The following is a 269,112-nucleotide window of genomic DNA, read 5'->3' as shown; positions in this document are numbered from 1 at the left end:
TTGATTTTGATAGAGATCTGTTGAATCTATAGATCACTGTGGAGTGTTTTGCTGTCTTAATAATGTTGTCTTTCGTCTTAAGAACGTGGATGTTCTCCCATTCATTTAGGTCTTTAATCTCTTTCAACTGTGTTTTGTAGTTTTCAGTATACAAGTCCTGCACATTTTGTTAAATTCATTCCTAAATATTTTATTCTTTTTTGATATTATTATAAGTGGAATTCTTTCTTAAATTTATTTCCAGATTTTTTCATTGCTAATAAGTCTTTTAAACATTTTCCTTTTCTTCTTTTTGAACAAATATTCAAAACTTAATGGGCGTTAAAGGCACACAGTGAGAAGTCTTGCACTCTCCCCCAGCTGTCCACGTCCTGTCCCCGGAGGCAGCTGGCCACCTGTGATGCGCGTTTGTCTTACAGCATGTGTAAGCAAATGAACATGCATGTTCTTTTTACCCCATTTGGTTGATAGTTCTAAATGTGCAATAAAAATTATGCGTTTAAAAATTTTAGTGCATGCATTTAAAAAATCCTTTCTGAAAAAATGGGGTATAAACAGATGTGACTTTTGTTCTGCCCTCTAGGCTGACAGTTCTCAGGGGGCCTTTTTTTTTTTTTTTTTTTTTAAAGATGATCAGTAAGGGGATCTTAACCCTTGACCTGGTGTTGTCAGCACCACGCTCTCCCGAGGGAGCCATGGGCTGGCCCCTTTTTTGAGTTCTGAGATGAAGCTGAAAAAAAGGCTGTGATGTGACTCCCCTGGAGCACATAGCTGGCATTTTCAGCTCGCTCAGTGATTTGAACACTGCCTCATCAGAAGAGGCTGTTGCTGTCTGTAAAGCCTGGGAGAGGTATCATGAGGGCAGACACTGCCTGGTCTTGTTCCCCTTGCTGTTGCAATCTGATGTGTGTGTTCGGGTGCTGTTCTGAGTCCATTCTGGGTTTTATGTAATTTATTCCTCTGAGAGATCTGTGTGGTGGGTGCTCTTGGTACTGTTTAGTAGATGGGGAAACTGAGGCTGGAGAGAGCGATGACTCACCCAGGTCATGCGGCTGGTAGCAGAGCCAGGGTTCAAATGCAGGCGTCTCAACTCCAGAACATTACCCATCGTTGTCAGCACCACGCTCTGCCAAGTAAGCTGACTGGCCAGCCTCTAGAGCGTTCCTTCTTAAGCACAGTCACTTTCCTCTCTGTCCTGTCTCCTCCCTGACCTCAGGGCATAAACACATTGTTTATTGAGACCTAGTTTGTCCAGAAACTATCCTAGGTGCTGGGATGTTCCAGTGAAGAAGACAGGTCAAGTCCTTGCTGTCCCAGAGCTCGCATTCCCTCGGGGCAGGCACGAGCAGATAAGTAGACAGGTGACATCTGCAGTCAGTGCTGCAGAGACGAGATGGAGGAGGCGGGGGTCTGGAGGGCCTCATTCACAACAACCGTGATGAATTTGAGCAGAGGTGGGGCAGGTGAAGGAGGCAAACTACCCGTGGGGGAAAAGAAGTCCAGGTGGAGGTAGCAGGTGGAGGTAGCAGCCCGCAGAAAGGCAGAGGGTTGGAGTGGGCCTGGGGTCTGCAGGAGGGTGAGCAGTAGGGCCTGTGGGCAGCCTGGGGACTGGGAGATGGGGACACCTGGGGGCGAGGGCAAGGGTGGCTCCAATGACGGGCAACAGCAGAGGTGAGGGGATGCTGGAACCTGGAAGCAGTTTTTGTTTTTATTTTTTTCTTTGTTTGTTTTAATCTTCTTTATCAAGTTTTCTGGACAGATTAGCCAGTAAGATTTTCTGGTGGAGTTGCAGGTAGACTAACTTGGCAAAAGCTCAGGCGTTCAGCCTGGGCACACTGCATTTGAGTGCATCTGAGGCCTCCGAGGTGGCTGGTGTTCAGGAGGGGGAGCTGGTGGGGGTGTCATTTGGAGAATCACAGGTGTAGAGGTGGAGTACAAGCCAAGAGCTTGGGGGAGACCTCCAGGGGGATGTATGTAGGTAGAGAAGCAGGCCCAGGACTGGTGTGGGGCCTCCTGCAGTGACAGACCCAGGAGCAGGAAAGGAGGCAGTGGTGGTGATGGAGGCCAGGGCTGGAGGCTCACTGGGGAGGACGGAGGGTCAGTGCACGGTAAGGCTGGGGAGCAGGATGGGCCCTTGTGAGGTACTAAATAGCAAGCTGACAAAGTCCTTGCTATTCTAGGGAAGCCAGCAAGGCTGGCACCCCTTTTGCCTACTTCCCCCTTCTCCCTCCCCTTGAGATCTGACCTTTGATTGAACCCAGAACCCTAGAAGCTTTGTAAATGAGAAACTTGTGTTCTTATTTTGTTGTAAGTAATTAACTATGAATCTTCAAGCTCTGTGGCAGCTGAAAATGTTCTATAATATAGCTTGCTACCAGACATAACTGATTTAATCAGTACAATTTGTTATTTTCACTGGCTTATAAAAAGAAACCTAGGGCCGAGCCCGTGGCGCACTTGGTAGAGTGCTGCGCTGGGAGTGCAGCGCCGCTCCCGCTGCGGGTTCGGATCCTATGTAGGACTGACCGGTGCACTCACTGGCTGAGTGCCGGTCACGAAAAAACGACAAAAAAATAAAATAAATAAAAATAAAAAAATAAAATAAAATAAAAAGAAACCTAAAATAAACCAAGATGCCCAACAGGTCAGCAGCCTGAAAGGTCCTCCTGATCCCATAAAGTGTGTCTCTTCATTTACCACCGTCTCCCCTTGGGGTGCTGGTTGGCATCAGGCCCTGCCATCGAGCTCTCTGTCAAGGTCGTTGGTGATTAGAAGAGCAGGTTTGGAGGTGAAGGGGTGAAGAGTAAAAGTATGGTTGGAGTGGGCCTAAGAGAGATGAGGCAGGAGGGATCAGAGGAGGCCGACACAGATGTCTTTTTGAAGGGCGTTTGCTGCAAAGGACAGCAAAGGTTGCACTCACATTTTAAGAAGCAGGAAGTGACAGGCAGTTGCGTGCTGATGGGACTAAGCCCATGGCGAGGGAGAAATGGTGACGTGGAAGAGTGAGACTTGCGGGAGCCACATCTGGGAGTGCTGCACACACGTGTGGGGTGGCAGCTAGGGTGTGTGCAGGTTTGTGGCGGGTGTGGGAAGCTCTCTTTGCTCAAAGGAGAAGGAAGCAGGTTTTCAGTGGAGAATGGACATGGGGAAAGAGAAGGTGGAAATGGACTGGGAAGGGTATTGAGACGGCCAGGGGACCCCATGCTACGCGGGCGTGGGGATTGGAAGGGGAGACGTCACAGTGTATTTTTCTTTGGGTGTGTTTAGCTGCAGGCATGGAATATGGGAGCACTGGATTAAGCAGGGATGTTGGTTTGCTAAGTAAGCATGGGCTGAGAAATTCCAGAGTGTCGTGGGAGGGAGACTGTGGTCCTTTGTTAGAAATGAAGAACCTGAGGCCAAGAGGCTGGTGAGCTTAGCCCACGTTTGTGCTGGCCTGGCTGGAGTGTTGTGCGTGGGGAAGAGCAGGGGAGAGGGTGGGATTTCACTGTTGGCTGTGGGAGCCTTGCAGGGGTGGGTGGTGGAGCACCCCCGTCTGATCAGCACTGGGAAGATGGGGCGAGAGCACGTGTGCCAAGGGGTTTGTGGTGGTCCAGCAGTGAGTGACAACAGTGGGACCCCCAAGTTTGGGCTGGGCGGTTCTGAAGGTGGTGCTGGGAGGCCTCCCTGCAGCTGGCCGGACTGGGATGTTGCCATACATGTGGGTGGGATGGTGTCACCCCAGGGGCCTCTCTGAGGTCTTTGTGCTGCGACAAGAGTGTCCCTCAGAGGAGTGGAGAGTCCCGTCCCTGAGGTGGTGGTGGCAGGAAGAGCTGCAGGACTGTCCTGGGCTGCTGCTCGTGTGTGTGTCACTGGGAACAAGAGGACTGGGCAAGTGTAGGACCTGGAAGAGATTGCTGCTCCACTCTGGAGCCAAGTGTGACCTCCATGTTTCACAGAAGGAACTGAGCCATGATGCGTCTACATGATGGGATGCTGCTCTGAAGAGTGTGGTGGCTGTGTCCGTGTCCATGTGTGTAGATGTGCCTGCACACACGGATGCATGTGTAGATAGGGTCATGCAAAGATCACCACAGCATGAAGTGGCAGAAGAAAAACCCAGAGAAAAAAGAAAAATGGACAAGTTCACAGTGCTGTATATTTAGTAGGACCTATTTTCTTGTAAATTGAAGAGAAGCATATGTAGTTTTACATATGCTGATACACATAGACTGTTTTCTGGAAGGAACCGTAATTGCCAGGGTATCTTTGTTGGAGTCCTCAGCCATGTCAAAGCTTTTATGTTTTGAAACAATGTCCTAGAAGACTTGCCTGTCTGTGGGACCGTGGACTGTTCCCGCTTCCTTCTTTTCCTTCGGAGTGAGTAAACCCTAAGAGATGTGTGAATTACTGAGAGAGGGACTGGGATGGGTACAGACGGAATCGCTGAGTCAGCGCCTGCTGGAGGCCTGGGAGGAGCTGTGACCGGTGGCCCCAGGGACTGGCTGGAGCTATGTGGGAAGGTGGAGGGGGGGATGCTGTGTGTGCCTGGAGGCACTCGGGCCTCTCATGCAGCTGAGCATTTGCCAAGGACTGGGCAGGGCGTAGACAGTCCACATAAGCAGCTGGTCAGTCCTGGAGCTGCAAGGTCAGAGCCCAGCTGTTGGGCTTGGATGAGGGGACCGTCCCTGCTGAGATCACAGCAGTCTGCTGAGGACCGTGCTCTGGGGTCCACATCTCCCTGCGTTCAACCTGCTGTACAACATAGATAGAGCCGTGGAGCCGAAGCTCTGTCCAGCTGCTGGTTCTCACATCGGCCAGTGTGATCGTCGGTCCCCTGCTTAAAATCCTTTAGTGGCCTTTATACTTAGGACAAAATTTGGAATATTGAGGTTTTCTCTGAGCCTTTCTAGCTCTGCAGGCACCCTGGGGCCTTCCCCCACTCCCTGGAGCTGTGATCCTTTCCTCCCTCAGCGCCTGGAAGCACCTCCCTGTTCAGGTGGCTGCTTCTCCTCTCTGCTGTCTCTGCTTAGAGGTGAGGTCTTTTCTCACCTAATCTAATGTAGGTCCTTCCTGCTGTTCTTCCAACGACATATTTTGTTTTACTTGTCTGCTGCCCACTTCTTCAAAGCGTAAGGGCAGGGACCATATCAGTGCGGTGAACCACTCCCTACCCTGGTGCAGTGCCAACACGTGAACACAAGATATTTTCTGAATTAATTAAATGCATAAATAGAAAAAATAAATAGTGGAAGAATTAATGAGATCCATCAGGAATGCAGGAGATATCACCAGCTACTCTTACACGTCATTAAAATTTTTTTGAAAGATGAAAACAAATATTTAATAGCAATTTAGAGGTGAGAGACCCATTAGGGTGCAATTTGGAGGTGAGAGACCCGTTAGGGTGGGTGGCTGGCCCTGAGTACTGTGTCTTAGAGAGTGGGTGGTTCGGGTTAGAAAGAGGAGAGGAGAGAGCACACTGGAAGGAACCAGCCTCAGGCAGTGGTGGGGTCTGGCACGTGTGTGGAACGACCAGGGACAATCAATGAGGTACTTTCATTGGAACAGAGTGGAGTGGGAGGAGAGCCTGGGCCAGCTGTGAGATGGATGTTTTCCGGAGCCGTGCTGCCCCAGGTGCGGCTGCTGAGCACCAGAGCATGGCTAGCAAGGCTGAATGTTCCGTGCGACTTAGTTCTAATTAATTTAAGTAACCGCAGTGACAAGCGGCTATTGTATTGAACAGTGCGGTTCCAGAAGATGCTGGTGTAAGAAAGGTCCCTTTATTTGGGGGGCACCTCTGATTGTTTATCCTGATGAAAGTGATGACCTTGGCTGGCCTTTTGGGAGATTCTTGAGTCTGACACTGGGGGTGACATGGGGTTCGGGAAGAGAAGGCCCAAAGCATGGAGAATCTTCCATCATTTGCATGTGCGAGAGGCCGTGGAGGCTGTGGGAATGGGCAGCTGCAGAGCTGCGGCCACGGTGCCCTGGATGGGATGGACAGTGCTGGGGACCTGGAGCCAGGCAGGAGGAGGCATGGGAGCATTCCACACCCCTGAGCCTGGGGCAGGGCACTGTGCGCTGGGAACAGACCCAGACTCACGATGCAGCTGCACGTGGTGGCTGGGAGGAAAGTAGCACTGAGTTTCAGGTGAGGGATCACCACCCGAGGAGTTTGTACCTGGCATTTGTGAAGTGAGGTGGTGCACGCCTGGAGAGGGCACAGGAGCTGTGTGTGCCCTTCCCCCGCTCCTCACCCCGTGCATCTCTTCATCTGTGTCCTCCGTCACATCCTTTATACTAAACCAGTAAATGTGTTTTCCTGACTTCTGTGAGCCGCACTAGCAAATTAATTGAACCCAAGGAGGGGGTTGTGGGAACCCCAATTTATAGTCGGTCGGTAGCACAGATAAGACCACCGGGCCTTGCTGTTGGCCTGGGAAGTGGGGCGGTCTTGTGGGATCTGACTGTGCAGCTGGAGTCCGCTGCAGAAGCGGTTGCTTGCTTGCTGGTGGAGACGTCCCCGGGCACCTGCTGTCAGAGTGTGTCCTGAGAGCACACTGGGAGGAGCCAAGTGTTTTTCTACTTGTTCCTCAGAGCATTCGTCAAGCTTCTTGTATCTGCAGTTTTCAACTGCTGTTACCGTCCTCTTCCTTTATTTGGGGAGGGGGATTTGAGCTGCATACATGCTGGTCGCTTGGTATCTTCCTCAGGTCGCTGAGCTCTACCCACTCCTCCAGCCTTGCCTCCTCTAGGCGTCAGCTTGCCTGGTTTCTTTGCTGTCTGTGGGCTCACTGTCCTTTTTTTGCACCGCTCTTCAGTCATGTCAGTGGCTGGCTCTGCTCAGCGCAGTGGGGTGCCTGCTTGGGACACCCGTCCTTGCACCATGGTCTGGAAGGTGACTTTGGGCAGAAGCCTGGAGTTGGGACTCACCCTGTGTGCTTTCTTTTCCTAGGGACACAGTCCTGTGCTGCCGGTGGTTCTGTCTGACACCAGCCTTTTCACATATTTGTACGATTTCTGGCTCTTACAGCAGGAGGGCAAGTCCACTCCCAGCCGTGACCTGTGCCCTGGCTCTGCAGCCAGCATCATGGTGGTCTGTAGGTTTTTTTAGATTCGCTTTCTGCACAGGGGTCTTAACCGCAGATTTGATGGGAGGACGTTGAACATCGTTTTTTTTCCACCAGAGTCTCTGGTGGCCAATATTTGTGGGGGTTTTCGGTGCAGATGAGTGCCTGGCATTGGGGTGAGGTGGCAGAGCTTGCCAATGTTCAAGGGGCCTCCGTTTCTGGCAGGCATGTTGTGGTGTGTGTTTATCACTTGGTGGACTGTTCCTTTTACCATGTGACTTCCTGCTGATGCTTTTTGCCTTAATTTCTGTTTTGTCTGTGAGCAGTTTTTAACTTCGCCTGCACTTTAAAATCATCTTGAGAACTTGATAAGCTGGACCCTACCCTCAGCTGCTTTTTAAAAACCAGGTGACTTAGTGGCAGCTGGGACCGAGGACGGCTCTTCTGCCTTCAGAGTGCACGTGTGCTTCCCCTGTGTCACACCCAGGCACTCACTGTTCCCCCTTGCCAGTCCTTTACTGTTGTTGCTGAGCCACACTTTTTCCATCTTTGGTATAAAAAAGCTTTTTAGACAGTCGGTAATTAAGTTTACCAATATCTTGTATTTTCCCTGATCAGCTATTTTCTTACTGAAATGAATCCTTCAGTAGTTTTTATAGTGATGGTCTGTGAGTGCTGGAATCTAATACAACTTTAACTGTTATTTCTTTGTGGGGTTGGTCCAGTTACTTTTGCTGCATAACCAGGTACCCCAAAACGTGGCCTAAAACATTTTGTATTTTCATCTCTCATGATCTCAGTGATGGGAAATTTGGGAGCAGCTTGGGAGTTCTGCCCTCACGGAACAGGTCAGGGCACGTGCTTGTCCCCAGGAGGGATGCCTGCAGGGCAGGGAGCCTTGGCAGGGGTGGCCTGAGTGGCAGACACAGACCCAGTTGAAGGCAGTGCACAGCGCAGAGTCCTGGGGGTGGGTTACTGCCCAGGTGTCTGAACTCACAGCCGACCTTTCCCTGACACCAGGATGCCTTCAGCTTCTGTAGCGTCTTGCAGCTTCCAGAGTGATCATTACAGCGTATACACTTTGTCCTGATTCTCTGCGTGGTCAGCGCCGGAGTTTGCAGCTCTGGGTATGAGATTCCTGTGCTGTGAAGCTACAGAGCTAGGCCCAGGCCCCTCTTCCTCATTGCAAAGTTGCTGTGGACAAGCTGGGTGTTTTCTTTGCTTCTTTCTTGGCATAACGGGGATTTTAGTTGACATCTGGTCAGTGGCGTGGCCTGCCCAGTGCCTGTTTCTTGTCCCTGTCTTCCCATTACCTGCTGCCCTGGGATTGAGGAGAGGAGGAGCTAGTGATGACGACACCTGCTCAGAGGCAGAAGCACAGGGCCGGGTGTGGCAGGATGTGGCAGAGGGACCTGTCAGGGACAGAGTCGGATGAAATGAAGTTGAGTTTGGAGTAGGTAGCACGGCCTCCTGAGAAAGGGAGTGCGGGTGGAGGGCAAAGGCACCGGATTTGGGTTCAGTGCCCACAACATCTCAGAGTGGAGGTGCCCGTTGAGAGCTGAGTGCGTACCTGCACGTAGGGAAAGGCCAGGTGTGACGTCACAGGCTGGGGTGTGCTTGGGGTGGGTTGACGATGGAGTCCTGAAGATGATGCCTCTCCTTGAGGGACTGTAAAGATGCCTTGAGTCCAACTCTGAGGGGTTTGGAGCCTGGAGATGTGGGGAGGAAGCAGGGAGGGGTGCCGCCCAGAGTCGACATTCATTCTGTCATGTTTTTAACAGTTTTATTGAGGTATAACTTACGTACAAAAATTCACCTGACTTGTATACATGCTTCAGTAGTTTTCAGTAAACTTGCAGTTATGCAGCCATCACCCTCGTCCAATTTTAGAGCATTTTCATCTCCCCAGAAAGCTTCTGTGTGCTCATTTCCAGCTGCTCCTTCATCCCCACCCTGGCCCCAGGCCGCCATCAAGCCAGTTTCTGTCTCCATAGATTTGCCTTTTCTGGCTGTTTCATATAAATGGGGCCATGATATTCCTGTCTGACTTCTTAGACTCTAGGCCTTGCAGTCGAGTACTCGAGTAGCTTTACTGTCTCGTGTGTCTGTGTCTGGTTGGTGGACACGTGGGTTGTTTCATGTCTTGCCTCCTATAAATGTGCTGCTCTGAGCGTCCGGGTGTACGTCTGTGGCACACGTGTGTTCATTTCTCCTGGTAGATTCCTAGGAGTGGAATTGCTGGGTTGTATGGTAAATTTATGTTTAATTTTAATTTTTTTATTTTTTATATGTTTAATTTTTAAAGAAACTACCAAACTTTTCCAACGTTGCTTTATTATTTTTCTTCTCACTGGCAGTGTATGAGAGTCCCGTCTCCCCACACCCTTGTCGGCACTTGTTACTGTCCAACTTTTTGTGTCCAGCTGTCTGAGTGGCGCGAGGGGGCATCCGATGTGGGTCTGAGCTGCACTTCTCTCATGACCTGTCATGCCGGTGTCTTTTCATTTGCTTTTTGTCCATTTACGTGTCTTCTTTGGAAAAATGTTAATTCAGGTCCTTTGCCTGGTTTGGGGTTGTTTTTCTTCATGTTACTAAGTTGTAAGAGTTCTTCATATGTTGGAGATATAAGTTCTTTATCATGTACATGATTTGCAAAAATTTTCTTCCTGTCTGTAGCTTGTCTCTTCACTTTTTTTTTTTTTTGGGTCTGGCTGGTATGGGGATCCAAACGTTGACCGTGGTGTTATCAGCCCTGCACTCTACCAAGTGAGCTACCGGCCAGCCCTTTTCACTTTATTAATGGTACATTTTGGAGCACAACAGTTCTGGGTTCTGATAAAGTCCGTTTTACCAGTTTTTTTTATCTCATGTACGTATTTGGGGTATTGCATCTAAGAAGTCTTGGCCTTCAGTAATTAGCACTAGTTTCTGTACTCAGTTAAGTGACGTGGATATTATTAGTTACTTTAGCAGAGCAGAGGACACAGTCCAGAGTACCAGGGTTGAGGCATCAGCAGAAGGTGAGCAGGTAGAGACCACGTCGTAGCAACCGAGGGGACACATGGGGTAAGAATGAAGGTGGTGGTTGGAGGGGCAGAGCACTGAGGGCGCAGCCTGCGTTATTTTTAATATAGGGGAGACTGGGATGTATTTGAATACTGTCAGGAAGGATCCAGTGTGGAGGGCGAGGTTTAATATACAGGAGATGAGAAATAATCAGTAGCAGTTTTTCCAGAAGGAGGGAGACATTTGTGTTAGCCTTCTCTGCTGCCATAACAGATCACCACAAATTTAGCAGCTTGAAACAGCACAGATCTGTCACTCATGGTTCTATAGCCTGGAGTGGTCCTGAGGGAGTTTAGTTCCTCTGGATTTGGGTTTGCAGGTGAATGTACTATGGGGCAGAGGCCTCTGATGGAGTGTGTCCAGCACTGGGCTGTGCCCTCAGGTCTCTCTGCCTTTCTGCTCACAGGCACCCTGGGGACAGATAGCCAGCAGACACAGCCACAGCTTGGGGATAAATGCACCAGCCTCCCCACCTTGGGTGACACTCCTGGGTGCCTGTGTGCCTCTTGGTCCCTGCAGGGCCAGCCCCACCTGTGGCAGGAGCTTTTCCTCTTCTCAGGCTCACCTCCTAAACAGAGCCCCTGAATCCACATTCATGTCTTGGGCTCTGCATTTGGAGGAGCCCAGCAAAGGCCAAGTCTAAGCTGGAAAGCCAGGGACATGGGGGACCAGGTGCCAATGGGTTGCCACAGTGAGGCAGTCTGCTGTGGAGGGCAGGTCCTGGGGTGGGTGTTGGCAAAGACAAGTGGAGGAGACGGGGCCGAGGCAGGTATGAGTGCTAAGGAGGGGAGCTGGCAGGTTTGGGTGTCACTGTGTTTTCCGTCTACAGTGACTTGAATGTGCTGCTGGGCACAGGGCGGGATCCAATGGATGTGCCGACTTGTCACAGGGTGGGATACGGTGGACGTGCTGATGGGCACAGGTTGGGATCATGTGGTTTGTCTGTTGTCAGCGCATGTCCCTACATCTCCATGTTGTCTTGTTCTTGCTTGACAGATTGTGGCAGCCAGTTATACGGCATTTCTATAAAGAGTTAATTTCATAGTTTTTTCCAGCCCATCCCTCACCTCTTGTGTCTGCTGCCTCGAGGGCCAGGAACCAGTGCTTACCAGTGCTTACCTGTTAGGTGCCGTGATGCCACAGACTAGGACCCGAGTGCTGGAAGCAGGCGTGGTCTTCCACCTGTGATCTCGTGGCAGGGAGGAAAGCTTTCAGATACCACCCAGAACACCTGTGCAGGAGCTGGTGCCGAAATGTGTCCCAGGCAGATAGAGTGTCCCACCTAGAGGTCGCTGAGGCACCCAGGGACATGCGGGACTGGCTTCCCTGTTGATAAGGAAGGACATCTCCAAAGCCTGCATATCTGTCTTCCTGTTAAAATTAAATACATTATTTAATTTTGTTATTAAAATTAAATTATTTATTATTAAAAGGATTGTGTTTTGAATATTTATACCTAATAGGATGAATATAAAGATTACTGAGATAAAAATATCTAGCTGAGTATGAATTTTACTCTTATAAGAAAGAAAAAATAGAGTAAGGCTAGGACAGAGGAAGAATGAGATCGTCACCGGGTCTACTCCTGTGTGCTGAGGTCTGGTGAAGTGGACACAGCCAGAGCCAGAGCATTGGGAGATGTCAAAATTAACAGCGGAACGAAGCGAAGGAGTTGGGCCCAGCTTCCAACAGCGTCTTGCAGGAGGCTCGCTGTCCCGTGGGGTATTTATCAGGAAACCCTGTTCTTTGCTGCAGCACTCTAATACTTCTTGTGAGTGTGCGATGCAAGCTGCCCTCTTTGGGTTGCCCTCTGTGTGGAACTGAGCAGGGCAGGCAGAAACACGGCCACATGTAGCTTGCTTAAGCTCTCTGTGGTGAGCAGAGCCCTGGTGTCAGGGAGTGTCTAGTAGGGCACAGATTACTCCATCTGCCTTTGGGCAGAACTGGTTTTCAGCATTTTCTGCATAACACTTGGACTACGTTCTGCAAAGAGCAAGTGTTCAGGCATTTCTTGCTTAATGTCAGTAATCCATTCCTGAAAATCAGACATCCTACGTGAAAATGTTGAGAGTGTTTTTCGTATTAAATGGGGAAAATAATTCATTATGTGTCAATCCAACCAGTTTTCTAAAGCATAACCAAAACACCAGTAAAACATATATAAAGAATAAGCCATCATGTTAGGATGTCAGTGCCTCAAACACGGCTTCCTGTTGGCCAGACAGCGGAGGTGAAGTGTTCGTCGCTGCCTCCCTGAGGCAGGCGGGGCTGGGAGGCGTCTTGGGTCAGCAGCGGCCACCAGCACACCCTCTGTCTGCCCTGGCACCTGTGTGATTGGGACTTCTTCCAAGTGTGTTTGGAATGTAATGACTTTTTTTCGTTACGTGTAGTTTTGTTAAAATATTAATTTGGACTTTTGATATAAACAAGAATTTACCCCTATTGATGGAAACACATATTGGAAGAATCATATGACTGATGAACTTTTAAACTGTCAAAAACCAAAAGAGGTTCTACCAAGAAATGTTAACCAAGAGATGTCTATGGGGTATCCTTTATTTGTACTATGATTAATGTTAATAGATGATGGTTTAAGAAGGTATTTCTTTTGTATTTTGAAGTAATTGGGTGGTAGAAATGAAATTTAAATTAATTCAGAAATATTTCTGGAGTTCAGCTCCAGTTTCCTCTCCCGTGCTGAAGGCTGTGTTTAAAGAAAGCACGTGGCTTCCAGAGAGGGTGGCAGGTGAGCACCGTGTGCGGTTTCTCTCCTTCCCAGACTCCTGAATGGACAGGGAAGTGATGCTTTAAAAAGTCAGACTCACAGGGATGGGTGAAGTGGGAGAAGAGCCGACAGCTGTGAGGTTCTGGAAGCTGGGAAGAGCATTTATTCAGATCTGAGGAAGGCAGATGCGATGTTGGCCATGAGGAAGGCTGACAGCTAATCCTGTTTGTACTACAGAACCATCAGAAGTCTCAAAAATTGAGGCACCAGGGACTTTAGAGCAATAAAAGAGAGAACCACAAAGATGAGCAGAAAACAAGAGATTAGCAGGAATGGTCGGGAGGATCTGAAAGAGACCAAGTAGAACCTCTAGAAACAAATAATAGTTGAAATTAGAAAATGTATATATTTTTTCAACCAACAGGTTAGACATCAGGTATACACAGCTGAGGGAGGCTTTGCGAACTGACTACAAGAAGTTCATCTGGAACGCAGCAGGGGAGCTCTGGCAAGGGGGGACGCGACAGAGGGGCTGACTAGGTGCAGAGGGCAGAATGCGAACGCTGGAGACACTTTGATTTCAGCCCAGCGGGGAAAACAGAATGGAGAGAGGCAACGTTGCAACTGTTGGCTGAAAAATATTGTGGAACCGATAAGAGATTTGAATCCATTGACTATGGACATAACAGTTTATTTCAAACAGGATAAATAAAAGAAACCTGTACTGAGACACATTGTAATGAGGCTCCAAAATACCAGAGACCAAGAGAAGATTTTAAAGCAACCAGAAATGAGAGAGGTCGTCCAGAGTAATGACAACAGCTCTGACAGTCACCTTCTCACCAGCAGCAGTGAAAGCCTGAAGACAGCCTGACACCCTAGCCTCGGGCATCCAGCAAAACTGTCTTTTAAGAACTAGGCTGCAATGAAGACATTTTCCCACAAAGACAGTGTAAGTGAGTGGAAAGCAAAACACGCTGTCCTTCCTCTGCAAGCACAGCAGACTACTGTTGCGGCCATGTGTGTGGGGCTCTCCCCACCAGCCAGCGAGCCAGCGAGTTCTCCAGCATGTGGCATTCAGTCCTGACACCATCTACCTGGAGACAGCATCAGACCCCACAGGCTGAGGGCTCAGTCCCCGAGACCGCCTTTGCTTCAGATGCCAGACTGGCTGTAAATCAGGGTTCCCACAACCCCTTCTTTGAGTTTGATTAGTTTGCTTGAGCGGCTCACAGAACTCAGGGCAACATGTACTTATGTTTGCTGGTTTATTGCAAAGGACATCACGATGGACACAGATGTAGGGATGCACAGGGCGAGGGATGGGAGAAGGGGCTGGGAGCCTCCACGTGTTCACTATCTGGAAGCTCCCCAAACCCTGCTCTTGGGTTTCTGTGGAAGCTTTGTTCCACAGGCATGGTTGATTAAATCCTTGACCACTGGTGATCAGCTTAGACTTCAGTCCCTCTCCTGTCCCTGGAGGTTGGGGGGTGGGACTGAAAGTCCCACTTTGGTCTTTTATGTGACCAGCCCCCATCCTGAAGCTACCTAGGGGCTGCCAGCCATCATTAGCATCCAGAAAGACTCATCACTTTGGAGATTCTAAGGATTTGAGGAGTTAGGAGATGGGGATGAGGACCAAGTATATATTTTCAGTGTCACAGAGCGTTTACTACCAACAGACCATTAAAGATGCTTCTAAAAGCTAAACTTAAGAAGAAAAAATATGTTTTTAAAAGAAAAGAATAAGATGCAAAAAGGAATGGTTAACAAATAAAATAATAAACATGTCTAGGTCTATAAACATTGCACCAAGTATTTATTCTTTGTAGGGTTCAAAAAAAGAGGCTAAATAGTAGCATGGGCTGCAAGAGGAAGTTGAGAATCGCTCAGAAAGTAGAACAAAAATTCAGAGCTGGAAAATAGAAGAATATTGAAGGACCAGTCTAGGAAGTCCAATACCTGGATAATAGAAGTTTTACAAATGGGGCACACAAGAATTTCAGTGGGAGAAAGTCACCAACGGAGTCATTGAAGAAAGTGTCCCACAGCCCACCAACACCCAGCACAGAATGTGAGAACAGACTCACCTAGAGACACATCGTTTTGAAATTCTAGAACACTGAGGACAAGTAGGAGATCCTGAAAGCTTTCAGAAAGACACAGGTCACAATCAAGGATCATCAATCAGAATAACTTTGGACTTCTTAATAGCAGTTCTGAATTTAGAAGTTAGAGAGGCCCTAAGTTCACAATTCTGATGGGAAGTGATTTCTGTTGTAGTATTCTTTACCCACTGAAACTATTAAAGGCCTCAGAATTCACCTGCTGTTCTTCCCTTTCCGGGAAATGACAGATTTTCACCAAAACAAGGTCATAAGTGGAGAGAGCTAAGCCATGGGTCAGGAAGAGCTGTCCACACATGGGGGTGGAGGGAGCCCGAAGATAGGCGACAGGGCCAGAAAGCACCTGGGTTCTTTAAATCACGTACATGACTTAAAGATAAAAGTGCAAAAAGTTAGCAAGCACTATGCATCATTTATCTTACTGCAGCAGTAAAAATGGGATTTGTCTGTATTTATAGTCTGTTCAGCAAGTTCTCTGACGTGGCTGGGTGTCCTTGCTGCATCGGGGACCTCCACATTGTCTGCCGTATTAGTCCATTTATGTTGCTTATAATAAAATACCCGAAACTGGGTGATTTATAAAGAAAAACGACATTTATTGCTTACACTTTCTGAAGCTGGGAAGTCCAAAGTCCATCTGGTGGTGGTGACAGTGACCCAGGGGTCTCACGTTGCAGGATGGTGGAAGCAGAGAGCAGAGTGAAAGAATCTTCTCCGCTTTTAAAGCCCTCAGAACCACGCCCCTGACCACCATTTTTAATCCCTTCGCTATGGCGTGTTTCTACAATCCAATCACCTCTTCAAGGCTCCACCTTTCAATTACCATAATAGGATATCCCACCCTCTTAACAGACACAGTGGGGGCTGAGTTTCTTTTTTTTTTTTTTTAATTTAATTTTATTTTATTTTATTTTGTCCATATACAATGTGGTTGATTGCTGTGGCCCATCACTGAAACCTCCCTCCCTCCTCGCTCTCCTCCCTCCCTCCCAACAATGTCCTTTCTGTTCGCTTGTCATATCGACTTCAAGGAATTGCAATTGTTATGTCTTCTCCCCCCCCCCCAGTTTTTTGTTGTTTTTTTTTTTTGTGTGTGTGTGTGTGTGAGAATTTATATATTAATTCTTAGCTCCCACCAATAAGTGAGAACATGTGGTATTTCTCTTTCTGTGCCTGACTTGTTTCACTTAATATAATTCTCTCAAGGTCCATCCATGTTGTTGCAAATGGCAGTATTTCATTCGTTTTTATAGCTGAGTAGTATTCCATTGTGTAGATGTACCACATTTTCCGTATCCACTCATCTGATGATGGACATTTGGGCTGGTTCCAACTCTTGGCGATTGTAAAGAGTGCTGCGATGAACATTGGGGAACAGGTATACCTTCGACTTGATGATTTCCATTCCTCTGGGTATATTCCCAGCAGTGGGATAGCTGGGTCGTATGGCAGATCTATCTGCAATTGTTTGAGGAACCTCCATACCATTTTCCATAGAGGCTGCACCATTTTGCAGTCCCACCAACAATGGATGAGAGTTCCTTTTCCTCCGCAGGGGCCAAGTTTCTAATACATAAAACTTGGGGGACACAATTCAAGCTTCAGTGAGTTTTGGGAGGACATAATTCAATCCACTATACCTGCATCATGTGGGGAAAATAGGGTCTGTCAGGAGCTTGGCCTGGTGTGTGGAGTTTCTGTGGGCTCTGTATTTTCTTCCCTTTGTCATCTTTTTTATTCTGAACTCCTCCTCCCAGAGCCCTCAGTGTAAACAAAACATGAACCTGGACAGTGGGGTGTGTGTCTACATCTCCCCACTGCTTTCTCCCCCTCATTGCTCATTCTCTAACCTTAGCTGGGGGTGATAGGCTAGGGTGAGGAGAGAGAAATAACCTTAGAGTTTTGGTGGGAAGCCAGATGTTAGAAGTGGAAGAAAGAATCGGGCCAGTGCTGTGGGTGGAGGAGTGTCGGTGCGCTGGGGAGGGCGGGCTGGGTCTCTGGGAGAAGCGGGAGCACTTGGCCTCTCCTGCAGTAACGGGCCACCTTTGTGAGAGGAGGTTGGAGAGCTTGGCTAAGAGACAGCAGCAGGTGGAGCAGTCTTCACGGAAACCCGTCGGCCTCTTCTCACATCTGCTCTTTCAGGAGAGCGGCTTGATCGCAGCAGCAGTCTGGCCAACTCGCTGGATATGTGATGTGGGAGCTTTGTCGTTTTTCTCTGACTTTGTAGATTTTCCCTGCGTTTGCTCTTCATCATTTACTGTGATGTTCCCAGGTGTGGCTTTCTGTATTGATTCTCTTTGGGGTTCATAGCACTTCCTGAATCTCACTGGCGGCTCTTGGTTTGGGAGAATTCTTGTCCCCATCTTTTCAGATGTTGCATCTGCCCCGTCCATCTCCCTTTTTCGGGCTGCGCGACATGCGTGTATGTCAGACCTTCGCTCCAGATCCCACACGTCTCTCTATTTCTCTTTGGTATTTCCACCTGTCCTCCCTTTCTGTGCTTCCACTTAGACCCAGTCTATTGATATTGCTTTGAGCTGACTAACGGTGCCACTGCGACCTCCATCTGTTGTGTAACCCATTGGCTGAGGTCTTAATTTCAGTGTCCATATTTTTCAGTTATCTAGTTTGCAGTTGAGTCCTTTCTTTGGATTCCAGCTCTTCAGTGAAATTCTTAATCTTATCATCTATTTTCTTAAATAAATCAGTCACAGTTACTTTAAAGTCAACATTTTGGGCCCTTGCGTCCTCGCTGTATTGGTGGCTATGAGCTCCATTTCTATCGTCCCAGCCCAAGAGGCTGCCAGGGTGTGCTGAGCAATGCTGGTGCTCAGCTCCTGCTGGGCTCTGCAGCTTTGCCCAGGGCTCGGCTGATGACTTGATGATGCCTCAAGGAGAATGTAGCCAGAATGCCGGGCCCACCTGATCAGTGGGCTTCTTCTCCTAGGATCTTGGCCTCTCAGGTCCTGGCTGCTTTGTAGTTTTTCACTGCCTTCAAATTGTGGAGGAGTGTGCGAACATTAAGATTGAGAAAGACCAGGGAATTTACATAGAGCAAAAGCACTTGGTGTAGATAAGAGATTTGAGGCAGAACAGGGATTGTTCAAAGGGCAAAAGCCCTTAGCACAGCAAAGCCTTCAAGGATGTTCTGCTAGATTCAATTCTTATCGAATAAGGCCATTTAGGTCTTTAAGGTCTTATCATTAAGGTCATTTCTTTTTTTTTTTTTTTTAAAGATGACCGGTAAGGGGAAATGCAAATCAAAACCACATTGAGATACCATCTAACCCCAGTTAGGATGGCTAAAATCCAAAAGACTATGAACGATAAATGCTGGCGAGGCTGTGGAGAAAAAGGAACTCTCATACATTGTTGGTGGGACTGCAAAATGGTGCAGCCTCTATGGAAAATGGTATGGAGGTTCCTCAAACAATTGCAGATAGATCTACCATACGACCCAGCTATCCCACTGCTGGGAATATACCCAGAGGAATGGAAATCATCAAGTCGAAGGTATACCTGTTCCCCAATGTTTATCGCAGCACTCTTTACAATAGCCAAGAGTTGGAACCAGCCCAAATGCCCATCATCGGATGAGTGGATACGGAAAATGTGGTACATCTACACAATGGAATACTACTCAGCTATAAAAACGAATGAAATACTGCCATTTGCAACAACATGGATGGACCTCGAGAGAATTATATTAAGTGAAACAAGTCAGGCACAGAAAGAGAAATACCACATGTTCTCACTTATTGGTGGGAGCTAAAAATTAATATATAAATTCACACACACACACACAAACCGGGGGGGGGGGGGAGAAGATATAACAGCTACAATTATTTGAAGTTGATACGACAAGCAAACAGAAAGGACATTGTTGGGGGGGAGGGAGGAGTGAGGGAGGTTTTGGTGATGGGGAGCAATAATCAGCCACAATGTATATCGACAAAATAAAATTTAAAAAAAAAAAAAAAAAAAAAAAAAAAGATGACCGGTAAGGGGATCTTAATCCTTGACTTGGTGTTGTCACCACCACACTCACCTAGTGAACTAACCGGCCATCCCTATATAGGGATCCAAACTTGTGGCCTTGGTGTTATCAGCACCACACTCTCCTGAGTGAGCCACGGGCCAGCCCCATTAAGGTCATTTCTTATCCAGCTTCACTCCCTTTCCTTTGTTTCTCAAGATGTTTTCCAGATATTGCCACATAACCAATTTCTTTTCATTCCTTTGATAAATGATTGATTAAAATTTCTAAAAATTTTTTTAATTTAGTTTTTTATTTGTCCTTGTAAGAGGTTTGACTGCTGGATGCTCTTGCATCACTGGATAGAGAGTGTCAGGCATCTTACACCAGGGTCCACATGACCACTGGTTCATTTCACGTGGTGACTCCCCTTGAAGTTGCAACTGTCCAGGTCCCTCATGGTGCATTTGCCTGATTGCAGACTTCATGGTCCTCACCCCTCGATCCCCAGACGGCCCCAGACAGACGAGAGCACGGGCTGGGCAGGCTGTTCCTTGCTTGGCGACTTGCATCTTTCAAGCTTCTGGGCTGTGCCAAGGATGCAGGGGATCAGCAAGGGCCTGGCGATGGTTGCAGCTCTACGGCCTCGTGGGGGTTTTGCCAGTGCCCAGTTATCCACCCTCTTCCTCTCTAACAAGGTCTGTGTGTCTTTGCCTCTCCCCACTGGTCGCGTTGTGGCATGTGATATGATTTGTGATGATGCAGTGGGAGGAAGGAGCAGCGTGCCAGCCCAGAACAGGAGCCCGCAGAGCACACAGAAAGCCTCTGTGAGTAGATAGGAACACCCAGCAGAGAAGTAGACAAAGGGCGTGGGCCGGCACCCCCTGGAAGGGGAAGCTGTAGACGGCAGCAAACATGTGGCAGGTGCTGGGCTATGAAGGGGTCAGGGAGGCTCACGCCAGCATGACAACAGCAGCATGGCTTAATAGGAGCTGCCCACAGGGACGTGGGAGTCCAGGTGAGTGCACACACTCAGAGGAGAATTTGGCAGCAGGATGTAACTCCTTGACCTACGGGGCATCTAGAAGGGGTCGGTGCTCATGAGTCTGGCAGGCCAGGCTCGCTCACTGGCTGTTCAGGGCTTCTGGGTTGCTGAGCACATGCATCTGTCTGCCCATTCCCTCAGTTATTGAGAGAGAGGGCTTCAAAGCCCTCACTGTGATTATAAATTTGTCTGTTTCCCCTTTCCGTTCTGCCAGCTTCTGCTTCATCCGCCTTGAGGCTGTGTTGTTCCAAGCTCCATGCTTAGGTTGGTTGTTTCCATCTCAATGTCCCCTTCATCAGTCTGGAGTGTCCCTCTGTCGTTACTGCTGCTGCTTGTCTGGCATCAGGATTGCTAACCCTCTGTCTCTGAGCATTTGCCTGGTCACTTTTCCTGACATTTAGTTTCAGCCCGTTAGTACTCCGGTGTCTTATATGTGTCTCTTGCATTAAGGGTTGGGCTCATTTCACTTGGTAAACATTTACTGATGATCACCATGCCACTCCACACCATGATTGGGGGGCTGGAGAGGCAACAGGTGGTATGCTCTGCCTGGCAGGTGGCACACTGACCCGTTCTGCACTGTGACCTCCATGCCGTCCCTCTCCAAGGATACCATCTCTTTGTGGGGACAGTTTTACAAACCACTTTGCAGTTTGTGAAGAGATAACCTGAGTGAGAGCCTGTGTGTTGACTCCTGAGCACGGGAAATGACAGCCACTATGCCTACGTCAGCCGCGGCTCTCCAGCAGGCCCAGGACCAGCAGCGTCTGCCGCTGCAGGAAGCTCAGGCCACCCAGACCCACTGAATCAGACCACCTTTGGCTGGGCCTGGGGCCTGAGTTTGCCTGTCCTTCCAGTGGCCCTGGAGCAGGAGTGAGGCTGCTTTGCTGGCAGTTCTGAGAGCCGGTGTCTGACTGCATGATGTCGGGGTTCAGGCGGTCCTGCCGGAGGGTAAGGTACTGACAGTCACGAGGGTGAGAGGTCCAAGCCAGGTCTAGGCCTTGGTGAGCCAGCCACCAATTGGCTCCTGAGGCAGCACCAGCAGCATCTCTTTCAGGAAATGCTGCAGACCCCTCCTTGCTTTCTTGTGCTATAACCTGGAAGGTCACTCTGCCGAAAATGAAGGCCTTGGAGAAAGGGGCCGCACTGGAGACTCCCTCCTGCTGTCCCCTCCCTTCCCCGGACAGCAGCAGAGACCAGCTGCAGCCCAGCCTTAACCCTTCTCCTCCGCTCAGCTCTTTCACGAGGGGGTGGCTTCGAGAATGACTGGAACCAGGTGTCGAGTGGTGTTTCTTTTTTTTGTTTTTCATTGCTGCTTCCTTGTGATTTGAGGGGCGGGATCCTCCATCCGGTGGGGATGAACAAGGCCTGACAGCTACAGGCCCCAAGGCTTATCCCAGCAGGAGGGCTCGTCTTCCCTGCAGCTCCAGGGGATGTCTTGGGGAGGGGCCTGTTGGCCCACCTTGGTGCTGTGCCCATCCTGCGGCAGTGCGTTTGGGAGGCCCCCCTCAAACGCTGGGAGGGGGCATCTGGGTAGGAGGGGTTTCCAGTAGAGGGGTGGAGCGAGAGGAGCTTGCTGGGAGCAGGAGCCCAGCAGGAGCCCGTGAGCTCCCGGCTGCAGGGCCTTGGGGGTCAGCCTTGTAAGTGGTGTGGTGAGGGCTGGCGTGGCTGCTGCTGCTTCAGAGGATGGTGTCTGTAAAGCTCCTGGCGAGGGCTCTGCAGCGTACAGCAGGTGCCCAGCAATGAGGCAGCCGGGCCGGGGTGGCTGTGCCTGTGTCAGGTGAAATGCTCCAGGCAGAGACAGTCTGGGGCACAGGTGAGCGTTCACTGGTATTTTGAAGGAGTTGAGGGACATGACAAATGGGGGAGAAGTGACATGTTCCATTTCAGTCTGAGGCCAGTGAGTTGTGGGTCCTGTACCTCCTTGTCTCTCCCCTCTATTCACGTAAAGTTAATTATCGGGGTGATCACTATTTTATATAGAGAAGATTGCTTATGTCATGATTTGTTCTTTTGTCCAAACCCAAAAGTACGTTGTATACTTGCAGTGCAGGGTAATCTTGTGACGGTTGCTGTCACTGAGTCACTCGAGGGTGGTGAGCAGGTGCACACTGCTTCGGTGTCTGTGGCGACTCTGTGCTCCCTGGTTTGTTAGGAATGCGTGGAAGGCCGCTTCCCTTTGCTTCCCTTTGGAGCTCTGTGTGGCCGGATGGGGGGCAGGGCCTGTTGAAAGGTCTTGGCCCATCTGTGGCACAAGGTTGTTCCGTCTGCTCTTTGGGTCTCCCGGTACCTGTCAGTGTGGTGTTATCTCCTAGCTGGGATGCCCACAGCAACCTCACGTCCCCTGTGGCTGCTGCCACTGGCTTTCTGAGCACTGTCGTCTCCTTTCTTCCTTGTGTGTTTGGCTCACTGTTTCATGGCGGCCAATGGCTGACTCGGGCACAGGTCCTGCCGCTCGCTGTCAGTCCCTTTACTGGGGCACTTGTCCGTTCTGTCTGCTCACTTGCCCTGTTACCCTTTTGCCCCAGACTCTGAGCGGCGCACTTGGGCAGAGTGGCTGGGCGGTGCCAGTCCTTTGACATTTGCTGAGAACTTTCTTTATGCCCTGGTATGTGGTCACTTTCAGAAATTTTCCATGGATGGTTGAAAGAAGCAGTGTTTTCTGCTTCCTGGGTGCAGCGTTCTGCACGCCCACGATAGAGCCTGGTTGGTCCTTTTGTCCCCTCTGCCATCACAGAAGCTGGCATCCCATTCTCCTACCTCTGTTCATTTGCCTCTGCACTCTGAGGCTCTGCGCCAGGCCTGGGGTCAGCTCACGGTCTGTGTCGTGGATACCTGTCTCTACAGTGCCCTCTGCCAGCCCTGATGGGGCTGTACCAGCTTTACCCTTTCTGTTCTTGACTTTCAGAATTTCACATCCTTATGTTTTAGATGTGTCTGTTATAAAAGCATCCGGATCTTTAAAGATCTTGTCTGAGAGTCTTTGTCTTAACTAAGCCATTGGCCCGTTTACATGTATTGTAATTATTATATTTAGATTCATTTCTGCTGACTGACTTGTACTCTGTCCCATCATTTGCGGACAGGTCACTTTTCTTCCTTTCTTGTCTTCTTTTGAACTGATTATTTTTTTGTTTCTTTATTCTCCTCTACTACATTGGAATTTATACTCTTGGCTTCCATAGTGGTTGCCCTGATATTTTAACATGCAAAATTCATTTATCAAAATCTAAAAATAATCACTATTTGTGCTCTTCTCCAAACAATTCAAAGATCTTTGAATATGGTTTGGGAGATTGGGGTTTTCTGTTCTAGAATGCACAGAAAGATTAGGAAACCTCCAGGCAGATGTGGCCCTGTTGCTGGATTGCTGGCTGCCCCTTTGGACAGCTTCAGAGAGGGTGCCCTGACCAGCTCTGCACGGCCCAATCCAAAGGCAGGGAGGGCTGCATGGGGTTTGTTATGTTGGTGCCAGTGATGCAGGTGGCTGCAGGCAGGTGGCCGGGAGCCACACTGTGATGGGAGCCAGGACTGCATCAGAGGATGGGCCGGCCAGACGAGGTTCTGGGAATGAGCCAGCCCCTCCTGTGACAAGAGCCTGTCCAAAGCAGGCCGTGATGGCACCAGGGCCAGTTGGATCCTCCTTGGAGCTCCTGTCTCTGGCATTTTCAGGGTGCTGCTCAGTTTCCCATTTTATCCCCTGGAGAGCAAGGAAGGCCTGGGCCTTTTCCTTCCCAGTCCACCCCTGCCCCTGTGGCCACCTTAGTGGATGTGACTGCAGGAATTCCCAGTGGTCCTTATCTCGGCCCCCTTTCCTGTCCTTACAGTTACCATTAAATCCAGTATCTTCTGTTCCCAGACGTGGAAATCAGTTCTGGAGAGGTTGTGACCTATGCAGGTGGTGCCAGAGCAGCCCAGGGTGTCAGTGGTTGGAGAGGGCAGCCTGCACCGGAAGCAGGTCTAAGGCCGTCACTCCTGTGAGAGATGCACAACTTGTCAGGTAGTGGGGCTCCTCCATGCAGGTCCCGTGTATTTGTGTGCACACTCATGTGTTCACACATGCTCATGCGCTTACATATGCACATGCTCACACATGCACACACCAGCATACACACATGCACATGCTCACACACTCACACATGCCCAGTGCTCACATGCACACGTACTCACATATACTCACACATGCACACATGCTCATATATGTAAATATACCCACATATGCTCATGCACCCTCATGCACATTCACACGTGGTCCATCAGCCCTGGGAGAAGGGCTGGGAAATGCCCGAGTTTGGTGAGCTAGGCTGCTCAGTGGAAGGCCTGGACACCTGGTATGGTGAGGGTGTTGCCGGCACTGGAGCCGATTGTTGTTTCCCGGGGCTTGTTCTCCAAACAGACCCTGTCTGGAGCTGGCACAAAGCATCCTCTGTTCCAGAATACTGCGTAGGAAGTTGGAATTAAGAATCTTCTCGCCCACTCATGACTGGAACTTTCTGCACTGTGGGATGATGGGAGCAGGAGTGGCCGCCTGGGGGATGGGGGCGGTGGGGAGCCCTCGGGCATCAAGTGGTGGCCCTGGTCTCCGAGTCCTCACCTTTGCGTGGTTGTGGAGGACATGGGCTGGGCTCTTTGCTCATCTGTAGGTTGGGGACTAAACAGGACCTGCCTCTTGGGGCTGTGGGAAGGACCGGGAGAGGGGACCCATGCGTGGTAACTGTCCACGAGAAAGGCCATGGTTGCCCTGACGTGGTGTGTAGGACATGGTGGGTGCTCGGCATGGGGCAGCTGCTGTCTCGTTGAGTGGATTACAGGTACCTGTTTATTGCCCCTTCCTGTGTGCCAGGTGCTCTTTCAGAAGCTGGGCAGCAGGGAGGGATGAGACATAGTCGCTCTTTCCCGGGTGGGTGTGGTGGGAGCCCGGTGCCGGGGGGTGAGACCTCCAGGCGTAGCATGTGGCGGGCCTGGGCACCTCGAGGAGACACCGAGCTCCTGTTTCCTCCACACGGGAAGCAAGACACCAGGTTCTGGGGCCGCTGCCTCCCGGTGAGCGGGAGTGTCGCCTGGGGCCCTGACCTCTTCAGAGCATCTCCTCATCCCAGCTGAGCAGGGGGCAGCCGTCAGCAGAGGTGAGGGGAGGTGGCAGGGGCTGGTCCTTGGTCTGTGTCGATGGGGGACGGGCTGTGCAGCTGTGCTCAAGGCCAGGCCCGGGAGGCTCAGCTTATGCTGAAGACAAGTCCTGCATGGCTGCCGTGTCTTCCTGCATATGCCGAGGCTACCCTTGGTGACTGTCACAGGTACCGAGTCCCTTCAAGGAAGCCATCAAGACACAGTCCACAGGCACTTCCAGGAGGTCAGCGGTACAGCTCCAGCCAGCGGCTTCCTTTCCCACCACCCGTTCATTACCCACAGAAACAGGCAAAAAGCTGAAAGTCCACGTCAATAAACCGTGAAGTAGATTCTCTCTAAAGGCCCACGTGAAATTACTGAGCAGAAGAGAGGGGGCAGGGGAATGGCAGCAGCAGAGCCCCACACTGAGCCGTTTGTGACACGGATGCCCCACAGAGAGAAGTCGGGTGGGGGCTGTGCCCTGAGCTCCACACTGCCCGGGGCTTCGTCCCCCACACAGGCAGCTGAGAAGTTTCTTAGGAACAACTGAGAGTGGGATAAACACACGGTTTGAGGATATTTTGAGGAATGTTGCAATGACTGCCAGTAAAATTAAAACATTCCATTGTACTCAAAGTAGAATTCAGAAGTCAGTGCAGAGGACAGAAGCAGAGCATGAGACTGCACGGGAAGGGACACTGGAGGCGGGCGGAGGCGGGCCCGTGTGTGCGGGAGAAGGTGCCGGCAGTAGGTGCCGGCAGTGGGGCGTCGCCAGCTTTGACCTGCTCCTGCCTATTTGATTTTCTGTTTCTCACCACGCTTTCAGGAGCTTTTACTTTCCTCCGTTTTCTCCTGAGTGGGGGGGTCTCAACTTAAAGGTTGTGGTTGGAGTGGCCCGGCCGGGAGGTGGAGTGTCCTGGGTCTCTGCCTGCTCTGCTGATGTTCATGGGCTGTGCCCTGCCACGCTCTCGTGGATGCAGAGAAGAGACCCTTTAACACACTAGGCGTCAGACTCTTAAACCATTACCTTCATCCAAGAAGATTTCCATTAGGACGTCAGCCAGTTATTTCATTTTAAAATAGTGTTTGTTGATTCACTGAGCAAATGTCTGGGCACTGGGGAAACAGCAATGAACAGAGGACATTATTCTTACTTAGTAGATTTTTAAACAATCATCTTACAAACAAATTTAAGCAATAAGGAAAATACCCTGGTGCTCTTGTTGCTTTGTAGGACCTTCCTCACTAAGCCCCATGCCCTCGCACTGGACTGTCCTGCTGCCCAAGGACTGCCTGGGGCAAGCAGTTTATCGAGGCACAGTCCCCTCTTCCAGAGTCAGACTGGGAGAAGAGGGCCCAGTGTCTTCCCCACCCCCCAGGCCAGTGTGGGAGGCTCAGCCTGGGGGGCTGTCCCAGGACACGTGCATTGTGGGTGAGGCAGCACTGAGGAGGATCAGGTCCAGGCAGTGCCAAGCTGCTGTTTCCTGCATTTGCAGAGCCTTCCTCAACTCTTCTCTCATTTCCCTCTCAAAGCCAGGGTGCTGCTGCCACGCTTGTTCAGGGTCCATGAACAGCCAGCACCTTTTGCTGGGGCCTGCTGCAGCTTGCAGGCCAGGCCTCAGCGTTCCCACCAAAGGCACCTGTGAGCCAGGAAGGGGCCACACAGCCATGCGGGCCCATGTGTCCTGCCTGCGTCTTGGGACCTTGTTGCACACACAGGCCATGTGTAGGACACCAGAGCTGCATCCAGAGAGCAACTTTGAAGTGTTTGAGCAGCAGCACTCCAGCAAGAAATTCTTGCTACATTGTAGCAAAGGGGCTCCAAACAGCACTCCCCATCCACATGACGTCGCCCGACTTGGAAGAGCTGATCCCGACCTGTGGGGTTGTCCATGACTTGCTGACGGGTTGGAGCACAGATGTAAACACGGCAGGGAGGCCTTGGAGGGGGAGGAGCCGGCGACAGCAACAGAAGCTGTGGAGGAGAAGCCAGCGCCGGAAACGCTCGCCTGGCGCTGGGCTGGGAGAATGGGGCATTGTGTCTGCTGCTCAGTTGCGCTTTCAGCGTGAGACTGAGCTCATTGTCCAGAACTTGGAAAACACTGAAAAACAGCGTTGAGGATGGGACTTGGGCTTCTGGAAGCGACGGCTGAGTAAAGACTCATTTATGCTCCTTCCCTCCCTGGATGTCACTGAAGTGAACAGAAGGGATGAGAAACCGGGAGCAAGACTCAGTCTGCAGTGAATCTGAGCAGCGGCCACAGCCAGAGCAGGATGCCAGCCCGGTGGGGAGAGCAGTGGGAGCCATCTCAGCGCTGAGCAGGGCTGGTCTTTTGCTCAACGAGAGTGGCTTTTTAGGGACACCACTGACTGGCTCGGGTGCAGCTGGGTGTCCGATGTGTGTCTGTGGGGGCGGGAGCAGAAGGCGGAAGGCAGAGGTGCTGCACCCTTACTTTCTACAACATCCAGACTCTGAAGGGGCAGAATGGGAAGGAAGAGAAGGGAGTCACAAGCCGCAGTGGAGCTGGCCTCGGGCAGAACCTTAGCTCTGGCACCTGTGGGCTGGGCCACGTGGAGGTCTCTCCTCCTGGCACTCGGCTTCCTGTGAGCCACCCCAGGAAGGAAGTGACCACCAGCTGTAAAGATTGGGCCCTTTCTGGCACAGTCTTAAATCTCTGGAATGTCCAGCTGAGGATTGGCTGACCCTGAGAGGAGACTTCTGCCACCCGTCCCCTTTCCCTGGTAAAATGGAGCCTCACAGTCCATGTGGACCCCCTCTCCAAGCCTCCACACATACCTTAACAGCACCAGGCTAGGGACAGAGCCCACAGTGGTTGCTCAGAAGCCTTCATGAGGCTTTCTTGCTGGAACCACTAGTGGAGAAAAGTCATGGTGGTGGCTGGGGTGCTATTGTGTGGTGGATCTTGAGTCTTAAGCTGCCGATGGCACTCAAGAGAACCTGCCGGAAAGTGCAGGCTGTGCAGAGCCGAGCCGTGAGATGAGAGCTTCTGCGGGCTTCCTGGGCCAATCCCTGCACTTGTGTGCAGCTGAATCCAGACAGCCCTGCTGGGGGAGGCTCCACATCCCTGTCTAGTTTGAGTTGGATTTTTGTCATTTGCAACCAAACGTGCTAATATCAGAAACTTCCAGAGCTGAGCCTATAAGAAAATTTCGCGATGGAGCATTGGGAATGACACCTGACCTGAGGCTGCCCTCACCCAGTCCTGTCCTTTGCTTACTTACAGAGGAGCTGCTATCAGGAGGCCATGTGGAGCCCTTATGTAGGCACTAAAGGAAGGGGAGATAAAGGGAGAGAGTGCCACTACACAGCTGACCGAGAAGATGCCTGGAAGAAGAACTGACCCGGAAGAGAGGAGATGCTAGGTGGAACCTTCTGTGCATTCTAAAAATACAAAATTCAAAATACTACACAAAGAGGGAGAGAAGAGCTCAAAGATAAGATAGCAGGAGATAAAGTGAGCTGGCAGAGCTGAGTAAAGGAGACAAGCCCACTTCAGACAAGAGACCCCCATTAGCAGCGACAGGAAAGGGGATGGGTACTGTAGAGAAAGAAGTGGTCGCCTGGAGGGCAGGCTGCTTGAAAGGTGTGTGCTGTGTAGAGAAAGATAAAACTTGCTAGGGAGAAGGTGCCAGAGTGTGAGGACCTACAAGGAGATCACGTCTACGGCCAGTTCCCGTTGAGTCGCAGAGAAGAAACAGCACTCAGATGGAAGGGGACAAGGCAGCAGCCGCACCCTGGGGGTGGAGGCCGGTGGGTGCTTGCACACCCAGAGTGGTGTCATGCTTCTGGAAGGCTGGGGTGCAATGTGCAGCACGCAGCTGGTCCCTTGTGCAAACCCAGCTCGTCTCACTCCAGCCACTGACAGTCGGTCCCAGAGGTAGCAGAGCAGAGCCGCAAAGTTCTGAGGGGGTGAGAAGAGGGTTGTCCAAGAGCTTGTGCTAAGCCGCGGCACTGCCAGCACAGCTCTCGAGCCTGGGCAGAACGTCACCTGGGGCCCAGCGTGCTGCCACACGCTCTGGCTCTGGGGCTGAAGGGCTGCATGGCTGTGATGTGGCAGAGAGTGTGGTCCTCTGAGACTGTCACAATGTGAGATGGAAGCAGAGCTGCTGCCCTCGTCCCCCAAACATGCACATTTGTAGATGAGTGTCTCAAGTGAGCTGTGTGAAGGGAAGGGAAGGCCAGGCTAAAGAGAAATAACAGGTATAAATGTTGGGAAATTTTCCAGGTATACGACAGTATGGTTGCCATAAAAATAATGTGTAGCCAGATGACAAACATATAAAAGTCAATAACTTTCATGTTGGGAAAAAACAAAATGCAACTAAAAAATCCCATTTGTAATTGTAGAAACAAAAAGTAATGAGGAACAACATTTAAAACATGTAGGTGTGTGTGGAGTAGCAGTCAGATTAGGGTTTGAATGTCCCTCATGTGGGGTTTATCTGATGTCTTCCTCCTTAGGCTAGAGTTACAGGCTTTGTGGAAGAAAGCCACAGGCGAAGGGCTGTCTCCATCACATCGTGTCAAAGGTCCATATCATCTACATGAGGCCAACCACGAGCACTTGCTGGGGGGGTCCTTGGGCGGCAAGTCTCTGTGCACAGCCACACGGAAGGGTGTGCTGTCTTTTTGCAGGGGAGATCTGTCTCTTCTCCACTTTATTTACCTATTTATTCAGTCACTTGTTTATGTCAGTATGGATTGACAGGTATTTGTTCTGTGTCTTAGGTTATAATCCAGTGTGACTTATTTTGTTGCTCAAACTGCTCTGGCTTTGGACATCGGGAGCTTTTCCGGTTGGCTGCTCTGTCCCTTTAACATAACCCCATCATTGTGGGATTTTTGTTTTTGTTTAGCTCTTCCTTTCTGCCTCTGGGAGATGCTCCAGGTTCATCTTGTATATTTCCTGCCCTTGTCGGTTCAGCCATTTCCAAGGACTGCCGGTTTCTTTTGTTGTAGGATGGTTCGAACCAAGATCTGGGCCCTGGGTGAGTTTGCTCCTATGGACTGCTGTTGCTTCCAGACCATCTCAGCTGACCGAGCAAAGAAATCAGTGTGTGTGTACTAACCTATGTGTGGGTGCATGTCTAGGAGTATTTCTGCCTGTAGCCATCCGTACTGATGATGTGCTACGCACGAGTCCATTCTGATGTCTCCCTTCTGATGTCATGACCATTTGGACCACTCCCTCTGCTCACCTTCCCCTCCAGCTGTAAGAAACCTACCTCCCACCACCTGCCATTCATGTGTTTACCTGCTCAGTTCCAGGATGCACACACAGTGGCCTCAGAAGAGCACACCCACTCGCCTGTGGTGAACAGCTTCATTAGCCAGAGGACAGTGCTCATGCGCGGTTTCTTTTGCCATAGTTGTTTGAACTCCACTCATTTGCAAAGCTCCTCAGGCCAACACTTTTTTCTCCCACCCCTTAAGTGAGGTGGTTTGGTACATTTTCAGCACAGATAGATTGTTTCGTTACGTTCTTCATTCCATCCTGAAATGCCTTGACCTCCTAAACGATTTCCTTTTAGATTTGTGTACATGAAGGTTCATTCTTTGTGTTGTAAAGTTCCACACTTTTTGAGAAACGCAGTGTTGAGAATCCACAATTACAGTATCGTATGGAACGGTTTGACCAGCCTAAGTAGCTCCTTGTTCCACCTTTTCAGACCTCCCCAGTCACTGGCAACCATGATCTTTCCACTGTCAGTATAGTTTTGTCTTTTCGGGAATGTCATGTACTTGGAATAATTTGGTAAGTAGTCTAGAACAATTATTTTAAGTCCTTAGTTATCCATCATACCAAAATAGATTCCAGCTGGGTTAAGGAGTGTAGTGGATTGAATTATGTTCCCCCAAAACTCATTGAAGCTTGAATTGTGTCCCCCAGGTTTTATGTATTAGAAACTTAGCCCCCACTGTGACTGTTAAGAGGGTGAGAAACCCTATTACGGTAATTGAAAGGCGGAGCCATGAAGAGGTGATTGGATCGTAGGACCGTGCAGGAGTGAATGGGTTAATAATGGTGGTCAGGGGCGTGGTTCTGAGGGTTTTAAAAGGAGAAGAGAGTCTGCCTCTCTCTCTGCTCTCTCTGCTTCCACCATCTTGCAATGTAAGACCCCTGGGTCACTGTCACCACCACCAGATGGACTTTGGACTTCCTAGCCTCAGAAACTGTAAGCAATAAATTTCGTTTTTCTTTATAAATCACCCAGTTTCAAGTATTTTGTTATAAGCAACATAAACAGATTTATACAGAAAATTGGTACCAGAGAAGTGGGGTGTTGCTTATAACAGACAACTTGGAAATGTGGAAGTGGCTTTGGAACTGGGTGTTGAGGAGAGGCTGGAGGAATTTGGAGGAACAGGCTAGAAAAAGCCCAGATGCTGGTGAAAGTACAGAAGACAAGAAAACCAGGGAAGATCTGAAACGTTTTAGAGACTGGTTAAATGGTGGTGAGCAGAATGCTGATAGAAATATGGACCATAAAGATCATTCCAAGGAGGTCTCAGACAGAAATAAGAAGGAGTTTATTGGAAACCAGGGCACAGATCACCCTTGCTGTGAACTGGCAAAGAATTTTGCTGCATTCAGTCCATGCCCTAGGACTTTGTGGAAGTTGGAACTTAGGAGTTGTGAACCAGAGTATCTGGCGGAAGAAATTTCTAAGCAGCAAAGCATTAAGGAAACTGCATGGCTACATGTAACAGCCTACTCTGAGTTATGGTGGCAAAGGCACAATGTAAAGCCAGAATTTAAAAGGGAAGCAGAGCATAAAGATTTGGAAAATTTGCAGCCTGGCCATGTGGTAGAGAAGCAGAGAGCATGCAGTGGTGCTGAGATTAGTACAAAAGAAAGGGATTATCAAGAGAAGGGGGAAAGGGCCCTGAAGGCATTGCAGAAGCCTCTTGGGCCAACCCTGCCATTTCAGGCCCAAAAGCCTAGGGAGACAGAATGGTCTTGGGGAACAGGCCCGAGGCACCCTCCACAGGCTCACAGCTCAAGGTCACCTTGGAAAGCTGCTCCTAGCGCCAGCACCCCAGCTTCTTTGGCTGCTCCAGTTGTGGCTAGATTGGCCCCAGGTGTAGCTGGACCCACAGCTTTGGGAAATACAAGCCAGAAACCGTGGCAGTGTCCACGTTGTATTAGGTCTGCAGGCTCCCAGAATGCCAGAGCTTTGAAGGCTTGGGAGCCTCCACCTAGATTTCAAAGGACGTATGGTAAAGTCTGGGGACCAAGGAAGAGATCTGTCGCAGGGGCAGAGTCACTGCGGACAGTCTTCACTCGAGCAATGCCCAGTGGAAACATGGGGTTCAGAGTTGCAGCAGAGAAACCCCATCAGCATCATGCCTAGTAGAGCCGTGAAAGCAGAACTGCCATGGAGACCCCAGACCTGTGGAGCTACCAGAATGGAACCCCAGCCTGGGAGAGCTGAAGTGTGGCCTGCAACCAGGAAAGCCATAGGAGCAGAGCTGCCCGAGGACTTGGGGACCCAAGCTCCACACCAGCATGCAGAGGAGGTCGAACATGGAGTCAAGGTACCTGATTCACCAGCTTTGAGATTTAAAGCCTGCTCTGCTGGGTTTTGGACTTGTTTGGGACCTGTTACCCCCTTATTTTGGCCTATTTCTCCCTTTTGGAATGGGAGTGTGTACCCTATGTTTGTCCCACCATTGCATCTTGGAAGTAGACAACTTGTTTTGAATTTCACAGATGGGACTTTGAACTTTGGACTTTTGAGTTGAAACAAGTTAAGACTTTGGAGATGGAATGGGTATATATGCATGTGACAAGGACATGAGTTTGGGGGGGCCAGGGGTGGAATGTAGTGAATTGAATTGTGTCCCCCAAGTTTTATGTATTAGAAATTTAGCCCCCACTGTGACTGTTAAGAGGGTGGGAGATCCTATTATGGTAAATGAAAGGTGGAGCCTTACACAGGTGATTGGATTGTAGGACCGTGCAGGAGTGAATAGATTAATAATGGTGGTCAGGGGTGTGGTCCTGAGGGCTTTAAAAGAAGAGGAGAGTCTGTCTTTCTCTCTCTCTGCTCTCTCTGCTCCCACCATCTTGTAATGTGAGACCCCTGGGTCACTGTTGCCACCACCAGATGGACTTTGGACTTCCCAGCCTCAGAAAATGTAAGCAATAGATTTCATTTTCTTTATACATTACCCAGTTCACTGTACTTTGTGATAAGCAACAAAAACTGACTAATACAAGGAGTTTATTTGTTCTTGGATTTGATTTGCTAAAAATTTTAAGAAGTTTTGCATCTGTGTCCATGTGGGAGATTGGTCTGTGCTTTTCTCCTTTTGTGATGTCTTTGGTTTTGGTGTCAGGGTAACAATGGCATAATAAAGCAAGTTGAGAAGTATTTCCTCCTCTCAGTTTTCTGGAAGAGTTTATGTAGAATTGTTGTTATTTCTTCCTTAAATGTTTGGTAGAATTCACCAGTGATGCCGTCTGCCCATGTAGTTTTAATTACAAATTGAATTTACTTAATAGATACAGAGCTAAGCGGGTTTTTAAAACTTCTTCTTAAGTGAGCTGTAATGGTTTTTGCCTTCCAAGGACTTTGTCCATTTCATAGCAGCTGTCAGGTTCACCTGCATGAAGCACGTGGTGCTGTGGGCCTGCTCGCTGCAGTGCACGCTGAGGGCCTGTGTTCTGTGGGTGAGCATCTGGCGGTTCCCACTGTTGGCTGTTACGAACAAAGCTACGAGGTGTGTGGGAGGCAGGTCTCGGTGAGCCTGTGTGGCTGCTGCTGGCGGGTCATGGTGGGGCGTGTGTGTTCAGCCAAGCCGAGGTCTGGAGTGGGATAAGCCCTGAGACCCACAAGCAGCACATGGGCATTCCTGTCATGCCTCCGCCTGGCCAGCGCTGGATAGATTCTGTCTTCTGTATTGTGTCCGTTCTATCGGGTGTGCTAGTATCACGTTACGCTTTTAATTAGCATTTCCCTTTTGACGATGATGTTAAGTGCATTTCTGTGTGTTTAATAGCATTTAGATATGCTCTTTTGTAAAGTGTGTGTTCAAATCTTTTGTCCATTTTTCTACTGGATTATCTGCCTTTTCTTATTTATTTGTACAATTATTTTTATGACCTAGATATGGTCTTTATTCAGATTATATACCACACACACACACACTATATATATATATATATATATATATATATATATATATAGTGCATATTCTATATAGCAAGCTGTATTTCCCACTCTGAACTTGGCTTCTTACTCTCAATAGTTTCTTGATAATCAGCTGTTCTTAATTTTATTGTAGTCCAATTTACTAACTTTTCTTTTGTGTACTGTTTTTTGTGTCCGATTAAGATATTTACTTACTGTAAGGCCACAAAGATTTTCTCCTACACTTTTTCTAAAAGCATGTGCTTTACTTTTAACATTTAGATCTACTACTTATTTAAAATTAAATTTTACATATCGGATGAGGTAGGTCAGGGTTCTTTTTTTTCCCATACATGTATCTGGTCAATGCAACACTGTTCTTTTTTTTTTTTTTTTTTAATTTTATTTTGTCGATATACATTGTAGCTGATTATTGCTCCCCATCACCAAAACCTCCCTCCCTTCTCCCTCCCCCCCTCCCCCCCAACAATGTCCTTTCTGTTTGCTTGTTGTATCAACTTCAAATAATTGTGGTTGTTATATCTTCTTCCCCCCCCCCCCGGTTTGTGTGTGTGTGTGTGTGTGTGTGTGTGAATTTATATATTAATTTTTAGCTCCCACCAATAAGTGAGAACATGTGGTATTTCTCTTTCTGTGCCTGACTTGTTTCACTTAATATAACTCTCTCAAGGTCCATCCATGTTGTTGCAAATGGCAGTATTTCATTCGTTTTTATAGCTGAGTAGTATTCCATTGTGTAGATGTACCACATTTTCCGTATCCACTCGTCTGATGATGGGCATTTGGGCTGGTTCCAACTCTTGGCTATTGTAAAGAGTGCTGCGATGAACATTGGGGAACAGGTATACCTTCGACTTGATGATTTCCATTCGTCTGGGTATATTCCCAGCAGTGGGATGGCTGGGTCGTATGGTAGATCTATTTGCAATTGTTTAAGTAACGCAACACTGTTCTTGAAAAGCCTGTGCTTTCCTCATCATAGGTCGGGGGACCTGTGTGCACAAGGATTATTCTTGAACACTGCCCTGATCAGGGGCCATGCCATGTACTTTGCACATATCATCCTGTGACCGCTGGATGCGTGTGTTCCATGTTTACAACTGAGGACATGAGTCTAGGGTGTCAGGCCACGAGTGAGAGTGGAGCAGGTCCCTTGTCTTCCCAGCACCCTTGTGGTCCTCAAGTCCTGTGGTCCCTCCAGGCTCTGCATGCGCCTGCCCTAGCCCCAAGTGGAGGGGGAGCATTGAAGGCTGTATCGTGTCTGGTGTGGGCTGGATCCAGGTGGCGAGCAGGTTCTCCCCGCTGCACAGGGTGCCTGGCCGGGCTCTGCAGTGATGCAGGATCTGGGCACAAAGTGCTCTGGGGCGGCTTGGCTGCCCAGGGGGCTTTCGAGGATGGGGAGTCTGCTCCTCGTCCTGCAGCCAGGTGTGGGGAAGGGTCTGGGCGGGATGGTTATTGTGATAATCCGTTTCCAGATTGATGCTCAGATGCTTCTTCTCCTCACAGTGTGGCACCTTCCCATCTGATGCTGGAGGGGGTGTCCCGATGGTCCTGACGTATGTTCGCCTCGGCTCTGAGGAAGCAGACGGCAATGTCCCAGACACAGGATTACGAATGCAGGAGTCATAATGTTGACGTGCAGGAGTCCAGGATCTCAGGATCAAGCACTAGGTGAGGAGGTGCCGTCCATGCCCACTGTGCGTCTAGGGCCCGGCGGGAGGGAGGGGTGAGTCTTCCTTTCCCAGAAGGCAGAGTGGGTGCAGGGCCTTGGTGGACCGCGGCTGGCTCACAAGTCCCATGTGTGTACTGCCCCACCGCGCTTCTCACAGGGCTTTGGGCAGTGACTGATGCTCGTCTGTGAATTTGGAAATCCCGCCCTCTCCCTCAGATGTCCAGTCCTCAGCCCAGCCCCCACCTCTGTCCCTCAGCACAGCGGCACCGGCCACACTCACTGCAAAAGCTGGCCTTCCCCTCAGGTGGGTCTTGCTGCCTGGGTGGACGTGCTGCACCCTGCGGCTGGGTCCGGCTCCTGAGGCCTCTCTGGGCACTGATCCACACAGGTGCAGGTAGCCATCACTCGTTATTTTTATTTTTCTAATTTCTAACTTTTTATTTGGAAATAATTCCAAACTTACAGAAAAGTGGTAAGAGCAGTGCCTGCTGATGCCCTCATGTGCACTTGCTGTTTCTGAATCTTTTCAGGGCGGGACCTGTGTGTCATGGCCCCTGAGCCCTGACACCTGTGTGTGTGTTCCCTCGGGGTGGTCTGTGACGTGGCCCAGGATGCCTGTCACCACAAGTAAATCTGATGTCAACTTGTGGCTTTGATCTACTCTGCCGCCTGGCCCAGCACACCCGCTCAGTCCCCACCGTCCTCGCAGCCCGTCCCCGTTTGGGACAGTACTCCTTTGGGCCAGGTTTGCCTTTTTTAATCTGGAAGATTTCCAGTCTTTCTCTGTTGAGACGCTGACGCTTTTCAAGGTAACAGTCACCCTTTTTTAAACGGAATGTTGCTCAGTTTGGGTTTGTCTCACGATTTCTCAGTGGATGCCTTGCAGGTGATGTTGGGACCTTCTCCGGGCACGTGTCCACCTGCCCCTCTTGTGTTGAGGGCAGTGCTGCTCTCCGTGGTGTGATTAAGACCTGCTGGCCCCTGTAAGTGCCGTGGGCCTGTGTTCCTCGGCTGTGCTGTCTTCATCCTCCCTTGCAGTGTCCAGTCTTGCCCAGCATCCAGCACCAGCACTCCTCCCGCGCTGCCTGAGGAGGACTCCTGTGCCCCTCCTTGACGTGCACAGCGGGTGTCCTTCCTGCACTTAGTTACCTTGGAGATTCCTTCATGCAGCTCCCATGTCCTGATGTCCCCCTGTTCTTCTGAGCGCTTTCATGTTTCTGGCATGACAAGGTACTGCAGACTCACCCGCTGTGCCCTGCCCAGCCCTGTGTCAGCTGCATTCCAAGGAGCCGCAGCTCCTTTTGGGAAGGCAGGTCGTAGGGAACAAGGCCTGGGTTCTCAGTGTACTCATTGCTACTGGGGTGTGTCTGCGTCTCAACCCTTCAAGTAGACAGAACTAGGAAATGTAAATGTGCGCGTGCCCATGTACACACGTGTACCCAAACGCATAGGCATGCCTGCGTACAGGCACGTACGCACCTGAACGTGTGCACACATTTCAGAAATGCTGCATTCACTCTGATACCCGCGTTGCAGTCCAGCCCTGTAGGGTGTTTCTTGCTATCCCCCAGTCCACGGCGTCTCTTCTCTGTTGTTGAGAACCTGGCTCCCAGGAATGCCATGCATTTACCGCTTTGCTCATCTAGTGGTGCATCTGGGACTGTTTCAGAATCGCCTCACCCATTTCACTACAAAAATGCACAGAGTCGAGTCGGATTCATTTGTATTCCCATACACACTGCCCCTGAGTCAGGAGCACAGACTAGTGCCATGTGCACAAGTCACTTGGACCAGATCTTTCTTTTTTCTGCTTCATTGTGGTTGTCCATCCGTTGAATACAGTTGGGTTCGTTTGTTTCGGTGTGAGCTTTTTTCTCTCCCTTCCCATTCATGCCGATTTTTTTTTTTTTTTTTAATATACAAAACATGAATATGCTTCCAAAAGTCAAAACTGTACTGAAGGTGTATTCATCAAGGGCCAAGCCCTCCCACACCCTTTCCTGGCACAGGTGGGAAAACTTCTTGCTTTCCAGTTTTCCTCCCGTGCTCCTGTTTGTACGGATAAGTAGATGTCAGTGTGCACTACTGTTGTCCTCCACCGTCACGCGAAACCTATCATACTTTACATGCTCTTTCTGCAGTTTCCTTTTTCCACTCAGCAATCGCCGCTGGAAGTCGGTGCCTCTTGGACCTCTGATACAGTGCTCCCCCGATACAGTGCTCCTTGTTTGCAGCTTCCTGGGCCTCCACTGTGCGTACAGTGGTTCATTCAGCCAGTCCTGTATCGGGCATGCAGGTAGTTTCTAATATTCTGCACTTACAGGTAATGCTGCAGTGAATAGCAGAGCTGTGTAATTGTGTTTCGGGAAGTGCATCTTCAGGCACATTCCAGATGAGGGATTACTGGGTTGGAGGGTGGGTGTTCTCACTGCTGCTGCCACATGCCCTCCACAGCTCCTGAGTGCTACACGCACCCTGCACCAACTGCCATGTTCCCCCAGGGAGGGTGATAGGGCCTGGGCGTGCCCTCGGACAGCAGGTGTCTCACCACAGCTGGGTGGGGGTCTCTGATGGTGGTGGTGTGGGGCATCTTCTCTACATAACAGTTCACTTGGGGAATTGTATGTTCTTACATTTTGCCTGTTTTTCTATAGTACTCTTTGTCTTTTCATGCTCAAATTTGTGTATTAGGGATATGAGCCTTTATTTGTATTTATATTGCAAATGTTTCCACTGAATGGGTCCAAAAAGACAAAATCTTTTACTTGTGGTGTTTTTTGCTATGTAAAAATTTTAAAAATTTGTGTAGTTAAATTTATCATCTTTTCTTTTAGTGTGTCTGGATTTTTATCATCTTCACTGGGCAGTAGGAGAGTGTACCACATTTTTTTATGGTGCTGGCATAGTTTTGTCTTTTGCCTGTAGATCTCAGATCCACTTGGAGTTTATTCTTGTGTGTGAGGTGTGGATCTGACTTTTTTGTTTTCCAAATGCCCTGCAGTTGTCCCAGCACCATTGTAGGTTGAGCATCCCTAATCCGAAAATCTGAAATGCTCCAAAATCTGAAAGTTTCTGAGCACCAACATAACACTCAAAGGAAATGCTCACTGGAGCATTTTGGATTTCAGATTTTGGATTAGGGATGCTCCACTGATATATATTCAGCAAATATTCCAAGATCTGAAAAAATATGAAATATCACGCGCATCATGTCCCAAGCATTTCAGGTAAGGGACACCCAACCTGTATTAAAGACCATCTTGCTCTGATCTGAGACAAAACGTCCTCAGTTTCTGTAAGGAACTCGGTCTGCTGCTGCCCAGCCTTTTGATTCCATGGGCCCTCTGTCACCTGCCCTGTCCAACCCTGCCATATTGAGCCTTCCCCAGAGCACTCCCACGTGGTTCACGCAACATCACGTGGCAGTCAGTGTCAGGCAGAAGACACAGCAGGTGCTCGTCCTCCCCCGATGGCCACATAGCTGGCTTCCATGTTTCCCTCTTACACATGGTGCTGCAGAGAAGGCCCCACAGGTAGACTGTGCTACAGAGAAGGCCCCATGGGTAGACGGTGGTGCAGAGAGCCACCACAGGTAGATCGTGCTGCAGAGAAGGCCTTACAGGTAGACCGTACTGCAGAGAAGGCCTTACAGGTAGACCGTGCTGCAGAGGAGGCCTTACAGGTAGACCGTGCTGCAGAGGAAGCCTTACAGGTAGACCGTGCTGCAGAGGAGGCCTTACAGGTAGACCGTGCTGCAGAGGAGGCTTTACAGGTAGACCGTGCTGCAGAGGAAGCCTTACAGGTAGACCGTGCTGCAGAGGAGGCCTTACAGGTAGACCGTGCTGCAGAGGAGGCCTTACAGGTAGACCGTGCTGCAGAGGAGGCCTTACAGGTAGACCGTGCTGCAGAGGAGGCCTTACAGGTAGACCGTGCTGCAGAGGAGGCCTTACAGGTAGACCGTGCTGCAGAGGAGGCCTTACAGGTAGACCGTGCTGCAGAGGAGGCCTTACAGGTAGACCGTGCTGCAGAGGAGGCTTTACAGGTAGACCGTGCTGCAGAGAGCCCCCACAGGTCTGTCTCTCCTGCCTTTTCTCTGTGGTTTTGTGTCCTAATCAAGAAGCCCTTTCCTGATGAAGGTCATGAAGCTCTTCAGGTATTTTTTTCTAAAAGTTTTAAGGTTTTGCTTTTCCCATTTAATTAGCTTGTGTTCTAGATGGATGGCAACTATCTGCCCCATTGGGTGGGTTCTTGCTCCCTAGTTGATGGTGTCCCTGTCCCCTTAAGACCGCAGATTTGCGGGGGGTGGCAAGGGGGTCCCTCTGTCCTCTCATCCATGCGACCAGTCCCAGCATGGACGCATGGCTTCCTTGGCTTCCTGGCGGGTCTTGTTATCTGGCTTCCCAAGTCCCCCACCTCCCTCCCCGCCGTGTCCTTTTTGGAAAGGTCTTGGCTCTTCCTTCACATGCTCTGCTGTGTAAGTGATAGGGTTAGTCTGCCCCGCTACCCAAAATAGACGTCCTGTCGGCATGCTGACCAGAGGCATGCTAGATAGAGCAAGGCTCAGTAGGGGAGACTTCTGGTCATGGTGATGGTGAGTTTTCTGCCCGACTGAGGCCTTCACTCTGCCAGGACTATGTATCTCTTGTTGGACACATGCTGGGGCACTTGCTCAGTTTGCTCCTGTGACAGTTGTCTGTCTGTGCCCCTTCTACAGTCTCCAGTGTCCCCTGCCCTCAGTGCTCAGAGTGTTGGTCTGGCCAGGTCGCTCCTCTGTCTCCTGCGGGGCTTTGATGAATCGGTGATGGTGAAGGCCACAGGGAGTTTCATTGGCTCCCTGTAGCCACCTGCCTCTGCCATCAAGAGCCAGGTCACGGTGTCACGCACCTTGCCCTCCTGCTGGCTTCACGACAGCACACAAGGAAGTGTGGTGGGCATTGAGCTGGGTCAGGAAGACAGACCCACGTCTCAGGGTTTGGTGGGGATCCCTTGGGCTGGGGCCTCAGGGAGGAAGAGACAGAGCCAGGATGGGTGGGGCTGGCTGTCAAGAGCATACTCGCTCGTCTCCATAGGACACAGGCACCCGGCAGGTCCGGAGGATGGTTTGGACCCAGTGGTTGGTCCAGTGCTGAGTGTGGGGCCGCGGCAGCCCTGGTCATTCTGTCTTTCCAGGTGGGGTGTGGGGGAGGCCCAAGACTTCCCAGGGGTGCTCACGGCTCCAGAGGGCCCGGTGCAGCCCTCACGGCCTCTGTGTAAGTGGTGACCAGCCTGGGTGTCGTGTTTCTGTTTTCTCATTCACTCGTGTATTCATCCACCCACTTGGTGCCAGGCCTTGATTCAGAGGTGGGTACAGCGCCCCTATCAGGAGGGAGCGAAGCAGTTTCCCTTGAGTAGGGTCATCAGGGACAAGACTCACAGCCAGAGGAGGGGAGGACAGTGGTCAGCAGGCGTGAGTGGGAGGCTGCAGGGAGCCATGGGCACTGGGCCGCCATCCCCTGCCGCTCCTAGTTACGTTGCTGTGCTCTCGGCCACCATCTCCATGTAGTGCTCCAGGCAGTTGTGCAGCTGCTCCTCGAGTGAGCTGTGGGTTTGGCATTGGCCGCTCAGTCTCGGGGTTCTCTGTGGGGTGTCCACAGGCAGTCGGTCTGGGGCTGGGGGCCTCATGGTCAAGAACAGAAGGAGCAGCAGCTGCACAAAGAGGGCGTTGTCCTGGGGGCACAGTGGCGGCTCAGAGAACAGATGACAGGGAGACAGACAGTCGATGTGGAAATGAAGTGAGGTGGGGAGTGCTACAGGCTGTGGGGCCGGAAAGAGGGTCTGCGGGGAGCTGGCTGCTCCGGCTGTGGCAGCCCTTGGGTGGTGCCCATGTGGGTTATGCCAACTCCAACAGTGCCACCCTGCCTTCCTGGATGCCCCACCTGTCTTCCAGGACATCGTGGACAATGGTGATGGCCCAGCAGGGCTTGCGACCTCCCAGAGTGCCTCTCTGGCTTCCCTGACAAGAGCCGCACCCGGCTGCCCTGCATGTGCTGGAACCTTTTTTTATTATGGAGATATAATTCACATACCATAAAATTCACCCTTAAAATTGCACAGCTCAGTGGGTTTTAATACATTCACAGCTGCACGCCATCACTGCTATGTACGTCCAGAACACGCCCACACCCCATCGAGAAGCCCCCACCCTGCACGGCCCCTGCCCTGCCCCAGCCCCTGGCACCACCAACCTACTTTGTATCTCGATGAATTTGTCTACTCTGGACAGTTTAAATAAGTGGAATCACACAATAGGTGTTCTTGTGCGTGGCTCTTTCACACAACATAATGCCCTCAAGGTTCATCCGTGTTTAGCATGTGTCAGAGCTCCGTTCCTTTTTATTGTTGAGTGCTATTCCCTTGGATAGACGGACCACAGTTTATCCATGCACCAGTTAGAGGACATTTGGGTTGTTTCCACCTTTTCGCTATTATGGATATTGCTGCTGTGAACATTCATATACAAGTTTCTGGGTAAACACGTGTTTTCAGTTCTCTCAGGCATATACTTCGTTGTAGAATTGCTGAGTCGTGTGGTGACTCCATGCTTAACTTTTTGGAGGAACACTAAACTGTTTTCCACAGCGGCTACGCAGTTTTACGTTCCCACCAGCAATGTATAAAGATTCAAATTTCCCCGCATTCTCACCAACACTTGCTACTATGGCTTTTTTTTTTTTTTTTTTGTCTTTTTCGTGACCAGCACTTAGCCAGTGAGTGCACCAGCCATTCCCATATAGGATCCGAACCCGCGGCGGGAGCGTTGCCGCGCTCCCAGCGCTGCACTCTCCCAAGTGCGCCACGGGCTCGGCCCGCTAGTATGGCTTTTTAAAATTATTATGATTATAGCCACTTTAGCGGGTTTGCCAGGGCATCTCGCTGTGGTTTTGGTTTGCATTTCCCTGCTGGCTGGCAACGCTGAGCACTAGTCATGTGCCGGCCATTCGTGGGTCTTTGGAGAAGTGTCTACTCGGATCTTTGCCCGTTTTTTTTATTGTGTTATCTTCTTGTTACTGAATTATAAGAGTTCTTCATGTATCTAGATTGGCGTCCCTTGTTAGATGGGTGGTTTGCACGTGCACCCTCCATTCTGTGGTTGCATTTTCACTTTCTTGGTGGTATTGTTTGCAGCACAAAAGTTTCAACTTTTTTTGGCTGCTTTGGAGATCTGAACCCTTGAACTTGGCGTTATCAGCAGCGTGCTCTAACCAGGTGAGCTAATTTTGATGAGACCCAGTTTTCTGTTATTTCTCTGTTGCTCGTGTTTCTGGGGTCACCTCTAAGACTCGCCCAGTCCCAGGTCACGAAGATCTACCTCATCTTTTCTTCTAGGAGTTTTTAATTTTAGCCCTTTCATTTAGGTCTTTGATCTGTTTTGAATTAACTTTTGTGTGTGGCGTGAGGTAGGGCCCAGCTTCATTCTTTTACAGGTGGACATCCAGTTGTCCCAGCACCACTGGCTGAAGAGACTGTCCTTTCCCATCAAGTGGTCTCGACACCCTCAGTGTAAGAACCTGGAGGGTGGGGGTGTGCCCTCACCTGGCAAAGTGCCCGGCATGCACTTGCACTCATTACGTTGTCTTGGGGAATGTTTATTGGAAGAGATCATTGTCTGCAAGAAAACTGGAGCCGCAGGAAAGTGCCTCTGTGCTGTCAGCACACACCACGCCCCAGTGTGTCCCTCAGTTCAGCCCAGGGATCACTGCAGTCTTTCATCCTTCCTCCTTTGTCACCAAATGGCTTATTTTTCCCTTCCCAGTTTATTTTAAATACTGTTGCCAAATGAATCTTCCTCAAACACAGCTCTGATCGTGTCAGTGAGATGCTGCTAAACCCCAATACCTGCTGTTGCCTGTGGAATCGAGTCCCAGCTCCCGGCAGCGAAGCCCCTGGGGGCCGTCCCCAAACTGCTGGCCTTGCTTTGCACACCACCCTCCTTCAGCACAGTTTGTCTGTCACACCTGGTGACTAAGCATCCTCACCCTGTGCAGCCCCACTGACCGGGTGCTCAGCTGGACCAGGCGCCACCCAGTGCACCCAACACATCTCCAGTCCTCACCATGTCCGCCCTGGGTGCCTGCATGGCACCAGCTCTGCCCCCTCCCTGTCCTTGAGGTCCAGCTCTGGCCAGAGTCCAGGGGACCCCACCCCTTGGACTTGGTGTGCCCTCTGTGTTCTGAAGCCCCTCACAGTAGCGGCCGTGTCCAGCCTGTGCCTCACTCTGGGCAGCGGCTCCCTGAGGATCAGTGTCCTCTGCACCATCCTCTGCCCCTCTGGTTTCCTGGGGCCTCCATTCAGCACCGCCCCCAGGAGGTGCCCAGAATGGTCCTAAAAAGCTGGTGTCCTGCCCACGCACACACAGGAGCGCGCTAAAAAGAGAACAAAGCGCTATTCTCTGTTGAGAGAGAATTATCCTGTTACATTCATTTGAAAGAGCATTTTAAACAAAAATAACAATTGGTATCGCCTCTTTTAGTGCTTAGAATATTCGATTCTGTGCTTTCTGAGCTTCTCTGTGCTCCGAGAAATTATTTTGACAGTGTTTTGACTTTGTTCTAGTAAAATCTAATGTAAGCTCAGAGAGGGCATGAGAGCAGCGGGGCTCCCGTGGGAGGAGAGATGGCCCTGCCATCGTGGGGAGGCTGCACCGGGGCTCGAGCACGGGGGCTGCTGCTCCTCACGCAAGGGGGGCTGTGCCGATGGCACGGGCGCCTCGCTCCTCCCTGAGTTCTGACACCAGACGCCACATGGTCCTACGTCTTCCTGCTGCTCAGCCCGAACACTCCCCTTCCTCTCACCTGTGTCAGCTTCTCTTCGGCAACATGCTCCATCCACCAGCACCACTGGCCTTCCGGAAGCCTCCATCCCCCTCCCTACAGATCAGCCAGGAGGATCTGTCCACCTGAGTCAGGGCAGGTGGCGGCCTTGCTGCCCTGGGTCCTCCAGACCCCGAGACACGTTTCCCTGAGGTCTCTGCCTGCAGGCATCTGTCCTCACATGACGCTGTGTCCCTGCCGTCACTCTGTCAGTAGTCCCGTCCTCATTGAAGCCCCAGCAGATCCTTCTCATGTGTGGTGGCAGAACTGTGGCTGCCCTGTGGGGCTGTGTGCTTTTGGGAGCACGGGGCTCCAGTCTCTGTGGAGGAGGGGATGTCTGTGCAGAGCAGACGTCTAGCAGGTGACCTGAGCCTCAGGCCTCACTCCCAGCCCTCCTGGTGGCTGTCAAGAGCTCTTCTCAGAGTTGGCTCTGTTCCAGGGCCATCAAGAACCAGAGGGTTTTCAGAATAAAATGACCCAGTTCTTGGTTTTGGAGATTTTCTCCATCTTCAGTGTGGAGAGTGTCCTGGACAGTGTCACAGCCGTGGCAGGAAGGGTCATACAGGCCAGCAGGGGCAAGGGGCCAGGAAGGGGCCGGGTGACCCCACCCTCTGGATGGGCCCCAAGGGCTGCCAACGCACATCGCAATCAGCAGGAGCAGAGGGTTCCTGCTCGGTGCTGGGGCGGCAGGTCGGTGGTGACTGAAGCTGGGCAGGAGAAGGAGTTCCCTGGAGGTGATGAGGACCCCACAGCACACACTGAGCTCCACGTAAGGACCACTGCTGCCCCCAGCCTTCTGCAGAAATGCCCTGTGGTCACCAGTGGGCAGAAAGTGTGAGTGGCCTAGAGGGCCACTAAATGAAGTAACAGGAGAGGCCATGCTTTGGTGCTGCTGATAGCATCTGCCACCACACCCTGTTCTTGCAAAACTGGAAAACTCTCTCCCAGCTCCTCTGTCCTCATGCCCTCTGGTGTCTCTCAAACGACTGTCCAGTTCTGCAGGATGACCAGGCAGAGAGGCCCTCGCTGGCCTTAAATTATGGTTGGCAGCGCGGAGGGTACAGCACTTGGCGCTCAGGGTCAGGGCTTGTGACAGTGGCTGCCATGCAAGATGGACGCTGAGTGGGTGTGGGCAGCACCAGGCAGAGAGAAGAGAAGACGGCACAGTCAGCGGCAGGGCTCAGGCCTGAAGCAGGAGTGTCCATCCATCCCTTGTGTTTCGGGGCTCCTGTGTGTGCCAGCCCTGGGGGCTCTTCACAGCCTTGTCCCAGCACTGGTCTCTTTGCCTGTCCTGAGGCTTCTTTCTGTAGGATTTGGGGCCTGGACTGAGCCCCTGCCTTGTAGGAGCTGGACCGAACACACATGCAGTTGTTGGTACACACCGAGAGGAGTGTTGACACGTCTTGGGGTTTGCGCTGGACATCTGTGCCATAGGCCACAGAGAGGGACACAGCTTTAGGTCAGTGAGGTAGACAGCGCAGGCTCTGCGTGTGTGAGCAAGTGTGCGTGTGGGCGCCACCCCCCTACCCTGCACTCCAGGCCTTCCCAGGACCCGGCCGTCCCCTACATCTGCGGTCGGGATGTCTGGCACAATCGTGCACCTGGCATGGGCAGTGCTAGGCTCTGTGAGCCCTGGGGCGGCCTCAGGCTCTGTGGCTACCTTCCCCTGTCAGTGCCAGCGGAACAGCCTGCTGGGAGCCTGCTCCCAACCCTGCCGGGACAGACCGCATCAGAGCAGCGGCTGCTGTGAAACGGGGCGGATTGTCCTTATTCTGTAGTTTCTAGGGTGCAAAGTTAACATGAAATATGGAGGCTCCTTGCCTTTTTTGAGTACACCTGTTATCTTAGAGCAGTCTGAGATTCCCAGGGAGCTTACAAAGACTGTGTGGAGCTCCGTCATCCTCTGCCCCTGCTGCCCGGCTGCCGACGGTTTTGTTCGTGGGCCGCCGTCTTACAGTTAGTGGACTGACATGGTGTGTTTCTAACTGAAGTCCACACTTTATTCAGATTTCTTAGTTTTTGCCTAATGTCCTCATTCTGTCCCAGGGTTCTGTGTGACATTTGCTCATCGTGGCTTCTCAAGCTCCTCTGGATGGTGGCAATATTTCAGACTCTCCTGGTTTTCGATGACCTTGGCAGTGTTGAGGATTTAACACTGGTCAGGGGTGTTGTAGAATGTCCCTCAGTTTGCCTTTGTCTGGTGTGTTCTCGTAATTAGTTGGGGTTGGCATGTTTTTGGGAGGAAGGCCACAGAGGTGACATGCTTTTGTCATCCCCCACATCAAGAGCAGCACCGTCAGTGACTCGTCCCTGTCAATGTGATACTGATCCCAGCCAAGGTCGAGTGGTCAGACGTCTCCCTTTCTCCACGGCACTCTTTGGAAGGAAGTCAGTCTGTGCAGCCCACGCTAAGGGACGGGGAGCACGCGGCCCTCCTCAAAGGCGTGGGAGCTTCTGCAGGATGCTCTTCTGCTCCGTTTTTGGCTCAGTCACTGTGGACTCATGGGTGTTTCTTCTGTTGCTGGCAGTGTCCCCAGTTCCAGCCCCAGGCACTGGGGGTTCCTGTGTCCCTGGACACGCCTTCCTCTGGGTTCTGGGCCCCCCAATTTCCGGCACCACAGGGAGCTTCCAGCTCCAGGGGTGTGTTTCCCACCCTAGCCCCAGAACCAACCACTTCTCTGAGGAGCCCGGGTTCCTCCCCGGGAGAAATTGTGGCCTAGACACAGGTGTACCGTGCCCTATGTGTTGCCGTAAGGCCCCTTCACCTAGAATAGTGTCCATTTTACAGAAATGAGCATTTTAGAGCCCATTCTGGTGTGAGGTTTATAGAGTTGAATATATGTAAAGTATTTGTGAATGTGTTACAGAAACAGCCTCGTTCAAGGTCACGGGTGAGCTGGGCATTCATGCTCCTGGAGGTAGCACCTGTGCCCAGCCTGTGCCTGCCCTGGCAGGAGCAGTGGCTGCGTCTTCATCCCATTCTGGGTTGCTCTTTGCTGCAAGTCCCTGGAGGATAGAGACAGGCCAAGGGCACCGGGTGGCCAGTGCCAGCACCCACTCTGCTGCCTGTGCCCATCCCTCCACCCGGATGGGTGCGGTTTCCCCCGACGGCTGGGTGGGAACTCTCTCCTGCCTCCCCACGCCTGGCCTGCAGCTGCACCGGGTCCTGGCAGTCTTCCAGGCCTGCTCCACTGCTGCGTCTGGGGGCTGTTGAGGGAGGCCCAGGGCTCCCTCCACTGGAGGGTGAGTCCCACTCCTCTGTCTCTCTGGCCACGTACGTTTCAGTGTGTGATGTAGCCGCCCAGTCAGCCACTCCAGCGTCCCCATGGGTCCCATCTGCTCAGGAGGTTCATGTCCCCTGCTCTCATGGCACTGATGTGCACATTGGGCAGCTTCTGCTGTGTTCCACATGCCCGTGTCTGTGGGTCCCCACTGGCTTCTCAGCCGCACGCTTCCAGCAGCTTGTGACACGCTGCCCCAGCCAGCACCCAGCAATGACAGCCCTTTGAGCTGAGCTGTCCTTGTGGGGTTTGGAGCATCTTTCTGGTTTCAGTTTGCATTTCCTGAGCTCTAAATTTCTCAGATGGTGATGAGCACCTTTTACTTCGAGAGACTGTGAAGACTGACTGGTCCTGTTGACAGTTTGTGGCACTTCTTGAATCTTCTGGAACATTCTCAGCCACTATTTTTGAAAGTATGACTTCTGCCCCCTTCCCTCTCTCTCTCGTGGATGTGTAGCTCACACAGCCTCTGTGTCTCCAGGGCCGCCTCTGCGTTCCCAGCCGGGCTGTGCCGATCAGTCCCTCCTCTGTGTTAGTTTTTTCTTAAACCCATATAACAAGTTAATTTCAGTGACTTATTTTTAAGTTTTAGATTTTCTACTTAATTCTTTATATGTTCCTTTCTTTGTAGAAATTACCCATCTCGTCTGTAATTTCTGAGACGCTCTAACCACAGTCAGTGTGAAGTAGGCACATGCTAACCCTCGGTCTGATGCCCATGCATCTGTTTCTGTAACTCCTTTCCTTCCCTCTTGGTTCTGTCAGTTCTTACCTTTTGCGTGCCTGGTTATTTTTTCTTTGATGCCTATCTTTGTGTATAAAATGAACGCAGAGGTAAACGAGGTGCTGCCAGCTGCCATCTTCCTGCAGAGCAGACATGCCGGGGCAGACCGTCTGTGCCCGCTCATTCTTGCTCCTGGGTTGTTGCCCAAGCCCTTTTCCATGGCAGGCTCTGAACTGCAGTTCTGTCACTCAGCAGCACGGACATGTCCTGAGAATGCATAGTTAGGCGGTTTTGTCGACATGCAGACATCACAGTTACACAAACCTGTGTGGCACAACCTGTGCTCCCAGGCTAGGAGCCCACACACTGTGTCATGTGCCAGAGGCTGCAGGCACCCATAACCCATGGCAAGCGCTGTGTGTCTGAACGTAGAGAAGGCGCAGCCACGATACAGTGCAGAAGATAGAAAATGGTTCACCAGTGCAGGGCACTTGCCACGCGTGGAGCCTGCAGGACTGAAGCTGCTCTGGGCGGGTCAGTGAGAGGGCGGGAGTGACCGTGAGGGCCTTGGATGCAACTGTGCACTGTTGTGGACTCCACAGACACCATGCACTCGGGCTGCACTAAGTTTGTAAAAACATTTTTTTCAATAATAAATTAACCTCAGCTTACTGTAACTTTTTTACTGTATAACATTTTAAATTTTTATTATATTTTTACCCTTTTGTAATGACAGCTAATCAAACACATTGTACAGCTGTACAAAAACGTTTTTTTAATCCTTATTCTATAATCTTATTTCTATTTACATTTTTTTTTTACTTTTTAAACTTTTCTGTTAAAAACTGAGACATGAATGCACACATTAGCCCTGGCCTGCCCAGGGTCAGGATCCTCAACATTACTGTCTTCCATGTCTACATCCTGTCCCACCAGAAGGTCTGCAGGGGTGGGACAGCCTGGAGCTGTCTTCTCCTGTGGTGACAAGCCCTTCTTCTGGAACACCTGATGGACCTGCCCGAGGCCTTTCTCGAGGAGGCCTCGCTCATTTTAGAAATATGTCCATGGGGGGCCGGCCTGTGGCTCATTCGGGAGAGTGTGGTGCTGATACCACCAAGGCCACAGGTTCGAATCCCTATACAGGGATGACCAGTTAGCTCACTCGGGAGAGCGTGGTGCTGACAACACCAAGTCAAGGGTTAAGATCCCCTTACCGGTCAGTTTTAAAAAAAAGAAATTTGTCCATGGGGGTTTGCTTGGTTGGTTTTTTTTTAATCATAGAATTGCGTATAAGCAGATAATGCATCATAAACCTTCCTCTCTATTAACAAAAACCTTTGGTGTTGGAGTCCATCTTCACAGACTTTTTAAGGAGCTTGTGGAGGTCTGCAAAAACTTCCACTAAGACCTTTGCTGGGAATTCTCTTGGGCATTCTTCTTTCTCTTCTCCCGCAGTTTCCTTTTCTCTTGCCCCTTCTCTGGCTGTGTGTTCCTGTTCCAGTCCCAACGACTCCTCTGTAGTCGATTCCTCGGAACCACCTCCAGGAGCTCCTCAATGTCACCCTCATCCACACCTGGCTTAAAGCTGTTCTCATCTCAGCCACAGCCTTGTTGACTTTTGCAACCTCTGCAAACTTGGCAAGTCCTTGGAAGTCGTGTGTGGACCTCCAGAGTGTCTTCTTGCAGAGGCCGTTCATACACCCTTGTGACATCACCCCAGGCCTGGGCACAGCTCTTGGTGCAGCCATCGATGTTCCAGAATTGCATCCGGGTCCTCCTCAGAGAGGTGGTGATTGACGACAGAGACACCATTTTGATATTGGGATGAAGATCACCAGTTAAAGGAGGGTGTGCAGGGTCATTATCAACAATAAGCAAATTCGCTGGCAGGACCGTGCAGCAGGGCATCCTGGAAGAGGAGCCGGGCCACCCTGACTCCCCACTGCTCCTGCAGTGCACCCACTGTGCGTGCTCCTGACGTGTGTGACGGCCCTGGGGCTCTCCCTGTGCCAGGTCACAGAGGGTTTCAGTGTACAGCCTGCAACATTGCCCCCAGGCAAGACTGCTATCCTGTCCTTAAAAGCCTTGAAAATTGGCATTGATTTGGCCTCCATATGGATGAAAGTCCTTTCAGGCATCTGTTTCCAAAATGGGCAGGTTTCAACTATATTGAAGACTTGCTCTGAGTGATTTTCCTCCATAATCAGTGTATCTAGAATTTCTGAAGGTTCTTCAGCTGCCTCCCCTCGGCACTCACAGACTCAGTGCTCACGTTTACGTTGTGTGATGAGTAACGATTCTTGAATCCTTTCAACCACCCAGAGCCAGCAGGAAATTCAGCGCTGCAGTCGGGTCCAGTCTTTTCCGTCAACATCACAGACTTTTTGCTGTAGGGATCATCACGGTGCTGATGATGGTCATCATGGGCTTCTGTGTGTGTCTTCAGCCGGTCATTACAGGTTCTCTCCGTGTCTGATACAGGATCTTGTCTCATCTCTCTGCCTTCAGTGAAGCAGGTCCTCGAACAGCCTCCATCACTCTGCTCTTGCAGCCATGAAGAACGAAACACAGGAATAAATCAGGCATGCGAGAAAATGACGCCCCCAGGACATGCGGTAGACAGGAGGTGAGTGGGCTGCTGCGGGCGTGTGGCGTAGTTTGCAGGAGAAGCAGCCACCCTCAGATAAGGATGAACGGGTAGGAAGCTCATGGACCAGAAGCACAGCCGCATGCTCTCACTGTCAAGTGTCACGTGCTGTGCACCACTGCACGCACAGGAGGTGCGTTCATACAGCAGCACCACAGACACATGAGTCACTGGGCAAGGGACTTTCTGGTCATTACACTCTTGTGGGAACACTATTGCCCATGGGGTCCGTTGTCACACAGTGTGTGACTGTGTACTCCTCCCGGCTCGTGTGTTAGGACCAGCGTTGGAGGAGCTCCATGCAAGTCTATCACTTGGGGTGTCTGCATCCGCATGAGCAAATTTTCCAAACACTGGTGCCGTCGAAGCCCAGTGTCTGGGAAGGAGTGACGCGCCAGGGCCTCAGAAGGCCCCTGCCCTCTGTCCTGGTGTGAGGGGCCCCCACAGCCTCGAGTCTGCAAGGAAAGCTCCAAGGTTGCCCTCTGCTCTGTCGCCAACGGGCAAGGGGAGCTGGGAACTCTGCATGGAGTCTGGGCTCCCTGGGAGAGAACTGTCGCCCCACGCTGTGGCCCTGGGAGGGTGAGGCTGGAAAAAACGCAGGCAAGGGGCCTTTGGGTCAGAGGAAGGCAGCGCCCATCCCCTGGGGCATCAGCTGGAGCAGAATGATGCTGGGCAGCGGGGGTGGGGCCCATTTGAGTTCTCAGCGTGTTGGTGCATCGTGGCCACTTTTGGGTGAGAAGTCAGCCCTCTGGGCTGTGGTGTGCAGGGACGTTCCCCCAGCTCCTTCCAGGCACCAGACACAGCTGCCGTCGTCTTTTGTGTGATACTTGGGTTCTCTTTTCCATTTAAACTATGGGCCCAGCATGGTCCCATGAGAGTGAGATTTAAGGAGCAGGGTGCATCCTCAGGAGGAGGCCTGGCTGCAGCATTGCAGCACGGGCCGCGCTGAGTCTCAGCCCCTCCTTCCCTGAGGCACTGAGCTTTCGGGGGAGCAAGGAACTGCGCCATGTGGGTGTCCTCATATTTCTAACACGGGCTCTGGGGAGAGCAGGCGCAGAGCCCAGGCCGAGAGCAGCGCAGGTGCAGGGAGTGGATCCACTCAGCCTGTTGTCCTGAGCACCTGCTTTGCCCCTTGTGGAGCTGAGATTCAGGAAGCAGACAAGTGAGCTTTGCTAAGAGGGCCCGGGAGCCTGAGGCAGGGCACCTACCCCATCTCTTGGGGTCTGAGAGGTTCCTTTTTTTTTTTTTTTTTTGTCTTTTTCGTGACCGGCACTCAGCCAGTGAGTGCACCGGCCAGATCCGAACCCGCAGCAGGAGCGTCACCGCACTCCCAGCACCGCACTCTCCCGAGTGCGCCATGGGCTCAGCCCCTGAGAGGTTCCTTTAATTGGAGCGTTCCATTCCTTTAATTGGGGGAGGGGCTGAGCCACACGCGTTGGCACTCAAAGCACCTGAGGTCACAAGGGAAGCCTCGTACAGGGAGCCCCTGGCTGCCCCCGCAGGCTCTCTGTGAAGTAGTCAACTGGGGTGTTCCCCGAGGGTGGGAGGGAGTCAGAGGAAGCATGTGGGAGAATGGTGAGAGTCTGCAGCGTGCGTGGAGAGTGGGTTCTGCAGAGCACCCAGCGCGGGACTCCCCCGAGTGCCCAGAAGTCCTGCTGAGGGGGCAGTGAGGGACATCGAGCTAGGTCAGGGATAGCCACAGTGCGTGAGACCAGCAGAAACAGACCAGGAAGAGGCCGGCATTGCAACCGCCAGACACAGAACAGCTGCATTTAAAGAAACATGGGAAGCTTGCAGATGTGACCAGGGAATGGGGACCTTAGAGAACGACGACAGAGATCTGAAGAAGAGCTAGGAGATTAGACAAGGCAAAGAGAGACGTACTGAGAGCACGGAAGGTGTTCATGCCCTTGAGAAAGCCTGAGTGGATAAAGACAGAAGTTCCACAAAATATCTCTGTTCTCCTTGCATCCCAACAAAGATGCCAACTGGGTTGTTTAAGGGAGTTGATAAGCAGATTGTAACATTTATAGTGAAAAACAAAGGGTCAAGAAAGCTGAGACACTCCTGAAGAGGAGGAGGAAGTAGGGGACATTGGAAATGATTTTGCAAAGCTCTCATAATTAAGACATCACGTCTGGCCAGAGGTAGATGGGCCAGAAAAGCCAGCAGGGGCTCAGACACAGGAGCACCCACTTACAGAGTGCGGTGTAAGACATCACCGCCCTTGTCCTTCGTGGAGGAGACAGTGGTGTTCAGCAGACCATCCCGAGACCCCTGGCTATCCACGAGATAAAAACGAAATTCTGCACAGTAAACAAAGACCAGTCCAGGCAGAGTGATGACTTCAGTATGAAAGGCAAAGCTGTAAAACTTGAGAAGTCAATTTGAAAGAGAATATTCTTGACCTAGAGGAAGGCAAGATTTCATAAAAATGGTAGAAAGTGGAGAAATCATGACAGAAAGATGTATAAATTCACCTATAGGTATATTAAAATTAAAAACATCTTTCATCAAAAGACAAAAGGCACCATAAAGAGTGAAAAGACCAGCCACAAAACAGGAGGGATCTTCGTAACACATGGAACCAAGAGGGTATTACTGTCTAGGTCATGTATTTCTTAAAAGTACAACTCCTGCAGATCAGTAAGAAAGAAGAGATTTCAATTGGCAAAGGTCATGTGTACCTAGTAAATGAGGAATGTGAATGACTCATGAATGCAAGAAAAAAGCTTCGCTTCATTAGTAATCAGGAAAAATTAAAGACCATCTACATAAGAAATCACGGCACAAATCTGTATATTTTCGTGTATGTTTGAAAATCTGCATTTTAAATTTTTTAAAAATTAGATAAAGAAAAAGGTAAAACTGCACCAAATTTCACTACTCCTAGATACCCCTTTTAATATTTGGCTTTATACTTCCAGTGATTTCCTACACAAACGTATACATAAAAACCCACACGTGGCAGGGGAGTCGCTCCGCAGAGAGCATGGACGTCGCTTCTTATTCCTACAGTGCATGTCAGCGTGTCCCACCCGCCTGCCTCCAGAGACCGCAGGGACCCTGGGCAGGATGCCGGGACACCCAGAAGCTGGGAAATGGCCTGAGTGGCCTCTGAGGATGCGGCTGTCACCTTCACGCTGGAGGAGTGGGCTATGCTGGATCATTCTCAGAAAAATCTCTACAGAGACATGAGGAAATCTTGACAACCTTGGCTTCTATAGTAATCACATTGCAGACAAAGTCAGTGAAAGTAAAGAAAGTCGTCACTGTGGAGAAACTGCAGTCAGGTAGCAAATCTTAATCTGAACAAGAGAAGTCCCCTTGCAGCAAAACCATGTGAGTGCAGTTTGTGCGAACAGTCTGCACGGGCCACTCCTCCCTTACCAGACACATCCCACTGCACACTGGACCCAAACCACACGAGAATCAGGGATGTGGAGAGAAGCCACGTGAACACGAGGAAGGTGGGAAAGCCTTCCGATTCCTCCTCCTCTCAGAGTCATGAAAGAACTCACACCAGAGAGAAGCCCTGTGAGCGTGAGCAGTGTGGGAAAGTCCGCGTTTCTCTCAGAACTGTCCGAAGACACGTGGTCACAGACACATGAGAGGACGCACACTGGGGAGAGGCCCCGCGAGCGTGAGCAGTGTGGGGCTGTCAAAAACATGTACAGATGCACCCTGGATTGAAACCTCGTTGGTTTTCAGAGTACAGGAAATTTAACAAACACTTTAAAAAGTCAGGTGAAAACTCACACTGCAATGAAATCCTATAAATGTCTATAATATGGAAAGCCTGATGACAGTTCATGTATGGTGCTCTACAAAATTTATATTATGAAGAAAATGTAGTAAAAGTGATAAATATATTAGTTTATCAGACCCTTATTTCCTAAAGTATATCTGTGGATTATTGATTTCTACTTTTTTTTGCAAAGAAACATTGAGGTGAGATAGTTCTCTAAGAACTCTTTAAGAAATGGTGCATGAGCTTAATAGCTAGTTTTATTTTTAGGTGAGTTAAACTTTTCTCTTTCCAATTTGAAGAAAAAGACATGGCTTTTAAAACAAAGCTATGTAACTTTAATTATAAATTGTGGAGGTAAGAGAGGCATTGGTAAACAGCCACAAAAAACAATTGTATTGTGTAATGTTGAATATGCTATGATATGAGCATCACGTATTGCACACGGGTGTTGATATTCAACTCTGTACCCCACAGATAAGTACAATCAACTATGTTACAATAGAAAATAAATAAAAATAAATTGTGACTGTCCTTCCTGTCACTAAGGTTGCATTTGCCTTAAACGCACCCCCCCACACACACCGGGAGATACCATTTATTTATTTATTTATCTCTCACATGGGGGATGTGCTGCACAGGCCAATAGAATTGTGCAGATATTTCATGGAAACATTGCCCACTAGATCTTTAGAGCTTCAAGGGTTGACATTTTGAAAGTTTTATTGCATGCTGTAGTTAAATATGCACTGTTTTATAGAAAATAATGTCTTTTAGTTTTTGGTTTTTTGGTTTTTGGCAGCTGGCTAGTACAGGGATGAAACCCTGGATTTTGGTTTTGTCAGCACCACACTCTAACCAACTGAACTAACCTGCCAGATGGCTTTTATTTTTTTTCGAATGACAAAAGTAATCTTGCGAACATTTTGGAAAACTTGTAATATACAGAAAAGTAGAAATGATTCATCCTAACACCAGCACTACCCAAACAGCCACTGCTAACATGACAAATTCTTTAATATACAACACCTAGAATAGAATTCCAACTAGTAAGTGTAGAAGAAGTGACGAAAGTATATAATTAGCATTTGGCAACCACACAGTAATTAGTGTTTCAGGCAAGAAATCATCAATGGATGTTAAAGGTAGTGGGTGAAAATATGAGAAACAGGATATTTACGTGGTTGTAAATATCTCCCCACAAGACAGTTATTAATCACAAAGAGAAAGAATGGTAGTGTTGTAGTGGGATTCCTGCTGGTTGCCCCCTTGACCAAGTGACCATCCTGGGTGGTGGGGCAGACGCGACGCGCCAAACACTGTCCTGTCCTCTGTGCTGCTCCTGCCCGAATGTGGGCACAGCCTCACAACACTGTCATGAAGTAGTGACATGGGGAGATCTGGATGAAGGCGATTTTTTTTTTTTAACTTTTTGCAAATCTGAAATTATTTCAAAACAAAAAGTTATAAAGTTTGGTGTTTTTTTTTTTTTTTTTTTTTTTTTGTCTTTTTCGTGGCCGGCGCTCAGCCAGTGAGCGCACCGGCCATCCCTATATAGGATCCGAACCCGCGGCGGGAGCGTCGCTGCGCTCCCAGCGCCGCACTCTCCTGAGTGCGCCACGGGCTCGGCCCTATAAAGTTTTTAAAATATATGAAAGAGGGTGTGGTGAGCAGCATCGAAAGTGGTGCCGGTCCCCTAGGACAGGAGGCTGCTTGGGCTTGGCGGTCAGGTGTGCGTGAGGCGCCATCGCCAGCCTGTGCACACGTGGGCGGGGAGGTGGGGAGGTGCTGGACTGAAGGAGGAGGACCGCTGGACAAGAGCCAGGTGGCCCCTGTGTCCTGTGCTTTGCTGCATGGCGGAGGGCATATGTAGGCTGAGGCCGTGTCACATAGAGAAAGGCACATTGAGAGGCAGAGGGAGGGGACGGACCTGAGCCTGAGTCAGCCGTGGCATGTGTGTGAGGGAGGCTCTGGCAAAGAAACCCCCATCAGGCACCTACCACAGGATGATAACGAAAGGCCCCCCAGGCAAGCCTTGCCTGGCCGTGCCCAGCACTGGGACCCTCCAGGGTGGGCGCGGGGCTCCCGGCTGCCCTGCACGGGCGCTTCCCTCCGCGGTCCGAGGGCTTCCTGTGTGGGCGGCCACCTGCCCTTCTCTCCTAAGCCGCTGGGTCAGTGCCCTTTCCCTGGAAACAAGACCCCTGATCAGCGCAGTGGGCGTGAGGACCGGGCACATGGCAGGATTACAAGCAGCAGACTGATGGATGGACAGTGTGTCTCCTGGAAGAGCGTCCACACCCAGGAGCCCTCTGCACCTTTAAAGGGTTGCTGTTTCGGTGTGGAAACTTACAAGTGGTCTAAAAAATGCCAGGTGCAACCTGGAGCACACCCTGATATCAGACATATCTGCATTAAAATGGCCTTGCTATTTAGATAGCTTTAATCTGCGTTGTTTTCAAATTGTCCTTTTGATTTAAACAACTTGACAAGTTTGGAGCTGTGGCACCCCAGGGAGAAAGCCGCAGCCCAGTGTGCTTCCCACCCCAGGTGGGTCCCAGTCCCCTAAGGTGCCTGCAAGGCTCACCTTCAGCACTGGCCTCCCTGGGGATTGCCCGAGTCTGAGCGCTCATGAGCATTGAACAGGCAGGAATGGGGCTTCCGCTGTGTTTGCTTGATTTGGTAAGCGACAGGGTTTCTTGCTTTTGAAGCTGGTGGATGCGAGAGGACCTGCCGACGGCCGAGCCCTGAGTGGGCCGCCGGCGGGTGGGGCGGAAGGTTGGGGAACAGGGGGCGGGCAGAGGGGCAGGGGCCGGGGGTGGCGGGGCGCAGAGGGGCCGGGGTGGGGTGGGGCAGGGCGCAGAGGGACTGGGGTGGGGACGGGGGTGGCGGGGTGCAGAGGGACTGGGGTGGGGACGGGGGTGGCGGGGCGCAGAGGGGCCGAGGTGGGGTGGGGCAGGGCGCAGAGGGACTGGGGTGGGGACGGGGGTGGCGGGGTGCAGAGGGACTGGGGTGGGGACGGGGGTGGCGGGGCGCAGAGGGGCCGAGGTGGGGGCAGGGGGCAGAAGGGCCGGGGGGGGGGGCGCAGAGGGGCGGGGGGGGCGGGGCGCAGAGGGACTGGGGTGGGGACGGGGGTGGCGGGGTGCAGAGGGACTGGGGTGGTGCAGGGGGCAGAGGGGCTGGGGTGGGGTGGGGGGTCGCAGGGCGGGCAGAGGGGCCGGGGCCGCGGGGGGGCGGGGCGCAGAGGGCCGGGGTGAGGCAGGGGGCAGAGGGGCTGGGGTGGGGTGGGGCAGGGCGGGGCGCAGAGGGACTGGGGTGGGGCCGGGGGGGGGGGCCGAGCACAAAGGGACCGGGGTGGGGCAGGGGGCAGAGGGGCTGGGGTGGGGCCGGGGGTCGCGGGGCGGGCAGAGGGGCCGGGGTGGGGACGGGGGTGGCGGGGCGCAGAGGGGCCGAGGTGGGGTGGGGCAGGGCGCAGAGGGACTGGGGTGGGGACGGGGGTGGCGGGGTGCAGAGGGACTGGGGTGGGGACGGGGGTGGCGGGGCGCAGAGGGGCCGAGGTGGGGTGGGGCAGGGCGCAGAGGGGCTGGGGTGGGGACGGGGGTGGCGGGGCGGGCAGAGGGGCCGGGGCCGCGGGGTGGCGGGGCGCAGAGGGGCCGGGCCGGGGCAGCCTCCCGGCTGGCCGGCCGGCGCTGACCCGCTCCTCGGTCCCCGCAGGCTGGAGTGGGTGGAGATCATCGAGCCGCGCACCCGCGAGCGCATGTACGCCAACCTGGTCACCGGCGAGTGCGTGTGGGACCCGCCCGCCGGCGTGCGCATCAAGCGCACCAGCGACGACCAGTGGTGGGAGCTCTTCGACCCCAACACGTCCCGCTTCTACTACTACAACGCCACCACGCAGCGCACCGTGTGGCACCGGCCGCAGCACTGCGACATCATCCCCCTGGCCAAGCTGCAGACCCTGAAGCAGAACACCGAGTCCCCGCGCGCCTCCGCCGACAGCAGCCCCGGGCGCGCCAGCAGCGTCAGCCGCGAGGGCAGCACCAGCTCCTCGCTGGAGCCCGAGCCGGACCCCGGTGACAGGGCCAGCCGGCAGGCCACCTTCGCAGCTGTGAAGGAAGAGGGCGGCAGGTGAGGAGGGGCGGGCGGGGGAGGAGGGGCGGGCAGGTGCAGCCGGCGGAGCCCAGGGCGCTTGCTCTCCGCTCTCGCTCGCCCACCGCGCTGGGGCCTGTGGGTCCTTGCGAGCCTCTGGCCGTGTCTGCCGCCACCACTGCTTCCAGGAGCGCCTTCTTGGCCCTTGGTGGCAGGAGGCTCGGCCTCTGTGCACCACTCTTTCTGGCCACAATCTGCTCCAGTGAGACGGGGACAGGACCTTAGGCACCTGGTCCTCTGGGGCTTGGGAGCATCAGGTGGGCAGAGCTGCAAGGCGGAGCCGTCAGGAGGCATCGTGGGTGCAGTTGTGTCTTTGGGCCTAGTGGGGTCCAGTCCGCTGGTGGCCTCAGGCCCTCCCGGTGGCAGCACCACAGCAGAGCACCTTCCCGGGCACGATGGCTGCCTGTGCCGGAGCCAGCCGGGCCGATGCTGCTGCTGCACCGGGGGTGGCGCTGCTGCTGCTCCATTTCCACAAGTGACGGAGCCGAGGCTCAGGCTGAGGCTGTCCACGACGGTCGGGCAGGGGAGGCGGCGGCTGTGCCGGCATCTGCTGTGTCCGTGCAGAGGGTGGTGGAGACAGCAAGTTCCGTGAAAAGAAGCACAGAGAGATCTAAGGACCTGGCACAGGGAGCCTCCCTGCTGTGTCTGAGGGGTCAGGCGGGAGCAGGTTGGATTTTACTTAGGGACAGCAGAAAACATGAGAGTGATTGAATTGAAACCTGGTCTACGCCTTGCAGCCCCTCCTGCTCCTGCTGAGAAGGACCAGCAGGGGAAGTGGCTGTCCTGTGCAGTGCAGCGGGTGGAGGGAGGCAAACTCAGGGTCCATTTGGGGGGGTAGGCAGCTGGCTGTGGTGCACCTGCACACGGATCAGTGTGGATACTGGACATAGTGTGAGAAGTCCATGTGGGCTTGGAGCTGACCTTTGGGAATTGTCAGCAGAGAGCAGAGCTTGTGTTGGTGGGAGCAGAGGATACCCCTGCCCTCAGACATAGGAAGAGGTCAGGGTGCAGCAGAGGAGCCCGACACAGGTGGGCCATGGGGAGTGAGTCTAGGAGGGGAGAGCAGAGAAGAGCTAGCACAGGTGGTGGTGGCAGCACTGAGCGAGGTGACAGTGTCCTCGGGTGCAGCGGCAGTCGTGGTGGCTCAGACAGGAGGCTCGCAGAGGTGCCCTGGGGCCTTGCTGGATGGCTAGACGGTGAGGGTGACACATGCTATTCAAAGGGGCCAGCTGAGCGGCAGGGCCTTCCCACACAGTGGCCACCCATGTAGACAGGAGTCTGGCCCTGGTGGGGGGGGGGGGGCCCTCTGACTCAAGAGGGTGGAGGGCAGGGCAGGGGACTGGTGCTCCCGCTGGTGCGATGCTTGGCTTAGGTTGTGAGTGGAGTGTAAGTGAGATGTATACGCAGGAGGTGGAGCTGCCAGGGGTGCTGCAGGCGGCTGGCTCGTCCGAGGCTTCAGAAAAGGGATTCACAGCAAAGCAGGGAACTTGCCTGCCACTCTCTGCCTGGTTGTGGGCAGAAGGGGTGCTAGCCAGGCCAGGGTGAAGGGGAGAGGCTGGTGAGAGATGGAGCCTGCTGTGCGGCAGGGCAGGGAGATGGGCGTGGTGTGGCCTGGAGGTGTCCCTGGAGCAGGCTGGGCAAACAGGCATGATCCAGTGCAGGGTGAGGCAAGACAGGCCCAGCATGGCTCGGGTGAGTGCAGAGCACGTGCGAGTGAAGACGACCAGACTGCCGCCCGTGCCCTCCAGCAAATGTATGGGTTCCAAATTCTCGTCCTCACCGACACTTACGTTCCTTTAGCTATTCTAGTGGTTGTGATGTGGTATCTCAGTGTGGTTTACCTTTCCTTAGTGACTAATGACTTTGGGCATCTTTATGTGCTTATTGGCCATTCACATATCTTCTTCTTTTTATTGCTGAGTTATGTGTTCTCTATATATTCCACAGACAAGTCCCTTAACAATACATGACTTGCAAGTGTGTTATCCCCTTCTGTGGTCGTCTTTTCACTTTCTTGATGGGGGTCATTTTAATTTTGATGAAGTTTAATTTGTTTACTTTTTCTTTTGTCCCTCATGCTTTTGGTGTTATATCTAAGAATCTGTTACCCAGATCCAAGATCATGAAGATTTATCCCTATGTTTTCTTCCGAGAATGCACAAGTTTTAGGTGGTTCAGGTGTTTGGGCCATTTTGAGTTAATTTTTGTGTATGGTGTTAGGTAAGGGTCCACTCTCGTTCTTCTGCATGTAGATGTCCAGTTGACCGAGCACTGTCTGTTGAAGAGACTGTTCATTCCCCAATGACTGCACTTGGCACCCTTGTCAAAAATCAGTTGGCCACAAATGTTTAGGTTTATTTCTGGGCTCACAATTCTACTCTGTTGATCTGTATTAATCCTTGTGCCAGTCCCACATTTTTTTGATTACAGTAGCTTTGTAATAAGTTTTCAAACTAGGAAGTGCGAGTCCTTTAACTTTCTTCTTTTTTAAGGTTGTTATAGCTATTTGGGTCTCCTTATAACTCCATATAGATTAAAGGGTTGTCTTTTCTATTTCTGGGAAATAAAGAAAAAAACAGCTTTGGGAATTTTGAAAGGGATTGTGTTGAATTTGTGGATTGCTTTGGATAGTATCGTCATCTTAATATTAAGTTTTCTAGTCCATGAACACGGGATATCTTTTCATTTATTTATGTTGTCTTTGATTTTTTCCAGCAGTATTGTGTATTTTTCAGTGTACAAATCTTTCACCTCCATGGTTAACTTTATTCCTAGATACTTTACTCTTTTAGATGCTAAGATAAATGGATTTTTTTTTAAATTTTATTTTGTCGATATACAATGTGGTTGATTATTGTGGCCCATTACCAAAACCTCCCTCCCTTTCCTCCCTCCCATCCAACAATGTCCTTTCTGTTTGCTTGTCATATCAACTTCAAGGAATTGTAGTTATGTCTTCTCCCACCTCCCACCCCACCCCCTTTTTGTGTGTGTGTGTGTGTGTGTGTGTGTGTGTGTGTGTGAATTTATTTATTTATTTTCAGCTCCCACCAATAAGTGAGAACATGTGGTATTTCTCTTTCTGTGCCTGACTTGTTTCACTTAATATAATTCTCTCAAGGTCCATCCATGTTGTTGCAAATGGCAGTATTTCATTCTTTTTTATAGCTGAGTAGTATTCCATTGTGTAGATGTACCAAATTTTCCGTATCCACTCATCCAATGATGGACATTTGGGCTGGTTCCAACTCTTGGCGATTGTAAAGAGTGCTGCGATGAACATTGGGGAACAGGTATACCTTCGACTTGATGATTTCCATTCCTCTGGGTATATTCCCAACAGTGGGATAGCTGGGTCATATGGCAGATCTATCTGCAATTGTTTGAGGAACCTCCATACCATTTTCCATAGAGGCTGCACCATTTTGCAGTCCCACCAACAATGGATGAGAGTTCCTTTTTCTCCGCAACCTCACCAGTGTTTATTGTTCAGAGTCTTTTGGATTTTAGCCATCCTAACTGGGGTGAGATGGTATCTCAGTGTGGTTTTGATTTGCATTTCCCGGATGCTGAGTGATGTTGAGCCTTTTTTCATATGTGTGTTGGCCATTTGTATATCTTCCTTAGAGAAATGCCTACTTAGCTGTTTTGCCCATTTTTTAATTGGGTTGCTTGTTTTTTCTTGTAAAGTTGTTTGAGTTCCTTGTATATTCTGGATATTAATCCTTTGTCGGATGTATATTTTGCAAATATTTTCTCCCACTCTGTTGGTTGTCTTTTAACTCTGTTAATTGTTTCTTTTGCTGTGCAGAAGCTCTTTAGTTTGATATAATCCCATTTGTTTATTTTTCCTTTGGTTGCCCATGCTTTTGGGGTTGTATTCATGAAGTCTGTGTCCAGTCCTATTTCCTGAAGTGTTTCTCCTATGTTTTCTTTAAGAAGTTTTATTGTTTCAGGGTGTATATTTAATTCTTAAATCCATTTTGAGTTGACTTTAGCGTATGGTGAAAGGTATGGATCTAGTTTCATTCTCCTGCATCTTGATATCCAGTTCTCCCAGCACCATTTGCTGAAGAGGCAGTCTCTTCCCCAGTGTATAGGCTTGGTGCCTTTGTCAAAGATCAGATGGCTGTAGGTGTGTGGGTTGATTTCTGGATTCTCCATTCTATTCCATTGATCAGTGTGTCTGTTTTTACACCAGTACCATACTGTTTCGGTTATTATAGCTTTGTAGTATAGTTTAAATTCAGGTAGTGTTATGCCTCCAGCTTTATTTTTTTTGCTCAGCATTGCTTTGGCTATGTGTGGTCTTTTGTTATTCCATATAAATGTCTGGATATTTCTTTACATTTCTGAGAAAAATGTCTTTGGAATTTTGACGGGGATTGCATTGAATTTGTATATCACTTTGGGTAGTGTGGACATTTTCACTATGTTGATTCTTCCAATCCAAGAGCATGGGATATCTTTCCATCTTCTTGTATCCTCTCTAATTTCTCTCAGCAGTGGTTTGTAGTTCTCATTATAGAGATTTTTCACATCCTTGGTTAACTCAATTCCTAAGTATTTTATTTTTTTGGTGGCTATTGTAAATGGGCAAGCTTTCTTGATTTCTCGTTCTGCATGTTCACTATTGGAGAATAGAAATGCTACTAATTTTTGTGTGTTGATTTTTTATCTTGCTACTGTGCTGAAATCATTTATCAACTCCAAGAGTTTTTTTGTAAAGGGTTTAGGCTGTTCGATATATAGGATCATGTCATCTGCAAACAGGGACAGTTTGACTTCATCTTTTCCAATCTGGATGCCCTTTATTTCCTTCTCTTCTCTGATTGCTCTGGCTAGTATTTCCAACACTATGTTGAATAGGAGTGGTAAGAGTGGGCATCCTTGTCTAGTTCCTGTTCTTAAAGGAAAAGCTTTCAGCTTTTCCCCATTCAGGATGATATTGGCAGTGGGTTTATCATATATGGCTTTAATTATGTTGAGATACTTTCCATCTATACCTAACTTATAGAGGATCTTTGTCATGAATGAGTGTTGAATTTTATCAAATGCTTTTTCAGTATCTATAGAGATGATAATATGGTCCTTGTGTTTGAGTTTATTAATATGGTGTATCACATTTATTGATTTGCGTATGTTGAACCAACCTTGCATCCCTGGGATGAATCCCACTTGATTGTGGTGAATAATTTTACGTATGTGTTGCTGTATTCTGTTTGCTAGTATTTTAGTGAGGATTTTTGCATCTATATTCATCAAGGATATCGGCCTGTAGTTTTCTTTTTTGGTTATATCTTTACCTGGTTTTGGTATCAGGATGATGTTTGCTTCATAGAATGATTTTGGGAGATTTGCGTCTGTTTCAATCTTTTGCAATAGTTTGTAAAGAATCGGTGTCAATTCCTCTTTGAATGTTTGGTAAAAGTCTGCTGTGAATCCATCTGGTCCTGGGCTTTTCTTTGTTGGGAGCCTCCTGATAACAGCTTCAATCTCCTTTATTATTATTTGTCTGTTCAGATTTTCTGTGTCTTCATGGCTCAGTTTTTGGGGCTTGTGTGTGTCCAGAAATTTGTTCATTTCCTCCAGATTTTCAAATTTGTTGGCATATAGTTGTTTATAGTAGTCTCAAATGATTCCTTGTATTTCAGATGAATCAGTTGTAATATCACCTTTTTCATTTCTAATTTTTGTAATTTGCATCTTCTCTCTTTTTTTTTTTTTGTTAGCCATGCTAATGGTTTGTCAATTTTATTTATATTTTCAAAAAACAAACATTTTGATTCATTGATCTTTTGTATTGTTTTTTGGGTTTCAATTTCATTAAGTTCTGCTCTGATCTTAATAATTTCTTTCCGTCTGCTAACTTTAGGTTTGGATTGTTCTTGTCTTTCTAGTTCTTTAAGGTGAAGTGTTGGGTTGTTCACTTGCCATCTATCCATTCTTCTGAGGTGAGCATTTAATTCAATAAATTTCCCCCTTAGTACTGCTTTTGCAGTATCCCACAGGTTTTGGTATGATGTATCATTATTTTCATTAGTTTCAGTAAATTTTTTGATTTCCTGCTCGATTTCTTCTTGGACCCATATGTCATTAAGTAGAATGCTGTTTAATTTCCATGTGTTTGTATAGTTTCCAGAATTTCCTTTGTTATTGATTTCTAATTTTAATCCATTGTGGTCTGAGAAAATACATGAGATAATTCCAATTTTTTTGAATCTGTTGAGACTTGATTTGTGACCTAATATGTGATCTATCCTGGAGAATGATCCATGTGCTGATGAGAAGAATGAATATTCTGAGGTTGTTGGACAGAATGTTCTGTAGATATCTGCCAAGTCCAATTGGTCTAGAGTATTGTTTAGATCTTGTGTTTCTCTGCTGATTCTTTGCCTAGATGATCTGTCCAATATTGACAGTGGGGTGTTCAGGTCCCCTGCTATTATGGTATTAGTGTCTATTTCCTTCTTTAGGTCTAATAGAGTTTGTTTTATAAATCTGGCTACTCCAACATTGGGTGCCTATATATTTATGATTGTTATGTCTTCTTGATGGATCAGTCCTTTTATCATTACGTAGTGTCCCTCATTGTCTCTTCTTATGGTTTTTAGTTTAAAGTCTATTTTCTCAGATATAAGAATAGCTACTCCAGCTCGTTTTTCTTTTTCTGTTTGCATGGTAAATCTTTTTCTATCCTTTCACTCTTAGTCTGTGTGAATCTTTATGGGTGAGGTGGGTTTCTTGTAGGCAGCATATAGTTGGGTCCTCCTTTTTAATCCAGTCAGCCAGTCTGTGTCTTTTGATTGGGGACTTTAAGCCTTTTACATTAGGAGTTGTTATTGAATAGTGTTGATTTATTCCTAGCATTTTATTGATTATTGTTTGGTTGTCTTAAGTGTCTTTTGTTCCTTGCTTTCTAATTTACTGTTTATTTTCTGTGTTTGTTGGTTCCTTAGGTTGTAGATAGCCTTTTTGTTTGTTTGCTTTCTCTCCATGAATGCCATTTTTATTATACAAGTGGGTTTTGATTTTTCTTGGGTTTTTATGGCAGTGGTAGTTATTTTTCAGGAACCTAACCCAGTACTCCCTTGAGAATTTCTTGTAAGGGTGGTCGTGTGGTAGTGAACTCCCGCAGTTTTTGTTTGTCTGAGAAATATACTATTTGCCCTTCATTTCGGAAGGATAGCCTTGCAGGGTAGAGTATTCTTGGCTGGCAATCTCTTGTCTTTTAGTATTTTGAATATATCATCCCATTCTTTTCTGGCTTTTAGGGTTTGTGATAAAAAGTCTGATGTTAGTCTGATTGGGGCTCCCTTATAGGTGATTTGACGCTTCTCTCTTGCAGCTTTTAAGATTCTCTCTTTGTCTTTGAGTTTTGCCAGTTTGACTATAACATATCTTGGAGAAGACCTTTTTGGGTTGAATACGTTTGGAGATCTTTGAGCTTCCTGGATCTGAAGATCTGTGATTTTTCCTATACCTGGGAAGTTTTCTGCCACTATTTTGTTGAACATGTTTTCAATGCAATCTCCTTTTTCCTCCCCTTCTGGAATACCCATGACTCGGATATTTGAGTGCTTAAGGTTGTCTGATATCTCTCTCTCTCTGTGATATCTCTCTCTCATTTTTTTCAATGCCTTTGATTCTTTTTTCTTTTTTTTTTTTTTTTTCTCTGCTTGTGTTATTTCAAACAGCCCATCTTCAAGTTCAGAGGTTCTCTCTTCAACTTCTGCAAGCCTGCTGGTTAAACTCTCCGTTGTGTTTTTTATTTCACTGAATAACTTCTTCAGTTCGGCAAGTTCTGCTACATTTTTTTTCAGGGCATTGATTTCCTTGTACATTTATTCTTTCAGGTCCTGTATACTTTTCCTCGTTTCATCATGATGTCTAGCTGAGTTTTCTTGTATCTCATTCAGTTTCCTTAGAATTATCACTCGAAATTCTTTGTCAGTCATTTCAAGGGCTTCTTCTTCTATCGGATCTAGAGCTTGAGAGTTATTACCCTTTGGTGGTGTACTTTCTTGATTTTTCGTATTTCTGGTATCTTTTCTTTGATGTTTATTCATTGTGGCAGGGGGTTTCACAGTCCACAGGTTTGACACTATTGACTGACTAAGATGTTGCTGTGGTTGCCAATTTGGTATGGCTACCTCAGTGACTGCTCAGTTGGCCACTAGTCCCTTGTGTGTGTGGTTGCCTCGGGTCTTGGGCCTCTCTGGGGAGCCACCTGTCTGGTCAGCTTGGACTCTGCCGGGCTGCTGGGTCATGGGGCAGTACCGCAGGGTGTGTGGTCTCTGCTGAGCTTCCACCTCCCGTGCTGGACTTCTCCCTGTTCCTTGCACTCCGGCCCAGGTTGCTAGGATGCGCCAAGGCACCACAGGGCGTGTGGTCTCTGCAGAGCTTCCCCTTCCCCTGCTGGATATCTTCCTGCTCTGTGTGCTCTAGGCCGGACTTGGGATGGAGCCGGGTGGTGCCAGTGAAGCCTACCTGCTGCTGGATCGCATGGCGGCAGCCCCCCACAGGGTTTGTGGACTCTACGGAGCTTCTGTTTCCCCTACTGGACGTCTCTGTGCTCCGTATGCATTGGGCCTGGCTGCTGGATCACGCGGCAGCAGTGTGGTCCCCATGGAGTTCCCGCCTCCCCTGCCGGACGTCTGCCTGCTCCGAGCGCACTAGGGCAGGCTGCTGGATCACGCAGTGGCAGCCCCACAGGGTGTGTGGTTTCTGCGGAGCCTCCACCTCCCCTGCCAGACGTCTCCCCACTCTGTGCACACTGAGCTGGGCTGGGAATGGAGCTGGGTGGCGGCAGTGAAGCCTATCTGCTGGATGGTGCAACGGCGGCCCCGCAGGGCATGTGGTCTCCGCGGACCTTCTGCCTTTTCTGCTGGACATCTCCCCGTTCCATATGCACTTGATGTTATGTTTTTATAGTTTAAATCGGTTGATTTGTGGGAGAGAGTGATGCTAGGGACTATCTATTCCACCGTCTTGACCGGAAGTCCCAAACTGCTTCTCCGACAGGTCAGAACCGAGGGGTCTTCTCCAAGCCGTTTGAAACCACTTTGGTCGCCCGATAAGTGGATTTTTAAAAAATTTCCTTTTGGGCTGTTCATTGCTGGTGTACAGAAAGAAATCTAACTTTTTTGTGTTTTGATCTTGTACCTGGCTGCAGCTTTTCTGAGTTTGTTTTTTAGCTCTAGTAGTTTTCTTGTATGTTTTCTGGGATTTTCTATATATAGGGCCGTGTCATCTATGAATATAGTCTTACATCTTCTTTTCCAACCTGGATGCCTTTTATTTCTTCTTCTTAACTGATTTCTGTGGATAGAGCCTACAGCACAGGGTTGCATAGCAGGGGTGAAAGTGGGCATCCTTGTCCTGTTCCTGATCTTAGGGTGAAGCTGTGAGTCTCTTTCTATTGAATATGACGTGAGTTGTGGGTTTTTTATAAGTATCCTTTATCACATTGAGGAACTTCCCTTTTATTCCTCATTTTCTGAGTGTTTTTATCATGAAAGGGATTTCGTCAAATACCTTTCTGCCTCAATGCAGTGATCATGCAGTTTTTCTCCAGTCAGTTTGTTGTCATGGTGTATCATGTTGACTGATCTTCCTCATGTTGAGCCGTACTTGTGTGTGTGTTTAATCATCCCAGCAGCACATCTGTGTGCTTTTGAGTAGTGCAAGAGCCTCCACGTCAGCCAGGTGTGTGGATGCATGAAACCCATGTGCACAGTCTCACACCCCACTTACATACTCACCCAGGGCAGGCCAGGAGTCTGAGGCCCTCCCAAGAAACTTCCGAGGAAGGAGATACTGAAAAGACACAGGATTTACACTTCTGTAGAGGTTAAGGACTGAGCGGAGTTTATGATGTGATAAGTGGAGCTTTATGGTAAAGTTGCCGCAGCATCTTGTTTATGATTTGAATGAAATGATTGAAAACAAACCTATCATTTTGCTACAAATACTGACAGACGTGAAGTCCGACGGCCCCTCGGGAGAGCAGTTCGTCCCAGCTGGAGATGGGGAGCGGCTTATCGTGTGCAAGTCAAAGGCAGGTTGTGAGAATCAAGATCTTAAAAAACGAATGGACAAGCACGCTTGGAGTTAACATTTTAAAAAATAACTCTCCTGTGTAGAGTCCGCATTGAAGTGCATAGAATCTGCTTCCTCTCACTGAGCAGATCTGTCAAATTTTGGGCTGCATCTTGAATAGGACGAGTCAACACCAGTTGACGATCCACCGGAGAGAGCCCGTTTATTAGGCAGCACACACACATATATATAGGGCTTTAAGGGAAAGCTGATTGGTTTAAAATACAATCCCCATTTAGCATACTGCATGGGGCTTGGGGGTGAGCTGATTGGTGTGCGATTCGCGCCGGCGGGAAGGAGAATACGGAAGAGAAGGGCAACCAGCGCCACGATGGGGTGAGGCCAAGAAGGGCTTATGTGATCAGGGTGTGATCCCTTGGGGCATTTGGGTTCTTACATTCCTCGGTGTGATCCCTTGGGGCATATGGGTCTCTACATTCCTCCCTTTTTCTTGTTTTAGGAAAGGGGACGTTGAAGTCATCGAGCTACTTCCTGCTGAACTGGGGCGTTGTGGGGGGGGCAAAGGGAGGAAGGTACATAAATACCCATTATGAAACCCCAAAGGAGGGTGGAGAAACAAGTAATTTCAAAAGGGGAGAAGTCCATAAACGTTCCTTGAAGCCACAAGTCGAATATGCACCGGTTCCATTGTTCGTAGTTGGAGACTGGAGGGGGCAGCCAGGCGTCGGTGGCGAGGGCGTGTAGGATGCGTTCCCTCTGTAAGGTGGTGTCTCTTCAGCATCGGCTGAGGCGCTCACGAGATGAGGCGGGAGGTTCATCGGTATCTAGAAGCTGGTAGTTTCTAAGCAAAAGCTGGTTAAAGGCCTGATTAGAGATTTTTCCCACTTGGGCTTGAAGAAACCTAATGATGCAGGGCAAGAAAAGGCAGGTTATGAGGATAATGATTAGAGGTCCCAAAATGGGCCAAATCCAAGTTAGGACAGGGCTTAAGATAAAAGAAGAAAAGGGGTTAGAACTGGATGTGGTTCATAGGCTGGAAGCCAAGTCGGTGAGTTTGATGATGTTTGTTTCTACTAGACCGGATTCGTTGATATAATAACAGCATTCTTCCCCAAGGAAGATGCAAGTACCTCCTTTTTCTGTGGTGAGGAGGTCTAGTGCTCTGCGGTTTTGGAGGGTGACCCCTTCAAGTTTAGTATTGATGTCTTTGACCGCCCATAAACTGTGTCCTAAGGCTCCTCCCGACAGGCCGGCTCCGACAGAAATACCAACCATGATCGGGAGGAAGGCGGCCTTTTTTTGTTTTGAGGGTGGATGAAGAATATGGAACAGTTCTGAATTGGTGTACAGAGTGAGTTGAGGGACGATGGTGACGAAGGCATGGGACAGTAAGATTAGGCAGGATGGAGGTAGAGAGGGTTCCATTGCACCAGAAGAAAGAGCCTGGTGGGGCAAAGGTGTGGGTATAAATGTTTGAGGAAGGGAAGCGTCTAAGGGGACGGCCGCCAGGAGCGGTTGCATGAAAGAAAAATTTCTGGGAGCGAGAGAGAAAGATGAGTGTTTCAGAAATGATCTGTTGCCAGGTGTAAATGGGTGACCCTGGGGAGCTAGCAGAGGGGCCTGAAAGCTCCCTGGGTGAAATGAAAAGAACAGGAGAAGGCCAAGGAGAAGGTTCATGTCTCTGGAATTGGGGGTAAGGCTGAGGTCTGGGATAGGCGGAGTTTGAAAGGGTCGGTAGGATGAGGGATACACTTAAAAGAATGGTGTGTTAAGTTCTTTTGCAGCTTGTTATTGGAGTTCTTGGTGGCCGAGGGCGGATCCTGAGTGTAAGGCTTCAGCCTGGAAATATGAATCCATGGAGTAACATGATTACCTGGCAGGGCAAGTTTAGCAGCAGTTGGAGTGCAAAGGATGACAGGACATGGGCCTTCCCACTTAGGGGTTAGGGGGGTTTTGGGTTCCAGGGAAGTGTAGAATACTAATTGGCCTGGGCTGAGTGAAAGGTTATTTTTGGAAAGTGACGGATCTGGAAGTAGCCAGTCCTGGTACTTCCATAATTCGGAGCAAGGGTAAGGCCATGGTGGGTGGTATGGGTCCTTCAGTTGCTGTGATCCCCGGGGGTAGGAGGGGCTACCATACATGACTTCAAAAGGGGAAAGATTGGAGGGCCTCTTTGGGAGAGCTCTGGCCTTGAGTAGAGCGAGAGGTAGAAGACGGACCCAATCAAGGTGTAATTCCAGAGATAATTTAGTTAGGATGTCCTTTAAGGTTCTGTTGGTTCTCTCTACCTTTCCGGATGCCTGAGGTCGGTAAGGGCAATGTAGGTGCCAGGGGAGAGAGAGTGACTGGGAGAGTTTTTGTATTATCTGGGCGGTAAATTCAGGTTCATTGTCAGATTGAATGGAAGTGGGCATCCCAAATCGTGGGATGATTTGGGAAAGGAGAGTCTGGGCTATGGTGGAGGCCTTTTTATTGGATGTTGGGAATGCCTCTACCCATCCTGAAAAGGTCTCAACAAACACCAAGAGGTATTTGAGGCGCCGGACAGAAGGCATGTGCGTAAAATCGACTTGCCAGTCGGCCACGGGTGTGAGACCTCTGGCCTGGTGTGAGGGGTATGGCCCAGGTTTGAAAGGGGTGTTAGGATTGGTACGCTGGCAGATTGTGCATGAGGAGGAAATTTTTTGCAAGAGGGCTTTGTCAGATGGGGTGATTGAGAAGAAGGCTTGTAAAAACTGGGATAAAGCTTGAGGGCTAGAGTAAAACAGGTCATGGAGCAAGCGAAAGAGAGAGGACTTATCATCATTAGGCGGTTGGGGCTGAGAGGGTGTCTGTGAACCTTGGGAGCCGCATGGAAGAATGGGAAGTTGATTTTGTGTCTGTGGGTTCCGTGCCGCAGTGTGTGCGGCGAGGTCAGCCTTACAATTCCCACGAGTGATTGGGGAATCGTCTCTCTGGTGGGCTCTGCAATGAATGACTCCTAATTCACAAGGTAAATGGGATGCCTCAATTAATGTGGAAAATTTTGAAGGCTTTCTACGCAGCTGTGCAAAGGGGTGTTGGGGGAATCTGGTATAGGCAGTAGGGTAGCCGGATTTAGGGGTGGGCAGGAAGTGAAGGATAGGGCAGGATTTTCCAGAAACGAGGATAGGAGGGTTAGGATTCTGGAAGGTGGGAAGGATTGGAGAGCCTTAGAATGGTGAGAGGTGCCCCAAATGTTAATTTGAATGCCTCCTTATGCAGTGACTGCCCCGCTGCTAGGGCTCTTAGACAGGGTGCGTTAAGATGGGTAAGGACTTCTTTGGAGGGGTGGGATTAGTAGGATCTTGGACTTGAACTAGCGCTAGGAGGAAGGAAACAGGGGTAGAGGAAGAGGACAGGGGCAAAGTAATGGAGACTTGAAGCCGTGATAGAATGTCCCGACCCAACAAGGGGACGGGGCATGGTGGCATGACTAGAAAGGAATGGGAGAAAACGGATTGAGTGCCTTGAAGGCAGCAGGTTAAAAGAGGGGTTTTTTGGGGAAAGATTTGTTTACCTCCTACCCCGACTATAGGAGAGCTGCTGGAGGTGGTGGGGCCTTTATATTCCCTTAAGACTGAAAAGGTGGCTCCAGTGTCCAGGAGGAAAGATATTGGGTGGCCGTCCACAACCATGGATACCCTGGGCTCCTGCTTTGTTATAGAGATGGTCGGGAAGGGCCCAAGGCTCCTTCAGTCCTCCTCAGCGAGTGGTGTCCACGGTTCGGGGGAGTGTGGGGCAGTTGGTCCCTCACCCCTTCGGGCGAGGGGGCAATCAGATCCCCTATGTCCCTTCTTTGTGCATTTTGGACAAGGAGTGGTGGGTGGCCTGGGGATGGGGCAAGCCTTTGCCCAATGCCCTTTCTTTCCACATTTAAAGCAGGCTCCAGGTGGAGGCTTAGAGGTGGAGGCTGTGGGAGGGCGCCCAGGGGGTTTGATAAGCCGGGCCAACATCTGGAAGTTGGCGTGGTCGGCCTTTTGTTTTCGACGTTCCTTTTCCTCCTCCCAATTATGAAAAACCTTGAAGGCCACTGACAGGATTTTGGTCTGAGGGGTTGCAGGACCCTGCTCTAATTTTTTAAGTTTAGTTTTAATGTCAGGGTAGGATTGGGCCAGGAAATAGGTCATAAGGACATGCCGGCCGTCTTCTGAGTTGGGATCTAAGTTAGTGTATTGTTGAAAGGCCTGAGTTAATCTATTGAGGAACTCGGAGGGAGTTTCCTCCTTTTTTTGGACAATTTCTTGAATTTGTTGGAAATTGATGACCTTGTGAGCCGATTTTTTGAGGCCAATTATTAAGCAAGAGGCAAAACGGTCTCGAGCCTGGATTCCCTGGGCTGTGTTATAATCCCAATTAGGTTCTGGGACTGCTTGGGGGCCTGGCAGGTGATTCAGATTGGTACGATGGGTGTCAGTGGCATGGGTTTGGGCTGTATCCCAGACCCTGAGGCGTTAGGAGGGTATTGGCTAGGAGCATGAAGATGTCATGATGTTTGAGGCTGTAGGCCTGCAGGATCCATTGGAATTCTTAAATATAGGTGGTAGGGTCGGTAGAGAAAGAGCCTAGTCTTTTTTCTAATTCTGTAAGGTCAGCTAGGGAAAAGGGAACATGGACCCTAAGTACTCCTTCAGCCCCAGCTACCTCGCGTAGTGGGGCGATTGTTAAAGGGGTGGGGGGAGGTCCTCGGGAACGGGTGAAAGGGGGGCTTAGTGGGTCAGGAGTAGGTGAGGGTAAAGACGGAGGAGTGGATGGCACAGGAGGTGCAGAAGGTGACACGGATGACAGGGGAGGAGGAGCGGATGCTGGAGGCACTGGGGGAGGAGGAGGTCGGTAGGGTGGGGGTTCATCAGCAGGGTCGAAGGTGGAAGGATCGAGGGGTGACTGTGAAGAGGGTTTACAGGCTAAAAGGACTTGAGAGGGAGCACAGGAGGAGCAGAGGGTGGGGTTCTGAGCAAAGAGGCGAAAAGCCTCGATGTAGGGGATCTCCTTCCATTTTTTTAGGCGCTGGCAGTAGTTAAAGAGGTCTCGTAGAATGTTAGGATCTAGTGTGCCCTCAGGGGGCCATGTGTTCTGATTATCTAGAGGATAATAAGGCCAATCTTGTGTGCAGAATTTGGTGAGGAGTTTGGGCTCAATATCCTGAGGGAAAGGGTTGGTGAGGTTTTTCAGAAGGCATTGAAGTGGAGAGTCCCCTAGGGAGGAGGAGGAAGCGCCCATTCTGGTCTCTTAATGGGAATTTAGACAGAAATCGGACAGAGATTAGTGATAAGACAGATCCTTCGGCCAGCTGGGAAAGGCGGGATCCTAGAGGGCGTCCCCAGTAGGTCACGTCAGTCCCGGGAGGTTCAGGTACAAACCAGGAGGAGAGAAGGGAGGTGTGGGTCGTCACTCAGACCTCCACTTCTCTAGGGCAAAAGCCCAGTGCCTGAAGGAACCTAGCGCCAGGATTTTCTGGTTGGGTCCCGGACCCGGGAAGTGGAGAGAAGAGAGTGGTGGACAGGAGGGTGAAAGAGAGAAGGAGAGAACAGAATGGGGCTTTTAACCTCCAAAAATGAAAGTAAAAGTTCACCGGGGCTTTGGAACCTGTCATAGTTTGAGAATTTATGGTGGTCGTGAAGACCGTGGTGGGGTGGGGTATAGGCGTTAGGGGCTACCGGACGATCTAGACTCCCTGTGGTAGCCTGAAAAAGGGCCGGTGCCCTTTAGGAAAGGGGGCTTACCTAATGATGAGCCGGTGGCGAGTGGAAGGAGCCAGCGCGGAAAAGAATGGACGAGGGTGGACCGTCAGTGGTGAGTGGTGGAAGGGAGGCCGGTCCTGGAGGGACAGAGTTCCCGAGGGGCGACTGGAAAAGTGCTGCCACTGTGATCCGAAAAGTGTTGCCACTCGAGGGAGCCCTGAGGGGCGACCCGGAAAGTGCTGCCGCTGTGATCCGAAAAGTGTCACTACTCGAGGGAGCCCCGAGGGGTGACCCGGAAAGTGCTGCCACTGCGATCGGAAAAGTGTTGCCGCTCGAGGGGAACTCCGTCCCGGGTTTCGGCACGAATTGAAAGGACGAGTCGACAACAGTTGACGATCCATCAGAGAGAGCTCATTTATTAGGCAGCACACACACATATATATAGGGCTTTAAGGGAAAGCTGATTGGTTTAAAATACAATCCCTATTTAGCATAACGCATGGGGCTTGGGGGGGAGCTGATTGGTGTGCGATTCGCGCCGGCGGGAAGGAGAATGCGGGAGAGAAGGGCAACCAGCGCCATGATGGGGTGCGGCCGAGAAGGGCTTATGTGATCAGGGTGTGATCCCTTGGAGCATTTGGGTTCTTACACATCTAACTTCTCATTTTTATTGGATTGTGACCATTTTGAATTCTTTATTGGTTTTGACTCATCCCTGTAATTCGGTGAAGTGATTGGTTTCTTTTTCTGATTCTGTTTTGAATATGTGTCCATCTGTCCATCTCCCACACTAGCAGGGCTGTCCTTCCCCAGACAGGCTCCAGGTCTGGCCTGAGTCCTGCCCTGTCCTGCCCAGGGCCCTACCGTCTGGGGGCTGAGTGTCGTCTTTTCAAAAGTGTTGTGGGAGTTCTGTGGTGATGTGGGGTTATTGGGATCAGGATTTCCATAAGAAGTCCTATTGGGATTTTGACTAGAATTGTGTTGAATTATGGATTAGTTTGGGGAGATGGACATCTTAAGTTATCTTAAGTGTTCCCCCATTTACAAAGATGGTAGGTCTTCTGGTAAAGTTTTATATTTTTCTCCACAAAGGACCTGCGTAGTTTTAAGGCTTATTTACAGGTATTTTATCGATTTTATACTCTAGCTTTTATAAATTATATTTCTTTTAAAAGTCACACTTTCTGACTATTACTGGCATGTAGACATTGATTTTTATGTGTTGGTCTTGAGGTTCGCACTCTCACTGCACTCATTAAACCTAAAGGTTCATTGTCCATCTCTGGGATCGCCTGTGATGATGGCAGGACTTGAGAACGAGCTGACTGACCCCATGGAGAGCCTGCACCCTGCGCTCCAGCACTCCATTTGTGCCTGCTGTCTCTGACTTGACGACACCCTTTGTCAGGCTTAGGAGTTTCCCTTCTATTTCCAGACCTCTTGTCACGAGTGGCTGTAGCATTTCCTCAAGTGTGTTTCTGCACCTGTCAGTAGTTGGTGTTGTGGGTTGAATTGTGTGCCCTCGAAAAGATATACTGACGTCCTGACCCCAGTAGCCATGACTATGACATTATTTGGAAATAGGGTCTTTGCAGGTAGAATTGGTTAAGTTAAGGTGAGGTCACACTGTAGTAGGGTAGGCCTTTAATCCGATATGACTCCCATCCTTTTGAGAAAACAGCCACATGAGGACAGACAGGGAGAAGGCAGCCATGTGGTGATGGAGGCAGAGATTGGAGCGATGTTATCTCTGGGCTCAGGGACACCGAGGGTCACTTGCTGCAAGCACTAAAAGCTTGGGGACAGGCCTGGGACAGCTTCTTCCTCAGAGCCTCAGAAGGAACCAACCCACTGGGTTTCAGACTGCTGGCCTCCAGGGCCATGAGAATGAATTTCTGTTTTAAGGCACCCAGCCTGTGGCACTTTGTTATAGCAGCCCTAGGAAATTACTACAACTGGCGGTTTTTCTTGTTCCCTCTATTTCTTGCATCCCTGGGATACTCAGTGTTTGTGGTTTCTGAAGCAGGTGCAGTGGGTCAGCTTTAGCTTCAGTGGGCACTTTCCTCTGAAATGGACTCAGGGTGCTAACACTTCGTTTAGGATTTTTTTCCCATGTGGATGAGTAGAAATGGCCTCTAGTTTCCTCCTCCTCCTGGGTTTGACTGGTTTTCATGTCACTGTGAGTGTCTCCTCTTTCTCCTGTCCCTTGAAGCATCTTCTGTTCCTGCAGCATTTGGCAGATGACTTGTGCCATCCAGGCCTGCTGGCTGTGAACTGATTCGGTTTCGTTAAGGCTGTGGGAATATTCAGGTTTTCTATCTGTTAGATCAGATTTTGTAACATGTTTTTCTACTGGATGAGCCGTTTTACCTAAGTTTGCAGAGGCGCCGGCGTGGAGCTGCTCATCGCGTTCCGTCCGCTCTGACTCCCCCCGTGCGGCGGCCTCTCACTCCAGAGCCTGGTGCAGCTCCTCGGCCCCTCGTTCAGTTTTGTAAGGTCTTTTTTAAAAACCGACTCTTGGCTTTATTGAACGCTCTTCTGTATCTTTACTCTTTATTTCCTAACGTTTACTCATTTGAGATTATTTTCTCATTCATTTTCTGTTTCTTCTAAAGTGAATGTTTGAGACTGTAAATTTCCCTCAACATATTGCTTTAGTTTTATTACAGTTTTTGGTATATAGAATTTCCATTGTTCAATTTTAAATATTTTATAATTTTAATTATGCTTTATTCTTGACTCATTTGTGATTTAGGAATGTCTCAATTTCCAAAACCATTGGCCATTTTTTATTCTCGTTCTTGATGGCCAACTTCATTTTACTTTGGTCAGAAAGCTTTTTTCTTTTTTTCTTTTTTTTTTTTTTCAGGCTTTGTGGACTAACATGAATTTTTATAAGTGATTTTGTGTCTTCTTCAAAAATAATTTCTGTTCTCTTTTTGTTGGGCCTCGGCTCTGTGTATGTTGATCAGATCAAATATGTTAATTGTATCTGTGGAGTTTCATACTAGTCTTTCGTCCACCTGATCTATCAGTTCCGAGAGGTGCAGTCTTCCCCTGCAATGGAGGCACTCGTGCGGCCTCCTGGAGACTCTGTCAGTCTCCACTTCCTGTGCAGTGAAGCTGTGGTTGGCTGCGCATAAGCCTGGAATTGATGTTCTCCATGAGCTTTTCCTTTTGTCGTCACGTTGCTGTCCCTCCTTGCCTCTCTGTGTTTTGCCTTGAAGTCACTTTGCATGATGTTTGTGGTGCCCTGTGTCTCTTTGGTCAGGATTTGCCTCTCGCATCTTTGCCATCCTGTCACTTTGTAGTCCTTTATCCTTTAGGGGTTTTTCTTACAAATAACGTGTAGCTGTTTGGTGTATTTTTCTAATGCAGTCTGAATACCTGTCTTGCATGTGGAGGGGTTGTTCCAGTCGTGGCCAGGAGAGTGCTGGCACGGCGAAAGGCCTGCCACTATCTCACTGTGTCCACGCGGACCGCCTTCTGCCTCACCCAACCTTCTTCCTCTCACGCTGACCCACCCGGGTCGTGGCGTTCGAGGGGGTTCTTGTTGAGGAGGGCAGGGCCCTTCTTCACGGGACCGGTTTCCTCATTGCCTTCCAGTCGCGCTGCTCTACCTGCCAGTGTGGGGACGTCCGCACCACCGCACAGCCAGCAGCGCGGGCCTGCAGCCAGCACCGGGCTGCATCTGGCTGACCTCATCACTTAGACGGGATCTCAGTGATGTCCTGATTTTCGTTTCTCTGCTTCTCATTGGTTTTACTAGTTCCGATGTGCTTCCTCAGCCTCAGAGTTTTCTTATGTGTAAATTGACGGCTTACATTTTTGCTCATTTTTCTGCTGGGGTTGCTGGTTAATTTTATGTGCTAGCTTGCGGGATGTAGTGGATTGAATTATGTCCCCCCAAAACTCACTGAAGCTTGAATTGTGTCCCTCAAGTTTTGTGTATTAGAAACTCGACCCCTACCATGACTGTTAAGAGGGTGGGAAATCCTATTATGGTAATTGTAAGGTGGGACCTTGAAGAGGTGATTAGATTATAGGACTGTGCAGTAGCGAATGGATTAAAAATGGTGGTCAGGGGTGTTGTTCTGAGGGCTTTAAAAGAAGAGGAGAGTCTGTCCCTCTCTGCTCTCACTGCTTCCACCATCTTGCAATGTGAAACCCCTGGGTCACTGTCACCACCACTAGATGGACTTTGGACTTCCCAGCCTCAGAAACTGTAAGTGATAAATTTTATTTTCTTATAAATTACCCAGTTCCACGTATTGTTATAAGCAACATAAAACGGACTAATACACAGGAGTTTATTGTATATTTTTCTCTTTCTAAAAGCTGACTGGTAAGGGGATCTTAACCCTTGACTTGGTGTTATCAGCACCACGCTCTCCCAAGTGAGCGAACCGGCCGTCCCTATATAGGATCCGAACCCGTGGCCTTGGTGTTATCAGCACCAGACTCTCCCGAGTGAGCCACAGGCCGGCCCAGTTTACTGGATATTTCAGATGTCAATTCCTTGTTGGTTTAGACATTAGAGTATCTTCTGCTCTCTTGTCTGCCTGTTGACTTATCCATGGTATTCTTGATTTTCATGCAACCCCGTTTGTTAGTTTTTGCCTTATGGTTTATGTTTTTAATGTTTTATTTAAAAATTTCTTCCCTAGCCATGTGTCCAAAGATATTCTCTTATTCACATTGAGGCTTTAAGCTACTGTAGTCCGTCCTGTGTGGGGGTAGGAGGGATCCAGTGTCCACCTCCTCCTAAACAGCTTACCCTTTGACCATTGTTAGGCAGTAGCCCTTTACCACATGTTAAATTGAACACCCCCACAGCACGCCCACTCACTGGAGCTATCCATTATGTCCCCAGGTCCATTCACCTGTCTCATGCCAACACTGTGCTGACCCTTTGCAGCGTGTCTTGCCATTTGGTGGGCAGACTCCAGGAGAGCTGACCTCTTTACTATACAGCCTCTCTCGTCTTCTAACCTTGATGGTTTTGTCTGGTTTTATTTTTCCTAAGATCGTTGGTTGCCAAAAAGAAAAGTGAGGCTTAGTTCAATGTCCAGCACCAGAAACACTGGCTAGATTGGTTTTCTGTACCAAGCCTTGTCCCATGGGGAGCAACAGGGGTGCTGTGGGGCTCCACCTGCTGTGCTGGCTGAAAGCAGGGACCTGCAGGGTCAGGCCAGGCATGGTGGGATTCCCCCAGAGGCACAGCTTGGGTTACCCAGGAGCCGAGGTGGAAGCTTCACCTGTGGGAGGCAGGGGCAGAGGCAGAGAAGAGGCTTGCCCTCTTAAGTGGGAAGACCTGTTTTGGGAGAAAAGGCAGCCCATTGCAGAGCAGGACCCAGTTCAGAGCAGTTGAGTTATCTGTGTGGTCCCTGGTTGCTGCTTGAGGGGGTGGTGGCCCCCAGACTGAGCCTGGGATTTGATGTGCCAGAACCCTAGAGCACTGACAGCCTGGACTGTTCCACCCCACACACAGAGGTCCCATCCATCCAGAGCAGCCAGCAGCCAGCACCACAGTAAGCCCAGGTTTCCATCTGACTATCTGCGCAGGTGCCACCTGAGCAGACTCAGGGCTGTCACGGGGGGCTGGGGCCACATGGCACGCCTGCTGCAGTGTGCTGTCCACAGTGGGACAACAGGGTCCTAAGTGGGAGATGCTGGGGCCATGCTGGGACCTGCTACCTGCTGCTGTTCCCCTCTGCCAGGATGTGTCAACAGTGTATTCTTTTTTCACTGCTGAGTAGCACTCCATTGTATGGATGTACTACCTTTTGAAGGGAATTGAGGTTGTTTCCAGGCTTGGGCTATTACTATATAACTACTATGAACATTCATGTACAAGTCTTTATATCAACATACACTTTTGTTTCTCTCAGATAAATATCCAGAAGCTCTGTAGTTAGGTGCATAAACATTTAGGATTATTATGTTCTCTTATGAAGTGATCCCTTCATCATTACAAAATTACCCTCTTTATTCCTAGTAGTATTATTTGCTCTGAAATCTATTTATGTACCAGTCCAGCTTTCTTTTGATTAGCATTAGCTTGGTGTCTGTTTTTCCAACTTTTTACTTTTAACTTTTACTATTTTTCTCTCTTTATTGTGACTTTTCTTGTAGGCAGCATATTGTTAGATCCTACTTTTTAGTCCAATCTGACCATCTCTGCCTTTTTATTGGGGAATTTAGACCACTAACATTTAATATGATTATTTATATGGTTGGATTTAAATCTGTCACCTTGCTTCTTTTTTTATTTGTTCAATCTGTTCTTTGTTCTGTTTTCTCTCTTTTTCTGTCTTCTTTTTGGTTATTGAGCCTTTTTTTTTTTTTTCTTTTTCTTTTTTTCTTTTTTTCAGCAGCTGGCCAGTATGGGGATCCAGACTGTTGACTTTGGTGTTGTAATACCACACTCTAACCAACTAAGCTAACTGGCCAGCCTGAACATATTTTTTATTCCACTTTACCTCCTTCTGTTGGATTCTTAGGTATGGCTCTTTGCTGTGTTTTCTTAGTGATTGTTTGAGGGTTTATAGTATATATTGACTTATTACTGTTCACCTTCAAGAGTATTATACCACTTCATATATGGTGTAAGAACATAGTACAGCATTTGTTAGGTTCCATTTCTCTCCTCCCACACTTTATCCTATTGCTGTATATATTTTATCTCTCTTTGTTATAAACATCTCAATACATTGTCACTATTTTTGCTTTAAGCAGTCAATTTTCTTTTAAAGAGATTTAAATGCTAAGAAAACTTTTTTACATTAACCCACATAGTTCCCATTTCCAGTGCTTTTATTTTTATTTTTTAATTTTATTTATTTTTTTTTTTCTTTACATTCTAAGATATTGTGGAGCAGTTGGGGGTGAGGTGAAGAGGGGAAGATGGAGGGGAACAGAGTAGGAGAAGGAAGAAGTGGGGGGCATGATTGAGCCCTTGGTGCCCCCTCATTCCGGCAACAATGCTCTTCCTTTCTTGCATAGATCCAGATTTTCATCTGGTATCATTTCTTTGTGCTTGAAGGATGTCATGTAACATTTCTTGAAATACAAGTCTGCTGATAATGACACTTTTAACTTTTGTATTTTTGCAAAAGTCTTTATTTCACCTTCATTTTTGGAAGATATTTTGGCTGGGTCTGGAATTTTAGATTTCCAGGTTTTTTTCTTTTTGTAACTCCATTGTCTCCCCGCCCCCCCCAACTAGCCGGCATGAAGATCCAAACCCTTGATACTGGCGTTCTAACACTGCGTTCTAACCAACTGAGCTAACTAGCCAGCCCTTCCAGTGTCTTCTGGCTTGCATTATTTCTGACAGGAAGTCTGCTGTCATCCTTTTTTGTGTGTTTCTTTACATAATGTGTCTTTTTATTCTGTCTGCTTTTATTTTTTCTGCATTGCTGATTTCAAGCAATTTGATTAAGATATTGTCTTTATGTAATTTTCTTTATATTTCTTGTGCTTGGAATTCATTGAGCTTATTGAACCTATGGGTTTATAGTTTTCATCAAGTTTGATACATTTTCATTTTTTCTTTCAAAATTTTTTCAGCCCACCCCACCTTCCACCCAGGACTCCAATTACATATATATTAGGCCACTTGAAGTTAAGCCACAGCTCACTGGTGCTCCAGGATTTTCTTTTTCTTTATATTCTTTGTTTACTTATTTTTAGTCTTTGTTTTTTCTGTGTTTCATTTTGGGTAGTTTCTATTGTTATGCTTTCATATTTACTAATGTTCTCTTCTGTAATGCCTATTGTTCCATTAATCCCTTCCAGTATATTTTTCATTTTGGACATTGTGACATTCATCTGTAGAACTTTTTTTTCTTCATCTCTAGAACTTTAATTCGGGTCTTTTTGTATATTTTGTGTATCTACTTAACACGTTCATTCTTTTTTCTAGCTTTTTGAACATATGGAATATAGTTTTAATAACTCTTAATGTCTTTCTCTACTAATTCCATCATCTTTGTTGATTCTGAGTCAGGTTCAGTTGATTGAGTTGTCTCCTCATTATCGTTCGTTTTGAACAGGAAACTGAATTCTGTGAGAACAAGTCATGTCAGATATGAGGGGATGCTGTTCCAGCAGAGGGAAGTGCCAAGTGCCCCGTTCTGAGGAGGGAACACAGTAGGTGTGCCCAGAGGAACCAAAAGGAGTTAGTGTTCCCCACCATCAACACCAATTGCAGGTGTCCATCATGATGAGATTTTACATACTTCATCTGTGAAGATGTCTTTTTACACAGATAGGCACTGCTAAATACTGATGTCAGCCCACAAGCTTACGGTATTATTTGAGCACACTCCTCACTTGGAAGGTGTTCATGAAATTCTATTAGATTCTTCCCTCGATATTTGTCTTTTAGCACATCATTTTATTGCAGATTGATCACTTCTAAATGAAGGTTAGGTAGAAGCTCCCAGTTGCACAGTTAAATGGATTTTGAAACAGAAATTTCCTTCACACATTAAGATCTAAAAATTTTTGCTGAAACTATATTTTGAACTTGGAAAATGTATCTGCTGCAAATTTGTGTGGCAATGAAGATCTTGCTTCTTGTTTTAATTTTTGACAACATGGGAACTAGGTAGAGCAGCTTGACCTTTCTTATGATTTAGACATCAGTTGTCATTGAAATGACTTTACTGCAGTATATGTTTCACACACAAGCACTGTTTGCCTTATAGTTTTAAGTTGAATTCATTAAGAAATATTATGAAGTCTGCAGCAAAAATGAATTTCCAAAGCCATTCAGTGTTTAATAGTGGTTGAAGGAAGTTTTTCTCATTCAGATAACTTCACTCTTGACCCTGAGTTCACAAATCTTACAGGAAAACTTTGTCTCTGCTATGCTGTTGAACTGCTGTGTGATGGGCCAGGTCAGGGCACTTGGCTTCTGTTTCTGGCAAAGATTTACAGCATTGATGATGAAAGTGAGTGAAGTTAACTGTTGACACTGCAGTTTCAATGACTTGTGACATGACCAGACACCTTCCGCAGAGTACCTGCTAACAAGTGACACAGTAAATGACCATCGGCGTGTGTTTTCACGTAACCTTACATTTCCATGAGCGTTGTAAATTTGTCCAACCTAGCATTTTTCTGATCCATACATACTCTTACATGATCAGTTTTAACACATCTTAGCAGGTTCCACTTCAGGTTGTACTGAATTAGTGTCTTCTCAACTTATTTAAAAATATTCTCTGCTGTGGTTGCTCCACAAGGACAAATCACAGAGGCTCATTCTTCAGTAACTTCAAAGCTAGTGTTGACTTTTTGAATAAGTGACAACTGAGTAGTTTCAGAACATGTCAACTCATGAAGAGCCAAGGAAAGTCCCTGTAATCACTTGACTGTGATGATGTTTCTCTCTGTCCTCAGCTGTTCGAGAAGCTGCTTTTGCCAGAGGAATAATAATCCTAAGGAAGTTTATTTTCTCTGGACACACAGTTTGGCTGCTGCACTCAATACAGTTTAATTAACTCATCATCAGTGAACAGCTTTTCTTGCTTGGCTAACAAGTGAACCTTTTTTTTTTTTTTGGTGGCTGGCCAGTATGGTGATCTGAACCCTTGACCTTGGTGTTACCAACACCACGCTCTAACCAAGCGAGCCACTGGCCAGGCCAAATGAGCCACTTTAAAACTTACTTCAGTGTAAAGGCCATTTTAATTTTTGTTATAAAATCTACGGTGATGAGATACTCCATTTCACAGTTCCTGTTTCCATTTAAAATTGTTCTGACCATTGTGCAGGTTGGGAATGTTGCAATGAGTGCTTGCCTAGTGATCCAGGTGTGTTACACAGCTATGTGTCACTCACAGTGGACACGGTGTTCTCTGTCTAAACCAGTCTCAGAACAGCCCACGTTCCTCTGTGCCCTGGAAGCATGACATTTGAGGTCCACTTTTCCTTTCCTGTCTCGACAGCATGTGCACTGGCAATAAAAACAATAAGGTGCCGTGGTCTGGTGCAAATGCTGCCGAGTTCTAGCAGCACCACCATGGAGCTGACATGCTACATCAGGTGTCTGTCATAGTCATGCAAAGGCAGCCACAGATGATACATAAGCAAATCAGCACAACTGGATCTCCATAAAGGTGACTGAAATCTGAATCTCATGTAGTTTTTACATCACAAAATACTATTCTATATGTTACTTTTTCCCCACCATTTAAAAATATGAAAACCATTTGTAGCTCACAGACCAGACAAAAACAAGCAGCGGGCAGGACATGGCTAGAGTTTGCTGGCCTGACGTAAAGTGAACTGCGGCCTTGTCATTGTGCCCAGCCTGACCTGGCTCAGGCCCCTCTGTGTCCCCCTCAGTACCTGCTATGCCTCAGCACAGGGGCCCCTTTCTGTTCCTGGGATGTGGCACACTCATGCCCCTTGTGATTTCTTGTGCCAGGTCTCCTGTTTCCTCCACTCCCTGCTCAAACATCCCTCGTGGGGAGCTATCCCTGTCTCCCTGGTACTGCTCCCCATCTCGGTCCCATAGCTGCCTGAGGTTCTGGTTTGCTCCATGGAAATAAAAGTGTGTCTGCCCTGCCCCAGGCCCAGGCCCAGCACAGAGGTGGAGCTCAGTGAGGGTTCAAGGCATGCTTCGATACATTGGCAGAGGTCTGGGGACAGGATGTGGACACAGCCTCCAGAACTGGTGGCTGAAGGTGGAAATGGAGAGGGGAGTGTCAGAGCCCCGAGGGCCCAGGGAGCCACATGCAGTCTGAGCCCAACCTCTGGTGGCTTGGAGCCCACTGTGTCTCCAGGATGCTGAGGCGAAGACTGCAGCCAGTGGAGGTGGCTTCTGCACACGTCTCCCAGGAGATAGCGTGTCCCCAAGGAAGAAGAACGGAGTGTTGTGTAAAGCCACAGTGAGCACAGGGAGCCTGCAGGACAGTGGCTGCAGCTGTGGCTTTGCAGGGCTTCGGTCACCTTTTGGTGACCAGCCAGAGACAGCAGGAGGGATGTACCAATTGATATAGAACTAGAGACAGGTATCTTGTAGATGAGTTTGCATATGGTTTTTAACATTTCTAGCTTTTTAAATTTTTTAATTATTAAACATAAGTATCTGTTTGGAGGCATTTACCACCAGCCAGTGTTAACATTTGCCATTTGTGTCTTCAACTTTTTTAAAAAAAACAGTGACATTTTTGTCAGAGAAGTGGTGCACATTAGTCATAGAAAGTCCGCGTAATCACATAGAAGAAAATGTCCCCCTGCCCAGTGCTGTCTGTTAACCTTCTGGCATATCCTCTGCAGGTTTTGGTTGTTGTTTTGTTTTGTTTTTTGTTTCGTTTTGTTTTCCAGCAGCTGGCTGGTGTGAGGATGGAGCCCTTGACCTTGGTGTTACAACACCGACCTCCACCCAGCTGAGCTCACCGGCCGGCCCTCCCTTGCGGGTCTCTTAAACACTCCACCTGCTCCCCGGCCTCAGCCGCCGCTCCCTCAGTGCGAGCAGCGAGCTCCTCCCGCCCCGCCGGCGGCCGCGGGACTCAGTCCTTATATGTATTTGGGTCAACATCTGGGCTTTCTCGTATTCTGGAATCTACTCCTCAGCCTGAACCGCGCTGTTGCAGTCGTGGGACTTGGTGTTCTTGCTTGTATCTGATGGTGCAAGTGCCGTCCTCTCCCGTCACCCTTCTCAGGTCTTCCTCAGCAATTTTTACATGTCTTGGGGGAGGGGTGAGCTTCTAAAACATTCTAACTATTAGAATTTATATTAGAATTTGCATTAAACTTATTAACGAGTTTGGAAAGCAGTTGCATCTTTATAATTGCTGAGTGCCCCCTCCAGGACTGTGCACTTCTCGTTACACGTCCCATCTTTCTCCACCTGTCTCATAAAACTTCCTGGTCTCACTCTGAGCCCCACACACCTGTGTATTCATGCCTAGGACTTGTGTCTCACTTTGTTGTTGTTACCGTCATTGTCACAGAGGTGAACTTGGTTCTAACTAGTTGCTGGTGCACAGAAAAGCCGTTGGTGGCTTGTGTTAGGTACGTGAAGGCAACATTACCAGGCTCCTTTAATACTTCCAGTGGTTTTTCCATTGATTCTTTTGGTTTTTAGGCTGACAATGAATGGTAATTTTTATCTCTTTCTTTCAAACTTTTCAGTTTCTTGCTTTTTCCTTGTCTTATTGCATTGACTAGCACAGGGGCTCTGCCTGCTGGGAGGAGGTGGGCTTAGGGCAAAAAGAATACCTGACTGGACTGATGAGGGGACAGCTGTGTTGGCTGGAGCCAGGACTCGGCCATCTGTAGGAAACCAAACGGGCAACACCCACGTTCTAAAAGTCAGGGACAGGTGGGTGGTTGTAAACATACTGTACTTTTAAGTTATTGTGCTGTGTTCATATATTTCTTTGTTTTGCTGTATTTCAGTTCTTCCCCACCAGGAGTGTTCCTTGAGAAGGACTATGAGGTTTACCGGGATTATGGCGCAGACGGCCAGCTGCTTCACTGCAGGTAGAATGCTGTCCTGGGTGCGACCCTCTGTGCTGACCTGAAGGTGGCTTCCCAGGCGGGTGGAGCTGGGGTCACTGGAGAAGAGTCTGCTCAGCAGGAAGCAGCTAGCAAGAGGGGCCCAGCATGTGGGCCCAGCGCAGCTGACACTGAGCCAGGGCACCATGAGGGGCTGTGGAGGCTGCCGGCGCTGGGGCCTGGCAGAGTCCATGTAGAGCTGTCCCCAGGGGAGCCAGGTCCTGGAGGTCCTCGGTGTGTGGTCCACCCCCAGGCAGCTCTGGGCCACACAGGGCAGAGTACCCACCAGGCCCAGTGGACAGTCTGTATTAGTTGTAGGGAAGATGGTGGGCTTTGGCCTCTCTCGGCCCAGGGGCAGACTTGCAGAGCATTGGAAGGTGCCAGAGACCACGCTTAGCCCCTAGTGCCTTTACACTGGGTAGGCGGGGCTGTGTCACAAACAATCGGTATGTCCAGGCTGGAGCTGCCACCTGGACTTCTTCCTGGCCATGGTGGTGACTGGTTTGCTGTGGGGCATGAAGGGCTCAGGCAGGTGCTGTCCCTCTGGGTGGCCTGGGTGTGTCCAGCACAAACCACCCATTAGCAACGTCATGTTGGGGGATGGATTGGAAGACCTGAGGGGGCTTTGGCAGTCTGCTCAATTGAACGATCAGAGCTTGTAAGTTGTAACTGGCTTTGCTTCTTAAGTTTGTATTTGCTGAAGACCAGGGGTGTAGAAGGGACTTGGAGCCTGCCCTAGTCCCAGCAGTGTGGCTGTCTGGCTGTGGGTATGTTTCATAGCTTCATGTGGCTTCTATTTCCTCATCAGTGAGACCTGTGGGTGGCTGACCCAGTGGTCACTGTGAGTTGACTGAGTTCCATGCCAGGAAGCTCCACCATCTCCTCTTGCCCCCATCACTGAGACCTTGGGACAGAGGCCTGGTCATATCTAGAAGCAGCAGCCAGGTCTACAGGAGGTGTCAGCAGGCATGTGAGAGCAAGAGGCTCACCTCAGTGTGGTCACCTACATCCTCAGATGATGCGTATTTTTTAGCAAGGAGAGTGGAGCAGGTGGGGAAGGGGTGGTCAGACCCCATCCTGAGAAGTCCTCAGTCCTTTCTGCTGAGAGTCCGCAGCCGTGTGTGTTCTCAGGGTGAGAAGGGGGACCACACTCACCAGGGTCAGACATTGCTGGAAGGCAGATCTTTGTGTGGCCATCTATCTGCCAAAGCAAGTTTTTGTCATCCACACCATGATCTAGGCCTCTGGAAGAAAAGGCACATGTATTCCTGGGGGGGTCACAGAGGGCGGAGTCAAGCAGTTACAGAAGGTGACAGTGTCTGCTGGGGCTAGTGCTGACAGTGCCAGGTTCCCTGAGCACCGCCCTGGGCATGCTAGAGGCTGTCGGTGTGAACTGCCACAGCCACGCAGGTACTCCCGGAAAGGGAGGAGACCTGGCGCCCAGCACCCCCAACGAGCCTGCAGGAAGGGCTCCTGCAAAGAGCACAGGAGCAGCCAGGCCCCCAGGGCATCAGTGTAGTCGATCAGCGTGAAGTATGTGGGATGGCAGGAAATCAAAGTCCCTGTGAAATAAATAAGACAGAGCCAGAGAGCGGACCAAGCCCTGAGCTGCCGGGAAGGTATGCTGCCGCCCAGCCTGGTAAAGGTGAATTGCGTCTGGTGTTCTCTGCTTATTGGGATGAAGAGACAACTTCCCAGCTTGATAGCAGCCCTCACATCGGCGCAGCAGCTGCACTCGGAACTGCCCAAGCTCACAGCACTGCCCTGCAGTCCTCCTCAGTGCTGCCTGCTGCTTCAGGTCTCACCCGCTGCTGACCTCTGATTCCCCCATGGAATTTCTCATGGGGGAGAGGGACGTTCCAGATGCGGAGCCTCAGCAGGAACCTCTCTGGCCTGGAGTAGGTGCAGCATCGGGATAGACGACCAGTGGACTTAAGGAATATTTATAAAGTAAAGCTGAAAGAATTTGGAGACAGTGGGAAGGAATGGAGATGTGACAGCCAACACCCAGTCCTCCAGCTTGAGCATCTGGCAGGTGGCTCCAGCAAGTCCGAGCGAGGGCTGGACATCCAGGTGGCAGTGGCCAGGGCAGGGAGGGGACTTACCCTGGAGCTCAGCCTGCTGGCGCTTCAGGAGCTAATGTGCTTGCCCAGGGGAGCAGGAAGCGGAAGGAACCGGGAGCTGACACGGGCATGGCTGAGGAAGGGGCCCATCCAGGGGCAGCTGGTGCTGCCTCTGAGGGCACATCCTGAGCCCACAAGCCCCAGCCAGGGGGCCATCAGGAGGCCACAGGGGACGCGGGTGCTGAGGCTTGACATTGTTTATCAAACATAACTGCATCTTGCTCGGTGAGAGCATGACTGTACTTGCACTTACAGACTTTGGAGCAGAGGGTTTTCCTCTGACCTGCCCCCTGCTCTGTGTGCTGCGGGGCTTCCACCCACAAAGCACGGCTTTCCTTCATTTCTGCTTTCAGTTTTGTGCAGCTCTCAATTCTTCCTTTGAAATTAGGCCCTGGAGAAACGCCCTATGGGGCCCTGCCCGCCCCCTGGCTTGTAGCATTTCCAGAGCCATTTCCCACTTTCATGGTGGTTGAAAGCACCCACTGAACAACCCGCGTCGGATGGTGGTCAGTTTCCATTTTTTTCAGAGATGGTGGAGATGGTCTTTCCGCCCTTGTGCCTCTACCCTACAGAGTTGGCACAGGGATTAGGGAAGGGGTGAGGAGGAAGAGGAGGAGGAGGACAGCGTGGGAGCAGGAGAAGAGAGAGGCCCGGAGGAAAGACGCGGGTGGCAGGGGCAGCACAGCCTCCGGGACAAGCTCAGGAAACTGGGGATGAGAATCACAGCTGGGTCCTGGACGCTGGGTGTGAGGTTCGGGGCACTGAGAAGAGCAGAGCGGTAGAGTTGGGGGGACCCAGGGCATGGGGCTGCAGAACAGCCAGGGGTGAGCATGGAGCTGCCTGGAGGGTGGACGGGTGGGTGAGGCCAGGGGTGCGAGAAAGGTGAGAGAGACCCCTCTGACCAGAGGTGGTCCTCATTGGCTGGCACCGCGTCTGTTCTGTACAACCCAGGGAGGGTCTGGGGCCTCCCCACCTATGACTCCGGTGCTGTGCGTGGCAAGGGTGGGCACACGACTTCCTGTTTCCCCATCTCCGCCCTGATTGGATGGAACAGCTCTTGGTTCCCAGAGCAGAGCACGTCCTCTCCTGACACCAGCTCCTGACAGCTGACCAGAGGCTTCTTGGGCCACAGCCGGCAGCAGTGTGTGACCATCTGCTGCAGCCTCTCCAGGATCCCCAGGCCAGGTTAGCACCAAAGTTGGTGTTGAGTGGAGGAGTCACAAGTATGCAAAAATAACAGTTCATACACCATTTAATGTCCATTATAACCAATGCATAAACTAAGGCTTAAAGATGTCACATGACCTTCCCAAGCCCTGCAGCCGGAAGCAGAGGGGTGGACACTGCGGCCGCTCCTCAGGGTTTGCCAGGCCCTGCTACGTGGGCTTCTGCCCTCCACTCCCCTGGCGGCAGGCTGGGAGCAGGCGCGTGCAAGTCCAGGAGCGGAAGCCTGCGCCCCGGCCCTGCCGCACACTGTCCCTCTGGGCAGCGAGGCCAACCTGCAGGGTTTGCCCGTGGCTGTGCTGAGTGCCCAGGGTTCTGGAGCTGCAGCCTCACTCCCAGCCGTGCCCCACCTACCCCAGAAAGGCCCAGCGTCCATCCGAGGGACTGAGGCCGCAGAACAAGCTGCACAGGTGGTTCAGATGCTCGGGATGTCCACTCCCTGCAGTAGTGGACAGACTAAGCTCACACCGACCCCCACCGAGAGCTGCTGGAGAAGCTGAAGGAAACACGGAATCATTTGGAAGTCATCAGAGAGGGCCTGAGGCAGCGAGGGCTCGAGGGCCCTCCCTGGGACATCCCACGGGCTGGGGCCTTGGGCCTGTGCTGCTGCTCAGACTCCCGGAGGCGGCGCCTGGGAGGAGGAGAGACGTGGACGGACCAGCCCCGAGCCCTGCCCCCAGCTGCTGACCCGCAACAAGGGTCAACCCAGGCTCAGACCATGTCTGCAGTCGTTCATACACACAATGACCACAATTTCAAGCTAAAACTACTGAATTGATTAGAAATAGAAACAGATGCACAGGTCTACGTTTTAGAGTTATCAGATACTGACTTTGATAAACACGGTTCGTGCATACAGGATAGTAAGTGGCTACTAAAAAGAACTAAATATATATTCTAGAACTGAAGAATACTGTAACAAGAACTAAGAACTCAGTGCATAGTGCTGTGGTGTGAATGTGTCTCCCCGCCCCGCCCCCAGTTCATCCACTGAAGCGCTAACCCTCAGGGGGTGGTATCAGGAGGCAGGGCCTTTGCGAGGGGATTAGGTCATGAGGGCAGATCTGGGATTAATGAGACTAAGGAATGGGATTAGTGTCTTTATAAAAAGAGGCCCAGAGAGGCCCCTCACCCTCCCACCATGTGGGGCCACAGCAAATAGGTGCCGTCTGTGAGCCTGGAAACAGGTCCTCAGCAGACACTGAATCTGGGTGTCTTGATCTTGTATTTCCAGCCTCCAGAACTGAGAGAAATATTATATTTTATTTTTATTTTTTGGCAGCTCTCTGATACAGGGATCTGAACCCTTGACCTTGGTGTTCTAACACTGTGCTCTACCAACTGAGCCATCCGGCCAGCACTAAGAACTGTGAGAAATAAGTTTATGTTGTTTTTATATATTCTGTTCTGATAACCCAGACTAAGATGATAGGTTTCAGAGCAGAATAAACATAGCTGAATAGAAAATTCGTAAATTGGGCGGAAGATCAGAAGAAAATACCTATTCGGAAGTATGGAGTGGCAAAGGGATGGGAGACACAGAATACAGCATGAAAACTGTGGGACACGTGGAAAGAGCTGAAATCGGATTCCCAGAGAGAGGAGATGGGGGGAAAGTGATGTTTGAATACATAACCACCAACAGTTTCCCAAAAACCACAGAAGATGGCAAGCTGCAAATTGAGAAGTGCTGGGGCTGGCAGTAGGCTCAGTTGGCAGAGCACCATGTTGTAACACCAAGGTCACGGGTTCAGATCCCCGTACTGTCCAGCTGCAAAAATCAAAAACAAAAAATAAGCTGTAAGAAGTGCTGTGAACTCCAAATAGAGAACCATACCACGCAGCCTGGGGGAGAGCAGCTGGCAGAGGCCCCTGCTAACCTCTCCCACGGCAGTGTCCTGGGCCCAGCCCCTGGCTCAGCAGGCACAGCCACGGGACGCAGGATGGCATGGCTTGGAGTGCACGTGGGCATTATGTCTGTGTCGTCCCAGCCGTGTGGCTGGGAGTCAGTGACCTAGTGAGGCAGAGAGGCCAGACATTCAGTGTGACCTGCACTGGATGGAGGGACCAGGATTCAGACAGCCCGACTCCCAGGGACGGTGGGTGCCCTTAGCCTGATGTGGGCATTAATGGGCAGCTGGAGGCAGTTTTGCTGTCCCTGTCCAGGTGAAAGTGGTGGCTGTGGGGGTCAGAGTTGAGGGGACAGTCAGTCTTTGTGGAGCTCACTTTCAGGAGTCTTTTAGGAGCCTCTGGTTGAAGGCGTTGTGCCCTGCTGGACTCACCTGGACTCCTGGGTCCCTGTGCAGTCAACCCACCGCTTGGTAGGAGCATGGGCAACACCGGGACAAGGGGTGAGGCCTGCAGAGGGCTCAGCACGCTCTGTTGAGGAAACGTGCACATGGAATCCAGAGTCAGAGGTTAGGGGAGGCGCCACCAGGCCTCAGTTACAGAAACAGCTCCGCACCTGACACTGGGCTGAGACGGGGGCTGCAGTCTCAGGCAGGAGAGCCCCCTAGATCCCCTCTGGCGGGGAGCTGCGGGCTGAGGCACCAGGGCTTGGAGGATGCTGGGAACTGACCAGGCGGGCTGTGGGGCTGCTCCCCTCCCCCGAGTGACCTGTGCCTGTCCACTCCCTCACGCAGGACCTCCTCGCTGCGGTGGACCTCGGGCACCAAGGAGCGCATGCTCATCAAGGTGGCCGACCGGGAGTCCAGCTTTCTTGCCCCCCAGGGCAACGGCTACCCCCCAGACAGCCAGCTCGCGGCCCGCTCCCGCAGACCCTCTGGCAGCCAGCACTCGCCCAACCTGCAGACATTCGCCCCCGATACAGATGGCACGGTCTTCTTCCCCGAGAGGAGGTCGTCACCATTTCTGAAGAGGGCTGAGCTCTCCGGGAGCTGCTCCCCGCTGCTGTCCCAGCCCCGGAAGCCCTCCAATGACTCGCAGCCCTCCTCCCCGCGCTACGGTTACGAGCCCCCCCTCTACGAGGAGCCCCCCGTGGAGTACCAGGCCCCCATCTATGATGAACCCCCCATGGATGTGCAATATGAAGCCAGCGGGGGCTACCAGGCTGCCTCGCCACAGAGGTCGCCCGGGCGCAAGCCCCACTCCTTCCTGCCGGCCAAGCAGGCCCCCACCTCGCCATGCCAGCAGCTGATGCTCAGCAAGCATAAATGTCCCGAGCGCTTCATGAGCCTGGAGTACAGCCCCGCGGGCAAGGAGTACGTGCGGCAGCTGGTGTACGTGGAGCAGGCCAGCTCCAGCCCCAAGCTGCGTGCAGGTCCCCGGCACAAGTACACACCCAGCCCTGGCAGAGGCTCCTACTCCCTGCAGCACAGCCCCTGCCTGCTGAGGGACCAGCGCCTGGGAGTCAAGTCTGGAGACTACAGCACCATGGAGGGGCCTGAGCTACGGCATGGCCATCCACCCACGCCACTGCCCCAGGCCCAGGAGGATGCCATGTCCTGGTCCAGCCAGCAGGATACCATGTCCTCGACAGGCTACTCTCCAGGCACGCGCAAGAGGAAAAGCAGAAAGCCCTCCCTGTGCCAAGCCCCTAACACAGCCCCCAGCGACAGCCCGGTGGACCTGCTGAGTGAGCAGCCCCTGGCCGAGGAGCGTTCCCCGTGCGGACCCAACCTCGCTCAGACAATGCGTGCTGAGGGTGAAGCGGACGTGGTGCGGGCTGTGGCCGAGCCCTTCCTGGCACAAGCGCGGCTGGCCTGGGAGGCGCAGCAGGCCCACTTCCACATGAAGCAGAGGGGCAGCTGGGACACCCAGCAGGACGGCTCGGGCTACGAGAGCGACGGTGCCCTGCCGCTGCCCATGCCTGGGCCGGTGGTGCGCGCCTTCAGCGAGGATGAGGCTCTGGCCCAGCAGGAGAGCAAGCCCTGGAAGAGGAGCACCTTCGAGAAGCTCGGCTTCCCCCAGATCCTGCTTGAGAAGAGCATCTCCGTGCAGACCAACCTGGCCTCGCCGGAGCCTTACCTCCATCCCTCACAGGTGAGGGATGCTGCGGCAGGGCAGGTGGGTCCCCAGGCCCACCAGGCCCCCAGGCTGAGCCCGAGAGCCTGAGGGCAGCATGCGGTGGGGTGGGGCCCGGTGTACCTGGCACCCATGAAACTGGTGGCATGTGGCATTCCTCAGGCCTGGCATCACCTAGGCTCCGGGCATCATCCAGCTGTGAGGGTGCTGCTGGTGCAGGCCTCACCAGGCGCTGTGCTTCCTCAGCCGTGAGTCACCTGGGAGCTGGAGGCAGTGCTCTGACTCCAGGCCATGGGAGCATGGAGGAGGCCATAGCAGGTTGGCAGCTGCCACCACCAACACTGTGACCCAGGGTACCCCCGAGGACCTGGGTGTTGGGGCACTAGGCGCTCCCTGGTGGCTCTCAGAGACAGTCCCTGAGTGAGGCTCCCTCGGGCAGGAGGAGCTGCTGGGGGACAGTGGCCCCAGGTGGTTCCGGGATGTCGCAGCCATAGCTGGATCTGAAGCAAAGGCCCATCCTGGCATATCTGCCCACGTGGGCCGGGAGCCGATTTTGGTCAGTTCTAGGACTCAGTGTGTGCTGACATCCTTGTCCTCACCTCCTGACCCCTAACCTTTCACACTAGTCTGCTGCAGACACAGGAAGCCCAGGCTGAGGGTAGACCTGGCATCTGCTCGGTCCAGCCAGTGGCCCGAGGGCCCAGGAAGGATGGAGAACAGGGCCGCCTGCAGCCTTACTGGGGAAGGTCTGCTTCAGGATCCATGACAACTGGGCAGCCAGCATGCTAGGCCCCCATGTGGCCCTCGTGACTCCTCCAGGTGTTTCCATCCAGTGCTTGTGAACGTGGGAGAACAGAACAGATAGGAAGAGACGGCTTGGGGGACACAGGATAGGCAGGGAGAGCCGCCTGCAGTGCACGCAGAGGTCCAGAGCGCAGGGGCCAGGGTCCTGAATGGAGCGCCAAGGGGGAGGGGCCTTCTGGGGTTCATGCGCCTGGGTAGAGATTGGAAGAGTGGTCTGAGTCCGATGGTCTCAGGTCAGTGCTGGGGTCACACATGATGAGAGGAGGGTTGGGAAACAGACATCCCTGCCTTGTGAGAGTTGCAGCTTCCATCCCCAAACGGCCTTTCCTCCGGAGGCAGCAAAACAAGATGAGGCGCCCCCATCTGGGGCATCCCAGCTGCCCTCCCCTCCCCCACCCATCAGCCAGGTCACCTGGGCGACCTGACTCAGGCGCAGCGGTTCTGCGATGCCCCGGGAGTGCAGGGCTCAGGCTGCTTGCCCACGTCTGCTGGGATGGCTGGGCAGCCTTGTGATCAGAAGGGGAGGCCGTGCCTCTCACCTGGCTGGGTCAGGTGGGGCCCCAGCACACCTCTTGGGGTTGTGGGCCTGCTGCCCTGCCCACCTCTACCCCCTAACAGCCCAGCCCCCATCTGTCCTTCCCAGTCTGAGGACCTTGGTGCCTGTGCCCAGTTTGAGAGCAGCCGGCAGAACCGCAATGTGATGCCTAGCTCCAGCTGCGTCTTCCCCACGTTCACGCTGCGCAAGCCCTCCTCGGAGACAGACATCGAGAACTGGGCCTCCAAGCACTTCAACAAGCACACCCAGGGCCTCTTCCGGCGGAAGGTGTCCATTGCCAACATGCTGGCCTGGAGCAGCGAATCCATCAAGAAGCCCATGATTGTGACCAGCGACCGGCACGTGAAAAAGGAGGCCTGCGAGATCTTCAAACTGATCCAAATGTACATGGGTGACCGGCGGGCCAAGGCAGACCCACTCCATGTGGCCCTAGAGATCGCCACCAAGGGCTGGAGCGTGCAGGGCCTGCGGGACGAGCTCTACATCCAGCTCTGCCGGCAGACCACCGAGAACTTCCGCCTTGAGAGCCTGGCCCGGGGCTGGGAGCTCATGGCCATCTGTCTAGCCTTCTTCCCACCCACACCCAAGTTCCACTCCTACCTGGAAGGCTACATCTATCGGCACATGGACCCCATGAACGACACCAAAGGTAAGGCCTGGCGTGCAGGACCCTTGGCCTCCCAAGGCTCTGCCACCAGTGACGGTGAGGGCCATGGAGAGGGCTCCTGGCCTGTGCTGGGCAGTCCCTGGTGGTCCTAGCAACCCCCACCCTGGGTTTCCACTGAGATGTGGGCATTCTCAGGAGCCCCTCCTCAGCACCAAGGCAGAGCCTGTCTCCTGGCAGACAGGAGGCTATATAAGCCCACCATGGCCAGTTGCCTCCCCAACCAGAGCAGGTAAAGAGGCTAAGGTCGGGGCAGCCATGGTCAGGCCCTGCATGCTTCACACTCGCATTCTGCCACCCTGCAGCCTGGAGGGGCACCCGCCCCGTGAGACTCAGGCCATGTTTTCTGGGTGGGGAGGAGACAGTGTCCTGTCAGAAGCTCTTGTGAGCAGAGGAGCAGGGCAGCCACAGTGTGTTGGCCAACCACCTGACCCACAGGCTTGTCACATCCAGGCCTAGTGAGCCAGCCGGCCATTGAGTACTATGAGCTGAGCTGGTCCTGAGCCGCCCCAAGGGGTCAGAAGTCGGGCCAGCACAGGTAGCCACTTGCCAATGACTGCCTGGGGCCCCCAAAGGCGATGCATGGGCTCTGTGTGGACCCCTGTCATGGTCCTGTCAGACAGCAGCATCTACGCAGCTGACCCAGTGGCTGACCCGAGCCCTGGGCTGGGCAGAGCAAGGACAGGGCCACAGGCAGCCCGTGTCTGCAGCAGGCTGTCCTCCACCCTGACAGGTATGGGCATCTGTAGGACACAGCCACGAAACTGACGTCCAGACACGTGCACACACGCATGCACACACAGATGCACACATGCAGCACACATGCAGCACACACACGTGTACATATGCGCAGGTACACACATGAATACATGCATGTTCACATCCACGCGTGCAGATGCACACACATGCGTATGCTCATGTGCACATGGGCACACCCTCCAGATCAGACGAGCTGTAGACTGCTCTATAGGCATGAGAGTCCACCCTGGTTCAGTCTTTATAGAAACTGAGCTCCTGGTCATGGCCTCACTGGGCCTCGCCACTAGCGCAGGTGTGAGGGTTGTAGCTCCCACGTGCTGTGGGGTGCAGTGCATGTAAGGTGTCCATGCTGCAGGGCAGTGGTGCGTTCCAGGGGAAGTTGTATCAGGCGAAGGCACCATCTGGCATGTTAGCTGTTTGTGGGTGAGGTTTTGGAAGATGTGTAATTTTTGACTCAGGTATGTACTTTCAACACAAGGCCACAGCATATACAGAGCCTGGCAGGTGGCCTGGGCTCCTGTACCTGCACCAAGCACCAGAGCTGGGTGCCGAGTAGTCTGGGTCTGGCCCTGTGGGCTGCAGTAGGGCCTCGGTGAGCCCCAGTCCCTGGTCTTCGTGGGCCTTTCTAGGAGCAGATGGAATCCTGGGGACGGCATTGCTGTTGGCTTCATAGTTCACCTTTGGCTTTCCCAAAGGGGCCTTGAATGTTGCACCTTGAGCTGGAGGCTGTGGAAACAGGTCTCCACTGTGCAGCACAGCATGCATCCCACAGTGGGCACCCTGAGAATGCTTGCTATGTGGAAACATTAGTGAGCAGATGAATAGTTAGGAGACAGTCAGAGTAAGGTCTGGGGTTTCCCAGGCCAAGCCTGGGCTGACTGACCAGCAGGTGTGCTGCAGGGCCATTCCTGCCAGCTAGACTTCCCAGAGGAGTTTGGGTACCCCCAGGACACAGCCTTTTGCACAGAGGTCTGTGTGCTTTTGTCCTAGCAGCTAACACCCATGGGGTCCTGGCTTGCAGGTAAGAGAGAAATGGGGTTCAAATCTTGGTGACCGTGGCTTCAAGGCCCTCCCCCACAAGTAAGGCCATGAGTTCTCAGAGTACTGTGTGGGCCGAGGCTCCATGTGGCCTCACCAGCAAGTGAGCCATGCCTAGGCTGTAGCACCAGGGCTGCTCTCACAGCCAGAGGCCCATCTCCATCCCTGAGACCCACATCTAGGCTCATCTGTCAGAGACAGACCCTGCTCAGTCCTATGCCCAGAGGAGGGCCTTCCATGCAGATGTCTGTCCCTTCTCAGACCCCCTCCAGCTAGTCTCAGAAAGACAGGCCCTGTCATCTCAGAAAAATGTAGCCTGTGCTCTGGAGGGCCAGCTGGTCTGCTGCACAGCCCTTAAAAATATACTGCAGCCCAGAGGGATGGGGCACCTGTCTGGGGACACATGGTAAGGGGCAGAGCTGAGCCTGGCTCCCGTGCCCAGCCGTCACCCTGAACCACCTCATGTCTCAGCCTCAGGAGCCCTTGATTGGTTCATCTACCAGTGTTTGTGGCACCATGAGGTGACCCAGGTGTGTGACCTCGTTTCTGGCTTAGCCTTGTCTCATGCATAGTTGCAACTCTGTGCCAAGCACCAGCAGCGGCTCTCCTGGTTTGTCCCCCGGGTTGTCCCTCAAACAGGCTCTCAGCACAGACATCACAGAGGTGCCTGGAGTGGATACAGGGAACTCTGACTCATCCCCGTGTCCCACAAAGGAACACTTGTGTGTGCACACCGTGGGAGGCTGCAGACCCCGGTGGGTTCCACCTGCTGCTCGTGCCTCCACACGGTCAGCAGGATGTCCTGGCGTCCAGTCAGAGACGGCAGACAGTGGAAGTGCTTCAGCTCCACTTTGAACTCTCACTTAAAAAAGCAAAGAAATTTTTAAAAGGCAGAAGACCCCACAAAGGAATGTAAAATGGTGCAGCACTATGGAAAACAGTGTAGTGGTTTCTCACATAATTAGAATTGTTCTGTGATCCCCAATTCCACTTGTGTCTGTACCAGAAGAATTGAAAGCATGGACTCCAGTATATGTGCACACCGCGTGCACAGCAGCATAGCCACACCAGCCAGAAGGGGGAAGCAGCCCCGGCGTGCACCGGGGGCGGAGGGGTGAAGCGAGGTGTGTGAGGCGTCTGGAGGAGCCAGATCGTGGAAGCAAAATGAGAACGGCAGGTGCTGGGGCTGGGGCGAGAAATGGACAGTTACTGCGTAAGGGCTCCAGAGGTTTACTGTGAGCAGAAGATGGAGGCGATGGCTGCAGTGTGCATGTACTTAATGCCACTGGACCGCACACTTAAAAACAGTTAAAATGGCAAATTTTATGTTACATACATTTTACCACAATATTTTTAAAAACCCAGAAAGACAAAGTGGGAAGGGAAGAACAACCGTTCTGGAAGCTGGAGGCACACGGACCAGCAGGGAAGCTGACGAGCCTGAGAGTCGCAGCAGTGGGTCACACCCGTGTCCTCCAGCAGGGGTAAGAGTGCAGCTGTGAGCCCAGAACAAAAGGATGGTTGAGGGCCGGCCCGTGGCTCACTCGGGAGAGTGCGGTGCTGGTAACACCAAGGCCACGGGTTCAGATCCTATATAGGGATGGCCGGTTCGCTCACTGGGTGAGCGTGGTGCTGACAACACCAAGTCAAGGGTTAAGATCCCCTTACCGGTCATCTTTAAAAAAAAAAAAAAAAAGGATGGTTGAAAGTCGGTTTAAGAAACGAAGCAGCTGTTGTGGAACCGGCGAGAGCACAGAGTCCAGGTCTTGGCCATCGGGACTCAAATCCCAGCTGCGTCTCCAAGATGGGCCATATTCACGGCCATCAGACAGTCTCGGTCGGTGCTGACGAATGCGGATCGTGGAAGTGGGCACTCTTAGGACATCAGCGTTAGATCAGGCGTCGGTGACACACAGGTACCAGGGAATCCCCAAGTGTTTGGGGGAACTGAGAACATACTTCTGAATAACCCATGGGTCAAATAAAAACCGAAAGGGAAATTAGTATTTTTAGGAGGGAAGAAAATGAAAACAAAACATATTAAAATTTGTGGGATCCAACCAAGGCAGCCCTGCCTGAGAGGGAAATTTATAGCATCTGACTGCCTGTATTAGAAGAAAATCTCGAATCAATGACCTTAGCTTCTGCTTTAAGAAACTTTAAGAAAAAACGTGAGTCACTTATACCAAAAGTAAGAAGAAGGAAAGAACAAAAGTCAGGTGGAAATCAACAAAGGGCAAAACAAAAGCAATAGAGAGAATCCATGAAACAGAACGTTGATTCTTTTGGAAGACGGATAGAGTTGACAAGACTCTGGCCAGAGTGATCAGGACAAAAGGAGGGGAAACGTAAATCACCACTACCAACAATGAGAGATTGCATCACAGCAGATCCTGCAGACGCTGAAAGGAAAATAAGAAAATATAATGAACTTTATGCCAGTCAATTTAGAGGAAATGGATAAATTCCTTGAATGACACAAACTACCAAAGATCACTCAATAAGAAATAGACAACCTGATTTTTTAAAAATAGAATTTGTAGTTAAAAACCTTCCCACAAAGAAAATTCCAGGCACAGATGGCGTCACTGGAGAATTCTGACAAACTTTTTTTTTTTTTAAAGCCGACCGGTCAGGGCATCTTCACCCTTGACTTGGTGTCGTCAGCACCAGCTGTCCCAGTGAGCCCCGGGCCGGCCCTATATGAGATCCGAACCCTTGACTTGGTGTCGTCAGCACCGCAGTCCCAGTGAGCCCCGGGCCCTGACAGACACTTAATCGTCTGTGTAGCGACTCTTCATACCTTCTCTTCTAGAAAGCTTAAGTAGAGGGAATATTTTGTAATTCATTCTATACTGAAATTAGCAAAGCACATTACAAAAAGAAAGTATTCCTCGTGAACAGATACAAAAGTTAACAGTATTTTAGCAAGTTGAAGCCAACGATATGTGAAGAAGATAATGCACCTTGACTAAGTGGAGTTTAGGGAAGGAATGAAAGGTTTAATGTAAAAAATCAGTCAGTGTAAAAGCAGTAAAAAGGAAAAAATATATGATCATTTCCAAAAGTATAGAAAAAGCATTTGACAAAATCCAACATTCTGTTCTTGGTAAAACTCTAAACAAACTAGGAAGAGAAGGGAACCTCTTCACGCTGATAAAAGGCATTTATTAAAAACAACGTCGAGTATTCCAAAAGAATTGAAACGTTTGTACACCAGTGTCCACTGCAGGAGTATTCATGACAGCCAAAAGGTGGAAACGACCCAAGTGTCCACCAACAGATGAGTGGACAAACAGACTGTGGTCTGTCTCAATGATGGAATAATCCAGCCATAAAAGGAAATTCCAGCACACGCTACAACACGGATAAGCCTTGAAAACATTATGCCAAGTGAAGGAAGCCAGACACAAAAAGACAAATACTGCATGATTCTACTTATATGAAATGTTTAGAATAGAGAAATTCATCGAGACAGAAAGTAGGCTTGGGGAGGTAGGAGTGGAGAATTATTGCTTAATGGTGTCGATTTCCATTTGGGAAGATGAAAGGGTTTTGGAGATAGTGGTTATGGCTGCTCAACATTGTGAATGTAGTTAATGCCACTGAATTGTACTGTTTAACTGGTTAAATGCTGTCTTTATATTTTACCACAATTTAAAACTATACATACACAGCCAACGTCATACTTAGTGGTAAAGGACTAGACACTCCCCAATGTCAGGAACAGTCAAGTCTCACCACATCCACTCAGCCTCGTACTGGGGGGGGCCCGGCCAGTGCATTAAGTCATGAAAAAATAAAAGGTGTCCAGATTGGAAAGGAAGTGTACAATTGTCTTCATTCACAGACACTGTGATCCTTTATGTAGAATATCCTATGGAATCTAAAAAGATACGACTAGAACTAATAAGTGAGTGTAGCAAGGTTGCAGGACACAAGACCAATATGTAAAAATTATATTTCTATACAGTAGCCACAAACTACTGGAAACTGATCTTTTTGAAACACCATTTTCAATAGCATTTAAAAATATGATATACTTAGAGATAAATCTGACACAAATACTGTTTTCCATAAAAAGGAACCAGGGTTCCTTGGAGAAATAGCTGATTTTAGGGCTGGTGCAGGGGTATTCAGGATGTAGTGTCCACAGTGAGGAAGTGCTGGAGGGGGCGTGGGAGGTAACAGGGCTGTCATAGGGACACAGCAGCCACCTGGAAGAGCTCCCAATAGCTAACACTGGAACAGTTTGAGCAACAAGATAGTCATGTTGGATTATAACCCAAAGTATAAAATAAATATCCGTACGTCCATACTGATACAGGTAAATGATTAGGTAGATAGCAGTAGACAAATCTGTGCAGAATTAGATAGTTTATGTAGACCCTCCAGGAGGGTGCACATGACCCCCATCCCTCAAGTATGGGCTGTGCATAGTGACTTCCTTCCAGAGTGGCATGTCGAGGGAGAGAGAGGTGACGTTAACAGTGCAGAGACCCAACAGGCATGGCCTGAGCCAGGCCACAGGTCAGCAGCAACAGCGCTGCCTTGTGTTGTGCCAAAGGTACGCTCGTGCCAGTCCCTCCTCCCTTGGGCAGTGCCCAGTGCGGGGCCAGCCGCCTCGCCCCTCTGTGGTGTTGGTCTTCTGGCTGGTGGGTAGGGCAGGCTGAGCACTCCTCACCAGCTCGGGGGCCCAGACAGACGGCGGCTCAGCCCTCTGTCCTTCCCCAGTGCCCAGGTGCCTCCTGGTGCCTCTCCCACCTCCAGCCTGGGGAGAGCCAGCCACCAAGTCCAGACGGTGCTCAGAAGGGCCTCTGGCACCTCACGCGGCCCTGAGTGTGCGCATGCACACACGGCCACCTGTCACCACGTGGGCATTCGGTCCCGGCTTGGTGCTCTGTGGTCCTCATCGTTGTGTTTGCTCCCCAGTGACACAGCACATAAAAGAGCTCCTGGAAAGGAACACTAAGAAGAAGTCCAAATTGAGAAAGAAACCCAAGCCTTATGTTGAAGAGCCGGATGGTAGGGCCTCCCCGCAGCCCTGTGAGCTGCGTCTGCACAGCTCTGCTCTCCAGCCACGGCCGCCTGGCCTTCTCCTCTCTAACGCTTCTGGGCTGGGGGGTTGAGGGTACTAACCTCAGGCCTGCACTGACAGGACTTCTGGAGAGGCTGTGCCTGTCGTGCACCTTTCTTGCCAGTACTCAGAACAATTTCCAACTCGCTTGCTGGGTTCTTGGTGGGGAGGGGACATCAGGATCAGCTGGCTGAACCCAGCTGGAGGCAACCCCCCAGGTGAGTTTTTGGGCTTAGCCCCCGGGGTGAAGCTCACAGATGGAAGGGTGTGGGATGCCCTGCGGGTGCCGAGAGGGACCTTCAGAAATCCGCACAGAATCTCCCTTCCCTCCGCTCCTCCCCCACCAGCATGCTCCCCACCCACACTGTCACCTGGCCCTCACCTCCCTGCCCTTCCCCTGGGCCCTTTCTTGGACCTCCCTGTCCAGTCTGAGCTCCAGAGGAGCCCTGTGAACCCAAGGCTGTGCCCTCCCTGTGGAGAGGCTGCCCTCCTGCAGTCCCTGCTCCTTGTGCAGAGCTGCTGCTACACCAGGCTGCAGCACACGCCCTGTCTGGAACCCCTCCTGCCACCTGCTCTTTGCTCCACTTCCCTTCCTCTGAGACCACTGGGTTCAGGTCCCTCCTCCTGGAAGCACTCTCTGCATGCTGCCCATAGGGGCTTTCGGCAAAGGAGGCCTGTTCAGGACAACCCCCGGGCACTGCGAAGATGATGCCTGCAAGTCTGAGGACTTGTCCTTACCCCAGGGCCTCCTAGGCCGCCCCCAGCAGGTCTCTGCCAGGGCCCTGGGAGGAGAGGGTTAGCTGCAGTCCAGGGGTGAGATTCCTGGCCACGGGTGTCCTCAGACCACCCCGTCTGGGCCAGCACTGGAGGGAGCTCTGCGCTCCTGCCTGAGCCGGGGGCTGATGACCCAGAAGCTGGCAGACACAGGCCATCATGAGCCTTGCTGCAGCCAGCTGGGGCAGGGAGCAAGACGCTCCCTGAACCTGGCAGGGCCAGCACCAAGAGAGGGCAGGCCCTGGCCACACCCTCGGCCTTGGAGGCTTATGACCTGGACTTATAGCACCAAAGCCCGTGGCACAGCAGCATGGACCCCAGGAGGGCTGCCCTGCCGGCCCTCTGTGGGCAGCCATCCCTCACCCGCAAAACCAGGCTTGCCTGCAGCTGGGCAGATGGAAGCGAGGGTCAAAGTCCAGGCAGGACAAACGGGTCCCTGCAAGGCCAGATCTGGGCAGTGGGCTGGGAGCAGAGCATCCCACAAAAGTGAGGGTCTCTTCGGACTGGCCATGGACACTGCTCATTTCCCACCCCAAGCAGCACAAGCAGAAGTCACCCACCTTTGTAGACCCCAGGGTGCCTCAGTCCCAGTCCCAGTCTCTGACCGGCTCACCGCAGCGACACTGCCAGCAGTTGTCTGCCGAGCACTGGTCAGATACCGGGAGACACGTCCAGCTATTTATAGATACCCGTGAGGCAAGGAGAGGTGGCATGGTACCCACCATCACCAGCTGAGAGGTGGTGACCCCAGGATATTCCAGGTCACAGCATGTGGGAGGGGCTGTCCTGGTCCCCAGCAGGCTTAGGCCAAAACCCTGGACATTTGTCCCACTAGGAGCAGCCCTGGGACAGGAATCAAGCAGCTCAGCCCCTTAATCTGCTCCCCCCACAACACTATCTGCCAAGTAACCATGTGTCCAAGCTGCTGAGCTGAGCCTGCGTGGGACAGAAGTGTGCTGGGCTTCTGCCGCCCACCACCCATCACCTTCCTGCAGAGCTCGCTCCCTCTCCACCTACTCTGGGTTCTCAAGGATCAGGGCATGGCCTGGGCCCCATTTGCTTAAGCACCAAGGGAGCCTCAGAGCCTACCCAGAGGGCCGGACAGTCCTGTGGTTGGAGGTTCTGGGCACTGTGTCCCAAGCTGGCTGAGGCTGGAACCAGGATCCTCTACCAGGGTCTGTGGGTCCCCAGGGACCTGGGACAGATGGTCCCCAACTTAAACATCTAAGAAATGTTTTAACTCTTCTCAGTTTGATATTCTAAAAAGGAACCCCCTTGAAAGTTATGATGACAGAACTATTTTGATAGTTAGAAATGAAAAGATCTTCATGGACTAAGACATGTTTGTGTTTTTCGAACTGGGTTCCACGGACCCCCATGTCCTCAGATACCCACAAGAAACTGCTTTCTTTCAAAGATGACAAAGGTATTCTAATCTGAGAGCCCGGTTCTAGAGGCCTCCCCCACCCTGGCAGGTGGCAGACCTGGCAGGGACAGAGCCTTCCAGAGGGGCGGGTGCCCTGCCCAGAAGCCCCCAGTCCAGGCCGTCTCTCCATCTGCCTGGGTTACCCGTGGCCTGGACAGCTTCTCTTGACCTGGGCCAGGAAGCTCCCCCACCCCCCACCCAGGGAGATCACCCGTCCTCCCCCTCCCCCTCCTTCCTCTTCCCCTCCCCCTCAGACACCAGCATGGCTGGCACTGCCAGCCCATGCGTTCAGGACCACCAGCTAGCAGCACCTCTGCTGCTGAGTTCGAGAAAGCCCCCTCCCTCGAGGAAGGAGGCTGGGCCCTCTCATTGCTACCTTCAGCCCTTAGGAGGAACCCAGAGGTGGTTCTGCCACAGCGTTGCCCTCACCAGGGGGCCCCTGTCCACTGGAGGCCAGGGCTGCAGGAGAGATGGGCCTGCTGTCCCTGGGCTTGACGGCCCCCTCCCTCAGCACTGGACCAAAGTGCTGGGTGCTGAGTGCCTCCAGGCCGGCCGGGCACTGGAAATGATTCTCCAGGGCTCCTGCCCAGAGCCCAGAGCCCAGGGGCCAGGGAGGGGCCTGAAGCAGTGAGGAGACAGTGCTCACCCGCCACAGGGGCTCCCAGGGCTAGCTGGGGGGAGGGAGGGAGACGGAAGGTGGGGTTTGGAGACACTGTGGCCCAGCTCCTGCCCTGTCCTGCCTGTGACTCCACAGGGGCTGGCCATAGAGGGGAGGGGGGGCTGGCAGAGGGACCCCCCCTATCCCCCCAGGGCCCTTGCAGAAGCTGCCTCTTTCACCCCTTCTCACCCCTCCCCTAGCCCTGTACACCACACATCCACCCAGGCTGACTGGCCTGTTCTTTTCCAGGGGTGGCCATAAGCACATACGCCAAGTACTGTTACCACAAGCTGCAGAAGGCGGCCCTGACGGGGGCCAAGAAGGTACAGCACTCCTGGGAGAGCTGGGGCAGGGGTGGGCAGGCGAGCCAGGCAGGGTCCAGAGAGGAGGTAGGGACCCTTGGACGGGCAGCCAGGGAAGGCAGACACACCAGGGGTCATGGTTGGCAGTGCAGAGGGTGTTGCAAGGAGCCTGTGGAGGTGGACGCCAGAGGTGGCCTCAGGCGGACCCTGTGCTCTCCTAGGCTGGACAAGCACTACTGTGGGGGCTGCACTCCCTTCCCTTCAGGAGGCTCCTGCCTGTGCTTGGACCCCAAGTGCAGGAGCAGTGCAGGCAAGGGAGTGTGGACTGGACCCAGACAGGCCAGCCCACAGGTCAGGGGCACCCCGTGGCAGCAACACCAGCTGCCCCTCAGGCATGCAACCTAGAGAGCCCGAGACTCTGGCCTGCCACCATCCCAGGGGCAGAGGGCACAAATGGACGTGGGAGGGCCAAGAGACCCTCCCAGGCTGGGGCCTGGTCATAGTCCCGCAGAGCCCCGACCCAACACCTGGGGGACCACCCCACAGACCAGGCCCCAGCCCCATCAGCTGCATCTCAGTGACACCCTACAGAATGCGGCAGCCCCACCCCTTCCTGAGGGACCCTTGTCCTCCCTGCCGAGTGCCCCCACTCTCCTTGAGAGGACATTGAAGCCTCAGTCATACCACACAGCTGGACCTCGTTTCCTGGCCTTGTCCCATCTCCCCTCCTATCCTCCCAGGCTGGGTGCAGTGTCCGCATGCAGCCCACTGCCACTCAGGAAGTCCCTCAGGCCCCCTACTCCTGTCCCAGAGACTGGCCTCTCTCCCCACCCCTTCTTCCCTCAGATGCTCTCACTACACTCACCCGTGGCCAGGGCGCACAGCCTTGCCACATCCAGACTTCCAGAAGCCTTGGCTCAGTCAGGTGGCCTGGCCCCTGCTGTGGTCCCTGAGAGCCCAGACTGGCCCATCCACAAAGTGACTCCCACCTCCTGCCCGACCAGCAGGGCTACGTGAAGCTTCGGGTGCTGTAGATGGCACAGTGGGAAGCCCCTTGGTGATGCGGTGGCCAGGGATCTGGGGTTGCCCCTGCTGTGGTGGGCAGAAACCTGGAGTTCACAGGGATGAGAGGCCCCAGCTGGGGAAGAGCAGTGGCTGAGACGGGACATCCCTGGGAGGGGTTGGGTGGGGAGAGGAGGGCGGGAAGCCGGGACGCTGGGCCAGACCAGCACAGGAGAGCTGGGCTGTCTTCACAGGGGCTGAAAAAGCCCAACGTAGAGGAGATCCGGCACGCCAAGAATGCTGTGTTCAGCCCGTCCATGTTTGGCAGCGCACTGCAGGAGGTCATGAGCATGCAGAAGGAGCGATACCCTGACCGGCAGCTGCCCTGGGTACAGACACGGCTGTCCGAGGAGGTGCTGGCACTCAACGGTGACCAGACGGAGGGTATCTTCAGGTGCCACGTCAACCCCGGGCCCTGGGTGTAGGGGCTGCAGGCCTGTGTCCACAGTGACTCTGGCAGGCAGGGGCCATTAAGCAGCAGGTCCACTGAGCCTGCTTCCATGCCCCTGCCTTAGAACAGATGAAGAGTAGGGCCACTGTGTGAGAACTGGCCCTGAAGGCTGTGCAGGCCACGAGAGGCAGGGCAGGGCCCCCATCCTTAGGAGACAAGTCAGTTGGGTCGTCTTCCCAAACAATAGCATGGCCAGCCCAGGATGTTGTCCCGATAGAAATGGCCACCAAAGGTCCACAGGATGCTTGGACACTAGCCACGGACAGTGACATACAGCTGGCCACACAGAACACCTGTGAACAGGGGTGTGGTAGCCCCTGCCCCATGGGGAGCAAGTGGCATGTAGTTGTGCCAAGTCAGCCATTCCTGCAGCAGTCACTTACTGGTATGACTCACTTTTCAGGACCAGGGGAGCCCAGGCCGCAGAACAGCTAGGGAAACTGAGGAAATTGGGCCTCCGTGGCCCTGCAGGGGAAGGCATCTGCACAGAGGAAGCCAACAGAGGGTCCAGGAAGGGATGGTGGCCTGGGGGAAACACCACACCCCAGACCCAGGTGCACAGGGTAGGAACCCAGAAGAGGGCAGAGGCCCCATGCCACACCACACCACCCACCTGATGGGGAAGAAGTCAGTCAGGGCCTGAGGCTCTCTCCCCTCCTGGTCTGGTCAGCAGCCGCCTACAAGAGTGAGGCATCCAAGCTAAGTCATGAAGCCCGAGGGCAGGCTCCTCTCCAGCCTGACACCCTCCCTGTGCTCTGCAGGGTCCCTGGGGACATTGATGAGGTGAATGCCCTGAAGCTACAGGTGGACCAATGGAAGGTGCCTACAGGCCTGGAGGACCCCCACGTCCCTGGTGAGCCCCCAACCCAGTCAGCAGCAGGGCAGACCTGACTGGGCAGTGGAGTCTCAAGGTGTCCCCTGGGTCGCTGGTCCACATGCACAGCCCAGAGGGTAATGGCATTAATGCCAAGGCGTCTGTCCACTCTCCCCTCCTGGGGTCACCCACAGCCTCGACCCTTTGTCCAGGCCTGCTCTGTGGGCACATCTCAGGATCCCCCTTCCTTCCCCACCTCAGGCCCTCCCTGTCCCCGCACCCCCTCCTGACAGCTGCTGCACAGTCCTCCACTAGAGAAACCGCATTTTGCAACCCCCATGCCTCCCGGCTCGAGTCCAGGTATCTGGGGTCTGGGTCCAGCCTGTTCCACTTTGGCCAGTTAGGCCCTTTCCAGGCACACTGCCTGCCGCCCCTCCACGCGCGACCCCCACCAGGGCTGACGTCCAGAGCGGGCCCGGCTGAGCCCCGCGCTGTGTCCGCAGCGTCACTGCTGAAGCTGTGGTACCGGGAGCTAGAGGAGCCCCTGATCCCGCACGACTTCTACGAGCAATGCATCGCGCAGTACGAGAGCCCCGAGGCCGCTGTGGCCGTGGTGCACGCGCTGCCCCGCATCAACCGCATGGTGCTCTGCTACCTCATCCGCTTCCTGCAGGTGCGCGCCGCCCTGTCCCGGCCCCGAGGCCCCGCCCCGCCCTGTCCCGGCCCCGAGGCCCCGCCCCGCCCTGTCCCGGCCCCGAGGCCCCGCCCCGCCCCCGGTCCCCCCCGAGGCCCCGCCCTGTCGAGGCCCCGCCCCGCCCTGTCCCGGCCCCGAGGCCCCGCCCCGCCCCCGGTCCCCCCCGAGGCCCCGCCCCCGCCCACCCGCCGCTCCTCGCGCAGGTGTTCGTGCAGCCCGCCAACGTGGCTGTTACCAAGATGGACGTCAGCAACCTGGCCATGGTGATGGCGCCCAACTGCCTGCGCTGCCAGTCCGACGATCCGCGCGTCATCTTCGAGAACACGCGCAAGGAGATGTCGTTCCTGCGCGTGCTCATCCAGCACCTGGACACCAGCTTCATGGAGGGCGTGCTGTAGCGGGCGGGGGCGGCCGGGGACCACCGGCCGTGGAGGGGGCGTGCCGGGCCCCGCCAGACCCTCGGCCCCGGGCGCAGCCCCACTTCTCCGTCCCGCTCTGAGGGTGCAGCCGGGGCAGAGGAGCTGCGTTAAGGCGCCTCGGGCCCCCACCTCATGGCCAGTTCCCGCGGACACCGCCTCGCCCACCGCGGGTCAGCCCCGAGAAAGTGCCTTGTGTTTCCCGGAGCCGAGCCACCTGCCCCTGCACGGCCGCCCCTCCCCTCGTCCGTCCCTGCCGCGGGGGCTCCAATGGGGACGGCCCGGGAGTCCGGGGCTGCAGGGCACTGGCCTGTCCGCCCCGTGCGCGGGGCCCAGCTGGCCCAGGGCCTGGCAGGCTTTCGGGGGGCGGGGTGGGGGCGAACCAAAGTCCTCTGTGGGGCGGGGCGGGGGGCGAGAGTATTTTTGTTGGTGTGACTGCAAGTCCAGGATCTACCCTGCACCCGGCCTGCCTGAAGAACTGAGTTCGCTAATGACACAGCTGTCACCCAGATGCATCCGTGTCTGAGCGGCCCTCGGCCGTCCTCTGCGCCGAGCACGTGGGATCGTCCGTCCCCCCCATCATCCCCCTCCCCCGTCACCCCTTCCGCCCTCCTCCGACCTTTCTTGCTTCTGACCCGCGGCCCGTGGGCGGCGGGGCCGGGCTGGCCGGGGCGGGGGCGTCCGGCCTCGGTCTGTACTTTCATCCTGGAGTTCTGAGTCCCAACTGTAAAACTTGATTTCTCCCCGTTTTTATATATATATTTTTAGAGTTGAGTCTTTATTTATTATTAAAAACACAAGCCCGCCGAGGCCCGGGTGTCGGCGGGGCAGGGGCTGTGAATAAAGCACGTGTGGACAGTCGCGCGCCTGGTCGCTGCGCCGTCGCCCGCTCCGAGAGCTCACGGAACGGCCCGGCGTGCGCCTCCCCAGCCTGCCCACCCCGTGCCCGCGGGGCCGAGCCCCCCACGCCGCCGTCCCCAAGGCAGGGCGGGCGGCGCGGCCGGAACCCAAAGCGCGCGGCGCGGGCGCCGGGGGTGGGTGTGTTCGTGCGGCACCGCCACTCGCGTGACCCGCCGGCCGCTTCCGGCCCGGAAGGAGGATGTGGCCGCCGTGCGGGACGCTCCGGGCCCGGGTGGCCCTGGCGCGGTCGCGGGGAACCCGGTCCTGCGGCGGGGACGGGGCTGTTTCTTACACTCAGGGCCAGAGCCCCGAGCCCCGGACCCGCGAGTACTTCTACTACGTGGATCATCAGGGTCAGGTGGGCCGGGGCCGGGGGTCCCCGAGAGAGGGGAGAGGACCCCGCGAGGGGCGGGGTCTGCCAGGAGGCGCACCTCGCTCTGCGGAGCCGGGACAGCGCGCCGGAGGGAATGGAGGAGCTGGCTTGGTTCGGCCCAAAGGACCCGTCCCCAGCGCCGGCCTCCCGCACGGGCCGCGTCCCCGCTGTGCTCTGCAGCGCCGCTCTCTGCCTCGCCTGTATTAAAAGCCGCGCTGAGGGCATCCGGCGTGTCCGGGAGGAAGCGAGCCGGTCGGCCTCCGCGGAGGAGGCGGCGTATCTAACTAGAGGCGCGGGAAAGGCTCACCAGCCCGCGAAACTGTGCGAGGAAGCACGGCCCGGGGTGCGGGGAGAGGCGGGCGAGTCGTCAGGGTCCCCGGGCTGCCCTTCCCCGCGCCTCCCGGCACACGGGGTGCACAAACTAGGTCAGACCCAGGCGGGGCTCAGCCCGCTGGGACTCATGGGCATTGCCTGCCCCTGTGTCCGCAGCTCTTCCTGGATGACTCCAAAACGAAGAACTTCATCACCTGCTTCAAAGGTACTTCTGCGCCGCCTTCCCCCGTCCCTTCTCCCATCAGCGCGGGCAGGGACGGGCTCCGCTCCCGACCCGCAGCACCGAGAGTGGGCGTGAGGCAGGGCGCGGCGCCCGCCTGGGGAGCGGGTCCCAGGGGCCAGCGTGGTGAGCGGCCGCGCCCTCCGCTCCTCCCGCAGACCCACAGTTCCTGGTCGCCTTCTTCTCCCGCCTGAGACCCAATCGCAGCGGGCGCTACGAGGCCGCCTTCCCCTTCGTCTCGCCCTGCGGCAGAGAGCGCAACTTCCTGCGCTGCGAGGACCGCCCCGTGGTGTTCACGCACCTGCTGGACGCGGGCCGCGGGCCGCCCCGCCTGTCCTACTGCGGCGGCGGCGAGGCCCTGGCCGTGCCCTTCGAGCCCGCTCGCCTTCTGCCCTCGGCGGCCAACGGGCGCCTGTACCACCCGGCGCCCGAGCGCGCGGGAGGCGTGGGCCTGGTGCGCTCGGCCCTGGCCTTCGAGCTCAGCGCCTGCTTCGAGCACCCGCCGGGCGCGCCCGCGCTGCCGTCGCACGTGCGCTGGCAGGGCCGCCTCCTGGCGCTCACCATGGACCTGGCCCCGCTGCTCGCCGCCCCGCGGCCCTGAGCCGCGCCCGGGGCCGCATCGGGAGGCCGCGGGTGTCCCCGGTCTCCGGCGACCCCGAGCGCCCCTCGCCGGGCCCGTGTCGTCCGCACCAGCGCCGGCGAGTGCGCGTGCGCGCGGAGGGTGTCGCGGGCCCCGTCCCGCCCGGCGCTGTCCGAGGTGCTGCCGTCGCCCGGACCCGGCCGCGGCCCCTCCGCTGTGCCCCGCGTCGCGCCTCTGCCCCCACACTCCGCTCGGGGTCTCTGCGTGGGCCGCGCTCGCGACGTCAGCCTGGGCGGGGGAGCAGGAGGCGCGGGGTTCTGCTGCGCGTGCGCGGGCGCCCCGCCCCCCTCACGCCCGCCGCCGCCGCCGCCGCCCGGGCTGGGGTCGCCGCCGGCTCAGCGGGGAACAGATCGCCGCGGAGCGTCAGGTGAGGGGGCGTCCGGGCCAAGGTCACCGGGTGTGGGGGCGGGGGCGGGGGCCGTCCCGGTTCTGACCCCGGCGCACACCAGGAAGGGCGTGCGACCTGGCGGGGACAGGGGATGCGGAGACCACGCCCTCCCGGAACCCGGCGCTGGGGGCGGGCGGGGAGGCCGCGGGGCATCGAGGCACCGGGTCGCAAGGGCCGCCCGGAAACCCGCGCTCGAGGGCAGCGCAAGGCTTTACCCCCCTTGCCTGCCCCCGCTGTCGCCCGGGGTCGCCCGGAGTCGGCGACAGCCATCACGGAGTCCTGCGTGTGACGCTCCGCCCCCTGCCCTGCCGGATTAGGGGGGTGTCCGCTGGTAAAAGGATTTCTGGGCTCTTCCCGCTTGGGGCCTTCATCCCTGCTCGGGCCGGCCCCTCTACACCGATCTGCATCTGGGGGGTGCCCGCGTGGGCAGCACCGCCCTGAGTTCTGAGGAGGCAGCCAAGAATCTTCTCTACTTGAGAGGCCTTGCAGGGAGGCTGGGTGGGTGAGGCCTGGAGCCATGGGCCAGCCCTTTGTGCTCGCGGCAGTGGGTCCCAGGAACCCAGAGAACGCCCCCAGGCTCTTGGAGCTCTCACACACCCTGAGACACCTGGGAACTGCCCCTGCCTGGGCCAGAGCTGCTCTATTAAAATTTTATTGCCGTGCTTGCTTCATTTCTAGTGACTTAAATAATCACGAGTTACAGTTTAGAGCGAAATGTAAACAAACACCAAGGCCTCTTGGTACCTCCCCACATAACCCACGACCAGTTCGGAGAGCTGGTGAACAGGCAGGTGCTCAGAGGGGAGACCATGCCAGGTGAGGCGGGAGATTGGGGGACAGTACACTGTCAGCCCTGGCTCCAGGTGGACTGGCTTCTCAGCCCTGGTCCCTGCTTTTAAAACTGGGCTCATTGTGCCTCGAGCCAGACCCCAGCCTTCCTCTCTCTAGCGTCACAGCTGCATGCATATAAACTGTCACCAAACTTGGTAGTCTCAGAGGTCATTACTCCCAGACCCCACTTGGGAAACTACACTAGAAACCCAAGTGGCAGCCCAAGGCCCCTCTCTCACACCCCAGCATTCTCAAGGCTCCACCTACCCCAAAGATGGAGGCCCCTTTCTGGGAGTCAGCACAGGAAGAACAGGCCCGTGGCTCTGATGTTCCTGTTTGCCTCATCCCCCAACTCTCTGACAGGCCACCTGAGAAAAAGCTCCAATTCTAGCTAAGTGTTCCCACCCCTATCCCCAAGAAGGCAGGAGCAGGGGTTGGACAAAGCTGTGCCTTGACTTCGCTGTCACTGGTGGCTTTTTTTTTTTTTTAAGATGACTGGTAAGGGGATCTTAACCCTTGACTTGGTGGTGTCAGCACCACGCTCTCCCCACTGAGCCACGGGCCGGCCTACTGGTGGCTTCCTTGAGGCCAGTTCTGCCCATGGTCCATCAAGTCATGACAGATGAACCCCAGGGTGGGGAGCAGAGTTAGCTATAGGTTAGAGTTCGGAGGGGCCTTGAGCCTCATCCTTGGGGCACAGAAGGGACCTGTGCTCTGGGTTTGTGCTTCAGGTCTCATGCCAGCCCCCACAGGTTGAAGACAAGGGCACGTGTCCGCCAGAACCTGTCCTTCCCCATCTAACCCACAGCCCCAGGCTTTGCCACCCAAACAGAGTTTCTCAGCCCAGACCCTGTCCCAGCGGCTTGCACCCTACAACCTAGGGACTGCCGGTCGCAAGAGCCAGACTTCCATAGCAGGGGCAGGAAGCCCCTCCCTGTGCAGGGCAGGGATGGAATGGGAAAAGAAGGGGGCCAGGGTGGGACTGCCCGCCCCACACGGCCACGTCCTGTGAGGACACTGAGGACACGCCTTATCTTTACGACGGTGTCTTCGTCAAGGGACGAAACCAGAACATTTTATTTATCAGCTTCTTGAACTTTTCAAAAGGCACACGGTGTGGGCGTCCCTTGGTGCCCTTGCTCTGGCTCTTGAGTGTGAGGACTGGCCTCACGACCTGTATTTCAGGAGGCGCGTCCCACCTGGCCCGACCCAGGCCGGTCTCTCGAGAAATGGCCCCGGGGGCCCCCACGCTGCCGCCGGCGTTGCCGCTGCTGCTGCTGCTGCTGCCGCCGCCGCCCGGGGTCCCGCCCCGCGCCGCCGGCTGCCCGGCCGCCTGCCGCTGCTACAGCGCCACGGTGGAGTGCGGCGCCCTGCGGCTGCGCGTCGTCCCGCCGGGAATCCCGCCAGGGACGCAGGTGGGCTCCGCGTGAGGACGCCGGGCCGCGCTCTGGAGCAGCGGCCTGGGAGCGCCCGCGAAACGGAGGGAGGGGAGCGCGGGCGTCCCGGAGGGTGGCTGGCGCGCCCCGGGACCCCGCCGCGGGGTAAGCGCCCCCTCCCCCCGGCCCGCAGACGCTGTTCCTGCAGGACAACAGCATCGCGCTCCTGGAGCCAGGCGCCCTGGCGCCGCTCGCCGCCCTGCGCCGTCTCTATCTGCACAACAACAGCCTGCGCGCCCTAGAGCCCGGGGCCTTCCGCGCACAGCCGCGCCTGCTCGAGCTGGCGCTCACAGGCAACCGGCTGCGCGGCTTGCGCGGCGGCGCCTTCGCGGGCCTGGCCCAGCTGCGCGTTCTCTACCTGGCGGGCAACCAGCTGGCGCGGCTGCTGGATTTCACCTTCTTGCACCTGCCGGTGAGCGCCAGAAACCAAATAGGGCGGGGTCTTCCTGTGATGCCCCTTGCCCTGCCGGGCTGGAGTAGTTAAGGGGAGAAAAGCTAACCCAGTCTAGACAGGTAAGAAGAGGACTTGTCCTTCCAGGGCCCGTTTTCTGATGGATCTTCTGTCCCTATTTCAGCGACTGCAGGAGCTGCACTTGCAAGAAAACAGCATTGAGCTGCTGGAGGACCAGGCTTTGGCTGGGCTCTCCTCCCTGGCGCTGCTGGACCTCAGCAGGAACCAGCTGGGCACCATAAGCCGCGAGGTCCTGCAGCCACTGGCCAGCCTGCAAGTCCTGCGCCTCACAGGTACCTCTTCCTTGGGTAAGGGTCTCTGCCTTGGCTACGGTGGTGGCAGTATGAAGCAGGCTCAGGTGCGGAGGGGTCCGATGTTAGACCATTGTGCAGTACTCTGGAGGGCCACACCACCACCTGCAGACATGGTAAAGAGCTGCTGGGAGTGGGGGTGCTGGTGCGGGTACAGCTCAGGCACTCTGCCTAAGGAAGACAGAAAAAGTAGGAGTCCACAGGTTGCCTTAACAGAGTTGAGGGTCTGGAATATTTTATGGCCATCAGAGGGCAGGCAGGCAAAACTGCAGAGACAGCTGACCAGGTTTCAGGGCTGGTGGGATATGTGTGTGTGGACACCAAGTTCCCCTAAAAGAGTGGGACTTCTGTCAGGGAGACTCCAGAAGAGCAGGTGTTTTCTCAGAGATTGGTGAAGTGATCTGGAACAGACATCATAGAGCTAAAGGGGGTGTGTATATGTGAAGGGCCTGCTGTCATCCCAGAGTTTGGGGTCAGAGAAGGGGTGACAGAGATCCTGGCTTCCATGTGGGAGGCTGTGGGAAAGGGGCTGCTGCCCTGGCCAGCAGAATCCCAACTGCACAGGCTGTGTTCTCAGGCCACCCCGAACCACCTGCCCGCTGCTGCTCTGCCCACAGAGAACCCATGGCGCTGTGACTGCGCCCTGCACTGGCTGGGCGCCTGGATCAAGGAGGGGGGCCAGCGACTGCTCAGCTCCAGGGACAAGAAGATCATGTGCGCAGAGCCCCCGCGCCTGGCCCTTCAAAGTCTCCTGGACGTATCCAGCAGTAGCCTCATCTGCATTCCACCCTCTGTGCACGTGGAGCCACTGGAGCTCACAGCCAACCCGGGTGAGGATCTGTGGGTTGCCTGCCAGGCCTCCGGCTACCCGCAGCCCCTGGTGACCTGGAGAAAGGTGCCCCAGCCCCGCGACGGCCGGCCGCGGGCCCAAGCCCAGCTAGAGGGCGGGGCGCCGGGACTGGGCGGGCACGCGACCTCGGACACGGGCAGCGGCATGCTCTTCCTCGCCAACATCACGCTGGCGCACGCCGGCAGGTACGAGTGCGAGGCCTCCAACGCCGGCGGCGCCGCCCGCGTGCCCTTCCGGCTTCTCGTCAACGCGTCCCGGGAGCAGCCAGGGCGGCCGCCGCCGCCGCCGCCCCCAGCCGCCCGCCCCGCCGGCCGCGAGCCCCGGCCCGAGGAGGGCAGCATGGCGTTCCGCGCGCTGGGCCTGGCCACGCAGACGGCCGTGGCGGCGGCCATCGCGCTGCTGGCGCTCACGGCGCTGCTGCTGGCAGCCATGATCTGCCGCCGGCGGCGCAGGCGGAAAAAGGCTCGCGGGCCGCCGGGCGAGGGCGCGCTGTTCGTCAACGACTACTCGGACGGGCCCTGCACCTTCGCGCAGCTCGAAGAGCTCCGCGACGAGCGCGGCCACGCCATGTTCGTCATCGACCGCTCCAAGCCGCTGTTCGCGGAAGGCCCGGCCACAGCCCGCGCCCCGCCGCCGGCCGCCCGCGAGCCCCACTGCTGACGACGCGGCGCTGGTGGCGCGCGCTGATGACGCGGGAGCCGGGAATTGGCCGGCGCGGCCTCGCGCATGCTCCGTCAGTAAAGGTGGAAGCCGCGCAGTGTGCGCCGAGCAGTGTGTGGGACGCGCGGGGCGGGGCCGCCCACGGGAGAGTCCCGGGTACGGAGGGAGGAAGGCGGGGGGGCCTTAGGCCCTCCGGGAAACTCGCTGCACTCCCAGAATCCCCACGCTGGCCCTGGACGCCGCTGTGGGATCTTGGGACCAAGGTGGTGGCCCAGACAGGACCAAGGACTAGCCGGCGACGCTGGCAGGGTTGCCCAGGGGCCGTGCTGGGGTGACAGCAGAGTGAGGACAAGTCTGATCAATTAGGATGAAAAACACAGCCACAAACTCAAGTTCCAGACACTCTGCACATCTGTACCTTGATGACATTATCCAGGCCCAAAGCCCAGCTGACAGGCCACTGGCTGCATGCCAGGGTGGGTAACACCATGAGAGGTCCCAAAACACGTGGGGACCCAAGCCTCCTTGAAGCAGACCCCTGTCCCAACGTCAGCCTCAGAACACAGGGTCTTCATAAGGGAATGGGAAAGGCCCACAGAACTCACTGTCCACAGCTAGGATCGCAGAAACATTCACTGAGAAGACCAGGACCCCACAAGGCAGCCAAGTGCAGCCAACGCAAACTGAGCAGGCAGTGCAGGCCTGGAATCCACTACTGGGCCCATAGATGGTCAGCCAGTTACAGAGCAGGTGTGGGGCAAACTGCAGGGCACCGCAGAGTAGGGGAGGCTCATCGTGCACCCAGGAGCAAGGCAGACCCTGCAGGAAACCTAAGACCAGTGCCTTTGTGTCAGCCCTCCAGGCCTCCAGCAGAGGCCCTGCCTAACCAAGGGGACTGCAGGATGGCTTGTCTCTCACCCAGAGCCTAGTGATCAGAGGCTGAAGTAGTCCGCAGCCAGACGCCCATAGATGTCTGTGGTCCAAAGCACATGAGCACGGCCCGAAGCCAGCAGCAGCTGGTGCAACTCGGCTTCTACACGGGCAAACTTCTCCTCATTGATGGAGGCCTCCAGGAGGACAGAGGCAGGCGGTGGCCAGGGCAGGCCCTCGTAGCAGTCCACAGGGAAGGGATGCACCACAGTACGCAGCTCAGCCTGCACCACTGAGTCCCGCAGCAGCTCCTTGAGGCCTGCCATGGACAGTGGGTTGCCATAGAGACCGAGGTAACGGAGACTGGCACACCGAATCAGTATAGGTAGTGTAGCCAGCAGCTGGGTATCAGCAAGCTGGCACTCAGTCAGCTCAAGGTGCAGCAGTGTAGCTGCCGCCGCCTGCAACAAACCCTGGAAGGGTGCCAGCTGGCTGCCAGATAGGTCATTACCACTCAGATCCAACTTCTTGAGGTGGGTAGCATGAGGGCTCCGTGCCAGGAAGCGCAGGTCCTCAGGCAGCAGAGCACAGAAGGCCAACTCCAGGCTCTCCAGAGGGCTCTGCAGGGTTCTGCAGGGGATACAGGGACCACAAACAGGCAGGATCAGGACAGGGTCCCCGTGGAGGAGAAGGGAGGGGTGGGGCAGTGGTGGGGCCTGCTCACCTGAGCAGTTGGTCCAGCCTCCCAGAAAGAAGAGAGGAGCCCATGCTGAGCTCCCGCAGACAAGTGAAGCGACCCATCTGGGCCAGGAAGTAGCGGAAGTTGTCCTCACCATCCACAGAGGGCTGCCTTGAGTCCCCATGCACATAGTGCAGCCGCAAGCTGGCCAGGTGCTGGAAGCGGGCCACATGAGGGATGATGACAGAAAGGCCGCGCAGGCCCAGGTTGTTGAACCGCAGGTCCACACGGCGCAGGCAGCCTGCGTCCAGAAGCTGCAGCAGGGCCACAGTATTGCGCATGGGCAGGTCCTCAGCACGCAGATCCCGGCAGCAGAGGCGCAGCGGGCTGCCCACGCTGCTTCGGAGTGCCTCCCGCAGGAACGCATAGGAGGCCCGGTTCACCCGCAGGTCCACACGCACCTCCACGGGGACAGGAGCTGGCCCACACTCCGCAGCCCTGCCTTGCTGCTGGGCAATGCATGTGCGGGCCACAGCCGCCGTGCAGTCCCACATGCTCATGGTACCAGGGTCCTGCTCCACACCATCGTCCAGGAGGCCTGTCATGTCCAGCACTCGTAGTGTGTGCTTCCTGCAAGCAGGGATGGCCTGAGGCAGGGGACGAGAGGGCAGGGCCCACACCCCCTCCCAGCGACCTTGGGACAGGAGCAGTGTACCTGCTTCTGCACTGAACTCTTCCTAACCTCAGGACCCCAGCCGGGAACCTCTTCAGGGGATTCTCTTTGTACCCCCCAGGCCTGAGGGACACCCTGAATAAGTCCATACCTGCAGAGAGGTTGAGTGCCGGCCTCAGCCTCCGGGGTGTGGAGCCGAGCAGTCAGCCCCAGGATAACGGCCTGCATGCTTTCTGTGCTCGGCCGCTCCTGCAGCAGAGCCCGGCTGCAGTGGGCACACTCCTGCAACAGCTGCTGGAAGCTGAGCATCGGGAAGGGCCACGTATGTACCAGCTCGCGCAGTACAACAGTCTTCTTGTCCATGAAGGCCACCTTGAAGAGAAGGGGGAAGAGCTCGCGCGGTAGCTGGGGCAGAGCCTGGCAGGCAGCTGGCTGGCACTGGAGCACCTGCCGTGTGCTCAAGAACACAAGCGTGTGCATGGTGTTGGGTCAGGCAGGCGGCTACCTGCAAGAGAGCAACTTCAGTGGAGCAGACAGACCCCAGGCTACAAGCCCATTCACACACCAGTGATGGGAAAGCCCAACACAGTGCCTGGCCTAGAGCCAACAGTTAGTGGAGGACTTGGCGGCACAGAGAAGCACCTGTTAGGTGCCTAAGCACTGGGCTGGGCAGAGTGGCCTGGAGGGCAGGCCACACCCCCATCCTTGTCCTCCAGAAGCACAAGGTGGTCTTTAGAGAAACAAAACATTAAGCAGAACATAAACGGTGTGGCACCATCAGTCCCGTGCGCAGTGGTGTGTGCTTTTGACACAGTTGCTCTACAGGGCCTCCCACGGGTTGTTCAGGCCTCCCAAGTCATAACGACGTTTCAGAAGTCCTTCCTCAAAAGTAAAACAAAGCTCAATCCCCTTCCCACCAACCTTCATCAGCACTAGAGGAGATGGGATACTCCCAGAGGGCCAGCAGCCACATCACGGTTCCCTCCCCGACCCTCCTCACAGAGGCTCTCAAATGCTGCCTTTGGATTCCACGAAGCGCAGCAGAAAGGGGCTGGAAGGAGACACAGCTTAATGAACAACAGGGCAGGACGAGAGGACCAGGGCCCAGGGAACAGCGACTCCAGATGACGTAGCTTATGAAATCCAAGCCCTTAACACGAGCCCCACAGAGGACTGTTGTGCAGGGCGTCTCCACGCAGGGATACCCGAGAGAGAGCCACCGTCACCTTCTGTAGTCCTTACCACCTTCTCTTCTCCCCTGGGGAACCGGTGTGGACAGACAAAGCCTTAAGCTTGTGGGATCCAGCAGGCCCCAGGCCAGGGATCGCTCAAATAAGGCAGAGGGGGCACAAGAGATCCCGGGGCCACAGGGAGCCTGTGACGCAGGGCTCCGGCCCGCCGACTCCGGCAGCCGCAGGTCTGCGGACTCACCGGCGCCAGCACCGCGTCCCCAACCGCGTCGCGGACACCCTCCAACAGGTTAGAAATCCAAGGCCAGGCCGTGCCCAACGTCGCAGCCTGAGGGACAAGCTGGGGAGCGGCGGGGGCAGCCCGCGCCGCGCGCGCCGTCGTCTCCGCGCACAGAGCCGCCCCGCAGGCCAGCCCTCGGCCTGCTCTGCGCGCGAACGCCGCGAGGCCGACTCCCACCTGGACGCCGGGGCAGCCGACCGAGCCCCGTCACGAGGGAGACGCAGGCGGCCGGCCCGTGCGACGCCGCCCCGCTCCGCCTGCCCGCAGCGGCACCCCTACAACCCGCCGCGGCCCGGGACTCCCACGAGCCGGCCCAGACCCCGCCCCCGTCCCCGCCCGCAGCTGCGCTCACGCCCCGAGCCGCCGCCGCCGCGCCCCGCCCCGCGGCGCGCAGCGATGACGTAATCCAGGGACCGCCCTTCCGGGGCCCGGCGATTGGCTGCGCTGGCCCGGCGGTCCCGCCCGACCCCGCCGAGCGCCCCCATTGGCTAGCGGCCGACGGCGGGAGATTCGCAGTCCCGGGCCGGCGCGCCATGGAGCGGCTGACGGACGTGCGGGCGCGGCTGAGGGCGTGGGAGCGCGCGTTCGGGCGGCGGCACGGGCGGCGGCCGGGCCAGGTGAGGGCAGTCCGGGGTCCGGGGGCGCTGAGGGCGCGGGCACTGCTGACGCGCTGCCTTCACAGGAGGACGTGGACGCGGCGCCCGAGGAGACCCGCGGTGAGCGCGCGGGCGGGGAGCGGCCGGGGCGGGGCAGGCGGGGGCGCGGGCGAGCCGGTCCCGCCCTGACCCTGACGCCCTCCCGCCCAGCGCTCTACCGGGAGTACCGCGCCCTGAAGCAGGTCCTGGGCCAGGCTGGCGGCGGGCCCCGCAGCCCCGAGCAGTCGCTCCCCGCGGCGGCCGAGGAGGTACACTGGCCCCGTCACCCCAGCCCAGCGGCGGAGGAGGACTGGGCAGGGTGGCTAAAGGCCGTCCCCGCTTTGGTGGGGTGGGGTCGGAGACTGGAGGCACCTCTGCACACACCAGCCTTGCTCTGGCCTGGACCTCTACTGTCTCCTGCAGGCGCCAGAGCCCAGCTGCTGGGGGCCCCACCTGAATCGGGCGGCAACCCAGAGTCCGCAGCCTACTCCAGGGCCACGCTCGCGGAGGTGTGTGCAGGACTATGGGGAGAGACTCAAGGCCAATCTGAAGGGCGCCCTGCAGGTGAGGGCTGCGCGGGCAGTGCACGTTCCCCAGGCTCCCCTTCCTGTCCACCCTTCCAGGCACAGGCACAGGCTTCTCCGCTCACTAGAGCGCCGCTCTCCTGACAGGTGCTGGGGTTGTCTCTGTTCTCAGCCTCTCTTCTGTCCCAGCTGCGCTTCTTATCCTGCTCCACCATTGAGGGTGGGGACTTGAGCAGGCTTCAGAGTCTGCAGCAGCCCAGGGCCCTGAGTCCCTGCCTGTTAGTCTGTCTTCTCCCTTGCAGGCCAGGCCAGCCTTGGGCCGCATATCCTGGCCTCCACGAAGTACTTTGTCCAAGGTGCCCGCCCCAAGGCCGCCAGGCGCAGCGGCTGCTCCCACCTCTCCAGAAGAAGTCAGTGATGTGCCCCGCCAGCCTCCTGGGCCCCAGCCAAGGCCGGGCCGCCTCCAGCAGCTGCGGGAGTCTCTGAGCTTACGGCTGGGCTCCCTAAACCCGGGCTGGCTGCAGCAGTGTCACAGTGGGGCCCCCGAGGCCTGCAAGCCTGGCCTGGGCACAGAGGAATCGCAAGCTGTGACTTCAGGCGAGTCGGCCGTCCGTGGCCCCAGCACTGGCTCCAAGGCACCTTCTCAGGACTCTAGTGCAGGGAGTCCCCTGTCCAGTGACAGTCGAAGCAAGAAGCGGAGACGGAGTGAGGAACCCAAGGGGAGCCCCGCACAGACCCAGCGGGGCAGCTGCCTAGCGGGACCCCCGTCTGAGGGGGCTGGGGCTGCAGCACTTGAGAAAGAGCCTCCAGGGCAGCTTGCACAGGCACAGCCACCTCCACCCTACAGTGGTCACTCGGCCCCCAGCTGCCCTGGCATCGGTCCCTTGAGTCAAACTAGGGCAGGGAGTGGGCATCGCCCACCTGATTTTTCTCCTAGGACATCCCTTTGGGATAGGGGCAACTACGTGAAGCTCAACCTAAAGCAGAAACACTATGCGCGGGGCCGGGCGGTTCGTAGCAGGCTCCTCCGCAAGCAGGTGAGAGGGTGACATGGGTCGGGGGTTCCTGTCACTCCTTCTCTGTCTCTTACCCACATGACCCTTCTCTGTGGGGACCCCCTAGGCGTGGAAGCAGAAGTGGCAGAAGAAAGAAGAGTGCTTTGGGGGCGGCAGGCCCCAAGCCTTGGTCAAGAATTCTTGTTTCCGGTGTGGGCAGTTTGGCCACTGGGTATCTCAGTGCCCCCAACCAGGTGAGGCTTCTGCCCTGGGGCGTAGGTCAGCCCAACACCACATGGAGGGGTGCTGTGCTCTTCTGGGGCACATGTGGCTCAAGCAAAAGGCCTCATCGGTTTCCAGCCCCTGACTTAGGCCCAACACTAGCTCCCCAGAAGGAGGCTGTTGAGGACAAAGGTGGCGCTCGACCCTTTCTCGCTTTGGATGAAGCAGCACAGAGGACAGAAACCACCCACTGCCAGCTCCCCGGTGAGTGGGGGTAGGGCAGTTGTGGCCGGTGGCCATCTCACTAGAATGACCTCAGCCCAGCAGGGAGCGCCCACAGCATCCTCTTTTGTCTGCCCAAGCAGGTGCAGAGGACACAAGGCCTTCTGGGTCTGAGCTGCTGGTGCCCACACAGTGGCCTGTGCCCAAGGCACTCCGCCTGAGTCCCGCCATGCTGCCATTCTACCCACCAGGGCCCTCAGGGCAGGTGGCAGGTGAGCAGCTATCTGCTGGCCCACAGCTCTTACTGAGGAGTTGTGGTGATTCGGGCCATTGTGACCAACATCCATACCTGCAGAGACACCGGCTGAGGTGTTCCAGGCTCTCCAGCAGCTGGGGCACCGAGCCTTCCGCCCTGGGCAGGAGCAGGCAGTCATGCAGATCCTGTCTGGTGAGAACGGCTGTGTGGGGCTGAGGGGGCCCCAGCCAGGCCTCAGAGCCTTGTACTGACTGTCGTCCTGCCCAGGCATCTCTACGCTGCTGGTGCTGCCCACAGGTGCTGGCAAGTCACTGTGCTACCAGCTGCCAGCTTTGCTCTACGCCCAGCGCAGTCCCTGCCTCACCCTGGTTGTCTCTCCCCTCCTGTCGCTCATGGATGACCAGGTGTGTGGGCAGAGTCCCCAGCAAGCGTAGATGGCTAGGAACCAACACCTCAGCTCTCTTGGGCTGCTGTTGCTTGCCCAGAACCCACTCCCTACCCCAGAACCTGCCAGGAGCTTGCTGTCCTTGGCTCCAGCCCTGGCAGTGCCCAAGGAAAGCACAGCTTGACGGCACCACCCCCAGCCCACCCCAAGGCAGTGTCACTAGGAAGGGGAGCCATCTCCACTGGGACCCAGCTGCTCCAGGGTCTTGGGCCAGTTCCCACAGGTAGCTCAGAACTCTTACTCCTAGGACCTAGGGTCTGGTTATTCTCTCCCTAGAAAGCTTTTGGGCAGAGGTCTTGGCAAAGGGCTGGGGTTGGCTGGCCTGTGACATCCCTGCTTCTGTGTCTGCAGGTAACAGGCCTGCCCCCATGTCTCAAGGCCTCCTGCCTCCACTCAGGCATGACCAGGAAGCAGCGGGAGTCAGTTCTGCAGAAGGTGGAGGGCCTCATGGGTTGGAGGAGGGGGCAGTGGGCAGAGACCTGGGCTGTGCCCCTGACCCTGCTCCTTTCAGGTACGGGCAGGCCAGGTGCATGTGCTGATGCTGTCACCAGAGGCACTGGTGGGGGCTGGGGCGGGGGGCCCTGTCAGCCTCCCCCAGGCCACCCAGCTGCCTCCAATCGCCTTTGCCTGCATCGACGAGGCTCACTGCCTTTCTCAGTGGTCCCACAACTTCCGGCCCTGCTACCTGCGCGTCTGTAAGGTGAGCCATGTGTGGGTCAGCAAGGTGGGTGAGCTGGGCAGCCTCACCAGTGGCCCTCCCTTCTGGCACAGGTACTTCGGGAGCGCATGGGTGTGCACTGCTTGCTGGGACTCACTGCTACGGCCACACGCAGTACAGCCCGCGACGTGGCCCGGCACCTGGGTGTAGCCGAACAGCTTGGTTTCAGTGGATCAGCTGTTATCCCTGCCAACCTGTACCTCTCTGTGTCCATGGATAGGGACCCAGAGGAGGTATGTATGCTCAGTCCAGGGACCCCAGCAGAGGCCTAGCTTCCGACTGCCCATACTGATCACTGGTCTTTGCTAGGCCTTGGTGACGCTGCTACAGGGTGACCGTTTTCGTGTCCTGGATTCCATCATCGTTTACTGCAACCGACGTGAAGACACAGAGCGGGTTGCTGCACTCCTCCGAACCCGCCTGTGTGCTGCCCGGGGCCCGGGGCCAAGAGGTGAGCAGCCACAGGCAGGGCTGGGGCCCCTGTGGACCCACCCTGGGCATGCATGTCCCTGTCTCACTGACCATTGGTTCCTCTTCCCCAAAGGTCATGTGTCAGAGGCTGTAGCTGAAGCCTACCATGCTGGCATGGGCAGCCGGGAGCGACAGCGGGTGCAGCAGGCCTTCATGCAGGGCCAGGTGCGGGTGGTGGTGGCCACGGTGGCCTTCGGGATGGGGCTGGACCGGCCGGATGTGCGGGCCGTGCTCCACCTGGGGATGCCCCCAAGCTTCGAGAGCTACGTGCAGGCCGTGGGCCGGGCCGGGCGTGACGGGCAGCCTGCCCACTGCCACCTCTTCCTGCATCCCCAGGTTGGCACCCCCTTCCCCCCCCACTCCAGCCCCCTCAGGCTTCGGCCCCACCGTCACAGCTGTCCTGCTACAGGGCGAAGACCTGCAGGAGCTGCGCAAACACGTGCACGCCGAAGGCACTGACTTCCTTGCCGTGAAGAAACTGGTGCAGCTCGCCTTCCCACCCTGCACCTGCACCCGGCCGCCCCCAGAGCAGGAGGAACACAAGAGCGGGGAGAGGACTGTGGCCATGTCCTCCCTTCAGGAGGCCAAGCAACACAGCAGCCAGTCAACAGCTCCAGTGCCCAGAAGGGCCTGCCCAGGCCATGAGCAGACACTCCCAGTGCAGTCGACGGTGCAGGCTCTGGACATGCCGGAGGAGGGTGAGGAGCCTGGGGGAGGGGAGGGGCGGGGCCTGGGGAGGGGTCATTCCCGCGTTCCCTGAGTCCTGCTATGCCCCCAGCCATCGAGACTCTGCTGTGCTACCTGGAGCTGCACCCACTGCGCTGGCTGGAGCTGCTGGCGCCTACCTATGCTCACTGCCGCCTGCACTGCCCTGGGGGCCCCGCCCAGCTCCAGGCCCTGGCCAACAGGTGAGCACAGCCCATGCTGGGCTGGGGACAGGGACAAAGAACCAGGGCTGCTGGTGACACGCACACTTCCCCCAACCCCCGCAGGTGTCCCCCTGTGGCCATGTGCTTGGCCCGGCAGCCACCTGAGGATGGAAGGCGGTGCAGTAGTTCCGTGGACTGTGATGTGGCCGAGCTGGCAGACTCGATGGGCTGGGAGCTGGCCTCCGTGCGGAGGGCTCTCCGCCAGCTGCGGTGGGACCCAGAGTCCAGGACAGGTATGCCCACCTCTGCCCCGCCCTGGGCCCTGCTTGCTGCTCGCCTGCGTCTGACGTGCTTTCTGGCAGGTGAGCCACGGGGCACAGGGGTGTTTGTGGAGTTTGGGGAGCTGGCCTTCCACCTGCGCAGCCCTGGGGACCTGACAGGTGAGGAGAGAGACCAGATCTGCGATTTCCTGTATGGCCGTGTGCAGGCCCGGGAGCGCGAGGCCCTGGCCCTTCTGCACCGAACCTTCCAGGCCTTTCACAGGTGAGGAGGAGGTAGGCAGGGCCTGAGGCTACCCACCCTCCCCCTGTGGGCATATCTGACAGGCTCATTCCCTCCCAGCGTGGCCTTCCCCAGCTGCGGGCCCTGCCTGGAGCAGGCTAATGAGGAGCGCAGCACCAGGCTCAAGGATCTGCTTGGCCACTACTTCGAGGAAGATGAAGAAAAGGCACAGGGGCCAGTGGGCATGGAGGAGCTGTGGGGCCCAGAGCCAGGGCAGGCCAGGGTGAGCGCCAGCCCCTCCTGGAGCACAGGCCGTGGACCCAGGGAAGGCTAGGTGTGACGTGCACGTACACCAGACTTCACAGTTGGACCCACCCCAGCCTGGCTTAAGATCTCCTGGGCTGCCCAGAGCTGCGCTGTGTGGAACTCAATGCCACAAAGCTCAGGGAAGCTTGACCCGCCCTCCCACCTGCAGGTGCAGGACTGGGAGAACCAGATCCGCCGTGACATCCGCCAACTTCTGTCCCTACGGCCAGAGGAGAAGTTCTCAGGCAGGGCTGTGGCCCGTATCTTCCACGGCATCGGTGAGGCCCAGGAGGCTTGGAACGATGCAGGCAGGGCCTGGAGGCCAGAGCCAGCCAACGCACTCACACCTGTGTCTTCCTGGTCCTCTGTAGGAAGCCCCTGCTACCCAGCCCAGGTGTACGGGCGGGACCGGCGCTTCTGGAGAAAGTACCTGCACCTGAGCTTCCATGCCCTGATGCACTTGGCCACAGAGGAGATCCTGCTGGTCAGCCGCTGACTGCCCCACATGGGAGGGCACTGGCTCTGTGGCCACCACGTGGAGGTTGTCGCATGTAGCAGCTTGTCAAGGCAAAGGTGGACCTGTCAGTGGTCAGGACAGTGACTGACCACCTGGGCAAAATCCACCAGCAGGAGCATGGGAATGAGGAGGCTCCAAAATGCAGAATAAAACGTGAAGTTGTTTTTATGAGCCGTTTTTTTTGGTGAGGCAGCCCTGCACCCTGAGAGCAGCTGCATGTTAAACTTCAGACTCAGACACAGGCTTCTGGGTCTCAGGCACAGTCGGCTTTATTGACCAGTCCAGCTGCCAGCTCAGGCCAGGGTGCTGGGTGCCATGCCCAGGCCCAGAAGGGGCAGGGCTGAGAGGGCGAGGAGGAAGGAGAAGCAGGGACGCAGCCCCAGGCCGTCGGCCAGGGCCCCAGCCAGGGCGCCCAGCAGCAGCTTCCCCAGCAGCTCCAGAGTGGCCAGGAGGCTGTAGTGGGTGGCCTGGGGGTGGGGATGGGGCGGTCAGGGCCTGCCTGGACACCAAGCCTTGCAGCCCCTTGTCACCCCTGCCACGACTCTTCACCTGCAGGGCACTGGCTGCCAGCTGGCTGCAGCGCATCATCACAGTGAAGGTGACAGTGGTGACCAGGCCCCCTAGTAAGTGCTGCAGACACAGGCTCAGCAAGGCTGCTCCTGGAAGGGCAGAGGTCAGCAGTGCCCAGGGCTCATGGTCCCTCCCACCCCAGGGCCAGCCCCTTACCTCTCAGGGCTGTGCCATGGCCCAGGCTGGCCCCTGGTGTGTCCAGGTGGAAGAGCAGGGCAGTCTGGCAGGCCAGGCCGCCAAGGCGGAGCCGCAGCACTAACCTCAACAGGTGCAGCGGCTGCCTGGGGAGAGGGGGAGTGGAGAGGTTGGGCAGGTCAGGGGATTCGAGGGGGTGAGAGGTGGGCAGGGTGGGCTGGGGAGGACTCACCAGTGCCTGGACAACAGGGCCCCACCTAGGGAGGAGCCGGCAATGGAGCAGGCCATGGCGCCCACACCATTCCACAGCCCCAGCTCCAGGGCTGAAGCACCACGGTCCAGCAGGAGGAGCGGAAATAAGCTGCTGGCTCCCTGCTCACCTGCAGGGAGACTGTGGGCAGAGGTGGCCCCCATACCTGCCCCAACCCTCCCACTTGGGGCTTCAGTCATCATGCTCCGCCCAGCCAGGCCCCTGTCCTGCCTCCGTCTTCCTTGGCCACTGGTGCTGGCAGAGAAATGGGACTAAGCATTGGCTAAGCCCAGGGTCAGCATGAAGCAACTCCAGAGGCCCACAGGGCTGTGGCTGGAGCTGAGAAGGAACAAGAGACAAGGCCCAGCTACAGAGCCCTGGGTGTCAGGGCCAGGCTGGACTCCAGCCTGCAGGTCCTACCCCAGAGCTCCTGGGGACCCACCTGGAGCTGCCCCTGAAGCCCCACCCCTGCTGCTACCTCACCCGAGGCCTTACTCACCGAGCTTGTAGGTGAGCACAAAGCCTGCTGTCCACAGGGTCCCAGGCACAGCCAGCAAATCCTGCAGGAGGCGCAGTGCGTGGCGGGGAGGCCCTGAGGGCTGAGGCTGTGGCAGCTGGCGCAGGGCTGGTGCAGCCCAGGCCAAGGCAGCAGCCAGCCAGTAGGTGGCAGCCAGGAGCAGGAAGAGCAGCGGCCAAGACAAGGTGGGCAAGAGGGCCAGCAGCCCACCCCCAGCCAGCGCTGCTCCCAGCTTGTAAGCAACAACCTGTACAGTGTTGCCAGGCCCCAGCTCAGCCGGCTCCAGGAGCTGCACGGCCAGCGTGTCCAGGGCCACGTCCTGCACAGCGGCAACCAGGTTCAGCAGCAGCAAAAGCCCCACCGCAGTGGTGGGTAGCCCGGCCCGGCCAGCCTCAGCAGGAGGCAGCGCTGCCAGGAGCCCGCACACCAAGCCCAGGGCCGCTGTGCTGAGCGCCAGCCAGGCCCTCGGGGAGCCCCGCGTGTCCACCAGCGGGGCCCACAGCAGCTTGAACAGCCAGGGTGCATATAGCACCTTGGCCAGCCCCACGCGGGTCAGGGAGAGGCCACGGGCCCGCAGGAGTACCGGCAGCAGACCCGTCTGCAGCCCGTAGGGCAAGCCCTGTACCAGGTAGAGGCCGGCCAGCGGCAGCAGCTTCCCGTGCATGGGCAGCGCTCGGGGGATCGGGCAGGGTCGAGGCCGGGAGACCAGGTGCCAGGCGGAGACTGGCGGGATGGGCCCATCGGCACGGGGTCAGAGGTCAGGCTTTGGGGCTGGAGCCAGGCAGGGTCAGGGTTGGGCAGGCTCAGATCTGCACGCGCGCCCTCGGGGCCCCGGGGTGTCGATACCCTGGAAGAACCGAAGCCCGGCCCGCACGGGAGGCGAGCGTCCGCGGCTCTCACCAGGCTTCCGCCCGGCGGCAGGGAAGGAGCGGGTCGGACCTTCCGGGGGGCGGGGCCGGCTCCGCGGGCCCTTCCGGGGGGCGGGGCCGTGGGCGCTCCCGCGTCGTCTGACCGGCTGGAAGGTTGCCTGGCCCGCAGCCCGGAGCCCGTCGCCGCCGTGGCCAGCCCCCGCCCTCCAACAGTCTTTCAATCGACCCACCGCCTGCTTCTGGACACTGCTGCCACTGGACACCCCACCTTGCTGCGCTTGTGGCTGCAGCCCCTTCCCAAGGCAGTGAAAGGCAGGGGGTTCCCATGAAAGGTCAGGGCCCAGGCTCAGCCAGGATACAGCCAGCCACTGCCCACAAAGCCCTCCAGTGTCCGGTGACAAGGCCAGGAGGGTCTGGCCATTAGGCCAAGCCCCACCTGACTGGCACTGAGTCTCCTCCCGCCCGAACCGTGTTCTCTGGGGCTCCCAAGGCCCTGACATGGCTATTGAAGTGTAGCCTGTGGCTAAGAATTGCCTCCAGAGTGGACAAGACTGGGTGCCCTGGCCGATCCGGTCTCCGAGTCTGCGAGCCCCTGAACCCAGCCCAGCCTTTGGACCAACATGCAGGCACGTGAGTCGATGCATTTCCTCAGCTGCCGAAGCCACTTTGAGCAGGTTTGCTGTCACTTCAGCATATTCCAGGGGCCCAGTTTCCTGGTCTATAAATCAGGGACTACCGTGCCTACCTCAGAGGACCGTTGGTCCAGGTTAAGCGAGTGACCCACGGCAGTGCGTGCTGTGCACACAGGAGGGGCTCACCCCCATGTTCCCAGGGCAAGGACACAGGCCTGCCTGCCCACCTGCAGCCCCAGCCCAAGCTCAAGCCAAGGGAGGCCGAGGGACCCCCCTCCGCCTCCCCACCCAAAGATGGCATGGGCATGCGCACTAGGATTTCGCATCAAACAAAACACGGGCAGGGACCGACCCATTTGCTCTTCCAACACCCCCAGGTGGGGCACCACCGTTGTTGTCCCAGTTAAGAGGAACACTAAGACTTCCTCCTTGAGCCCCTCACGGTCACCCTCTCCAACCAGCTCCATCCTATGGTTTAGTATTTCCTCTGTGGCACGCAGGAAAAGGTGCACAGTGCAGGAAGGAGAGCCAGCACAGGGACACAGCTTCCTGTGTCTTCCTCAGAAAAGGCTACTTTTCTGTCGTGGCCACCCTGGGACACCTGGTCCTGTGGGTATTCGTTAGTCCCCACCCCCACGCCAACAGCTCTGGGGTCTCCCCCCAGAAGGCGCAAATGGCCCCGTGCCTTCCTTCACGTTCCTTACTCATCACTGTTACCTAACACGTGTGTGAATGTGTTGGTCTCTGCCCCAAAACCTGAGAGCACGTGGAGACCCAGGCCCGCAGCGGCGCGTGCTGGCGAGCAGGAGGGGCACCTCCTCTGGGAGCTGTCCTTGACCACTCCTCCTGGGAGCAGGACTAGTGTCCACTCCGAGCTGACTCCCCAGGCCTGCATGAAGGCAGTCAGGGTGGACAAAGGCGGGGCTTGTCCCTGCAGCCCTGCGCTCTGCCTCCAAGGCGTCACACTGTTACACAGCTTTATTAGGGACCAGCAGAGATCCAGAGGCCCAGCCCCCCGGGCAGCAGGAGCAGGTCTCAGGAGTACTCGTGGGTAAACTTGGTGTGGAAGCGGCTCAGCTTCTCCAGCAGTGGCCGCAGCTTCTCCATGGGGGGGAGAATTGTCATCCTGAAAAGGCAGACCGTAAGTGGAGGGGACAGGAGACTCGGGGAGGGGCTGTGCAGGCCCGGGCTCACCGGAAGTGGTAGGTGCCTTCCCTCTGCCCGAAGCCGCTGCCGGGCACCACGCAAATGCCAGTTTCCTCCAGGAGGCGCAGGCAGAAGAACATGTCCGGGGCCAGGCCCAGCTCCTGGGGGCCCGGTGGGGCCGGTCAGAGCTCGACGCCCAGGACTCCGCGGCCCTGCCCCGGCCCCTCCCTGGCCCCGCCAGGCCCCTCCGGGCCCTCCAGACCTGAGCGCGCTGCACGGCCCGCGGGGGCAGCTGCACACGGGGGAAGGAGTACATGGCGCCTTGCACCGGGTTGCAGCGGATGCCGGGAGCCTCGTTGAAGACCTGCTCGGTGAGCTTGGCCTTGGCCGCCAGCTCAGCCAGCACCGCCTGCCTCTCCTGCGGCCGCGGAGGAACGGTCGATCCTGGCGGGCCGGGGCCGCGGCGCCCCCCAGCCCGCGCCCCGCCCTGTCACCACCACCCCCCAGCTTGCATCGTCGCCCCCTCGGCCCGGCCCGCTCACCGCCTGGAACTGCGCGAAGGAGGGCTCGGAGGGCGCGGGCGGGCTGACCACCAGGTCGAGCAGGGCCTGGCCGGGCACGGGCGGGCACAGACGCACGCTCATCAGCTTCAGCATCTGCTGCCGCACCGCCGCGTCCAGGTTCACCACCTCCACGTAGCCGCTGCGGAAGCCGCACCTGCGAGGCGACGGCGGGCGTCGGGCCGGGCGGGAAGAGGCGCCGCCCCGCGTCCGAGCCCCGCCGCCCGGCCCGCACGCACTCGCCCGTGTAGCCCTTGGAGGCCGAGTGGAAGGAGGCGAGCTCCTGCTGCGCCGCGTACGGCGGCCCCATCTCCGTGAGCACCTTCTTGAACGAGTGGAAGCGCGAGCCCTCGGCGTACACGTTGTCCTGGTACACCTGGGGGCGGCGGGGCGTCACGCCGGCCGGGCTGCCCTGCGCGCCCGCCCGCCCGCCCGCCCGCCCGCGCCGCCCGCCCGCACCTCATCGGCCAGCAGGAAGAGCCGCTCCTCGAAGGCGAAGCGGATCACGGCCTCGATGCACTCGCGGCTCTGCACCTGCCCTGGGGCGCGGGGAATGCAGCGCGGCCGGGGTCAGCCTCGGGAGCGCCTCGCCCGCTGCGGGGCTGCGGGGCTGCGGGACTGCGGGGCTGCGGGGCTGCGGGGCTGCGGGGCTGCGGGGCTGCGGGGCGGGCGCACCGGTGGGGTTGCCGGGGTTGATGACGCAGAGCGCGCGCGGGCGGCAGCGGTCGCGCGCCTGGTGCAGCGCCCGCCGCAGCTCGGCCACGTCGAGCGCCCAGACGCGTTCCTCGTCCAGGTAGTAGTCCACCTGCACCGCGTCGAGCTCGGCCAGCGCGGCCGAGTAGAGCGGGTACTGCGGGATGGGGACGAGCACGCCCGTGCGCGTGCGGCCCTCGCCGGCCACCAGCAACTTGAGCACCGTCTGCGGGCGGGAGGGCGGGGTTGGCGGGGCGGCGGCTACACCCGTCCCCCGCCCCGCGCGGGCACCGCCGGGCCATGCACAGACGGCCACTGTCTCTTCCTGCCGCGGCCCGGCCTACCACGATGGCGTCGCTGGCCCCTGTGGACAGGAAGATGTTGCTGGGGTCCGCGGGGATGCCTCCGTCACGCCTCTCGATGTACCGCGCCACATCGTCGCGGATCAGTTGGATGCCAGAGCTGACGCTGTAGGCCCCTGGGCCCGGGGGCGGAGCAGATCAGGGAGGGGGCAGGTGAGGGTGGCTGAGCCCCGCTGCAGCCCTTCTGAAGGGATCGGCCTCCTCCCGCAGGCGGGTTCACCCCTCTCTGCTCCTTCCTGGGGCTTGGGCAGGGTCTGGCACTGGCACTTACCCAGGCTGTGGCCCCTGCAGGCCTGCAAGATGCGCTCCGCCCTTCTCTTGGCATCTTCGGGGAAGTCGGGGCTGCTCAGGAGATCGGGGTCTACACAGAGGGCCAGGACCTGGAAAGACCCAGTGCTGAGGCCAGGGCCCATGGGCTTGAGGATGGGGGGGCAGTGCAGGAGCCTCACCTGGCGCAGGAAGGTGATAGGCCTCTGCCCCATGGCTTGTGCGTCCCCAATGTTGGCATGGATGACCTCAGTGAAGGGCTTCTTCACACCCTGTGAGGGAAGGGAATCAGACGGTAAGACGGGGCCCTGCCCCTCCCACAGCCCTTATTCCAGATGCCACTGGGGCTGGGGCCAACTCAGCTGCCCAGATGCATCCTGGAGGGTGGCAGGGGCCCAGGGCCATACCTGGCGCAGCTCCTGCTCCAGCTCCAAGGCACGCAGCACTACGGGGCCTCGCACCGCATACTCCACCCTCCGCACGCACGGGTTCATGGTGTCCAGCGTCAGCACCTTCTCCTTCAGCCCATTCCTTGCAGCCTGGCTCTGGTCACCTGCCCTCAAGGCCATGACTCTGCTCAGACCAGGCAGGAAGGCAGTTCAGGAGGCACAGGACACAGAAGTGGAGATGGGGGCAGCTGGATCCAGGCTCAGTGGGCCAGGGCAGGGGGAAGCCAGGTATGGAGGCTCAGGGTAAGAAAACACCGTCTTCACTGCAGTCTGCTGTCCCCAACTGACAGGGACAGAAAGGGCTGAAGGCACTGGGACGGCTGAGCCCCGCCCTGGGGAGCCAAAGGGAGTGGGTGAGGTGGTGGGTGGGGCTTGGGGTGAGGCCCAGTGCCCGCCCAGTGTCCCCATGGCAGGGGAGCCAGAGACCCACATGGGGGTAGGGACAAACGGATGGTTCAAGCAGCTCTGAGGGACTGGGTGTGGGGTAGAGGAGGAGGGTTGAGCACACGGGCCAGCAGCCCTGAGGGATTGGCAGAGCTGGGCAGGGGTGAACGTGGTGATCCCCAAGGTGAGAATGGAGCCCAGAGCCGCTGGAGATTTACCCCAGCAGGCCTCTGCTGAGGTCTAGCCCTCTCGGCAACCCCATCTTTGCTTGGGCCAGCAGACCAGTCTCCAAGGTAACTGAGCCAGGCCTCAGGAATCCTGGGGGGGGCATTGGGGGAGGGGAGTGAGGAATTCAGACTCTGGGCTCCATCCGGGCCCTCCTGGGCTGGCAGCCATGGCCTGGAGGCTGCAAGAGCACCCTGGTTGGACCTTGGTCCCTGATCAGCACTGCAAGGAGTTGGGGTGTTGGAGGAGGCTGGGCCCCAGACACATCACTCCTCAGCTGTTCTGGGCTGCTGTGCCCTTTCACCATGCACTAGCTTGGGGTTGCCCTTGGGGCCACATCCAGGCCAGGGGTGACCTAAGTTCCCCTTCCCTCTTGCTCCTGATTGGCGGGGAGGGCAAGAAGCGAGCTATGATAGGCCCTCAGAGCCCCACCTCTGCAGGCCCTACAGGGAGCTGTAAGGCCATGTCCAGGGTGGGCCTGCCCCAGGGCAGCCAGGCAGGCAGGTAAACCTGAACTGGAGGTCAGGGAGCTGGCCCTCTGAGTGGGCTGTGGGCAGGTGGTCTGGCCCGCGGGGTGCCTTAGCTCTTCTGTTCCCACTGCTGGGAGAGAAGCTGTCAGGAGCCTTGAGTGGCTGGCCCACCTGTCTCTCACCTCGTAGGGTTCTGCTCTGCTACATCTGCCTCTCAGCACACCAGGACCAAGGGCAGATTAATATAGCCCCAGCCCCAGGCAGGGCCCACCCCTACCCTCCCCCTGGCAGCCAGGCACCAGTGGCAGTCATAGTGGCGGGTGGATCTTTGGCAGCTGCACTACCCCACACACTAAATTTAACCAGCAGCCAGCCCCTGGCACTCCCCCAACCCTGCTAAGGACACCCCTCCAAGCACAGATGCTAGGGAAAAGGCAGTCCCTAGGGATACCAGACAGACCAGGTCAGTGCCCAGTGAAGAGGAGAGGGTGACCCAAACCCATGCCACCCAGCACTCACCATGAAATGCTGCCCGCTGTGGAGAGGTGAACTGGCAGTGCCCTCAGCCCTCCTGCCCAAAGCCCTAAGGGCCCCCTTGCCCTGGCACACTATACCAGCCAGCTCAGAGCCTGAGTGGCCACTGCTTGTCTCCTCTGCCAGCCCAGGCGGAAGCTGGCAGCCAGGCCCCAGGACCAGGGCTTCATGCCAGGAACTGGGGACCCACTGCTCACCCATGGAAGTTTCTGAGGCCAGCCTTGTACCTGTTTTGCCTCTCTGGCTCTGGCCCAAGAGTCTTGTGGAGACCACCACCTCCCTTTCCAGGCAAGGGACCCTGCCCCTCCAGCATGGCCTCCCCTTCCAAAGCACCCCGCTCCCCTCAGGAAAGCAAAGAGTTACAGAGGAGCCTCCAGGAAGCTCGAACATGTTGAGCGAGGGTGTGGCCTGGGCCTCACTCCCACGCAGGCCCAGGGCCAGAGCTGCGATATGCGAGCCCCAGCGCGCACCTACAGGCCTGGGTGCTCGGGGGGATGAGCGGCACCTGGGCCCAGCAGCACAACTTGCTCCCACTGTGGGGACGGTGGCCCAGCTGAGACACAACAAGGCTTGGTGGCAAAAACAGCCCTTTATCAAGAATCACTGGATAAAAAGTCTGCAGCTGGAGACCCCAAGTACGGCTTCTCCCACAGGTCCATCCCTGAGAGGCAGCCAGTGTCCTGGGTAGTGGGAGCCAGGGAAGCTCCATGGTGGTTGCCCACCTGCAGCACCAGGGCACTGGGAAGGACTCCAGGGAAGGGGTCACAAGGCAACCTCTGAGTGGCCTGGGGACGGGACCCCTGCCACCTTGAGCTGGCAGCCCTCACATGAGCAGGCAGCAGGGCCTCTTCTCAGGAGCCTCCTCTGAAGGGGCTGTCAGCTTGAGCAGAGGTGGGTCCCCACCCGTCCTGAAGGCACAGTCGGGCTGAGGGGTCTCGGTGTCAGCAGGCAGGCCAGACTCAGGGGCCTCAGGCCCCTCGGATGGGGGTCGCTGCAGCTTGGAGGCGGCTCGTTGACGCTTGAGCTCCGCCAGAGTGTGGTGGGCCTTGTCCCTGACAAGGGCATGGGGGGCAGTGCTCTCCAGTGGGCTCAGCTGGTAGGAGATGCTCCGGTCTAGCCGCTTGGAGTACAGGTGCCGCCCTGGGGGGCCCCCTACACGGCCATTGTGCGGCCTGACCACCTCAGGGTTGTCTTCCTGTGGGTAGAGCACAGCCCAGAGGCAGTCAGGAAGCACCCCTCTCTCCTCCCTGGCCTCAGACTCCCAGCAGTGTGGTCGTGGAGGGACAGCCATGATGGGGCGGGGCACTAGCCCAGTCTAGGGACACAGGATCTTGGGCCCTACTGCCTACACAAGGGAGCCAGTGCAGAGGGCGAGGCCCAGGCCCACCCGGTGCTGGGGCAGAGCAGGGGCGGGTTGCTCACCTCTGCAGGCAACGGCTGGAGCTCAGCATCCGTCTGTCTGTCTTCATCGTCCTCAGGCGGCTCCGGGCTGGTGGATGGCTGTTGCCACACAATGGCCTCGCGGGCATGCTCCTTGCGGTACAGGTTGGTGCGCTGGGTCAGGCTCGCCCGCCTCACCACCTTCCTGGGAGAGAGGGGGAGGGTCAGAGAAAGATGCCCCCCACCCCAAAGACTCTGCCCCAGAGTTCGACATGCCACTGACATTGATGGGGGGAAAGGGGGATGGACGGGCAGCAGGGCCTGTGCCCAGCAGAATGGGGCGTGGCTCACCCACGGCTGCCGGCGCTGGAGGTGCGGCGGCGCAGCAGGGAGCGCTGGCGGCCCTGGGCGCGGAGGAGTGCGTCGTGCTTGTGCTTCAGCTCCAGCAGCTTGGCCCGCACCTCCTCGTCCCCACACACGTCTGAGAAGAAGGTGCGGGGGTCAAGGACGCCCTCCCGCCTGTCCCCTCCGCCAGGTGAAGGCAACCCCCTGTAGCTCACCAAGTGGCGTCTCGTCCATCAGGGACTTTCCATTCAAGTCGGCCCCATGTGCCACGAGCAGCTCCACCAGGTGCACCTGCAGGTGACCACTGGGACTGCTGAAGGCTGGGGCCCCGGAGCCCACCCCCATTCTCCACCCTCGCCCCCACACTCCACCCTGCACTCACTTGGCCCCAGTAGGCTGCTGCGTGCAGCGGCTCCCAGCCGTCGCAGTCCTTGGCGCTCAAGCTGGCTCGATGCTCCAGCAGCACAGCAGCCGCCTCGCTGAACCCATTGGCCGCGGCAATATGGAGCTGCAGGCAAGCCACCCAGCCCTCAACTCCAGCCCCACGGCCCTCTAGCAGCAGTCTTCAGCCCCATCGCACCCTGCCCCGTGGCCAGTCCTCACCAGCGTGGCCCCATGGTCCCGAGGGACATCAAGGTCGGCCCCAGCCTGCAGCAGGCTCCGGATATCGTCCAGCATGCACAGCTCTGGCACAGCTCGGGCCTCCTCAATGCAGTCCTGGGTGATGCCTGCCGGGCAGCAGGCTCAGGGAGAGCACATGCCATGCCCCACCCCACTTGGGCAGGCACCGCACACTCACCGCGGTCGGCCATGGCAGTTTCAAGGCAGTCCAGGGTCTGCTCATCCTCACAAAGGTCATAGGGCATGTTCCCATCGGTGTTGACTGCCAGGAGATTAGCGCCACTGCAGGGAGGACAGACAGGGCCGCTGGTCACAGGCTTCATATACCTAGCTCCTGAGCGAGGCCCTCAGCCTAGGACTGCCCCTCAGGAAGTGCAGGGCAGATGAAGAGGAAGAGACCCAGCCCCAGACACCACCCTGCAGCCAACCTGTCTGGGCTCCGAGTTCCTCGCACCTGTCTATCCCCATCAACATGCACAGTAGGCCCACCTGCTGTGGGGTGGTGCAGGGACTCTGGGGACCCCAGGGAGCAGAAGGTGGGGGGAGGGAAGCAGGCCACTGGCTGGAGAGCACCACAGAGCTGCATAGAGCCCAGAACACAGATGAGGGTGCCCATGTGCAGTGGAGGAGCAGGGCCAGGGAGCCCCAGGTGTTCCAGGGGACCTGCTTGTGGACCTCCCACCACTGCCCCAGCAGGCCTGCCAGCTGCACAGCCCCACTGGCATTGATGTCCACCTGCACACCCACCTGACTTTGCCCGGAGCACTCCAAGGATAATCTGAGCCCTGACCCTCTGTCCTACTGGAGGGGCATGGAGTTCCAGGGGCCAGGAGGGAGGGAGTCTCCTGGATCCTGGTGAAGCTACAGCCTCCTCTACTCAGGTGATATTCAGGACCCCTACCCTGCTCTATCTACCTCCTCATTAAAAGTAAAGACACCACGTGTGCCCAGGTGTGCCCTTGTCCCAAGCCCACCTGGCCTCTTCATTCCCATCCTCCCCTTGCCAATTCCACTCTCATCTCTAACTGAAACAGCATTTCTCTGTACAGACCCTGGGGAGGCCCTCAGGCCAGAACTGAAGGTCCAAATCTGCCCTCTTGCAGGAGGATGCATGCTGGGTGGGCCCTGAGCACAAATGCATTCCCCTGGGGCCCCGGGTGCTGCTCTCAAAAAAGGTAAGGGGGGAATGGACACAGGAGGCCAAGACCAAGCAGCTACAGAGAGCAGCCCTTCCAGGTGCAAGTGGCCACAGGCCCTACCGGGCAATGAGCAGCTCCACCAGGTGCAGGTGGCCGCAGGTGGCTGCGGCATGCAAAGGCGTCCAGCACTCACTGTCGCAGGCGTTGACATTGGCCCCAGCCTCCAGGAGCTGCTGCACCATCTCGCGGAAGTCATCAATGCAGCACTGCAAACCATGCAGCCTCAGCAGTTGCAGCCCCAGCCCACCCCTGCCCTGCTCGCCCCCAGCGTGGCTGACCTGGTGGAGTGCTGTCAGGCCATCCTCATTGGCCAGGTCAGGACTGACCCCACTCCCAAGGAACTGGCGGACTGCAAGAAGGAGGAGTGAGGTTGGGTAGGGTCTTGTGGAAGCCTGTGCTGTCCCTGTTCAGGCCTCTGGGCCAACTGTGCTGCCGCCCAGGGATCAGGAAAAGCAAAAACAGACACAGATAGCAGGAGGCACACCACAGCCCAGGGTGAGGGCTCAGGAGCACTGGGCTTCCATCTGCCTCCAACCTCTCAGACCCCCAGGACAGGTCCTCCCCTGTATGAGCAGCCCTCCAGCAATGCCACACCATCCCCCAGCCCAGAGAGGAATTCCCGCCCTGCAGCTGCTGCAGCCTGGAGTGCAGGTACGGGAGGCACATGACTCCCCAGACATCAAGAGCCTTCAGAATCAACACTGAGAGCCTTTAGAACCAAAGGGACCCTGCCCCAGTCCCCCTGGCCTGCAGCACGGGGCCTGTCTGCCCCCGTCCCCCTGGCCTGCAGCACGGGGCCTGTCTGCCCCCGTCCCCCTGGCCTGCTCCCTCTGCTCTTCCCTGATGACTAGACCCAGGCTCCTCATTCCCCTTCAGAGGTCCCATCTCAGGCTCTCACCAAGGCCACCAGGTTGTCCCTGGCCATGCAGCAGGACACACCCTCCCTCCTACAGCTCCCCCTTGGCCCGCTGCACACCTGCAGCACCTCCTCCACCTCCCAGCCTATTGGGAGGGCACTGCCCACTCCTCACCCTCCACCCTGGAGGCAGGCAGGAAGGGGCCCTCAGGAGCCACCAAGATGCCTCTTCCGCCAGACCCCATGGACCCAGAAATGGAACCTGCACGCAGCCAGAGAGGCAAGCTCAGGACACAGGGGAGCAGCAGAAAGCCTGTCAAAAGCTCCAGCCTATTATCCAGCTGGGAAGGTTCCGACACAGAGCAAGGAGTCAAAGGCAGACTCAGGGGTAGGCATGGAGAGGAGGCCTGCCCGTGTGGGATCCGGGCCTCACCCTAACCTGGCTGGCCCTGTTCTCCAGCTCTCTAACCCACGGAGATGAGAATTACCATCCTACTCTGGAGGTGGAGACACAGGACCCAAGCATGCAGGGACCAGGGCTCTCCTGAGCATCCCAGTACCAGGCAAGAGGCAGTGACGGCTATCACGACCTCCAGGCCAGCTGAGCCCAGCGCCAGGCACCCACAACTGGCCCACCTCACAGCAAGACCCCTCTGTGCACAGCCCCTGCCTAAAGGACAGCTGTCCTGGCACGACCTGGCCTCAGAGCTGCCCACAGCTCAGGGTTTGCGTGTGGGGGCCTCAGGGCCGCCCTGTGGACAAGGAAGCAGGCTAGATCCAGGGACTGGGGGCCAGGGCCCAGGAGCTATAGACAGGACCAGCCCCAAGCCCCTGCCCAGATGGATGGAGAAAGGCCACCAACTGTGTGCTGCCCTGGGGCTCAACCACACTCACCTTCCTCCAGGTCATTTCGAGCAGCGGCCTCCAGAAGCGCAACGCTGGGAGGGAAGAGGACCTGCTTGTGGGGCCTTCGGCCAGCTGCCTCTTTCTGTGGCTGCTCCCCATGGTCCTGCTTGACCTGGGCCTCCTTCTCAGCCTGAGCCCACATCTTCACCTGCTGGGCACGTCGCTTCTGGGCATGCTTCAGCCGCTCCTGGGTGCTCATCCTGCCCACCATGGGCATCTCTGCCAACAGCTCCAGGTGCTCGGCCATGGCGGGGGCTGCTCGGGCACCAGGGCAGGGAGCTTGGGAGCCAAGCCAGGCTGAGGGGAGGGGCAGCGGGCTGGACTGGCACCCTTGGGGGCATCCCCTTCCCAAGGCTCAGTGCCCTCTGCCCCTGGCAGATCTGGTTTAGGAGGCCCCACGCCGTGACCAGGTGCAGGCAGCACTGAGGGGCATGGGCCCCAGGCAGGAGGGCAACGTGGGAAGGCGCCCGCAGCCTGCTCTCCAGGTAGGCTCCTCAGCTGCCCAGCCAGCAGGGCCTCCACAGAGGCAGTGCCTTGCCTCCGGCTTGGGGTCAGGGTGCACAGCCTGTGGGAAGCAACCTCAAGATCTGGCCAGCCTCAGTCCAGGGTCTGAAGCTAATTACCCAGATGACAAAGTTCCAGCTCCTGGCACTGTGCCGAGGGAAGGGAGGGGAGGGCCAATGCACAGAAGCCCCTGTGAGCCCCTGATAGCTCTCGGCTCACCTCCCAGGCCTCAGGAGCCTGGGTGGGGCCTGGGAGCAGCCGTGGCCCAGACCCCTCCCCTGTCTGTCTCCAAAGTCAGCACATCAATACCAATGAAGAGATGTGGCTGCAGGGGCAGGAGTGTGCTTAGTCCTGGGGTCCCAGGGCCCAGTGCCCAGGGTTGAGGCTCTCCGGGCAGCCAGGGCACCGAGGGCACAGGTGGGCCCGTCGCTTGTGTTCTTAGGAGAGGCTCTCCTTCTGGCAGTGTACACACCTGGGGAGCAAGGAACAAGGAAGCAGGTGGAGGTGGATCCGGGGCGGGGCAGGTTGAGTCTCAGGGGAGACTGGGCTCCCTGGGTCTCAGGGTCCTGCTGTGTGAGGCCAACCCTCTGCCCACAGAGAGCACTGCAGGACAACAGTTCTGGGGGGTGCTCTGCCCCACATTCAGGAAGGGCAGGGGAAGGGGCACCTCAGGCTTCCTCCACCCTTTCCAGAGAGGGCTGCCCAAGGCTGTGCAGCTCAAACAACAAAGGCAGGAGGATTGCCATTCCCAGCCAAGCCTTCCCCATGAGGCTACCCCTCCAAGGCCAGGCACTGTCCCCAGGCTGGGTCTCTTCCTCACCAGGCTCCCTGGCCCAGGCATCAATACTTCAGCTAACCCGGGTTATGTGGACGCAGGCACAGGTGGCCCTCCTAGCTTGGGGTCTATTGGGACAGACAGAGACATCCCTGCTAAAGTACCCACCACAACCTCAGTCCTACTCAGCACACCAGGTGTGGTCACTAGTCTGGTCACCCGCTGTTCCTCAGAAGGCACTAGCCATGCTCTGCCCAGAGGATGCCCACGGGGAGCCCCATTCTCCACTCAGCCCGGCCTTGTGGCCATCTAGGTACTGACCCACTTTCCTCTGGCCAGACCTATACACAGGGGTCTCAGCAGATGCCCCCTTCTTTCAGGAAGGGTGCTGTCCTGGGCCATGTCAAATTAGGTCAGTCAGGGGCCTCTGATTTCACAGATCTAACTCTGCAAGCCTGGCCTCAGAGGATTCCTGGGGGCAGGACCATCAAGTCCTTTGGCCCCAGCCCTCAGCCTGGCTGACTCTCTGCCAGGTGAAGAGCTTTCCCAGGCAGTGCTCTCCCTCTGAGCAGCCTGCTCCCAGGTTTGGCCACCTCTGCAGATCACTGACGCCAGAGCAGGCACGGACTGCCCAGGCTCCCCAGGCCTGCTCTGGTCCTCTAGAGACACAGCATCCCCACTGGAGACACGCCAGGGGCCAGGTGCTGCAGGCGTCCTGCCAGCTCCCCCTCCAAGAAGACAGGGGGTTCCAGGCGCCACCTGGATGTGGCCGAGCCTCCCTCCCTGCTGGCCACCACAGTGCACACCCTCCTGGGACCTTCACCTCTCTGTTGTCAGCATCTCTGGGCCTGCCAGGGAAGCTGACCTGGATAGCAGCCCCCTGCCCTCACCCCTGCCCATAGAGATCACAGCAGAGTGCCAACCGCTGCCCGGCCCCCAGTCTCCAACCAACAGAGAGAAGATGAAGAAGATTTAAGAGACGTCACCTGCCACCTCTATTATTTAATAGAAGAAAAGACATTCTGGTACCCTGTCCTGCAGAAGAAAACAACCTGAGCGCAGCAACTGCTTTGCAGGTGGAATACATGCTCTCTTGATTTCCTCATTTTGAGGCACATCCACAAGAATTCATCAGGGAGCAGCACCCAGGGAGGCTGAACCTCGGGGGCCACAGCCCCTCTGGCTACAGCAGGAAGAAAGGGCAGGAGCTGGTGGGCTGCAGACCCGGCCCCCCAAAGCCCCAGGCAGCATGGGAAGTCTGTCCTCCCTGCCACACACAGCTCACAGGGTGCTTATCCCCTGATCCTGGCAGGCCCCCTTCCAGGAGTCCTAGGCCACCTCAGGAGCCGCTCTTTGCTGCAAGAGCGTGTGACCTCAAGCTGGACCCTGCCCTGCCGGAAGGCCCAACTGCATGTTCTGAGATAAATGGAGGTGCCCAAGGTGAGCCCATCTCAGAGTTCCAGGGCCCCACCATAGAGAGTGCCCATCCCGGGACAGGCCTCTATGCAGGCGGCCTCTCCGTGCCCAGATCCCCTGAGGCTGAGCCCTAGGCTTCCAGCCCTCCTTGTCCCCTGTACGCTGCCTGCCTAGCTTCCATTCCCAGAGGTCAGCCTCAGAGGGGGAAGGCCAGCCAAAGGCCAGCGGCAGCAGGTCTGAGGCTTCCAGGAGAAAAGGGTGCCTCCCACCTACCTGAATCTTGGCTGCCCCAGCTGAACTTCACCAAGCCTTGGACCCTCCTCCCAGCCACAGGATGAACAAGGAACAGCCTGCCAGAGCCTGGAAGCCTCAGTCTTGGCCGAGACACCGAGCCACAGTGGCCTACTCCAAAGAGTCCCACCAAATGGCCACCACACCACACCAAGGCCAAGAAGGTACTGGACAGGACGGCTCCCACCCTAGTCTACAGTCCTCCCCCAAGCCTCCCTGGAATGTCAAACAGAGATAATGTGGTCAGTTTATTCCAGAGCCCAGACAAGCTGCACAGAAGTGTGAGACCCAGGTGGGGGCGCCTCCTGGAAGGACACTGGCCATTGCCCTCACTCCCACCCTACCGTCCCCTCAGCCTGCACACCTCTAGGTGACCCCCAAAGACCATGCAGAGAGCAGCAGGGAGCAGCCGGCCCTCAGGATGAGAGGCCTGGCACCCAGACCCCAGTCCAGGCTCCCAGCAGCTCCTGTAGGGACAGGTCCACGCCCGCCTGAGTGCCCAGTCCCCATCCCCACTACCACAGCCTTCCTGCCGCAGGTCCCTGACATCATCCTCATTTTCCACATGGGGAAGTTGGGGCCTTGCTAAATCCAGAGTCCCCTGTTAGCCACTGCACCATGAGAGCCTGTGAGAGGCAGCAAGTACCGCATTATTCACCCAGGGGGGTAAGGGGTAGGCGGAGGTCATGCCCTGTTCAGAGAGAAGAAAGAAACGAAGGGCCGGAGGGAAGAGTCTCAGGGACATGCTGAGAGGGAGGACGGGGTGCAGGGGAGCTGTGTCTGCGAGAAGGGCAGGAGATAGGGCCCACTGCGGCCTCCCCACGCTTGTGGGTGGGACTACATGTAGCACGGCTCTTTGGAAGGGGCACACTTGACAGTGCATCTCCAAACCTGAAAGGTGCACCTTCTGACGGCCCCACTTCTAGGACCCCCTACTAAGGCCCCCACAGCAGGTCAGGGAGGGAGCCAGGGTGGTGCTGTGGAGGTCAAGAGAAGAGAGTTCTCTGCCTCCTGGGCTACGTGCTGCAGGGCACGGGCAGCGTCAGGGCTGGGCCCAGCACCCTGCCTGCCAGCCCTCCCTCTTTACAACCCTGTGTGCTAAGGCTTGTTGGAGTCGGTTCCTGTGACCACCAACCAAGAGTTGGTTTTATTTGTAGCAATACCTATAACAGCAAAAAATGGGAAGCTACCCCGATGCCCATCATTCTGGGAAAGGTAAATTACGTATAGCCAATCCACAGAATAGCATCTATACACACCTGTCTGTCACACAAGGAGAGGTGGATCTCAGTGTCATGGGCACGTGGACATGGGCAGGGACACCACCACCCTGGTTAAAGATGTCACACGGACAAGCCTCATCTATTTTCATGGGCAGAGAGGACTCCGGGGCCAGGACTGCAGTGACAGACTCTCAGTGGGGCCGCTGACGCAGGGCTCATTAGCAGCCGGGAATCCTGAGACATGCTGCACCTCATCCATAAACGGACCCCAGTACCTAATGTCCCACCAGGGTGAGGGGAGGCCCTCCAGCCGACTGCAGGTCCCTGTCCCCTCCCCCACCCTGATCTGGCAACCAGAAGTTCACCTGTGAAGACTCTGCCACTCAAGTCCAGGTGGGGTCTTCTCAACACTGCAGGGAGAACTGCCACCACCCCACAGCGGCAGCCCCCCGAGGGCGCTATCTTCCCAGCTGGCCTCTTCCACTACACGACCGGTGTGCTGTGGGCACGACCACGTCCTGCTCTTCTGCAACTTTCAGCCATGTGTCAGCACCTGGAAGAGGGGCCTCTGTCAGTGTTCGTGAGGGGCTGAGGGAGCGGCAGCTTCTCAGAGGCAGGCACAGCTCAGCATGGCCAAGGAGACAAGCCCAGGCCCAAGGCTCCCTGTGGTTCACATTGTCCATTCAGAGAAGGAGACAAATGCCCAGAGACGTGGCCTGGCTGTGCTCTGGGGGCGGAACAGGAGGGAGACAGGCTCCTCCCTCACACGGCATGTGGTCTACGCCTGGGGGACTGCAGAGGATGGCAGGATGTGCATCTACACATCACACCACATCACGGTGGCCAGCATGGAAGGCAAAAGGACGTCCAGGGCAGAGCAAGGAGAGGCGGCACTGCAGGGGCCTCTGCAGCCACAGGAAGCTGTGGGGAGGACGGCGACCAGCAAGTCGCTGAGAAGAGACAGGGAGGGTGTCTCAGGTGGGTGGGCTGCTCCAGCCTGGACTGGTTACGCCCTGCGGGCCCACAGGGTGCTCTGAAGCAGCAGCAGCCTAGGGAAGCTGATGGCTGGACAGACTGAGGGGTGCAGTCTGGGCACTTTCGCCCCTGCGACCGTGGGAGGCAGCACGGCATCCCCATGGGGCACGGTGCGAGGCCCGCCTCCACCCGGTCCTGTCCTGAGAAGTTCACTGCACAGGCAGGGAGGATCTGAAATGCCATCTGGCCACTCACAGCAGCAGTGTTCATGACAGAAAATAGTGGAAATGACCTCAATGTCTATCAAAAGGGTCTTTTAAGAAAGCTTCCTATGTAATGTCACAGAAGGATCGCTAAGAAGTAATGTTTGTTCAGTGAAGAAAGTATAAGATCATGTATATAATATGCTACTTATTGTGTGAAAAAGGAATGAACTAAGAACACACATTTGCATTTGCATAAGAAACAAGATTAAGAGACACCAGAAATGAACAAAAGTGGGACAGGTAGAGGGACTTGTGTTCCGTCCTTGTGTTGTTCAGCTGGGAGACATTAAAGAGTAACCTCTTCAGAAGCAATGTTCAGAGCTGTTTTGGGCAGGGCGGGCGTGAAGTGCCTCAGCACAGGTATCAGGTTGGGGTATGGAGAAGGAAAAGCTCATGCTAGGTTCTGGCCGCGCAGCGGGACCAGGGGTGGCTGCAGTGGGGGTGGGGATGCAGGGGGATGAAGGCCACACTGACGGCCGGGCAGAGTGATGTGACCAGATCCTGCCAAGAAGCTAAGGCACAGGAGACAGGCTGGAACCAGCACACCCCACAGCAGGGAGTGGAAAGGACAGGACGGTGGACGGCAAGAGTCACTGGACTGAGGAGCAACAGGCAGTTGCATGTGAGGAAAGGGCCAGAGAGAGCAGACGGAGAGAGTGTGGGGAGCAAGACTAGCAGTGAACACAGAGGAGGAGCCTAGGAAAGACCAGGGCGAGGGAGACCAGGTGCACATGGCCAGGAGGCAGTGGTCCTGCAGGAAGCCCGGGCAGCAGCAGGGAGGCCCCCAGAGCCCACGACACATGGGAGATCCACATGGGGCCCGTGGAAGGGGGTAGGACTCAGTACAGGTGCTGGACGGTGGGTAGCTGCCTGGAAAAACAGGGTGGAACACCACCTCACTCCTCACACCAAAATAAACCCCAGACTCATCACACAAGTCCTTAAGACTTGAGGACTTAACCTCAAGGAAAAAATAAAGTACAAGAAGCAGAAAGAGAACATGTTTTGTAATCCAGCAAAGGGGAAAGCCTTTCTAACCTCAACTCAAAACCCAGAAACTTAAGAGAAAAGCTGATAAATCCAACTGCACTCAATCTTCAAAATGTCTGCATTGTAAAAACTAAACACGGGGCTGGCTGGTCAGCTCACTTGGTTAGAGCGTGGTGTTGGTAACACCAAGGTCAAGGGTTCAGGTCCCCATGCTAGCCAGCCACACACAAAAAAAACCCAACCCAAATATACATAAAAGGTGAAGGAATATAACTTCTATAAGACTCAACACCAAAAACACAGTTTATAAAGTGAAAAGCTGATAAACTGGACCTCACCAAAATCATGAACTCTTGCTCTGCTGAAGGCCCTGTGGAGAAGGTGAACAGACGAACTGCACACTGAGCAGAGGGCCCCCTCAAGAACCCAAGGAGAATCTCAGACTGAGCACTGTAAGCCAACAGTGCAGCGAGGAAACGGGCAAAAAAATGTGCACCGACGCGCCACTGAAGAGGACCCAAGGGCGCAGACAAGGCCATGAACAGGTGCTCACTACTAGGGAACCACTAGGGAAATGCAAACTAAAACTGCAGTGAGGATGGGGTCTCACACATCAGTGGGGGGAACATCAGATGGGACAGCCACCTGGAAAACAGTTTGGGGGCCGGCCCATGACTCACTCGGGAGAGCGTGGTGCTGACAACACCAAGCCAAGGGTTAAGATCCCCTTACCAGTCATCTTTTAAAAATAAATAAATAAATAAATCGATCGATCAATCAATCAATCAATCAATCCACTGTAAGAGCTGGCCTGTGGCTCACTTGGGAGAGCGTGGTGCTGCCAACACCTAGCCAAGGGTTAAGATCCCCTTACCAGTCATCTTTTTAAAAATAAATAAATAAATAAATCGATCGATCAATCAATCAATCAATCAATCCACTGTAAGGGTCGGCCTGTGGCTCACTTGGGAGAGCGTGGTGCTGACAACACCAAGTAAAGGGTTAAGATCCCCTTACTAGTCATCTTTTTAAAAATAAATAAATAAATAATCAATCAATCAATCAATCAATCAATCCACTGCAAGGGCCGGCCTGTGGCTCACTTGGGAGAGCATGGTGCTGACAACACCAAGTCAAGGGTTAAGATCCCCTTAGTGGTCATCTTTATAGGAAAAAAAAAAAAAGAAAGAAAACAGCTTGGCAGTCTCAACACAAACAATTAAACGTGCAGCCACCACAGGGCCCAGCAACCACACTCAGGGGGCATGTATCCCAGAGATGGAATTTTAAGTCACACAAAAAACTGTACATGCACGTTCACAGCAACCTTATTCACAATAGCCAAAACCCAGAAACAACCAAATGCCCTGCGGCAGGCAGAGCACAACGCTGAGGACCCCTCTGCAGCTGAGAGGAGCAGACTCAAGCCACCCACAACCTGGACAGACCTCAGGGCGCTATGCTGCTCTCAAAGGTCACACGCGGCATAAGTCTGTTTACGGACACTCTTCTTTTTTCTTTAAGGAAGCAGGATCGACCCTCTGCATGTTCAAGTGGACATGCTGGTGCCATCGTTGACACAAGTACAGAGAGGATGGCAACAGAACAGTCTTTCAGTTCTTGTGGGAGTAGCTTTTTACAGTGCGGGTGGAGCTGAGTACCCTCCCCTCAGTAACTCATGGGAATAGGGGAATCCGGGAACCCATTCTGAGGCCACACAGAAACTGCTCTTGTCACCTAGCCAATGCCAGCCACTGGTCCAACTTCAGTCTGCACAGACGAGAAACCTAACTTTGTCCATGTCCTCAAAGACAAACGTCACCACCCAGCCGCTGCTCCTGGAGGAGATCGCTATGAGGATTGCTACCACCAGCCAGAGCAGGCTTCTTTCTCAGGGAGGGAAGGAAAAGCTGCCGCAGGAGAAACTATGTTCCTGGCTACAGCCCCGGGGAGCCACACACTGGCATAGCACACCGCTTTTGGCCCTTGGCTGACACTAACCTGTTCAGCTCCTCTGTTGGCTACACCGCCGCTACCGCCACAGTCGCCACACCGCTGTAAATGGTAAAACCATAGAGATGGAGCAGAGAAGAGTGGCTCCCACGAGCTGGGACGCTAAGAGGTCAGCTCCAGAGGTCCTTGTAATGGACTATACTGCGTGTGACAGTGCTGCACAGAGCCAGTGCACATGTGAGTGTTAAAGCTGCAGAACCAATGAGGCCCATGTGGCATGTGTCAGCATCCCCTTGAGGAGCTGCACTCTAGGCACGATGTCACCATGGGGGAATCCAGGGACTCTGCAGGGGATCTAGGAGCCATTTCTTACAGCTGTATGTGAATCTACAACTATCTCAAAATAAAAAGTCTAAAAATAAACAGAATGAAGGAGCAAACCAGAGTGGGGAATGATATCTGCAATACATAACCAACAACGGGTATAAAGAGAACTACCAAAAAGCAAAAACAAAACCACCACCTAAAAGAAAAATGGGCCAAAGACTTCAATAGCCAGTTCACGAGATCAGGACAATCAATCGGTACAAAACAGTGCTCCAGGCCATCAGCCGCCAGGGACGTGCACATAGCCCCCATCCCCACAAGCCACTACACACCCAGCAAAACAGAATTAAAAAGACCTCAGAGACCAAGTGCTGGGGAAGATGCCAGACGCCCGCGAGGAGCACCCACGTCCTCACTGCCTGTCCCCTCCAGGCACTGCCTCCGATAGACTATGTGATGTGATCCCGCACTAGAACCTGTTCCGGGGGACATCAGTAGAAAGGGCACTACCAGAATATCTGGCCAGCTGGGACATGGCTTGTCCATGTCAAGTCCCCTGAGGCCATGAGCTGCATTTGGTCTCAGGAGACAGCACGGAAAGTAGCCTCTCAAATGCCTGGCCTCACAGGCAGTGGTTCCCTGCAAACCAGGGTCATTCAGGCTGCAGAACTGGGGGGAGGAATCACCTGCCACAGCCCTTGCTTGGCATGGTGCTGGCATAAGACGCACCTTTAAGACCAGCCCTCTGAGCCTAAAGGGATTATCATCTCCACTTTATGGCTGAGAAAGCTGAGGATCCAGGATCCACAAAGGAGAGATTTATGTGTCCCAGGCTCACCTTGTGGGTGTGCAGCAGGGTCTAGAGTCCATCTGGACTCCCATCCATGTCCCCACTGCTCCAGGCTGACAAGTATCTCAGAGCCAACACAGTAATGGGGTTAACAGCCTCCTAGCTCACAGGGATCCTTCCTCCACATCCCAGGTCCTCAGGTGGCATGCACCTAGGCACCTGATGCTCCTCTGTCCTTCCCCTGCCTCAAACCCTGCCTGTGCTGCTACATGGGGCCTCCTGAGGCAGCTCACGATGCCTAACATGGGACCATAGCTCCTCTGACACCCCTGGGCCCAGCCTCCATGACCCACCTGCCCACACAGCAGATGGAGCCCCCAAAAGTGAACCCATGGTCAGGGAGTGTTCTCAGCAACAGAGTCCCTGGCATCGGCCCCCCCACCGTGGCTCCCCAAGACTCTGCCACTGCAGCCACCTCCCAGGCGGACACAGGCTCCAGAAGGGTGGCATCTCCACCTCTTCTTCCTGCTCATTCATTCATTCGTTCCAAAGGGCTTTCTGAGCTCTGCCTCCTCCTGGGATGGATAAAGAAGCCCCTCCACGGCCACAATTCAAGGGAGGTGGGAGAGGCTCCACCTGGCTATAATGCACCCACTTCATGGGGTGGGACGTGGGGAAGGAGCACCCAGGCCCAGGGAAGGTTGACATAAAGGTCTGGAGGAGGACACTAGGCTCCTGAGGACTGGGAAGCAGCAGGAGGGCGGGAGTGGGGGGCCCATGGTGGGGGCCCACACACCACCCCAGCAAGGACTGAGCACCACCCCTGGGCCTCTCCCTCCATAGCAGCCCCTGCCCCAGGTCCCATCAGGTCTGTGTTTTGTCCCTGTTCCTCATCGGCCTCTGAGCCCCTCCCCTCGCTGCAGACCAGGGACCCAATGAAAACGAGAACAAGCTGTCCCTTCTTGAAACCCTCACTGGCACCAAGGAAGGTCCAACCTTCTCACACGACGCATGGGCATCCTAGGCCTGGGGCCTGCACAGGCTTCAACCTAACCACCCACAGTACCTGTCCACTGCCCCCACCAGGCCAGACTTCATGTCGTCCCCACGTGCCCTGCCTCCTGGCAGATGGAGCAATGGAGTCCCTGTGCCTGGATCACATTTCCCCGAGTGTCAGGGTTCTCCCCTTTATAAACCTTTTTCATTGTAAAGTATGACAAAGTACATAAAACAAAATGCACCTAAAATGAACACACAGAACGCTGAGCAGCTCTCCCTCACTCCCTGGTGGCGACCACTTCCTTGGCTTTCTATTTTTACCACCTATGCACCTACGCATGCACCTACGGGCACAGCTCAGCACTGACAGATTTGGACTTTATCAAGCGGTCTCTGCTGTGCTCCTTTACTCACTATTATGTGTGTGAGATCATCCACTCTGGGGCTGGTGACTAAGTTTCCCCTATTACTGGCTAAGAGTCCATTACCTGACTACACTCCCATTTATGCACCCTTCCACCTCGGAGGACACCAAGGAAGCTCCCTCCTGAGCCTGTGATGAACAGGCTGCTTTGAAAATCCTGTAGGCAGATCCTGGTGCTCATGGGTCCACCTTAGGTTATAAGAAGTGAATTACTAGATATTGCAAACTGCCTTCCAAACTGGTTACATCAGTTTATCAACTCCCACCAGCAATGTAAGGACATTCCAGTTATTCTATATATTCTACAGTTACTCATGTATAGAATAGCTGGAATATTGCTATATTCATATTCTACATATTTTATTCATGTGTGCATGCACAAGGTGGGAGGGGGAGGGAGACATGTTCTTTTGTCAACCTGAAACATGGGGCGTGGTATCTTCCTGCAGTTTCAGTTTGCATTTCTGTGGGCATTAATGAGGTAAGGCATCTTTCCAAAGATTGTCTCCTATATTATCTTCTAAAAGCATGACAGTTTGTGTCACATTTAAGTCTGTTAGCTGCCTGGAGCTGATGTTTGTATATGGTTTGAAGTAGGGGTCTAACAGTGGTTTTAAAATATGCCTGCAAATTCTGTGACACTCCTCCCTTCAAAAGGTAGAGCCTGGTCCCCTCCCCTTGAGTGTGGGCTGTACTTAGTGGCTCACTTACAATGAATCAAGCGTGGCAGAAGAAACAGGCATGATGCCCAAGGGAGGACACAAAGGGCTCTGTGGCTTCCTCCCCACCCTCTTTCAGATCGCTTGCTCTGGGGAACCCAGCGCCAAGTGTGAGGACATTCCGGCAGCCAACAGCCTTGCAAGTGAGCCGGACCCTCCAGCCCCAGCAGAGAGCCATCGACTGGGCTGCTTCTGGATTCCTGACCCAATGAGACTCAAAGTAATAAATGCTGTGTGAAGCACTACATTTGGGGTGATATGTTGCACAGTGATAAGTAACTAACACAGGCTCCAATCCACTGTTTCTTCCGCACAGATATCCAGGTCTCCAGTTCCGTCTGTTTCAGCACTGCTTCTCCCCAGTATTCCGCAAGGCCACTTTGGTAATAAGTTAAATCCCCATGTACACGTAGGCCTGACCTAGACTCTCAATTCTTCTCCACTGGTCAATTTGTCCATCCTTGAGCCTGCACCCCATATCTCTCCCAATGACTCTTAAGTCTCTGCTCTGGTTCCCACCTCCTGGGTGGCTAACCCCTGCTCATCCTCTGGTCTCAGTTTCCATGACCTCAACGCCCCTCAAACTACCCCCAGCATAACACTTAGCAGTAGAACCATAGAAAAATAGAAACTATAGGGCCGGCCCGTGGCTCACTTGGGAGAGTGCGGTGCTGATAACACCAAGGCCACGGGTTCGGATCCCTATATAGGGATGGCCGGTTAGCTCACTTGGGAGAGCGTGGTGCTGACAACACCAAGTCAAGGGTTAAGATCCCCTTACCGGTCATCTTTTAAAAAAAAAAGAATGAAAAAGAAAAATTGAAACTATCCTACCATTTTTGATCTATAAAAAATAAATGTTATTTAGCTCAGTAACAACTGCCTGGCTGACAGCCCCACGAGGGAGGGAAGACCCCTGCAACATCTGTACATTGCACACACCCAGGGCTGGACTTAGGAGTGGACCACACAAGGCACTGACCACACTAACTGTGAGTTCTCACAGAAGGGTCTGTTGGGGCCAGAAAATCTGGGACAGCCTCTCCCCAGAAATCAGGGGAGGCTCTGAATCTCCCTCCTTAACTTCCTTTCCCTTTGCCACCTGGCTCCAAAATAAATCTAATAAACAAACTCACAGTGAGGTGTCGGAAGCCCAAATGAAAGAAGCTATCCAGTGAGTTATATGCATTTGAAAGAGACTCACTGAGTGCTTAAGATAAAAGCCAGACCAGGACTAGGAGAGATAAAGGGAGCGGAGGGCAGGGAGAGCTTCCAGCAGCACCCGAAAGCACAGCTTTCTAGAAGCCAGGGCCATAGGTGCCACTTCCGGTGCACTGTCTCACAAGCTTCATGGCTCCAATAGGCCACGACCCCTGTGCTGTGTAGATTTGGAAACTATGGTCTGTCAAGTACAACAGTAACGAAACAAAGATAATGAAAGTGAGCTTTGGAGAGGACATTATAATCCTGGGTTTGCTCTGACTCAAAACTCACCCCCCACAGAGACAATGACCCTCGGTGAGGTGGGCAATAGCACAGGAAACTGGGGGCCAGACTGCTGCCAGTGGCACAGAGTCTGGGAGTTATGAAAGGAAGAAGCATTTGGGCCACGCAGGTACCCAGCCTTGGAATACGAGATGTTCTGGGGCCAGATGACCAGCTGAGGATGCACATGTGCCCACTGTCTGAGGTTCTGTAAACCTAAGATGAGAGGGAAAGGGGCATCCCCAGGGAAAAGAGTTCACAAGTTGTCAGCAAATTCCTAAACACTGGTGGGGAGAGCGGTGGGAGCCACAGACCCGAGGGACACGGCACAGGGCGGTGGCCAAGGGAAAGGAAAACAGGGAGGAATGGAGGACAAGGTTCAGAGCTCAAGGACGTGATAAAGGGAAGTGATGACATGTAAAACACAGCATCTCTTTGAACTCGAAGCCAGCCAAGAACGTTATTATGGGTTCAGGAGTAGGGACACTGGACCCACAGATAAGGAAACCTGATGTGCTTACAATGCCTGGCTCTGCAGATATGAACATCAACGTCATTCCCAACGTTTTTGCACCACAGACTGTGAACTAGGGTTCCAGAACAGAATGGACCTCTACCAACCACACAATGTAAAAATAAAGGCGTATTTCACTTGTGGGTATACATGCAAAAGAAACGGAACCTGGGACTCAGATATCTGTGCACTTGTATTCACAGCAGTGTTGTTCACAACAGCCAAAAAGTGGAGACAGCCCCTGTCTGTTGACAGATGAGTGGATAAACAGAATGTGGCACATCCGTACAATGCGACATTATTCAGTCATAAAAAGGAAGGGAATTCTGATACATGCTACAAATGTATCAGACATAAAACAACAAATATTGTATGATTTCACTTATATGGGTACGTAGAATAGGCAAACTCCCAAAGACAGAAAGTAGAACAGAGGACACCAGGGGCTGGAAGAGGGGAATGGCAGCTATTGCTTAATGGACAGTTTCTGACTTTGGTGATGTAAAGTTCTGGAAATGGACAGGGGCAACGGCTGCACACTGTGAATCTATCTAATGCCACTGAACTGTACACCTAAGAACGATGACAGTGATAACTCTCATGTTTTTATATTTTACCATAATTTTTTTAAAAAAGTAAAGATATGGGTAACAGGAAGAAGAGGAAACACCATGTGCCAACACCCTCTTCATCTCCATCAGGGTCATGCGGCTGATGACCGCGGGAGCAGAGAACACAGGTTCACACCTCTGTTGGGAGTGGAGCTGCAGAAGTTCCATTAAGAAAAGGCTGAAAAGCGGGCTGGCCTGCTAGCTCAATTGGTTAGAGCACAGAATTATAATACCAAGGTCACAGGTACAGATCCCAGTACTGGCCAGCTGCCAAAAAAAAAAAAAAAAAAAACAGAAAAGAAAAAATCATTCACCAAAGTAGACCACTCACTGAAACATAATGCAAGATTCAATCAACTTACAAAGACTGAAAGCATACAGAGTATGTTCACTGACTACAATGGAATTTAATTAGAAATCAAATAACAAAAAGATATCTGGAAAAACTCCCAAATATTTGGGAATTAAACAGCATACTTCTAAATAACCTATAGGCTAAAACAGAAATCAAAATGGAAATTTGAACATACTTTGAACTGGATGAAAATGAAAACACAACAAAATACATGAAATGTAGTTAAAGCAGTGCTTAGAAGGGAATGTCTACCTTTAAATGCTTAGATAAGAAGAAAGGTCAAATCCATGACATGGCTCAATCCCAACTTAAGCTTCTAACCTAAGAAGTTAGAAAAAGAGAAAATTAAACCCAAAGTAAAAGGAAAGAATAAGAGCAGATTTAATACAACAAAAAAACACTGAAACCAAAACCGGTTCCTTTGAAAATATCAATAAATTTGATAAACTTTTTGCTAAACTGATCATGAAAAAAAGAAGACAAGGTGGGGAAGATGGCGTCGACCATGCTGGTGCTGGTGCTGGTGACTGCGGCACAGCCATCAGCCCAGGGACTAATTCGAAGCTGTTGGGAGCGACTGCAGCGGCAGCTTCAGCAGAGCCAGCCAGGCCTTCCCCATCCTCCGTGGGGACCAGCATTAGCAGTCCAGGGTCCAGCCAAATTCATAGAGCAAGCAAATGATACCAGCGGAAGCAAGGAGAATTCCAGCCTTTTGGATGGTATCTTTTGGATGGCAGCTCCCAAAAAGAAACGCAGCATTGAAGTTAACCGGTGTAGGAGAAGAAACCCTCAAAAGCTTATTAAAGTTAAGAACAATATAGATATTTGTCCTGAATGTGGTCACCCGAAACAGAACACATACTTTGCAGCTATTGCTATGAGAAGGTGTGCAAGGAGACTGCAGAAATCAGATGACAGACAGGGAAACAAGAAAGGGGCCTTTTAAGGCTCCCACTATAGAGACAAACTATGGTGCTGTACACAGGAGAGACACCATCTGAACAGGATCAGAGAAAGAGGATCACTGAACGAGACAGGAAGCGACCATCCTGGTTTACCCAGAATTGACACCAAAGATGCTTAAAGAAGATGACTTCACAGTAAAACATTTCACCTGAAAGAGGAAGACTCTTTGTCTCCGTGTTGTTGCTGTGCTTCTTTTTAAAGCACACATGTAGTTTAAGCTGTTCTTTCTAAGTAGTTAGGTTTGTGTGGGATAATTTGAAGACTATATCATGAGTAAACTCTGAAAATGTCTTGTTTATGCAAAGGCTCAATGGATTAATACATCTGTTTCTATTACACTGTAAGGTTTTATTTTTTTATTTTTTATTTTATTTTTTTATTTTTTTTTTGTCTTTTTTTTTTTTCGTGACCGGCACTCAGCCAGTGAGCGCACCGGCCATTCCTATATAGGATCCGAACCCGCGACTGGAGCGTCGCTGCGCTCCCAGCGCCGCACTCTCACGAGTGCGCCACAGGCTCGGCCCATACTGTAAGGTTTTAAATAAACGTAAAAATTCCTGAATAAAAATAAATCAAAAGACTTAAAATTCAAAAAAAAAAGAGAGAAGACAAAAATTACCAATACCATGAAGGAAAAGAGGACATGACTACAGATGTTACAGATCATCAAAAGCAGAAAACGGGAACATTATAATTTACAATAAACTCAACAACTTATGTCAGGAGTCAACAGACTATAGCCCGTGGACCAAACGTGGCCCATTTACCAAACCATCTGATTTCGTAAATGAAGTTTTATTACACTACAGTCGTGCTCACTTGTTCACACACTGTCTGTGGCTGTTGTGTGCTATGTCAAAGCTGAGTACTTGCAACAGAGACCATATGGCCTGAAACTGCTAAAATAGTTACTATTTGGCTTTATAGAAAAAATTCCCACACCTGACTTAGATAAATAAATAGATAAATTCCCTAAATAAAACAAATCTTCAAAATGTGCTCAGGAGGAAATAGAAAACCTGAATATTCTTATGCCTATTAGAGAAATTAAATTTGCAATTAAAAACTTTCCCACAAAGAAAATGTCAAGCCCAGATGGCTTTATCAGTAAATTACATCAAACATTTCGGAAGAAACAGTACCAAACCTATAAAAACTCTTTCTGAAAGTAGAAGAGCAAAAAACACATCCCCACTTATTCTATGAGGCCGGCAATACCCTGATCCCAAAACCAGACAAAAACATGACAGGTTAAGAAAACTACAGGCCAATTTCCTCGTAAACAGTTTCAAAATCCTTTTAAAAATATTACCAAATTTAATCCAGCAGTATATAAAAGGGATACTACAACATGACCAAGTGGAGTTTATTCCAGGAATATAAGGTCAGTTTAACATTTTAAAAATTCAAGCACAGGGGCTGGCCATTTAGTTCACGTGGTTACAGCATGGTGTTGATAACACCATGGTCAAGGGTTCAGATCCCCATACCAGCCAGCTGCCAAAAAAAAAAGAAAGAATTTGTAGGGCCAGCCCAGCCCGTGGCTCACCTGGGAGAGTGTGGTACTAATAACACCAAGGCCACAGGTTCGGATCCCTATACAGGGATGGCCGGTTAGCTCATTTAGGAGAGCGTGGTGCTGACAACACCAAGTCGAGGGTTAAGATCCCCTTATCAGTCATCTTTAAAAAAAAATAATAAAATAAATAAATAAATATATATAAAATAAAATCAATAGAAGCAGAAAAAGCACTTACCAAAATTCAATATCCATTCATGATTTTTTTTAAAAGCTCAGAAAACTGGGAACAGAAGGAAAATTCCTCAACCTGACAAAGGACATCTCCAAAAAACCTACAATCAAATCACACCTAACAGGAAGAGAATAAACACTTTCCCCTACTGTTGGGAACACGGCAAGGATATCTACTCTCACCACTCCTATTCAACACTGTACTAGAGGTCCTAGCCAGAGCAATAAAGCAAAAAATAAAAGACAGATTGGAAAGAAAAATGTGAAACTCTGCAGATGTATCAAGACATGATCACGTATGCATATATAGAAAATCCTTAGGAATCCACAAAAGGGCTGCTAGAATAGGTGTATTGAGTGAAGCTGCAGGATTCCAGGACAATATGCCAAAATCAACTGTATGTCTCTGTACCGACAACAAACAATTGGAAAATAAAAAAGGTCAAATATCATTTACAACAGTATCACAAAGCATGAAATACTCTGATACTCCCTCCAAAAGGTAGAGCCTCATCCCCTCGCCATTGAGTACGAGCTGAACTGTTACTCACTTCTGACAAATAGGAAGGAAAAAACCAAAAAGCAGAAATGATGGGGCGCACCTTCAGAGACTGCCCGCTCTGTCCTGGAGCGCGCATGCTGGAGGCAATCAGCTGCCCTGTTGTGAGATACTCAAGCAGCTTCCTGAAAGGCCCATGTCTGAGGAGCCATCCTGTGGGGCTTCTCCAGCAACAGGAGCCCGCAGACCCCACAACCTTTGCTGATTATCCTACCTGCAACCACATGAGGCTCAGAGCCAGAACCAGCCAGCTCAGCCATTTTTGAATTCCTGACCAACAGCAACTGTGAGACAATAAATGTTTATTATTATTGACCCCTGCTCCCACCACTATACCTTGGGATAATTTATTACACAGCAAGATATTTAATACAGAGACCTAAATAAGTGGAGAAATAGAGCATGCTGTATATTGTTAAAATATTAGTTCTTCGGCCGGCCTGTGGCTCACTCAGGAGAGTGCAGTGCTGATAACACTAAGGCCATGAGTTCGGATCCTATATAGGGATGGCCGGTTGGCTCACTGGCTGAGCGTGGTCCTGACCACACCAAGTCAAGGGTTAAGATCCCCTTACCGGTCATCTTGAAAAAAAAAAAAAAAAATTAGTTCTTCCCAAATCGATCTATAGCTTCAACACAATCCCAATCAAACGCCCAACTTTTTGTAGAAGTTGACAAGCTAACTCTAACATTTATATAGAACTGCACAATATCTTGAATTATCGAAATGATTTGAAAAATCTCCAAGTTGGAGAATTTATACTACTTGACTTCAAAACTTATCTTAAAGCTACAGCAATCAAATCTGTGGGCTATTAGCATATGACCAATGAACAGAATAGAGAATCCAGAAATAGATCCGCACATATACTGTTGATTGATTTTCAACAAAAATAGTCGGTAAAGGTAAGGTAATAAAATGGGGAAAGGATAGTGTAGTGGATTGAATTATGTCCCCCTAAAGCTTGAATTGTGTCCCCCCCCCCCAGGTTTTATATGTTGGAAACTTGGCCCCCACTGTAACTGTTAAGAGGGTGGGAAATCTTTTTATGGTAATTGAAAGGTGGAGCCTTGAAGAGCTGACTTGATTGAAGGACCTTGCAGTAGTGAATGGATTAAAAATGGTGGTCAGAGGCGTGGTTCTGAGGGCTTTAAAAGGAGAGGAGAGTCTGTCTGTCTCTCTCTGCTCTCTCTGCTTCCACCATCTTGCAATGTGAGACCCCTGAGTCACTGAAGTCATCACCAAAGAAGGCCCTCACTGGATGTCTTCTCTGGACTTTGGACTTCCCAGCCTCTGAAACTGTAAACAATAAATTTTGTTTTCTTACAAATTACCCAGTGCCGTGTATTTTTTTGTTGTTTTTTGGGTTTTTTTACCGTAAGGGGATCGCAACCCTTAGCTTGGTGTTGTCAGCACCACGCTCAGCCAGTGAGCACACCAGCCATCCCTACATAGGATCCAAACCCGCAGCCTTGGCGCTACCTGTGCCGCACTCTCCCGAGTGAGCCACGGGGCCAGCCCATAGTTCCGTGTATTTCGGACTAATACAGATAGTCTTCCAAAAAATGATGCTGGAACAAGTAGATATCCACATGGAAAACAAAGTACCTTGACCCCTGCTCCCACCACAAAAGCAAGCACAAAATATCAAGAAAAAATCTTGATAAACTGGACTTCATCAAAATTAAAAGCATCTGCTCTTCAAGACACTGTTAAAATTAAAAGGCAAACCACAGACTGGGAGAATATAAGACAGCACTTCAAAAAGTTTGTGGAAAAATAAAATTAAAAAATAATATAAATCTTTCCATGAATTTGTGAAGTACCTCTTATTTGCAATACAAATACATAAGACTTGTATCCTGAAAATATAAAGAACTCTTAAAATTTAACAAAATAACCCATTTTTTAAGGGCAAAAGATGTGGACAGACAGTTTACGAAAGAAGATATACAAACAGCCAATAAAATAAGCACATGAAAAGATGCTCAACCACACTGAAAATGAGGGAAATGCAAATGAAAACCACAGTGAGTTGCCACTGCACACACACCCCTGAGAATGGACAAAGTTTAAAAGGATGACAATCCTGAGTTAGGGATAAAGTGGAGCAGCTGGAACGTGAAATGACACCATCATCTTGGAAAACAGTTTGACACTTTCTTATAAAGTTTTTTTGTTTGTTTGTTTAAAGATGACCGGTAAGGGGATCTCAACCCTTGGCTTGGTGTTGTCAGCACCACGCTCAGCCAGTGAGCGAACCGGCCATCCATATATAGGATCCGAACCCATGGCCTTGGTGTTATCAGCACCGCACTCTACCGAGTGAGCCACGGGCCGGCCTTTTTTTATAAAGTTAAACACACATTTCAACCCATCACTTCTATTCCTATTTATCCAACAGAAATAAAAACATGTCCACAAAGACTTGTATATATGAAATGTTCACAGCTGTTTTATTGATGATAGCCAAAAACTGGAAAGAATGGGAATGTCTATCAACAGGTACATGTATAGAAAAAATGTTGGTATATCTATACAATGAAATTCCAAAGCACTCAGCAAGGAAAAGGGAATGAACTACTGATATACACAACAGCCTGACCCTTCCAAACATTGCCTGGAGAAGGAAGTCAGACACAGAAGTGTTCCTTCCATATGATTCCATTTATCTGAAATTCTAAAGAAAGGACATTGGCTCTATTGTAACAAACAACAGATCAACAGTTGCCTGGGGTCGCATGCGGGGAGGACAGAGCAGAGGGGAATGAGAGAACTTTTGGGGGTGATGGAAATATTCTATATCTGGATTATGGTGGTTTTACAAAGCCCACCAAACTATACACTTAGAATAGGTTTATTTTACTGTGTAAATTATACCTCACTAAAGTTTGATGTAAAAAGTAAAAGTATACAATCCAAAAGTTTACCCCAGCCTTCACTCCTGCAGGGCCTGGCCCCTGCCTGCCTTGCTCTCTCTCAGCAAAGTCGCATGGCCTGCTGGACCTCAGAGGCCTCGAGCTCCACACACCACAGTGTCCTCTGGAGAGCTTGGCTCCGGAGCCAGACTCTGGGTTTGAAGCAGCAGTGAGCCATGGGGGGCTTGTTCCCGCATCTCTAAATGCAATGCTAACAGTACCTTCTTTATAAGGTTCTTATGAGGATTCAGTGAGTTAATACACACAGAATTTTTGTTGTCTAGAACAGGCATCGGCAAACTACGGCTTGCAGTCTGTTTAAAATGGCCCGTGTGCTAAGAATGGCTTTTCCATTTTTAAATTGGGGAAAAATTAAAAGTACAATACTTTATGTCACATGAAAATGATGTAAAATTCAAATTTTGGTGTTCATAAGGGGCCGGCCTGTGGCTCACTCAGGAGAGTGTGGTGCTGACAACACCAAGTTAAGGGTTAAAATCCCCTTACCAGTCATCTTTAAGAAAAAAAAATTTGGTGTTCATAAATAAAGTTTTGTTTAAAGACAGTTCATTTGCTTATGTACTGTCTGTGGCTGCTTTACCACAAAACGACAGAGATAGGGAGTTTTGAAAGAAACCATATCACCAGCAAAGCCTAAAATATTTACTATGTAGCCCTTCACAGAAAAGTTTGCCCACCCTTGGTCTATCACATTTATCTGCTGCTATCACCTTCTTCACTCCCACCTTGCATTAGCTGTTCCTTCTGTCTGAAAAGTTCTTCCGAAAGATCTGAGGACAGCTTGCTCCTTCATATAACTCTGGTCTCATCTTAAATGTAACCTCCTCAGTGTTCTGTGGTTACCTGGTCACCCTCTTATCTCATCAGCCTGTTTCAATTTTTGACATATCACTCACTATTTGCTTCCATGCTGTATCCTCAGAGATTAGCCCAGCAGCTGACTCGGAGGAGGCGCTCAGTAACTGAATGACTGGATACCTAATGTGCTGGCACTGGGAGTACAGCACAGAATGTGACACAGACGACTCCCAGCTTGCAGCTGAGCTGATGCGACAGAAAGACCTTCACTCAGGTGTACATGCAGATATTCCAGGGACACTTAGGAGGAAGTTCCAAGAGAGCCAGGAGGGGAGAGCATAGAACTACCACCCAGATGTCTGTACTGGCCACCAGGTGGTTGGGGCATAGGGGTGAGGTCTGGGGGCTAATAAGATCTGTCGAGTCACCTGAGACAGAGGTTCCTAAACTGCATACAGTGGAAAAATCCACAGAAACTAGCTGTTGATACAGACCAGAGATTCAGGAATCGCTAGGGCACAGACCCTAAAATTGAGCCCCCAAATAAGCAAGAGTCTCCTTGCTAGGTGCCTGCCAGAGCAGGCAACCCTCTGAAGAGAGGAGGGTCCAGGCATGCCCCAAGCAGGTGAGGGACGAGCCAATCAAGAGACCGGAGGGAAGGCTCCAGCCAAAAAGGAGGAAATCCAGCCCAAGCAGCAGAAGAAAGAACCCATTAAAGCCTCCCCCAAACCAGCTCTGATCAAGACTGGGGGCCTCGGGGCAGAGGTAGGCAGCTGGCACCTCAGAGCTCTGATCATCCATCACAGTGATGAGCATGGAGCCAGTGTCCATGCAGGTCCCAGCAGGCAGCCACCAGCCCCTCAGGCAACTCAGCCCCATACTGGAGGTCTCCTAAGCCAGTGGTGGCTCTGGGACCCTTCTGGATAGCCAGGGTGCTCCAGGTGAGACACTTCTCCCAGGGAAACCCCAATCCTGCTGGAGAGCACCTAGAGAGCAAAGACGCCCAGGACAACTCACTGCTGGGCTACAGTGGGAGAGCGGTGCGGTAACCCTGCCTCAGCCTCCACCCCCAAGTAGGGATCCAGGAAGAAAATTTGGGGAGGGCCAACCTTGCTTTGGCTCCCTTCAGCCTGGAAAGACTCCACATACCTCCCCTACCTACACCCATGGAAATTGATTCCACTGTGCGCTGAACCTCTGCCCTGGTACAGCCAGGGGCCCAAACCAGCCCTGGCTACTCCCTCCCAGGCCGGGTACTTGCCTTGCCCTGCCCAGGGCCAAGCACTTTTCACAGGTTAGTTAGTACTTCTCACCCTGATCTCAATCTGTGAGGTGTAGCCCAGGTGCCCCACATTACAAGTGGGGTCACATAAGTCCCTGAAAGCTTAAGGAACTTGCCCCAGAGAAGCTCCAGTTTCTCCTTTAGCCTAACTCCAAAACCCAAACAAAGCCTGGGCAAGTCACTTCTCGGTGGGCCTTAATCTCCTCATCTGAAAACTAAGAATTCCAGTGCTGTCTACCTGACCAACGGGTCGCAAAAATCAGAACTTCACATTCGATAGAACGGGAAATGCCCTACTGGCGGCCTGCACAGGCTGCCACCTTTACAAGCCTGTCTGACCCTTAGCACTGGCTGCCCCGGGCCTCACCCACTAACGCCCAGCGGGACCCAGCGCGGCTCCCGCCCCGGCCCCGGCCTGCTCGGGCTCCGGCCTGCACCCTCCCCGAGCTCCCCTCGGGCCGGCCCCCTCTGCCCCTCCGCCGGCCTCGCCTTCCTCGTCCTCCCCTCTCCCTCTCCCAGCCCGGCCTCCTGCCTCCTGAGCCCGGCCTCCCCTCCCCTCGGCCCGGGCCCCCCGCCCCGGCGCCGGCCCCTGGTCCCCTCGGTCCGGCCTCCTCCCCTCACGCCTCTCCTGCCGCAGACCCCGGAAGCCGCTCCTCACCTTCCGCCACGCGCAGGCCGCCGCCGGGCCGCGGGTCCGATCCCGGCCGCCGGTCAGGCAGCCCCGCGCTCCTACAGGCGCCGCGGGGGCGGGCCCCGCGCCCAGCCCTCGCCATGGCAACGCCACACTTCCGGTTCGCGCGCCTCGGAGCCGGAAGCCGCGGTGCCTCTTGGGATCAGGGGGCGGGGCCGGGTTGTCGGGGGCGGGGCCTGCCCAGGGTGCCTTAGTGGACGGCTGCGGAGCCTGCGGCGAGATCCCCTCGGTGGCAGCGACGTCCTCGGGATCCGGGTGGGGCGGGAAGGGAAAGTGGTCAAGAGGCTCCCGGGAGGGTGGTCATCTGTTTATGCCGGACAAAGCAGAGGCATCATGGGCTGTTGGAGGGAACAGTGTATGCAAAGGCACGGTGGGCAGCGGCCCAGGGGATAGTTCGGGGCGGCAGGGCAGAGTGTGGGCGGAGGTGAGCAGTCGGGACACGAGGAGCCTTGAACACCAGACCAAGGAGCCGGGTTTCATCCTGGAAGCAAGGGCCGACCAGTGGAGAGGGGGTGGCTTAAGACTTGTAGGAGAGAACGACGTCTTTGCTGACCGAGTGGGGCCAAGAGGCCGTAGGTTTAGCCTGGTGAGACGCGAGGACGCCTCAGCAGGAGCCCTGGGAACACAAAGGAGGAGAGGGCCCGAGGGGTGTTGAGGAGGTTAGAGGAGTCTAGCGGAAGCCAGGTGAGGTATGAAGGGAGAGTCCGAGAGAGTGGGGGCAGGGGCACAACCCAATGAGGGGTGGGGCGGGCAGGAACAGCGTGGCACCCCACATATATCATCCACCCCAGTCCCAGGCTTCCTCTTCCACTGTAAGCTACCCAGGAACAGCTGCATTCTCAGAGTAAAGTGGATAAAGTGTATCCCCAATCCCCTTCGAGTCTGGGGGCCCATGGTTCTGGTACCAGCACTAACCACCACAGCTGGTGCCTTGGCCCTGATATCCTCTTGGGCAAACTTGCCCAGTGTGGAGGAGGGGAACCTGGGTTTTGGGACAAAGTACAGAGCGCAGGCCTTGACTGACTGGAGGGGCAGAGCCACAGGTCAAATGGCCGGGAAGGAGAAGGTGAGGGGCCCACCTGGGCTCCCGAAGCATGCTCCTGGGAAAATCACCTGTCAACCTTGTCCCTCTTTTGTTCCTAGGGTAAGGGCTTCATGGCCTTTTCCTCTAGGAAGCCCTCCCTAATCAGGTCGTGGGTGAATGTCCAGCCCCTGGAGCCCAGGTCCTATCAGCTGCTTGGTCTTGAACTCCGATGAAACCCCCACCCCTTCTCGGCAGCTTGGCATGGGCAAATCACTCTCCCATCTGTTAAACAGGAGTCTGAGACCTGAGCCAGGCAGACGGGATAAAGTAATCATGGATCCTGGGTGCCTTCAAAGGGTTTCTCCTTAGCCCTTCCAGTTCCTTGGTGGTGCCCGGGCACCCAAAGGCAGCCCAGTAGAGGGAACTGAGGCCTTAGAAGGTTGCCCCAAGTCTCCACTGGAATCCTCTGCCCCTCCCTTCCAGATTAACCCAAACCTGCTAATTGTGGCAGCTCTCAGCACGCTCCCCTCCCCCACCGCAGTCTTCCTCCCTTCCCTCCCTCCCCTCCCCCTTCCATCCGAATGATAAAGGGCCGGGCCCGCCTGCCCCTGCCCGGCCTCAGACCCCGGCCCTACTTAGCCACACTGTCCCATCCCTGAGCCTTCCACCAGGCCAGGTCCCTGCCCACGCTGTCTGCCTCTCCTGCATGGGACCCTGCAGCGACTCCCGCGTGGGGCCCCCGGAGGCTGAGTTGCCCTCCCAGCCCCCCAAGAGGAGGAAGAAGATATACCTGCGGCATGACAAGCCCCCCTACACCTACTTGGCCATGATCGCCTTGGTGATTCAGGCCGCACCCTCCCGCAGGCTGAAGCTGGCCCAGGTGAGAGAGTTCCCCATTTCCCCTCACACTCGGTGGTGGGACCTTTCCCCAGACCCGTTCCCACCTACTTCCAGGCTCTGGCTCTGGCCTCCACCCCCACCTGGCCCCACCTGGCCCCACCCAGCTATGCCAGAGGGGCCGGTCCCGAGAGCTGAGCAACTTGGGTCCCACACTTCTCTGGGAGCCCTCAAACCCCGTCGTCCTGAGATGCAGAAGTGTTCCCTGGGAGGGCCGAGGGGCCAGCCCCGGGCGCCCCTGAGTCCAGCTGTGGGGGAGGGGTTGGGCACTGCCCCCTCCTGGCCCCAGCTCACGCGCCTGCTGGCCGCCCCATGGTTTCAGATCATCCGTCAGGTCCAGGCCATGTTCCCCTTCTTCAGGGACGACTACGAAGGCTGGAAGGACTCCATCCGCCACAACCTCTCCTCTAACCGATGCTTCCGAAAGGTGGGGCGGGGTGGGGGGAGGGCAGGCTCAGAAGCCCTGAGCATCCGGGGTCGGGCGGCCCCACCCAAGCCTGTGCTCCACAACAGGTGCCCAAGGACCCAGCGAAGCCCCAGGCCAAAGGCAACTTCTGGGCAGTTGACGTGAGCCTGATCCCGGCGGAGGCGCTGCGGCTGCAGAACACTGCCCTGTGCCGGCGCTGGCAGAACGGGGGTGCGCGCAGAGCCTTCGCCAAGGACCTGGGCCCCTACGTGCTGCATGGCCGGCCCTACCGGCCTCCCATTCCCCCGCCACCGCCGCCCAGCGAGGGCTTCAGCATTAAGTCCCTGCTTGGGGACCTGGGGGAGGGGGCACCCTGGCACCAACTGGCGCCACAGAGCAGCTCAGCTTCGGTGGGCACAGGGTGCAGTATGGAGGAGGCCGTGACCACCCCAACCCTGCACGTCTCTGAGAGTCCTCTGTGGCCCGTGTACCCGCTCCCTGGGCCCACGAGGGTGGAGAGGGAGACTTCACAGGGGGGGAACATCAGGCCTGCATCCCTCTCCCCAGAGCCCAGGGCCTGGCCCCTCCACTTACTGCAGGGTACCTCACATGCTGGGGAATTGCCCAGCAGGGGACACAGGGCCTCACTTTGGGGGCAGCTGCCCACCTCCTACTTGCCCATCTACACCCCCAACGTGGTAATGCCCTTGGCCCCACTACCACCCACCTCCTGTCCCCAGTGCCCACCTTCAACCAGCCCAGCCTACTGGAGGGCGGCCCCTGAAACCCAAAGGCCCCCGGGGCTGCTCTGGGATCTAGACAGTCTTTTCCAGGGAGTTCCACCCAACAAGAGCATCTATGATGTGTGGGTCAGCCACCCTCGGGACCTGGCTGCCCCTGCTCCAGGCTGGCTGCTCTCCTGGTACAGCTTGTGAGGCTCTTCGGGCAGGGGCTGATTTTTCCTCCTGCCCCACTGCCTTGATGGCGAACCAAGGCCAGGAGGTGTCTGCAGCACAGTATCCTTAAAACACAAGGCACCAACTTGCTGAGAGTACACAATGTTTATTGGACAACCCCACAAAGGTCTGTGGCCCAGCTGGGCACAACCCTGGCCCTGGCCCTGGCCAGTCATGCCTCTGCCTCTCCCACACCCAGAGGCAAGGCTGGAGGAGCAGGGCTCAGCCAGGAGTAGCCCTTCCTGGTTCTATCTTCTCAGGACCACCATCATCCATCCATCACCATCTGTCACCTCCCCTCCCTGGCTCCAGGCTGGGGGAGGAAGAACCTAATGGTGGATCCAGCCTGAAGTAATGCTCTCCCTCAACTGTCTGGGAAGGAGGTAGCACCTTTTGGATGAAAGGGGTTAGCGAATAAAAACTGGACCCTACATGGTCTTGGTGGTGGTGGGGAAGATAATAATAAAGAAATTTACAACATTTTAATGCCAAGTCTGATTTAGGGGGCAGGGGTGGTGACTTGGGTAACCACTTGGCTGGGGTCTGGCTCCTGCGGCTCTGGGATTCCCTGCTGTGTGCCATGATAACAGCAAATGGTGATAAGAAGGGAGCTGAGGGCCTGTGACTTCATGGGAGGTGGGGGAAGGGGCAATCATTTCTCCAGGCATACTCTTCCCTGGCTGGGGAGCGGGGGAGGTAACTCTGAGAGTGTGGGGGACAGTGGGCCCCGAGAGGTCGAAGTTGTGCCCTGGGAGGCGGGATGTAGTGACTTCGCTGCCTCTGCCAGCAGAGGCACATTCCCAGACCCCGTGGGCAGGGCCACGACTCAGGACTACTAGAGCAGGCCCTCTGGGGACGCGAGGGCTGAGCCGGAGCCGGAGCCGCTGTCGGGGCTGGGGCTTGGAGGGCTGCTGGGGGACGGCGTAGGAGTGCAGGGGGTGCCGGTGAGCGGGGTATCCGTACTGAGGGATGAGGGCGTCCGGGAGCGCGAGACCCTGCGGCGCCGGGCTGGCCCCAGCTCCACTCGGCCCACCCGTTCGGCGAACTTGAGGGAGCAGATGGTCTCCCCGACATCCTCCGGTCGCGTGGAGATCTGCGGGTGAGTGGCGCTGGTGGGCGGGCCCCGAGCGGGCGGCGCCTCGCATGCAAACGACCCTCGGGCGGCCCTGCGCCCCGCCCCAGCGCCTGCCCGGCGCCCACCTGCAGCAGCAGCGCAGCAGTAGTGCCGGGGCCGAGCGCCGGCTGCAGCAGGCGCGTGAGCTGCGAGTCGCGGAAAGGCACGTGCGGCCGGTGGGCCCGCAGCGCGGCCATCACGCCTCCTAGCGCCAACAGCGAGCGATTGATAGTCTGGGCCTCGCGCAAACGCCGGGCGCCGTCCGGGTCTCCCCGCTGCGCGCCGACCGCCCCCGCCTTCCATGCGCGCTCGGATCCAGCCAGGTCTACCAGGTGCAGCGTGCCTGCAGGGGCGAGCGAGCCCAACGCAGAGGAAGGTCGGGCCTCGGGTGCGCTGAGAACACACAAGGCGCAGGCACGGGCCGAGGTACCTGCGGTGTCCGGAGCGCGCGGTGGAGACGCCGCGCGCAGCGTCAGCGTGACCAGGGCGTGCGAGCGGGAGCTGTGGGGGTTCATGGCGGTGGCGGCGGTGGCCCGGTTGCTCCTCCCCAGGCTCAGCATCTGGAGAGTGAGGCGACAGGGTTAGCCAGGTGTAGAACCCTCGCCTCCGGGTGGAAGCCCAGGTAGGGGCCTCGGAAGGCTGCGTGTCTGACTGGGTAGCCTTACCTGGTGCAGCGTCTCCAGGTTGGGCACATCCCAGTGGGTGAGACCAGCCACCTGGATTCCCCCCTGGCCTTCTGGGCCCTGCCTCACAGCCAGGCGTTCCAGAGGCCCTGGGGCCAGGAGGTCCCTAGTGAGAAAGGAGGGTTTGGTTCAGGGGTTCTCAGGGCAGCGGGAGGGGCCCTGTGCCAGGGGCAGAAAAAAGACGCCCGCGGTGCTGCTCTGACCTGACAGCCTCGTTGTAAATCTCCACCATGCTGAGAGTAACGTGGTGCTGCCCTCCAACCCCCATCTCCCGGAACAGCGACTGCAGAGCCCTAGGAGCTATGCCTGGGTCCTCAGGTGGGCCCTGAAGAGGGGCGGGGTGCCACATTGGGCTCACATCTAAGCCCCTTTCCCCCCAGGGTGTGGGCTCCATCCCACCTCCATGCTGTAGGTCTTCCCCGTCCCGGTCTGACCGTAGGTGAAGATGCAGACACTGTAGCCACGGAGGCAGGACAGCACAGCTGGCTCCAGCTCCCTGAAGACCTGGGAACAGGGTAGGTAGGGGTAAGAAGGGTCCTGAGCCCCTCCCGTGTTACCTACTCAGGATCTGGTGGGGTGGAGTGCTGTGAAGGGTGGGGTGTGAACAGCTTAATTCCCCTGGGAGGATGGCTCTAGGGGACGACAGAGAAGGGCAGGATGCCCCAACAGACACCCCAGATGCTGGGACTTGACTGCCTGTTTCAAATGTGGGCTGTGGTTGAAAGCAAGTTTCTCGTTATCTTTCCTGTCTCTGTTTTTCCTCTGAGGTGGGGACTACAGTGGTGCTCATTGTGAAAACTGGTGGGCAATGTACAGAGAGGGCCAGAGCAGCACTGGACACACAAAGGATGAGCCCAGGAAGGGCCCCATGAGTGTGGAGGATGGTGGCCATGACTTGGATCCCAGGCCCTGAAACAGTGCAGAGGCAGATGAGGGGAATGGGACTAGGACCTTCATCCTGTTGGCAACTGGACACCCGCAACAGCCGCCATGAGGACAGAATGCAGAACTGCCGGTGTGGTCACTAAGATTTGAGACTGGACAAAGAAGTCACTGGGGGTGATGTTGAGTGGAGTGTGGACTGTGGTGCCATCGTAGAAATGGGAACACAGATAAGGAGCAGGTGACACATACCTTTGGTTCAGACACATTGAGTTGGAGGGCCTGTCCAGAAGGGCTGCCCAGAGGACAGTGAGTGGGGGGACCCACATGTACAGGCTGTACTTTGGGGTGTGGGATAAACAGGAAAACAAGGAGTCAGTGCTAACCACCCAGCCACCTGCTGGGCACTGCCAGTGCACTGTTCCTGGGAGGCCCACAAGCAACTGAGCCTGAGTCACTGCCTTCGCTGTCCCTGCCTGATCCATCTTCTCAGCTATGGAAGTTCTTGCAGCAAAGTTTATGTACAAATGGAGATGGTATGTGGGAAGCAAGTCCATGACTGGGGCTTGAGCCCCTGCCTTTCCACTAGTGTCTGGCAGGAAAAGAGAAGCGGGAAGGAGAGTGGGATCTGGAAAGGGCAGTGAGAGCACCGAAGCTGGAAGCTCACATGCTCAGCCGCACTCCCCCCACTGCCTGCCTCGAGGCCACCAAGCTAGGAAGGGTGCCTGCCCTCATAGCTGGGACCCCGGCCCCCAGGAAGGGGAGTGGGCAGCCAGCGAAGCCAGAGAGGATGAGGCCTCAAGCCGTTGCCAGTGGGGTCATGGCACTGAGCCCACTCCTGGAACACGCCAGCCGCGCTGTACTGCCACTTCTACATGAACAATAAACGTCACCTTTGGTTAATTTTCCTTAGCTTTCTGGTAAAAAATTATCTTTAAAGATGCTGATCTCCCTGTCTAAACCAGAAGATCTGTTTCCCCTGGGCCTGCAGAGCATGGTGGGGGGATGCAGAGAAGGAGAAACCTGGAAGGGAAGGAGGTGCCCAGCCAGGCTGTCAGATCCACCTCCCAGACCCTCCAGCCTTCTTCCCTCCCCTGCTGGAGCCCAGCCACCCTTCCTCCTCCAGGTGGGCAGACACACAGAGAAGGGGAAGCTGGAGCCTCTTCTGGACTCTAGGAGACTCCAAGGAAGAGAGAAGACAGGTGCAAAGGGGGGCTGTCACCTCCTCCTGGCTGGCGTCTGGAGGGAAGACCCAGTCTAGGCGGAAGCGACGCTGGCGCCCTCGATAGCAGGTGGTGATGGTGCCCCTTGGGCCGGGATCCACACTTAGGAGGCTAGAGAGTGTCCCCGGCCTCAACCGACACAGCACACGGATATTTCCTGTGATGGAGATCAAGTCAGCCGACAGCCTCCCAGGCCCTGAACCATGGAGAAGTTCCACTTCCTCCAGCCTGCCCTTCCTACCCCCACTCCCCATGCCAGCCATACCCTTGAGCTCCAGCGGCCGCCCTGGGCATCCAGCTGGAGCCCCCTGCTGCCCCTCAGGGAGCTGAGTTCCAGTTCCTCCAGCTGACAGTGCCCCCAGAGCCCAGGATACCTGAGGGAACACAGATGTGAGGAAGGATGTGGAGGTGGCCAGGGAGCTACAGGTGGGCTGGGTGCTGACAGCAATCTGGAGCCACCGTGTGACCACCGGGCTGTGGTGGTCCACAACTCTCAGTGGCTTCAGGTCCCTGGCAGCATCATTCAGTGGGCCCAACAGGAAGCCCAGGAATAAACAACAGGAACATCACATCATCTATCTCTCAGGACTTCTTGGTAATTCTCTGAAGGATCTGCTGTCAATCAAGTTTGCACTGAACCGACATACTCAAAGCTAAGATCACACCCAGGATTAGAAAAGCTGTTCTGCCTCTAGAACCTACAACTAATCTGTTAACCCAGGCAACTCCCCACAGTTGGGGAGGAAAAAATAATAGGGTTCCTGGGTTCCTACCCCCCACCCCCCCCAAAATAGTGAGCAAGCTGCCCAGACAGGAGGTACTAGGAGAGGAGTGGGTCCTGACCTGGCCCTGGGCCTCACTTAGTGAACCCTGACAGCTCTGGGTAAAGGTGCTGACCAGTCCTCTGAGGTCCCCGCAGCCCTGACGCAGGCTGGCCATCCGTGCCCGAAGTCCTGGAGAGAAAAGGCTGTTGAAAGGGAAAGTCCAGACTCCAGAGCCTTCCATGCACTCTCCCCCTCACCCCACTGGCTCCCAGCCCTTACCTGCCAGCTGCCCGTGCACCTGCTGCAGCTCCCATCTGCAGTTTTGCTCTGTCTCCTGCTGGAGCTGCTGGAGAGCCCTCCGAAGGCCCTGCAGCTGTACCTCCTGCACCCCCAGCTGCCCCCCCCACCCATCACTGAGAAAGAGACACTTACCAGGCTCTGCCTCAGATGCCCCCCTCCCAGTGCTCTAGTCTTCCTTGCCCTGGGACCCCTCATCCCTGGTCCCCAAGCCTACCTGGACTCGCAGGGCTTCTGTGGTGTCCTGGGCCTCCTGCAGCTGGACCTGGAGCTCTACCAGTGCCTCGGCTTCCTCCTATAAGACAGTGGGAGCCAGGTGGGGTACAAAGCCAGAAAGAAACTCAAGGAGGGGCATTCTGTAGTCCCATTCCACAGACAGCAAAGTCAAGTCAGGAGCTACGAGCAGAGCCAGCCACAAACCCATGCTTTCCAACTCTGTGCAAGATTCCTTTCCCCAGTTCCTCTGCTTTTTTAAGGTCAGTCATTCAGAGTAACCATGAACAAGGTGTTTTTTCACAGCTACCAACCTTCCTGATTAGGCTGCCCTGCACAGACCATCACAGGACCTGTCTACGGTCAGGCCCTGCTTCAGCAAGTATGAAGTTCTAAGAAGGCTTGGGCCCTGTTGTCAAATGCCAGGTGTACAGAAGCCCCGGGCTGCTGAGACAGTAGCAGCTGAGAAGCAGGGTACCTGTGGTGCCCTGGCGGGGGCGCTAGGGCCCCAGTGCAGCAGCAGATCTCGAGTGAGGCTCAAGCTCTGTTTCAGGGCCTTGTTCTCCAAAGTTAAATGCTGGACCCTTTTCTCCGAGTCTGTTGCCCCCTGGCAAAGAGGAAAGTCATCAGGGATCACCTGCAAGCCCTGCCCCCCACCCCGCACGTCCCCCCAACCCTGCACCCCACCCCCAACAGCCTCACCACTCCCAGACGCAGTCTGCCCAGCTCCTCCTCCTGCTGTTCCAGCTGCTGCTTCAGCTCTTCCAGCTGGGGTGGAATGAGGGGCACAGGGTGGAGCTCCTTTTTCCAGTCTCCCAGTCCCCAGTCCAGGCTGACTCCTGCTCTCCTCACCTGTCCAAGGATGAGCTGCTCCAGCCGTTGCCAAGCTCTCTGGTCCTCTTCCAACTGGAGAGGCTGTTGGGCCTGAGCCTCGCCCCTTGGTGCCTCACCTGGGGCTGCAGTGGGGTGGGAAGGGCTTTCCTCTTGGGATGCGGATCCTGGCATGAGGGGAGCCCCGTCAGGACTAAAGAGGTCCCTGGCCTGAATCCTCAGAAACAGGGTTGGGCTTGGGACCCCTGAACTCCAGGTGCCCAGGTTTTCTTGCTTGTTTGTTTTTGCTTTTTTGGTAGCTAGCTGATTTGGGGATTTAAACCGTTGACCTCACTGTTATCAACACTGCACTCTGCCAACTGCACTAAGCAGCCAGCCCAAGGCCGCCCACGTTCTGGTGGGCTTCGCTCCCCCCGCAGAGTCCTCTTCCTGCTTACTACCCCTTACGCACCATCTGGAGCTGGGGGCTGCACCCGCGAGGCTGCCTGAGTGCCCTGGAGCAAGGTCTGCCTCCCTCTGGGGCTCCGAATCCACGCCAGAAGGGCCAGGAGTTGACTGGTCACTGCCAAGAGTGGGGGAACGTCCCGGGGCTGCGAAGGAAATAAGAATCGGAACAGAGAAGACCGTGGAGGACGGCAGGGTTGCTGGAGACAGCCTTCTGCCTTGCTCACCTTGCCCAGGTCGGGAGGATTCCCGCAGCTTTCTTCCGCCCCCAGCTGGCCGGAGAGGAACTCAGCGAGGCGCACGAGGGCCTCTTCTAGGGACACTTCGGGGGGGCGGCCCTCGGGTCCCCCTTCCGGCCCATCCGTAGACTCGGAGCAGGCTGCGAAGCGAGTGGAGGGAGGAGAGAGACCTCGGGTCACGTGTGGGAGGTTGGGCCTCCGCTCTCTCCCGGTGAGGTCACGAGCGCGCCTCCGTCTCCCGGACGGCGGGGCTCCCTCACTGCTGCCCGCACCTACCGGCCCGGCCGGTCAGCTCGGTCCACAGTTCCGGCGCGGGCTCGTCGGAACGACGGCGACCCCGGAGCTTGCAGCGGGCTCTCTAGGGAGGGAACGAGGGGCGTCCCTGAGGAGGGAGCAGGCAGCCCGCGGGGCCACTTCCCTCCGGGACGGGGCCGGGTCTATGCCTCCAGCACCTGCACCGATACGACGGTCCTCGGCACGACCCCGCCGCGCAGCGTCAGCGCCCGAGGATGTAAGCCGCGCGGGCCCGCCACCACCGGATCTGGGGGCGGGGTGGCGTTGGGGGCTGGGGAGTGGTCGACGGGTGGCGCAGGGCCACCCCCGCTCACCTGGGCGGGGTCCCCGGCGTCTGCGGTCGCCGCTGGCCCGCCATCCCTGCGGAAGAGGCTGTAGAAGATGTAGACGAGCAGCGAGTAGAAGGCGTACATGGGAGCGCGGGGCGGCAGAGGGCCCGCTCCCCGCTGCCCGCGCCGCCCGCCGCAGTACCGGTGCGCATGCTCGCGGCGGCCGCCCCCACGGTCGGCTCCCGCGCGGAGGGCGCGCGTCCGAGGGGACAGGGGGTCTTAGAAACAGGTGTCCCCGCGGCCGCACCCTGGAGGGCCCGCCCCCACCCCTACTTCGCGGAGGCCCCGGGCTGGGAGCGCCCACGCGCCTGCACCCCTCTCCTCGGAGACGCTCCAGGCCTCCGCGAAGCCCCCACAGCGCGCGCCCCCACGGGTGCCCCCAGCCCCGCCCACCGGGAGGTGCTTCTCCACGGGCCCTCCCGGGCCCGCCCCGCCGCTCTAGCCTCCGCTCCTCTCGCTGGAAGCGGCGCCGGGCGACCGGAGGCCGGGCCGAGGAGGCGGGGCCCGCGGCGGTGGGCGGGCTCGGGTCCCCGGCCGGTGCGTGCTGGCCGCACCGCCCGGGAACTGCGCGGGGTCGCTCCTTCCGCACCGGGGCCCCAAGGACGACGCCTCCCCGAGCGCAGAGACCAGGCCGGGCCGCCGCTCCCTCCCCTCTGGGCCCGGCGCCCCTTCTTAGTCTCTAGGGCCGCAGGGCTTATGCCCACCCAGCCCAGACCCCCGAACCGCTTTCTCTTCTCTTCCGCGGCCGAATTGGGTTTTCTTTCCCCACAGGTGTCCAGTGGCCTCAGGACTCCAGAAAGTTTAGGACTGAAACTATCCCAACATCTAGAAATGGGGGCCCTGGAATTTGGGAGTCCTGGAGAGCTGCCCTTAGGGCTATAGGTCGCTGACTTCTGTGTCTACTTCCTTTCTAAAGTTGAAAATTCCCTCTCTGTCTCCTCAAATTCATTACTGTCTGAGGTGCCATGACCCCCAAGCCGGAGGGTGAGTGGAGCACAGTCCTGTCCCAGGTGGTGTTGGGCGTGGTGTCCCTGCATGCAGCTGTGAGCACTGCCCAGGTGAGTACACTGGGGCCAGGCAGGAACGTATCCCAGTTCTCAAACCCGGAAGACCTAGTTCCCTGGATCACGGAGAGGGTGATGGGAAGTAAGTCTGGGGCCAGGTGTCCACCAGAGCTCCAAACTGTTTCCTGTTTAAAGGGGTGGCCCCTGGCATCTTTTTCCCACATGTCCTCCCTTCCCTGCATTGACAGGCAAGTCGAGGGGCTGCCGCTGGCTTCCTGCTCCAGGCCTTGGCTGCTGCCACCATGTTGGCCCCAGGGCTGGGCACACAGGAAGACTGTCTTGCTGGAGCCTGGGTGGCTACCGTCATCGGCCTGCCCCTTCTGGCCTTCGATTTCCACTGGGTGAACGGCGACCGCTCTTCTGCCAACCTGCTCCTGGGAGGAGGCATGGTGCTGGCAGTGGCTGGTGACCACCTCGGCCCTGAGGGCCGCTCTGTGGCTGGCCAGGCAGTGCTATTGGTGGTTGCAGTGACCATCCTCATCGTGGCCATATTCACGGCCAACACTTATGGGATGTGGGGGGGCGCGATCCTGGGTGCAGCAGGCCTCCTGAGCCGCCTGGAGGAGGACAAGCTGCTATTGCTGCCGAAGGAGGACATCTGTCGTTGGGCCCTGGCTGTTGGCAGTTGGGCCTACTGCCGGGCCCTGCACACACAGCACATGCAGTGGGAATGACAGCTGCACACATCAAGGCAGGGTTTCTGCCCTGGCTACCACCTCTTCTCCCACCAGCCTGCTCCTGGGGCCTCCTCCCCTGGGGATAGATTCTACTTCCTCCCGAAGTGGGTTTGCTACAGGTTGACTGGTTAGGGGGCAGGATCTGGGTGCTGTCCCTTCTCTAGCCATGTGTGGGGACTTGCCTAGACCAGAAGGGGACGGGGTCCTAGGCATACTTTGGGGGCTGATTCTGGGCTGGACATGTTTGTGGGTCCAGGGAGAAGCTTGATCTCCAATAAACCTTAGGAATTCTGCAAGAGTATGGAATCTGCCCATTCTTGAGAGGAATCGAGGGATCCATCAGTGAACTTCCTGAGGGCCACAGAGCAGCAACTGGTTTCCTTAAGCAAAGGAAGGGATGTGCTGGAACTCTCGTGGGGCCTCATGCAGCCTGGCTTCCTCCTGGCACCTTTGTCAAGAGGGCCCCTGGGATGAGAAGATGTAGTCCTGGGCCCTTGCTCTCCTGGGACATGGTGGGGTTTCGGATATCCTTGTCCGGCCCTGCAGGAAGGCTTCCAAGACAGTGACCTTCGTGGGCTGACGGTTGGGGAGGGGACAGAGGAGGGCTGTACCACAGTGGTTCCCAGAAAAACGTCCCCTCCCAGGGCTGATTCGACCTCCTCCTGTTTGCTGTCCAGCCTTGGCTCGTGGAAGCCAAGGCCTGTTCCCTAAGACCCTCACTTTCCTCCGTGTGGACCCCTCTTCGGCTTCCAACCCAGGGTTAGGAAGCCGGGTTGGGCACAGCAGTGAGACTACGGCTGGTTAGGAGTCCGGAGTCGCCCCTTCGCCCTCTCCCGCAGTCCCTCTGCTTGCGTGTTATGGAAGCACATCCGGTCCGGCATAAGAGAGGTGGCCGGAGGAGGTTTCGTTCATGTCCTTCCGCTCCCACAAGGCAGGCCAGAGCCCCGCACACGCAAGCTCCAGTCTTGAGGGACAAAGAAAAAGACACACCCCGACGTGGAGGTCCCGGGCTGCCTTCCGCTCCCGCTGACTCGCGGGATCTGGGCGTCGCCCCACGCGCGGCTTCCCCGCCCCCAGGTGCTCGTCGCGCCTCGGGTCGCGCCGAGCCCCGCCTCCTTCCTGCTCACCTTCCGCAGAGGGCGGGCCCACGGGCGCCCTCGCGCGCCCATTGGTTCTGGCCGCCTCGCCGTCTCGCCCCAAGCGGCGCTCTGATTGGCTCCGCGCGGAGCTCACGTGACGGGGGGACGAGGGGGCGGTGGCGGGGGGAGAGCAGCGCGCGGCGAAAACAAAGATGGCGGCCGCGCCGGGCTCGGTGGCCGCGGCGGCTGTGCGGGGACGCGCGGGCCGGGCCCACTGAGGCGGCGGCGCAGGGAGCGGGGCTGCGGGGTCGCGGCGGCGGCAAGCGAGCGGCGGGAGCGCGCGGCGCCCCCAACTTCCAGCCGCGGGAGCGCGCCGGCACCCGCCCGCCGGGCCGGCCGGCCGCGATGTCCGGCGCCGAGGAGGCCGGCGGGGGTGGCCCGGCCGCGGGGCCCGCGGGTGCCGTGCCGGCGGGGGTCGGGGTCGGGGCAGGGCCCGGGGCGGCCGCGGGGCCGGCCGCGGCGGCGGCGCTAGGCGAGGCGGCGGGGCCTGGGCTCCCGGACGAGGCGGGCCTGGCAGGCGCCCGGCAGCTGCAGGAGGCGGCCGGCGACCCCGACGCGCCGCCCAAGAAGCGGCTGCGGGCGGCCGAGGCGGCCGAGGCGGCGGCGGCGGCGGCGGCGGCCGGCAGCGGGAAGCTGGAGGAGCGGCTCTACTCGGTGCTGTGCTGCACCGTGTGCCTGGACCTGCCCAAGGCCTCCGTGTACCAGGTAGGGCCGCCGGCCCGACCCCGACCGGCCCAGCCCGGAGCCCCGGGCTCGCGTCACCTCGGGGCCGGGCCGGGCGGCCCCGGGCCTCACGTCCGCCGTTCTGGCCGGCGGGACTCGGCGCCCGCCCCGCCGCTCCGCGTCGTCTTTCTGTTGGGACTTGTTCCTGCTCCGAGCACCTCTTCTCCGTGTCCTGGCCTCCCCCGTACCACCCGACCTCAGCCTCTCTCCTCGTGAGCCCCCCTTGCCTTTTTCGGCTGTTTTCACGGTCCGTCCCCCGCGCTCCCCTACCACCACCTGGAGCTGACCCCAGCCGGGGGCTGGTGACAGAGGCGCACGCTCCTCTCCCTCCACCCCAGCGCATGCTCCCCGACTCCCAGCTTCCCGGGCTCAGAGTCCTCTTCGCTCGAGCGCTCCTTTTCTTTTTCTGGCAGCCACACCCCCAGACTTGTTCCTCCACTCTTGAGCTCCTGTGTAGTCTTTTCTACTCTCCCCGGTGAAAGAATTCCCTTCTTGTCTTTGCCACTCCCCGCCCCTTCCCTTCATCCCTGGCCTGGATGGACAACCTGCAACCAGCCCCGCCGTCGGGGTGCCTTCTCTAACCCCAGTCCAGCCCACCTCACTTCCCCCACGCCAGCTACCAGTGCTCTGGGAGGTCTGTCCAGCCCTCTTCCCCATCTGAAGATGCAGCGTGGGGCTGCAGTCGGAGTGCTGACCAGCTCAGGGCTGTCAGAAAGAGTACCCGACCCAGGTGGGTCTAACACTCTCACTCCCAGGTAGCAGCAGGGGCAGACCTCTGATTGACACCCAGAGTCAATATGCAGTGTGTCCGACTTTCCTCTTTGTTTCTTTCTCCACCTTAGTGCCCAGCCCCTTCGAGAAATGAAGCAGGTCCCTTGTTAGCTTTCTTTGCACTTACATGAGTTGGAAGTGGCCGATGGGGACTTCTTTTGCTTCTATTTATACTGGAGGCCTGGCTGAGGGGGCTGCTTTTGTAGTAAACAGTGTAGGCCCGGTCTGGGTTGCCATTTCCCCACTGTCTGGACCTCCAAGTCTTTCCTGCGCTGGCATGAGGTTGCTTGGAAGACCCCAGTGTGCCTGGATGGGGAGAGGGCTCTGGCTCTCACCCACCCTCCTGGGTGTCAGCCTGGGGCCAGCTGGGGGAGCGCTTCTCACAGCTACTGGCCCCCAGAGCCAACAGCTACCCCTGGGCTTTGGCTTTGAGAGTGCCTGGGCATTCAGGATTTGCCCACAACCTTTTGATCCTCCCAGGTGGAAGAGCTCTTCCCTTCCTGGGCCTTGAGTAAGAGCCCAGTGAGCCAAGCCAATGGTGGAGGAGGGGGGTGCGGGGGGGGGGGTCTCAGGGGAATTCAGGGGTTTCCTTGTCTTTTCCTTTCTTCTGTGGATGGGCTGGAGCTGGACCTGACATGATGATGGGCCACAAGGTAATGGCTCCCAATCCACGCCATTCCCCGGCTGAGCTGGCCCAGCACAGAGAGCTACAGCTCTGCCTCTGGCCAGAGCTGCTGGTGACCAGGCCTCTGAGCCTGGCTGGTTCAAACCAGCCTGCACTGTGTGGGGAGCTAAGCTTTGGCCTGGACACTGGAAGCAGGCAGCTGAGCAGCTGACAGAAAGTGAAGGCACTGGGGCTTTGGGGCTGCCCGATTGGTGGCCCTCCCAGGCTTGGGAGCTCTACTTAGCTGCTTCCTTGGGAAAAAACCAGCTGGGCAAGGAGAAACTTGGAGACTGACTGAGCTTCGGGCTCTGCCAACCCTGCCCACCTTCATCCTTCCCAAGAAACACCCGAGTCTCAGTAGCAAAGAAAGTACTGGAGTGTGTGATTTGGGGGAGGGCCTTTAGACCAGGGATGGAACTTACTTTGGCTGCTCGCAGACCTACTATGTAATTTGGGGAGATGGCCTGAGGGAAAGGGGCCAGGGGAAAGAGGGAAGGCCTTTTGGTTACTCTGAATGCTCTTGGGGATGTCTCCCATGCAGCTCCCTGCTGCGTGCAGCAACCTTGGATGGACACTGTTACCGTCCCCACTAACGTACTGTGAATCAGGACAGGCTTGGAGACCTGGGCTCTTGCCTGGTTTGCTCACAGGAGGATCTGGGCACAGATGGTATGGGCCCCACACACGCTGCCTTGTGTGTATCCCTGGTTGGGGCCCACTTCTGGCCACCTGCAGCCTGGGCTTGGCCCCTTTGTTTTTTGCAAGCCTTCTTTGGTGAGCTGTGTTTATTGGCTGTCTCTGGTAGGCCAGTCTCAGGCATGCAGCATGTTCTGCCTTCTGCTCCTGCTGGCATCATTTTCCCTGACCCCAACAGAACACGTGGCTTGGTGTGGGTGCCAGTCATGCTGTGTGTCTTGGGGGTTGGCTCAGATGGTGTCTGGCCCTGGGGTGAGAAGGAGTGGGTGGACTTGCTGAGCCGTGTGGGGATGAGGCTGGAAGAGACAATTCCATAGGCCTCTGAAGTTGGTTGGGTGCATGGTAACAAGAGAGCTTGTTGTCCGGCCACCAGACGCCACCTGTGTTGCCAGGCAAGCACTGGGTGGTGGCGAGAGTAGACGTGGACTGCACCCTTGGGTTCATCCACCCACTCCTGTGTCTGGGACCTTGGGCCTGCAGAGCCAGCTTCTCCAAGGGCCTGTGCCCGCATGCACCTGTCACAAGCTGGGAAGCTCACTCGGGTGTTGACCAAGGCCCTCATGCAGTGGGTCTAACGAGGCCCACTTTTGCTGCTGTGGCCTTCGTCGTGTCAGGTTAGGGCTGCAGCAGGTATGGTAGAGGCTGGCTTTGATATCTCCATGTGGGTGTTAGGTGTGCCCTGGGTGACTGGCCTGACGAGGTGTGCAGCCACTTTCTGGAATCCTGGCAGGTGCAGGTAGCCAGGTGGGTGAAAGGAGGGCTGGAGGGGCAGCAGGACACCCATACAGGAGCTTCTGGCTAGTCTAGGCCGGGCATGTGGACAAGCAGCTCATGCTAGCACCCTGCTGTGGATGCAGCCCTTTGGCCTGAGGGCACTGCAACCTGTTGGACCCTCTGCACAGGGGAGCACCCTTTCTGGGGAGGACACAGCCTGAGTCCTGACCTCCCTTCCCGGATCTCTGGACACACCCTTCACATGAGGCCCGACGTGGTCCTCCACTGGATGGACCCAGTCCTGACCCTTCCTGCTGATGGCAGCCTTAACATTAGTGTCTGGGGTAGGAGCCATTCATTGTTCACACCCTCTCACAGGTCATTCCTGAGGCTGAAAGGAGCTCTCCAGTATGGAGTCAGTGAGGGGCTCTGTCACAGGATATTGTCCCGTGGCTGCTCCTGTGCCCCTTCTGCCAGAGCTGCCCTCTCCCAGTCCCTGCCCACCTCTGCTCTTCCTGACTGCAGCACGCCCCCACTCTGAGGCCCTCCTCAGTCCCTGCTGCAAGGGTGCCCATCCCTCCCTCAGGGCCCCTCCCCAGCTGACCAGGGCACTTCCCACTAGGCCCCATGGGCATTAGCATGTCCTGCTCACATCCCACCCCATTGCCTCCCGTCTCCACGCCAGGGCTTGCTCGGGGACTGGTTCCGTGACTGACAGTCTCATTATGAAAGGTCCAGGAAGCAGGGATGGCACCATCTCTGGCCAGGCCCTTCCCAGAGCACACCATCCCAGGAGCCACCTGCCTCTCTGGCCATGGGGTGTGGCTCGGGCATCTCTTCCCCAGCTCCCTGGGGGCAGCACAGGACTGCAGCCGACTCATTCTTTGAGGCAAGAAACGTAGTAGGAAAGAGCTTTGATGATCCATCTGCCTAGATATCCAGAATTCACAGGATGGGGTGAGGAGGGACTTTCTGGAGTCTTTGGCTAGGTGAGAAGTGGTGTGTTTTGTGGTGACAGTTTGTCATTTTGAGTCGGTTTTTAGATCTAAGCAGCATTTATGTTCTGAGTGAGAGCCCAACTGGTGGATTGACTGGGCCCCGCCTGAGTCCTGACATCAGGATTGAAAGGAGAGAGGCAGCTTTCCTGGGACTTTAAATCCAGATTGGGTGGAAGGTTTAAGTCCTGACTTCACCTTTAAGAGCTGTGTGGCCTTGGACAGTGCACTGGTCCCTCTCAGGCCCATCTTGGATTAAGGAGATTAAAGGGGCTGCGGGTCAAGCATGCTGGGTGTGTAGAGTGTGCCCTGAGGCACCACTGGGCCTCCCAGCCCTAGAAGACTCTCAGTAAGGGGGGAACCTTGAGCTGGCCAAGCAGTGCTTGGGAATTGTGTCCACAGGGAAGCCCCTTGGCTGCATTTGGCACTGAGGGCTGCTGTCAAGGGTCTGTGGGTCCCTGATCCCCAGGTGGGAGGGTGGGCTGCTCACACGGGCCTGGGTGGTGTATTGTCTTCTAGTGGGAAAGAGAGGGTCTCCAGGATTTGAGAGGACTGTGTAGTCCAAGCTTGAAAGAGGTCCTACAAGGCCAGTGGACCACAAGGAACTTGCAACCTTCTGGAAGTTGTGGAGGTCCATTTCCTAAGACCTTATATCCCCAGGCCCAGGGAGGCAGGGCTCCTTCTCTTCTGGCCTTTAACCCAGTAGGCCAAGCTGAGACCCTCAGACAGAGACCCTGGACATGCACAGGCTGGGTACATGTAAATTGCCTGTTGGGAGGCAGAGCGGGGGGCTGGGCACTCTCCTGGGGGTGCAGGTGCACACAGCTGTGTCTGGGCCACTTGCCTGTACTCAGCATTTGCAGAGGGGCCTGGGGCTTCGGCTCCTCCTAGGGGTGGGGCCCCCAGCAGCTCTGCTGTGGACAGCCACATTTGTGGTGTTTGTCCTGTGCCTGCTGGGTGCCAAGCCAACTCAGCATATGACGAGGCTGGTCCTGTACTCACCGCTTGGTGCATGTGAGGAAACTGAGGCTCAGAAAGGGAAGGTGGTGAGCCCAAGGTTGTGCTGCTCGTGACCTATGGGCTGGAGTCTGAGCCCAGCACTGTGGCTCTAAGACAGTATCTGTCCTAGGCAGGCCTAGAAGGCTCTACGATGTCGTCTTGGGTGGTAGGATCCCTTCGACTCGCTGTTCCTGCCACCAGGGTTTTCCAGGCTGGTGGTGGGAAGCAGCCTGGCCTGGTGCAGCAGGAGCTGCTTCTGGGGGCACCTGGGGTCTTGGGGATCAGCCCCTGGCAGGTTAAACGGGCCACTTTGGCCTGCCCTGGTCCATGCTGTCTATTAGATGCTTGGCCCGTGACCGGCACTGTGTGGAGTCCTCTGGGGCCCAGCTTCTGGCTGAGCAGTGGGCACAAGTCAGGGAGCAGCCACATTCTGGCCCAGCAGCTGCTGAGGCTGAGTATGTGGTTGTCCTGTGGCCAGACCTGTGTGCGCCAGAAGCCAAGGGGCCCCGGATGGTAGAGAAGACGCTGTAGCATGGTGACTGCCTACTGTGGACAGACTGCCTGGGCTGGGTATTGGTGAAGCCTGGACCAGCTCCCTGGACGACTCCTGGAGCACGTCCCTTGACAACTGGTGAGGGCTTGCCTGTGGATGTAGGCTCATCCCTGTGGGCTAGAGTGCTCCAGTGCTCCAGAACATCTTGGGTTGACTGTGTCCTGATTCAGAGCTGAGCCATTGGGGCTGAAGGGGCAGTGACCCCCACTTCTCAGAGCTTGATCCCAGGAGACCCAGAGATAGCCAGAGGAGGGCAAGGTTGCTGCTGCCTGCCCTGTGGTGTGGAATCCACTGAGCCTAGGTGGGGGTCTGGAGGCCCTGGAGAAATGGGCCAGGGGCCAGCCCGGGAGCTTGGGTAGCCTTCTGGGTGGTGGCAGGCGGTGCTGGGACGTGAGTGGTGATATGCTTGGTGGCCTCAGCACCCCCTCAGGAGGGCCCATGACTCCATCCCAAGTCTGGCTGGCTTGCCCAGAACCAGGAAGAGAGGCAGAGTGGGCTTGGGTGGGTGGGGACCAGGTGCCCTCAGCCCTGCTTGGGGACCTCAGGCGGCCAGGCCACAGCCAGGAGGGCACTGTTACCTTCCTGTCCGGGCCGGCAGACCCGAGCTGGCTGTGCAGAGCTGGGCCCAGAGCCTCATCAAAGGCCTGGCAGCCTCTCACCACGAGGTGCCCAGAGCCGGCTACATGGAGCAACGTGGGGATACCAGGCCCTGAATGGAGGGGTCTTGGTGCTGGTGTCCTGCAGCCCTAAGGGGTCTCGGTGCTGGTGTCCCACCGGGCTTCCTCGATGGGGGATGCTACGTGGTGCTGTGTGGCTTGGCCTCACTTCTGGGTGAGTTTCCTTCCTCAAACTAATGAGCAGTAGGTCCTGTGCTCCCTGCCTTCCAGAAGCAGCAGCAGACTGGTGTGGCCAAGCTGGGCCTCAGTGGGCCTGGGCAGCCCAGGGTAGGGGCAGGGGGGTGATTGTGAGAGACCATGTGAGCTGGGCCTTGGTCTGCACCCCCCACCCCCGTTCCACTCACTGTTCACCCCTGGGGGATGGACAGGGCAGACCGATTTTGCCACCCGCTCCTGCTGTGGATAGGCATCAGCTTGTCCCAGCCCCACCCAGGACCAGCCTCACTCCCACCACCAGCTGGCATGTCTGGAGCTGGCCGGCCGCTGCCGGGCCTGTTACCCCAGGCCGAGCCCAGCCACTGTCCCCACTTCCTCATTGTGCACGTTCTAATTTCTAACCTAAGTTAGAACTTGAGATTTGAATGCTGTGGTGTTCGTATGGATGTGAATTCTGTGAATGAGCCTTTGTCCCCACTGTGGGTCCTCAGCATGGAGGCCCTGTCACTCACTAGAGCTCAGGCCTGGCCCACAGGTGCTAAGAGTGCTCGCTTAGCCTCCTGCAGCGCCTCAGAGTGGGGGTTCAGCAAGGACTTCCCATGTGTGAGTGTGGCCCCCTGCACAGCCAGGCAGGCCTGTGAATTGTCCTCTCCCTGCTGTGAACCATGCAGAGAGGCCATGGCACACGGGGGCCTGGGCTCTGGTCTCGGGCAGGCCCCCCTACTGCACTGCAACCCATTCTCAGAAGGATCCTGGACCCCAAAGGAAGCCCGTGACCCAGTGGCTTTCTGGAGGCTTGCCATGGCTGGTAAACCCAGACCGGCCACCAGAGAGTCCTGTGAAAGGGCAGAGTCATGGCAGGGGCCACTCAACTGACTGTTGCCCACCTATTCACCCTCAGCCAGCTGTGGAGAGCCTCTCCACATGGAGAGCTTGTCCCTCTCACTTCCGGCTGGCCCTTGGTTTGTCCCCAGCCCTCACGTCCCACCCATGTTCCCAGGCTCATGGGCCAGGGCTCAGGGGAGCTGTTTCTGCTCATTTTCTAGTCATTGCTCTTGTACCCTTGGTTTCGGTCTGAGCCACTCGAGGGCCAGGCCCACAGCCCACCGTGTGTGTCTCAAAGGCACCATGTGGGTGCTCAGGAGGTGCATGTCGAGTGAGTGAGAGACCAAAGGCCAGAGTGGTGCTGGGCTTGCAGGCGGCCCACTGTCCACATGAGTGAGGATGCCCAAGGGGAGGGGGCCTTGCTCCTGCTGACCCGACTTATGCCAGCCCAGTTCAGCACCATGTCCCACCCGCAGCCCCCATTCCCGCCTCCGCCATCACACTCTGTGTGCCCACCTGCCCTTGTCCTGGGTCATCTCGGCCTCCTGTCTGCCACAGCTCCATACCACCAGCTCTCTGGACAGCCCCTGCAGGAAGCCAACCTCCCTGGGTGGGTGGCAGCTGCCTCCTCTCACCTGCACTCACCAGGGAGGGCCAGAGTGGAAGGATAGGCTGGGGGTCAGTCTGAGCTGCGACCCCAGCCCCCAGCTCAAACGGCCTTTCTGACAGCCAAGGAGAGTCTTCTTGCCTCAGCGTGGGGAAGCAGCGTCCACTCCCCACTGGACAGCTGCTGGCTGAGAGCCCCTGCTGTACCAGGCTGAGAGCCAGGTGCTCCTATAGGGGTCCCAAAATCTGGGCCTATACAGGGTTCAGGACAGTCCCTAGCACCCAGACAGGAAAAAAACCAGGCTTCAAGCCCCACGTGTTGGAACCAGTCAACATCAGCTGGGCCTGCCTCAGGGAAGCACCGTGGCCTCCGTGAGCTGAGGTGATCCTCTCACGAGACACCAGCCCTCTGTAAGAGCCCAGGCTGGCTGTGTCTTTGCATGTCTCAGTGTTTGCTAAATACCAGCACGACTCAGATACAGACGTGCTTGTCTTCTCACCAGTTGGAGCCCCTTGGGAGGGCCAACCTGGGCCCGGCTGGAGCTGGCGGGCACGTGCACGTGTGCGAGTCCCGCAGGTCTGTGAGCTTCATCTCCCTTTCCTTCTTCGCAGTGTACTAACGGTCACTTGATGTGCGCTGGCTGTTTTATCCACCTACTAGCAGATGCCCGGCTGAAGGAGGAGCAGGCCACATGCCCCAACTGTCGTTGTGAGATCAGTAAGAGCCTCTGCTGCCGGAACCTGGCTGTGGAGAAAGCCGTGAGCGAGCTGCCCTCAGAGTGTGGCTTCTGCCTGCGCCAGTTTCCCCGCTCCCTCCTTGAGAGGCACCAGAAGGAGGAATGCCAGGACAGGTAAGTGCTGGGGCTGGGGGCTTGGTCGCCTGCGTGGGGCCCAGGACAGGGCTGGGAAGCCCAGCCTGGTGCAGGATGATCTGGCTGGTCCTCATTGCTTGGGCTTTAGGTATCGCACATGCAGCCTAGGTATGTCCCAGATGGCCCCCAGGGTGCATGGGGCTCCACAGGACAGAGGGCAGGGTCTGCACCCAGTTGCTATTTGGACACAACTCTGGTTCTCCAGGGTATTCTCTGGCTGTGCGGTAGTCTCTTGGAGGGGTCAGGACAGCATGGCCAGTTCAGGAGTTCTGGGAACTTGGTCTGAGGCTACACTGGCCAATGGACACAGCCGCTCGGCCAGTGGGGCTAGGCCACTGAACCACCTGGAGTGAGGCGGTGCATGGTCCAGGACCACAGTCAGTGGCCACCTATTGCGAGGCACAGGAGAGACCCACAGCAGGGGTCCAGGAGGCAAGCTGGCCCACGGCTCCACGTGCCTTCCCCCTCCCCCTGTCACCCTCTTTTTCACACACGTGCATGTTATGACCTGTTTTGGGGGCTGGGCCCACGGTTCGTGGCTGAGTGGGCTGGCGGAAGCCACGTTGGGAGGGCAGCTGGGCATGGCCCTTGCTGCAGGTGCAGGTCGTGACCACTGCCCTCACCTCCTTCCAGGGTGACTCAGTGCAAGTACAAGCGCATCGGCTGCCCGTGGCACGGCCCCTTCCACGAGCTGACGGTGCACGAGGCTGCCTGCGCCCACCCAACCAAGACAGGCAACGAGCTGATGGAGATCCTGGATGAGATGGACCAGAGCCACCGCAAGGAGATGCAGCTCTACAACAGCATCTTCAGCCTGCTTAGCTTCGAGAAGATCGGCTACACAGGTGAGGCGCCCCGCTGCCCGTCGCATGCCGCTCAGGTGTGGGCTGGGGGCAGCAGGCTCTGGGCAGTGGGCTGCGCCGGATGGCCAGGCTCTGGACAAGCGGCCAGTGGACAGGAGGGTGTCTCAGAGAAGAAGACAGGCCTGGGACTGAGCAGGGGGAGGGGCCAGGCAGGACCCCTGAGGTGCACCTGAAGGGCTCTCCTGGAAGCCCCTCCCACCAGTCCTCCCCACCCTGGCCCTGCCACCCCAGCAAGGTGGCGTCCTCACTGTGTGGGGCTCCACAGCTCTGGGATAGTCGGGGTCTAACCAGAGAGTGGGACGTGTCTCAGGGAGGTCTGGGAGCTGGGGGTCTGCCCCGTGGAGCCTGGGGCAAGAAGAGCACTCTGGCAAGTCACGTCCTGCCTGCAGGCAGCACTGCAGTGGCCACGGAGCCTCCTGAGGCTGGATCAAAACTGTTCAGGGACAGGGCTTCAGAACGAGCCAAGGGCACTCAACTAAAACTAGAACTGGGAGTGGACACCTATATGGGCAGGCTGGACTGGGCCCAGGCCCACTGGATCTCGTGGCTCTCTGGCCCATTGCCACCGCCTTTGAACATGCTGGGTGCAGGAGCCAGCCAGAGCCTGGTCCAGAGAACAGTGAGAAGCGCTTGCTGGCACCGGGGCTTCTCAGGAGCTGCGTCCCTCTCCTGCTCAGTCCATGCTGGCACGCAGCTTATAGCCCGGGGCAATCATGGGCAGCCAGTCACGCCACACTGACTGAACTGGGCCTGGCTAGGTGTGAGCCTAAACAGGCCCAAGATGCCAAGGGCCCAGAGGTCCTCAGCAGCAGAAGGCCGCAGCCCCTGGTTAGTAGCAGCTTCAGCTGTCCCGGCAAGCACTGTGGCATGAATGGTCCAGGCCAGGCCTCGTGGGGTCTGGGCAGGATGGGACATTGTGACTGCAGCAGTGGCCGGGTGGGAAGCCCCATCCGTGCAGCAAGGACTGGCTTCCTGTGAGCCCACGCCTCCACGGAGGGACTTGCCAGCCACAGGCTGTGGGCTGCACAAGAGGACTGCGCGAAGGCAGGTCTGCCTGCTGATGACGGCCTGTGGACAGCCAGGCAGGGCCCACCACACAGCCCAACGCCCACGGACCCTGTGCTCCCCTCGGGCAGGGCTGGTGCCACAGCCGCCCACCGGCTTTTTTGGCAGCTCTGTATCGGAAACAATAAAGTGCACTTGTTCTCAGAACTGCATCCTGTCTGTGTGTCTGCTTACCCCGCCCCTGTGGGACCCTGGGCTGATGGCGAGGTGGGAGGCCAGTGCGGGTTGGGCATGCCCAGGATGTGGCTCGCAGCCTCGGACTCTGTCCAGCTAATTCGTGTTAATTCTGTTTGTAGTTGTCCCCCAAAGCGTGTGTGCCCTCCATTTGCCATAAGTGGCTTGATTGCCTTGTGACAAGCAGAGTGCGCTACGCCTGGTAAGTTGCCTTCCTCCCTGGCCGAGCTGTCCTCGGCCTGGTCGGGGAAGGCCTCTGCCCAGCCCTGCCCACGCTAACAGCTGGCTCCTCCCGGCCCTGTCTGTCTCCGCAGAGGTCCAGTTCCGGCCCTACCGCACAGATGACTTCATCACACGCCTGTACTATGAGACACCGAGGTTCACGGTGCTCAACCAGACGTGGGTCCTGAAGGCTCGTGTGAATGACTCGGAGCGCAACCCCAACCTGTCGTGCAAGCGCACGCTCTCCTTCCAGCTCCTCCTCAAGAGCAAGGTCACAGCACCCCTGGAGTGCTCCTTCCTGCTGCTCAAGGGCCCCTATGATGACGTGCGGATCAGTCCTGTCATCTACCACTTTGTCTTCACCAATGAGAGCAATGAGACTGACTATGTGCCGCTGCCCATCATCGACTCTGTGGAGTGCAACAAGCTGCTGGCTGCCAAGAACATCAACCTGCGGCTCTTCCTGTTCCAGATACAGAAGTAGGATGGGGCCCTGGGATGCCTGCAGAGCAGATGGGCAGCAGCCTGGCCACCGCCCTGTCTCCCATGTCCACCTTGGTGCGGTAGCGGCTTCACACGACCATGCAACCATCTTAGCAAAGGAGAAGAAACAAAACCAAACACTGGGAAAGTCTGCATGCGTGTGCGACAGGGTCCCCTCCTCCGCACGCCCCCTCCACCCCTGCCTACCCTCCTCCCAGGGGCAGCTGGAGGCTGGGCTGACCCGCCGAGGAAACTGCGCTGGGCACCCCGCAGGCTCAGGGATGGCAGTGGTATGGAGGCAGGAAGCACAGTGGCCCCTGGCCGGCCTGTCACACAGCGAGGCGGCGCTGCCTGCCCTGGTTCCATGCACGGCTCCTGGGCCGGGCTCAGGGCCTTGCCGACTCCAGACGTCATATTTGATTGCAATTAAAAAGGCAGCCTTGTTTCCTACTTTCTGTTTTGTTCGAGGGGAAGGTGCGGCTGTGAGTGGACAGCATGGGAGCTGTGGTTTGGCCCGGGGGTCAGCCTGCCCTGTCCCTGTCACTGCACCTGCTCGTCTCCCCCAGGAGAGACTCAGAGACACCACGTTTCCCCCACACACTGTCCCAGGGGTCTCGAGACTGAGGCCTAGGCAGGGAGAGCCAGGCAGAGTTAGGGCTCTCCTAGCCGCCTGGTGACTCCCGGGGAGACAGGACTCAGCCACCAGGGCTCAGCAGATGTTTTCGGAATGCAGGGTGAAATTCTGTCTCTTCCCAGAAAAAAAATTAAACTCTTTACAGGCTCTTCTATAAGCTATGTGATTTTAGCAAGAGAGAATCTGTCTATTCAGCCTCACGTGCTCAGCGTCCCCAGTCTATGCAGAAAGCTCTGGGGGCCACTGGCTGTGAGAGCCTCACTGGGTGAGGATCAAGTGGGCAACTGTCCCATGCTGCTGTCAGGGACCAGCTGCTGCTCCTGCGTCTAGGGCCTGAAGGTGGCGTGCCCTTCCCCGCCTTCGTGTGGCTGCCCTCTTGTGCTGTGGGTGGTGTCTGAGCAGGGACAGTGTTTGGACCTCACAGGGTGAGAAGGAGCCCTGCCTGGAGGGCCTGGGACCTCAGCACTACTAGCAAGGGTAGAGCTTTTCCTCACACCCCCCTACTTTTGCTTAGGAGATGTGGCTCTCCTGCGATAGCTTTTCGTTGCTTCAGTACCAAAGAACTGGTTTCCTCAGCCCCAGCGAGGCCCACCACATGCCTCAGAGCAGCCCCACCCGCCCCCTGCAGGCTGCCTGGGCCTGGCCCCCCATTGCCCTGTGCCCTGCTGCCGATCTCTGGGGCTCTGCCCACCCCATGGGGTAGATAACAGCCCCTTCTGCATTCCTAAGAGTGGCCCTCGGGGTCAGTTCTCCTCTCCAGGGCAGCCTTTCTGCCCCCTCACAGGCTAAACATTTCTCAGAGCTCTTTCTGAGAATCCTGCTGGGATTCTTTCTCCCAGCCGAGGATGTGGAGCTTTGGGGGACTCCCTTGTGGGAGGAGCCTCCTTTCCTTCTAAGCAGACATGGCTTGGTGTCTGAGGGGACGGGAAGACTCCAGGTTTGGTTTTCTGTTTGCTACAAAGAAACACCCCACCCCAGCTCTCAGCACATCCTTGGGAGTAGTGGCTTCCGACTCAGGTACAACCAGGGTGAATCCCACAGCCCTCAGGGCCACTCCCCCACACACCCAGCTGGGCAGGCCAGAGGACAGCCATGGGATCTTGTGTGTGCGTGGGGAGGAGCTGTGGTACCACATCCCTACGACCCTGCATCTCTGGAGGACAGCACCCACCCTCTCGGGAAGTGTTTCTGGATTTGAAGGTGGTGTTGTGAGAGACGAGCAGGCCCTGTCCACCTGTCTTTGGGTGATTGAGCAGAGGGACAGGCCCCATCAGTTCTCCTGGGTGGAGCAGAATGAGAGGCTGGGATGACAGCCTGGGGGAGCTGTGCTTTTTGGGTCCCGGAGATGGAGGTGATGTACACTGTGGCTGCCAGAGGGCGGTGGGCTGGGGGGCCCCAAGGAGGAAGGAGACCTGAGCTGGCTGAACTGGAGGCCTGGCCTCAGTTCTGGGCAGGCAGCCCTGGGTGTGGAGTGAAAGACAGGAGCATGGGGGCAAAGACCTCTGTAGAGGTGTGTGCGTCTGGGGGTGCCGGGAGGACTGCTAATGCATCCCAGCACGGCCCTGCCCCGTGGCCCTCACACGCAGCAGCTGAGCCTTACAATCTGGGGGAACCACATGGCAAGAATAAGCTGGGATGGGTGCCAAATGCCCCTTGCAGCTGTGCCACTGTGGGCCGCTTATTACTGGGGGCACCGCATCCAATGGTTTGTCCCCAGGATCCCTTGTCATCTCAGTGCCTCAACCTGGTCCTTTATTTGTCATCTCTGAGGATGGTCCGGAGGGTGGGGGTCCAGCCTCAGCAGATGGAAGGGAGGCCTGGGGCATAGGTCCTACACTTCTCTCCCCGTCTCACCCCCATCCCCTGTGAGCACCATATCCCTCAGTTTGCCCAAAGTGAGACATTTACAAAAATAATAAAAATAATTTTCTAAAGAGTGGAGCAAGAAGCATTTTTAACACCGTCAGAAATGACTTACAAGTCACTTTATGGCCTGTGTTCTCTTTGGATATTTTCTGTATGTGACTGTAGTTTTCAAAAAATTCCAAACCATGTTTTGTCTGTGTTTCCTTACCAGAAAACAGCCTTTTGGGTGGGCCTCCTGGGCTCTGCCAACTCCCCTGCCACCTTCAGCCTGTGGCCATTCTGCTCTAGGCTTCCAGCCCTGCATAGCACCACTATCTGGTCAGTGGAGAAACAGGCACAGAGGCGTTGTCTCTCTGAAGGAGAACCGGGCCTCCAGGAGTTGAGCTGTCCCGTGAACCCTGAGGCTGGAGGGAAGGCAGTTTGTGGTCTTCCGGTGGCTTGGGACCCTCTGTCTTCTGAGTCACCCTGTCTTCAACCTTTTCATTTGGCACCTTGCTCCCCACCCATCTCTTGCCCCTCACTGCCCTGCACACACCTCACCAGCCTGCCCTCCATGTGGCTGTTTGGTTTCAGAGCCATACTTTGGGTGGGCACAGGCCTCCCAGTCCTGTCCCCTACATCCCCAGGCCCGGCTGGGGGCCTGGCTATGCCACACCGAGGCCTGTGCTGTTGCCATCAGCCTGGGCATGGTCCTGTACAACTCTTCCCAGACACAGGGACCCGTCTGCCCACCACACCACTAACTCCCCAACAGGCCTTGCTGTCCATGTAGTGGCTGAGAGTTTTACCCCATGGGGTCTGTTTCGATTACAACAGAAAATTAACCTGTCCATCTTGCACTCCTCTTGGGCCTCCTCAGTTGGACTCTGCACCCAGCTGGGACCTGGGTGCCCCAAGTCACAGGGTTCCAGACATATGTCAGACACTCATGCAGATGAGAACTGTGCCTAAGATCCTAACTCCCTTTCACCTCTCAACACAAAGGTTTTACAGTTTTAATGAACGAACGTTTACTGAATTTTCCAGGACTACAATTGGCGTATACATCGAGGAAACTACTTTGTTCTTTTTGGAAAACACATTTCCCCTCCTGCGCAACAGCCCCGGGGTTTTGAGTCTCTAGATGTGACGTGGCTGTGTAGGTCTGTGGAAGAGGAAAGCGTCTGACCCCTTATGCCCGCGTACCCAAATGCTCAGGTGTATTTTATTACAAATCACTTCGGTTTCCTCCTGTGTGAAGGTGTGGTGTCCTTTTCGAAAACTGCACGTGCAGTAGATTTTGTGTGTGTCTGTGCTTTAATTTCAACAGAAATTAGGCGACAGCGTTACAGGACATCTGTATGAAGGGGGCAGGTGGACGCTGGCAGCACGGGGGATGGAGCCCAGCAGACCCCACCCCAAGCCCACCCGCGTCCCCGTCGCCTGCTAGGAGGAACGGGGTCCCCGCCAGGCGCTCCTTGGCCAGAGCTGACGGGCGGAGAGGAGGACGGGCGGACCCCGACCCCGCAGGCGCCCACCGCTCGGCCCGCCCCTCGCCGCCTCTGCACCGCCCCTTCTCCGGCCAGACCACAACTCCCAGGATGCCTCGGAGCGGGGGACCACACTTCCCAGAAGGCTCTGCGGCGCCGCGCCTCCGGGGGCGGGGCCGGGCATGCGCGGGGACGGGCGGGGCCGACGCGGCGGGGGTGGGGCCGCGGGGGCAACGCGGGAAGTCCGGATCGCGGCGGCGGCGGCGACGGCGACGGCCCGAACATGAGCCTCGAGCGTGAGCTTCGCCGTGAGTCCCTTGGGGCTTGGGTCCGGGGCAAGGGGACTGGTGGCCAGGGACGCGGGGGCCCGGAGCGCGGGGGACCGGAGCCAGAGTGCGGGGTCCTGGCTGGGCCCTGGGGCCCTCCCGGGCACAGGCTCAGCGCTCGCCCCTGGCCCCCTGTAGAGCTGAGCAAGGCCAGAGCCCGGGCCCAGAGGAGCGGGCAGCTGCGCGAGGAGGCCGCCGTGTGCCACCAGCTCGGCGAGCTCCTGGCCGGCCATGGTGAGCGCTGCGTGGCGGGCGGGCGGGCGGCGGGCGGCGGGCGGGCGGGCAGGGCTTATGCGTGCTGGGCGGGCCCGCGCAGGCCGCTACGCAGAGGCCCTGGCGGAGCACCGGCAGGAGCGGCAGCTGCTGGAGAGCGCGGGCGACGCCCTGGGCTGCGCCGTGGCCCACCGCAAGATCGGAGAGCGTCTGGCGGAGATGCAGGACTACGAGGCTGCCCTGCAGGTGCGGGCGCGGAGGAAGGGCCGCATCCCATTAGCCACACCCCAGCCGTGGGCTTGCATTTGTGCGGCCCTTAGATGCGGGCCCCACAGTCTTTCCTGGCACCAGAAGTCATTAATGAACGTGTCACTTCGGCTGTGTTGCGGGGGATCGAGATCCACTGTCCGCACAGAGCCCTCCCGACCCTGGCTGCTGGGGGCGGGGCTGCAACTCCCCAGCTGACTCCCAGCCCTTCTGTCTCTGTGACAACGTTGCCTGGTTGCAGTGTGGAGTGTCTGTCACCACAGAAGAGATGGGGCGTGTGTGGCCTGGCCTTGGCCTGCTACGTAGGGGTTTTGGGGAGAAGGGAGGCTCTCCTGGGCAGGCGTAGGATCCCCTGAAGTTGGGACACACAGGGTTTGCTTGAGGTGGGGTCAGCTCACAGCAGGGATTTCTCTCCACTCCCAGCATCAGCACCGCTACCTGGAGCTGGCGGGTTCCCTGTCCAACCACACTGAGCTGCAGAGGGCCTGGGCCACCATTGGCCGCACCCACCTGGATATCTATGACCACTGCCAGTCGAGGGAAGCCTTGCTGCAGGCGCAGGCTGCTTTTGAGAAGAGTTTGACTATCGTGGATGAGAAGCTGGAGGGTGGGTGCCCTCGGGCCTGGCCCCTCCACACTCCCTACCTCCTGAACTGCCCCACTGCCTGCCCAGCAAGCTTGGTGGGTTCTGCCTCCCAGGGCCTTCCTTTGCAAGGCACCTGTGTGTGGAGAGTGCAGGGCCCATGCTCCTCATGGCCCTGAATCTAACAATCATTTGGCCTTTATTTCCTCTGTACTCTGTGCAGCAGGACTCCTGGCACCCACAGAGGGTGGGGGGTGGGAGGGGAGAGGCTGGACAGGGCCTAACAGGGCCAGATCTGGAAATCTCACATGGGGACGAGGCAGCTAAGTGTCTGGAGGGGGCACCTTCCAGGGACACTGGCCCAGCGAGAGCTGAGTGAGATGAGGACCCGGCTGTACCTAAACCTGGGCCTCACCTTTGAGAGCCTGCAGCAGATGGCCTTGTGCAACAACTACTTCAAGAAGAGCATCTTCCTCGCTGAGTAAGACCCCAACCCTGCCCCAGGCGGGAGCAGAGCCCCCCATTCCTGGAGGAAGTTGCTGGGGGACATGTCACTCCCAGGATCCTCCAGAGAGGGCAGCCTGGCTGGACCTCATGCAGCCCTCACTCTCCCCATCACCCAGTCAATTTTCCATGAGCAGAGAGGCTCCTAACGTCTGTGCTATGGGCAGGGGGCAGGCAGGTTTGGTTTGGGCCCTGAAAACGTAGCATGGCAGGGCTGGAATCCGTGTGGCATCGGTAGCTGTAACTGGCTGAACGCTCTCTACACATTAGCAGCCGTCTTGAGCTCTTCACTACCCACTGTCTACTGTTCCAAAACCAGAGTGTCCTGGGGACTTTGAGCACCTGTCACCCCCACAGGCAGAACCACCTCTATGAGGATCTGTTCCGTGCCCGCTACAACCTGGGCACCATCCACTGGCGTGGAGGGCAGCACTCTCAGGCCATTCGCTGCCTGGAGGGGGCCCGGGAGTGTGCGCGCATCATGAAGAAGCGGTTCCTGGAGAGCGAGTGCTGTGTGGTGGTCTCGCAGGTACCTGCTCCCCCTGTCTCTGGGCTCAGGCCCTGGTTGGGCTTGGATGCTGGGGGGTCTGCAAGCCTCGCCTTCTTTGCTCACCAGGTCCTCCAAGACCTAGGGGATTTTTCAGCTGCCAAACGAGCCCTGAAGAAGGCCTACAGGCTGGGCTCCCAGAAGCCTTTGCAGAGGGCTGCAGTCTGCCAGAGCCTTAAGCATGGTGAGCCTGGATGGGGGCCTGAGGGGGTCAACCCCCCAGAAGGGGTGGGGAGGGCTCTTCTCTCTTGGCAGAAGGCGCCTGAGCATGAGTCCTTGAGAAGGAGACAGCTTCAGCATTGGGCCTCTTCCAGAAAGAGGTGCAGGTCTCCCCACTTCCTGTCGGGAGGAGACCCTTGTTCTTCTTTGAGCCCGTAGCACAGCCTGTCAGGGGGCACTGAACAATGATCGGGAGACTGGCTGGGCCTTTGCTCAGGAGCCAGCACCGTGGTCGACATAGTCATTCCCTCACCCCAGCGGGTGGGAGAGCAGGTGGCATATGTGTGGGCCAGGAGCACTGACCATGTGACAGTCAACAGTGGCTGGCAGTGGTCAGAGCTTCAAGCCAGGCTCTGTTCCAAGTTGTTGAGTGTCTCCTTCTAGTTCTCCAGACAATCCTAGGAGATAGATTCTCCTACTTTTGCCAACAGGCAGGTGGAGGCAGATGGTCCACCTAACGGCACACGGCTAACAGGTAGCAGAGCCGGGGTCAGGGCCCCGTGCTATGCTGCTGCCTCCCTCAAGACTCTTTCTGGCAGTGTTGGCAGTGGTCTGGCTGCAGCAGCAGCTGGAGGAGGCTGAGGGCAGTGACCCTCAGGGCGCCATGGCCATCTGTGAGCAGCTGGGGGACCTGTTCTCCAAGGCTGGTGACTTCCCCAAGGCGGCTGAGGCTTACCAGAAGCAGGTGTGTAGCCTGTGGCTGGGGTGGGAGGAGAGAGTGGTGGCCTGCGGCTCACTGGTGCTGGCTCCCCAGCTGTGTTTGGCAGAGCTGCTGAACAGACCAGGGCCTGAGCTGGCCATCATCCACGTGTCCCTGGCCACCACACTGGGAGACATGAAGGACCACCGCCGGGCCGTGCAGCACTATGAAGAGGAACTGAGACTGTGCAACGGTGGTGCCCTGGAGGTGCTGTGCCCTTGCTCCCCTCCCAGGGCGCGTGCTTGTCCCCAGCCCTGACTCAGGACTGCCGTTGGATGGATGTCCCATTGGGTGGGCGGTGCTTTCCTAGAACTGTCAGCCTCCAGTAGTTGGGAGATGGGGCTCAGAGCCAAGGCAGATGTTCCCATTTTTTGCGGGCAGCAGGGGGAGCCAGGCCATGGCTGTGGCCAGCAGGACGTGTGGGCAGCAGCCACCAACCTTATCCTCTCTCCTGCTCCAGGAGGCCAAGACTTGGTTCAACATTGCACTGTCCCGTGAGGAGGCTGGCGATGCCTATGAAGTACTGGCATCATGTTTCCAGAAGGCTCTCAGCTGTGCCCAGCAGGCCCAGCAGCCCCTGCTGCAGGTGCAAGAGCCTGCCCCACCCATGCTGATCCCCAGCAAGCTCAGCTGCCTTGCACCCCCTTTTTCCATGTCTCCATCTCTCCCCAAATCACCTTCGCCCCAGCCCTGCTTGTCCCACCCTGGCCCTGTGCTAGACGTCCCCTCTGCTCCTCAGAGGCAGGTCTTGCAGCACCTCCATGCTGTGCAGCTGAGGCTGCAGCCTGAAGAGGCCCCTGGCACTGAAACCAAACTACGGGAGCTAAGTGTGGCCGAAGATGAGGAGGAGGAGGAGGAGGCAGAGGCAGAGGCGGCGGCAGCAGCAGCAGCCAGTGAGGCCCTGGAGGCCAGCGAGGTGGAGCTCTCAGACAGTGGTGAGAGCCGGATGCTGCCATGGCTGCTGTGGCCGCTGTGCTGGCTACACCTGGTGCTTTCTCCCTGGGCTGGGCTGGTGATGGAGGGTGCTGTGCTCTCATGGGGCTTACTCAGGGCTCGTGATAGGGGATGTGGGTTGGGGACGGCTGTGGGCAAGCAGGGTGACCAGTGCTTCCATGGAAGTGGACAGAGGAGGTGGCCGCATGCAGGGGCTGGGGCAGGCCTATAGGACTTCTTGGAGGAGACTGTGGTTGTAAGCCGAGTAGGTGTCAGCAGGGGAGGCAGCACGGGGTCGGAGCTTGGGAAGATGGGCTGTTACAGGCACATGTGCCGTCCACGGGAGGTGAGACGGGACCTTGTCTGCCACGTGTGGGAGCCGTGCACATCCCCGAAGCCCTCCAGAGCCAGCCCAGCAGCTGTGCAGAGGCAGACATGAGGGAGTGGGCGGCCTTCCCACCCCTGGGTCCTGCAGCGGGGCAGGGCCTTCACTTGGGGTTCTGGCTCGGCTCTCTTCCAGGGGAGGATGCAGACAGCCCATCCCATTGCGTCGAGGACGAGGAGCTGCGGGGCTGCCTGGGGCGGCGGAAGATGAACAAGGTAAGAGGCGACGGCTGCCCTCCCTGCCACTCTGCTGCCCTGCCCAGCCCCTCATGCCTCTGCCCCTTCTGGGGACGGCTGTCCCTGCAGTGGAACCGGCGGAACGACCTGGGGGAGACCCTGCTGCACCGAGCCTGCATCGAAGGGCAGCTGCGCCGTGTCCAGGACCTTGTGCGGCAGGTGGGCCCTGGCAGGGGGGAGCTATAGGTTTGGGTTGGGTATCCCTGATCTCTCTAACTCGGCTTCCTCCCAGCACGGCACAGCACCAGGCTGTGGCTGAGTCGGTCGGCTAGGCCAAGCTGGGGTACCCCTTCTCCTGCCTCAGGCCCTCAGCCGGGCACACTGTCTCTTCACACAGTGACAGGGCAGGCTCGAGGCCAGAGGGTAGGCTGTGGCATGGCTGCTTGGGGTGGAGAGGCATCTCCCTCACTGGAAGACCTTGGCCAGAGGAGGAGAGGGCCAGGCCGAGGGATGGATCCATGGAGACTGGGCCCTCCTCTCCAGGGTTGGGCTACAGGCACACAGGGACAGGCTTCTTTCTGTCCTTGATCACAGGGCCACCCCCTGAACCCTCGGGACTACTGCGGCTGGACGCCCCTGCATGAGGCCTGCAACTATGGGCATCTGGGTGAGCAAGGGATCCGCCCCAACCACAGCCGCCAGGCAGCCTGGCACAGGATGGAGCGGGCCTGTGGGGTGAGAAGGGGCACCAAGCAGGGCACTGGGAGCTGGGTTCATGTCCCCCGGCCCACAGAGATCGTCCGCTTCCTGCTGGACCAGGGAGCTGCAGTGGACGACCCAGGTGGCCAGGGCTGCGAGGGCATCACCCCCCTGCATGATGCCCTTAACTGTGGCCACTTTGAGGTGGCCGAGCTGCTCATTGAGCGGGGGGCATCCGTCACTCTACGGACTAGGAAGGTGAGCCTGGGGAGAGCTGGCTGGGGAGGGCTGTGGGATGGGGCTGCTTGCTCAGCTGGGTGCCACACAGGGCCACAGCCCACTAGAGACACTGCAGCAGTGGGTGAAGCTATACTTCAGGGACCTGGACTGTGAAACGCGACAGAAGGCTGGAGCCATGGAAAGGCTGCTGCAGGCGGCCGCCTCAGGTCCAGGCAAGTGAACCTGCTCCGTCCCTGGGGATATTGCCCCTTGCCTGATCCCAAAGGATGTTTCAGCATAGGTGGTGGGGAGGAGGTACTGGGCCCTATCTCATGACAGGTTCTCTCTCCCACAGCTCTGCAGAACTGCCAGGCTCCCCGGGCTGTCCCCAGTAGTCTCCTGTTTGACCCTGAGACCTCTCCTCCCTCGAGCCCATGCCGAGAGCCCTGCTCTCACACCCCCACACCCCCAGAGTCCTCTCAGGCCCGAGCCAGGGTCTCCTCAGGGCAGGCGGTGGCTCGGCCTCGCAGGGGCAGGCATGGGCCAGCCAGCAGCAGCAGCAGCAGCAGCAGCAGCAGCTCAGAGAGTGAGGGCAGCATGAGCACCCCCCGGCCGCACCACAAGAGACCTCGGCGCTCTGCCCCCGCCCAGCAGGCTGAGGCCCGGACGCCTGTCCCTGCCAGCAGCAGGGTAGCAGCCACAGCAAGTGCCAGCCAGGTGGCCTACCGAACAGCCATCCGAGGCGTGGGCAGTGCCCAGAGCCGCCACCCTGGGCCCAGCCCACTTCAGGGCTTGCGCGAAGCCCCTGCCTTGCAGGCAGCGCTCATCCCAGAGGAGGAGTGCCTGGTGGGTGACTGGCTGGAGCTCGACGCACCCCTGACCCGCAGCCGCCAGGACAGCCGCCAGCCCCGGCCCCAGGGCTGTAGGGACGGGCCCAATGGCTCAGGGTCCGACACTGAGAAGCGTCCCGTCAGGTCCCAGGCCCGGGCCCAGCAGACCCTCCTGACCCGTCTTGAGAGTTGGAACACGCTGGTCAGAGCAGGAGACAGCAGCCTGGCAGCAGAGCCCCCAGGGAGGCCCAGTGGAGAGAATCCCGTGGCAGGCCAGCCCTCGGTGGGTGTGCGAGCCTGGGGCAGGGCTTGTCCCCCGGCTCGGGGCCAGTGGGGTGGCAGCCTCCAAGTCTCCTGACTTGGCTCTCCCCACTGTCCCCACCTGCCAGGCTCCAGTCCTGCCTCCTCCGATCCGGGTTCGGGTTCGAGTGCAGGATAACCTTTTCCTCATCCCTGTTCCACACAGGTAAGGTCTTCTCTGCCCACCCTGCCACACACATGTTGGCACGTCAGGGATATGTGACAAGAGCTCCCTTTGACTTGGTGCCCACCCCCACTGAGCCCAGGGTGCGTGGCAGGCTTTGGTGAGGGCGCACAGCATAAGTAGAGGTCCCTAGAGTGGTGCAGCCAGGCCTCACAGCCACTAGGAATGGACAAAGGAGCCATAGCATGCTGGGCTGCAGGATGGGAGGAGGCCAGCCACGGGGGAGGCAGTGTAGGGGGGAGCTGTGGGCCCTAAGCCAGGACAGCAGGGCCTTAGGGCATCTCGTGGCTGTGTGTAGGGCCTGGTAGGGCCATGGCTCAGTGTGCTGTCGGTCCCCAGCAGCGAGGCCCATGCCGTGGCCTGGCTGGCCAAGCAGGCTGCCCAGCGCTACTACCAGTCTTGTGGGCTGCTGCCGAGGCTCACCCTGCGGAAGGAGGGGGCGCTGCTGGCCCCCCAGGACCCCATCCCTGATGTGCTACAGAGCAATGATGAGGTGAGCAGCAGGAGCCAGAGCTGGGCACCCTGGGAAGGCGCCCTGGACTGCTTGCCAATGGTGCTTTCCAGGTGTTGGCTGAAGTAACTTCGTGGGATCTCCCCCCGCTGACTGAGCGCTACCGCAGGGCTTGCCAGAGCTTGGGGCAAGGTGAGGGCTCGGGAGAGCTGCAGCTTCTGGGTGAGGAGGCCTGGGTGGGGCCGCTGGCATGCAACTCGCCCAACCCTGTCACTCGTAGGTTTGCAGGCCTTGGGTGCAGGGGTGCTCCTCCTCCAGCCTGACTCCTGAAGGGGGCTGTGTCCTGCACCTGAGGGGTGGTGTGGGCTGAACCGCCAGGGGTGTTTCCAGGAAACCTGTCTCAGGGACTGGGTATGGGGGTGGGCAATGGAGGTCAGGGCCCCACAGGTCCACTTGGACGCACAGGGTTACATGACACTGGACCCACAGTTTGTGGGTGGGGGACCCCAAGGCTAGCGAGGAGGGGCCACTTGGCTTGCCCCCCAGGATTAAGAGTGCAGAAAGGGTAGGCACCCTCTAGGTGACCCGACATCCCCTCCTCACCCCCCAGGGGAGCACCAAAAGGTGCTGCAGGCTGTGGATCGCCAGGGCATGGGCCCCTCGTTCAGCGCCTGCTGCCTGGCCCTGCACCAGGCCCAGCTCACACCCCTGCTGCGGGCACTCAAGCTACACACGGCACTTCGGGAGCTGCGCCTAGCAGGGAACCGGCTAGGGGATGGATGTGCCGCCGAGCTGCTGGCTGCCCTGGGTACCATGCCCAACCTGGTCCTCCTCGACCTCTCCTCCAATCACCTGGGCTCTGAAGGCCTGCGCCAGCTGGCCACAGGCCTCCCAGGCCAGGCCACTTTGCAGGTAGAAGCATGGGGAGCAAGGGCCAGCAACCAGGTGGCATCAGTGTTCCCAATCAGCTAGTCGCCAGTTGTCTGGGTTGCTGGTCAGTGCCCAGCTCTGAAACAAGCTCTGGGCAAGGAAACCAGACCCTCTGAGGGGAAACCCGCCCACACATGTCTGGGAGCTCAGTGCCTGGTTTGTGTCTTCCACAGAACTTAGAAGAGCTGGACTTAAGCATGAACCCCCTGGGGGACAGCTGTGGCCAGGCCCTGGCCTCCCTCCTGCGGGCCTGCCCCTCACTTAGCACTCTGCGCCTTCAGGCCTGTGGCTTTGGCCCCAGCTTCTTCCTGAGCCACCAAGCAGCCCTGGGTAGCGCCTTCCAAGGTGAGCTAACCAGGCCAGTCTGCTCCCCGACCCCAGGGTATTGAGGGACTCAGAGGCCTTGAGCCAAAGCAGCCTGGGCACCCCCTGACCCACCCTCCAACCATGCACTGACATCCTGGCCCAGGACCCATGCCAAGCTGCCCAGGGACTGTCTAGTCATGGGGTGGGGAAGCTGGGCTCAGGTGTCTGGCCCTGTCCTTCCCCAGCTGGGGGAACTTGGCCAAGAGCCTTTGCCCTATAAACCTCAGTTTCCCCACACAAAAGTTCAGGGATAACAGTTTCCCCAAAGGGGTCATGAGGGTTCTGGGCCCAGAACTCTGGGAGGTTCAGGGTGTGGTGGCTGCATAGGACTGACAGGATCTGGCCCCGGTGCAGATGCTGAGCACTTGAAGACCCTGTCCCTGTCCTACAACACTCTGGGCACCCCCACGGTGGCCAGGGCCCTGCAGAGCCTGCGTGCTCCTACTCTCCTCCACCTAGAGCTCGCCTCTGTGGCAGCTGGCAAGAGTGACTCAGGCCTCATGAAGCCCGTGGTCGGATACCTGACCAAGGTACGAGGTGGGGAAGGGGCCACCAAGCTAGAACATTCGGCCTCAGAGACCAAAGGTCAAAGGTTCCACCCCTGAGGCCATCACGGGGCTGGAAGGGGCTCTGGAGAGAGGACTGTGGGTTAGGCAAGAACAGATGGGGACACTTCCTGTACAGCTGGCTGCCTCAGACAGTTTCTGGCCGCCAGGAAGGACAGCTGGGACCCAGGGTGGCCTTCCCTACCCCCAGGCAGGTCCCAGGGGCACACTAGTGCTCTCACCTGTAGGAGAGGCATCTTCTGATCACCAAGTGGAGGAGATGCCACTCCTTTTTGGAGCCTCAGGTGTCTGGCCTCCTGGGTGTGGGGAGGGCAGGTGCCTCACTAGGCTCGGCTCCCTCCGGCCTCTGCTTGTGTCCAGGAAGGCTGTGCTCTGACCCACCTGACCCTGTCTGCAAACCACTTGGGTGACAAGGCGGTGAGAGACCTGAGCAGGTAACACCCCCACCCCCACTGCTTGCTGTCCTGAGAGGGTCTGATCTCAAGGCCCAGGGTCGAAGCTGGGTCAGGCGGGAAGGGCTACAGAGCTGGTGCCAGCTCCTCCCCACAAGGGTGCCCCAAGGCCTGGCTCCTTCCAGCTGACACCGGTCTCCAGGGCTGGCCCGGCTGGCATGCGCCCTCTTCACATTTCTTACTCCTCTCCTGTTGCTCTTGAGAGATCTTCCCTCAGATGTGTCCTTTCTCGCTACCCTGTGGGTTTTGTGCACCAACCTACACAGGTGCCACCACTTTCCTGCCCTGGGATTTTGGCTACTTCTCAGCCACATCAAGAGGTGCCCAAGCCAGGCCATGCACACCCAGAGCTGGCCTTCATGGTCCTGACCCCTAGGCAGTGCCTGCCAGCCTTGTCTGCAAACCACCTGGGTGACAAGGTTGTGAGACAGTCTGGGGAGAGCTTGCTGGGCCTGGCCTGTGGCTCCCAGAGCTGAGGGTGTCTCTGGGTAGCTTTCCCTAGTGATGGGGTGAGGGCTCCTCTCTGGAAGCTGACCCCTGCACTTTTTCCCACATTGTCTCAGATGTCTCCCTCTCTGTCCTTCACTCATCTCACTGGACCTGTCAGCCAACCCTGAGATCAGCCGCACCAGCCTGGAGGAGCTCCTGTCCACCCTCCAGGAGCGGCCACAAGGCCTCAGCTTCCTTGGCTTGTCAGGTGAGGGCTGGGCTGGCTCCATGAGGCTGGTGTGGTGGGGGGCAGTGCAGTATGGCAGGAGAGGGGCACCAGCTCAGCTCCTAAGATGATGGGGTGGGGAGAGTGTGGGGGTTGCTGCCTCTGGCCCATCCAACCTGACCCTCAGAGCAGACCATGGCAGGCAGAACCCTTCCATAGGGACTTACTCGTTCTCAGTGGCCAGAAGAGGGAGCCCAAGGTCAGGGTGGTGACAGCTGCCACCAGGGGACCCTCCCACTTCTGGCAGGGTCTTCTCTGACCCCTACCTGCCAGGCTGTGGCCTGATTCAGGTTTTCCTCACTCTGGCCTCACCAGGGCAGTTCCCCACCTGAGCTGTCTGGAGAACAACCTCAGGGGAGGTGCTTTTATGAACTGGCCGACCAGCTGAGGTCCAGCAGCAGAATGCTAGGCTCTGCTCTCCAGGGGACAAGGGCTGGAAGTGGGTGTGCACAAGGGGAGCCCCTGGGTTCTTCCTGTACCTCAACCCCCACCCCATGGGGCCAGGCTGCCTCCTCCAGAAAGATGTGCCTGAAGGCAGGCTGGTGGGAGACCTGCACTCAGCCGGGGGCCACTCCCCACACACCTGGGTTCTTGGCAGCTAAGTGCTCTGAGCCATTCAGGCCTTCAGTGTACCAATTTGCAAGCAGCCCCCTTATGCTCATGTTTGGATGGCAATCGAAGTTTAGTCATAGACTGAGAAGGGGACACTGTCAGAAGAAGAGGTATGAGCGCAGCACTGGTCTGAGCCCTCCTTTCTCCTGCCTGACCACTGGCTGTGCAGAGAGGCCTCTTCTTCCTGGAGAGTGTTCAGGGCCTCTCCTGGGCTCTGCTCACTGCACATCGCTCCAGCCCGGGGCCCTCTGAGGAGGTGTTTCTTCCCAAGGGCCATGCTAGTAGGGAGAAAGAACAAGGGTTTGGGAGTCCCGTGGGTCTTGCAGGGCTGAGGCCTGTGCCCCGCTGCAGGCTGCACCATCCAAGGCCCCCTGGGCCGGGACCTCTGGGACAGGATCACCACGCAGCTACGGGAGCTGCAGCTGTGCAGCAGACGCCTGTGCGCCGAGGACCGCGACGCCCCGCACCCGCGGCTGCCCGGCCAGCCTGGCCCCGGCGAGTGCACGCTGCACCGGGGCCCCAGGCTCTTCTTCCGGCGCCTCTGACCACGGCGCTGCCCCCCACTCCACCCCACCCCAAACCCTTAATAAACGAAGCTGCTGTCTCCATCCCGTGGATGCCTGGAAGGCAGGTGGGCAGTGTAAGACGGGGCTTCACTGTGCCGCTGCCCCTTTGCCCAGAAACTCCCTACCGAGACCTCGGCAGGCGGACCCTCTGGGTGGGACGGGGCGGGGCCTGGGCGGAGGCGCCACGCGCACGCGCAGGTGCAGGCGCAGGCGGAAGGGTCGAGCGCCGAGAAGGGGCGTACTCGGTGCGCGCAGGCGCAGGCGGGAGGGTCGAGCGCCGAGAAGGGGCGTACTCGGTGCGCGCAGGCGCGAGAGTCGCGCGCCATCTCCGGGACCTGCCGCTCCAGCCCAGGTACTCGGGGTCCGGGGCGGCGGGCGGGGAGGGGCCGCGTGGCCGTCGTGGGGATTCGGCCGGCCAGGCATCGTCCCGCTGCACGAGGGCCGTCCTGGACTCCTTGGGAGCCCCTCGGCCTGCCCAAAGCTGAGCGCGCCTTTCGCGGCGCCGGGCCGGCCGTGGTCCCCGTGCGGTCTCCGAGGGGGGCCCGCCGCGCGCGCCTGAGTGGGTCCCTATCGCGGGGACGCCCCCTGCCCGGCCATCGGCCCGGACCGGGCCCCGGACGCCGTTGTCCCCCGCGGCCCCAGGCCGCTCACGTCCCGGGGTCTGGATCCAGCCCCGCCCTGCCACCGGACCGCTCCTGCTCCGTCCCCTCCGTCTCAGAGCACCTGGCTGTCGTGGCGTCATTGAAGCAAAAACGAGGGTGTCGTTTTAACTCCTTCCTTATTTTCCCCCCGTCTGAAATCATCCTGTGGGTCTGGTGGTTCCACCTCCAAAGCACGTCCGGAAACGGCCCCAGTCACCGGCATCAGCGTCCTTACCAAGCAGGACCCTCGCGTGGGGCTCTCCTTCCGTTCCTTCCACCCAGGAGCCCCACCGAGCTTGTCTTCAATCCTCCAGGGGCTCCTGCTGTGTTAGAGTAAAGCCCAGCTTTCTGTCCTCATCCCCTAGGACACCCCTCAGAAAGCTCCGGTCTCCAAGCTTGTCTGTTCCTCCGTGTTTCTTCCTTCTTAGAAGCTTTGTGTTAAGTGTGCCGGTCCCTGTGCCCAAAGCGCTCCTCCCCAGGTCACCCATCAGCTGCCTGCCTTCCTCCGTCCCTCCTTCCCTTCCTCAACCCCGCCTCTTCCCCCCACCCCCACAAGCCAGCCTCAACCACACTCCTGGGCAGCCCCACTGCATGCGACACTGCCCTCCTGGGTCTGCTCCTCAGCACTTTGCTTCCTCCTGACAAACCTACACTGCCCTGTGTGTTCCCCGCTGTTGAGGGCTGGCACGTAGGGATGTCAGGGGTTACCTTTGAGTTGGCACTGGCTCTGCTTTCCAGGTCTCGGTGCCGTGGCTGACAGAGCCTGCAGGATGTTCCATGGGATCCCAGCCACTCCAGGAATGGGAGGTGAGCATGGCCTGAGCCCAGCTAGGGGGCCTGAAGGGCCCAGACTTTCAGCCCCTGCTGAAGTGGCTGGTGGGAGGGGGAGTGTCTGTGAGCCCCCCACCCCCGCTCCACTCTCACAGAGCCTCCAGAGGCAGCCAGGGACTGGAGCAATTTATCATGAGAGCACTGAGGGCCTAGAGACCTCCAAGCAGGGCCGGTTTGGCCTTGCTGGGCACAGAGATAACAAGCTTTAGTGTGGCCAGATCTTGGGGGTCCTGGGCATCCCTGGGTCACCAAGCCCTCAGGAAAGGTGACGGAGTGTGCAGCAGTCCTTGTTTGTGCCACGTCACTGTAAGCAAAGTGGGGTCTCCCTGACAAACAGGTGAGGTAGCTAAGGAGTCGTAATGGAGCAGGAGGTGCCAGGCTGGGTGTTCGGCCTCCATCCCCTCAGAGGCAGTCCTCCAGCTCCTTCTGGGTTCTCTGGGACACAGCACAGGGAGGGAACTGATGGGGTCTGGGACTCGGTCTGGCCCCAGGTTGTCTTTGTGACCAGCCTGCCAGCTCTTTGCTTGCTCTGTTGCAGCCCCCGGGAACAAGCCAGAGCTGTATGAGGTGAGTGGCAGGTGCCCATCTGGCCGCCCATAGGACCCTAGCCCGGGCCCTATGGCTACCCTGGGGAGCTGCTGACACGCTGCCCACTCTCTCTGACAGGAAGTGAAGTTGTACAAGAATGCCCGGGAGCGGGAGAAGTGAGTCCAAGCACCCAGGCTGACCCAGCACACACACCTGTGCCCATCAGCCTACCCAGAGCAGCCCCCCAGGCCCACCCCACACCGAGGGGTGGGGAGGACATGGGTCAGGCTGGGGAAACAGTTCAGTGTCTGCCCCAGATGGGGTGGGAGGGGTGGGCTAGTACAGAGCTGTCTGGGGGCTGTGGCCTGACAGACAGGTTATTCTCAGATATGACAACATGGCAGAGCTGTTTGCGGTGGTGAAGACAATGCAGGCCTTGGAGAAAGCCTACATCAAGGACTGTGTCACCCCTAACGAGTGAGAGGCAGCTTGCTGTCCCCTGAAGTCTGTTTCTGCTCTCTAGGGCCTGGGTACTCAGTAGGCAGTCCGCGCAGGGGTCTGGGCCTGAGCTGGGTGTCCTTCGGGCTGCAAGGATGCCCACATCTATGGGTCCAGCCAGCACTGCCAGGGTGCTCCTGGGTGCTAGGAGGACATCCTGGAGGGATGGTGAGGTATCCAGTGGTGGAGGACAGGCATACAGATGGGCTTCTGGGTGTGGTCCCGGCCCTTCCCGCAAGGTATGACTGCCTTGTTGATGAAAGGGGCTCAAAAGACAAGGGGGAGACTTGGGCACATCTGGTCTGAGGTGGTGCTGGCCAGGCCTGGCGCCCAGGATGCATGCAAGGCTTTGTCCAGTGAGGCCTCAAACCCCTGGTGGGTTTCCCAACAAGAATATGAGCTGTCAACCCGTCTCTGGTGCAGAGCGTGGCAGGAGGGGGTGGCTGGACCCCTTCCCCAGGCCAGTCTGCAGAGTCTGGGCCTTGTCCCCTGTGGCAGCCATACTTTGGCTCCTCTTCCTTGCTCCTGTCCAGGGCGCTTTTCTTGTTCAGACCCAATGGAAGCATCAGCCCTCCATGGCCTGTCTCTGACCTGTCACCCTGCTCTCCATGAGGGCTGTTCTCTGGCAGCTGAGAGCAGGATGAGCTGAGCGGGCTGGTCCATGCTTAGGCAGCAGCTGGCCCTGTCCCTAGGTACACTGCCGCATGCTCCCGGCTCCTGGTCCAGTACAAAGCTGCCTTCCGGCAGGTTCAGGGCTCAGAAATCAACTCCATCGATGAATTCTGCCGCAAGTTCCGCGTGAGTGAGCCAGTCCCTTTGCCCCATGGGAGGACTGCTGTTTGGCACAAACATGGGGTGCTATTGGGATGGGGCCCTGGCCTGCATGGGGCCTGCTGTCTGGCGAGGCCCAGTGCTCACCTCAGCACACCCTACCCCAGCTGGACTGTCCACTGGCCATGGAGAGGATCAAGGAGGACCGGCCCATCACCATCAAGGACGACAAGGGCAACCTCAACCGCTGCATCGCAGACGTCGTCTCGGTGCGCCCCGCCTCCCATAGGGCCCTGCAGGGACATGGAGCTAAGACCACCCCACAGCTGGTCACGCCCGTGTGCAGAGTCCTGGGCTTCTAGAGCTGAGCAGCAGTCTGGCTTGTTGGGCAGAGGCACCACTGTAGCTGGGAATGAGAGGGTGGGTAGTGTCCTAGGAGCCTGTGAGGGGACATGCACAGTGTCCAGTCTGGCAGGATCCTGGTTTCTGGAGGACTGCAGGGGGTTAGCCCCACTCCCAGGTGGCTTTCAGCGATCAAGACCCACACACACCCGCAGCCCCAGCAGGCCCACCCTGCCAGGGCCAAGAGTGCAGCGGCCCCCATGCAGGAACAGCAAAGGGAACAGGTGGCCAGACCACTGAGGCTCCAGAGGGGTGGGTGGCAGGGCTCAGCCCTGGGCCTGTGAGCTGCGGGGGGAGTCTCCCCACCCGAGGTGGTCTGCAATGCTTACGTGCTCACTCGCCCACAGCTCTTCATTACAGTCATGGACAAACTGCGCCTGGAGATCCGTGCAATGGACGAGGTGCAGGATGGGAGTCCAGAGGGGCAGGGGGAGGGGAGGAGGATGGGGCTGGGGACAGGATGGGGCGGGGACAACACTGCATGTCTGTGCAGATCCAGCCTGACCTGCGGGAGCTGATGGAGACCATGCGCCGCATGAGCCACCTGCCCCCCGACTTTGAGGGCCGCCAGACAGTCAGCCAGTGGTGAGTGTCCGTCCTGGCCGCGTGGAGCTGCCTGTGGCGCCCTCGTGGCCCCACCAGCTCCCACACCCCTGCGGCTCTGGCTCCCTCAGGCTGCAGACGCTGAGTGGCATGTCCGCATCAGATGAGCTGGATGACTCTCAGGTGCGCCAGATGCTCTTCGACCTGGAGTCGGCCTACAATGCCTTCAACCGCTTCCTGCACGCCTGATGCTTCCCAGTTTCCCATTGTCCCTTGCGCACCCTGGACACCTGTGCATCTGTCCATGGTGTCAGGACTTCAGGGCCCCCTCCCCACAATAAAGATGCTGTCTGTCTGATCTTCTTGCTGTGCACGGATCCCCCAGGCCTGCCCTGTGTGTTCTATTTATGCTTCTGACCTTCTGGAAGGGTCCTGCTCTCCTGGGAGGCAAGTCATGAGCACGGAGCCCCTGTGTCCCGCTGCCCCCCCAAACCAGCTAGGCAGCCTGGTTCTGTCATGGCTGCTGTGCCCCTCCCATAGCCTGTTCTTGCAGCACCTCCCTGGTGGGTGTTATCTGGGCAAGTAGTGGGGAGCCCTAGCACCTAGGCCTGGGGAACAGAGCCTCCACCTGGGCCAGGTGTAGCTTGAATCTGGCCCCAGAGGAGGCTGCCTGCCACACCTCTCCCCAGCTCCTCCTCTGTGAGCTCTAGGTAGCTTGGGGGCTCTGTTCAATGTAGCTCAGACCCTGGTGAGGCCACCCAGTTCCTTGCAGACTGCTGTACCACGCATCACCCGCCCTCACTGGCTGGATGCCATGGCTGCCCCGCCTGCACCTGTCCTCTCCAGAGGACACCACGTGCCAGCCCAAGACAGAGAATTCGTGGGGTGGGGCTGGAAGCACCTGGCAAAGCCCTGAGTCCCCTGCCCGAGGCAAGCCACCCCTGGTGGATACCACAGGAGCACCCAGACAGCCTTGTGTGGAGCCCTGTGGGGAAGCAGTGGTGTGCAGGCAGTGTGTCCAGGGCTAGCACGAGCGTCTGCTGTGCACCTGCTTGTGTCCTCCTGGGATGGCTGCTAGCCACATGCCAAATCTCTGGATTCCCAGTGGAGCGTTGCTTCACATTTTAGCAACTGTGGCATGAGGATAAGGGGCGTGCCACAGTTTAATAGTAGTGTTCTCTCTAGTACCTGGGAAACGGGTGCTTCTCCACCTCTGGTGTCTCCAGCCAACAGAATAAGGCACGTAGCATCTCGGTGAAAACTGAGTCAGAGGCTGCTATTGGAGGTGCCCATGGTTGGTTCAGGATGGCCTCTTGGGTGAGCCAACATTGAGCCGGAGGACGCAGGAGGGGAGGCAGGGCCATGAGCGTGTCTGCCTGCAGGCGCTCCGCGTGTGCAGCCTGGGGTGGGGTCAGCAGAAGCTGTCCAACGGGCAACCGGATGTCAGAGGGAGGTGTCCAGGGCACAATCTGTGGTCACGGGTGCCAGGAATCCTACCAAGAGGCCTGCTGGTGCTGTGCTGGGAGGCGGGAAGAGGACCAGCAAAGAAGCCCAAGGGGCAGGAGGAACACTGGGTGGCAAGGGAGACAAAGCAGAGCACTGCTGGCTCTCGGCGATGTGGAAGAGACCACTCGTCCCAGCAGCCCCACATCGTGCTGCCAAGGGGAGCCAGAGGGTCAGATGGCTGGGGACGGTGGTTTGGATCTACTTTATTTATTTCTTATTGTGATACATTAAAGTTGCCACTTTATTCACTTTGAAGTATACACTTAAGCAGTGTTAAGTGCATTTGGGTTGTCTTGCAACCGCCGCCCACCATCCACCGGCAGAACTCTGCTCTACCCAAACTGAAACTGTCCATACTAAACACCATGTCCCCACTCCTCCCCAGCCCCTGGTGCCCACCCTGCCACTTCCTGTTTCTATGAATTTGACTCCTCTGGACACATTCACACTCGTGGAATCACACAATGTCTGTCCTTTTCTGACCGGCTTATTTCACTGAGCATGTCCTCAAGGTTCATCCGTGTAGCATGTGTGAGAATTTCTTCCATTTTTAAGGCTGAGTAGCATTCCATTGCATGTATAGGCCACTTTCGTTTATCCATTCGTCCGTCAGTAGACACTTGGATTGCTCCCCCACTTTGGCTACTGTGAATAACGCTACCATGAATGTGGGTCTATATTTTGTTTTTAAGATGGGAACAGTTGCAGTGTGCTTTCTGGATGATGGCATGATGCAGGAAGGGCCTGGGGACACAGGAGAAGGTGATGTGCCCAGAGGACCAGCCGTACTGAGGAAGCCGGCAGCAGGCAGGCTGCTGGGCAGGCAGGGAGCTGGGGATACTCTTCACTGGCTGCTCCTGGGCTAGGAAGGGGGATGTCGGCTGGGAGAAGTGGGGACACATGAATCAGGGGAACGGGAGGCCCACGGGCCAGCATTGAGGCCCACTGGGGAAGGGCTGGTCGTGTACAGACCTTGAAGGGCTCTGGCAAGTCTGCCTCTCAGTCCTGGGAAGGCCTAGGCCAAGACCTCTGCCCAGAAGCTAACGGGGCCCTGAGCAGCAGGTGGCCAGAGGCAGCAGCCGCAGGAAGCCAACCTGGTCCTGACCTCCAGCCAGCCCAGTGGTCCTGCGGCAGTGGGGGAGGAAAAGGGCCAGTTTGGCCCACAGCATCTTCAGAGCTGTGTGTGTCCCAGGAGCCCAGAAATCATCTGCACCCCCAGGCAGGCTGTCTCCCACCCCAGCTCCCCTGAGGGCCTGCGGGTGGACATCATACTGCAGGAGTCCAGGGCATCATGCTATCCAGGGTGAGCGTGGGTGGGGCAGGTGGAAGAACTGCCTGACCCCAAGGCCCAGGACATTCTTGGCCTGACACCCACCCTGCCCTGCCCTGCCTATGGCAGGAGGTCGGGGACAGAGTCCTTGGACCTGTGGCTCACAGCTCCCCACCCCAACCACACCCCACAGGGCTCGGGGTTGGTCTGGCTGGATGCAGTGGGAGGGGGCAAAGGTGCTTCTGAGGCTCCCCACCCTTCCCCTCCAGAAGGCAAGGCTGCCCTGAGACCTGGGGGAGTGGGCTTGCTGGGGTCCACCCTTCTCCTAGACTGCCTCCTAGGTAGAGATAAGGCTTAGGGGTTCAAAGGCTGGACAGGGAGTCAGCAGGGAAGGGCAGGGCTGGGAACCACAGCCCTCCCCCAAGCTCCTGGGACCCAGAGCTTGGGGTCCTGCCCAACCTCCTCCCTCCTCAGCCAGGTGGGCTGACGTCCAGTCTTCTGGCTCCTTCCCTGTTTGTCTGTGTTGGGGCTTTGGCCATTTCCCAGGGGTTTTCCCTGGAAGGTCCGGACAGGGGAGCATGACCCAGCAGGTGCCTGTTCAGCTCCCTCAGACTCCTCCTAACCTCCTGCAGAGACCACAGCCCAGGGCCCAGGAGGAGAGGGCCCCAGGACTCCACCTACCCTCTGGGCCACAAAGGCTTTGGGGTTGTCCAGGCTGCCTGAGCTGGGAGGCAGCTGAAAGGGTGTGGCCCTGGGGGGCTCTTGGGTGTCAGTGTCAGGACGGGCCAGGGTCAGCATGGTGGCACCATACATCTCTGCCCCAGATCCCCCACCTTGGGGGCAGCCCCCAGAAAGAGGGTCACAACAGGGGACACCCTAGGCCCGAGGGAGGAGAGGGTGTGGCCCTGCCCCACAGCTCTGCGGGGGGGGGGGGTGGCGGGCAGGGGAGTGATACCTAGACCACCCACCCAGGAGAAGGGGCCCAGTCCTGGCCTCCCGCAGGCAGTGGCTCCTCGCTGTCGCTCTTGAGGAGGACGTGCCACTGGAATGGTTAACTCGGGGTGCCTCCAGCAGCCAATCACAGAGCCCTGCAGGAAGTACCTGGGAAAGGTCCTTGCGCTGGAGCCGGGCACGTCTGAGTCCAGCCCCAGGCAGCCTGCAGCTGGCCCAGACGCACACGGCCTCCCCACAACATCTTGCACTCTGGGGCCCAAGTATGGCGGTCCTGGCCTGGCTCCAGCCGGGGCTGCTGCTGGCCCTGCTGGTGGTGACAGCGAAGGTGGCCCAGGCAGCCCAGCCCGCCCGTCTGCTGAGCCTGCTCACCTCGGGCCAGGGCGCTCTAGATCGCGAGGTGCTGGGCAGCCTGTTAAATACGCTGGCGGCTCGTGTGCACTGCGCCGACGGGCCGTGTGGAAAGGTAACAGCCCCACCCGATGGATCCCCCGGCCCTGGCCCCTTTCCACCCGCTCCACCCTGCAGGTGGCAGCACAGGGCCCTGGACAAACTCCAGGAGGTGGGCCGAGGCCAGCGGTGATCACCCGGCCCTGCCCGCAGGCCAGAGCCCACTCTCCTCCGCTGGGGGTTCAGACAAGTCTGTTCTGCCTCGGGAGCACACATAATTCCACTTCTCCCCAGGACCCTGGGTCCCTGGGGCCACCTTCCCATCAATCCCTGGGTCATCAAATTGGCAGTGGTGGCTCCAGGAAGAAACCACCCCAGGATGGGGGACCAATGTGGGGACTCTGTACATGCCTGTAGCCGGACAAGCCCAGCAAGGAGCTGGAGAGAGGGAAGGGGACAGGGGGTGGGAGAGAGCACATGGAAGGTGTGGATGAGAGTATGGGAGGGCGTGGAGGGCAGGGCCCTGCGGCAGCTCCCTTGGCCCAGGCCTGCCTCCCCTCCCTGATGGGCCCAGCCCGGCCCCTGCCCACCTGTCTCTGCCCGCAGTGCCTGTCTGTGGAGGATGCCCTGGCCCTGGGCAGGCCTGAGGAGCCAGGGCTCTCCCCCTCACCAGTCCTGGAGTCCAGGCACATTGCCCGCCTCAGCGCTGCTGCTGCCCTCTACCTCAGCAACCCGGAGGGCACATGCACAGACGTCCGGGCTGGCCGCTGGGCCTCTCGTGCTGACCACCTCCTGGCCCTGCTTGAGGGCCCTGAGGCCCTGACCGCTGGCCTGAGCCAGCTGCTCCAGAGGATCCAGGCCCAGGCTGCTGGCCGGGCCACTGCAGAGGAGGTGAGGGCCCAGGCAGGCTGGCCAGGGTCGCGTGAGGGCCCGAGGGTCAGGGGAGGGGGGCCACTTAGGGGGTTGGGCTTGACTGCAGCAGGTGGAACATCCCACTGCAAAGCCTTTCAGGGCACCAGGGGATGTCTGAGCACCACTCGGGAGGCTGGAGTGGGCTGGGGGATCACAAATGGGTGTTCACCACTGAGCAGGAGCAGGGACTGCAGAAACAGCAGGGGGGCCTTCACCAGGATATGGGGGCCAAGAAAGCTCTGAAGACACAGGGAGGAGCCCAGAGACAGGGTGGGGCCCTAGGCCAGCTGGGCCAGGGCAGGGAGGAGCTGAGGCCGAGCCCAGGTCTTAGGTGAGTGGGAAGAGGCGGTGCCCTGGAGAGGCTGGTGGGGGCAGAGCTTGGGGGTCAGCAGGAGATGCATTCAGGGGCACCAGGATCGATAGCAGAGCTGGAGGCCAGGTCACACTGAGGGCAAGGGCTGAAGCCCGTCTCCTCTCCCAGGCCTGTGTAGACATCCCTCAGCTGCTGGAGGAGGTGGTGGAGGCAGGGGCCCCTGGTAGCCCCGGCCGGGTCCTGGCTGCCCTGCTGGACCACGTCAGGAGTGGGTCCTGCTTCCAGGCCCTGCCCAGCCCTCAGTACTTTGTGGACTTTGTGTTCCGGCAGCACAGTGGCGAGGCCCCCAACATCACACTGGCCGGTGAGGCTCAGGCTGGGCCATGGAGGGGGAGCGCCCTGAGTACCCAGTCTCTGTGTCCAGGAGGGGAGCAGCACTGGAGCCCACAGAGGTTGTGTGCTGATTCTGTTCTTCCCGCCAGAGCTGGAGACTTTGATGCAGCGCCTGGGGGTGGGTGGAGAGGACTCTGGTGACCACAGTGACCGCAATCATCTGGGCAGGGATGCCAACCCCCAAGACCCTGTGACCCGTGCCTCCTCCGACAGCAACTCCAGCATGTGGGACACAGTGAGCAGCCCATGGGCTAGTCCTCAGGGAAGATGGGTCCCACAGTTCTGCTCAGGCCCCTGACCTCTATCCTGCCACTTCCCAGGTATGCCTAAGTGCCAAGGCCGTGATGGCGGTGTATGGGATATCTGAGCAGACTGGGGTGTCCCCTGAGGACTGGGCCCAACTGAGCCCTGCCCTGCTCCAGCAGCAGCTGAGCGGGGCCTGCAGCTCCCAGTCCAGCACCTCCATCCAGGACCAGCTCAGCCAGGCAGAGAGTGAGTACCCACCCCACCCCCAGTTGTGCCTGCTGGGCCATGCCCCCAGTGATGGCAGCGAGTGGGGAGGAGGGAGTGGCCACTGAAGGTGGGGGAAGGGTAGAGAGAACTGGGTAGGGGCTGGAGATCAAAAGAGGGAAAGGTGGGTGACCCTGAAGAGAAGAGGAGCAGGGCTTCAAGGCAGGAGGGCCAGCATGAGCAGAGGCCTGGCTGGCACTGATCACCTGCAGCCTGGTGAGCTCCTGCTCACTCCTGGGCCCCAACGTGGGCAGTCCCCTGGGAAGCAGGGGCTGGGGCAGAGGTAGGGAGGGAGGTCCTCACTGCGGCCCCCACCCACCCCCAGAGTATCTGTATGGCTCCCTGGCCACTCTGCTCATCTGCCTCTGTGCGGTTTTTGGTCTCCTGCTGTTAACCTGCGCGGGCTGCAGTGCAGCCACCCACTACATCCTGCAGACCTTCCTGAGCATGGCCGTGGGCGCGCTCACTGGCGACGCCATCCTGCACCTGATGCCCAAGGTCCGCTGTCACTGTCAGGACCCTCCCTTCCCCACCCTGGCATTCCCAGGGTATGCCCTCCTGGACCCTTCCCCATCATCCCCAGCCCCTGTCCCCTTGTCCGGGTGGGAGGGGTCCCGAAGGCCCCCAGCCCAGCGTCCCCTGCTCTCCAGGTGCTAGGACTGCACAGCCACAGTGAGGACAGTCACGACCCGCAGTCCACCTGGCGCCTCCTGGCCATACTCGGGGGCCTCTACGCCTTCTTCCTGTTAGAGAACCTCTTCAACCTCCTGCTGCCCAGGGACCCGGAGGTCAGGCTGCAGACTGGACCTGGAGGGTGGGCGGGGTTGCGGCGCGGTGGGCCCTGAACCGCCGTCCCCGCAGGACCCAGAGAAGAATGGGCCCTGCAGCCACAGCGGCCACAGCCACGGCGTGTCCCTGCAGCTGGCGCCCAGCGAGCTCCGGCAGCCCCGGCAGCCCCACGAGGGTTCCCGCGCAGACCTGGTGAGTCCGCCGCCGGGAGCGTCCACCCCACGCGAGGCTCCTCCCCGGGACCCTGCCCGCGCCGGCGCTCCCACCCCGTACCCGGAGGCCTCCAGCGCACCCGGGGACCCAGCCCCGCCGCGCCCGTCCCCCAGCTCCCAGCCCCGGGGCTCATCCGCGCTCCTCCCAGGTGGCCGAGGAGAGCCCGGAGCTGCTGAACCCCGAGCCCCGGAGGAGACTGAGCCCAGGTGAGCCTGAGGGAGGCCCCGGAAGGGCTGGGGACCCGGGGCTGGCGCGGGGCGTGGGGCCGGGCCGGGCCGACCCACGGCCGCTGCGCCCGCAGAGCTGAGGCTGCTGCCCTGCCTGATCACGCTGGGCGACGCCGTGCACAACTTCGCCGACGGGCTGGCTGTGGGCGCCGCCTTCGCGTCCTCCTGGAAGACCGGGCTGGCCACCTCGCTGGCCGTGTTCTGCCACGAGGTGCCGCACGAGCTGGGTGAGCGCGGGGCGGGGCCTGCGGGCGGGGCGGGGCCTGCGGGCGGGGCGGGGCTCCTGACCGCTCCGCCCCCCGCAGGCGACTTCGCGGCGCTGCTGCAGGCGGGGCTGTCCGTGCGCCGCGCGCTGCTGCTGAACCTGGCCTCGGCGCTCACGGCCTTCGCCGGCCTGTATGTGGCGCTCGCCGTCGAAGTCAGCGAGCAGAGCGAGACCTGGATCCTGGCGGTTGCCACCGGGCTCTTCCTCTACGTGGCGCTCTGCGACATGGTCAGGGCCGCGGCGGGGAGGGGCTGCCCTAGGGCGGGGAGCTGAGCGGGGGCGCTGAGCCGGCCGCTGACGCCGTGCCCACCTCCTCCCCAGCTCCCGGCCGTGCTGAACGTGCGGGACCGGCGGCCCTGGCTCCTCTTCCTGCTGCACAACGTGGGCCTGCTGGGCGGCTGGACCGTCCTGCTGCTGCTGTCGCTGTACGAGGACAACATCACGCTCTGATACTCCTGTCCCAGTCTCGGGCCCTTGAATCTGACTCCCGGCCCTGGCGCCTTGGACCCTCCAGACACACCTGAACCTACAGCCCACTAGCTGGAGAGCTCTCCTCCCTGTGCCCCAGCTCCAGCTTCAATAAAGACACTTTTGCCCCGCCCAGCCGTGCTCTCCTTGCTGGAAGGGAAAGGTCTCCAGCCGAGGAAGGTCAACCATCAGGGCACACCTCTGTCCCTATGGGGTGCCTGGGCCCTGACAGGAGCCAGGATGGCTGCACTCTGGGGTCTCTGGGCAGTGAGCCCCAGTCTCCTCCTCTGTGATAATGGAGACCCTGCCTGGGACATGGGGTCAGAGAAATTCTCCAGGGTGTATGGGCAGCAAGTGGGATTTTGTTCCCAATCAGTGATCAGACTTGTTTACTCACAGCAGAAAAACCCAACTAACCAACAGTGATTACACACATGAGGGCTTTCTCCTATGGAGAAGAAGCCTGGAGGTCATAGGACCAGAGTGTGGCATCCCATGGTTATTGGGGCCCAAGCCCCTCGTGCCTCTGCTCCGCTGTGCTCAGCAGAGGTGTCCATCCTCAGAGTCCCCTTGTAGTAGTCTCCTAGGGCTGCCATACACAGCCTCCCTCAAACTTGGTGCCTTAAAATAATGGAGATTTATCCTCCCACAGTCCCAGAGACTGGAAGTCCAAAATCAAGGCGTCGGCCATGCTGCCCTGAAGTCTCTATGGAAGGATCTGTTCCATGAATCTTTCCTGGCCCCAGATGTTCCTTGGTTCATGGCGGCATAACTCCGTAACACCCCTTATGGCCCGAAGTGGCCACCAGAGCTCTAGCCATCACTTGCATTCTCCAGGAAGCAGAAAGGAGGTAGGAGGAAAGAGCAAAAGGGGTAAAGGGCCTGAGGTCATCAGATCCAGCCTGCCATTCACTCATAGCACAAGCCAGAGGTCAGTCTTATGTTATGCTCCACAAGTCCACCTGTGCTGGAGGGAGGCAAGCATGGCCTGCAGGGATCTGAAGCGAATTGGACAGGAAGGGCCATGTCTGAGAGCTCCTTGGCCCAACACAGGAATGGGGAAGCCATATGCCCCAGCCAACTCCAAGAAACACTGATTTTTCAAGAACCTCTGCCAACTGGAGAGACATCTAGGATTTACCAACTTCCTCCTAAACCCAGCCTACAACTGAACACCCAGAGATTAGCCAGGAGTAATGGGGGGAAGGTGCAGAAAACCACCAGCTCCTGATACAACGCCTGCTCCACAGGAACACTGACAGTGTGGCCTGGGCGGCAGTGTCCACTAAACACGGAGCTCACACTGCAGGGATTGAGGGAAAACTCAGCTGACCTTTGGGGGGCAAAGGCCTCTGAACAGAGGAGCTGAGAGCCCTGACCCTGCCGGGGCTTGTATTGGAAACCTCTTCACCTCTCCCCCCACTCCAGCCCACGATGATCCATAGCCCTTTTCATGTGTCCTGGGCGATCGTCCAGCCCATCACGTCCCTCACCAGCACCTCTGAGCCCCCACCTCTGCAGATGGCCTTACTTCATCTCTCATTGCAGAAGTGTCCGCCACCAAGCAGGTCTGCCTGTGCCTCCCCACCCCTAGCCCTGCAGCCCTCCTGCCCCTCTGCCCAGCGCCTCTTTCTCCCCTTTGACAGGTGGGGCAGGATCTCAGGGGCGTCCCACCTGCTATCACCTTCCCTAGGACTCTGCTCCTTCGGCATTTCTGGCTCTGTCCACATTGATCTGCCCTGTCCCACAGATGCTCCCGTTCATTTGTAAGGGCATTTGCGGTGCACCGGGCACGTCTGAGGGTTCCGTGGGCACTGTCCTGTGATGTAGGAGCCAGGACTGTGCCCATGTGCCCTGGGCGACAGATTTTCTTGACTTTTAAAAGGGGTTGCTTGCCGCTTAGGGTCACACGCCTGTCTGGGCACCCAAGTGGCCCTTTGTCCACTGCTCAGTGAGCAAGTGGCAGATTTTTCTGTTTTGTTTTTTTGGCGGCTGGCCGGTACGGGGGTCTGAACCCTTGACCTCGGTGTTATAACGCCGGCTCTAACCACAAGTGGCAGGTTTGATGTGAGAGAAACACGTGTTTCCATGCCATTTTCTTGAGTGTGACTATACTTTCTTGTTTTACCTCTCATCGTTTGGTTTCTAAGTCCCAGGCTCCAATCCTCAAAGGGGCCGCCGGGGCCTGGCGGGGCCGGGAGGCAGCGTCGGGGTCGTGCGTCCCCCGCCCCGCGTGCGGTTCCCCGGGAAGCTCCCTCCGACCCCCAGCCGAGCCCAGCTCTTCCGCACCTGCGGGGCGCCGCGCCCCCTTTCTCGGCGCTCGTCGGGGGGCGGCTGAGCGCGCGTCCATATGCCGGGCCTCTCCCCGGCCGCCAGCTCCTGGCACGGCGGCGCGCCCACGGGCCTTCCTGGCTCAGGCAAGGGACCCACCCCGGTGTCCTCGGAACGGGGGCAGGGGAGCCCCCGGCCCAGTCGGCCCTGCGCCGCCGCACCCCCACTCCCGGCCACCAGGGGCCGCTGTGGCTCCCGCCGCGGCGGCGCTGCGCAGGCGCAGGGTTCCGGAACCTTGGCGCTCGGCTTCCGGGCCGGCCCGGCCAGTGCGCCGCCGCGCCGGTCCCCGTGGAGTCGGCGCCAACCGTCAGGCAGGCGGACGCCGCGAGCGAGGCGGCCCGGGCTCGGCGCCATGTACGCCGTGTACAAGCAGGCGCACCCGCCCACCGGCCTCGAGTTCTCCATGTACTGCAACTTCTTCAGCAACAGCGAGCGCAACCTCGTGGTGGCCGGGACCTCGCAGCTCTACGTGTACCGCCTCAACCGCGACGCCGAGGTGGGCCCGCGCCCCTTCGCCCTCCCGCCGCTCCGTGAGGCGGGCGCTCTTGTGGAGAAGGCGAGGCCCCATCGGAGGAGCCAGCCTCGGGCCTGAGTCTGGCGTCCCGGAGCCGGTTCTCGTAGCTGCTCCGTCGTTCTGCCTCCCTTCTCCCCCCGGGGGCGGCTCCCTCCCTGCGTCTCGCTCTTCCGAGTTCTCGGCGCCTCGCTGTGCTGCTGTGTGCCAGGCAGGGGCACGACGGTGAACCGAACGCCCACCGGGACGCACGCTTCAGCGCGCGCGCGGACTGCAGCAGGTGCCGCCGGGGCGCGGAGGCGGCGGCGTGTCCGGTCGGTGCTGGGGAACCGTCCTGAGGCGGAGCAGGAGTTTGTCAGGGCAAGAACGTGCCTAGCGAGAACAACGGGGACGGGGGCGCTCGCGCGGGGACAGACTGTTGGCAGGAGTTTTAGTGAAGTGGGTCGGACCCATCAATAGAGAGTGCAGGGACGAGAGTTGGTCCGGGATGGCTTCTTGCAAGAAAGGCTCAGCTGTTCTTGAAGTAGGTGTAACACTTAGCTAGGCCCGGGGATGGGGAGGCGAGGGTGTCCCAGGCAGAGGAGCAGCCTGAGCACAGGCCAGACGCAGTTGAGGCTGGGGAGGGCACGCACAGTGTGGCCGCAGTGTGGAGTGGAGGTGGTGTGCGTGGTAGAGGTTAGACCGTGGTCGGGACTGTTCTCCACAATGCTCGAAGGAGCCAGTGGAGGGTTTTGAGTAGGAGCTGATGTAGCAGCAAATGAGTCAAAGGGGCAGGCCCGAGGAGGCCAGCCTTGGACATCTACCCCAGCACGTGTGTGTGTTTGTGCATTAAGTATGTGCACCTCTGTACCAACACATACTTGACATTTAAAAAAAAAAAAAAAGGCTTTTGTGGTATAGAAATTTTGAGGTCAGGGGCCGAGCCCGTGGCGCACTCGGTAGCGTGCTGCGCTAGCAGCGCGGCGACGCTCCCGCCGTGGGTTCGGATCCTATATGGGAATGACCGGTGCACTCCCTGGCTGAGCGCCGGTCACGGAAAAAATAAATAAATAAATAAATCAAAGATAATAATAATAAAAAGAAAAAAAAAAAGAAATTTTGAGGTCAGTATGTGGCTTTAATGTCAAATTTGTAGTCAAAACTGAAAAAGAGTTGTTGCAAATAAATATACATAGCTCCACATCAAATGAAAGCTTTTTTTTTTTTTTTTTTTTGCGGCTGGCTGGAGCAGGGATTGAACCCTGGATCTTGGTCCTATCTGCACCGCACTATAACCAGCTGAGCTAACCGGTTAGCTAATGAGACATCCTTGACTATATTTTAAAATTTTTCTTTCAATCCCATCTTTGAGAGATTCCAACAATTTTTTAACTTTAGTGAAGTTTTTTCTTCCAGGATGCTGTCAATTTTACAGACAAATTGGAAGTTGTTACATTGTTACATTTTAGCAAATGGGTTCAAAGCCCACCAGCATTAATTCGTTTGTCTTTTTGGCAGACATTTAATTGCCTGCTATGTGCAGACATTTGGGGAGATGTCAGTGAGCACGACAGACACCTGCCCTCATGAAGCTCATTCACAGCCAGCAAAATAGTGCATAGTGAAAAGTGTAGTGGAAAGCAACAGAGCAGGACGGGGACGTGTCGTGGTTGATTATTGTGGCCCATTACCGAAACCTCCCTCCCTCCTCCCTCTCCCTCCTCCCTCTCCCTCCTCCCTCTCCCTCTTCCCTCTCCCTCCTCCCTCTCCCTCTTCCCTCTCCCTCCTCCCTCTCCCCCATCCCACCCAACAGTGTCCTTTCTGTATGCTTGTCATGTCAACTTCAAGGAATTGTAATTGTTGTGTCTTCTTTCCCACCCCGCACCGTTTTTTTTTTTTTGTGTGTGTGTGTGTGTGTGTGTGTGTGAATTTATTTATTTTTTGCTCCCACCAATAAGTGAGAACATGTGGTATTTCTCTTTCTGTGCCTGACTTGTTTCACTTAATATAATTCTCTCAAGGTCCATCCATGTTGTTGCAAATGGCAGTATTTCATTCGTTTTTATAGCTGAGTAGTATTCCATTGTGTAGATGTACCACATTTTCCGTATCCACTCATCCGATGATGGATATTTGGGCTGGTTCCAACTCTTGGCTATTGTAAAGAGTGCTGCAATGACCACTGGGGAACAGGTATACCTTCGACTTGATGATTTCCATTCCTCTGGGTATATTCCCAACAGTGGGATAGCTGGGTCACATGGTAGATCTATCTGCAATTGTTTGAGGAACCTCCATACCATTTTCCATAGAGGCTGCACCATTTTGCAGTCCCACCAACAATGTATGAGAGTTCCTTTTTCTCTGCAACCTCGCCAGCATTTATCGTTCAGAGTCTTTTGGAATTTAGCCATCCTCACTGGGGTGAGATGGTATCTCAATGTGGTTTTGATTTGCATTTCCCGAATGCTGAGTGATGTTGAGCATTTTTTCATGTGTCTGTTGGCCATTCGTATATCTTCCTTAGAGAAATGCCATTTAGCCATTAGCTCTTTTGTCCATTTTTTAAATTGGGTTGCTTGTTTTTTTCTTGTAAAGTTGTTTGAGTTCCTTGTATATTCTGGATATTAATCCTTTGTCAGATGTATATTTTGCAAATATTTTCTCCCACTCTGTTGGTTGTCTTTTAACTCTGTTAATTGTTTCTTTTGCTGTGCAAAAGCTCTTTAGTTTGATATAATCCCATTTGTTTATTTTTCCTTTGGTTGCCTGTGCTTTTGGGGTCATATTCATGAAGTCTGTGTCCAGTCCTACTTCCTGAAGTTTTTCTCCTATGTTTTCTTTAAGAAGTTTTGTTGTTTCAGGGTGTATATTTAATTCTTTAATCCATTTTGAGTTGACTTTAGTGTATGGTGAAAGGTATGAGTCTAGTTTCATTCTCCTGCATCTTGATATCCAGTTCTCCCAGCACCATTTGCTAAAGAGGCAGTCTCTTCCCCAGTGTATAGGCTTGGTGCTTTTGTCAAAGATCAGATGGCTGTAGGTGTGTGGGTTGATTTCTGGATTCTCTGTTCTATTCCATTGATCACTGTGCCTGTTTCTATGCCAGTACCATACTGTTTGGGATATTATAGCTTTGTAGTATAGTTTAAAGTCAGGTAGTCTTATGCCTCCAGCTTTATTTTTTTTGCTCAGTGTTGCTTTGGCTATGCGTGGTCTTTTGTTATTCCATATAAATGTCTGGATAGTTCTCTCCATTTCTGAGGAAAATGTCATTGGAATTTTGATGGGGATTGCATTGAATTTGTATATCACTTTGGGTAGTATGGACATTTTCACTATGTTGATTCTTCCAATCCAAGAGCATGGGATATCTTTCTATCTTCTTGTATCCTCTCTAATTTCTCTCAGCAGTGGTTTGTAGTTCTCATCATAGAGATTTTTCACATCCTTGATTAACTCAATTCCTAAGTATTTTATTTTTTGGGTGGCTATTGTAAATGGGCAAGCTTGCTTGATTTCCCTTTCTGCATGTTCACTATTGGAGAATAGAAATGCTACTGATTTTTGGGCGATCCCATGGCTCACTCGGGAGAGTGCGGCGCTGGGAGGACGGCAGCACTCCTGCTGCGAGTTTGGATCCTATATAGGGATGGCTGGTGTGCTCACTGGCTGAGCACCATGCGGGCGACACCAAGCCAAGGGTTGCGATCCCCTTACCGGTAACAAAAAAAAAAAGAAAAAGAAAAAGAAATGCTACTGATTTTTGTGTGTTGATTTTGTATCCTGCTACTGTGCTGAAATCATTTATCAACTCCAAGATTTTTTTTTGTTGAGGCTTTAGGCTGTTCGATATATAGGATCATGTCATCTGCAAACAGGGACAGTTTGACTTCATCTTTTCCAATCTGGATGCCCTTTATTTCCTTCTCTTCTCTGATTGCTCTGGCTAGTACTTCCAACACTATGTTGAATAGGAGTGGTGAGAGTGGGCATCCTTGTCTAGTTCCTGTTCTTAAAGGAAAAGCTTTCAGCTTTTCCCCATTCAGGATGTTATTCGCAGTGGATTTATCATATATGGCTTTAATTATGTTGAGATAGGGCCAGCCCGTGGCTCACTCGGGAGAGTGCGGTGCTAATAACACCAAGGCCATGGGTTCGGATCCTATATAGGGATGGCCGGTTCGCTCACTGGCTGAGCGTGGTGCTGACAACACCAAGCCAAGGGTTGAGATCCCCTTACGGGTCATCTTTAAAAAAAAAAAAAAAAAAAAAAAAAATTATGTTGAGATACTTTCCATCTATACCTAACTTATGAATCCCACTTGATCGTGGTGAATAATTTTTCGTATGTGTTGCTGTATTCTGTTTGCTAGTATTTTAGTGAGGATTTTTGCATCTATATTCATCAAGGATATCGGCCTGTAGTTTTCTTTTTTGGTTATATCTTTACCTGGTTTTGGTATCAGGGTGATGTTTGCTTCGTAGAATGATTTTGGGAGATTTGCGTCTGTTTCAATCTTTTGGAATAGTTTGTAAAGAATCGGTGTCAATTCCTCTTTGAATGTTTGGTAAAATTCTGCTGTGAATCCATCTGGTGCTGGGCTTTTCTTTGTTGGGAGCCTCCTGATAACAGCTTCAATCTCCTTTATTATTATTGGTCTGTTCAGATTTTCTGTGTCTTCATGGCTCAGTTTTTGAGGGCTTGTGTGTGTCCTGAAATTTGTTCATTTCCTCCAGATTTTCACATTTGTTGGCGTATAGTTGTTTATAGTAGTCTCAAATGATTCCTTGTATTTCAGATGAATCAGTTGTAATATCACCTTTTTCATTTCTAATTTTTGTTATTTGAATCTTCTCTTCTTTTTTTTGTTAGCCATGCTAATGGTTTGTCAATTTTATTTATATTTTCAAAAAACCAACTTTTTGATTCATTGATCTTTTGTATTGTTTTTTGGGTTTCAATTTCATTAAGTTCTGCTCTGATCTTAATAATTTCTTTCCGTCTGCTAACTTTAGGTTTGGATTGTTCTTGTCTTTCTAGTTCTTTAAGGTGAAGTGTTGGATTGTTCACTTGCCATCTTTCCATTCTTCTGAGGTGAGCATTTAATGCAATAAATTTCCCCCTTAGTACTGCTTTTGCAGTATCCCACAGGTTTTGGTATGATGTATCATTATTTTCATTAGTTTCAGTAAATTTTTTGATTTCCTGCTTGATTTCTTCTTGGACCCATATGTCATTAAGTAGAATGCTGTTCAATTTCCATGTGTTTGTATAGTTTCCAGAATTTCGTTTGTTATTGATTTCTAATTTTAATCCATTGTGGTCTGAGAAAATACATGAGATAATTCCAATTTTTTTGTATCTGTTGAGACTTGATTTGTGACCTAATACGTGATCTATCCTGGAGAATGATCCATGTGCTGATGAGAAGAATGAATATTCTGAGGTTGTTGGACGGAATATTCTGTAGATATCTGCCAAGTCCAATTGGTCTAGAGTATTGTTTAGATCTTGTGTTTCTCTGCAGATTCTTTGCCTAGATGATCTGTCCAATATTGACAGTGGGGTGTTCAGGTCCCCTGCTATTATGATATTCGTGTCTATTTCCTTCTTTAGGTCTAATAGAGTTTGTTTTATAAATCTGGCTGCTCCAACATTGGGTGCGTACATATTTATGATTGTTATGTCTTCTTGATGGATCAGTCCTTTTATCATTACGTAGTGTCCCTCATTGTCTCTTCTTATGGTTTTTAGTTTAAAGTATATTTTATCAGATATAAGAATAGCTACTCCAGCTCGTTTTTCTTTTCTGTTTGCATGGTAAATCTTTTTCCATCCTTTCACTCTTAGTCTGTGTGAATCTTTATGGGTGAGGTGGGTCTCTTGAAGGCAGCATATAGTTGGGTCCTCCTTTTTAATCCAGTCAGCCAGTCTGTGTCTTTTGATTGGGGAATTTAAGCCTTTTACATTAAGAGTTGTTATTGAAAAGTGTTGATTTATTCCTAGCATTTTATTGATTATTGTTTGGTTGTATTAGGTGTCTTTTGTTCCTTGCTTTCTGATTTACTGTTTGTTTTCTGTATTTGTTGGTTCCTTGGGTTGTAGATAGCATTTTTGTTTGTTTGTTTTCTCTTCATGAATGCCATTTTTATTATACTAGTGGGTTTTGATTTTTCTTGAGTTTTTATGGCAGTGGTAGTTATTTTTCAGGAACCAAACCCAGTACTCCCTTGAGAATTTCTTGTAAGGGTGGTCGTGTGGTGGTGAACTCCCACAGTTTTTGTTTGTCTGAGAAATATACTATTTGCCCCTCATTTCGGAAGGATAGCCTTGCAGGGTAGAGTATTCTTGGCTGGCAATCTTTGTCTTTTAGTATTTTGAAAATATCATCCCATTCCTTTCTAGCTTTTAGGGTTTGTGATGAAAAGTCTGATGTTAACCTGATTGGGGCTCCCTTATAGGTGATTTGACGCTTCTCTCTTGCAGCTTTTAAGATTCTCTCTTTGTCTCTGAGTTTTGCCAATTTGACTATGACATGTCTTGGAGAAGGCCTTTTTGGGTTGAATACGTTTGGAGATCGTTGAGCTTCCTGGATCTCAAGATCTGTGATTTTTCCTATACCTGGGAAGTTTTCTGCCACTATTTTGTTGAATATGTTTTCAATGCAATCTCCTTTTTCCTCCCCTTCTGGAATACCCATGACTCAGATATTTGAGCGCTTAAGGTTGTCTGAGATCTCTCTCAGATTTTCTTCAATGCCTTTGATTCTTTTTTCTTTTTTTTTTTGTCTGCTTGTGTTATTTCAAACAGTCCATCTTCAAGTTCAGAGGTTGCTCTTCAACTTCCGCAAGTCTGCTGGTTAAACTTTCCGTTGTGTTTTTTATTTCACTGAATAAATTCTTCAGTTCGGCAAGTTCTGCTACATTTTTTTTCAGGCCATTGATTGCCTTGTACATTCCTTCTTTCAGATCCTGTATACTTTTCCTCATTTCATCATGATGTCTAGCTGAGTTTCTTGTATCTCATTCAGTTTCCTTAGAATTATCACTCGAAACTCCTTGTCAGTCATTTCAAGGGCTTCTTGTTCTATAGGATCTAGAGCTTGAGAGTTATTACGCTTTGGTGGTGTACTTTCTTGATTTTTCATATTTCTGGTATCTTTTTTTGATGTTTATTCATTGTGGCAGGGGGTTTCACAGTCCGCAGATTTGACACTATTGTCTGACTAAGATGTTGCTGGGGTTGCCAATTTGGTATGGCTACCTCAGTGACTGCTCAGTTGGCCACTAGTGCCTTGCGTGTGTGGTTGCCTCGGGTCTTGGGCCTCTCCGGGGAGCCACCTCTCTGGTCAGCTTGGACTTGGCTGGGCTGCTTGGTCACGGGGCGGTACCGCAGGGTGTGTGGTTTCTGCTGAGCTTCCACCTCCCGTGCTGGACGTCTTCCTGTTCCACGTGCACTGGGCTGGGCTTGGGATGGAGCCGGGTGGCGGCGGTGAAGCCTACCTGCTGCTGGATCACGTGGTGGCGGCCCCCCCACAGGGTGTGTGGTCTCTGCGGAGCTTCTGCCTCCCCCGCTGGACATCTCCCCGCTCTTCACGCACTGGGCCGGGTTGCTGGATGGCAGTGGCGGTGGTGCAGTCCCCACAGAGTTCCCGCCTCCCCTGCCAGATATCACCCTGCTCCATGTGCACTAGGCCCGGCTGGGAATGGAGCCGGGTGCCTGCGGTGAAACCTACCTGCTGGATCATGCAGTGGCGGCCCCACAGGGTGTGTGGTTTCTGCGGAGCCTCCGCCTCCCCTGCCGGACATCTCCCCACTCTGTGCGCACTGGGCCAGGCTGGGAATGGAGCCGGGTGGTGGTGGTGAAGCCGATCTGCTGGATCGTGCAACAGCGGTCCCGCAGGTCTTGTGGTCTCCACGGAGCTTCTGCCTCCCCCGCTGGACGTCTCCCCATTACGTATGCACTTGATGTTATGTTTTTATAGTTGTAAATCGGTTGATTTGTGGAAGAGAGTGATGCTAGGGACCATCTGTTCCGCCATCTGTATTTCTGTCCTCATGCCAGTTCCACACTATCTTGATTACTGTAGCTTTGTAGTAAGTTTCAACATTGGGAAGTATGAGTTCACCAACTTTGTTCTTTTTCAAGATTGTTTTGGCTATTTGGGGTCATTTGAATTTCCACATCAATTTTAGTATCAGCTTGTCTGAGTCCGCTCGAAACTCTTGTGCTCCGCCGCCTCACCCCCTTGGGCAGTGGGTTGGGCACCTGCTTCATGGAGCTAACCATCTGGTCCATGTTGCTGCGCAAGCGAAGTCCAAATCTTGTCTGCTTTGGAAGGTGGGATTTGATCAGATGAGGAGGAGGTGGTGGAGAGGAGCCTTGTGGGTGTCAGGCAAAGAGGTTTCTGGCAGAGGGCACAGCCAGAGCAAAGGTCCTGGTGCAGGAGGGTGCTGGAGTGTTCCAGGACCGGCCAGGAGGCCGTGAGTGAGGTGAGAGAGCGGATCAGAGAGGTAACAGAGGGTGAGGTGCTGATTTTTTTTGCAGGAGTTGAATGCTGATTCCAAGTCAAATGGGGAGTCAAGGTCTTGGCAGAGGAGTGATCTGACCTGGCTCATGTTTTATAAAAGTCACTGGCCACCTCGTTGAAAGACACTGTAAGAGGCAGGAAGACCAGTCAGGAGGTAATGACAGCCATTAAGGACTAGGCAATAGTGGCTGGGACCAGTGGAGTAGCAGTGGAGGTGGCAGAAAGCCATCAGGTTCAGGAAGGATGGGGTGGGGTGTGAAAGAGGAGCTGAAGGTGATGCCAAGGTTTTGCCAGGTTCTCTGGACAACCGTTCTGAATTTTGGTCTGGGCATCTGGAGGGATGGAGATAAAGAAGGCTATGGGTGTAATGAGAGGGCTCAGGAGCTCATTTCTGGACATTGCAAAGTTACTGTTTTTGCATTACACGTTACCCTGAAACTTAGATGCTTAAGACAAGAGACAATATTTTGTAGTTTTTGCAGGTCAGGAATCTGAGCGTGGTTTAGTTGAGTTTCTCCTACTCAGGTTCTCTCATGAGGCTGCAGTGAAGATGTTGGTCAGCGCTGCCTTCCTCTGAAGGTTCGACTGGGGCTGGAATTTCTGCTCCCAGCTCACTCACATGGCTGTTGGCTGGAGGCCTCAGTTTCTTATCACATGGGGCTGCTCACAACGTGGCAGCCTCTGCTAGAATGAGAGAGACCCACCAAGACTGAAGTCACGGTGTCTTTTATAACCTAGTCTCACAAGTGACACACTGTCACATCTGCTGTGTTCTGCTGGCCACGGGTCTGCAGAGGTTGTGAATGGTGGGAGGCAGGGGTTGTTGGGGCTGTCATGGTGCTGGGATGTGTAGACATGCTGAGGTGCTGATTTTACATCAGGCATAACTTCCAATTTGTCTGTAAAAGTCGACGGCCATCAGTGAGATCTGGGCCGGAGGTAAAGTCGGGGTCTTCAGCCTGTGGGTAGTATCTGCCCTCTGAAGCTGGTTGAGATCACCCAGCAGATAGCCAAGGACAGGGCCCTGGGGCACCCCCACATTGAGAGGTTGGGAGATGAGGAGAGGCCTTCGAGGAGCAGGAGGAGGTGTGGCCAGGGAGATAGGAGGAAAACCAGGGGGTGTCCTGGAAGCCCAGGGAAGACAGCATATTGGAGGTGGGGCCTGCTGCTGGGTCCCACGCTGCTGGACCTCAGGCCAGGCCTGAGACCTGGAGGCTCCTGGTGACCCTGACAAGGCAGTCTGGTGGGAGGCAGGGGTATGGGCCTGACTGGAGTAGGGTTGAGAGCCGTGTGGAGGAAGAGAATTGGCGCAGTAGACACAGCTCTCTGGAGGAGGTCTGTGCAGAGGGAGGCAGTGCAGCACAGCAGCCGCTGGCAGGAGAGAGGGCCAAAGATGGAACCAGCAGCGCGGGTGTGCTGCAGGGAAGGGGCCGCGGGAGCAGGGGTCTCCAGCCCCAGCCCACTCTCAGCCCACTGAGGACGTTTTTTACATTTTGAAAGGGTTGTAAAAAACTCCAAAGAGGATCCTCAAGAGACCATATGTGGCCACAAAGCCACAGATATTTGCTCTCTGGCCCTTCACAGGAGTTTGTCTACTCTCGCACCAGAGAGTAAGTGCGAGGCAGCAGAAGAGGGCGCTGATGGAGGGAGAGCTGGACAGCCCTTGCATGGGCCAAATGGTCGGGGTCAGTGCAGTCATTGCTGCGTCACAAACTGCCTGTAACCAACAACCACAGTCTGTCATCACAAGCACACACACCTGGGGCCTGGGTTTATGCAGGACACAGCAGGGCCTGTGGGAACACCTTGGCTGTGCTACACCAGGGCTGGACCTCGGCTGGGGTGAATTGAAGGGCAGGAGGGTGGGCCGGGCATGTGCTCCCCCATCCCTCCACCTCTTCCCCCACACGGCTAGCTTGGTTTTCCTGGCAGCATGGCTGCCTCTGGGTAGTTGGGCTTCTTACAGTAACTCTGGGCTCTTGGAGGCCAAGAAGAAGTTGCCCATCATCATAAGGGTTAGACCAGGAGGCCACGGTGTTCCTACCACCACAGCCTGTCCTTCAGAGCAGCCCCCAGTCCAGATTCATCTGGAGGAGGGAGATGGGCCCCCTTTCACAGCTGTCTTGAATCTGCCCCAGGGAATCTAGAGCAGGTGCAGGCTTGAGCAATGACCAGCTCATCCACGGTCACAGGAGGAAGGCAGAAAGCGGGGGGCAGATGGGGCACAGCGCGGTGGGAGAAGGCAGGAAGCAAAATCAGTTGAGCATAAAGGTGGGGAGGGTGTGTTGCTGTGCAATGAGAGGGAAGAGAAGGTGGCCTGGGCAGTCATGGTGTGACAGTTGGGCAGCACAAAAGGCCCCTGTGACCTGAATGGAGAAAAAATGTGTAATACTTTATTGAAATTAATAAAGGTCCCAAATGAACAATAAAATATATCATGGTTATGGGTGGAAAGTCTCAATATGTAAAGATTCCACTTTCCCTAAATTAATCTATAAATTCAGTGTCCTTCCAATCAAACTTGCAATGGCGTTTCTCATCAGATTTAAGAATCTGATTCTCAGATTTACATGGAAGAGCCAAAAATCAAGACAATCTAAGACTATTTTGAAGATGAACAAGAGGAGGACTTGTCTACAAGATTATCACGAATTCTGTGTACGTGTGTGTGTGTTAAAGCTGTGTTATTAGGGCCGAGCCCGTGGCGCACTCGGTAGAGTGCTGCGCTGGCAGCACAGCGACGCTCCCGCCGCGGGTTCGGATCCTATATAGGACTGACCGGTGCACTCACTGGCTGAGTGCCGGTCACGAAAAAACGACAAAAAAAAAAAAAAAAAAAAAAAGCTGTGTTATTAGAAAAGTTGCAAGACTAATGCAAAGACTTCTGGTGCACCTTCACCCAGAGTCTCAAATGTGGACGTTCTGCCGTATCTGCTTCCTTTCTCTGTCTCTTTACTGAACCTGGCGACTGGGTTGCAGGTAGGATGTCCCTTAGGTCCTAGATGGGTCCTGTGTGTCTTGACGACAAGACTTTTTGAGAACCACAGAGCACTAGCCTAAATCAGGACCCTGATGTGACTCCAGGTCTTAGAGCTGACCAGTTGTCCTTGTATTGTGCCTCATAGCAAAAGAAAATCTTGGCTCCTCAGTCTTGTTCAGTGGAAATGTACACTTAGCCTCTCTCTCTCTCTTTTTTTTTTTTTTAAGAAAATGTGATTTTATTAATATTTTTTACATTCTAGGATGATGTTGCAGAGCAGTTGGGAGGGAGGGGAAAAGAGAAGGAAATGGGATGGAAGGAGGAAGGAGGAGGGGCGGGATTGAGGCCTGTGGCACCCCCCTCATTCCCACAGGGGAGGCCGCTGGGCTTCCAGCAGTGGCTTGGTCATTGCTGGGCTGGGTGCAGATGTCGGGGGGTGTGGCAAAAGCCCTTGACTCCCACCATCCCAGCTTGGGAACCCGAGGCCCTTCTTACTGTGGCTTGGTGGTTGTCGCTGGGCTGGTTGCACATGTCGGGGGGGTGGGGTGTGTGTGTGTGTGTGTGGCTGAGGCCTGAGGCCCCCCACTGCCCCAGATCAGGAGAACCTGGGGCACTTCCTGTGGCAGCTGGGTGGTCACCGCTGGGCTGTATTTAGCCTCTTTTAACCTGGAGTGGTTGCTCACTTTTTGTCTTTAATGACGCTGACTTGAACGAAGGACACAGAGCAGTTATTTGGTAGGATGTCAGATATTCCCTGGTGATTAGATGGGGGGCTTGCATTTTTGGCAGGAATACCCTGGAAGAGGCACTGGTCCTCAACAGCTTATTGTGTCAGGAGGCTCCTCGAGGCCGTCTGCTTATCCCTGAGTGCTGGCTTTGATGCTTGGTTTGGGTGGTATGGCTCGTTTCCCCACTGTAAGGTTACTGTGTTTCCTTTAGTTAGCTAAAAAGTGTCTCATGTGGACATATTTTGAGACTATGTAAATATCCTGTTAGTTCTCAAATTTCCATGTGGTGAGTTTTGGTATCCGTTGATTGTGTTTACCAGAATCATTGATTATGATGGCAAGGAATGGTGCTTTCCTGATTCCATGATTTTCTTCTCCATTTAGTAGTCGGCTTTCTACTGTTAGCATGAGCTTTACCTTTTCCCGTTTATTTATTTATTTGTTTACATCATCACAGACTCATGGATTCTCACTTTATTTAGCAGGTTGTAATTTGTTTTTATCACTGAGCTCTTCAATCTGAAGAACTTCCTTTCGTAATTCTTACAAGAGGCATCCATTGGCAATGAACTTGCTCTGCTTTCATTTGTCTGAAAATTTCAACTTTCTTTACAAGGGATATTTTCATTGGATTTAGAATTGTAGATTGACTTTTTTTTATCAGTACTTTCAAGATGTTATTCCTGTCTTCTGGCTTTGAGTGGTTTCTGAGGCAAGTCAGCTTTTATGAAGGTAGTACCTCTTTTGTCCTTTGGCTGCTTTTAAGATCTTTGTCTTTGGTTTTCTATTTTTCAACTATGATATGCCTGGGTGTGGTTTTCCTTGTATTTATCCTGCTTAAGATTTGCTGACCTTCTTGAGTCTATAGATTGATGCTTTTCATCAGTTTTGGACAAATTCTTTTAAATTTTCATTCTCTGTTTCTTGCATCTATACAAGAAACGCAATTGGTCTCTGTGTATTGACCTTGTACCTGGCTTGGGGAGAGTAGGTATGCTTGGCCAGTCCTGATCACAGAGGGAAAACTTTCACATTTTACTCCAAATGCAATGTTGCTCTAGATTTTTTTGTAGATACCCTTTGTTCAATTAAGGAAGTTATCTTCTGCTCTTGTTTTAATAAGAATTTTTATCATGAATGGGTCCGGTTATTTATCCAATGGTTTTTGTTTTCTTTTATTTTTGGTGGCTTGCCAGTATGGGTATCCAAACCCTTGACCTCGGTTTTATAACACCATGCCCTAATCACCTGAGCTAACCAGCCAGCCCTCAAATGGTTTTTTATATCCATTGAAATAATATATGATTTTTCTACTTAATTTTGATAGTACGGTAAATTATAGTGATAGAAGTTTTTATGGTAAACTAATCTTGCATTCCTGGAATAACTCAACTTGGCTGTGAAGTAGTATCCTTTTTTTTTTTAAAGATGACTGGTGGGCTGGCCCCGTGGCACACTCGGGAGAGTGCGGCGCTTGGGAGTGCAGCAGCGCTCCCGCTGCGGGTTAGGATCCTATATAGGAATGGCCGGTGTGCTCACTTGCTGAGCGCAGTGCCGACGACACCAAGCCAAGGGTTGCGATCCCCTTACCGGTCACAAAAAGACAAAAAAAAAAAGATGACTGGTAAGGGGATCTTAACCCTTGACTTTGTGTTGTCAGCACCACGCTCTCCCAAGTGAGCTAACTGGCCATCCCTATATGGGATCCGAACCCGTGGCCTTGGTGTTATCAGCACCACAGTCTCCCGAGTGAGCCATGGGCCGGCCCCTGAAGTAGTATCCTTTCTGCATGTCAGTCACCAGGCTCATTTGCAGTTATGCTGAGGAGTTTGGTGTAATTTCCTGTCTCATCTGCCTGTGGGCTGTGGGGTTGCCTGAGCCTCCTGAAGTGCCACCAGCCCAGTGCCAATGGGTTTTTTGGTTTTGTTTGTATTTTTTGAAGTTTGTCTTTATTTCTGAAGCATAATTCTGGTAGAGTTTGCTGGCGAAGCCCTCTGGGCCTGGAGTTTCCTTTGCTATGAAATGGGTATGGGTTTGATTGATTGATTGATTGGTTTTTTATTTTATTTTTTTAAAGATGACCAGTAAGGGGATCTTAACCCTTGACTTGGTGGTGTCAGCACCACACTTGACCAGTGAGCTAACTGGCCATCCCTATATAGGATCCGGACCTGGGGCCCTGGTGTTCTCAGCACTACACTCTCCAGAGTGAGCCACGGGCCAGCCCTGGGTATGGGATTTATTGATGGCTTTTCTTTCTTTTTTTTTTTTTTTTTTTGTCGTTTTTTTTTTTTTTTTTTCGTGACCAGCACTCAGCCAGTGAGTGCACCGGTCATTCCTATATAGGATCCGAACCCGCGGCGGGAGCGTTGCTGCGCTCCCAGCGCAGCACTCTACCGAGTGCGCCACGGGCTCGGCCCATATTGATGGCTTTTCTGTATCTGCTGCATTAACCATAGGGCTTTTCTCAAGAAGCCCTTCTCAGGATGCCTTCCCCATAACACAAGTGTGTTATGAAAAATGACTTTTTTTTTTTTTTTTTTTGTCATTTTTCGTGACCAGTAAGGGGATTGGAACCCTTGGCTTGGTGTTGCCCGCACCGCGCTCAGCCAGTGAGTGCACTGGCCATCCCTATATAGGATCCGAACCTGGGGCAGGAGCGCCACTGCGCTCCCAGCGCCACACTCTCCTGAGTGAGCCACGGGGTCGCCCAAAAATGACCTTTTTTTAACTCATGGATAAAATGCTCCTTTGCCTTGAGGGGATGGCATATAAACGTGTTTGTTAGTTTTCTTTAAATAGTTACTTAGTAGCAAAGAACAAACAGTCTATTAATCATGAAAAGGCAGTGAAACTTGGATTCCTTGTCTTTTTGTAAAAGAAAAGTGACCGTCTGTTTGTAGCCAGGTGCAGGAGGTGGCCGTGCCTCTTCTGTTTACCTAGTGCAGTGTGGTCATTTTCGGCCTTAGAGGGCACCTTGAGGGACATAGGCTATGGGAGGGCAGCCTGGCATTGGGCAATGCCCAGTCCTGGCTCAGTGGGCACCCTGACATATCTGAAGAACTCAGAGCCTCCTCCATTTTAACAGTCAAGCATGTCAGTAGCTACTGGCACCCCTTGGTTCTGGCTGGGAACATGACTTGTAGAGTGCTGCCTTGGCCGGAGCTGGGCCCAGGGGCCAGTGCTGGGCTGCTCAGGACTCAGGTGTGAGTCTTTGGGTGCACAGAGGGCACTGCCCAGCCTGTGAGCCTGGTGCTTGCAGCATGGAGGTGGGCTGCTGGTGAAGCTGTGAGGTGCAAGCTTCCTGGGGAAGCACTTCTTGTGGCCAGAGGCGGGGGCACGGGGGTGAGGGCATGAGTTGGCCCTGTCAGGTGGGGGTGCAAACAGCTGTCTCCAGGAACACCTGGTTCACGCTCCCCACCACAGAGAAGGTTTGGGCAGGGCCCAGTGACAGGGTCCAGCCCCGGGTGGTCTTTTCTTCTATTTCCTAATGGCTGAGTCCCTGCATGAGGCGAGGCTGCCAGGTGTGTGACCCATCCCTGCCCCCTCTTCCTTTCTCTTGCAGGCCCTGACCAAGAATGACCGGAGCACAGGTGAGTGCAGGGTGGCTGCCCTAGGCCCCACAGCTGGGGGCATGAGGGTGGCCAGGGAGTCTGGTGGCTGAGACCTGAACCTACTGGCCTCTCCCAGAGGGGAAGGCGCACCGGGAGAAGCTGGAGCTGGTGGCCACCTTCTCCTTCTTCGGCAATGTCATGTCCATGGCAAGCGTGCAGCTGGCAGGTGCCAAGCGGGACGCCCTGCTCCTAAGTTTCAAGGATGCCAAGGTGAGTGGTGGGCTTGGGGGTGGCTTGGCCAGGGGTGGGAGCGTGTGCCAGCGGCCTGGAAGGCAGGTCCTGGCACAGCAGTGGGTTGTGGGAAGCAGTGCTGGGCAGGGCTGACTGGCACCAGCAGGGCTGGTGCTGGGTGGCCACAGTTGTGACTTTCCTGCCCCCAGCTGTCAGTGGTGGAGTATGACCCGGGTACCCATGACCTGAAGACCCTTTCCCTGCACTACTTTGAGGAACCTGAGCTTCGGGTAGGTCCAAGCCCCGGCCCCAGCCCAGCGACGGTCCCTGTCCCCATCCCTCTTCCCCCACCTGAGTGCTGCTCTCAGGGTCTCCTGCCTCAGGGCCTGGCTGATTCCCCATCTGCCCCCAGGACGGGTTTGTGCAGAACGTGCACACGCCGCGAGTGCGTGTGGACCCGGATGGGCGCTGCGCGGCCATGCTCATCTATGGCACGCGGCTGGTGGTCCTGCCCTTCCGCAGGGAGAGCCTGGCCGAGGAGCACGAGGGGCTCATGGGTGAGGGGTGAGTGCTGGCTGGGCAGCCAGGGTTCTGAGGGGCACAGGGGCCCCAAGTTCCCTCTTCCCCCCATACCCCTCCTCTCCTGCTGAAGCCCCTGGCCCCTCAGGCAGAGGTCCAGCTTCCTGCCCAGCTACATCATCGATGTGCGGGCCCTGGATGAGAAGCTGCTGAACATCATCGACCTGCAGTTCCTGCACGGCTACTACGAGCCCACCCTGCTTATCCTGTTTGAGCCCAACCAGACCTGGCCTGGGTGAGACCCCCAGGGAGGCCCCTCTGTGCTGCAGGCTCCAAGCTGCCTCTGCCTGGGGCGGGCCTGGATGGAGGGGCATGGAGCTTGCTCCCAGGGAGGAGCTGGGGCTGGGCCACCGGCCCCTGGCTGACCGTCCTGCTGCCCCAGGAGGGTGGCCGTGAGGCAGGACACGTGCTCCATCGTGGCCATCTCGCTGAACATCACACAGAAGGTACACCCTGTCATCTGGTCCCTCACCAGCCTGCCCTTCGACTGCACCCAGGCCCTGGCCGTGCCCAAGCCCATAGGTGAGGGCCATAGGGGTGGGGACTGGTGAAGGTGGGGCACTGAGCCCCGCCCACCGCCTGTGTCCACCTGCAGGTGGGGTGGTGGTCTTTGCTGTCAACTCGCTGCTGTACCTGAACCAGAGTGTCCCCCCATATGGCGTCGCTCTCAACAGCCTCACCACAGGCACCACCGCCTTCCCCCTCCGTGAGTGTAGGCGGGGGGCGGGGCAGCCGTGGGCGGCCAAGGGACGTGGGGGCAGATCCTGCCTAGCTGACTGCCCGGCCCATAGGCACCCAGGAAGGTGTGCGGATCACCCTGGACTGTGCCCAGGCTGCCTTCATCTCCTATGACAAGATGGTCATCTCCCTCAAGGGCGGCGAGATGTGAGCCCCCTGACATCCCCTATCCCACTCAGTGTCCCTCATGTCCCCAGCGCTCCCGTGTTCCCACCTCCCCAGCTGCCCCTCATCCCTGCCACCACTTAGTGCTCCCCATGTTCTGCCCCAAAGCTACGTGCTGACCCTCATCACCGATGGCATGCGCAGCGTTCGAGCGTTCCACTTTGACAAGGCAGCTGCCAGCGTCCTCACCACCAGCGTGAGTTGGGACTGGGGGGTTGGTACTGGGTCCAGGCCCATCCCACCCTCACCCACCGCCCTTGCTCTCAGATGGTCACCATGGAACCTGGGTACCTGTTCCTGGGCTCTCGCTTGGGGAACTCCCTGCTCCTCAAGTACACGGAGAAGCTGCAGGAGCCCCCGACCAGTGCCCTCCGTGAGACTGCAGACAAGGTGGGTGTGGGGCTGCGCCTCAGTGTGCAGGTGGCCTCGGTATGGCGGGTGGCATCTGTGTGCATGTGGCCTTGGTGAGTTCTCGCCTTCCTTCCTGCCTCACAGGAAGAGCCCCCCTCGAAGAAGAAGAGAGTGGATGCCACAGTGGGCTGGTCAGGTGAGGGGCTGGGCCAGGGCTGGCCAGGTGAGGGGCCAGGTGACCCAGGGCTGGGCTCAGGTGGACTTTGTGTGCTACAGGGGGCAAATCGGTGGCACAGGATGAGGTGGACGAGATTGAAGTGTACGGCAGTGAGGCCCAGTCAGGCACACAGCTGGCCACCTACTCCTTTGAGGTGAGATTGGGGACAGCAAGGGGGTGTCCTACCCCCACCAGCCCACCTGACTGCTGCTGTGCCCACAGGTGTGTGACAGTATCCTTAACATCGGACCCTGTGCCAATGCTGCCATGGGCGAGCCTGCCTTCCTCTCTGAAGAGGTGCCTGAGGGGGAGGGGGGCACGAGCTGGGGTATGTGCGAGGGCAAGGGGCACAGTCCTTACCCCCAGCCCCTGTGCAGTTCCAGAACAGCCCTGAGCCAGACCTGGAGATTGTGGTTTGCTCCGGCTACGGGAAGAACGGGGCCCTCTCGGTGCTGCAGGTGTGCAAGGGCAGATGGGGGGTGGGCACCTCCTTGGTGGGACCTGGGTGGGCTGACCCCCTGACCCCCACACCATCATCATTCCAGAAGAGTATCCGGCCCCAAGTGGTGACAACCTTTGAACTTCCAGGCTGCTACGACATGTGGACGGTTATTGCCCCTGTACGTAAGGAGGAGGTAGGCACTACCCTTCCTGTGGATTGCCTGTGTGGCGGCCTGGGGCAGTGGGGTCTGGTGATAAGAGCTGCACGCATGCCCTTGACCTGACTCTGGCGTCCCGCCCTGCTCCCCTTCGGCCTTCACAGGAGGAGACCCCCAAGGGAGAGGTCGCAGAGCAGGAGCCCAACACCCCTGAGGCAGAAGATGATGGACACAGACACGGGTTTCTTATCCTGAGCCGGGAAGATTCAACCATGGTGAGGGTGGGGCTTGGGACTTGGAGCCTGGGTCCTGGGTCCTGTAGGGAGAAGCCCATCTCACTGCTGTGGCCCACAGATCCTGCAGACGGGGCAGGAGATCATGGAACTGGACACCAGCGGCTTTGCCACACAGGGCCCCACGGTCTTTGCTGGAAACATCGGGGACAATCGCTACATTGTCCAAGTGTCACCCCTGGGCATCCGCTTGCTGGAAGGAGGTGGGTGTCTGGGCCAGGCTGGGTGGGTGGGCCCTGGCAGGTGTGTACTGACTGCCCTGTGCCCACAGTGAACCAGCTGCATTTCATCCCTGTGGACCTGGGTGCCCCCATCGTGCAGTGTGCTGTGGCCGACCCCTACGTGGTCATCATGAGTGCTGAGGGCCACGTCACCATGTTCCTGCTCAAGAGCGACTCATACAGTGGCCGCCACCACCGCCTGGCACTGCACAAGCCCCCCCTACACCATGTAGGCCCCCCCACACCATGTAGGCCGCCCAACCCCTATGCCTGCTGTCCCCTGACCCGCCACTGAGCCCGCCCCTCTCCCCACAGCAGTCCAAGGTGATTACACTCTGCCTGTACCGTGATGTCAGTGGCATGTTCACCACCGAGAGTCGCCTGGGCGGGGCCCGTGATGAGCTGGGGGCCCGCAGTGGCTTGGAGGCAGAGGGTCTGGGCTCAGAGACGAGGTGCATGGGGGGCTGGGGTACAGGTGGGGGTCTGGGCCCTGTAGCCCTGTGGCAGGCCACCTGTGACACATCTGCTGGCCCCCAGCCCCACAGTGGATGATGAGGAGGAGATGCTGTATGGGGACTCAGGCTCCCTCTTCAGTCCCAGCAAGGAGGAGACCCGAAGGAGCAGCCAGCCCCCTGCTGACCGGGACCCCACACCCTTCCGGGCAGAGCCCACCCACTGGTGCCTGCTTGTGAGGGAGAACGGAACCATGGAGGTAGGTGGCATCCTGGGCTGTGGCACAACTGGTCCCCTGCCCCACCCCAGCTCACTGTTGCCTATCCCCCCAGATCTATCAGCTTCCTGACTGGCGGCTGGTGTTCCTGGTGAAGAACTTTCCTGTGGGGCAGCGGGTCCTGGTGGACAGCTCCTTCGGGCAGCCCACCACGCAGGGCGAGGCCCGCAAAGAGGAGGCCACGCGCCAGGGAGAGCTGCCCCTTGTCAAGGAGGTGCTGCTGGTTGCACTGGGGAGCCGCCAGAGCAGGCCCTATCTGCTGGTGAGTGCAGCTGACGGCCACCTGTCCACCCCACCGCCTCCGCCGTGCAGCCCCCACGGCCCTGCCCTCTTCCTCCTCCATGGCCCTGCCCTGTGCCCCCAGGTGCACGTGGACCAGGAGCTGCTCATCTACGAGGCCTTCCCCCACGACTCTCAGCTTGGCCAGGGCAACCTCAAAGTCCGCTTTAAGAAGGTGCTGGCGGCTGGACCCTGCTGGGGCGTGGGGAGGATGTGTGACGCAGGAGTTGGTAGAGGTCCAGGCCAACAGCTTCTGGAGGACGTGGCCTTCATGGTGGCACCCCCACAGGTCCCCCACAACATCAACTTCCGTGAGAAGAAACCAAAGCCGTCCAAGAAGAAGGCAGAAGGTGGCAGCACCGAGGAGGGGGCTGGGGCCCGTGGCCGTGTGGCGCGTTTCCGCTACTTTGAGGATATTTATGGCTATTCAGGGGTATGCAAGTGGCTTTGTGAGTGTCCGAGGGAGAGGGAAGATGGGACCTGGCCCACAGCATCCTCACAGTCCCTGCCTCCAGGTGTTTATCTGTGGCCCCTCACCCCACTGGCTCCTGGTGACCGGCCGGGGGGCCCTGCGGCTGCACCCCATGGGCATCGACGGCCCCATAGACTCCTTTGCCCCATTCCACAACGTCAACTGCCCCCGTGGCTTCCTGTACTTCAACAGACAGGTAGGAAGGACTGGCCTGGTTCCCTCCAGTGCTCCCTGACCCACCCCTGCCAGCCCACCTGACCACTGTCCTGATGCTGTCCTGGGCCAGACTAGGCACTGGTGCCCCAGAAATGAGGCCCTGGGCAGCTGGGTAGAGGGACAAGAGGGAACTTAGCTCCAGCTGCAGGCCCAGGGAGGTGCATGCAGAGGCTGGAGGAGCCAGGGCCACATGGTGGGACCAGGCTTGGTGGTGGGGACACCTGGAGGCGGAGGCGGCTGGGAGCACACAGGCTGGCTGATGGGCTCACCCAGCAGGCCCTGGCTCCGGCTTAGCTTCAGCCCTTCCTCAGGAGTCAGGCCGAGCTGGCTTGAACTCCACTGTGCCCCCCAATTGCTGCATGACTTTGGGAAGGCACCCCCTCTCTAAGCCTTGTTTTCCTCATCTGTGCCACCAAGGTGATAGTGACCACCTGGGTCACCTAGGACTGTGGCATGGGGAGTGCCTCCCGGTGCTGGTAGACTCAGGACTGTTGGTCAAGGATGTGGCCTGGTGCCCTGGTTGGAGCTCCCTCTGCCTATTTTTGCAGTCCCCAACGTGGCCTATCTGTGGTCACCTTCTGCCTGCAGCCCTCAGTGTCCTCTGGGCCTGGCCCTCCCGTGCCCTGTGGCCAACATCCCCCAGCCTTGGGAGCCTGGGAGAATGGCAGGAGTTCACTGACCAAGAAGCCCTGGGCGCCAAGGCTGTGGCCCCTGCCAGGGCATCGCCTGCCTGCTCCATCAGCACTGAGGGCAGTGTCCCAGGGAGCCCTCAGCAGCCCGGGTCTGCCCATCCTGCCGGCCCCGCCCTCTCTGACCCTGCTCTGCCCCCACCCCCTGCAGGGTGAGCTGAGGATCAGTGTCCTGCCTGCCTACTTGTCCTATGACGCCCCGTGGCCCGTCAGGAAGATCCCGCTGCGCTGCACAGCCCACTACGTGGCTTACCATGTGGAGTCCAAGGTCCGTGTCCCACCCCAATACCGTACCAGGGACCTCCTGGGCCTGACCTTTGGTGTGTGACACCCTCTAACCCCCAGGTGTATGCCGTGGCCACCAGTACCAACACACCGTGCACCCGCATCCCACGCATGACTGGTGAGGAGAAGGAGTTTGAGACTATTGAGAGAGGTGAGTGACATCTGAGCTGACACCCCGATCTGGGGGCTCCTTCTTGGGGCAGCCCCATTGTAACTGTCACCCCTTTGGCCCTGCAGATGATCGGTACATTCACCCCCAGCAGGAGGCCTTCTCCATCCAGCTCATCTCTCCAGTCAGCTGGGAGGCCATTCCTAATGCCAGGTGAGGCTGGGCCTGGGCGGGGGCTGTCATCGCTGGCCAGGGGTGGCACCCTGACGCGGCCTGGCCTCGCTGCAGGATCGAGCTGGAGGAGTGGGAGCATGTGACGTGCATGAAAACGGTGTCACTGCGCAGCGAGGAGACTGTGTCAGGCCTCAAGGGCTACGTGGCCGCTGGGACCTGCCTCATGCAGGGGGAGGAGGTCACGTGCCGTGGGCGGGTAAGAGGCTGGTGGGCGGGGGGCAGGCAGCACCCAGCATCCCCTCTGCCATCCCCACGTGTGCCTTCCCTGTCAGATCCTGATCATGGACGTGATTGAGGTGGTGCCTGAGCCAGGCCAGCCCTTGACCAAGAACAAGTTCAAGGTCCTCTATGAAAAGGAGCAGAAGGGGCCTGTGACCGCCCTGTGCCACTGCAACGGCCACCTGGTGTCGGCCATCGGCCAGAAGGTGTGCCTACCTGCCCCTGCCCCCACCGCCTGTGCTGTCTGCCCCTGGCTTACCACTCCCCACCCCCAGATCTTCCTGTGGAGCCTGCGGGCCAGCGAGCTGACGGGCATGGCGTTCATCGACACCCAGCTGTACATCCACCAGATGATCAGCGTCAAGAACTTCATCCTGGCCGCCGACGTCATGAAGAGCATCTCGTTGCTGCGCTACCAAGAGGACAGCAAGACCCTGAGCCTCGTGTCCCGGGTACCACATGGCCTGGGTACCACCTGTGTCTGTGGTGGGCACTGGCCCAGGGCCAACCCTGATGCCCTTCCCTCCCCAGGATGCCAAGCCCCTGGAGGTGTACAGCGTGGACTTCATGGTGGACAATGCCCAGCTGGGCTTCCTAGGTGAGTGCGTGGGACCTGGGGGCAGGGACACAAGACTAGCGGTGGCTGGGGCTGACTCTGGCCTGTGCTCCCCAGTGTCTGACCGGGACCGCAACCTCATGGTGTACATGTACCTGCCGGAAGGTGAGTGGCTCCCTCGCCCCTCTGTCTGGGCTGGGCATGGGCAGGCAGTGACTGAGGTTGCTCTGACCTAGCCAAGGAGAGTTTCGGGGGAATGCGCCTGCTGCGCCGGGCAGACTTCCATGTGGGGGCCCATGTGAACACGTTCTGGAGGACCCCGTGCCGGGGAGCCACTGAGGGGCCCAGCAAGAAGTCGGTTGTGTGGGAGAATAAGCACATCACATGGTTTGGTGAGTGCAGGGGCAAGCGAGGCTGTGGGGGTGGGGCTGTGTGCAGGTCGGCCTAGCTCATACCACACCCCCCTACCCTCCAGCCACACTGGATGGTGGCATTGGGCTCCTGCTGCCTATGCAGGAAAAGACCTATCGGCGGCTGCTTATGCTGCAGAATGCACTGACCACGATGCTGCCCCACCACGCTGGCCTCAACCCCCGTGCCTTCCGGTGAGTGTGCTCCCTCCCTCCCCAGCCCCCCACAGGCCTGCCCTGACCCCTACCTCCCCCTAGAATGCTGCACGTGGACCGGCGAATTCTGCAGAATGCTGTGCGGAACGTCCTTGACGGGGAGCTGCTCAACCGCTACCTGTACCTCAGCACCATGGAGCGTGGCGAGCTGGCCAAGAAGATTGGCACCACGCCGGACATCGTGAGTGCCGCCCCCCCTGCCCCCCCCCCCCCCGACTGCCTGCACCTCACCCTTCCCTCCCCTGCAGATCCTGGATGACTTGCTGGAGACGGATCGTGTCACCGCCCATTTCTAGCCCGTGTGCTGCTTCCCACCCCCATTTTTGTACAAAACACAAGAAGGATTTGAGACAAGTGTGTCTTTTCATTGCGTGTACTCCTAGCCTGGCTGTGGTGTTTCCCACACTCAGGCCATAGTTGCTCTGGTCTCCCTGGGTCTTGAAGTGTCTGCACAGGCAGCTCCATCGGCAAGTCCCGCTGGCCCTGGTCAGCTCTCTGCACATCCTGGCTCCCTAAGTCTCCAGGTACTGATAGAGCTCCTCGGCCTGGGGCATGAGGCCCAGGTGGGCCAGAACACGAACCAGGAGGGCAGTGAGCCGCGTGGCAAGGATCTCCAGCCTAGGGGGATGAGTGGCAGGGTCACAGGCTGGGGGAGCAGGCCCTGGCCAGGTGCCCCTGGCAACCACACATATCCACTTACCTCAGGGCCACTTCAAACTTGACCATCTCCCAGATGACCTTGATGTGGCGCAGAAGGCTGATGCCATAGATGCCCTGGTATGCCGCGCCCACCAGGCGGCTCCAGCCTTTGACAGCACTGCGCCAGAGACAGCAGGGATGTGTAGCACCAGCCTCACCCCGCCCCATCCCACCCCCTAGTGCAGCCCCCCCCCCCAACCTACCTCTTGGCCATGAGGAAGTAGCGGTCCACGGGGGTACCAAGGGCTGTGTTGATGGCGCGCACGGTGTTGATGTTGCGCAGCACGAGCAGCATGGGCCGTGGCAGGGCCTTGAGTACTGTCATGATGCCCTGGAAGTGCTCACGGGCCATGTCCTGCATGTAGGCCGCCTCCTCGCGGCTCAGTAGGTGGGAGGCCCACAGCTGCCCCAGGCGCACAGGCCGCTGCATGAGCATCTCGGAGAACAGCAAATAGTCTGGGAAGGCAGGTGGGCCTGAGCGAGGGCTGTGCCCAGCTGTGCCACCCCACCCTGGCAGCCATCGCATAGGCCCTCACCTTGCACCCCGAGGGTGGCGGCATGTGCCTTCATCCCGGCGTCGTCCCGCAGGATGATGGCCCGCCACAGCTGGCACAAGGCTGACCGGTCCCTGTGGGGGGCCGGGCCCTGATGAGCCTAAACCCCCAGGGCAGGAAAGGCCCCTCTCCTCCACCCGCCCCTACCCCAGGCTTACTTCTCGTCCAGGAACTGATAGAGCCCGTGGTCCAGCAGCACCAGCTCTGCCTTCCCATCCGGGCCTTTCCGCACCAGAACTAGGAACATAGCACATTGGCTCAAGCCAGCCCCACCCGAGACCCACACCCCCTGGGGAATTTCCTACCATTGCCAGGGTGGGGGTCAGAGTGGATGAAGCCCGTGTAAAATATCTGCTCAGCAAAAGTCTGGATCAGCTTCTCTGCTATCTGGGGAGAGGATGGACGTGCAGTGGACACAGGCAGCACACACGCCCCACCCTGTGCCGCCCCGCACATGCCAACTCACATCCTGCACCGCCAGCCCCTGGCTCTGGATGGCCTCCACGTCGCTGATCTTGCAGCCTTCATAGAAGTCTGCCGTCAGCACGCGCTAGGAGAGAGCATGAGGCTGGGCTCAGCAGGCCTGTGCCACTCCCCCCACCCAGGAGGAGGCCCGGTGCCCACCTTACTGCTCTTGTCCCAGTGCACACGGGGGACTGCCACGTAGTGGAAGTGTCTCAGCTCCCGCGCACAGCGCTCGGCATTGCGGCCCTCGTTCTCAAAGTCCAGCTCCTGGGCCAGGGTCCCCTTCAGGTCCTAGGGGCCGCACATGGGTATAGCTGGGGGGTCAGGGTTGAGGACCAGTGCCCCTCCCTGCCCATGGGCGGCTGTTACCTGGAGGACCCAGCTGAAGCCAAAGCTGGGGTGCATGAGCTCAACCAGCTGCAGCAGGAGCTCCAGGGTGTGGATGTCCCCGTCAAAGCGGTCCTGTAGATCGATGTACTGCACCTGCACCAGTTGAGGGTGCAGCAAGGATCCGGGCTGCCCCATGGGCCCCGGAGCCCACCATAGCACCAGGCGGGCCCCACGTACCTTCACAGCCACAGTGGTGCCATCATGTAGCCGGGCTCGGTGCACCTGAGCCAGGCTGGCGGCAGCCACCGGGTGGTAGTCGAACTCTTGGAAGAGCTCACGGGGCAGGGCCTGGAAGTCCTCGAGGAACAATTCATCCACCTCACGGAAGCCACGGGTGAGGGCCCTGTCCTCCAGCACACGCAGGGTACTGATGTACTCGGGAGGCAGCAGGTGGTTGAAGGAGCAGAGCCCCTGGCCAAGCTTCACATAGAGGCCACCGTTGCTGATGGCCCCCGCCACCAAGGCATCAGCTGCCCGCTGGTGACATGCAGACATCACCTCCGAGTACCCCGGGCTGTTCTGACAACAGGCAGGGAGGGAAGGGAAGGGGCATAGGTGACCACCTCCTTAGTCCCCCCTCAGCACCCACCACCTCTAGCGTGCCCCCCGCCGTGCACCCAGGCCAGGACAAACCTCTTCCACCCCTTGCAAGACAACATTTGTGCACCACCAGTAGTCCAGGGAGATCTGCAGGCCGATCCTCAGAGACCTGTGGGCAGAGTCGGGTGCAGGCTCTGGGGCTCCTGCATGGGGACTCCTGTTCCCAGAACCCTCTCATGGTCTAGCCTCATCACTGCCCCAAGGGTGAGGCCAAGCCATGGTCTGGCCTCTAGCCCCAGACCCCTGTGAGCACATTGTGGTGGAGGGGGGCTGCTGGGCTCATGGGGCATCCTTTGGCCCCTCTACTTAGAACAGTGTCTTCATAGGTTGGTCTCAGCTCCAGATCTGGAGGACGGGCAGCCTGTGTCTATGCCACCCTAATTCAGACAACTGACAGCCACGAGCACCCAGGACAGATGGGGTCGGGGGCAGTGTGGATATAGGCAGACCCCCAAGGAGAATGGGGGATCTGACAGCTTCTGCTAATGCTTTTCCAAGGATGAATGGCAGATGGGTCACAGGAGGGTCAAGGTCACCAGTATCCTGAGGGACACCAGGAAGGGAGGGGGGAAGGTCTCTAAGATGTGGGGAGGTGAGGCCTGCAGGAGGAAGAGGCAGTCCTGGTGCTTCTGCCAGGCAATGCGCTTCCCCCCAGGGGAATTTTAGGTGAGAGAGGAGGATGCAGGGCAGACATAGGCATGGGAATGCTGGAGACAGAGGGGCCTCAGTTTCTCGGGGGTGGATCTAGGGGTGAGGCCTGGAACTCCAGGGACTAGCTGAGCAGCCCGAGTGAGGCGCCAGGCATGGGTAGGGAGCAGACCACATGCAGAGGTGCATGCACAGTGTCAGGGGGCATAGTGCCCTGGAGGTCAGAGCTCCCAGTACCAGGCAAGGTGGGTCCTCAGTACTGGGGCCCGGGGACTGGTCTTGCTACAGATGCTGAGGCCCTGTCCCCATGCTCCCACTGGAGGAAAGGGCCCTTATGCCCCCATGCCCACCTCTGGCTGCCAAGTGGGCTCTGTGCACCCATCACTCCAGGAAGCCCACCCATGAAGAGCACCTGGAGTACCTGCCGGTGGAGGTGGTGGCCATGGTTTCTAAATGTGTTCTGAGCCCTGAGGCTGGAAGGCTGCTCAGCGGGTGGGGAACCCAGAGGGCAGATTAGCTTTAAACCGTGAGATTCTCATCAACATTCCTCTGAAGGGAAAAAGTTTAACTGCTAATAGAAAGACGTAGCAAAAGCTTGAGGTAGTCAGGAATGCGGAGGGCAAGGAGTCCAGTCCCCTCTGTCCCTCACAGGCCTAGCTGGCACGGAGCCAACACCTTAAAAACACTAAATAAATTAACTGGCTACTGGGAGGGACCAGCCGATGCTGACATCCGCAGCACCTGCCCAGGAAGGGGGCACCGGACGACCCTGGCCTGGGAACCGGCTTGATCGTCCTATGAGAAAGTGCCCCGTTCACCCCCAACCACAGGCGCACACACGTGAGCAGACCCCAGCAGCTCCCTCGGGGCTATGCACACCCCTGCAGGGCTGGGCACCAGAGAGAAATCTGTGCTTGTTTGCACTTGACCCAACACGAATGATTTGTCACCTGGAGCAGGAAGAGTCTAAACGACACGGCCAGCAGTTCTGACACAGGTCAAGAAAAGTCACATCAGAAACGGTTAATATTCTTTTCCCTTTGAGGTACTTACGGGGCCACGCGAGGTTAGCTGTGGACTGCAGGGTCGGCACAAGGGGCCTCCAAGGGCAGGGGCCGGGGCACACTCGAGTGTGTCAGGTTATATCTGCACACGTTAAACAGCCTGTGGACTTAGCACGCTCCACATGCACTGACAAAACTCTTTGAGAATTTCCTCCCTTAGGGGAGGGTAAAAGGGAGCTTTCTACATTTTTAACTTTTCTACTATTAAATTTGTTTTCTATAGTAAACATACTATATACTTTTGTAACAAAAATTAAAGATGTGAAAAAAATCCCATAGACTTCTGCTGGTGGGGGGACAGAATTAATTTTAGAAAACGTGGCTTCAGGGCACTGCAGGACTCAAAGGAGGCAGGGCCAGCGGGGAGCAGGGAGGTGTGCTGGGGGCTGGACCGGGGCGGGCCTGACCACCAGGCATGGCTTTTTCGTTCTTTTACTTTTATGACTACTAAAGTAATGCATGCTAGTTATAGGAAAACCCATCTGAGACCCAGCACAGGGCCTCTGTGGCCCTGTTCCTCCAGGACCTGTGTGCTCCTGGCCCTGCTCCTGCACCTCTGCAGACAAGAGCCCCAACGGAGCAGGAATCTCAGCACTGGGGGCCTCACTGCTGCTTGTCTGGGGCTCAGGGATGCTCTCCCTCTGAAGGCACAGGCCTGGGAGGACCAGGCTCCTCTGGTGTTGGCAGGAGACCTCACTCACCTCCTATGCCCCAGGCTACGGATGGGAGCCCTGGGTCTGGACTGCAAGGGATCAGGTCTCCAGCTGCGGGGGGTCCTGCTACTCAAGACAGAAGCCCTGTAAGGACCTGGGGCCAGAAGTCCCTTCCCCTCCGTCCCTGGCTCTAAGCAGGGTCCTGCTCCTGCCACCTCTACCACAGGAGGGGCCAGGACTAAAAGCTGATCTGATTCCAGCTGGTGGCTGGGAAGGAAAAGGCTGCTATTCCGAAGAGCATCCTGCCCTGCCAGGGTGCAGGCCCTCCCCATCGTCACAGATGTGACAAGCGTGCCTGCCACACAGTCCGCATGACCTTCCTCCCACCCGGTCTGACGGGACTGGCGGGAGCTATGCCCGCCTGTGAGGAAGGGCGCATGCGGTTGGCACAGGGAGCCCGGAGCCTTCCCTCCTCTGGTTCGGTCCAAGAGCCGAGCAAGGGCTGGCTCAGTGCGCTGAGGTGCGGGCGGCAGCCACACCAGGGCGACTGAGTCGCGCACTGAAGCCCAGTTTCTCCCAGCTGCAGGAGGAAGCTACCAACTCAGAAGGCAGAGGACCAGGGTGAGCTCTGCGCTGGCAGCGGGAGGCGTCTGCGACAGCCCATGGTTCCCGCAACCTGAGGCAGACACAGAAGGGCACATGCGGGCAGGGGCGGCCCGGGCACAGCAGCGCCACATCGCAGCCGCTGAGACCGCTCTCCACGCGCAGGCACCAGGCTCCCTGGAGAAGGGCTGACCCCAGGGCTGGGCAGGCCAAGACGAGTCTGCAGCGCCCTGCAGTGCCAGGAAGGAGCGAGATGCTCAGAAGACGGAGCCACTTCAAGGACGGAAATGTTAACATAAGCCCGGGGTGGGCGCATGTGGATCGCTGCAAAACATCCAACTTTGTTTTATGTTTGGCTTTTTTCACAATTTAATGTTGGACATCAAAAAGGGCAGGGGCACGGTGGGGACTGGCCCTGTGCGGGGGGCGAGGCGCCAGGACCCAGTTGAACTCCGCATCCAGAGACAGAGACGCTGACTAACATGGAGACAGGGACATCTTTGGAACTTTGCTTCTATCCACAGTAATGTTTGAAAGTATCATCAAGTGGCATTGATTCCCACAGGTCATTCTGCTTCCTGGGGAGGACAGGGCTGCCAGGCTTTGCGGCTGTCCTGTAGCTGGCGTGCCCTCTGCAGGGACGAAGCCCGCATGTGGTTTGGGGACAAGAGACTGAAGTGGGGAGACAGGCTTGCTCTCTCTCTGTCTTCCTCCTCCTTCAAAGGAAAGGACTGACAGCCCAGCCTTGTACCAGCTGTGCCTTGGGTTGAATGTCCCCCCAAAACTTAATCCCCACTGTGACTGTTAAGAGGGTGGGAGATCCTAATATGGTCATTGCCAAGGTGGAGCCTTGAAGAGGTGATTGGACTGTAGGACCCTGCAGGTGTGAATGGATTAATAATGGTGGTCAGGGGCGTGGTCCTGAGGGCTTTAAAAGAAGAGGAGAGTCTCTCTCTCTCTCTCTCTCTCCTTCCACCATCTTGCAATCTGAGACCCGAGTCACTGTCGCCACCACCAGATGTGTTCCTTGGACTTTGCACTTCCCAGCCTCAGAAACTGTAAGCAATAAATTGTTTTCTTTATAAATTACCCAGTTCCATGTATTTTGTTATAAACAACAGAAATGGACTAATACAAGGTGTTACCCAGCTTTAGCCATCAAGAAAGAAATAAGGGCCGGCCCGTGGCTCACTCGGGAGAGCGTGGTGCTGGTAACACCAAGGCCACGGGTTCGGATCCCCATATCCGCCGGCTGCTGAAAAAAAAAAAGATACAAATAAAATTAAACCACTGAAAAGGGGGCAGGAGAAGACACAAAAGCCAGGATGAAGGGCTCCCTCTATTTACATAATAATAACGATGTTAACTGAAACAAATCCCTGAGTCTAGACTAACAGGAATAAATTAATGAATAAATAAATGGAAGGACAGAAACTTTCTCTTACAGTAGGATATCACCCAATAAACGTTGAAGGAATGACTGAATTAGAAAAACCATTTGGCGACCATCGCGGTAACAACTCACTGGGGGGCATCAGGGGACACTGCACTGGTGGGCAGGCGCCGTGAGAAGAGACGCCGACACAGCCTCGAGTCCCCCCAGAACACTAATTAATCACAAGGGAACCAAACGGGGAGTGGTGTGCCACCTGCCAGGAGAAGAACACAGCGTCCCTGCTGCGATACTCCTGCCAGAAACGCACTGATGAACCCAACCACGAGCAATCACCAGACAAACCCAAACCGAGGGATCGGGGCTGGTGACAGTTCTCTGTGAACAGTGAGACAGTAAGTGTTTTAGGCTTTGTGGCCACTTGGCCTCTGTCGGCCCTGCAGGGAAGCGGCCCCTGCCCTGCACAAGCAGAGGGGCTGTGTCCCAATCAAGCCTCACGTACGTGGCAGGCGGTGGCCACACTGGCTCTTTGCGTGGGGCCCGAAGACCACAGTTTGCTGACTTCTTTTGTACAACAACCAGCGTATAATCTCCAAATACGTAAAGATCATTGTGTAATGAAGCATTAACTTTACCCAACCCAGAGAGGTCTGGCCTTTGTCTCTGGTTCCTCTAAATCCTTGGAAGAGCCTGACTGACAGAAGTGTCTGTTATTCATGGTGGGCGCTGACAGTTTTTGCTAATGACAGCCAGAAAGATGAAGCACGTGATGGCAGGGCTGGGCTTTAGGGGAAGATGTGGGGCTGGAGACTGCATCAAGCACGTGGCCAGTGGGTCAGTTAATCCACCTTCACATCCACACCCCAATAAAGTGCCGGACACCCCCAAGCTCAGTTGAGCGTCCCAGGTCGGCAGTATTCCATGTACTGTCACACATGGGTTACGGGAGGGCAGCGTGCCTCTGGGGACATGAAAGCTCTGAATTTGGGACTCTCCTGGATCTCACCCTATGTGTCTCTCCCTTTGGATGGTTCTAATTTCGGCCCTTTTACTATCGAAAAACTACAATCGTAAGTATAGCACCTTCTTAAGTTCTGTGAGTCATTCTAGAGAACTATCAAAACTAAGGCGATTCGTGGCTTCCCCAAATTTGTAAGCCAGCTGGCCTGAAGTCAGGGTGGCCCTGGGGACCCCCAAACTTGCCACTGGTATCAGAAATCCTGGGCAAACGTGGCCGTCTGGAGGACCGTACCCTTAACCCCAAGTTCAGCCAACTCTAGGTAGTCATGAAAGCCAAGAAGACACTGAGACTGCTCCAGACTGGATGAGGTCAGAGATGTGAGGACTGAGGGCCACATGTAGGCCTGGGCCGATCCTTCTTCTAGAAAGGACTGGGGCACCTGGTGACTGTGAGCAGGTCTGCGGTTAGGGGAGCACAGGGCATGAGCTTCCTGGCTGTGGCGGCGCTGAACACCTTTGTTCCAGGGAACACACTCTGAAGGACTCAGGAACGACGGACCATGTCGACTGCTTATTCTCAAATATCTCAAAAGGAGAAAATCTTTGGCTGGCAGGGTAGCTCAGTTGGTTAGAGTGCCACCTTGTCACACCAAGGTCAAGGGTTTGGTTCCCTCTGCCAGCCAGACGCAACAAGACACACGGCTCTCTCCCTCCCTGCCAGCCCAGCTCAGGCGAGAGCGCGCTGTGGGAACGGCTCCCTCCAGGCACACACCGAGGGCACAGAGGGCAGGCCCGCCGCGGGGACCCGCATGTGCAGTCTGCAGCCGCCCTGCGCACCCCTGCACACAGTGCCATGGGGGGTCATGGGAGTAAAGACAGAGGACTCTAGTCTCTGCCCTCACTGCCCCAGACAGCCCTGTGGGACACGAAGACCAGCAGGAGACCCAACAAAACCAATTGCCAGGAAGGCGGGTGTGGGCAACGATTGTTTTGCCCTAGAGGCGGGAAATCTTCAAGCATCCAGCCACCCACACCTCCATGGCCACTGCTACAGTAAACCTCAGTGAAGCTTCTGGTAAAATGCAGGAGATCGACCCCAGCGTGGGGAGGCAGCAGGTGCCAGAGCCGGGTGAAGCAGGAACGCGTTCCCCACCAGCCCCTGCCCCCACAGCTCAAGGGGGCTCTCGGTCAACAGAAACTTCTCTATGCCAAGAGCTGGCTCCCATGAGGCTCAGGCTGAGCAGGACTTGGTGGCTGCAGGAGCTCCTGGATCTGACCAAGAGCAGGAACAGCCACCCGAGGCACCCCATGGGAAGCACCCCCCTCCCAGACTCTGCACCGCGAGATACAGGACTATGAAAAGGGCCTTCAGTGTCAGTGCCCTGACACAACGACCTGATGTCCCATCTCTAGGAGTGGACGCAGCCCTTCCTCCCAGGCTCAAACTTCTGCTTGGGATGCCGGCTCTGCTTGGGGACGGGGGCTGAGAAGAGAAGAGGACGAGGGGCAGCTGCTTGTCTGCCCGCCCTCCACCAGGAGGCCGGAGGGAGGGGACACCAGCCAGTGGCCAGAACCCCCCAACAGGCCAAGGCTGACCTAGGGAGGGGTGTGTGGGCCGCTGTCTACACCTTGCATGTGGCCCGGCAGTGCTCACTGCCCCACCAGGAAGCACCTTCCTGCAGAGCAAAGATGCCTGACAGGCAGCTGTGAGGTTCCCAGCAAGACCCTGCAGCCCCTCCCAGCCCTGCTCAAGGGCCCATGTCTGTGAGGACGGCCGGGGAGAAGGTTGCCCCACCACAGGTGCCACCAGCTCCTCCTACCTGCCAAAGCGCCCCATGCCGTCGACCACCAGCCGCATCCTCCTCTTCTCCTGGGCCTCTGCCGTGCAATAGCGGATGCCAAGGAGCAGGGGCACCCCCACCGCCGCGGCAGACAGCACCTTCCTCCACAGGGGCACGGGTCTCCAAGACCTGATGGGAGACGGAGGCATGCAGCCTGGGGGTGCTGCCCTGCTTGGTCGGTGGGCTCTACCAGCCTCTCCTCCCCACAAGCCACTCTCTCATGTCTGCATGGCCATCCAGACTGTGTGGTCACCAGAAAACACCCCCCACACAAAAGTCCCCTTCTCCAAGTCCCACAGCAGCATGGATGCCAGGTGGGCCTCAGGGGCAGACCTCACCTCGGGCTGTCTGGAGGCCCCAGCCACGAAGCCAGAGGATGCAGACGTGACTTTCCAGCTAGATTAGAAGTAACGCCAGGGCAGGCCTGTGAGCCACATGGGACTAGGGTCACCTACACTCACTGTATGGAACCACTGTCTAGCTCACCAATGGTTCATCGGCATTGTAAGTGTCAGGACAGCAGAGATAAGGGGAGATGCTGAGGTCAGCATACTCTCAATTAACTGAGAATTCAAAACAAGGAAGAGTAGAGCTGCACACACGCTGGACACAGCAGGAGCCCAAAACTCACTGAATATGGCAGGAGCTCCAAATACAATGAATACAGAAGGAGTCCAATAATTGCTGAATACAGCAGCAGCTCCATACTCACTGAATACAGCCGGAGCTCCATCATACTGAATACAGCAGGAGCCCAATACTTGCTGAATATAACAGCAGCTCTGTACATACTGAATACAGGAGCTCTATACATGCTAAATAGAGCAAGAAGCAAATGCTCAGTGGATACAGCAGGAGCTCCATACATGCTGAATAGAGCAGGAGTCCAATACTTGCTGGGTGCAGCAGGAGCTCGGGCATCCGTCTGTTTCTACACCCAGTGGCGTGTCCGTCCCACAGACACAGAGTCTGCCACACACTGGCCAGAAGGAGCCTCGCCACACTGACCAAGTCAGGAGTGAGCGCCAGGTGCGCTTGCCATGCCTGTCCCTCCAGCCTGGGTCTAGCCTCTGCCGCCGTCCCACCTCATGCCCGCCCGCCTGGCCACTGCCTGGCAGCGGCCCTCCCCTCTGCAGGGACCCTCCGCCCAAACCTGTTCTTGCTGCTCCCACCTCTGTGTCGCACCCGCCCCCCTGCACTCTGCAGCAGCACCAGCTGTCGCTTCTCTTCCGAGCCAGCGGCTCTGCCCCATTCTCCCTGCTTTGCCAGCTGTCTGTGCCGGGAGCGTGACTCTGCAAGGGCTGGGACCCTGGTGGTCTTGGGTCTCAGTGCCCTGCACCGTGGAGCAAGTGCATGCTGGCTCGGGCGGGTCCGGGAGAAGGCCCAGCCTGGGGCCCTCCACCTGCACCACGGCGCCCGCCCGCCCTGCCTGGAGAGCGGCCACGCTGCGGCTGCCAGCCTCGTTACCTTGCAGGCGGGAGCCTGAAGCTTCTCGTGAAGAGCGCGGCGGGGGGCGGCCGGGGCTTCTGCCCGCTCCGCAGCGCAGCGGCGTGGAGGAGGCAAAGCCGCAGCTGCAACGAGAGCCCACAGCGCGGGGTCAGCCCGGCGGCCGCCCCGCACTCACAGGCCCGGGGTCCAGGCGGGCACGCTGTGCCTCCCCAGACACGCCCTCAGAGGTCGCCAGTGCTTCCTGGCAGGAGCCCCAGACTTAGAGTTAGACTGTCACAGGAGTAAGGAAAGGCTAAACACAGCTTAACCCAGGGGCTGTGCCTCCGGTGCCAACAGGTCGCTGAAAACACTGTCTCTGACTGTGCCCTCGGTCTCTGCAGGAGGAGACAACACCATGATCTGGTTCATCTGTGACAAGACCCACCTCCTGCCACCATCCCTGCCCCGCCATTCTTTTGGTGGCACCTAGGATGTGTCGCTTACTATTTCCTGCTGCTGAGACCGCTGACCAGCGGCCACAGGAAGGCAGTCCTCACCGTGGGAGGAAGCGTCAAGAATGCTCGGCCACCCGAGCAAGAGGAAGAGTGTGACTGTAAGGTGCGAGCCCACACAGCAGAAACGGCCCTCGTGTAGGCCATTGTTCCAAAAGCAAATGAAGGCACCGGGAACTCACAGACTCCAGTGGCAGGGACCCTGGGAAGCCCTCCCTGGAGGAGGCCAGAGTATACCAAGCAGGCCCTTCCCACAGCACACCGCCTGGTGCGTGCGACCACGGCAACGCCACAGCCCTCCTGCGCGCGTGGCAGCTGTGGTCCGCAAGCTCACTAACCACGGGGCCTTAAAACATCCTCAGCTGCAAAGCCCCAGGTGTGAGTTCTTCCAACAAGTCAGTGTGTAGGGAAAAAAGGACTGTGCGTAGCAAGTCACAACCCCCAGCACAGATGTCAACAATACTATCATGGACACTGGGCCAAATAAGTAACTGATTTTTCAATCATTTTCTGGTGAAGACACAGAGCCCTGCAGACAATTTCAAGGACTGCAAAACAACACAAAAGTCAAAGGAAAAGGTCCGTGACCTATTGTCCCAAGAGGAGGGCAGGAGCTGATAGGAACCTCTGCTCAGCAAGGCCACAACACAGCAAGAGCTCTTGCTCAAGGAAAACCCTGGCAGCAAGGACAGCCACAGGCAGATAGTGGGCCAGGCCAGCTGCGGCAGAGACAGAGATGCACTGCAAGTGCCTGCCAGCCGCTCTGCCGTCCTCGACCTGCGCCTCCTGACCTTGGCCACCTCTGGTGTCAGGGCATGCACAGCAGGAAAGAAGGACCAGGGAATGGGCAAATGTGATGGGAGTGGATTGGATTATGTCCCCCCAAACTCCCTGAAGCTTGAATTGTGTGCTCCAGGTTTTATGTATTAGAAACACACTCCAAGTTTTATGTATTAGAAACTTGGCCCCCACTGTGTCTGTTAAGAGGGTGGGAAATCTTATTATGGTCATTGAAAGGTGGGGCCTTGAAGAGGTGATTGGATTGTAGGACCGTGCAGCAGTGAACGGATTAATAATGGTGGCCAGGGCCGTGGTTCTGAGAGCTTTAAAAGGACAGCAGGTGAGAGTCTCTCTCTCTCTGTTCTGCCATTTTCTGTCACATGAGACCCCTGCATTGCTGTAAAGCCACCACTGAAAAAGACCCTCATTAGATGTACTCCCTGGACCACAGACTTCCCAGCCTCTGAAACTGTAAGGAATAAATTTTGTTTTCTTTATAAATTACCCAGTTCTGTGTATTTTGGTATAAGCAACAGAAACAGACTGATAGTGACCATGCGCTGAGGGGAGAGGCTCAGAACATTGGCGTCTGGACATAAGTGTTTGAGAGGCAGCAGGTTCCAGGCTGGGATCCCCCCACCTCCCACCTCATCAAGCACATGAGGGTCTGCAACAGCAGCAGGCGTCCAGCAGGGAGAGACGGGCCTGTGTCCCCCTCTTCATGGCCCCTGGTGCAGCTCTGCCCAGGCTCGTCCAGCCCCTGCCTGTTCTCAGGGGTCTTCTCATGCGGTCCCTCTTGAGGAAGTCTGGACTCCTCTCTGTACTCCCCCGCAACTCTGCACCGTCTAAGGCACACGCCCACTAAACAGGCCCTGCACGTGAGGAAGAGCAGGACAATGGGCCCGGTGTGCACCGTGGACCACAGACAGAGCTGCAGGGCCAGCCGGGGCAGCACCGGGGAAAGAGGGACCCTACCACCTGGGACAGTAAGCGGAACTTCCTGTGGACACTGGTGGACATCTCCCAGGCTGAGGACGCAGCATCCTTAGAGGCCTGAAGCCAGGATAGCACAGGGTGCTTCTGAGGAGCAGGAGACAGCCCTGGGTGGCTGGAAACAACCTGTGCTGGGAGGTGGGAGGGGCTGCTCCAAGAGAAAAGGGCGGAAAAAGTGGCGGAGTGAGCTGGAGTCAGGCGACCGTTCCCAGGGGCCCCAAGCTCTTCCCACAGGGAGGAAGTGAATGTGGATCAGGGCTGGGAACCCCACTTGGGCAGGGCAGTGTGCTGGCAGCTCAGCCAGGGTGGAGGCAGGGGCCAGAGCATGAGGCAGGAGAGCCGGGACCAGGGACGAGGGCGCTGGGTGACAGAGCCAAGTGGATTCAGGGCATGTTGACCCGAGGCCGGCGCCTGAGAGCCAGGGGTGCCGTGATGCCATCGCACACCCGCGGCCTGCTCCTCTGGCTTGTGAGGGTTCTGTCGTGATTCTGTCTTCTCAGCAACACCATGAACCCACCGAATAAGACCTGACACAGCCACCAGCCGCGCCCCCCCGTGCTAAACACACAGCATCAGTGACTCTGGATATACCTCCCAAGCAGATCAGGGCTGTGGGACGTTCTCCCAGCAATGGCCTGGCCACTTCAGAAAGTCGTCATGATCCATGAGTTAAGACCCACCAGTGCTGGGCACAGATACTCGTTAATTTTCCCTAGTTCTGTAAATATTTGCAATTTCTAATAACAAGAAGTAAAATATGTCATGGGGAAAAAGTGGGAGGACTGCTGTAGATTAGGAGACAACAGATCCTAGGCCCGGCCTGTGGCTCACTTGGGAGAGCGTGGTGCTGACAACAGCAAGTCAAGGGTTAAGATCCCCTTACCGGTCAGCTTTAAAAAAAAAAAAGAGACAACAGATCCTGATTTGAAAAAGAACACCTGTAAAGACACTTCTAGGACACAGGCAAATCTGAGTATGGACTGGGCAACAGACATGAGGAAATTATTATTTTTTAGGCATAAAACATTACCATGTTTAGTAGATGCATATTAAAGTGTATAGAGATGATGTCAAAATGTCTGTGACTTGCTTTCAAATGATCCAGTGACAACAAAAACACTTATTTTCAAGTAGAAACAGAAAACTAGGGCAGCACATTAAAAACAGGTAGATTAAGGCAGTAGGTTATCTGGATAATTAACTGTATGGAACATTCTACCAGCGTGTCTCTACAGTTAAATGTTTCATGATCAAAACATTTACTGTAATACTGAAAGTCCCAGCCAGGATGGTGGCATTTTGCAGACAAGGCAGCTAGTAGGGCAGGGGTCCTCACCTAGAATCACTGTGTGCCCAAGACATTTGTCACCAATGGCAGACGTTCTTGGTTGTCCCAACTGGGGGGACAGGGTGCTCGTGGCATCGAGTGGGTGGAGGCCAGGGCAGCTGCTCAACACCGTGCAGAGCACAGGATTCCCCCCAGCCCCCACCAAGAGACTTGTAGACATGGGGCAATCTCTGGACTGATTTTGGGACTAGAATCCCGGCTCCAGCACTTACCAGCCATGCAGCCCCGAGTAAGTCACTTTCCTCTCTGTGCCTCAGTGTTGCTACACAATTAAAGTGTTGGTCAATTAAACTGACACCAGCAAAGCCCTCAGAGCAGTGCCCAAAGTGCTCGGGAGCAAATGAGCACTGAGGTCACACTGGGGTCCAGGAGTCCCCAGACCACATGGCTGGGAGCCGCTCATCTCTCCAGGCTTTCCCCCTGCACCAAGCTACCTGCTGGTCCCCAAGGCCCTCACGCTCCTCTCACCAACTCTGCCCCCCAGCAACCCTGCCACCCTGTCTACAGAGAAGACAGTACTGCACCTACTTGCTGGACCGAACTGAATCATGTGTGTCAAAAGGGTGTCAGTTTCCCTCCACTTTTCAAAAGGAAAAGAGGGGTTTGTTTAGCCCAGAAGTGAAAGGAGACTATTTCCAACATCTGCACAAGTTTGGAGATGGGTTATACACAGAGAACGGAGAGAGGCTTCTGGAGCCAGAGGGCATCAGCAGAGTGAATGAAGGAAAGAAGGGTTTAATGCAAAGTTTCAAAGAGGGTCATCAGCTCAGAAGGTGCGCCAGTGAGGACGAGGGAGGCAGTGGCCAAGGCCAACAGACTGATTATTTTGACACAACAGCATTCACAAGGTGTACTAGTCTGTTTCTGTTGCTTATAACAAAATACCTGGAACTGGATAATTTAGAAAGAAAACAGAATTCATTGCTTACAGTTTCAGAGGCTGGGAAGTCCAAAGTGCAGGGAACACATCTGGTGGAGGCTTTCTTTGGTGGCGACAGCGACAGCAGGGGTATCACATTGCGAAATGGCGGAGCAGAGAGAGCAGAGACCAACCTCCTCATTCTCTCTTCTTTTAAAGCCTCAGAACCACGCCCCTGACCACCATTATTAATCCTTTCACTCCTGTATGGTCCTACAATCCAATCATCTATTCAAGGCCCCACCTTTCAATCACCATAATAGGATTTCCCACCCTCTTAACCCTGTCACAATGGGGGTCAGGTTTAGGGGGACCCTCAATCCAAGGCAGAAGGAAAGGAAGGGAAAGATCCATGAGTTATTCCAGGCATGTCCAACTTAGGCTGCAGATGGGAGAGCTGGGCCAAGATCGCTCACCCTCCATGCCCTCCCACCTCTGCCTACACAAGGCCAATGGTGCCTTAGGGAGACTCAGAGGAGCACACAGAGAGGGCTCACCTCCAAAGGAGAAGCACGCAGCCCTGGTTAGGCAACAGCCGATCAGTGGTCCCTTAGGCTTTCTGGTGACCCCAGTGGAATGGTAGATAACACGGAGCACCCTCAAGCTGAAGGGGTGTCGCCAAGGGGGCAGAACCCACTGAGGGCTGAGTTCTGTGCTGAAGTTGGAGCAAGACCGCAAGGTCTGCCCACCTCACTGCCCTTTGCCAGGTGAGTCTGGGAGGGACCCGACCCCCCCCCCACAACTTTCATCTGTGAAAAGGTGACACCTTGCAAAGCTGGAGAGGGAGCTTACTCAGGGCCCTGCTCTTAACAGGTACTCAACAAATGATGGATATTGACCCTGACAGGGGACTTTCACATGTTTTGTCACGTGATCCACAGCTAAAATTCCTGGCAGAGATGGAGTGGAACCTGAGTCTAACTACTTCCGCAGTGACACGCTCTTCATTTGCAAACTGACTTCAGCGTCCTGCAGGGAAATCCTGCCGTACATATAACAGGGTCCTGACAATCACAGGGCAGACAACATTGTCCCCAAGGGTTTGGTAAGCAAAAGTCAAGTCACCTGACAAATGACTTTAACATCATTTTCATATTAAAATATACAGTTCTCTTGCAGAGAACACTAAATTCAAATTATTTAAAAACAAAGCCTGGGGCTCTGGCTTTGCCCCCAGCTCCTGGTAAGTGGCCGCTGTCGGGGGCTCTGGTGGGGAAGCTGAGGCCCAGGGCCCACAATCCTTGAGCACATCACCAACACAGCACAAGCTACTCTCTTCTAAAGAGGTGAGGCCAGGGAAGTCCTGGCCTCCTGACCACTGTCCCCAGTGACAGTTTTCTGCTGCTGTCTTAGGAACCGGCAGGCACTGCAGTGGGTGCTTTGGCTGAGCTTCCCTGTTCCCCATACACGCCGCTCCAGCAGACCCCAGGCTGCTGCCTGCCTGCACCACCCTCAGCCCAGCCCGACTCACCAGCGGCTCCAGCTCGTTCTTCACGCTCCAGCCCACCTTGCTCTCTGTCACTCCTGTCTCGCCCTCTCCTCCTTCATGCCTCTGCATCTCGTACACCCCCTCCCACTGTTCTTATTGTACCCAGTGCTGCTGTTAGCTTACACTGTGTCTCCTCAGCAGACTCGAGCATTGCCACCTCTTGGTTGCCTTTGCTCTTCTAGGATCCAGTACAGTGCCGGGAACAAAGCAGGTGCTCAACCAAGGCTTGAGCTGGCAAAGCATGGCACCAGCCAGAACCCCAAGTGGCCCGAGCTGGGACCCTGCCAAGCAACAGGCAGCAGGTCACAGTCAGGTGAGACAACAGTGGCCCTCGTGGCAGTCTAGTTTCAACAAGACTCCAAGTGGACCAGGCCTCGTGCTGACAGTTCCAGAGCCCCCAGCGGGGCCCCACAGGTTGTTCAGGTGCCTGGCACCTCATGTGGGGTCGAGCCTGCAGCCAGATCTCCCAGAACCCAATCCAGGGCAACTCCCACCACTGCACAAGTAACGCAAACCGCACCCAGAACATGACCGCCAAAGCGCTGGCAAACAGGCACAGAAAAACGCCCCCCACACCAGTTTCTTCCCACTGGGACAAGCACACGCCTTGGCCTACCCAGGTCGGTCCCGGCCTACTCCAGCCCCAGCAGCCCCCTCACTCCCAAAGCCTTCCAGTTTGGACCCCCTCTAGCCTAGACTGTATGTAATGCCTTCTTATATGGTGTGTGTGGTGTGTCTGCAGAAACCCCTCACGTTTTGAGAGTTCTTTTCCAGTGCTCATGTGGAACACAGCTGACTACCTATAAAGTAGCAAAAAAGGGCTCTGAGTAGTAACACTCAAATAGATATTACAAAGCTCATAAACCAACGTGTGTGTGGATTGGGGGCATGTGCACTCATGTTTTACGCACAAGCTGAGCTGTCTCCTTTTCCAGCACCCTGCAGATGGACACAGCAGATGAGAAGGAAGAATTTCAAGGTTGCCACAGACGAGCCAGCACACAGCAGTACGAAGCAGCTGCTGAGTCTCAGGATGAGGCCGAAACAGAGAAACTACAGGAAGAGGCCAGAACCTGGGCGACTTTATGGCAGGGCCAACAGCCCTATGAACCTCAGCAGGAGAGGAATCCGAGGCAGAGAACTGTCCCCACGACTAGGAAGTGATCAGCTGGGAATCTGAGCCAGGGGAGGTGGGGCTGGTGACCACCAAACACCCTGTCCTCTTCCAACGGGGTGTGACCCTCTCAGCTGGACCAGGCTCCACTTACTGGTCACGAGCAGCTCCTGATCAGGGGCTAAAACCTGCTCTGTCCACTCCCTAGGGCTGTCTGGAGGATTAAGTGCCCCGAACGTGTGAAGCAGCTTTGTAAAAGCCAGCTCGGCGCCTCTGCCTGACTCAGCCCACGCGCTCGTGGCCCCAGCGCTGCTCCCTGCAAGCACAAGCTCGGGGAATTCGCCCGTGCTGCTGGCCCTAAACCCGCCGGGCTCGGCGTGCCAGGACCACACGAGCTCTGCAGGAAACCCCGAGTGAGAGCGGGGCCACGCTGGGAGCCTGCGGCCCCTCGGCTCGGGGCGTTCGAGGAAAGAAAGCGCCGCGTTCCGGGAGCGGAGCGGGCGAGAAGCGGGTCAAGGACGCCGACTCCAGCTGCACGAGGCGCGAGCGGACCGGGACTCGGGCCGGGGGCCGGGCCCGGGGGCGCGCCCCGAACACGCCGCGAGCCCCCCCAGCAGCGCGGCATGAGCGGGGCCGCCGCGGGCTCCACCGGGCTGCAGCGGCCCTGGAGCCCCCGACAGGGCGGGGACGAGAGGGAGCCCGCAGGGCGGGGGTCGCGAGGGTCGGCGGGCTCTCACCGGTCGCCACATCTCCGGCCACCTCGCCGCCACCGCCCGCGCCGCCTCGCGTCTCCCGCCCGGCAGCCCCCGCGGAGTCCCAGTGCGCACGCGCCGAGCCCGCCCCACGGCGGCGGTGGGCGGGGCCGGAAGCCACGTCCCGGGCCGGGCCTCCTCGGAGCAGCGCCCCCTGGCGGTCCCCTGCGCACCTGTTCGAGTCCCGCACTCGGCCCCAGCGCTCCGGACTCCGCCGGCTGCGTCGCCTGCAGTCGGGGCGGCGGTCGGCAGCGGACTGCATGAGGCGTGGCCCTGTGCCCGTCCCCGCTCAACCTTCCGCCCTCTCCCCGGAGCCCCCCGCCCCGCCGGAGGGTCCGCGGGGAGGGGCGCGCTGCGGCCCGACGACCGGGCGGGAGCCAGCGCCGTGCAGCGCCTGCACCCCGGTTCCAACGCTCCCCGCCCCGCCTGAGGCGCCACCCCCCGCGGCTCTGCACCTTGCAGGCCCCGAGGCGGAGGGGGGGCTCACTGTGTGGGGACGGGGCTCTAAGGGCAGGTGACGTGCAGCAGGGTTCAAGGTGCACGAGCCCCGAGATGGGAAGAGGACAGATGGGGGTGTTTAACAGAACCAAAGCCACTCAGTTGCAGCCCAGCTGGGAGGCATTTTGGACCCCGGACAGCATGTGGGGAAGCTGACCACGAGGTCCCATGAGGCCGAGCCAGCACCGTGGGACAGCCGGGGGCCCGTCAGGGAACCCAGGGGCAGGGGCCACTTTGGTTGGGATCTCTTTGGCCATGGAAGGTCCTGGAAGCTCCAAGACACCTGCACAGCCCCGAGAGGAGGGGGAGCATCCAAACGTGGCAAGGTGGGGTCTCCTAGCCAGTGGTTTGGCTCTGGGCAGACGCAGCCGATTTGGAAAGTTAATGTCACGTAGAATTTCTGGTGCCGAATGTAGGCATTTGCACAGAAGGCTGTTCAGCCGCGCTCAGGACTCAGACTTGGCAGAAACCGTGGGAAGGTTTCAAGCAGGTGTTGGCTTCACAAAGCGAGTGACTTGGGCCCAGCTGAGCAGCTGAGAGCCAGGTTTGGAGTGGATGACTGTGGGGACACAGAGAAGTGGCCCAAAGTGAGAGACATCAGCAGGTGGGACAGATAGGATTTGAAGGTCAAAGGGATACAGGGTGGAGAGAGAACAGAGTGGAGGGTCAGGAGCCCCCGGGCCTTGGCTGGAGCAACGGGATAGGAAAGGTGGCATCTGCCTAGCCAGGAAGATGACGATGCTTTGGCTTTGGGGATGGAGGCAGCCATGCAGTCATGTCCAGGAGCTCCCTCAGGGATAGCAAAGAAAGTAAGGAGGGGGCTCCATGTTGCACCCCAGTGAGGGCCACCCTCCAGGCACAGGTAGCGGTTGGGGACAGCGTCAAGAGACTGAGGGGTCTCCTCCAGCTAGGTCCCCCTGCCTCTGCTGCAAGAGCTCGTGGCGCCCTGTGCCTCCAGCTCTCACTCCTGCTGTGACACAGGACCACTGCTCCAACTATCCCCAACCTCATGGTTCATAGCTGCTCTTGACCATGCCCACCCACCCCCCGGTACCCGGTGTCTGCCTGGCTACACCCCAGCTATGATACCTACCTGTCTGCTCTGGCCTGTGCCAGGCAGGGGGAGGAGGCTAACGGACAGGCAGCCAACTGACCATAACTCAGCTCATGACCTCAAATCTGGTGGCCGCCACCGGCAGGTCCCCACCATTTGCAGGTCTTTATGATGAGGGCCACGCCCCTCACCTCCTCTTTCTCCACCTGCCTTTCTCAAGGGACCTGGATCACTGTCACCTCACTGGGAAACGAATCTGTACACCAAACCCATCCACCTCCTTGAGGCCGTCCCAGCCTCTCTGCTGACCTCCTGTCGTGGAGCCCTGGCTCCTGGGCTCCAGACCCCGTCCCTTCCTCCTTTTTGTGGACCGTGCCATGGACCCTGTCCTCTTTCTGCTGCACGTGCTGTTGTCTCACTCCATGGTCACCCTGAAAGAACACTATTAGGAACAACACCACCTCCCTTGACCTGGTGCTCTGGACGTCGGGGCTTGCGATGGCCTGGCGTCTTCTCCATCTGGCTCAACAGCCTGAGGGTGGGTCCTGCTCCTGGCACCAGCAAGCCCACTAGTTCTCACCCACAGAATGGGGGCCAAGGGACAGGCACCATTTCTGAGCCTATCCCCCGTGACCTCGTGGGTGATGCTCCTGCCTTCACTGTTGTTTGGGGGTTCTGGGACCACCGAGCACCTCTCACTCCTTCCACAGTGGGTCGGTGTCTGCCCTGTCCTGCACTGGCCAGCCCTGCTTGCTTTGGCTGCTCCAGAATATATCGGCCCGGGTCCCCTTGCCACCTGCACCCTTCGCTCTCCTTCCCTGCATCTCCTGCACAAAGAAGCCCATCTTCACCAACTCACCCACCTGCCTTGGGCAGGAGGGCAAAGAGCCCTCCAACTAAAATTGGGGAAAAAAAAACCCAGGAGAGTGGCCAGCAGGTGTCCTTGAGCCTCCCTGGAGCAGCTTCCATCCCTGTGTGTGGAGTATACTATAAAGCAAATGTATTTCACAGGCCTCCAAAGCCCTATGGTCTTTAGGGCTTTAGCCTAACCTTTTGGAATTACATATAGAAATGTTAACCTTGCAAAAGACAGGTAACTTTCCCCAGGCTAAAGGCTCTGTCATAAGATAAAGAATTGTAGCACAGCAAGGTTGCTGGCTCAAGGACAGACAAATTACTGACTGATATGTAAAAATGCTGGGGAAGCTGCTGTAGGGAGAGAGTGTTTGCTAAGATCAAGCTTTCGTTGGTGGATCGACTTAACCTTTTGCAAATTGCATTATGGAATGTCACTTTGCTTGTTTTACTGATGTTACCAGCCTCCATTGTTAAAATATAATTGGCCAGGGCCGACCCCGTGGCTCACTCGGGAGAGTGCGGTGCTGGGAGCACAGCAGCGCTGGGAGTGCCTAGGCCGTGGGTTCGGATCCTATATAGGGATGGCCGGTGCGCTCACTGCCTGAGCACTGTGCGGGCGACACCAAGCCAAGGGTTGCGATCCCCTTACCAGTCACAAAAACAAACAAACAAAAAAATATATAATTGGCCATAAGCCCACCTGTGTTCTTTTCCTGTAACTTCTTGGTCTGGAGAATAAATGCGGGGCGAGAACCCCAGTTCGTGGTTAATTTCTAAAGGAAGAAATGCCTCTGTCTTAAGGGTTCTGGGAGATTAACCCCTTTGCGGTCTCTCACTGCTCGGAAGAAATGGGCTTTGAGTAACCCTTTTGTGGCTCCATCACCCAGGGGAAGAGAGGTGACAAATCCACGTGAGGCAAAGCAACACCTGTGGGAGACCCTCCCGGGCCAGAGCTGTCAGATCCTGGGGTTTGGTTTGCAGTCCCACTAGGTCCCTAAGACATGGAATCTCACTTAGCTCCTGATGGGGACATCAGGGATGATATATGGCCTCCAGTGCCCCTGGCTGCTGACTTCTCACTTCGTTGAGAGCTGTGGCTGGGCAGGGGCCCAGTCCAACCATCCATTCCGGCCAACACGGCTCCTGCTGGACTACCACCATGGTCCCCCCACAGCGGCCAGGGATCCTCAGACGCAGCACAGCTTCCACCACGCTCCTGCTGGAGGCCCTCCCAGAGCTGCAAGGAGACAGAATGAAGCCGCTCCTTGTGGGCCAGCCTGGCCAGGCAGTGCCACAGCTGCTGGGAGGAGGAGGAGGTTTTTTGTCCTCAGGTCTTCGCGCAACTCTCACCTGCAGGCGCCTCCTCTTCCTCAGTGCAGCACCCCCGGCACAGGCACAGATGAGGCCACTGCCTCAGGTGCCCTGGCACACCCTGCTGCTTCTGCTGTGACACCCACTGCGGCGCCCACTGCGTGAAAGCGCCTGCCCCCGCCATCTGGGGGGCTCTGCTTGCTGGTGGAGTGCAGGACACTCTCCTCACTGCCTTGCCCCCGGAGTCCAGGCCAGGACTTGATGGAGTGGACCTAGAGCCCCTTCCAGGGCCTGGCATTCTGGATTGTTCTGTTCCAAACATTTGACTTCCCACATAATTCTCTGCTGTTTAATGAAGCAGGTCCAGGAGACCCGTGTGGGCTGGCATGTGAGGCCCTCGGGGTGCCTGGAGGTGACCAAAGCACGCCTGAGCTACACAACAGGTAAGCCACACACTGCCTAGGTGACCAGGAGCTCAGTGGACACTGGAAGCCTGGGCCGCCCACTGCCCCCGCTGCCCCTGGCACCGGGAAGGGGGCAGGTTGAGGACTCTCCTGCCCACTCTTAGGAAACAAAGGAATGAACTCTGTCCTATTTCCACTTCAAAGGACCGAGATCCTGGCCTGGCATCCTGTCCCATGCTGCAGGGCTTTGTTCTGGATGACGGCACTTGCCCAGGCCTGACTGTGGGCACCCCGCCCCCTGTTGGTGCTGCGTGAAGACGATTTCCCGAAACTGGGGCTGCTGGGCCCCAGGGGGCACCAAGAAAACCTTTCCCAGGTCCCAAGTGACCACGGCCCCTTTTCCACTCAAACCCAGAGACACAGCCCAGTCTAATCCCCCTAGCTTGTCCCCTGCTCTCAGGCCTGTCTCCCTGACCTCCCAGCACCCCCATGTTCCCA

At 55.9% G+C, this 269,112-nt stretch overlaps 16 protein-coding genes and 1 pseudogene across 54 annotated transcripts; 11 read left to right on the top strand and 6 right to left on the bottom strand.

The window, feature by feature from the left end:
* The first annotated feature begins 35,867 nt into the window (after positions 1–35,867).
* On the top strand, positions 35,868–110,518 carry ARHGAP39 (Rho GTPase activating protein 39). 2 transcript variants are annotated; one of them, XM_063079891.1, is made up of 11 exons: positions 35,868–35,947; positions 58,909–59,322; positions 87,525–87,608; positions 93,613–94,972; positions 96,402–96,963; positions 103,708–103,800; positions 106,960–107,033; positions 108,269–108,468; positions 109,287–109,378; positions 109,843–110,012; positions 110,237–110,518. In XM_063079891.1, the coding sequence occupies exons 1-11, from the start codon at positions 35,868–35,870 to the stop codon at positions 110,429–110,431; spliced, it is 3,324 nt and encodes a 1,107-aa protein (XP_062935961.1). In that variant the 3' UTR covers positions 110,432–110,518. The 2 variants fall into 2 exon arrangements, with proteins under 2 accessions (XP_062935961.1, XP_062935962.1); XM_063079892.1 differs by lacking the exon at positions 103,708–103,800.
* A 1,007-nt stretch (positions 110,519–111,525) lies between these two features.
* On the top strand, positions 111,526–113,974 carry C15H8orf82 (chromosome 15 C8orf82 homolog). Its single transcript, XM_063079596.1, has 3 exons — positions 111,526–111,707; positions 112,212–112,260; positions 112,434–113,974. Exons 1-3 carry the CDS (start codon positions 111,549–111,551, stop codon positions 112,874–112,876), a joined length of 651 nt encoding a protein of 216 aa, XP_062935666.1. The 5' UTR covers positions 111,526–111,548; the 3' UTR covers positions 112,877–113,974.
* LRRC24 (leucine rich repeat containing 24) lies at positions 113,206–117,884 on the top strand. Its single transcript, XM_063079588.1, has 5 exons — positions 113,206–113,282; positions 115,320–115,549; positions 115,704–115,982; positions 116,146–116,314; positions 116,950–117,884. Exons 2-5 carry the CDS (start codon positions 115,364–115,366, stop codon positions 117,840–117,842), a joined length of 1,527 nt encoding a protein of 508 aa, XP_062935658.1. The 5' UTR covers positions 113,206–113,282; positions 115,320–115,363; the 3' UTR covers positions 117,843–117,884.
* Positions 117,885–118,242: 358 nt separating this feature from the next.
* On the bottom strand, positions 118,243–121,841 carry LRRC14 (leucine rich repeat containing 14). Of its 6 annotated transcripts, none has more exons than XM_063079590.1 (5): positions 121,496–121,841; positions 120,986–121,115; positions 120,216–120,569; positions 119,437–120,021; positions 118,243–119,342 (listed from the first exon to the last, which is right to left on the bottom strand). In XM_063079590.1, the coding sequence occupies exons 3-5, from the start codon at positions 120,542–120,544 to the stop codon at positions 118,775–118,777; spliced, it is 1,482 nt and encodes a 493-aa protein (XP_062935660.1). In that variant the 5' UTR covers positions 120,545–120,569; positions 120,986–121,115; positions 121,496–121,841; the 3' UTR covers positions 118,243–118,774. The 6 variants fall into 6 exon arrangements, with proteins under 6 accessions (XP_062935660.1, XP_062935664.1, XP_062935662.1 ...); XM_063079594.1 differs by having other exon boundaries at positions 120,216–120,436; XM_063079592.1 differs by having other exon boundaries at positions 121,712–121,841.
* Positions 121,842–122,067: 226 nt separating this feature from the next.
* RECQL4 (RecQ like helicase 4) lies at positions 122,068–128,305 on the top strand. 9 transcript variants are annotated; one of them, XM_063079536.1, is made up of 22 exons: positions 122,068–122,151; positions 122,217–122,250; positions 122,341–122,438; positions 122,593–122,733; positions 122,996–123,555; positions 123,646–123,730; positions 123,816–123,942; positions 124,273–124,404; positions 124,488–124,580; positions 124,656–124,792; positions 125,185–125,268; positions 125,345–125,533; positions 125,605–125,784; positions 125,861–126,016; positions 126,110–126,160; positions 126,432–126,720; positions 126,801–126,930; positions 127,015–127,184; positions 127,254–127,434; positions 127,513–127,675; positions 127,868–127,976; positions 128,070–128,305. In XM_063079536.1, the coding sequence occupies exons 1-22, from the start codon at positions 122,068–122,070 to the stop codon at positions 128,192–128,194; spliced, it is 3,318 nt and encodes a 1,105-aa protein (XP_062935606.1). In that variant the 3' UTR covers positions 128,195–128,305. The 9 variants fall into 9 exon arrangements, with proteins under 9 accessions (XP_062935606.1, XP_062935602.1, XP_062935601.1 ...); XM_063079532.1 differs by having other exon boundaries at positions 126,110–126,358; XM_063079531.1 differs by having other exon boundaries at positions 122,996–123,730; positions 124,686–124,792; positions 126,110–126,358.
* A 143-nt stretch (positions 128,306–128,448) lies between these two features.
* On the bottom strand, positions 128,449–132,063 carry MFSD3 (major facilitator superfamily domain containing 3). Of its 3 annotated transcripts, none has more exons than XM_063079587.1 (5): positions 130,534–132,063; positions 129,670–129,730; positions 128,942–129,066; positions 128,765–128,874; positions 128,449–128,682 (listed from the first exon to the last, which is right to left on the bottom strand). In XM_063079587.1, exons 1-5 carry the CDS (start codon positions 131,198–131,200, stop codon positions 128,509–128,511), a joined length of 1,137 nt encoding a protein of 378 aa, XP_062935657.1. In that variant the 5' UTR covers positions 131,201–132,063; the 3' UTR covers positions 128,449–128,508. The 3 variants fall into 3 exon arrangements, with proteins under 3 accessions (XP_062935657.1, XP_062935656.1, XP_062935655.1); XM_063079586.1 differs by lacking the exon at positions 129,670–129,730 and adding an exon at positions 129,153–129,300; XM_063079585.1 differs by adding an exon at positions 129,153–129,300 and having other exon boundaries at positions 129,670–130,625.
* An 85-nt stretch (positions 132,064–132,148) lies between these two features.
* GPT (glutamic--pyruvic transaminase) lies at positions 132,149–136,475 on the bottom strand. Of its 7 annotated transcripts, none has more exons than XM_063079581.1 (12): positions 136,264–136,475; positions 134,624–134,789; positions 134,399–134,488; positions 134,221–134,329; positions 133,932–134,065; positions 133,570–133,813; positions 133,354–133,433; positions 133,134–133,270; positions 132,877–133,051; positions 132,597–132,752; positions 132,383–132,495; positions 132,149–132,314 (listed from the first exon to the last, which is right to left on the bottom strand). In XM_063079581.1, the coding sequence occupies exons 2-12, from the start codon at positions 134,783–134,785 to the stop codon at positions 132,224–132,226; spliced, it is 1,491 nt and encodes a 496-aa protein (XP_062935651.1). In that variant the 5' UTR covers positions 134,786–134,789; positions 136,264–136,475; the 3' UTR covers positions 132,149–132,223. The 7 variants fall into 7 exon arrangements, with proteins under 7 accessions (XP_062935651.1, XP_062935648.1, XP_062935653.1 ...); XM_063079578.1 differs by having other exon boundaries at positions 134,624–134,997; positions 136,264–136,474; XM_063079583.1 differs by having other exon boundaries at positions 134,624–134,769; positions 136,264–136,474.
* Positions 136,476–136,848: 373 nt separating this feature from the next.
* PPP1R16A (protein phosphatase 1 regulatory subunit 16A) lies at positions 136,849–165,239 on the bottom strand. Of its 2 annotated transcripts, XM_063079699.1 has the most exons (12): positions 165,159–165,239; positions 146,160–146,347; positions 141,574–142,561; positions 140,102–140,172; positions 139,884–140,029; positions 138,803–138,906; positions 138,607–138,731; positions 138,386–138,511; positions 138,219–138,294; positions 138,010–138,139; positions 137,701–137,863; positions 136,849–137,473 (listed from the first exon to the last, which is right to left on the bottom strand). In XM_063079699.1, the coding sequence occupies exons 3-12, from the start codon at positions 141,830–141,832 to the stop codon at positions 137,102–137,104; spliced, it is 1,572 nt and encodes a 523-aa protein (XP_062935769.1). In that variant the 5' UTR covers positions 141,833–142,561; positions 146,160–146,347; positions 165,159–165,239; the 3' UTR covers positions 136,849–137,101. The 2 variants fall into 2 exon arrangements, with proteins under 2 accessions (XP_062935769.1, XP_062935770.1); XM_063079700.1 differs by lacking the exon at positions 146,160–146,347.
* On the top strand, positions 156,696–157,270 carry LOC134363576 (large ribosomal subunit protein bL32m-like; annotated as a pseudogene).
* Positions 165,240–166,921: 1,682 nt separating the features above from the next.
* Positions 166,922–168,453, top strand: FOXH1 (forkhead box H1). The gene is made up of 3 exons (XM_063079099.1): positions 166,922–167,095; positions 167,435–167,539; positions 167,626–168,453. The coding sequence occupies exons 1-3, from the start codon at positions 166,922–166,924 to the stop codon at positions 168,451–168,453; spliced, it is 1,107 nt and encodes a 368-aa protein (XP_062935169.1).
* A 128-nt stretch (positions 168,454–168,581) lies between these two features.
* On the bottom strand, positions 168,582–176,012 carry KIFC2 (kinesin family member C2). Its single transcript, XM_063079977.1, has 18 exons — positions 175,773–176,012; positions 175,441–175,522; positions 175,153–175,304; positions 174,933–175,071; positions 174,503–174,648; positions 174,353–174,418; positions 174,129–174,257; positions 173,655–173,732; positions 173,420–173,534; positions 173,220–173,329; positions 172,642–172,750; positions 172,376–172,533; positions 170,671–170,775; positions 170,475–170,596; positions 170,254–170,377; positions 170,019–170,148; positions 169,675–169,931; positions 168,582–169,567 (listed from the first exon to the last, which is right to left on the bottom strand). The coding sequence occupies exons 1-18, from the start codon at positions 175,869–175,871 to the stop codon at positions 169,310–169,312; spliced, it is 2,379 nt and encodes a 792-aa protein (XP_062936047.1). The 5' UTR covers positions 175,872–176,012; the 3' UTR covers positions 168,582–169,309.
* On the top strand, positions 175,306–193,256 carry LOC134364068 (zinc finger TRAF-type-containing protein 1). Of its 5 annotated transcripts, none has more exons than XM_063079978.1 (4): positions 179,013–179,372; positions 187,659–187,897; positions 188,552–188,763; positions 190,335–193,256. In XM_063079978.1, the coding sequence occupies exons 1-4, from the start codon at positions 179,013–179,015 to the stop codon at positions 190,724–190,726; spliced, it is 1,203 nt and encodes a 400-aa protein (XP_062936048.1). In that variant the 3' UTR covers positions 190,727–193,256. The 5 variants fall into 5 exon arrangements, with proteins under 5 accessions (XP_062936053.1, XP_062936052.1, XP_062936051.1 ...); XM_063079979.1 differs by lacking the exon at positions 190,335–193,256 and adding an exon at positions 189,171–189,993; XM_063079983.1 differs by lacking the exons at positions 179,013–179,372; positions 187,659–187,897; positions 188,552–188,763; positions 190,335–193,256 and adding exons at positions 175,306–175,675; positions 176,748–176,845; positions 177,040–177,824.
* Positions 193,257–194,921: 1,665 nt separating this feature from the next.
* Positions 194,922–206,477, top strand: TONSL (tonsoku like, DNA repair protein). Of its 4 annotated transcripts, none has more exons than XM_063079554.1 (26): positions 194,922–195,002; positions 195,159–195,254; positions 195,337–195,479; positions 195,924–196,107; positions 196,435–196,564; positions 196,945–197,116; positions 197,204–197,318; positions 197,893–198,038; positions 198,108–198,260; positions 198,514–198,639; positions 198,793–198,988; positions 199,507–199,586; positions 199,677–199,766; positions 200,142–200,214; positions 200,341–200,504; positions 200,575–200,698; positions 200,821–201,578; positions 201,685–201,761; positions 202,122–202,272; positions 202,344–202,422; positions 202,841–203,142; positions 203,334–203,505; positions 203,881–204,056; positions 204,453–204,526; positions 205,108–205,241; positions 206,223–206,477. In XM_063079554.1, exons 1-26 carry the CDS (start codon positions 194,978–194,980, stop codon positions 206,414–206,416), a joined length of 4,134 nt encoding a protein of 1,377 aa, XP_062935624.1. In that variant the 5' UTR covers positions 194,922–194,977; the 3' UTR covers positions 206,417–206,477. The 4 variants fall into 4 exon arrangements, with proteins under 4 accessions (XP_062935624.1, XP_062935623.1, XP_062935625.1 ...); XM_063079553.1 differs by having other exon boundaries at positions 202,119–202,272; XM_063079555.1 differs by lacking the exons at positions 202,344–202,422; positions 202,841–203,142 and having other exon boundaries at positions 202,119–202,272.
* A 207-nt stretch (positions 206,478–206,684) lies between these two features.
* VPS28 (VPS28 subunit of ESCRT-I) lies at positions 206,685–211,009 on the top strand. 4 transcript variants are annotated; one of them, XM_063079667.1, is made up of 11 exons: positions 206,768–206,789; positions 207,444–207,557; positions 207,817–207,885; positions 208,448–208,476; positions 208,576–208,613; positions 208,825–208,914; positions 209,628–209,733; positions 209,874–209,975; positions 210,456–210,509; positions 210,602–210,693; positions 210,783–211,009. In XM_063079667.1, exons 3-11 carry the CDS (start codon positions 207,849–207,851, stop codon positions 210,898–210,900), a joined length of 666 nt encoding a protein of 221 aa, XP_062935737.1. In that variant the 5' UTR covers positions 206,768–206,789; positions 207,444–207,557; positions 207,817–207,848; the 3' UTR covers positions 210,901–211,009. The 4 variants fall into 4 exon arrangements, with proteins under 4 accessions (XP_062935739.1, XP_062935736.1, XP_062935737.1 ...); XM_063079668.1 differs by lacking the exon at positions 207,444–207,557 and adding an exon at positions 207,271–207,411; XM_063079666.1 differs by lacking the exon at positions 207,444–207,557 and having other exon boundaries at positions 206,686–206,789.
* Positions 211,010–214,643: 3,634 nt separating this feature from the next.
* On the top strand, positions 214,644–218,953 carry SLC39A4 (solute carrier family 39 member 4). 2 transcript variants are annotated; one of them, XM_063079992.1, is made up of 12 exons: positions 214,644–214,844; positions 215,375–215,659; positions 216,162–216,357; positions 216,476–216,621; positions 216,707–216,878; positions 217,222–217,394; positions 217,547–217,684; positions 217,758–217,877; positions 218,047–218,104; positions 218,200–218,352; positions 218,431–218,618; positions 218,712–218,953. In XM_063079992.1, exons 1-12 carry the CDS (start codon positions 214,644–214,646, stop codon positions 218,838–218,840), a joined length of 1,959 nt encoding a protein of 652 aa, XP_062936062.1. In that variant the 3' UTR covers positions 218,841–218,953. The 2 variants fall into 2 exon arrangements, with proteins under 2 accessions (XP_062936062.1, XP_062936063.1); XM_063079993.1 differs by lacking the exon at positions 215,375–215,659.
* Positions 218,954–221,427: 2,474 nt separating this feature from the next.
* CPSF1 (cleavage and polyadenylation specific factor 1) lies at positions 221,428–245,638 on the top strand. The gene is made up of 37 exons (XM_063079189.1): positions 221,428–221,685; positions 237,487–237,514; positions 237,612–237,745; positions 237,916–237,996; positions 238,119–238,270; positions 238,374–238,520; positions 238,668–238,807; positions 238,881–238,991; positions 239,077–239,170; positions 239,297–239,384; positions 239,456–239,578; positions 239,684–239,735; positions 239,816–239,910; positions 239,979–240,053; positions 240,134–240,214; positions 240,302–240,391; positions 240,520–240,630; positions 240,710–240,851; positions 240,920–241,098; positions 241,185–241,321; positions 241,407–241,581; positions 241,655–241,861; positions 241,964–242,053; positions 242,168–242,311; positions 242,394–242,546; positions 243,407–243,523; positions 243,601–243,691; positions 243,778–243,862; positions 243,938–244,079; positions 244,156–244,308; positions 244,378–244,554; positions 244,634–244,700; positions 244,776–244,823; positions 244,895–245,050; positions 245,134–245,263; positions 245,327–245,465; positions 245,533–245,638. Exons 1-37 carry the CDS (start codon positions 221,542–221,544, stop codon positions 245,578–245,580), a joined length of 4,326 nt encoding a protein of 1,441 aa, XP_062935259.1. The 5' UTR covers positions 221,428–221,541; the 3' UTR covers positions 245,581–245,638.
* ADCK5 (aarF domain containing kinase 5) lies at positions 245,629–264,549 on the bottom strand. Of its 5 annotated transcripts, XM_063079190.1 has the most exons (14): positions 264,475–264,549; positions 256,622–256,725; positions 255,134–255,283; positions 248,026–248,101; positions 247,570–247,911; positions 247,372–247,485; positions 247,162–247,293; positions 247,004–247,087; positions 246,843–246,924; positions 246,696–246,774; positions 246,520–246,611; positions 246,187–246,439; positions 245,985–246,101; positions 245,629–245,902 (listed from the first exon to the last, which is right to left on the bottom strand). In XM_063079190.1, exons 1-14 carry the CDS (start codon positions 264,484–264,486, stop codon positions 245,797–245,799), a joined length of 1,743 nt encoding a protein of 580 aa, XP_062935260.1. In that variant the 5' UTR covers positions 264,487–264,549; the 3' UTR covers positions 245,629–245,796. The 5 variants fall into 5 exon arrangements, with proteins under 5 accessions (XP_062935260.1, XP_062935262.1, XP_062935264.1 ...); XM_063079192.1 differs by lacking the exons at positions 255,134–255,283; positions 256,622–256,725 and having other exon boundaries at positions 247,570–247,906; positions 264,475–264,545; XM_063079194.1 differs by lacking the exons at positions 255,134–255,283; positions 256,622–256,725; positions 264,475–264,549 and adding an exon at positions 263,535–263,668.
* Positions 264,550–269,112: the final 4,563 nt, after the last annotated feature.

Source organism: Cynocephalus volans, chromosome 15, assembly GCF_027409185.1.
Source record: "Cynocephalus volans isolate mCynVol1 chromosome 15, mCynVol1.pri, whole genome shotgun sequence".
NCBI lineage: Eukaryota > Metazoa > Chordata > Mammalia > Dermoptera > Cynocephalidae > Cynocephalus > Cynocephalus volans.
This window is presented reverse-complemented; position numbering and strand designations above follow the sequence as displayed.

What these genes read in the sequence shown, in the direction of transcription:
- ARHGAP39 (XM_063079891.1), top strand. Translation starts at nt 35,868, where the DNA reads ATGTCCCAGACACAGGATTACGAATGCAGGAGTCATAATGTTGACGTG. An exon ending in TTATGTTGAAGAGCCGGATG is followed by an intron (nt 103,801 to 106,959) that starts GTAGGGCCTCCC and finishes GTTCTTTTCCAG; the next exon opens with GGGTGGCCATAAGCACATAC. An exon ending in CAGACGGAGGGTATCTTCAG is followed by an intron (nt 108,469 to 109,286) that starts GTGCCACGTCAA and finishes TGTGCTCTGCAG; the next exon opens with GGTCCCTGGGGACATTGATG.
- C15H8orf82 (XM_063079596.1), top strand. Translation starts at nt 111,549, where the DNA reads ATGTGGCCGCCGTGCGGGACGCTCCGGGCCCGGGTGGCCCTGGCGCGG. An exon ending in ACGTGGATCATCAGGGTCAG is followed by an intron (nt 111,708 to 112,211) that starts GTGGGCCGGGGC and finishes CTGTGTCCGCAG; the next exon opens with CTCTTCCTGGATGACTCCAA. An exon ending in CTTCATCACCTGCTTCAAAG is followed by an intron (nt 112,261 to 112,433) that starts GTACTTCTGCGC and finishes CTCCTCCCGCAG; the next exon opens with ACCCACAGTTCCTGGTCGCC.
- LRRC24 (XM_063079588.1), top strand. Translation starts at nt 115,364, where the DNA reads ATGGCCCCGGGGGCCCCCACGCTGCCGCCGGCGTTGCCGCTGCTGCTG. An exon ending in GAATCCCGCCAGGGACGCAG is followed by an intron (nt 115,550 to 115,703) that starts GTGGGCTCCGCG and finishes CCCGGCCCGCAG; the next exon opens with ACGCTGTTCCTGCAGGACAA. An exon ending in GCAAGTCCTGCGCCTCACAG is followed by an intron (nt 116,315 to 116,949) that starts GTACCTCTTCCT and finishes CTCTGCCCACAG; the next exon opens with AGAACCCATGGCGCTGTGAC.
- LRRC14 (XM_063079590.1), bottom strand. Translation starts at nt 120,544, where the DNA reads ATGCACACGCTTGTGTTCTTGAGCACACGGCAGGTGCTCCAGTGCCAG. An exon ending in GGCACTCAACCTCTCTGCAG is followed by an intron (nt 120,022 to 120,215) that starts GTATGGACTTAT and finishes CCCTGCTTGCAG; the next exon opens with GAAGCACACACTACGAGTGC. An exon ending in AGGCTGGACCAACTGCTCAG is followed by an intron (nt 119,343 to 119,436) that starts GTGAGCAGGCCC and finishes TATCCCCTGCAG; the next exon opens with AACCCTGCAGAGCCCTCTGG.
- RECQL4 (XM_063079530.1), top strand. Translation starts at nt 122,068, where the DNA reads ATGGAGCGGCTGACGGACGTGCGGGCGCGGCTGAGGGCGTGGGAGCGC. An exon ending in GCAGGCTCCTCCGCAAGCAG is followed by an intron (nt 123,731 to 123,815) that starts GTGAGAGGGTGA and finishes GGGACCCCCTAG; the next exon opens with GCGTGGAAGCAGAAGTGGCA. An exon ending in GCCCTCAGGGCAGGTGGCAG is followed by an intron (nt 124,405 to 124,487) that starts GTGAGCAGCTAT and finishes CCATACCTGCAG; the next exon opens with AGACACCGGCTGAGGTGTTC.
- MFSD3 (XM_063079585.1), bottom strand. Translation starts at nt 130,351, where the DNA reads ATGCACGGGAAGCTGCTGCCGCTGGCCGGCCTCTACCTGGTACAGGGC. An exon ending in TGTGCTCACCTACAAGCTCG is followed by an intron (nt 129,301 to 129,669) that starts GTGAGTAAGGCC and finishes GTCTCCCTGCAG; the next exon opens with GTGAGCAGGGAGCCAGCAGC. An exon ending in CCATGGCACAGCCCTGAGAG is followed by an intron (nt 128,875 to 128,941) that starts GTAAGGGGCTGG and finishes CTGCCCTTCCAG; the next exon opens with GAGCAGCCTTGCTGAGCCTG.
- GPT (XM_063079581.1), bottom strand. Translation starts at nt 134,785, where the DNA reads ATGGCCTTGAGGGCAGGTGACCAGAGCCAGGCTGCAAGGAATGGGCTG. An exon ending in CAACCCCGGCAACCCCACCG is followed by an intron (nt 133,434 to 133,569) that starts GTGCGCCCGCCC and finishes CCCGCGCCCCAG; the next exon opens with GGCAGGTGCAGAGCCGCGAG. An exon ending in CCTTCGCGCAGTTCCAGGCG is followed by an intron (nt 132,753 to 132,876) that starts GTGAGCGGGCCG and finishes CCGCGGCCGCAG; the next exon opens with GAGAGGCAGGCGGTGCTGGC.
- PPP1R16A (XM_063079699.1), bottom strand. Translation starts at nt 141,832, where the DNA reads ATGGCCGAGCACCTGGAGCTGTTGGCAGAGATGCCCATGGTGGGCAGG. An exon ending in GCCTGACAGCACTCCACCAG is followed by an intron (nt 140,030 to 140,101) that starts GTCAGCCACGCT and finishes CATGGTTTGCAG; the next exon opens with TGCTGCATTGATGACTTCCG. An exon ending in AACTGCCATGGCCGACCGCG is followed by an intron (nt 138,732 to 138,802) that starts GTGAGTGTGCGG and finishes GCTGCCCGGCAG; the next exon opens with GCATCACCCAGGACTGCATT.
- FOXH1 (XM_063079099.1), top strand. Translation starts at nt 166,922, where the DNA reads ATGGGACCCTGCAGCGACTCCCGCGTGGGGCCCCCGGAGGCTGAGTTG. An exon ending in GCAGGCTGAAGCTGGCCCAG is followed by an intron (nt 167,096 to 167,434) that starts GTGAGAGAGTTC and finishes CCATGGTTTCAG; the next exon opens with ATCATCCGTCAGGTCCAGGC. An exon ending in CTAACCGATGCTTCCGAAAG is followed by an intron (nt 167,540 to 167,625) that starts GTGGGGCGGGGT and finishes GCTCCACAACAG; the next exon opens with GTGCCCAAGGACCCAGCGAA.
- KIFC2 (XM_063079977.1), bottom strand. Translation starts at nt 175,871, where the DNA reads ATGTACGCCTTCTACTCGCTGCTCGTCTACATCTTCTACAGCCTCTTC. An exon ending in ATCCTCCCGACCTGGGCAAG is followed by an intron (nt 175,072 to 175,152) that starts GTGAGCAAGGCA and finishes TTTCCTTCGCAG; the next exon opens with CCCCGGGACGTTCCCCCACT. An exon ending in GGAAGACCTACAGCATGGAG is followed by an intron (nt 170,597 to 170,670) that starts GTGGGATGGAGC and finishes GCCCCTCTTCAG; the next exon opens with GGCCCACCTGAGGACCCAGG.
- LOC134364068 (XM_063079978.1), top strand. Translation starts at nt 179,013, where the DNA reads ATGTCCGGCGCCGAGGAGGCCGGCGGGGGTGGCCCGGCCGCGGGGCCC. An exon ending in CCAAGGCCTCCGTGTACCAG is followed by an intron (nt 179,373 to 187,658) that starts GTAGGGCCGCCG and finishes CCTTCTTCGCAG; the next exon opens with TGTACTAACGGTCACTTGAT. An exon ending in CGAGAAGATCGGCTACACAG is followed by an intron (nt 188,764 to 190,334) that starts GTGAGGCGCCCC and finishes CTGTCTCCGCAG; the next exon opens with AGGTCCAGTTCCGGCCCTAC.
- TONSL (XM_063079553.1), top strand. Translation starts at nt 194,978, where the DNA reads ATGAGCCTCGAGCGTGAGCTTCGCC. An exon ending in CGAGCTCCTGGCCGGCCATG is followed by an intron (nt 195,255 to 195,336) that starts GTGAGCGCTGCG and finishes GGGCCCGCGCAG; the next exon opens with GCCGCTACGCAGAGGCCCTG. An exon ending in AAGAGCATCTTCCTCGCTGA is followed by an intron (nt 196,565 to 196,944) that starts GTAAGACCCCAA and finishes TCACCCCCACAG; the next exon opens with GCAGAACCACCTCTATGAGG.
- VPS28 (XM_063079666.1), top strand. Translation starts at nt 207,849, where the DNA reads ATGTTCCATGGGATCCCAGCCACTCCAGGAATGGGAG. An exon ending in AGCCACTCCAGGAATGGGAG is followed by an intron (nt 207,886 to 208,447) that starts GTGAGCATGGCC and finishes GCTCTGTTGCAG; the next exon opens with CCCCCGGGAACAAGCCAGAG. An exon ending in AATGCCCGGGAGCGGGAGAA is followed by an intron (nt 208,614 to 208,824) that starts GTGAGTCCAAGC and finishes GGTTATTCTCAG; the next exon opens with ATATGACAACATGGCAGAGC.
- SLC39A4 (XM_063079992.1), top strand. Translation starts at nt 214,644, where the DNA reads ATGGCGGTCCTGGCCTGGCTCCAGCCGGGGCTGCTGCTGGCCCTGCTG. An exon ending in CCCCAACATCACACTGGCCG is followed by an intron (nt 216,358 to 216,475) that starts GTGAGGCTCAGG and finishes TCTTCCCGCCAG; the next exon opens with AGCTGGAGACTTTGATGCAG. An exon ending in AGGGTTCCCGCGCAGACCTG is followed by an intron (nt 217,878 to 218,046) that starts GTGAGTCCGCCG and finishes CGCTCCTCCCAG; the next exon opens with GTGGCCGAGGAGAGCCCGGA.
- CPSF1 (XM_063079189.1), top strand. Translation starts at nt 221,542, where the DNA reads ATGTACGCCGTGTACAAGCAGGCGCACCCGCCCACCGGCCTCGAGTTC. An exon ending in GAGGGGCTCATGGGTGAGGG is followed by an intron (nt 238,271 to 238,373) that starts GTGAGTGCTGGC and finishes CTGGCCCCTCAG; the next exon opens with GCAGAGGTCCAGCTTCCTGC. An exon ending in AGGTCACGTGCCGTGGGCGG is followed by an intron (nt 244,080 to 244,155) that starts GTAAGAGGCTGG and finishes CTTCCCTGTCAG; the next exon opens with ATCCTGATCATGGACGTGAT.
- ADCK5 (XM_063079190.1), bottom strand. An exon ending in AGGGGCTGGCGGTGCAGGAT is followed by an intron (nt 246,925 to 247,003) that starts GTGAGTTGGCAT and finishes TCCTCTCCCCAG; the next exon opens with ATAGCAGAGAAGCTGATCCA. An exon ending in CGCCACCCTCGGGGTGCAAG is followed by an intron (nt 246,440 to 246,519) that starts GTGAGGGCCTAT and finishes CTGCCTTCCCAG; the next exon opens with ACTATTTGCTGTTCTCCGAG.